At 41.3% G+C, this 288358-nt stretch overlaps 2 protein-coding genes across 2 annotated transcripts; one reads left to right on the top strand and one right to left on the bottom strand.

The window, feature by feature from the left end:
• Positions 1 to 96615: 96615 nt before the first annotated feature.
• Positions 96616 to 280487, bottom strand: LOC126473317 (condensin complex subunit 2). Its single transcript, XM_050100300.1, has 12 exons — positions 280106 to 280487; positions 245909 to 246076; positions 230564 to 230656; positions 204143 to 204340; positions 195734 to 195980; positions 179005 to 179199; positions 174580 to 174783; positions 158187 to 158394; positions 157950 to 158094; positions 132623 to 132745; positions 97731 to 97835; positions 96616 to 97639 (listed from the first exon to the last, which is right to left on the bottom strand). Exons 1-12 carry the CDS (start codon positions 280169 to 280171, stop codon positions 97382 to 97384), a joined length of 2010 nt encoding a protein of 669 aa, XP_049956257.1. The 5' UTR covers positions 280172 to 280487; the 3' UTR covers positions 96616 to 97381.
• A 30-nt stretch (positions 280488 to 280517) lies between these two features.
• LOC126473318 (uncharacterized) lies at positions 280518 to 281821 on the top strand. Its single transcript, XM_050100301.1, has 2 exons — positions 280518 to 281239; positions 281477 to 281821. Exons 1-2 carry the CDS (start codon positions 280670 to 280672, stop codon positions 281660 to 281662), a joined length of 756 nt encoding a protein of 251 aa, XP_049956258.1. The 5' UTR covers positions 280518 to 280669; the 3' UTR covers positions 281663 to 281821.
• Positions 281822 to 288358: the final 6537 nt, after the last annotated feature.

The following is a 288358-nucleotide window of genomic DNA, read 5'->3' as shown; positions in this document are numbered from 1 at the left end:
AGGCAGGATTCGAACCTGCGACCGTAGCAGTCGCGCGGTTCCGGACTGAAGCGCCTAGAACCGCTTGGCCGCCGCGGCCGGCGAATGGTCATAATTCAACATATCAATTTCTTGGATTACTTGTTCCAGTGTTAATCCCAAAATTTCCCTAAGCAGATATTTTAAGTATAATCGATGAAGAGTTACAATTTAGTGAACTTCGCGAAAGAGCTAACTGTGATCAGCCTATTATAATCGACTGTGTTATTCGTGAAGTTCAGTGCCATGGAACTGTCTCAAATGTGTTTTGCTTAATTGCTCATGCAGGTTGTGGTGAAATATTCACGAGAACTGCGATTATTCACAAATCAAATTCGCTCAATCTTCCTTGCATTGCAACAGCCTTTAGTGGCATAGCTTCGACTCTTTCAATTAGAGGTAAACCTTGCACAATGGGTTAAATTACCCATTCCCATTTTGGAAAATACTATTGCACAGCAGAGCTAATTTCCTGCAGTGCACTTACACTACTGGCCATTAAAATTGCTACACCACGAAGATGATGTGCTACAGACGCGAAATTTAACCGACAGGAAGAAGATGCTGTGATATGCAACTGATTAGCTTTTCAGAGCATTCACACAAGGTAGGCGCCTGTTGTGACACCTACAACGTGCTGACATGAGGAAAGTTTCCAACCGATTTCGCATACACAAACAACAGTTGACCGGCGTTGCCTGGTGAAACGTTGTTCAAATGGCTCTGAGCACTATGGGACTTACCATCTTCTAAGAAACTCATGCTAGCAGCTGTTCGTGTTTCAAATGCTGGAATATTCCATTCGTCTTCCCTGGTGAAGGAATTTCGGAAAACTGCGTTCAATAACTCCGCTTTAGCGGCACAGTCGTCGGTAACAGTACCATAAGCACTGCGCAGCGAAGGTATTGACTGCGTCTTGTCGCTTGTGTACTTTACATACGACCAGAATTTCTTCGGATTTTCTACCAAATTTCGAGACAATGTTTCGTTGTGGAACCTATTAAAGGCATCTCGCATTGAAGTCCGTGCCAAATTTCGCGCGTCTGTAAATTTTAGCCAATCTTCGGGATTTCGCGTTCTTCTAAACTTCGCATGTTTTTTCCGTTGCCTCTGCAACAGCGTTCGGACCTGTTTTGTGTACCATGGGGGATCAGTTCCATCTCTTATCAATTTATGAGGTGTGAATCTCTCAATTGCTGTTGCTACTATAGCTTTGAATTTGCATAGTCAGTTTGGAAGGAATGGAGATTGTCTGTTAGGAAGGCTTCTAGTGACACTTTATCCGCTTTTTTAAATAAAATTATTTTGCGTTTGTTTCTGTTGGATTTGGAAGAAACGGTATTGAGCCTAGCTACAACGACCTTGTGATCACTATTCCCTGTATCAGTCATGATGCTCTTTATTAGCTCTGGAATGTTTGTGGCTAAGAGGTCAAGTGTGTTTTCGCAACCATTTACAATTCGCGTGGGTTCGTGGACTCACTGCTCGAAATAATTTTCGGAGAAAGCATTTAGGACAATCTCGGAAGAAGTTTTCTGCCTACCACCGGTTTTGAACAAGTATTTTTGCCAACATATCGAGGGAAGGTTGAAGTCCCCACCAACTATAACCGTATGAGTGGGGTATTTATTTGTTACGAGACTCAAATTTTCTCTGAACTGTTCAGCAACTATATCATCGGAGTCTGGGGGTCGGTAGAAGGAGCCAATTATTAACTTAGTTCGGCCGTTAAGTATAACCTCCGCCCATACCAATTCGCACGGAGTATCTACTTCGACTTCACTACAAGATAAACCACTACTGACAGACACAAACACTCCACCACCAATTCTGCCTAATCTATATTTCCTTAACACCGTCTGAGACTTCGTAAAAATTTCTGCAGAACTTATTTCAGGCTTTAGCCAACTTTCTGTGCCTATAACGATTTCAGCTTCTGAGCTTTCTATTAGCGCTTGAAGCTCAGGGACTTTCCCAGCACAACTACAACAATTTACAACTACAATTCCAACTGTTCCTTGATCCAAGCACGTCCTGTATTTGCCATGCACCCTTTGAGATTGCAGCCCACCCCGTACTTTCCCGAGGCCTTCTAACCTAAAAAACTGCCCAGTTGACGCCACACAGCCTCCGCTACCCGTGTAGCCGCTAGCTGAGTGTAGTGAACTCCTGACCTATTCGGCGGAACCCGAAACCCCACCACCCTATGGCGCAAGTCAAGGAATCTGCAGCCAACACGGTCGCAAAACCGTCTGAGCCTCTGATTCAAACCCTCCACCCGGCTCTGCACCAAAGGTCCGCAGTCGGTTCTGTCAACTATGCTGCAGATGGTGAGCTCTGCCTTCATCTCGTAAGCAAGACCGGCAGCCTTCACCAAATCAGATAGCCGCTGGAATTCAGAGAGAATTTCCTCAGATCCAAAGCGACACACGTCATTAGTGCCGACATGTGCCACCACCTGCAGCTGGCTGCACCCTGTGCTCTTCATGGCATCTGGAAGGACCGTTTCCACATCAGGAATGACCTCACCTGGAATGCACACGGAATGCACACTGGATTTCTTCCCCATTACGCACCTAACATTGGAGCTCCCAACTACCAATAAGCCCACCCTCTGCGATTACCCAGACCTTGAAGGCTGAGAATCATCCTCTGAAACAGGGCAGGCAGCTGCATCTGGCTCAGCTAGAGACAGTACCTGAAACCTGTTTGTCAGACGAACCGGAGAGGCTTTCTGATCAGCCTCAGGGGACGTCTTTCGCTGCCTGCCACGCCTTGGAACGACCTCCCAATCAACCACAGGCGAGGGCTCAGCCCCACTGTGGGCAGCAACCGGGGCAACCACAGCGACAGACCGATCCGGGGACAGACGGGACGAGGTTGACATCCCCGTGATACCCAAGTCTGGCTCCCCACAGTGGTGCCCATTGGCAAAAGCCTCAAGCTGCGCGAACGAAGTCAGCACCGCCTGCAGCTGTGGGCGAAGGGATGCCAACTCAGCCCTCATCCGAACACAGCAATCACAGTTCCTGTCCATTCTAATCGATGTTGAACAACAGTTACTGAAACACGAGTCCGTGCCTAGATAACGCAAGGGAAACACGCAAAGAATGTATGAACTAACTTGTACAAATGCCTAATGACTGCGCTAAGATCTGCCTGAATTTACGATTACAGTAACTAAAACTCGAAATTACACCTCCTACTCACATGCAATTTAAGTAAGAATCTACGAAGTAAACACAGAAAAAAAGCTATATACGTATCTTTCTGCACTGTATCAAGGCCGTTATTACAGCCAGAGGTGGTTTTTCTGATACTGATTTCTCAGGATCTATGCACCCAAATTGCGTGAAAATGTAATCACATGTCAGTTCTAGTATAATATATTTGTCCAATGAATACCCGTTTATCACCATCATTTCTTCTTGGTGTAGCAACTTTAATGGCCAGTAGTGTAGTTCAAAATATTGCGTTAGCAGACTCCAGTGCTTGAAACTTATGCAATTTGTGATTCGCAGTCTAACCACTATAATCAGATAAATCACAAGTAAAAGGCTCAAACTTAATCAATGTTCCTTATAATTGGGTTGATCATACGCAGTATGGAACGCTGAACTACATGGTCTGTCCAAAGAAACCAGTTTATCGTGTAAATCTTGCAATATACGCTACGCATAGTGTCTTAACTATATAAAAATATGGCAGACGAGGACATGACGTCATCAGACCATTCCCCAGTATAGCAGGTAGGGTAAGCGCATTAAATAGCGCCTTCCGTTCAGCCAACTTTTGATAGTTGCAACGTTATTGTTAATTTGTCTTGCAGTCCACGTCAAGAATCTGCTGATGTCATCATACAAGAGTCGTCATCATTAGCTTCTCCTGCAGGCCAATGGTGTAGTATCGATCTCCACAACGACAGCAGATACTCACAGGCAAGAGCGTTTGACCAGTGTCGCTTCTCAGCACGAGAGTATGAAAACCTGTGGTCCTTTAATCACAGGTTGCCAACATTGTGTTCCAAGTGCTACAGCAAATTACAAGAGGGTTCACCAACTGACGCGCGACACAGAGAATTTCGCTTGTTGTTCAGCGCTACTGTTGAGCCTGGGCCATTGACCGTTAACAACACAGGGCCCACTATTTTACAGCAGCTACCAGACGGTAGAGCTCCGACTGAATTGGTCATCAAGCTATCAACAATAATCACGAATCGGAGTTTCAACTGTTGCTTGCCTGAATAACATGGACCGCTACAGGCATATCGTATCACTGCAGCTTATGCATGAAGAGCGGTGTGTGGTCACTTATAATGGGCTGGCAATCTCATTAAGAAGCCAGAGTAACAATTCTTATAGTTAATTTTCCCTTGGCACTTAGTTGTGCCGGTACGAAAACGCTAACACCATTTGTGTCCACAGCGATGTTCAAGTACCATTAGCGTCATCTGTTTATGATTTGGAACAGCTATTACAGAATACTAGCAGTCGCTTGAACTCGGGTTATACTGTGCAAAAAAAGTCAAGTCATATTTCACAACAGTGACCAGTGCAATCGCTTTTCTGTTCAGCACTTCCAGTATCTTTCAAAATTCGGGAAACAGATAGAGCCGAGTTAGATAGACTGCAGGATCTGAATGACATCGCGCCCCCGTCAGCTAGTGAATGGGCGACACAAATGGTTGTGGTAAAAAGTAACATTGATCTGTATCTGTTCCTGCAGTCAGCAGTTTAGAAGGCAAAATTACTTGTGCAACAATATTTCTCAGACAGTCATTTCCAACAGATATGTATAGCAATTTTTGGATTAGGAACAAGGCAAATATATATCTTCAGTTCAGTCTCTTGGAGTGGTCATTGCTTCTCGAATATTTCAACGATATCCGGAAAAATTATTTCAAGGCATTACAAAATTGCACTGACTTCCTTGATGGGAATACTTGAGAATGAAACCTGGTTAGCCACTAAGCATTATACACCTGCATAGCTGGGCAGCGCCAATTAAAAAGTTAACTTCGCTAATCGTTAATTCGTTACTAAACAACTTGATCTCGTTAACAGGAGATTTTCCAGAAGCGAAAGTCAATCGTCAATGATGAACTCGTAAAATGAACAATTGAATCAAACATTTTACCGTTGCTTAAATAACAATGTTTTCGTAAGGGAAGCTTAGGTAGGGCATAGAAGATAAATAAGAAATCAGTACAATCATTCAATTTTATAATAATTTACTTATCAATTCTAAATCACAGGATAGTCAAAATACAGCAGAATCGGATAGTATCTGACATAAGGTATTTCCCTTCATGAATTTCAACATGTTTAAGTTATCATCCGAGAGAGAGACTCGTTTAGGAGTCAAATTTTCTTTGCCCACAGGAAAAAGGCGTTCTACTGTTGCACTCGAGGGTATAGGAGTATTATATTTAATAAATAAATTTTCTGAAACATTTTCCCAGAAACTGAACGTTTTTGAGGGTTAAAAAGGTTTTATCAGCTCCTCAGACGACTTTGGCTCAACGACATGTAAAGCAATCATGTTCGTAACAAAAAAGTTTACTGTGCGTTGCTCCACACTAGCTTGAACACGCCGCTGTCAATTCACTTAACTTTTGCAATGCCAAAAGACTCTCCAGTGTTTATCTGTCCTATTCCTTTAACCGTGTTACTGCTATAGGCTCCGATATCGATATCTGAACGCTGAAGACTAATTTTTCTATTTAGCTTTCGTCTTCAAATTGTGCATACCACGATTCATGTGTTTTCCGCATGTGTTGTCTCACATTTTTAAGGTCCAAAGTGTGAGTCTTGGTTGATGATCTTTTAGAGAAGCACAATTTACAATGGAAAAGTATTTATTCTCCCGCTCTGGATACAAAATTAACGTAATCACTTAAATGCGGCCACGGATTTTCATCAGTTGTAGAGCCAGAATCTAATTTCATGATTTAATTAACACAGTCAGTTCAAAAACAAAATGTAGTACTTATCACGAACTTGGCAAACAAACAACAATATATAGCCAACGCCTAGTCATACTCACTCGCACTCGATTGTTTGCACCAATCGCTCGCACCCTGCGTAACCACACAACATGATCGTTACTTGACAGAACATGGTTTCCGTGGGCGGCGCGGCGTCATTTTTGTCATAAGTAATAAGTACCTAATTCAAGGAAGTTAAAAGAGTCCGTTAACGTTTTTTAAAATTCACTTAAAATCCAAGCATTAAACGTTAGGAGCACATTCTGGATAACGATCACATCAAGCACCTGGCCGAGCGTGTCGATGTCATTGATATTTTGTCAGTCCTGCAGAAAGCAAAGGAGCTGCACCCATTTAAGAGAAAAAATAATTATTACGATAAATGTTTTATCCACACAAACCAGACTGTGCACCCATTGAACGAAAACTGTACAGCTTACACTATGTTTGGATCAAAGTATATCTGCAAGAGTTTTTGAAAGACAATGTAATGTGTTAGCTCTGACAAACTGTTGCTAAACTGACCTCCTTCCAATATTTGACAATTTCCTAGTTTCATCACAGCCTGTAGCATCTTCTTCACCTTTCCTCTTGATGCATCTTTTTCGCCTTTCTTTTTGTTTTATTCCCCATCCATGACCGCAGCATCAGTTCTTTGGTGGTCTACTCATCTGAATAATGAATGGTTAAAAGTTCCTCACTTGATTTCTAGTATCCCGTTAGCTTACTTCCTTATAATACACTCCTGGAAATTGAAATAAGAACACCGTGAATTCATTGTCCCAGGAAGGGGAAACTTTATTGACACGTTTTGGGGTCAGATACATCACATGATCACACTGACAGAACCACAGGCACATAGACACAGGCAACAGAGCATGCACAATGTCGGCACTAGTACAGTGTATATCCACCTTTCGCAGCAATGCAGGCTGCTATTCTCCCATGGAGACGATCGTAGAGATGCTGGATGTAGTCCTGTGGAACGGCTTGCCATGCCATTTCCACCTGGCGCCTCAGTTGGACCAGCGTTCGTGCTGGACGTGCAGACCGCGTGAGACGACGCTTCATCCAGTCCCAAACATGCTCAATGGGGGACAGATCCGGAGATCTTGCTGGCCAGGGTAGTTGACTTACACCTTCTAGAGCACGTTGGGTGGCACGGGATACATGCGGACGTGCATTGTCCTGTTGGAACAGCAAATTCCCTTGCCGGTCTAGGAATGGTAGAACGATGGGTTCGATGACGGTTTGGATGTACCGTGCACTGTTCAGTGTCCCCTCGACGATCACCAGTGGTGTACGGCCAGTGTAGGAGATCGCTCCCCACACCATGATGCCGGGTGTTGGCCCTGTGTGCCTCGGTCGTATGCAGTCCTGATTGTGGCGCTCACCTGCACGGCGCCAAACACGCATACGACCATCATTGGCACCAAGGCAGAACCGACTCTCATCGCTGAAGACGACACGTCTCCATTCGTCCCTCCATTCACGCCTGTCGCGACACCACTGGAGGCGGGCTGCACGATGTTGGGGCGAGAGCGGAAGACGGCCTAACGGTGTGCGGGACCGTAGCCCAGCTTCATGGAGACGGTTGCGAATGGTCCTCGCCGATACCCCAGGAGCAACAGTGTCCCTAATTTGCTGGGAAGTGGCGGTGCGGTCCCCTACGGCACTGCGTAGGATCCTACGGTCTTGGCGTGCATCCGTGCGTCGCTGCGGTCCGGTCCCAGGTCGACGGGCACGTGCACCTTCCGCCGACGACTGGCGACAACATCGATGTACTGTGGAGACCTCACGCCCCACGTGTTGAGCAATTCGGCGGTACGTCCACCCGGCCTCCCGCATGCCCACTATACGCCCTCGCTCAAAGTCCGTCAACTGCACATACGGTTCACGTCCACGCTGTCGCGGCATGCTACCAGTGTTAATGACTGCGATGGAGCTCCGTATGCCACGGCAAACTGGCTGACACTGACGGCGGCGGTGCACAAATGCTGCGCAGCTAGCGCCATTCGACGGCCAACACCGCGGTTCCTGGTGTGTCCGCTGTGCCGTGCGTGTGATCATTGCTTGTACAGCCCTCTCGCAGTGTCCGGAGCAAGTATGGTGGGTCTGACACACCGGTGTCAATGTGTTCTTTTTTCCATTTCCAGGAGTGTAGTAGCATTGTGGGCCATCATTCTCAAATTATACATAGAAATTATTATCAAAAATGATTCAACAGTTTGCTTGGGATAACAGTTCAAAGTGAGGCTGGTCAGATTGTTTCTGGAAAAAGAGCTTCTGGATGAAAACACTTCTTATAGGTGAGGATGAAGCACTTTGCATACTTTCATTATATTGAAACTTTCTTTACTTTTTAAAAATATGTATAGATTTCTCTTTATTAGAGAGAAAATAAATCATGGGCAAGAATAAGGAAATAATACGTCTCAAAGTTAATACACTGAATGCACGATACGTAATAAGGAAATGTAGTTCTGCCTTGAGCAAACACAATTTTTCTTATTTTTGAACCCATACACGTTTCGGAGAAGTTTCTCCCTCTTTGGTTGGTTTTATTCAGTCTTTGTTAAACAACATGCTGTGGTATTTTCCTGTTTTGTCATTATAATATTTACATTATGAAAAGTACTGACAAAAATGTTATCAGGAAAAATAAATATATACGTTAGTATTACATATTGTTGTTCACAGATCCGTTTAGTATTTGGATCACAGCTACAATTATTGTCCTCCAGTATGTCATCGGCAAAAAACAAGCATTTATCAGCCTTTTGTTACATAAGTTGTCAAATTTTAGCCCGAATATGATATTATCAATTTTTTATGTTTTCCTTTTCTATTTCGTTTTTGTAGTTCTACTGCCTTATATTATGTTATTTTATATTAGATTATGTTAAGTTGTAAACAAAGATTCGCTATTTTACTCTTTGACAGCAGTTTTTCAGGTTACAGTACTATATTTCGAAAACAGTGTTGAAGTTAATGCTGACTGTGATGAGACTTGTTAAATGTTGGTTGAGGAGAGGGGGGGAGTAGGTGGACTGTTTATGTATATGCATGTACTGACTTTTTATAGATGTTGCGTTTTCGTGCTCCTAGAGGGTGTCTGGAGCTTCCTAATATACACTGTTTCCTTGTTTGTATGATGTTCACTTGTTCTACTGTCTTGTTCTGAATGTTCTAGGTGGGAGTTTGAATTTTTCGGTAATACTGGGTTTGGGGATGTTCTTTGAGAGCTGAGAACAAGGTTCCATTGGCTAGTATATGTATTCATTCATCACTTCTTTCCTTCCACTATGGCTTTTTGTATATGGTAGTTTTCTTCTGTTACGAATTTCTGTGGAGGGCTATTGCTGTATTTTGTCTGTTGGTCTGTGTTTCTTGTCCGTGAGATGAGATGCAAATGTGGAGTAATTCAAGTGTTCCGTGTTCAGTGTATGTGATGTTGAAAATTCTACTTGTTTGTCCAATGTAAGCCGAATGGTAGTCTTGACACATGACCTGGTACATCATAGCTATGTTGCGTTTATCTGTGTTATTGTCAGCTGCCCTTAGTTCCTTCTGTAAATAGTTACCTATTCTACTGGAAATTTTTGAGTCCTTGTTTTTTTGAATGTATTGTCTATTTTGTGAGCTGTTGTTGTTGTAGGTGATTGTGTGCCATCTGTTTGTCGTGGATCCTTCTTTTTCAGATAAGTTGGGTGTGTTAGCGTTCTGTGTGTATGTTATGTGTTTTAATTTTCTGGTTTATTTTGTCCGTCATGGTTATTCCGTATCCGTTTTCAACATCTGTTTGTAGGTCATTTTTGTAGTTTTCCTCAACAAATGAAGTGTACAAATACTGAAGAGCTTATAGAAAAGATCAAACACATCAACATAGCAACAACAGCCACACCCACATCATTTGACATCACATCCACGTACACCAATATCTCCACCACATAATCCATCAACATCATCAATCAGAACTTAGAACAACAGAAATACATCCCCCAAAACACTACATACAAGATACAACAAACATATTTGAAGCCATAATGAAATCCAAACAGTACAGAATAATATACTGGTATCCTTATACAAATGGCGTCAAATGCTTCTAGACGAAACATCTGACTGTACACGACTCCACAACGATATAAAAATTGTTCGCCTATAGATAAAATTCACCTTAGAATCAGAAAAGGACAAAAAGATAAATACCTTAGACATCACAATACACAGCCATAATAACCAACATCAACTTATTAATTCATTAAACCCACAAGCACCAGCACAACTATACGTGAACAATCGAACCATCGTATAACCCAGAAAAAAGCTGGGTTCTGACACGTGCTACACAGATTGTATGAAACTCCCTCACTGAGGGCAACTACAAAAATGAGTTGCAAATAAACAAATAGACGTTGAAAATGGATATGAAACAAATATGATTCACAAATTAAAACCAAAAAATAAAAATAAAAATAAGAAATACACCTAACAAACAGCAGCAAACAGATCAACACTAATATTGGCACACATTACATAATCACTCAGAAACACACACACATACACACGCACACACACACACACACACACACACACACACACACACACACACACACCTAAAACAACAAAGCAGCTCAAGAAGACAATATTTTCAAAAAACAAGTACTCAAAATGCCTACAGAATAGACAACTCTATACAACAGATACTGAAGCAACTAACACTACCACAGGCAAACACATCTGGGATCTATCAATTTATGTGTCAAGACTGCAACTCAATTTACATTGTTTGCAGATCATCTCATGGTTAATAAATACAGACCAACAGCCATAAACACAGACTTAAAATTCTTAAACATAGTAACAGCTCACAACAGAAACTTTTAATAGAAGAAAATTAAGAGAGAGAAAGAAGCAAACAAACAAGAAGACACACCCCCTAAGCAAAATTCAAAACTCATGCCCAGAACAACATAGCACAACAAGTGAACATCACGCAAACAATGAAACAGTGTGTGTTAGGAAGCTGCACTCAAACATCCTGTAGAAACACGAAAAACGTTACATCTACAAAAAGTAAGTACACAGATTTACATAAATGGTCCGCTTCCCTCCCCCCTTTCCTCACTCACTATTTCACAAAGCCTAATCACGTTCACCACTCACTTCAAGAAAGTTTTCGGGAAACAGTACTGTAACCTAAATAACTGTAGACAAAGAGTAAAATAGCGAATCTTTGTTTACAACATAATATAATGACAGTAGTGCTACAAAAACGAAATAGAAAACGAAAACATAAGAAGTTGGTATTATATTAGGCCTAAAATTTGGGAAATTGCCTAAGAAAACATTGATAAATGCTTATTAATTGCAGACATTATACTGTAAGGCAACAATTGTTGTGCTCCAAATACCAAACAGATTCGTGAACAACGATTTGTAATGCTACGATATTTAATTTTCACGTTAATATTTCTGCCAGTACTTGTCATAATGTAAATACTGTAATTACAAAACAGGCAAATATCACAATGATTATATTCTTTGTATGTTATTTAACAGAGAATACATAAAACCCACTGAAGATGGAGATACTTCTCCGAAACATGTGTGAGTACTAAAAATGGAAAAATTGTGTTTCCTCAAGGTAAAACTACATTTCCTTATTACAGATTACGAAGAAAACGAGGATAAAAAAAAAGCTTCGATCACGAAAGTAATGTATAGTATTTACTACACGTAATTTACGCGTGTTAGACGTAATGCGTGCCAACGGCCTTGCCGCAATGGTAACACCGGTTCCCATCAGAGCATCGAAGTTACGCGTTGTTGAGCTTGGCTAGCATTGGGATGGGTGACTTTTCAGGTCTAAGGAGCGCTATTGGCAAATGGGGTGCACTCAGCCCTTGCGCGGCCAATTGAGGAGCTACTTGACTGACAAGTTGCAGCCCCGGTTACGAAAGCTGACAACGACCGGGAGAGCGTGTGCTGGCCACATGCCCTTCCATATTGGCGTCCAGTGAGGCCATCAGCTAAGGATGACACAGCGGTCGGTCGGTATCGCTGGGCCTTCCGAGGCCTGATGAGACGGAGGAGGAGGAGGAGGAAGAGAAGTAATGTTCAAAAATGTTCAAATGTGTGTGAAATCTTATGGGACTTAACTACTGAGGTCATCAGTCCCTAAGCTTACACATTACTTAACCTAAATTATCCTAAGGACAAACACACACACTCATGCCCGAGGGAGGAGTCGAACCTCCGCCGAGATCAGCCGCACAGTCCATGACTGCAGCGCCTTAGACGGCTCGGAGAAGTAATATGTAACATTTATTATGAGTAATCATTACATGCAAACACACAATGTAAACACTACACGCAAACTAAACGAAGATTAAACGAACGTTACGGTTTTATAGACGGATCCGTTAAGTTTTGCCGGCCGAAGTGGCCGTGCGGTTAAAGGCGCTGCAGTCTGGAACCGCAAGACCGCTACGGTCGCAGGTTCGAATCCTGCTTCGGGCATGGATGTTTGTGATGTCCTTAGGTCAGTTAGGTTTAACTAGTTCTAAGTTCTAGGGGACTAATGACCTCAGAAGTTGAGTCCCATAGTGCTCAGAGCCATTTGAACCATTTTTTCGTTAAGTTTTGAGTTCACGAAACGAACAAAAACTGGGAGAACCAATTAGGAAATGGTATCTGGTGAATGAATTCTTAACAAGCGGAACAGAAAAGAAGGCCACTTACAGAAGTCCTGAAGTCACACTCTAAATGTGTACCTGACAAGCGTCAAGATCAACAGAACGAAGCAGAACAAGCTACCCTCCAAAGGTCTATAAAAAGGGCCAGATGATCGTGACGTCCTATGTTGTGGATACAGGTAGTATCATTAGAGGTAAGACTAGTATTGAGCCTTTATAGTACAGATACGACAGAGGAAAAGCCCTCCTCAGGTGCACACCGAAACCACACTAGGAGATTGATCATGTGTAGTGACACATATGCAAGACAGAAAACGTAGGTTGTGAGAGTAGACACAAAAGTGAAGCCACAGTGGACATGTGTTTGTGATTTCGAGAGTTTTCTATGTGCTTCGGTTCGATTACTGGAACGTTTGTGGATATTAGGAGACGTACAAAGCGCCCAACTGCAGACTGTTAACGAAAGTCTGAGCTTACGGAATAGGTTCTCAGCTATGTGAGTGACTGAGTGGATCGAAGACTTCCTCAACAATAAAACCGAGTAGGTTGTGCAGGATGGCGAGTGTTCAGAGACACGGGTACCGACAGGACTGCCACAGGGACGTGTGATAGGACCGCTTTTGTTCTCTATATACACTACTGGACATTACAATTGCTGCACCAAGAAGAAATGCGGATGATAAACGGGTATTCATTGGACAAATATATTGTACTAGAATTGACATGTGATTACATTTTCACGCAATCTGGGGGCATAGATCCTGAGAAATCAGTACCCAGAACAGCCACCTCTGGCCTTAACAACAGCCTTGATGCGCCTGAGCATTGAGTCAAACAGAGCTTGGATGGCGCGTACAGGTACAGCTGCCCATGCAGCTTCAACACGATACCACGGTTCATCAAGAGTGGTGATTGGCGTATTCTGACGAGCCAGCTGCTCGGCCACCATTGGCCAGACGTTTTCAATTGGTGAGAGATCTGGAGAATGTGCTGGCCAGAGCAGCAGTCGAACATTTTCTGTATCCAGAAAGGCCAGTACAGGACCTGCAACATGCGGTCGTGCATTATCCTGCTGAAATGTAGGGTTTCGCAGAGATCGAATGAAGGGTAGAGCCACGGGTCATAACACATCCGAAATGTAACGTCCACTGTTCAAAGTGCCGTCAATGGGAACAAGAGGTGACCGAGACGCTTAACCAATGGCACTCCATACCATCACGCCGGGTGATACGCCAGTATGGCTATGACGAATGCACGCTTCCAATGTGCGTTCACTGCGATGTCGCCAAACATGGATGCGACCATCATGATGTTGTAAACAGAACCTGGATTCATCCGAAAAAATGACGTTTTGCCATTCGTGCACCCAGGTTCGTCGTTGAGTACACCATCGCAGGCGCTCCTGTCGGTGACGCAGCGTCAAGGGCAACCGCAGCCATGGTCTCCGAGCTGATAGTCCACGCTGCTGCAAACGTCGTCGAACTGTTCGTACAGATGGTTGTTGTCTTGCAAACGTCCCCATCTGTTGACTCAGAGATCGAGACGTGGCTGCACGATCCGTTACAGCCATGCGGATAAGATGCCTGTCATCTCGACTGCTAGTGATACGAGGCCGTTGGGATCCAGCGGTAGCGTTCTCGCTTCCCACGCCCGGATTCCCGGGTTCGATTCCCGGCGGGGTCAGGGATTTTCTCTGCCTCGTGATGGCTGGGTGTTGTGTGATGTCCTTCGGTTAGTTAGGTTTAAGTAGTTCTAAGTTCTAGGGGACTGATGACCATAGATGTTAAGTCCCATAGTGCTCAGAGCCATTTTAAGCATTTTTTTTTGGGGGGGGGGGGGCGATCCAGCACGGCATTCCGTATTACCCTCCTGAACCCACCGATTCCATATTCTGCTAACAGTCATTGGATCTCGACCAACGCGAGCAGCAATGTTGCGATATGATAAAGCGCAATCGTGATAGGCTACAATCCGAAATTTATCAAAGTCGGAAACGTGATGGTACGCATTTCTCATCCTTACACGAGGCATCACAACAACGTTTCACCAGGCAACGCCGGTCAGCTACTGTTTGTGTATGAGAAATCGGTTGGAAACTTTCCTCATGTCAGCACGTTATAGGTATGGCCACCGACGCCAACCTTGTGTGAATGCTCTGAAAATCTAATTATTTGCATATGACAGCATCATCTTCCTGTCGGTTAAATTTCGCGTCTGTAGCACGTCATCTTCGTGGTGTAGCAATTTTAATGGCCAGCAGTGTACATAAGTGATTTGACGGATAGTGTGGGTACCAGTCTTTGACTGTTTGCTAATGATCGTTGTGTATGGACAAGTATCATGCTGAGCGACTACCGGAGGATACAGGAGAACTTAGAGAGAATTTCTATTTTGTGTGAAGAAGCACAGCTAGCTCTTAAGCTAATACAGGGTGTTCAAAAAGTCTCTTCGTAGTACCGTATGATTGTTAGCCGCTTGTGCCGTATGCCGCAGTGAATATACCTAAATGAAACTCAGTGAAATACAAGTTATTAATTTATTGAATATTCGGTTTTACTTACAAATTTTCACATTAAATGTTGAAAGAGTCCACCCTGTTGTTGAATCCACAATTCAATTCGTCTAATCATGTTTCCAAACACAAGCTGTAACATTTATTCTGTAACAGAAGCAGTGAAAGTGGATATTGCAGTTTTCAATTCATCGATGAGTTTTGGACGGTTTTTATTGACAATTGCTTTCGCTGCACCCCAGAAGAAAAAGTCAGGTGGTGTTAGGTCAGGCGATCGTGGAGGCCAAAGTCCCTGTGAAATTATGCAATCACCAAAAACAGTGGCACTGAAACGCGAGCTGTACGCGCGGTTGCACCATCTTGTTGAAAATAACCGTTCAGTATTTCACTTAACACAAGTTCTCCTCTGAATTGGTACAGAATATCATTTTATCGGAAATATCGAGTAGTTTATCCTCAGACAAAACGCTAGGACAACCACTTCTCGGTGCATCTGTCACTGAACCTGTACTTCGAAATTTGTTAGTCAAATCTCGCACAGTATCGCGATGTGGGAGTGTTGTCTCCGGGAAAACTGAATTAAATGTTTGACGAACTGAAACTGTGTATTTACCGCTAGCTTTGAACTCTTGTTCGACTAAAAACACACGTACTTCAATGGTTAGCATTTTAAAAGTGACAAAAACGAAACAAACGAACAAAGGAGCTAAAATTAAACGTTCGCGTCAACAGGTAACGACACACACCAACGATACTACTGACGCTGGCTGAGATAAAAGAAACAGTGGAATGTTGGGACAGTCCACTTGAAGGGAAGGCAAGCGAACAATCACACGGTACACGCGGCTAACAATCATACGACACTGCGGAGAGACATTTTGAACACCCCGTATAAATGAGGAGGAAAAACAATCCTGTAATGTTCGTATACAATATTGGTGATGTGCTGCTTGACATAGTTTAAATTTCTAGAAGTAACGTTGCAAAGCGATGTTAAATGGAAAGAGCACGTAAGGGGAGGCGAATGGTCGACTTAGGGTTAAATGGAGAGTTTTAGGAAGGTGTAGTTCGCGTACATCGGAGACAGTACATAGAAGAACATTAGTGCGACCCATTCTTGAGTACTGCTTGAGAGTTTGGAATCCCTACCAGACCAGAAGAAAGGAAGACATCGAAGCAATTCAGAGGCTTGTTGCTGGAATTGTTACCGGTAGTTCCGATCAACACGCAAGTACTACAGAGATGCCGGCCGTGGTGGCCGAACGATTCTAGGCGCTCCAGTCCGGAACCGCGCGACTGCTACGGTCGCAGGTTCTAATCCTGCCTCGAGCATGGATGTGTGTGATGTCCTAAGGTTAGTTAGTTAAGTTTAAGTAGCTCTAAGTCTAGGGGACTGATGACCTCAGATGTTAAGTGCCAAACTGCTCAGAGCCATTTGAACCATTTGAACTACAGAGATGCTCCGTGAGCCCAAATGGGAATCCCTGGAAGGAAAATGACTTTCTCTTTGCGGAACACTAATGAGAAAATTTACAGAACCAGTATTTGCAGCTGAATGCAGGATGATTCTCGTAGTGCCAGCGTACATTTCGCATATGAACTGAAAAGACAATATAAGAAAAATTAGGGCTCGGACTAAGGCATATAGTGGTTTTTGTCTGGGTGCATTTGCGAGTAGAACAGAAAGGGGAATGACTAGTAGTGGTATATGGTACCCTACGCCGTGTACTGTTTAGTGGCTTCCGGAATGTGTATATAGATGTAGACATTAGGGTATTTCGTTTCGGTTCAGCTGTTGGGAGGTGTAGAAGAGAGTGAAATCGGGTCGTGGACGTCGTAGAAATGTGATCAGATGGAAGCACATGTATTTAAAACATGGGTATTGCGGATGATTCTGAAGTGTAAATCGGAAAAATCAGGAATCACAGAGATTGACCTGAGCTGAAATTGGTTCAAATGGCTCTGATCACTATGTGACTTAACTTCTGAGGTCATCAGTCGCCTAGAACTTAAAACTAATTAAACCTAACTAACCTAAGGACATCACAAACATCCATGCCCGAGGCAGGATTCGAACCTGCGACCGTAGCGGTCGCCCGGTTCCAGACTGTAGCACCTAGAACCGCACGGCCACTCCGGCCGGCCTGCTGAAATTAATTCAGAAGAGAAGGTGCACTTTGGAAGAGACGTTCAATACTTTCGTGATATCACAAGCGCGGAAGAGTTATTAGAAAAGGAGTAATGTCAAAAAATACGACAGGAAAGGGAGAACAGAATGGCATACGACTAAGATTCCTGAACAGTATCAAAAAAAGAGAACTTGTGTCAGGGCAAAATGTTATAACTGTCGTGGAGAGACGATGTACCAGTGTGTTTTGTGTCACCTGACTACGTATCTGAGGGATTTTTTTCTGATGACAGCAGAGGTAGCAACACGAAGACATCCGCTGTGAAGTGATTTCACACGATGGCGACACGAAGAATATACTCACTAAAATGATCGTATGCCAGTGATAACTGGGAGTCCCCACCCGGGGAAGTTCGGCCGCCGCGTTGCAAGTCTTTTTAGATGTCGCAACTCGCTTGTCGATGATGATGATGAAGACAACACAGCACCCAATCTCCAAAAGGAGAAAATTTCCGACCCGGCCGAGAATCGAACCCGGGCCGCTGCATGGTAGTCAGACAAGCTGACCACTCCACTAAGAGGGCGCACATTTCCATGTAAGATAACGAATGTGTCCTCCGTGGGAGCGGAAGGGATCGTCAGCGACCTACCTCATGTGTACGGCGAGCGAGACGGTCAAGGCTGACGTACGTGGATTCGGCGGGAGCGGTGCCCCGGCAGCTACTGTGCTTGTTGTGGGGACACCCGGTCGTTTTCAGCTCGGCCGCCTGGGCGCGCTAATGCACTTACCTCTGGCTTTGCCTGACTAGGGCTTCTCTTGTGTAAGGCCTCGTTTGTTGGACCTTCCAGACGCTCCACTCCGTTCTGGCAAAAAATAAGATCTACGAATTGCCTTCGTGCAGGAATACTATCTTTTCGAGTCACAATAGTTTGCTCCATTTCTTTAAAATTTCACTCCAGAGATCAGTCTGCAACTCAGTTAGTTTCAAGGCAAGCAAGTTACAACTAGGCATTAACAGCGTAGCTCCGGCTATCGCCTTACTACATAAAGTCACCAGTCAAACAATTTAGTCACCTTCCTCACACGTGAGTGTAACATATTATAAAGTAACAGTTACCAAACGTAAACTAAATTGATATAATTATCTGTGCCAAATCATGCAATGACAATCGCCGAACATAATGCAATGGCCAGGAAGTTGAAGTACTACAAGCAACCCAATCTAATACCGCATCTTACAAACTCGGCGTACGTGAACCGTTGTACGTGAACCGTTATTGTTGCACATCCTGCTGTAGTTTTTTATCTGCGGAGCATTAGATAGGAAACTAGGAGGTAGTTCGCTCGTAAATAAGCCATTGGCCAAATTTAGGCATCAGAGTCTATCATATACATTATTTCTCAAGCCAACATACCTTTTTCTCAACAGATACTAATCACACAGGGATGAATGAGGTATCGTTAGAAATGTTTTTTAGCCGGATTCTGACATTGCATACTGATTCTGCGCTGAACCGTACTATTTGTGGAAAATTATGATATAAGAGAGACTTTTAACTATCGTAGGCAAAAGGACAGAATGGATGCTCAGTTCCATACCCGTATTTTACAAAGCTAACGTATTACTCACGAAAAACAGACCCCCTGTCCATATTACTTTATTGCAAATACCAATTTATCTGCCTGCAGGTACTTATTAACTGGATAATTTGTATACAGCATACTCAGAGATAATAACCGTTACCACTGCAGTAGTCCATTATCTCTGACTGTCGTACAAGTTGACTTTTCTAAACGAATATACTTTTCGAAATGACAAACATATATGTCATTGTCGCCCTGTATTGTAATTTACCTATTGCTGTTACGGCCTAACGTGCTTACTGTAATTGAAAATGTTTCTCGAGTTTAAGTTATAGGTGACGTGATCCTACCGACAGTCCCTGATCTCCGTCCGTCGTACAAGCAGGGACAAGCATTCCAAATGCAAAACACGTAGTAAAACCCGAGGCAAACACTCCAAATGAAAAACATATTTTTGGACACATTTTTTGACGCACATACGTATTTGTAAGTGATGCTTGTTTAGTGCACTTGCGTTTTGTTATGACAGCATTAAATAAAATGTACAATTATTATCTCAAAATATAGGTACAGGTACAGGTTATTTTGGACTTAGTGATATACCAGGTAAGAAGCGAACACTACGTTCTAACCTATATATTGTGCAGGGAAAAACGTTTCAAAGAGCAGGATTGTATTTACCAGATCCCAAGCCACATGTTTATGCTTTCGAGATAAACCCATATTAATATTTCAGCAAATCCTGAAATCACGTCAATTTTTAAATTTTGTTTGAACACATGTAATATGTTTCTCTGGTATATTTCATTTTGTTTTATGAGACATAATATAAATATTTTAAACTATATTATAAAGAAACTAATATTTTGAAATAAGATGGTATGTTGCTTGGCACTATGTCGAACAAAAAACGTAACCTGTATTACACAAATATTTTATTAAAACTGTAAGTGCTTACAATCAAATGTTTGTTTACTTTCTTTCTTAACAATGTTTCATTTAAAAAATACATTAACAATGACCTAAAATTCAGAGTATAAATGAATATCGGGGTTTTAACGCTTTATAATATTTATTACATTACACTTACAGTTATGTCAAATACAGATATGTCAAATGAAAGAGCAACTCAAACAGTTTTACCAAGAATCTTATAAATGTTCAATGTGAGCACCATTTGTCACACGGCACACATAAAGTCTATAGCCGAATTCGTTGATAAGTGTGTCTTCAGACATCTGCTTCAATCCGGTGTCTTAATTCATGGAGGTCTGCTGGCAGCGGAGGCACGTACACGCGATCCTTGATGAAGCCCCAAAGGAAAAAATCGCATGGTGTTAGGTCGGGTGAACGTGGAGGTCATGCAAAGCAAGCCCTATCATTGGGCCTCTTGCGGCCTATCCAGCGCTTGGGCACAATGAAGTTCAACTAATTCTAGCGGATTGTGGTGGAAGCATTGCGCCCTGCTCATTCGCACTGGTTCGAAACCCAACTGTTTGAGTTGCTCTTTCATTTGATGTATCATTTATAACTGTAAGTTTAATGTAATGACTATTATAAAGCGTTAAAACACCGATATTATTTATAAACACCCTTTACTTCTACACTTTCTTCTCCACTTTCTTCATCACTAACAGTTGCGATAAAAGTCGTGGTAGATTGGTGGAACACACTCCATTAGCTTCATTACGTCATCTAGTTTGATTTTCTTAATGTCAACAGGTCCATTGTGTTTCGGTCTCAGAGCCATGGTACTTGTGTTTATTTTCTTCCTTGTAGGTATCTCTTCAAACTCCACGTTCATTCTGTTTTTCAGTTACATAGCCCATGGGTTGACTTGTTCAAATTTGAAGCATACAGACTCTGAGAAGTTAAACTGAACAGCACTAACACATCATTTTCTGTTAATATTAAGCGGCCCATTTTTCGGTTCTAGTATGTCAAAGAAATCACCACTTTCCATATTTATGACACTGAAGTTCTGTTTACGGCCACAAGAAGCAATTGTTTCTCTCCAATGTCATGGAGAGTATACGTTGGGTTGTCCCCTCTGATATTTCTCAATTTTAGCAAAGTCTCTATCAGAGGGCAAGTAAATGTATCCAGGGACAAGGAAATAATGCTGAATTTCTTCAAACCGCTTTATGTGGATCAGGCAACTCCAAACTGCCATTATATTCCCGTTTTTATTCTGACCCCCACAGTTGTCAGAATTTTTTTTTTTTTTCAGAGATGGGTGTTGCTTTCAAATATTTGAGGATACAGATATCAATCTCATTACTACCTCAGTCTGTCATTTCATCCCATACAAGCATATGCCTTATTCTGGCCACAATCGTGTATTCCAACATTGTATGTCCAGAGTTTTCTGGAGTAAAAAGCGACAGAGAGACTAAGCTTGGGAGTGGGCAAGTTTGCTGCAAATCTATGAATATGACATGTATAATAGGATCATGTCGGACAACTCTGAAAGTTCACTTAGTTTGGACTTCAAAGATTCATCATAACGCAAGTGTAATTCCTTTTTTATGCATGTAGTAGACTTCTCTTCTCTGTCCCATTTTCTATCTTTATCTAGAAGGAGTCACATGTTTTACAAGTATTTACTGCTGGGAATTTAAAGTCTATATTACATTCTTCACATGATATTTTCCTATACTGACTTCGAGATACTGCTTGTATGTTTGCATGCTTACAGTGTTGACAGTAATGTTCATAAAGCTATGTGATATTCATATCACTGCCTAAGTGGACTCTTTCAGGATTTTTTGACCTACTGTAACGAGAGCAGTACTTGGGAATGGACTTAATGTGAGCATGGACACCATTCACTGCATCACCAGTATAAGCATTGACATGTTTACCTCGTTTAGCAGAAGGAGATGTTCCATCTTTAATTTTTATTCTCGATATTATATTGTTGATATGGCTCTGTGATTTTGTAGGCCATGAATGCTCACTGACTTTCCATTAATCTTCAGTCTAAAAACGAAATTATTGTTTTTGTAACAATTTTCTGGAGAATTTTTCTTGTATCTTTGCTTTACAGAACATGCTCCTATATCGCCAAAGAGGTAGGTATTTTGCTTATCAAAATCTCTCCAAATCCCAAAATCCAGTATAAGCATTTTTTATTTCTTCTTTATCCAACTGAAAGCATTTTAACGGAAACTTACACATTTCTCCTATTGTTGCTGCTGGAACAGGATTACCTGCAGTAGATGTATATTCAAAACCTTCGTTTCTTCTTTTTTTATTCCTACGAACCTTCTTCGTGAGTTGCATCCTCTTTCTTGACCTTTGGTGTTTTGGAGGACTACTGAATGGTAGTCTCTCATGTGATGCCGTTTTTCTTCGTGAACAGAGTTACTGTCAACCTAACATTTACCTATTTAAAGGCATATTGTTGTAAACACCTCATAACAACAATCTATTACTTAAGATATTTATACTATTCTTAATACCTGTTAAATTTTTCATGAATATAGATTTCGAATCTTTAGGTGAAGAAAGTGCCGAGCAACGATTTTACTTTTGGCATATTCTGATGTAAGTAACATAAAATTAAAGAACCTAAACGGTGTGAAATAATGTAGACTGTAACCACGAGAACTACGAGAACAAAATAATGCCAAGCAATACACACTTGAATTTAACTATCTGATGTTAATTCGTCGTCAGAACGTGGTAAATATTTAGAGAGAGAACTAGTGTCTGTATCTTTATCACTGTTTTCCGTAGAAAAGTTCAGTTTCTTTCTAGAAGCCATCTTTATCAAATTCGTTGTGTTGCTTGACATTGACTTGCCGATACGGGAGATACGTAAAGGATACGGGCAAGAACAGAAACTTGGAAACAGTGCCACCTCGTGGGATTTTTGCAGAACCACTTGACGCTATAATCTGTAGTATAACTCATTGCACATAATGACACAGTTAGTTTCATTTGTCCAAAAATGTGACTTGGCACATTCTTGCACATTCTTCTTCAGTTGTAATTAGCCTTTTTAAGGATAACTAAACCATCTAAAATTTTTGTATTCCTTACAGAAAATGAAAACCAAAAAGTACACAAAGATTACATTCTTAAGTCAAATATCGTTTACACCGAGGTATCGTATTGCTATCTACAGGATTTTGTTCAAAATTATGTGCATGTAAATGTACACGCAAGGATGTACTGTAAATTCATGATCATTATTTTACGTCGTTCGGTTCATTTTTAAAGATGTTTCCTCTTCATTCCCACAACTACCCTTATCCCAGTGACTACACTAATTACAAACACTGTCATTATTTAAAACTATAAAAATGCGGAAGTTTCGCACTGGTTCCCCGGTTAGCTAAAATACTATACGCGCAACAGCCAGATTTCTTCTTTTAGATGCGGAAATGTTCACGACCGTGCTCATGCCTGGTGATTCCTCCCAACAAATAATCACTGAGCCCCTCTACATCAACATTTACATCTATACTCTACAAGTTACCTTATGCTGTATGTTGCTTTTCTCTTCTCCACTTTCTTGTACCACTCAAAAATGATGCATAGGGACAACAACTTTTTTCCGGTAAGCCTCCGTGTGAACTCGAATCTCTCTAACTTTACCCTAATGGTGTTTTCGCGAGATATACACAGGACGAATCAATACGTTGATCGGCTATTCTAGAAAAGTAGGTCTCGGTATTGTAATAGTAAACCGCTCAGTGATGCACAATGCCTGCCTGCATCCACCGCTGGAGATGGATGAGCAACTCCGTGACGCTTTGGCACTTACGAGATACGTAGACAGCTTCAATATTTAGTCGGAAAAAATAACTTAGTGTTTTCTCATAGTTTACTGACAAAGACAACCTTTAGCATAACACAAATACGTACTGTAAATACAACAATGATGATTGCAACATTGGCTACAACGAAGCTCATTGCAATAATGAAGCTTATATTGAGAAGCTGAAATAAAATCACACTCATTTAGGAACGTTGTTGTCAGTACTTCCTTGCCACAATCAAATTCAAGGCGAACAGACGAGATGTGCAACAAAATATTTATCAACTATGACTCTAAATAGAAATCAGTTGTGACTTGCCAATTCTAGTCCCCAGTGTAGCGGAGATTGCTACTCTTCTGAGGTATCCATTTTGTTCAAGCCACATTTTATTTCCTTATTTTCCAGTTTTACAATCTTGTATGACGTCTGCAGATATCATGCGGCCTTCAGGGAGTAAAGCGGTACTACAGAATGCACACAGTCAGGAGTAAGATTTCAGTTCCCACGCCGGTTGAAGGCTCCGGGTGGACCATATGGCGTCGCCATTGCAAGGTTATGTCTGGCACTGTTTCGGGATATGAGAATACCAGTAACCAGCAGCGAGGTACGTAGCGAAGGCACACTTATTCTGGCGCGAAGCAAGTAATGTTAATAAATAATTGCTAAAAAATATCGCTTTTTCCAATACGGAGATGACTCCTCATTGGAGCATTACTGCATTACAACGTCAGACATCGATCATTTTAATAAATAAATGAATATTGTTAACGCTAAAGAAAATGCTGGAACGGCTACGAAACATCACGAGTGTTAAGTACGAGGTACGGGCTGCGCGCCATAGCCGCCAGTCGCGGACAGGACACCTTCCGATCTACACTCACGCTCATAGATTAAGGATAATTGCAAAAATGGTTCAAATGGCTCTGAGCACTATGGGACTTAACTTCTAAGGTCATCAGTCCCCTAGAACTTAGAACTACTTAAACCTAACTAACCTAAGGACATCACACACATCCATGCCCGAGGCAGGATTTTAACCTGCGACCGTAACGGCCGCGCGGTTCCAGACTGTAGCGCCTTTAACCGCTTGGCCACCACGGCCGGCAAGGATAATTGCAGAATGTGGTGCCACACAACGTGGCACTATATAAAACTGGCGCTAATAGCATAGGCACATAGGGAACACACACGACACAGATCAGTAAGCCCACGGTATTGGTGATAAGTTGAGAAAACCGTCCCGAAACACATGTGCTACAAAACGCCACAGTTTCCTGTGCATGTATCCCGACATGGGATATGATCACCATGCTCACGTACACAGGCTGCACAACGGGTTGGCATACTCTGGATCATGTGGTCGAGCAGCTGCTGGGGTATAGCTTCCCATTCTCGCACCAGTGCCTGTCGGAGCTCCTGAAGTGTCCTAGCGGTTTGAAGACGTGCAGCGATACGTCGACCGAAAGCATCCCAGACGTGCTAGATGGGGTTTAGGTCTAGAGAACAGGCAGGCCATTCGCGTCATATCTTCTGTTTCAAGGTACTTCTCCACTTCTGTTTCAAGGTACTTCTCCACGACGGCAGCTCTGTGGGGCCGAGCGTCATCATCCATCAGGAGGAAGGTGGGGGCCACTGCACCCCTGAAAAGGCGGACATACTCGCGCAAAATGACGTCGCGATACACCTGACCTGTTACAGTTCCTGTGTCAAAGACAGGGAGGGGTGTTCGTGCACCAATCATAATCCCACTCAACACAATCAAACCAAGACCTCCGTACATGTCTCTTTCAAGGACATTAAGGGGGTGGTATCCGGTTCATGGTTCACGCCAGATGAAAACCCGGCGAGAATCACTGTTCAGGCTACACCTGGACTCGTCCGTGAACATAACCTGGGACCACTGTTCCAATGGTTAGGTACTGTGTTCTTGACACCAGGCTTTACATGCTCTCCTGTGACCAGGGGTCAGTAGAATGTACCTTGCAGGTCTCCAGGTGAATAAACCATGTCTGTTCAGTCGTCTGTAGACTGTGTGTCTGGACACAACTGTTCCAGTGGCTGCAGTAAGTTCCCGAGCAAGGCTGCCTGCAGTACTCCGTGGCCGTATGCGTCCACTGATGATGAGACATCGGTCTTCTTGTGGTGTTGTACACTGTAGACGGCCCGTACTGTAGCGCCTGGACACGTTTCCCGTCTGCTGGAATCGTTGCCATAATCTTGAGATCACACTTTGTGCCACACGGAGGACACGTGCTACTACCTGATGTGTTTGAGCAGCCTCCAGTTGCCCTAGTATTCTACCCCTCATAACGTCATCAATATGTGTTCTTTGAGCCATTTTCAGCACACAGTCACCATTAGCACGTCTGAAAACGTCTGCACCGTACTCTGACATGCACCAACACACCTCTGCGTATGGGCACTGTTGCCAGTGCCACCGTGCGACGACCGCAGGTCAAATGCACCGCATGGTCATACGCCGAGGTGACATAAATCCGCAAACCGCCCACCAGAGCGTTGTTTCACCATGTATCAGCATTATCCTTAATTTATGAATATGAGTGTAATTCTGTCGTAAGTTTATGCTCTCAGAATATTGTTAGTTTTCAGTTAATCATTATTAATTGTGTCAATGTTATCAGTTTATGGTGTTTAGTAGATAAATACACCATAATGTGTCTGTTGAACGTTATTCCGAATAATACAGCTTCCCGGTTCATCACTTAGAATCACAGGAAGTAGAACTGCACTTTCCGGAGAACCCGACGACGCTGATACTGTGCGTGCGAGGGACGTAAACTTCGAGAGCTTGTCAGCAAAACAGATAGAAAGAATTCTACAAAATGACTCCCTAAGATAGTCCAAGGACGGATTGTCTTAATCTGCACAAAACCCGTATTGAAAAGCACGGCCAGACATACTGTACGCCTTTAATACCATCCTCTAAGGACTAACCGGTGAAACTGAGACAGGTCTACAGATTTAGTGTTAAGTGGGAGGTACCTGCACGCTCTACTTTTGAATATAAGTTACTATTAAGTCTTAAATTAATTTCTGTTGGCAACTACAAATTACAATGTTAATAACGTATGATGATACATCATGAAGTGAAAATGAAATGTAAGACTGGAATAGTGAGGCAGGATAATGATTCAACCGACACGAAAATTTAGAGCATGGCAGAGCTTGTATTTCGGAAACAGTTCTCTTTTAGTGACGAGAGTAGAGACTGTCAGAATTCTAATTCAAGTCAGTATAACTGGCGCTGCTTCACCTCCACTGGGATGTGTAGCTCGTTGCCAGACTCGTCCTCCAATTTGCGCAAAATTTGATTCTTCGTTCGTTCTCCATACGTCCATAGCAATTAACGGAATCCCAGCCCGTTGTGGTAACGGACAGGAAAGCGTATTAAGTCATAACCATTGCATCTGGAGACTCGTCTTATAGCTGATAGTATCTTTCTCTGCTATCTCTACAGTACTCTGTGCTTCATTTTTAACAATACAGCTGCGCACAATTCAGCACTGCCGATTCCATTCCAACATATCATAAAAATGATCTGTTTCGACGCGTTTCTTTCATAATCAGCAGCCGTACGGCGCTCACTGTTGAATACAAGCCTCAACCGTATATTCTCGTGTACACTCTAAGACAAAAAATGAGACTCAAGGGACGGAAATCGGCAGATATGATGTATATGTACAAACAAACAAATGACTATAATTTCAGAAAAACTGAATGATTTGTACAAGAAAAAGAGCTTTACAAATTGAGCAAGTAAGTAACCCATTGGTACACCTCTGGCCTTTCAGCAAGCAGTTATTCGGCTTGGCATTGGTTGTTAGAGTTGTTGGATACCCTCCTGAGGCATGTCGTGCAATTCTGTCCAATTGTCGCGTTAGATCGTCAAAATCTCGAGCTTGTTGGAGGGCCCTGCGCATAATGCACGCAACGTTTTAACCTTTGTAAATAAAAACGTTTATTTGTTGCGAACTAAAGCTGGACTGGACTGGTTTCCTACGTCTAACTTGGTGTATCTGTGTTATTGTTCTGATCGCTAACGCTATCTGATAAAGTAAGTCGCCAAACTATCTGAAACTTCAGATCTGTATTGCCATTAGTTTCTACCAAATTAATCAGAAAATCAAAACGGTAAGCTAAATGAGCTCTCCTATGAAACTCTGTATTGTGCAGTGCAGTGAATAGTCTTACAATGCGTGGCATAACTACCTGACTTGCAGTTCTAACGCACAAAACTAATACAATAAAAATTTCGCAAAGGATTAAAAATTGAATTTCGACAGAATAAATAACGAAAAATGTTGTAAGTAGGCTGTTTATGTTTTCTCTATGTAAGTAGGCTGTTTATGTTTCCTTATTGGCAACGTTACGTAGCGCTCAATATGAAAATCACTGGCTGTGCTGTGTGCAGTCTGTGGCTAGTTTTCATTGTTGTCTGCCATTGTAGTGTTAGGCAGCTGGCTGTGAACAGCGCGTAGCGTTGCGCAGTTGGAGGTGAGCCGCCAGCAGTGGTTGATGTGGGGAGAGAGATGGCGGAGTTTTGAAATTTGTCATGAACTGCTATATTTATATATGATGATATCAAGGTAAATACATTGTTTGTTCTCTATTAATATCTTTCATTTGCTAACTATCCCTATCAGTAGTTAGTGCCTTCCATAGTTTGAATCTTTTATTTAGCTGGCAGTAGTGGCGCTCGCTGTATTGCAGTAGCTTGAGCAGCGAAGATTTTTGTGAGGTAAGTGATTTGTGAGAGGTATAGTTTAATGTTAGTCAGGGCCATTCTTTTGTAGGGAATTTTGAAAGTCAGATTGCGTTGCGCTAACAAAATATTGTGTGTCAGTTTAAGCACAGTCATGTATAATTGTTAAAAGGGGACGTTTCATATGGCGACCCTGCCAGGATACCTCACTGGAATCTTCTGATTTTTTCTTGTAGTTTGTGTAATTAGTGTAGATTTTGTTTATTGCTAGCGCGTAATTGTAGAGAAAATCTCCTTTGTAGTTGCAGTCTTTCATTGTTGTACAGTAAAACAGTTGTGGCATGCATGTAGATTTGCACCAAGTATTTCGCAGCTGCAATTAACTAGATATTATTTTCAGTGCTATGTTAATGTGTTCTCTTATTTTTGCTCTTCAAATTGTGCTTTTCTGTGTTGTCGTGTGAAATATTGTGACAATAATGGCGTGTGACAAACGTAATACTAGGCTCCAAAGTAAACTGAGAAATGACAGTGAAGACGAAAGCAGTGTGATGGCGCCGCAGAGTAATGAATTAACAGACATTCAAAGTAGTAATTTGGTAACTGTTCATAGGGAAATGGAGCAGGCGGCAAACAATGGCGTGGACAGTGAAACAATTAGTGAAGAGGGACGCATTATCGATCGATCGGTCGGCAACAGCTTGCCTCAGGAATCGGGAATGACAGGACACAATTTTGCAAATACTGTAGACTCAGGTTTTGGGTTCTCACCGTTTTCTCAAATGAGTCAAGACACATTTTCTGCTTGTCAAAATGTGAATGTTGCCGGTGCAACTTCACTGCCGAAAAGCACTGAGGAACATGTTTCAGACACCAGTGCATTGTTATTACAATTAATGCAACAAATGGGACAAAAGCTTGAAAAGTTAGACACAATGGAACAACACCAGAGACAAACACAGCAACAGTTAGACACAGTGGAACAAAATCTCAAAAAGTTAGACACAGTGGAACAAAATCTCAAAAAGTTAGACACTACACTTGAACAAACACGTGAAGATTTAACCACTGAGTTACATAACATCGAATCGAAATGTCAAAAGGTCTGTAATGACGTAAAAACACAAATTTGTGAGCATTTCCAACCTATTTTTTCGCGTCATGAAAATGTATTACAGAATCACGAAGCAGCCATAAAAGAACTGCAAACCATTGTTCATGAAAATCATGAGACCTTGTGGGCTAAAATTGACTCAGTTGCATCTACCGATTCGGTTACGCAACTTGCAAAAACTCAGGAAAACTTTAAGGACACAGTAGATATTCTGAAACTTGGTTCAGAAAAACACACTGAAGAAATAAGTACACTATCGGAGAAAGTAGCCGAACTTTCGGATCAGGTCACTAACTTATCTACAAAGGTAGATGATGATCTGAATGACACAAGACCCGTAGCCTTCACTGACACAGAAGAGTATGAACAAATAAGAAAATTCAAACAAAATCAGAATCAAATTAATACACAACACCAAAGAGAAATCCGGGAAGTACAAGATCAGCTGACACAGGTAATACAAGAATTACGTATTTCAGAGGACACTCGCGCTCCAATACGGGAAGAGGGACATAGAAATACGGAACAAACACAAAATAATAACACAGGACACTTCGGAAATTATGAAAGAAATTGGCAAGGCGCATTGGATTTTGAGATGGAACCGCCGAAACGAAGTAACAATGACCGACATGCGACTCGCCGACATGACGATTTTGACTATAAGCTGTTCATTACTACACGTAAATTCAAAACATTTAAGAATTCTGGCAACGACATTCATCCACAAGCATGGCTCCATCAATTCTCTCATTGTTTTCCTCCCAACTGGTCATTAGAACACAGATTAGAATTTATGTGTGGCTATTTAGAGAATGAACCAGCTGTAAGAATGCGATCGGTCATTCACGATTGCCACAGTGAAGGAGAATTTTACCATGCCTTCCTCTCAGCATATTGGTCTCAAGCCACACAAGACCGAATAAAACATGGTATCATAATGATGAAACATTTCGAACAATCTGAATTTTCCAGTCTTGTGAAATATTTTGAAGACATGTTGCATAAGGATCAGTATCTTTCAAACCCATACAGCCCCTCAGAACTCATCCGCATTTGCTTACTCAAATTGCCTGAACATTTACGGCATATTATTTTAGCAGGACGTTGCAAAGACGACATTGAAGCCTTTCAGGGACTGTTACAAGAACTGGAAATTGACACTGACAATCGCGGAACGCGAAAACAGGAACATAACAATTACAGGTCACATCTGTCACAATTCCGTGACGACAGGAAAACGATAACTGGACACGACAAGCCTATTCTTACAACGCAAATCGTGATCAAAACAGACACCACCCGTATTACAACCGCTGGCAGAGTAGTAATAGTTACAGAGAAAGATCGCATTTCTGTATTAATGAATATGACAGAGATAACCACAGAAACAGGCAATATGGGAACCAAAACAATTATTATCAAGGGAGGCAGAATAAATTCAGGCGCAACAGTTCGAAGCACAGTTACGATTCAGGGAGAAATTCTCCACCACGTGACCGACACGAAAGAAACTACGGAACCTACCGACATGACGACAGACGATATACTCGTAACGACAGACCTGAATTGCATCAGAACTGGCGGGATTCAAACAGAGCAGGGCGTTCTCGTCAGAGTGAATTTGTAGAAGTTAGGTCTCCTAATCCCAATAACGGCGCGCGCCAACAAAGAGACAGACAATGACTCGCACAGCAGGCAGCCGCGTGCGCCTGCTGGCTCCGAGAAAAATAACATAAGACGCTAGCCTGGAGAAAAATTTTAGCATTCTTTACCGATGTATACAACATGATAATTGCTTTGAAGTTTAAACTCTTTGCACTAGGAAGAGTAAAGGTTTACACCACATTTCACATGTAAAACCGTTTATTGAAAGATAATCTGCTTTTTAACTTTGTCTTTGCCATAAAACTTTTCACTTCACATTTCTAGCATGCTTTGTCAGACTTAAGAAACTGTTAACATGCAACAATGTTTGAAGTTAAATATCCAGTCTAGAACCTAGGGAACATTTTTAAACAGAAATTACGAATGCATTGTTATAGTGAACAGACGACACAGTGTTGTATTTGTACATTCTTGCTTGTTTGTTGCACGATTACGTAACGACTATAAGGCTCACATACTTAGAACATTTACCAGTACTGCTAATGAGATTTTAATGCAACATTTTGGTTTATTTGAAAATACATTCTGAATTTAAAGTGCTTTCTGAGAGATACCAGATGACACAGAGGTTAGTTTGTGTGACAACTACACAGTTTTATCACGACGCTACTAATGAGTGACAATTTACAATGTTGCTTTTGCGGTGTATCTGTTTTACATCTGCACAGTTTTTCTGAATTCTTCTGGAAAGCAAAACATGTTTTATTAGTAACTTTTGTGGTATAGCTACAAGGAGATTGCCTTTTCCGTAGCACAACAATACGTTACAGCACAGTACTTTCCTCATCACGGCAATAAGCGTAATAACTAAGACATTTATACGCAAAGCATTTCACTTTTGTGTATTATGAGGTAAGTACATTGACTTCTGCAGAACTTAGCTTTCGGAGGACGATAACTACTACACTTCCACACAGATTATGTTGCAACAAGACGCACATTTAGCGCTACAGTACACGTATTTGAGTGATTAATTTTGTACTTAAAACATTTATTTTTAAAGATTTTTGAATTACAAAGAAAGTTTTCCGTGATACATTTCATTCCATTGCTGTAATCTGTAACACCTGAGGGTATAATTACATTAATCCTCAGGGGGGTACACGTCTACTTTGTGTACCATGTGTGTGGCAACCACAAGGAACCCTAGCTAATATGGTATTTTGCTTATACAACTTTACACATCGGTACCATATTTCTCTAAAACACAGAATTACACAGCTATCTGATTATTTAACTGAGAGAGACAAACATTTATTTTACTACATCAGTGACACATGTTTACGCAATTATACAGTTTGATAACTTCACACTTATGAAACTGTATTTTGTCTGTACTTTGTAAACTGTTCATATTTTTTCGGAATCATTGTGATACTATGAGAGCTTTGAATGATATATTTGGTATGAGATCATGATTTTTAAAGTACGTTTGAGGCATATGACACTTTTGACATGAGCAGAGAATTTTTTAGGCTTAGAAATTATTGGAGGAAGTTACGACGATTTTGAGATTTGACTGAAGTGTTATAATGTTATTATTACGACGACGATGTGTATTATGTTGTTGAGGAATGTTTATTATGCTACGTATTTCTCATGATGAAATATTGAAGAAGTGTCGACGAATATGTATATGTATAATGAGGTAAGGAATATTGAGTAGTGTTTAGGGACTCTGATTTATGAAAAGGATGTTGGAAACCAAGAAACGTACTTTAAGAGTTATGAAATGTGTGTGTATATTCGTGAATGTATTACAATGCAGACGAAAATTTTTTGGACACTGTTATATCAATCGCATTTTGTTTCTACAGATTTGTAACGCTAATTCTTGACCTGTGAATTATTTTTATGTGAGACTGTCACTGTAGCGGAAACTGCTGTCGTAAATATTTCCGTAAGAAAGCTAAGTGACCACCTGCACGTAATGCGTCGCGGGCACCCACCTGGGCGACAGCCGCCCGGAGAAAAAGCCATTAGGAAAAAAAAAAAAAAAAAAAAAAAAAAAAAAAAAAAAAGAAAGATGCCATTAACCTCGCTTCCGACATTCTTTTGTAGAAAGCATCGCAAATATTACACGCTAATTACCTGAAAACATATGATTACTCGTACTTTGTGCTAATTACTGAAATGCTTATGAATTGATGGGAAATATTCGTACATCTGCACACCTGATTATGACAAGTGTCTTTCTACGAGAGTTGAGAGCTACTGACTTACGAAATGTCACATGACTATTGAATGATATTTTTATGCTTTGGTTTGCGTAATTGCTTATTTCATTTGACATCTGTTTTCCAGCTGTGTTGCAGCATTGGTTTCATAAAATAAAATTAAATGCATTTGCTAATGTGAACACTTTCTGTCAACAGATTTATTAAATAATTATTTTCTGATCCACATTCTTCGAAAAAGGAGCTCTTGGAATGGAGAGAACAATAAGAAGGGACTAATACCAGTAACTGCATCTATAATTTTCTTTTCAAGTACTTGGTAATTTCTTTTGTAGAATAATTTGTGGTGCACCACTTTAATTACATGGACATTAAGATGTGAATATACGTTTCCCTTATCTGCATTGTTGTTTAGTGTAATATTTTTTCTGCTTGCGCTATGTCATGTTTAGGTATAAGTTGCTGCTGTTTGCCAGGCATAGTGTTATTGAATTTGACTTTTGCTCATTTATGCTGCTAGCTTTGCCAATTTGCATTTTTTGCATTGCTGTTTGTGTTGATTTGTTATGTGATGCTGCATTGCCTCGTCCCTTAGTTTAGCATCTGAGCTCAGTAGATTTAAGTTAGCTTAAGAGGGGGTAGCCTCTAAGAGAATGAGTTGCGATGAATTGGAAGAAATGCATTGAGAAAACAGGTTTAGGTAGGATTTTCTTGGAAATATATGTTGAGGTAAGAAATGTGTGAACATATAAATACAGAAAGCATGCTTAGATAGAATTTTTTTTGGTGGAAACAAAGGATGAAATAAGAGGAAAGATATATGAAGTTTTAGGTTGGACTGCAGTACCACATGTTACACTGAAAACGAACCCTGTCCTTTCCTATTGGTGTTATCCCACTATGTGTTTGTGTACCCTTGAGTATTTGTTTTCTTCCTGTCTCTGTGTAGTTTCATAGAATTTCTTCTTCTTTTAATATTAAGCTACATTCACTATGATGAGGAATACTGTTATCCTCAAATATAATTTGCATTAATAATATGTTATTTACTTTGTAAAGATGTTAGACATTATTAATTCCGTTCTGTTTAATGCTCATGTGTGAAGTTGATGTTTCGAAAGTTATTCTGATCTTTTATGTATGTACTTATGTCATAATTCCTGTAACACTGACGTATATGTCTATTTCTATTCTTTGTAAAGCCTGTACTACAAATGTTATCTGTATTATTATGTTCTTTAATGATGTATTTTGTACCTTTGTAATTGTATTTTCATGTTGTAAATTTATAAAATTGTAATTGTCACCAGTTCATCTTAGTATTAACTTGTAAGTTACATTTCACTGCACACGTTTCTGTTGGTCATAGTATATGGACAATATGTGAGAAATAGGGACTGTTAGTGTTTGCACGTGTGTTAATAATTCTGCAAGGGACTGGATAACAGCATTGCTGGTTCTAAGGACAATTCCAAAAACTTTGTGAGTGCACAAGTGGTGGTTTATGGACTTGCTATATTCTCCGCAAGACTCTTCGAGGGTGATTGTGCACCTGTACAGTCGCAACAGATGGCTGCTGGCCGTCTCTACAAGGACTACAGTGGGTCTGCACCTTCGATGGCCCACCAATACCGTAATCTCTACAAGGACTACAGTGGGTCTACATCTTTGATGGCCCACCAATACCATTATCTCTACAAGGACTACAGTGGGTCTGCACCTCTGGTGACCCACCAATACCATTATCTCTACAAGGACTGCAGTGGGTCTGCACCTCCGGTGGCCCACCAATACCATACTCTCTACCAGGACTACAGTGGGTCTGCTCTGTGATGCCTACCTACCAATATTCTTCCAAAGTACGACTGACTCTGCTGTGGGTTTGCTCTGTTGTGGCCCATTATCTGTCAGCATGTTGCTATTCTGCTGTTATGTACGATTAGGACTGTCTTTATAGACTGTGAGAAAATTTGAGCTTTTGACCAACATAATATCAATAAGTGTGTGCATTTGATTTCTTTGTTATTGTAATTATGAAAAATTTTATCAAATCATTATTGGCCACTGCCCAAAAAAAAAAATTTGTAAAATTTTTTGTGGGGAGCATGGGGGCTATGTAAGTAGGCTGTTTATGTTTTCTCTATGTAAGTAGGCTGTTTATGTTTCCTTATTGGCAACGTTACGTAGCGCTCAATATGAAAATCACTGGCTGTGCTGTGTGCAGTCTGTGGCTAGTTTTCATTGTTGTCTGCCATTGTAGTGTTAGGCAGCTGGCTGTGAACAGCGCGTAGCGTTGCGCAGTTGGAGGTGAGCCGCCAGCAGTGGTGGATGTGGGGAGAGAGATGGCGGAGTTTTGAAATTTGTCATGAACTGCTATATTTGTATATGATGATATCAAGGTAAATACATTGTTTGTTCTCTAGTAATATCTTTCATTTGCTAACTATCCCTATCAGTAGTTAGTGCCTTCCATAGTTTGAATCTTTTATTTAGCTGGCAGTAGTGGCGCTCGCTGTATTGCAGTAGCTTGAGCAGCGAAGATTTTTGTGAGGTAAGTGATTTGTGAGAGGTATAGTTTAATGTTAGTCAGGGCCATTCTTTTGTAGGGAATTTTGAAAGTCAGATTGCGTTGCGCTAACAAAATATTGTGTGTCAGTTTAAGCACAGTCATGTATAATTGTTAAAAGGGGACGTTTCAATGTCTCTGTGAAAATGACTTCTGAATTTACGTGTGCAAACTGACGAAGTAGAATTCCAAACACTGAATAATACACTCGCAATGTAACATTGCACTGTCAGAATAAAACTGTCTGCGTAACGAATGTAATCTGAACTGCACTTTACCTAAATTGAAACTGATAATTCTGAAAAGCAAAGTAAACTGTCAATGACCAATCTTGACTGTTATGCAAAACTGGCCCTACCTCTTTTTCATGGCCTATCTATGCCAACTCGCTATTGCTCGAAGTCGTGGTCACAAAAAAACACAGGGCAACAGAAAATTAACTAAAGGAAAGAGAGTTGCGTAGTGCAATGCAAGCACGTGCAGTTATTCAAAGCAGACCATGCTTTAGTTTTAGTCACTGTGTTCCACTCAGTGCAACGTGGCGACACACATAACTAGAAAATAAAGTTTCGTGAGAAGGCCGTGGTGCACTTCAAACCTGTTAAATGATTGCAAAGAAATTAGCCATTTTAAAAGAACTATTATCTGTATGATGCAACTCATGGTCTGACTATAAATCATCTTCACAATAATTACTTCTTATTTGAAATTGATACTGCCATGAAATTAATTACTGGAATGGTATATAGCCACTAAGAGCAAGACATTCGAACTGATAACTTTTCTTTATCACGTCTGAAAAATGAAATTAACTATCCCGAAACAATAAAGAAAAATCCTACCTTAACTTTCCGTTTTCCAAGCACATCATAAATTACACCAAAGTTTCAACAACAATATTACCTGAAATTCTTCACATCTTAAAATAATCTTTACCAAATCGTATTCCAAAATTCAATATCCTCTTTGTCTCTGTGTTTTGCAAGTTGTTTCCAGAACGTTCAGTAGCATAGACAACACTCAACTGACTAGCTTCTCTTTGAATGCTACAGCAACGATAATGTTGCTAGCAACCAAAGATCACATTTCTTGCACTCAGAACCTCTCTGACGCAACATATCGACTATTGAAAACCTCTGCTTGAAAAATATCCTGTATACATAACAGAAGTTTGATACGTCGAACGAAAATGGACCTTATGTCGCTTTTCTTGAATATCAAAAATAAGGTAGAAACTTAACAGTTCTCAAGTGGGGAGAGATCCGGCGACCTTCCTGGCCGAAGTAGGATTTGGCAAGCACGACAACACGCAGTAGAAACTCTCGTCGTGTGCAGGAGGGTATTATCTTGCTGAAACGTAAGCCGATGATGGCGTAGAATATCGCCCACATACCGCTGTGCTGTAAAGATGCTGTGGATGACAACAAAGGTGTCCTGTTATGAAAAGAAATGTCACCCCAGTTGGTTGTCGGGCCATATGGAGAGTGACAGGTTGGTATCCTACCGCTGCCTGGGGAGCCTCCAGATAACGTCTTCGCACGTCTCGAGGCTCGATTCTACGCGGGACTCATCAGTGAAGACAATGCTACTCCAGTCAACGAGATTCCAGGTCAAATGTGTCCGACACCGCTGCAAACGGGTTTATTGGTGTACAAAGGCCAATTGTAGTCGGCGCCAAGAGGCGCCGTGACCTCAGCCCCCTCCCTGTCTGTAACCCGCCTATCAATGGCCCTTGTGGTCACTGAAGTGCTGCTCGTCGAATGTTCTGTCGTCTCCCCAGGTCGATCCCCTTCCTTCTTGAAGCTGTATTCGACAATGGTTCACCAATTCCGGCCAATAGTGGCAACGCTCCTATTCAAATGTCGAGCGAATCGCTGATTACTCCAACCGACTTCTTTGAGTCCAACTACACGTCCTCTCAAATACTGTTGCGAATGTTGTTCATGCGACTGTCTGTTCGACTGAGTATACGAAGTGAAATTTCTAGAAACTTTATGCCCTGGTATCGACTTGACTTGATTGCGCTCGCCAGTTGTGCAGTAAAATTTGCGCTGCAGCGTCACAAATTCATCCATCGGCCGAAAGTTTACAACTTTTTCGTCGATACCCGCACAGTGGTGGCTACAGAAAAACCTAGGGGTGGGGGCTAAAGATATCTTCAGCTACGTTTACTTTTACCGTAATAAAAAATAATCAAGTCACATGCAAAGTTTAAGAAAGCTGTATTTAAACTGATTATACACATATACAAGACAATGCCATCTTATGATATGAAAAAGTTACAATTGTGGTTCTCTTCCTTAAATGATGAATTCTATGCGCCTATTCTTGCTGGCAAATTGGTTAATTACATCGTCAAGAGGACAGTCAATGTCAGAGTGAGTGTTCAACAGAGCTAACCCATTAAGTCGATCCTCCTTCATTGTCGACCTCAGCCATGTCTTTGTGCACCGCAATGTCGAAAAACTTCTTTCTACTGTAGCAATAGATGCAGGTAGACAAGCAAATATTTTGCACAGCGTGTGGAAAGTAGGATAGTCAGATCTAGGACAAACAGACAACACTTGCATAACGGAATCACGATAATTAAGGGCATTTATGCTCGTTCGCTTGTATTGAAGAATCTCACTCATTAGTCCCTTTTTAATCACAAAGAGTGATTCTTGTACAAAGAACGGTAGTTCAGTTAAGCAATGATTCAATTTACGTGCCAGATCATTACCGTCATGTTTCAGCAGATGTGAGGGCAAAAGTATGTTGAATTTTTAAATGATAAATATTTTCTTCAGCGAAACGATGTCAGTCGTAACATGGTCCAGTGGTGGAATAAAAACAGTTGTTTTGGTTCAAATGGCTCTGAGCACTACGGGACTCAACTGCTGTGGTCATTAGTCCCCTAGAACTTAGAACTACTTAAACCTAACTAACCTAAGGACATCACACACAACCATGCCCGAGGCAGGATTCGAACCTGCGACTGTAGCAGTCGCACGGTCCCGGACTGCGCGCCTAGAACCGCGAGACCACCGCGGCCGGCAAACAGTTGTTTTCCAATATGTCATAGCATCATCATTATGATCACAGTTTTTCCCTATCTCTTCATCTACGACTTTTCTCGAACAAATGCCAGACAGAATAACGTATCGCGAGATCACTAGAACGGCCGCGACTTTTCTCGTAGGTATGTGTTAGCTATCTATGTGCCACAGAAACGTATAAAATACGATCACGCGGACGAGCGCACTACTTATGAAACTACAATTACTCGATAACTCGATTCAGTCCAGTCGACTGACGAAAGAAATGAACGAACAGCGTGCGAGCTGATTGGCGGGGGTGGTTCGGGTGGCAATGCGGGAGGCCCCGCAGGGAAGAGGGGCAGGGCGCCCCGAGCGTCCCCCATATGTATTCGCCACTATACCCGCATGGATATAAGCTTGCCACCAATTTGCATCTTAGGGCGTCTTTTTTATTCCTTAAAGTGTACTACAATCATAAATATTCACGTTGCTCCTCCATGTTTTCTGATGTCATCTGCCCACGCTGCATTACTCCACTGCCTGGATATTTTCCTGTTAATTGGTCCATATACAAGCCATTCACCTGGACACCTGTTCCAGTATTTGTCTTGTTTGATAAATATCACATTCTGGTATTCCCGGTTACTGGCAGCTGAAGGTTTTAGTACGGCACAAACTACAGTATCTTGTGGCCAAAGATATTATTTCATACAAGTGGACTGGCCCTGGCTAAGGAGGTAGGTAAATGATATCGACGTCATGTAATACAGAACTAACAGGTTGGTTGGTTGTTGTGGGGAAGGAGACCAGACAGCGAGGTCATTGGTCTCATCGGATTAGGGAAGGATGGGGAAGGAAGTCAGCCGTGCCCTTTGAAAGGAACCATCCCGGCATTTACCTGGAGCGATTTACGGAAATCACGGAAAACCTAAATCAGGATGGCCGGACGCGGGATTGAACCGTCGTCCTCCCGAACTAACAGGCACTGGCGACCAATTAGTGTATAAATACGAACCTGTTCATAAACATAACACACGATACAACATGGAACTGCATACTATATACTGGTATGCAAAAACATAAATGGGGCAAGATGGCTCTTATTTTACAACGAATTATCACATTAAATTAAAACAGAAAATACTGTAACAAATTTTAAATTAGCTCTAAGAGTGTCTGTTTTAAGAGCATTACAATGTTAATGAACATGTACCATTCTAATCAGTATAATGACGAGATAGTTATTAAGATTTTCATCTGTCGATATTCTAACATACAAATTCTCTCTTATCTTTGGCCGTTAAGAAGGAAAAAGTATTAAGCTACGTAAATGAGATGTACATGGTCATGTGAAAACTTTAACGTATCCGCCTTTAAGCATCATTGCCAAAAAAGATGCACTGATGCTACAATATAAATAATGTAAGTTTGTTCCCGTGATCGAAAAAATGGTTGCTTTTTGCACTATTTCATATGAAATGTCTAAAAACAATTTCTTTTTTGGTGCCAAGCACAGAACTATACCACATTTCCACCATTTTTAGTAGGATATCCCTGAAGGCAAACCCCATATCTTCCTTTTCGGCCCATAGGCCGGCCAGTGCGTAAATCTATCATATCATACAGAATTCACTGGCACTCGAGATGCAGTTCACTTCTTCCTCAGGACTTATCGTCCATCCAGTAGTCAAAAGTCAGATTTACTGTTCCCAGAAAAGATCAGTCCATTTGCAGTGTTCTAGCTAAGCATTCAGTGACACATTTGTACAAAGTGAGCCACTAACTATTGCCACCAAGAATAACTCCGAAAATATGATAGGAGCTGAAAACTTTGTGGGGCAAAAGTTGCATGGGACAACGGGGGCCATAATACGACATTGGCTTTTTGTTGCTAGGTGGGGTCGGTTCAGAGATATGGTCAACTTTGTTTTGAATGGGATGCTGTAGTTTGGTACTTATTTTCTGATAGCGGCTATCGAGACAAATCCAATGATGTGTCACAGTGAGGTCTTTAAAGGTCAACGAACGTCAAAGGTGTCATGACCGTCCATTTACAGGTGTTCGAAGTGATGACCATTGGTATTAATGCAGCGCAGCAATTTTCTTATCAGCTACGTCCGCCCCCGTTCCCGTTAGCTAAGTGGTCAGCAAGGAGGAATGCCCCACCAAGGGCCCGGGTTCGATTCCCGGATGGGGCAGGAGATTTTCTCCGCTCAGGGACCGGGTGTTGTGTTGTCCTCATCATCATTTCATCCCCTTCTCCGACGCGCAAGTCGCCCAATATGGCGTCGAAAACAATAAGTACGAGGGCCGTTCAGAAAGTAACCTCCGGTTGATTTAAAAAAATACACCAAGTTAAATAAAAATATTTTAATATATACATCTTACAACTACATCTTTGCACTATTTTTCTACATAGTCTCCATAGCGATTGAGGCACTTATCGTATCTCTTCACAAGCTTTGAAATTCCTTCTGCATAAAAATCACCCGCTTGTGCCTGGAGCCAGGCTGTGACCGCATCTTTGAGTTCTTCGTCGTCATCAAACCGCTGTGACCCGAGCCATTTCTTCAAACGCATGAAGAGGTGATAATCACTTGGCGCCAGGTCTGGGCTGTAAGGTGGATGGTTGATAACATCCCACTTGAAGGACTCAAGAAGGGCCGTTGTTCTGCGAGCAGAGTGAGGACGGGCATTATCGTGCAAAAAAACGATACCGGAAGTCAGCATACCATGGCGTTTGTTCTGTATAGCCCGTCGTAACTTTTTTATTGTTTCACAGTACACGTCTTGATTAATGGTCGTACCACGTTCCATGAATTCAACCAACAACACCCCTTTGGCATCCCAAAACACCGTTGCCATCAGTTTTCTGGCAGAAAAATCTTGCGAGGCTTTTCTTGGTTTGGTAGGCGAATTTGAATGTGCCCACATCTTTGATTGTTCTTTTGTCTCAGGGTTCACGTACTTAATCCAGGTTTCGTCACCGGTCACGATTCTGTTTAGCAATGGTTCTCCTCCGTCCTCATAACGTGACAGAAAGTCTAATGCAGAGGCCATTCTTTGAGTTTTGTGGTGGTCGGTAAGAATTTTGGGCACCCATCGTGCACAGAACTTACGGTAACCCAATCTTGCTGTCACTATCTCGTACAAGAGAGTCTTAGAAATCTGTGGAAAACCAGTAGACAACTCCGACATTGAGAAACGTCGATTTTCACGAACATTTGCATCAACTGTCTGAACGAGTTCGTCAGTCACCAATGATGGTCTACCACTCCTCTCTTCATCATGAACGTTTTCTCGTCCACTTTTAAATAAACGTACCCATTCATGGACAACTCCTTCACTCATAACTCTTGGTCCGTACACGGCACAAAGCTCACGATGAATAGCTGCTGCAGAATATCCTTTGGCTGTAAAAAACCTTATGACAGCACGCACTTCACATTTGGCGGGGTTTTCTATTGCAGCACACATTTCAAACTGCCACAAAAACTAAACTAGCGCAGGTACGACGTTCACTCGACCACGGCTTGATGCCGACTGACCTGTTGAGTGCGTGAACGCACAGATGGCGTCGCTACTCCCCCCACAACCCGCACTGTGACCAATCGGAGGTTACTTTCTGAACCGCCCTCGTACTTGCCCTCGGCGGCCGAACTTCCCCAAATGGGGGACTCAAAAATGTTCAAATCTGTGTGAAACCTTACGGGACTTAATAGCTAAGGTCATCAGTCCCTAAGCTTACACACTACTTAGCCTAAATCATCCTAAGGAGAAACACACACACCCATGCCCGAGGGAGGACTCGAACCTCCGCCGGGACGAGCCGCACAGTCCATGACTGCGGCCCCTTGACCGCTCGACTAATCCCGCGCGGCAAATGGAGGACTCCCGGCCCTCAATGCCGTACGCTCATTTCCATTTTTTTTTCATTTTCAGCTACTATCATACTTTCAGAGTTATTCTAGGTGGCTATAGTTACTGACTCACCCAGTATAATAATGCACCTTCAAGACTTCCTTTTACCGTTTACAAATAGCTTTCACTGCACAAGAAAAAGCAGCACTACAGAACCGAAAGAAACTGCTACACCGTTAACTGATGCTCAAATAACCTCACACAGTGTCTCCTAAAGACGCCCACTGTTCAGAAAATTTTCACCAGAGACAACGAACTACCGCTTAAATGTTGCTTGCAAGCACGGTTGCCCATCAAAGGATGAAACCTGAAACATGCTGCAGAAAACAAAGCGAAATTTTGATGTCGCCCATGCCCGATGTCGCAACAGTGCCAAAATAAGTGTTCAGTGCATACACGATTGAAAAGTATGTGGCTGTCTCATTACAGCATTACTCTTGTATTTTATGTGTTGTAGAAATCTTGCATAATGTCGTAAACTTATGATGTATTTAATAACATCACTGGTATATTACCATGCAGCCATAACATCATCTAAAACGTTGTGCACTGAGATGCACAATATCTGACTGTACCTATGTACAGAAAAGATGAAAAGGACCAATAAAAAAATAAATAAAATACCACATTTGGAAGATATGGAAGGGAGGAACGGTGAATTATACCTCATGATCATTGTACTGTGTACCAGTGACCTGCGATAAATCTGAATCATTTACATAGTATCTCATGGACTGAAGGGATGTGCATTTGTGACTTGTCCATTAGGGTCCTGGTTTTGCCGAGTACTTGGTGCTATTTAAGGCATGTGCTGATAGTGGTTGTCATTGTGCATGTATTGTGTATTGAACTGGAGACCTAAAAATGACTGAGAGGCTTCGCCCTGCCGTAGCCCTCAGTGGTTCTCAACCCCAGAAAAGGCTACAGCAGTCCACTCACCCCACCGCTGCCCCACACCGAACCCATAGTTATGGTTGTCATTGACTCCCTTCGTTCTGAAGGAAAGTAAGGGGGGGGGGGAGAGGAGACAAAACTCTAAAATTATTATTTTTATTGTAAACCAACTTCAACCGGCCACACTTTGCTGTAGGTCAGTATGCTTAAATGGGAAAGAAAGAAAAGAGAAAGCACACTTTTCTAATATGTGTGGTAACTGGATACACGCCCTAATCTCTTCTCTCTCCTGTCTCTGTTGGTCTGCTACTCCCCCTTTCTTTCTCCATCTCCTCCTCTTTCCCCCTCTTTCTGTCCCTCACCTCCTGCTCCTCTCTCTGTCTCTCCATCACCTCCTGCCCCCTCTCTCTGTCCATCTCCTACTCCCCTTTTTCCATTTCCTCCAATCCCTCTGTCCATCTCCTCGTCCCCATCTCTCTGACCTGGAACCTTGTTTATTGTTATTGCAAACGCAGTACAGTCGCGATTCCGCGTGGCATGAATTCGACAAGGCGCTGGTAGATTCCCGGCATCAGATGTCTACGAACAGGTCAAACAGTTCTCGTAAATTACGGGCCGCTAGTGTGCGGAAATGGTGTCCAATAACAACACGGATGTGTTTCATCAGGTTCAGATCAGGTGAGTTTGGTGACGAAGACATCAACGTGGTGAATTCACTATTACGCTCCTCAAATCACTGTCGCACAGTTTTGGCCTGTGACATTCACTGTTAGCTGCTAGAAGCTGCCTTCGCCGTCAAGGGGTGCAGGTAGCCCGCAATAATGTCCACGTGGTCCACAGCTGTCATGGTGCCTCCAGTTACTGCCACAGGTCTCATGGAAGCCCAGGTGAACGTCCTCCATAGCATAATACGGCCCCCACCAGCCTGCATCCGATACGTTGTGCATGTTTCTGACAGACGCCCGCCTGGATGACGGCGAATCTGGACACGAGCATCGACATGGTGTTACAATAAATATGAATCATCCGACAAGGTAACACTTTTCCATTGTACATCATTCATTAACATTTCCATTGATCGACAGTCCAATCTCGAAGATCCGGTGCCTACGTCAATGGTAATTCGAGTGGTTATTGGGTCAGCATGGGAACGCGAGATGGGAATCTGCAGCAGAAGCCCACTGTTCAACAATGTGCGCTGAGCGGTGAGCTCCTAAACACTTGTGATTCACCGCCATTGGACTCTGACGTCAGATGCGTCACAGATCGCCGCCTCCCCTGCTTCAAAGAGCAGAAAAATCCTCCGACGTCCACGGTCTGTGATGAAGCGTGAGCGTCCATCATCTTGTCGACTACTCATAGTTTCCGAGTCCAGAAGCACTTTACATAGATGCCTACGCAGTTGCGCGTGAACAGCCGACCAGCTCCACCGTTTCCCAGCTGATGTTCCCAGGCGCTAGGCCACAACAATCTGATTTTTTTCCATAGTGATTTATATCAGTGGATTTTTCCCATTTATGGCTCATATCACCGTTAGACTGATTTCCCATTCACCTCTGTTCCCCTGATACACTTTCCTTAGCGCGTATCATGCACGGAAAGCTTCGAAGTTTCATTTTATCTTGCGTTGGCTTGTGGCCTTAATATTTTGGCCCATCAGTGGAATCGAGGTTAATACTGAACCACTCTTCGATCCTAACTTGTATCAACATATGCACTCTACCACATGATCTTTAAGTATTACTTTTTTTTAGTTTCAAGTACCACATCAACCAGCCTTAAGAGTCCTTGTTTATAGAATGTCCAACGTTTCTTAGAGTTGACCTCAATAGAAAGAAATTCAAGCCATCCGCAAGCCGAAGGTTGGTTTGAACGCCTCAGAGTTTTACTAGACGTGTTCCTGTTGGAGGCGGCTGGGCAGCCTGTTCGTCTTTCTCGTGTAGGTACGATATTCATTTTCCTACTTTTCTGGAGCCACAAATTACGGGTGTATTGCAGGCTCGCAGTCCATTCCCGGACATACACTATGTGATCAAAAGTATCCGGATATACTCAAAAACATACGTGTTTCATATTAGGTGCATTGTGCTGCCACCTACTGCCAGGTACTCCATATCAGCGACCTCAGTAGTCATTAGACAACGTAAGAGAGCAAAATGGGGGGCTCTGCGGAACGCAACGGATTTCGAACGTGGGGTGTCACTTGTGTCATATGTCTGTACGCGAGATTTCCACACTCCTAAACATCCTTAGGTCAACTGCTTCCCATGTGATAGTGAAGCGGAAACGTGAAGGGACACGTACAGCACAAAAGCGTACAGGGCGACCTGTCTGTTGACTGTCAAAGACAGCCGACAGTTGAAGAGGGCCATAATGTGTAACAGACAGACATCTGTCCAGACCATCACACAGGAATTCCAGACTGCATCAGGATCCACTGGAAGTACTATAACAGTTAGGCGGGAGGTGAAAAAGCATGGATTTCATGGTCGAGCGGCTGCTTATAAGTCATACATCACACCGATAAATGCCAAACCGCGCCTCGCTTGATGTAAGAAGCGTAACCATTGGACGATTGAACAGTGGAAAAACGTTGTGTGGACTGACGAATGACGGTACACAGTGTGGCTATCCGATAGCAGGGTGTGGGTATGACGAATGCCCTGTGGACGTCATCTGCCAACAGTAAAATTCGGAGGCGGTGGTGTTATGGTGTGGTCGTGTTTTTCATGGAGGGGGGGGGGGGGGGGAGGGGAGGAAGCTTGCACCCCTTGTTGTTTTGCGTAGCACTATCACAGCAGAGGCCTACATTGATGTTTTAAGCACTTTCTTGCTTCCCACTGTTGAAGAGCAATTCGGGGATGGCTATTGCATCTTTGAACACGATCGAGGACCTGTTCATAATGCACGGACTGTGGTGGAGTGGTTACACGACAATAACATCCCTGTAATGGACTGGCCAGCACAAAATCCTGACCTTAATCCTATAGAACAACTTTGGGATGTTTTGGAACGCCGACTTCGTGCCAGGCCTCACCGACCGACATGGATACCTCTCCTCAGTGCAGCACTCCGTGAAGAATGGGCTGAATGGGCTGCCATTCACCAAGAAACCTTCCAGCTCAAGACTGAACGCATGCCTGCGAGAGTGGAAGCTGTCATCAAGCCTAAGGGTGGGCCAACACCATACTGAATTCCAGCATTGCCGATGGAGGGCACCACGAACTTGTAAGTCATTTTCAGCCAGGTGTCCGCATACTTCTGATCACACAGTGTATACTATCTGATTTAAAAAGTCCGGACATCTGTTAGTGGACATTAATATGGAATTTCTCCACTCTTCGCCTTTATGACAGCTTGATCTCTGCTGGGGACACTTTCAATGAGGCGTTTGAATGTCTGTGGAAGAATGCCAGCCCATTCTTGCTCAACAGCCTAAACCAGAGAAGGTGATTAGTTGGTCGCTCGGGTCTGGAGTGAAGACATAATGAATTCCGACTCATCCCGAAGGTGTTCGTTTTGTTCATTTTGGGGGTCTTGAACGGACGGTCTATTTCAGGAATGTTACTGGCCACAAATAATGGTCTCAAATATGCTACTTTATGACAGGTTTTGCCGTCATGCTGATACAAGCAATTATCACCTTCGAACTGTTCCTCTGCTCTACACAATACACAGTACATTAAAAAGTGTTCATATCCTTCAGCATTTAGTGATTTCTTAAGCAAAATAAGGGAACGTCACCCTAACTACAGAAATCATCACCCTACTGTAAAACCACCTCCTCTGTATTACGCAGTTGGCACCACGCACGATGGTAGGTAACTTCTCCAGGCATTCACCAAGCCCATACACTTTCCACAGGATTTCCACATGGTATAACGTGATTCATTACTCCAAATCGCTAGTTTTCAATTGTTCAGTATAGCGTCGTTCCTTGCTTCATCTCAAGCGCCACTTAGCATTGCATCCCGTTCCTTTTAAATCTTTACCCGTAGTCATTGTGCTGGTCGGACTGCTGGTGGCACTTTGAAACTTACAAGTCATTCCTCCGGTGATTTCATGCGATATTTTACAACCACCCTCCCCAGTGTTCGACGACCCCTGTCCGTCAGTAAATGACACCTTCATGGTCTCGGTGTAGCTAGGGTTGTTGCTTCAGCTACTTCACAATCAACGATAGTTGTCTTCTGCAAATATAGAAGGGTTGAATCTTCCCTGATGGATTTGTAACTCAGCTTGCGAAATTATTGAGCTGTCCTGACCGACCCATTCTGCTATTAACCGCGTCTCTACTGACAACACTATACTCCCCACCTCCTTTTCAACTAGCAGGTCCGTCTCTCGAGACATCTAGTGGTCAATTCTGCATTACATATTCGTGTCAGGATACTTCTGATCAGACGGTGTACACTGAAAGTCATGGAATGGCGATACATATCTACATCTACACCTATACCTACATGGATACTCTGCAAATCACACTTCAGTGCCTAGCAGGAGGTTCATCGTTCCACCTCGACAATTATTTTCTACGAGGTGCATTCAAGTTCTAAGGCCTCCGATTTTTTTTCTAATTAACTACTCACCCGAAATCGATGAAACCGGCGTTAGTTCTCGACGTAATTGCCCTGCAGACGTACACATTTATCACAACGCTGACGCCATGATTCCATGGCAGCGGCGAAGGCTTCTTTAGGAGTCTGTTTTGACCACTGGAAAACCGCTGAGGCAATAGCAGCACGGCTGGTGAATGTGCGGCCACAGAGAGTGTCTTTCATTGTTGGAAAAAGCCAAAAGTCACTAGGAGCCAGGTCAGGTGAGTAGGGAGCATGAGGAATCACTTCAAAGTTGTTATCACGAAGAAACTGTTGCGTAACGTTAGCTCAATGTGCGGGTGCGTTGTCTTGGTGAAACAGCACACGCGCAGCCCTTCCCGGACGTTTTTGTTGCAGTGCAGGAAGGAATTTGTTCTTCAAAACATTTTCGTAGGATGCACCTGTTACCGTAGTGCCATTTGGAACGCAATGGGTAAGGATTACGCCCTCGCTGTCCCAGAACATGGACACCATCATTTTTTCAGCACTGGCGGTTACCCGAAATTTTTTTGGTGGCGGTGAATCTGTGTGCTTCCATTGAGCTGACTGGCGCTTTGTTTCTGGATTGAAAAATGGCATCCACGTCTCATCCATTGTCACAACCGACAAAAATAATGTCCCATTCATGCTGTCGTTGCGCGTCAACATTGCTTGGCAACGTGCCACACGGGCAGCCGTGTGGTCGTCCGTCAGCATTCGTGGCACCCACCTGGATGACACTTTTCGCATTTTCAGGTCGTCATGCAGGATTGTGTGCACAGAACCCACAGAAATGCCAACTCTGGAGGCGATCTGTTCAACAGTCATTCGGCGATCCCCCAAAACAATTCTCTACACTTTCTCGATCATGTCATCAGACCGGCTTGTGCGAGCCCGAGGTTGTTTCGGTTTGTTGTCACACGATGTTCTGCCTTCATTAAACTGTGGCACCCACGAACGCACTTTCGACACATCCATAACTCCATCACCACATGTCTCCTTCAACTGTCGATGAATTTCAATTGGTTTCACATCACGTAAATTCAGAAAACGAATGATTGCACGGTGTTCAAGTAAGGAAAACGTCGCCATTTTAAGTATTTAAAACAGTTCTCATTCTCGCCGCTGGCGGTAAAATTCCATCTGCCATACTGTGCTGCCATCTCTGGGACGTATTGACAATGAACGCGGCCTCATTTTAAAACAATGCACATGTTTCTATCTCTTTCCAGTCCGGAGTAAAAAAATCGGAGGCCTTAGAACTTGAATGCATCTCGTATTACTACACTCTCGAACAGCGTATGGCGGAAATCAACACTCATATCTTTCTGTGTTAGCTCTGATTTCCCTTATTTTATTATGATGATCGTTTCTCCCTATGTAGGTTGGCACCGACAGAAAATTTTGGTATTCGGAGGAGAAAGTTGGTGATTGAAATTTCGTGAGAATATCCCGCTGCAACGAGAAAGGTTTTTGTTTTAATGATATGCGCCCCAAATCCTCTATCATGTTCGTTACACTCTCTCCTGTATTGCTCGATAATACATAACACGATGCCCTTGTTTGAACTTTTTCGATTTACTCCGTCAGTCCTATCTGGTAAAGATCCCACACCGCGCAGCAGTATTCTAAAAGAGGACGGACAAGTGTCGCGTAGGCAGGCTCTTTAGTAGATCTGTTGCATCTTCTAAATGTCATGCAAATTATACAGAGTCCTTGGTTCGCCCTCTGCAGAGCATTTTCTATGTATTCTTTCCAGTTTAAGTTGTTCGTATATACAGGTGGCGGTAATGTCGCATACACAAGGTATTAAAGGGCAGTGCATTAGCGGAGTTGTCATTTGTACTCACGCGATTCGTGTAAAAACGTTTCCGTTGTGATTATCGCCGCACGACGAAAATTAACAGACTCTGAACGCGGAATGGTAGTTGGAATTAGACGACTGGACATTCTACTTCGAAAATCGTTAGGAAATTCAATATACCGAGATCCACAGCGTCAAGAGTGTGCCGAGAATACCAGCTTTCAGGCATTACCTCTCACCACTAACAGCGCAATGGCCGACGGCCTTCATTTAAAGACCGAACAGCGGCGACTGTGTAGAGTTGTCAGTGCTAACGGGCAAGCAACACTTCGTCAAATAGCCACATATGCCAATGTGAACGTAACACGAACGTATCCGCTACGACAGTGCGGCGAAATTTGACGTTAATGGGCTATGGCAGTATTCGACCGGCGCGGGTGCCTTCACTAATAGCACGACATTGCCTGCAACGCCTCTTCTGGACTTGTGACTCTATCGGTTGGACCCTAGACGACAGGAAAACCATGGCCTGGTAAGATAAGTCCCGATTTCAGTTGGTAAGAGCTGATGACCTACTTCGATCCCACGAAGTTATGGATATAAATGATTTTGGAGACAATCTGAGCAGCCATCTTCGGTTGTTTGCAGACGACGCTGTCGTTTATCGACTAATAAAGTCATCAGAAGATCAAAACAAACTGCAAGACGATTTAGAAAAGGTATCTGAATGGTCCGAAAAGTGGCAGTTGACCCCAAACAACGAAAAAGTCATCCACATGAGTGCTAAAAGGAACTCAAACTTCGGTTACACGATAAATCAGTCTAATCTAAAAGCGGTAAATTCAACTAAATACCTAGGTATTAAAATTACGAACAACTTAAAGTGGAAGGAACAGATAGAAAATGTTGTGGGAAGGCTAACCAAAGACTGCGTTTAATTGGCAGGACACTTAGAAGATGTAACAGACCTACTAAGGAGACTGCCTGCACTACGCTTGTCCGTCCTCTTTTAGAATACTGCTGCGCGGTGTGGGATTCTTACCAGATAGGACTGACGGAGTAAATGGAAAAAGTTCAAAGAAAGGCAGCACGTTTTGTATTATCGCGAAATATGGGAGAGAGTGTCACAGAAATGATACAGGATTTGGGCTGGAAATCATTAAAAGAAAGGCGTTTTTCGTTGTGACGGAATCTTCTCACGAAATTCCAATCACCAACTTTCTCCTCCGAATGTGAAAATATTTTGTTGACACCGACCCATAGAGAGAAACGATCACCACGATAAAATAAGGGAAATCAGAGCTCGTAGGGGAAGATATAGGTGTTCATTCTTCGCTATATGAGATTGGAATAATAGAGAATTGTAAAGGTGGTTCGATGAACCCTCTGCCAAGCACTTGAATGTGATTTGCAGAGTATCCATGTAGATGTAGATGTAGACCCAAGTTGTGAACAAGACACTTTGCAAGCTGGTGGTGGCTCGATAATGGTGTGGACTGTGTTTACATGGAATGGACTGGGCCCTCTGGTTCAACTGAACCGATCATTGACTGGGAATAGATCTGTTCCGTTACTTGGAGACCATTTATTGATGGACTTCACGTTGCCAAACAATGGAATTTTTATGATAACAGCGCTCCATGTCAGAAAATTCTCTACATTCGAGCGAATGATTTGGCCACCCAGATCGCCCGACATTAATCCCATGGAACATTTATGGGGTATAATGGAGAGGTCACTGGCGAATGAGGCAGCATGGCTCAGTAATTCGGGAGGGGACTTCCAACGACTTCTTACATCCATGCGATACGCAACTGATGTATTACGCCGAACAAAAGGAAATCCAACACATTAGGAGGTATCCCATGACTTTTCTCACTTCAGTGTACGTTGTCCCTCTTCCTGTCAGTTGAAATTTGTGACCTTGCTTAATATTCACCACGTATGAACAGAACGTGAACGATGGCGCCTCATTGTGGAGCTGTGTGACGCCCCCTGAAGATGGTAAGGTGTTCGTCAAACAGCACCCCTGCAGCGTCCTCTCGCCACCCCCTGGTGACGAAGCGGTCTCTAATTCTAGAACGACGAGTCGGGTACCTGTCGGTCACAGCCTAGGGGCTTCGTTTACGCAACGGACATAACGTTGCAGTCTCGCCCCCGCTAAGCCGCTGACATGGGGATTAAGCCCGAAGACGGCGAGTGTACAACAAACTGGTTTCAGCAAATCACTTTCCCGGTCACCTATTCACTCGTACGTGCTTTAGCCATCCCGTGAGGTCACGCTGCGTTGTTGTTATTGGCTCTGAGCACTATGGGACTTAACATCTGTGGTCATCAGTCCCCTAGAACTTAGACCTACTTAAACCTAACTAACCTAAGGACATCACACACATCCATGCCCGAGGCAGGATTCGAACCTGCGACCGTAGCAGTCTCGCGGTTCCGGACTGCGCGCCTAGAACCGCTAGACCACCGCGGCCGGCGTTGTTGTTATTCCCGCACAGCTATTCTGCCGCAGTTTTATCCTTACGCGGGCAACAGGAAGTATACTTGCCACCAAGTGTATTTCTTTACTGCGTTCATAGGAATATGTCGTACAACTTCTGTACAGTCTTGGCATCTAGTGGCAGTTCTCTTCACCCGCTGCAGTTTCTGTTTCTTGTGGAATATACCTTTTAATTGTCGTGAAATGTCTTTTTTCCCTTTCAGGAGCGATGGAAGTATACACAATCAGAGACGTTTCGACACTATTTTCCCACACTAAAGACTTATCATCTACGCCACTCTCGCCCCCCCCCCCTCCCCCAACCCATTAGAATTAGTTTCCATTCCTTGAGCGCTTATCAGGTCTAAATCTAGTTAATGCGCATTTTTTAAAGGACTGAGTCTTATTTCAGTGCTAAAAAAAGGTGGTTCAAAAAGAGCACCGGTTTTGAAAATGCTAGTGAATTTTCGTTTGTCGGTTGGTGACATTGTTTTGATACGTTTCTATTTCCAGGAACATTCCGGTTATTGACTCAGTTTGAATTCCTCGCGTTCGGTGTCTAATCATGGAGCAGCTCACTTGTGCGCAACGTGTGCTAAGAACGTTTGATCAAAATGGAGAAAGTTATGCAGCAACTTCACGCGATTCTAGGGCGTAATGAGGCACCGAATGAACCAACAGTTCGCAGACGTATGAAAAGTTCTTTGAGACGGGTTCAACAGTAAATCTTAAACGTCTTCGGCCTTGTTGTTGCGACTGAACTGAGCAGACATTGCTGTAGTTCGGGAGAGTGTGACTATTAGCTCAATGAAATCAATTAGCCACCGTTCCCAACATTTGGGTTAAGCTGTTCTTCAGTACGGAGAACACTCCGGTATGATCTCCATTAATACCCCTGTAAAATTCAGATGACTCAGTAGCTGAAAGTGACGACAGTTTAGTGACTGGGTTCTGAGAAGACGTCAGAAGGCGACAGCTTCGCAAACAAAATCATCTTCAATAATTAAGCACATTTACACTTAAATGAGTCTGTGAATAAGCAGAACTGCCATATCTGGGGGTCAGAAAGTCCTTGCATGATCCAAGAAAGCGAAAGGACAAGTTGTGACAGTCAATGGAGGCCGATACCATACGATGATAAAGGAGTTTTTGTGGCCTCATTTGGATGGAAATGACATTGAAGAGGTGTGGTTTCAGCAGGATGCTGCCACCTGCCGTACATCCCACGAAACAGTTCAGTTGCTCCATGAGCGGTTGCCGGATCGCCTCATTTCGCGCAATGCTGATCATCAGTGGCCGCCAAGGTCATGTGACTTAACACTGTGACTTTTTTCTTTGGGGTCGTCTGAAAGCTATGGTGTATGCCAATAAACCCTGAAACATTGAAAGTGGCTAATTACTTTTTTCCATATGATAATGCATGTACTGGTGTTTTGTCTATGTGGTATTGTGAAGCTGAATTCGTAATTAGAGAAACAGTTAAGCTTATATTTAAATCTGTAAGTAATCCGTAATTCTTGAAATGTGATCACCAATGCAAAAGTCAATCAGAAATGTAACGTTAAACTGTGTACTGCAACAACCATTGTGAGAGTACAGTCTGTGCTGTTAAATTTAAGAAAACTGTCCTGTTAGCAATAATACAAGCAGTCTCACTGTGAGAAAAATATGAAATATAAATAACTACCAAAAACGGCCTGTCTGAAAAGTATGTCACTGCTGAAATGTCAATTGTATCCAGTGATTTTTTTCTAAAAAAAAGTTTGAGGGTACTCCGACACTGGATATAATGTGGCGAAAATTACTTATAACTGAAGCATGGGATACCACCCGTCTGCTTTTAGCCATGACTTCATCAACATGTCGAACTACAAAAACAAATGGTATCAGCCTCTTAGGTTGAATTTACAGCTCAAACGAAGCAGGCGATACCAAGAAACACTTATACATACAAGAGAATGTGGTATCGAACACTTCAGTTTACATCTCCTCAAATGAAGTATGCGATTCCCATCGACCCCCTCAACAATAAAAGAAAATGGTATCGTATACTTCAGTTGACCTATAATACATCTCAAATGAAACAGCAAACGGAACGACACACGCAAACGAATAAAGGATAACAAAACAAAGATGGCAATGGGTCGTGAAGGATAAAGGTAGCGGGACCCTAGAGACATCTATCGGTAGCTCGGCTTTGAGCGTACGCATATCTGTTTGGCACTACCATCGCCCACTATTAGCGGGCGAGGGCACTACAGTGATGGCAGTCCTCTCCCTAGTCCTGAATCGGTAGAAGTCGGTAAAAATCGGGAGGCTTCGGTAGGCACGCAGTTTCGACTGCTGCCAACATTACGTAGCTCACTGTGTTGTACAAGGTAGCCATTGTCGTCTGCTTCGCTATTGTTTTGCGCTGTACTGTTCTGCTTGTTTTTATTGTGCAGTTGTACTAAACATTATCAAAATGAGTGAAGAGGCAGTTGCTGGCCCATCTCGGGAGTCGCCAACAACCCCTACCGGCAGGCCTACGGTTAGAAGGAAACCAGTATTACGTAGCGATGCTCGCAAAATTATCGGATGAATGGTTTGTGAGCGCATAGTAGACAAACATACATACATTCATTTTCATATATATAGATTTTAATGTACATGACGATTTCAGTTTCGTTTACGATCAACATTTACAGCGAGTTTTACTTCCAAGCCTTTCGTCTGCTTTCGTGTAAGCATGACGCGCAATTTGTAGAGCAGTGTAATAATGAATGAAAAAATGCTTCTGACGGACTAGCAGAGTGAAGTAATCTGCGTGTGAGGTCTAACAATGCTTATCAGTTTTCGGCTCCTTTCATGGCAAATTTTCTAACGTTTAAGTAGTTACTGGTGGGTTTTCTTGGCATGTAACGTACAACTTACGCAGTTAAACAGTGCCTAATGTTTTAAGATGTCGGTATAAAATAAGATATATTTTCATATTTCTGCTGTGCTTTTTCAGAGGAAAAATGAAATAATTTGTAAATTATAGGATTAAAAAATTTCCATATTAAATTAATAAAAGAACGGAAATTTTATATTTTCATATCTCCACAACGCTTAACAGATAATGAATTTTTTTGAAACTAGCACAACGTAACGGATCAAGTTTTTTTCTTCCTTTCATAAATGATCTCAGGATTATCTTAAATGGAAATGAATTGTTTCTTAGTTTAACACAGGATGGCTCAACACCGGTTTTGATACATCAAAGTAAGAAGTTTAGTTTTGAAAAAAGAAAAAAAAAGGTTCAAATGGCTCTAAGTACTATGGGACTTAACATTTGAGGTCATTAGTTCCATTGACTTATAACTGCGTCAACCTAACTAACGTAAGGACATCACACACACCCATGCCCGAGGCAGGATTTGAACCTGCGACAGTAGTAGCAGCGCGGTTCCGGACTGAAGCTCCTAGAACCGCTCGGCCACATCGGCCGGCTTATTTTTGCAAAAAAACACAAACAAAATTCATAAACATGATCATCTAACCTCCCCATTTCAAGTAAGAAAATGTGAGGAATATGACCTCGTCTACTGGGCTTGCATGCAAGAATTCTGTCCATGAAATTCACTGTGACTGCATGACAAGTACCCACATCCATTTCGCTACCAGTGTTATACAGAAAACTGTAATTTTGCTAACATCTTGGATATGACGCGGGAAAGTAATGCTTCAATAGCATCTGAGTAATTGCAGGTAACATCTCTTCCAAAGAGGTTGCACTGTGAGAGACTGTTAGTCGAACCTTTGCTTGTGAACAGAGTGCAGTCTTGGAGAGAGACAGAGGAGGATGAGTCGAGTTGTGTCTTGTGATGGCTTAGGCTGTGCTGTGTGCTAGCAACAATTTTCTTATATTATTTTTCACCTGTGGAGAGATATTTTGTAAATTCATTCAGAAGACTTCAAAAGGTACTGTATTAGCACATTTGCCCTAACATCCAAGCGTGGTAATTAATTTGGTCAGGGATTTGGAATTGGAGATTTTTATGATAATATAACAATGTGCGATCTACTGATTTTTCTTCAAAGATAGATAGCATGTGTATTTGTAAGGAAGTACAGAGAATTTATTCAGGCTTTTCTACTATTAATGTAAAGCGAATTTTTAATACTTCAAGTTTAAAACAGTTTGTCTTAGTGATGTAAAGTTTTGTTAACACATTTACTTTATTGTCTTTCCATCAATCAGCATTCGTCTATTTATTTCAAGTTTCACGTTTACAATTTTGCTTTCCTGAGTTTTGCAGTAACACAACTTTAATTTGCAATGATCATTGCAGTAATGAGATTTATTAGCACAAACGTTTTGTGGATGTCTCTGTAATTTAAAGCACACATTACACATCGCATTGCTAGTAGTTTGAATTTTTATTTTTTGACTAGTGTAGCAGCTGCAGCCGCAGTAGCTTGGAGATAGCAGCAGGACAGCATTTATTCATTGCGCAAACAGTTAGGCCATTTATAATTTACATGTGATACAATCAGTGCTGTTTTTATGGGGGAACGCTGGGGGATGCGTACCCCTAAACTTTTTCGTCGACAAAGAAATTTTTGGGACTAGTGCAGCAGGGGATACAACCCGTCGGCTTTGGACAATGACGTCACAAGCGGCCAATCGAGAAGCGATTCTTCTTAGTGTTGTAGCTCCCTTCAGTGGCTGATAAGTGTTTTTTGGCTTTTAAAAAAAATCTCACGAGATAGAATAAACAGATCCACTTTATTAAGCAATCAGTAAAAAAACGAAACTGAAACATAACAGCAAAAGCGAAAATGGGAAACTGCTCTCTGGCGGCTTGTGACGTCCTTGTCCAAAGCCGACGGGTTGTATCCCCTGCTGCACTAGACCCAAATTTTTTTACGATGTTGAGAACTTGGAAGAGTGCTAAAGATTTATTTCACGGATGAAAATTTTTATTTCATTTTTGCGTGTTGGTAACTGCAATACGAACGATACTGGTGCAGTTTTTGGTGTGAAAAGCGATGCCATTGACTGTTTCAAGCATTTCGAAGCTGCGGCAACCGTTCTCGACAGCTGAATCGCTGACAGCCAGTTCGACAAGCATGTACAGTGTGTTAACTGTAAGACGTCAGAGTGTGAGGGGAGTGCGGGGAGAGGAGGAAGCAAGCATTGGCTGGCGAGGGGAGTGGAGCCGTTGGGGGGGGGAGGGGGGGGGAGACAAGGCAAAAAATAAATCTAAATTCTGAAGCTCCTCCCAGCTTGACGCCCCAAGCGGCCCCATGTGTCGTCTGGGTATTAAACTGGCACTGTAAATACCACCAAATAACGTTGGTTATATGGTCGTGAGAACTATGCTTACCATCAACGTAATTAAACCACGAGGCGTAGGAAGTATACTTTCCACTAATTTCATATTTCTTTTTGTCGGCTGCGGCAAGCACATTTACCGCCAACTCGTTTTTCTACGCTCAAGCTAATATGCCTCATGCGTCTGGATATGACTGATATCTTGCGGCAGTAAGTTGTGCCACTACAACAATCAGTTTCTGTTTGTCGTGAGATCACTACTGTTATCAGTAGTGAAGTCGGAACACACCGCTTCGTTTTTACGGTATGTTGTGCGCGCATTGATACATTAGCTGGAACAAGTCTTTATCGTCAATTTTTCAAATCTAGTGCGTGGTCAACCGGCTTCTACAGATGTTTAGCGTCATCAAGAGATTTCGAAGTTTGTGTAATGGCAGCCCATAAGACCTCATCTAAGAGCATTGGTCCTAAATTCAAAAATAAAATTAGCAAAAAAATTAACTAAAGTCAAATGGCCACAATTCTGTTATGATAAAAAACTTCACTGAGTCGCTACAAAAATTGTGCCCGCGAAAAGGATAACGTTACCGATCTAAATCATCATGCGAATAATCCAGCACGATGGCTTGCAGGAATCTCTTTCCACTGATTTACGAGGATCATAAAGAGAGTAGAGCCAGCATTATTAATCTATAACAGCAAAAAAACGCTCTTTGCAGTAGGGATGGGAAAAACCGACCGTTAAAACCGATACAGGTATTTTAGCTCTGAATAACCGGTACGTTTCGCTATTTGTTTGGTCTCGGTTGTATTAGGTGATTTTTATTTTTTAACAATAACCGAATAAAAAAACCGAAGTATCATTTAGCGATAATAGCAGTGCTAAAATTTCTCGTTTTTAAGTAACTCTTCTTTTAAAAAAGTGGTAATTGCTATTCATGTAGCCGGCTGAAGTGGCCGAGCGGTTCTAGGCGCTACAGTCTGGAAAGTATTGTATCTCTCTGCGTCGTAATGTGTCATTACAACACTCAGAATCAAAATATTAAATTAAACAGGCAAATAAAAAAACAGCCCATCCATCGATCGCTGCTTTTCTCGAAATGGAGGGAAATCATCAACACAAATCAGCTGAAATCTAGAATTTAGGTTTAAAATTAACCTACCTTCGATTACCAGCGCTTTAGTACCGGTGCGAAAAGAGACATCGATGCATCGAGGAAATACCGGGTATCACATGTTACGCCTAACTAGGAGCTTTATTCGATGTTACTATTAATATACCTTTTTCTTTCTCTGTTTTAGAAAGTATGGTGGAGACTACCGTCATTCATAAACTTTCAAAAATGGTCGTTCAACAGCCATCAAGTAATTTCACACTGTTGTCGGTTTCGACAGTGCAACGGTCATCTTTGGAACTGCTAACAGAGAATTATGTTGTTGTTGTGGTCTTCAGTCCTGAGACTGGTTTGATGCAGCTCTCCATGCTACTCTATCCTGTGCAAGCTCCTTCATCTCCCAGTACCTACTGCAGCCTACATCCTTCTGAATCTGTTTAGTGTATTCATCTCTTGGTCTCCCTCTATGATTTTTACCTTCCACGCTGCCCTCCAATATTAAATTGGTGATCCTTTGATGCCTCAGAACATGTCCTACCAACCGATCCCTTCTTCTTGTCAAGTTGTGCCACAGACTCCTCTTCTCCCCAATCCTATTCAATACTTCCTCATTAGTTACATGATCTACCCATCTAATCTTCAGCATTCTTCTGTAGCACCACATTTCAAACGCTTCTATTCTCTTCTTGTCCAAACTATTTACCGTCCATGTTTCACTTCCATACATGGCGACACTCCATACGAATACTTTCAGAAACGACTTTCTGACATTTAAATCTATACTTGATGTTAACAAATTTCTCTTCTTCAGAAACACTTTCCTTGCCATTGCCAGTCTACATTTTATATCCTCTCTACTTCGACTGTCATTAGTTACTTTGCTACCCAAATAGCAAAACTCCTTTACTACTTTAAGTATCTCATTTCCTAATCTAATTCCCTCAGCATCGCCCGACTTAATTCGACTACATTCCATTATCCTCGTTTTGCTTTTGTTGATGTTCATCTTATATTCTCCCTTCAAGACACTGTCCATTCCGTTCATCTGCTCTTCCAAGTACTTTGCTGTGTCTGACAGAATTACAATGTCATCGGCGAACCTTAAAGTTTTTATTTTTTCTCCATGGATTTTAATACCTACTCCGAATTTTTCTTTTGTTTCTTTTACTGCTTGCTCAATATACAGATTGAATAACATCGGGGAGAGGCTACAACCATGTCTCACTCCCTTCCCAACCACTGCTTCCCTTTCATGTCCCTCGACTCTTATAACTGCCATCTGGTTTCTGTACAAATTGTAAATAGCCTTTCGCTCCCTGTATTTTACCCCTGCCACCTTCAGAATTTGAAAGAGATTATTCCAGTCAACATTGTCAAAATCTTTCTCTAAGTCTACAAATGCTAGAAACGTAGGTTTGCCTTTTCCGAATCTAGCTTCAAGATAAGTCGTAGGGTCAGTATTGCCTCACGTGTTCCCATATTTCTACGGAATCTAAACTGATCTTCCCCGAGGTCGGCTTCTACCAGTTTTTCCATTCGTCTGTACAGGATTCGCGTTAGTATGTTGCAGCTGTGACTTATTAAACTGATAGTTCGGTAGTTTTCACATCTGTCAACGCCTGCTTTCTTTGGAATTGGAATTATTATATTTTTCTTGAAGTCTGAGGGTATTTCGCCTGTCTCATACATTTTGCTCACCAGATGGTATAGTTTTGTCAGGACTGGCTCTCCCAAGGCTGTCAGCAGTTCTAATGGAATGATGTCTACTCCCGGGGCCTTGTTTCGACTTTGGTCTTTCAGTGCTCTATCAAATTCTTCACGCAGTATCATATCTCCCATTTCATCTTCATCTACATCCTCTTCCATTTCCATAATATTGTCCTCAAGAACAAGGCCCTTGTATAGTCCCTCTACATACTCCTTCCACCTTTCTGCTTTCCCTTCTTTGCTTAGAACTGGGTTTCCATCTGAGCCCTTGATATTCATGCAAGTGGTTCTCTTTTCTCCAAAGGTCTCTTTAATTTTCCTGTAGGCAGTATCTATCTTACCCCTAGTGAGATAAGCCTCTACATCCTTACATTTGTCATCTAGCCATGCCTGCTTAGCCATTTTGCACTTCCTGTCGATCTCATTTTTGAGACGTTTGTATTCCTTTTTGCCTGCTTCATTTACTGCATTTTTATATTTTCTCCTTTCATCAATTAAATTCAGTATTTCTTCTGTCACCCAAGGATTTCTACTAGCCCTCGTCTTTTTACCTACTTGATCCTCCGCTGCCTTCACCACTTCATCCCTCAAAGCTATCCATTCTTTTTCTACTGTATTTCTTTCCCCTATTCGTGTCAATTGTTCCTTTATGATCTTCCTGAAACTCTCTACAATCTCTGGGTCTTTCAGTTTATCCAGGTCTCATCTCCTCAAATTCCCACCTTTTTGCAGTTTCTTCAGTTTTAATCTACAGTTCATAACCAATAGATTGTGGTCAGAGTCCACATCTGCCCACATCTGAAACCTGTCAGTATCTCCAGGGTTCTTCCATATATACAACCTCCTTTTATGATTCTTTAATCAAGTGATAGCTATGATTAAGTTGTGCTCTGTGCAAAATTCTACCAGGCGGCTTCCTCTTTCATTTCTTACCCCCAATCCATATTCACTTTCTATGTTTCCTTCTCTTCCTTTGCTACTATCGAATTCCAGTCTCCCATGACTATTAGATTTTCATCTCCCTTCACTATCTGAATAATTTCTTTTATCTCATCATACATTTCTTCAATTTCTTCGTCATCTGCAGAGCTAGTTGGCATATAGACTTGTACTACTGTTGTGGGCGTGGGCTTCGTGTTTATCTTGGCCACAATAATGCGTTCACTATGTTGTTTGTAGTAGCTTACCCGAACTCCTATTTTTTTATTCATTGTTAAACCTACTCCTGCATTACCCCTATTTGATTGTGTATTTATAAGCCTGTATTAACCTGACCAAAAGTCTTGTTCCTCCTGCCACCGAACTTCGCTAATTCCCACTATATCTAACCTTAACCTATCAATTTCCCTTTTTAAATTTTCTAATCTACTTGCCCGATTAAGGGATCTGACATTCCACGCCCTGATCCGTAGAACGCCAGTTTTCTTTCTCCTGATAACGACGTCCTCCTGAGTAGTCCCCGCCCAGAGATCCGAATGGGGGACTATTTTACCTCCGGAATATTTTACCCAAGAGGACGCCCTCATCATTTATCCACACAGTAAAGCTGCATGCCCTCGGGAAAAATTACGGCCGTAGTGTCCCCTTGCTTTCAGCCGTTCGCAGTACCAGCACAGCAAGGCCGTTTTGGTTAATGTTACAAGGCCAGATCAGTCAATCATCCAGACTGTTTCCGCAGCAACTACTGAAAAGGCTGCTGCCCCTCGTCAGGAACCATACGTTTGTCTGTCCTCTCAACAGATACCCCTCCGATGTGGTTGCACCTACGGTACGGCTATCTGTATCGCTGAGGCACGCAAGCCTCCCCAACAACGGCAAGGTCTATGGTTCATGAGGGGGGGGGGGGGGGGGGCAGAGAATTATAAGATTAGAAATTATAAAAAAGATTATCACGTCTCTCGTTACAAAAATATGACGGAAATCCAACCTATACAAAAATCCGGTAATCATACCACAAAATGCGCTAACAGCATATTCAGCACATGTGTTGTCAAAGTGCACTAAATAGGTAAGCTAGTGTCTCTCATGCCATACATGCAACCTTAAACGTCTGCTGAAACACTGCTTAGCACAGTTGTTTTATTTTTATTTCAGAAATAATCAAATTAACAACAAACAACTTTGGTTAGAATGTCAATGACAGATGTAAAGGAAGCTTCAGGAGTGTCCCAAAACAAATGTGTTGAGACCATTACCGTTCTTATTGCATATTAATCGCCCGGAAAACAATATGGTAAACTCAGATTTTTGTAGATAATACGGTTAGCTATAATGAATCACTGCCAGGAAAAAGCTGCACAAATATTCAGTCAGATATTTATAAAATTTCGAAGTGGTGAAATGTGGGTAACTTTGTTTTAAATGTTTGACATGTACGATTGTGTACTTCAAGAAACGCGAAAGTGTGATGAGGTGTTAGCTTTATGTTCATCATTGCTATGATTGTGCGATTCACTATGCTGCTCATAGTAGCTCATCCACATTATTATTTTATTATTGCTTTATTGATTACTAGGACTACTCTTGCATTACTGCTATTTGATATTGTGTTGACAACCTTGTACTCAAGCATGTCACTGATTCCCACTACATCAAACTTCAACCCATCCATTTCTCCTATTAAACACTCTAAGCTACGTACCCCGCTTAAAGGCTCTAACACACACACTCCGATCGTAAAACGCCGGCTTTGTTTTCGCATTGGTAATATTCTCTTGAGTAGCCCTCACCCTGAGATCTGAATGCCATCATCAGTAAACCGTGACGTAGAGCTAAATGTCTGCGGGCTATTCATATCCAGTTTACATAGTACGAAACAAAAATTTATTTTTTGAGTAACCCTGTGTAAACAGGTTGTCTTCTCGTTTTTGAGACAGCTCTACTACAGTCGCTGTTTCACAAATAATGTCACAGTTATTCTATCTTTTTCGACTGTTTAAAGTCTTACTTGGACGAAATAATTTTCGTTTTATGTAAATCATCCTTAGTGCTCACAATAACAACTGTGATTTTGTTTGCAAATCAGTTAACGAGATCATAAACAGTATTCATGTTTAAGATTACTTTTTTATTACACGAGTCTTTGGCTTCTACATTTTTATCTTTCTTGAAATGATCTGCTATTCTGTCCTGAGTGCAAACCATCACGAAGAAAAATAACCAATACTCATTCAGCGTTAACAGGAAAACCACCACAATACTACAAGACAGATCTAACCGATCACAGTCTCGAAATCAGGGGCATGCTTCAAAGACTAAACATACTCGTATTACCACTAACCAAACACAACTACAATAAGAATTTTATGTAATAACTGATATAGTAAAAAACAATAGTTATCAAGGATGTCTCGTTATAACGTAGAATAAGATAATCCACAAGCCTCCATTCCCATTCACTCTGTTTACTTGCATGAGTAAAACCAGCCCATACCAAATTCCCTCATATAAGAAAAATTCTGTTAGTAATATCCCTATCTTAAATCCCTCTCACTTCGGTGAAACTACACTGCTCGCCATTACATGTCACAACCACCTGTCTAGTCATCCTATTGATGACACACCAGTTAACAATTTACACTTATTTCTTGATTTTTACAACGTTTAACATTCATTCCTTAACACATTCACCCACAGTTACAGTAATATAGTAATTAAAAAATCACTGGACATCTAGATTATACAATACAATAGTACATATGACATGACTCATAATAAATCATTAACTTGTCAGTGTTTTAGCATGCAGGAAATATAATTATAATCTTTAACTAAAGAGAACTATTTACACAGCTAAATATTTTAGCTTAGAATGTGAAAATGAGAAATGTGGAATAAGCCACAAATTTAGTCAATTTTTATGTAATAGTTTTAGTTAATGACTTAATTTAAACCCCACCTAATTTTAAACATCTCCCCACACTAAATACTTCAATGCATTATTCAATACTCACTTAATTGTCTAACTTTACATATACAAACAACACAAAATTTCTTAATACTAACATAGCAGAGAACCAATAAAATATATTTGGTCGGCATAAGACAAAATCATTCAGTCTCATGTCTTTTTTTAGTAGGTCTTTGTTGAAAAATGTAATAACAGAGATAATACAACAAAATAAACTCTGTGTTACACTTTTGAGAATAAACATACTTCGCAGCTTTGTTTTAGGTCTATGTCTGTCGCATTATAGCACGTCTCGGATTGGCACACGCATGACATGGACAGAGAAAAAAACGGCTCTGAGCACTATAGTACTTAACATCTGAGGTCATCAGTCCCCTAGAACTTAGAACTACTTAAACCTAACTAACCTAAGGACATCACCATCACACACATCCATGCCCGAGGCAGGATTCGAACCTTCGACCGTAGCGGTCGCGCGGTTCCAGACTGAAGCGCCTAGAACCGCTCGGCCACACTGGCCGGCGTGGACAGAGAACTATTGGAATAACATGTGGCGGTGTGTATGTGAAGCGGATCAGTTCGTATGATGGAGATGACAGTCCTCGTTCACTGCTCATAGCCACTCCCATTGCCTCAGCAGATTACCGCCGAAAAGTCTATTTTCTCTTGCACAGTCCTCTCTCTTTCATGCAAGATTGTGGAACCCGATAAGTCATTATTGTTTTCCACGGTTGTGGCACATCACAACTGACACAGGATGTAAGTCTCTATTTTGCGTCATACCTTTATTGTTTTGCTGATGTAAGGTGTCTCTCCATTGATATACTATATTACAGCGCCTGTGTTGTTAACAAGCAAGTTGCACTGTGGTGAATGGGGGAGACCGTGGTGATTGGCTCACCTTCCTTCCTGATTTTTCTCCAGCCTGTATTTTGAAAGTTCCTACCGATCTTTTCATGTGGAAACATTTCTTTCAGCACCTTTGCAGCTAAGTAATTATGGCGTTCCACTGATTATCTACTCATAAAAAAATGTTGCGGCCCATCGATGGTCGAACCCGGGACTCCAGTTGGCAGAGGTGAAGCTGGCGCCCACCGCGCCGTTTCTCATCAGGAGGCTGAGCAAGTTCAATAGCGTCAAGGGGCAGTGCAGAGTGATACAGCGGTATTTAGAAGTATTCCTTCATTCAGCTAGTTTACAGAAGCGTAATGTCGGTGCACCACCTGCGCGCTGTTCCGTGAGACCGGCCGTCTCAGCACTTCTGGACTGCCGACACCGCTGCTGCAGTCATCAAGGCTGCCAGACGATGGAAGTCAGCCATGCTCAAACAGTAGCTGCCCGCCGACGCATAGTGACAGGCGCCGCTCTAGTGCCCGCGATTCTGGAGACTGTTATAGTCCCTGGTACCCTCCGCCCTCTGCCCCTTTTGGCCTGCTCTGTCCGACTTGGGGACGAAGGTGGTTGTACTGGTCACCCGTGGCCCTCGGCCGCTGCTGCTCCCAGGACAGGACCGGACTCGAACCTGTGCCTTCCTGGACGCCGTGCTGCAACTTGCCTCCAGTGGTGCTTGCCGGATGGCAACACCTGCCGCCGTCCCTAACGCTGTTTCATCTCTGCTGCGCCTCCTGCAGCGTGTGCCTCGCCCAGACCCTGGTACGCCACGTGGGAAGCGAGCGTGGCCCGTCCTGGACCCGCTGCAGACCGCTGTCACTGCCCTCCTTCAGTCAGACCGTGCAATCTCCAAGTACCCGGCTGCCGTTCCATCAGACCCCGGTACTGTGTCCCCGGAGGTGGAATACAGCCCAAATAAGTGCATATAAACAAAGTACAGGTTTACACAGAATATTTACATCACTACCAGACTGGTCCTAAGCTCAGACCAGCACAGGTCCGACCCGACTCTTGTCTGACCTGGCACACCCCTCTCAAGCTAAGAGTGCCTGACTATACAGCTTTTCCCCTCGCTTCTGACGTAGTGTCAGAGAGAGACAGAAACTATGGCAGGGGTAAATTCCCGTATGCCAGCCACTTACACATCGCCACTCCCGGATCTGTCCTACTGCCTCGCCTCATACATCGCAATAACTTAAAGCAACGCTGCAATTTCTGCCTCGCTGTTGCTGCACACCAAACAAATCGTACGTGCAATACGCCGCTGCAGCTCCGCGCCATGTTTAGTCTGCCTGGCCTACTGGCTGCCGACTATTACCATTCACTGCCAGTGGCCCCAGACTTCATCGCCCAACCGCGCATTTACTGAATTTTTAACAAAATTCCCCTTTCCTATAACTAGAACTAATACTTGCGCAGCAAAAACATTTAGTGCAGTAGCATCACCTGTGCCAACCTAACCTTCCACAGGGTGCGTTCTCCTAGAAATTGGGGCAAGTTGACCCATATGATTTCGTCATTTAATTAGTTACTACACCGGTTATTTAACTGAAAATATATCGACTTTAATATTGATAGTTCATTTTAATATAAATTCCTGCCGCTTTATGTCGAAAACTACAATCATAAATCGTGTTGAAAATTCCTGGAAGATTAAAACTGCGTGCCGGACCGAGGCTCGAACTCGGCACCATTGCCTTTCGCGGGCAAGTGCTCTACCAACATTTTTTTTTTTTTCATTTTGTTCGTTGTTGATCGTTGTGTTTGGTCGTTGCGAGCGTGACATGACATCCGTTCAAGTTCGTTTGTTGATCCTTCCACTCAGTCTTTTATTACAGAGGCCAACCGGCTCTCCGACCGAACACGCTGAGCTACCGTGCCGGCGTCCAACTGAGCTACCCAAGCACGACTCCCGCCCCGTCCTCACAGCTTTACTTCCGCCACTACCTCGTCTCCTACTTTCCAAACTTCACAGAAGCTCTCCTGCGAACATACCCTAGGCTGTGGCATCGCAGGAGAGCTTCTGTGGAGTCTGGAAGGTAGGAGACGAGGTACTGGCGGAATTAAAGCTGAGAGGACGGGGCGTGAATCGTGCTTGGGTATCTCAGTTGGTAGAGCACTTGCCCACGAAAGGCAAAGGTCCCGAGTCTCGGCCCGGCACACAGTTTTAATCTGCCAGGAAGTTTCATATCAGCGCACACTCCGCTGCAGAGTGAAAATTTCATTCTATAAATCGTGTTATCATTGTTATATTGACAGTTTGACAGGAAAGCATGTCCAGAACTTTTATCAGTGTTTGTCTGATTGCCCGAAAGGATCTTCACAGTTCAAACATTCATAAAGAAAGTACCGGGTGTCTCATGAAGGACACCCCAGAAGAGTCCGCGGGTTGCGTGGCATGTTTGCCAAATGTTGCCGCTGCGTCTGCCAGTTGTCCCCATGCATAGTTCTCGGACACCAACACTTTGCGCGTGTCCCCTACACTGTGCGACTGAATGTACTGGCATTTTCTTTCGAGTTTTTTTGACAAGTTCAATCGCTTCAAATATTGTTGTTAGACATCAGAATTGCAATTGCGCCGAGTCCGGGGCTTCCCCTGCCTGGATGTTTCTGGGCCCGGTCCTCAGACAGAAACACCGTGTGCGTGTCTTCTATATTGTGCGACTGAATATTTGGGTGTCTTGTTTTGAGTTTCCTGATGAGTTTCCATTCGGTATGGTAGACACGAAGGATCAACGAGTGTTTCTTGTGCTGAGCTATGCAAAAACAAAATCGTTTGTGAATGTCGGCTTGAATTCGTGCGAAAACTTCCCGTTGTGCAATAATTCCACGATACGCAGATTAGTGAAGAAATTTCAAGAGACTGGATCTGTTACACAAACGAAAGTCTAGAGAACCCGGTGTATTAACCGAAAACAATTAGACGAGACAGGGGAGGCCTTTGAAAGAAGTCCGAGAAAATCGCTGCGCCATTTGGCACTTCAAATTGGTGTGCCAAGAGCATCAGCTCACAGATCTGAGCACAAAGTGAAATTGAAACCATACATAATAACTGTAGTGCATCAACTGAGGAACTCAGGTACTGTTGCCCGACGTCGTTATTGCAACTGGCTGTTACAGTCTGGACACGTTGGGGGAAGCTGACCTTGTGATGCCTTTTTTTCTGATGTTGCATGCCTGCATTTGTTAGGGTACGCAAATTCTCAGAACAATCGGCGCTGGAGCTCCGAACGTCCTCATGAATTACATCAACAACATCTGCATGATGTGAAAACAGAGGTGTGGTGTGCAATTAGTGAAAGACAAATTATTGGACCAATCTTTTTTCACGAAACAATATGTTCTGACAGGTATGTGAACAACATACTGCATCCTTTTTTTTCCAAGATTAACACCTAGCAAAAAGATGTACGGTTATTTCATGCAGGACAATGCAAAACAAAATAACAGCTCTTACACAGAGGAATGCCATGGCCACAATTATTTGTCTACAGACACCAAAGATGCCGCACTGGACTGAGAAACCTCCAAACTTCACAGCTATTGGTCGTTCATCTTTTGTACATGCGTACTTACACTTTGAGAGCATCAGTCCCATTATTTTAAAGCCACACCAAATAATATAGTTAGACATGAAAACTACTAAAATCGCTTTCAAAACAGTTACAGAAAATCTAAAGACAGCATTGAAATGACAATAAAGAGAAGATTCCTTTAAATTGTACCATAAATATTAAATTCATTATTAACGTTCTACGCGAAACTGTTTATAAAACCAGACACTAAAATGCATGCAATAATTATCTTTTAGTGATGGAGATCTGGTATGAAATAAGCGTTTTTATGTAAACATAAAGACATTATTTACTTACTATAAATAAAAATATATTATAGGATTGGTGAGTACCAAAACAAAGAGTTCTGCACAGTTAGACGAAAAGGTTAGCCACTGCATGACTTGTTTATACTTTGGTTTTGTAAACTTTATGTTTATTTAATAAAAAAATTGTGGAATAACGTTTCTAAAGAACGATATTTGAGCATTGGTTGGAAAATAAGAAATTAGTTATCTGAAGATTAGTTTCACTTAGCTCCACCTGCATTATGTAACAATGTGCTTTCACTACTTCATGCAGAACATAGGGTCAACACCCACACGAAGACCTTGTCTCTCTGTCATGCTTACTGGATATCAGTGGGCGGTGAAATTGAGCACCTGGCCCACGGGCGTTCAGAATGTAGTAAATAAGAGCAAGCAGCTGAATTACAGACTCATATCACTAATACCGATTTTCAGTAGGATTCTGGAAGATATACTGTGTTCGAACATTATGAGTTGCCCCCAAAGAAAACGATTTTTTGACAAACGCCCAACACGGATTCAGAAAATATCGGTCTTGTGAAACGCAAACAGCTCTTTATTCTCACGAAGTAATGAGTGCTATCGACAGGGGATGTCAAATCGATTCCATAGTTTTAGATTTTCAGAAGGCTTTTCATACCATACTTCACAAGCGACTTCAAATTGCGTGCCAACGGAGTATAGTCTCAGTTGTGTGACAGGACACGTTATTGCCTGTCATAAATGTCGTAGAACACAGTAATTGATGGAAAATCATCGAGTAAAATAGAACTGATGCCCGACGTTCTCCAAGGAAGTGTCACGGGCCCTCTTAGATTGTTTGCAGATGACACTGTTATTTACTGTCTTATAAAGTCATCAGATAATCAAAACAAACTGTAAAACGATTTACACAAGATTTCTGTATGGTGTGAAGAGTGATAATTGACTCTAAATAATGAAAAGTGTGAAGCCAATCGTATGAGTACTAAAAGGAATTCGCCAAATTTCGGTTACACCATAAAACACAAACATAAAGGCTGTAAATTCAAGTAAATACTTAGGGATTACAATTACAAATAACTTAAATTGGAATGATCACATAGATAATGTTGTGGGGGAAAGCAATACACAGGCTGTGATTTATAGGCAGAAGACTTAGAAAATGCAGTAGGTTTACTAAAGAGACTGCTTAAACTACACTTGTCAGCCATCTTATTGAATACTGCTGAGCGATGTGAGATCTGCATCAGACAGGATTGACGGAGGACATCGCAAAAGTTCAAAGAAGAAATAGAGAAGAGAATGCCACAGATATGATACGAGAATTGGGATACCAGTCATTAAAATAAAGGCGATTTTCGGCAGGATCTTCTGATGAAATTTCAAACACCAACTTTCTCCTCAGCGTGTGAAAATATTTTGTTGCCGCCACATAGGGAGGAATTATCGCCATAGTAAAATAAGAGGAATCAGAGCTCTCACAGAAAAATTTGAGTGTTTGTTTTTAACGCACACTGCTCGAGAATGGAACGATAGAGATATAGCTTGAAGATGATTCGATGAACCCACTGCCGGTCATTTAATTGTGAATTGCAGAGTAATCATGTAGATGTGGATATTCACCAGTCTGCTCCTTCTATACTTTTTATCTCTATGACTACAGCCATCTGGTATTTGGGACAGGGTACACGTCAACTTTGTAGGGCCTTTTTGGAATGCTATCTCAGTTGTGGTGTAGACGCTTTTTCTAAGTTCCCTTACATAAGGCGAATGTGTAAAACAATGCAGAACCCACAGTCAGACGCTCACACAAATTTTCACCTTTGAGGGTCTTCCAAGAATAGTGGTCATAGGCAATGGCCACCAATTTACTTCAACAATGTTTAAAAATTATTTTGACCAAATTATTTTCGTCCTTTCCATCGTCAACCCATGTGGAGAGGTGGGGTGAATGATCTGCACTTTCAAAGCAGTTCAGTTAAATTCAACAGTAGATGCATTAACGGTTATCTTGAATACTTACAGGGTTACATCAGTTGCTGGGGAGGGGAGGGAGGCTAAGTGGGAAGCCTGCAGAGCTCCTGTATCACAGATAACCTCAGACCCTTCATCCACCTCATCCATTCACAGCAGCATGAGCGAACATCAATGTTCTACCGAGGCTGCAAGTTGTGGGTGCGACCATTTGGCAGATTATCTGGGACGCTGCATTCATGATGAGGAGGCAGCTGGTCACCAGTGACGGTGCCATGAAAATCAGCTGTGGCCTGGGTTGGTCAAGACAGAGTATTCCATGCCATACCACCTGCGACCCGAGCTTTGGATGGCTCAGCATCTACCACTCCCTCCAGCAGCAGGACAGACAGCTGCACCAGTTTTCTGCAGGTGCCATGAACTGTATTTCCACACGGCCTCCACAGCAAGAAACAGCAGCCTCCAACAATCCCATGGACACACTCCCCTCTCATGGCGACACTGGTGCTGACAAGATCATACTCCCAGTGCCACCATTATCCAGCTGGGAGCCACATTCAGCAATGGTCCTTCAGTGCCCAACTCCCCAGACAGAGTTTTTGGATGGAGGAGGTGTGTTCCTGGTGTCTGAAGTGACCTCCCCCCCCCCCTTTTCCCTCCGTACTGAAGCCTGGCATAAATTTGGCCTGTGCAGCCTAATATGCTGTCTCAAAGAGGAGGGATGCTGTATACAACTATTTGGAAACTGACAAGTGCAACTGAATTTATGTGGCCGCAATACCATCAACGCACAAATCACCATGGTTACACTGCAAGCAGTGGTACAGGTCAGAAACACACCTCCCAGCTTCACGTAGTATCACAGGGTGTCGATAAGCTTCTTTTGGCTCAGAATAAAATGCTGGCACTCCTAGCAGAGGCCCACTTGCGTTGTGTCCTTGCTCAATGACCGGACGCTGTGATCTGGGTGTTACTTATATGACGACTACTGAGATGGTATTGAAGTTTGAGGGGGTTTACTGTGCCAGCTAAGTCGACACCTACAGCTCATAATCAAATATGATAGGACATGGTTTCGAGTACTGTACTTGTCTCTGTGCAATCAGCATAATGTGCTCAAAAAATGAGCTGTGTATCATGACTCGACAGCCATCCTCCTGGGTCACGAACAAGTAGTGTGTCTTTTCTATACTGCTCAGCCTCGTTGATAAGTAGCTCCACTGCAGTAGAGGCTGTTTTTTTAAACATACCATGCCGGGAAAAATTTGGCACCCCTTAAAAGAAGACGTAGATTTTGATCCAATGATGACATATTCCATCTGGCAGATACTAGATGGACTGATAATGGTTTAAAATGTTGTCCTCCAACAGATAGCGTAGTGACATAGCTACCAGACCGCCATCTGTGTTCGCTCTTTAATAGGGAATGCTCACAGCCAGGAGTCTCAATGTTATGCAAACGTGTAAAGGCAAACATGCCATGGAGATGCACTTGTGGTTCCTACAGCCCAATGAGCGAGTTTGAAAGGGGCCGAATTCAGGCCTTCCGATTGGGGGGGAGGGGGGATGGTTCCTTTTGAGAATTGCCACACAAGTTGGACGTGGTGCGTCAATTGTGCAACACTGGTGGTACCAGTGATCACGTGAAAATTCTCACACATATAGATGAGGTTCTGAACGTCCACACAGCACAAATACCCGCCAGGATCCTCGTACTGTAAGGGCTGCAGTGGCAGATCGTACAGCTACCAAAACACTGATAAAAGGGTTTGTGAGGCCAGATGTTCCAACACGAGCTGTTGTGAACCGATTATTAGCAGTGGGACTACATGCACACACATATCTAGCCCATCTTCCACTCACATCACAGCATCGACATGCATGGCTCGACTGGTGCCGTCACAGGGTCATATAGATGATGGACCGGCGCGCCGTGGTCTTCAGAGTCGAAAACAGATTCCGCCTGCACGCAAGTGATGGTCGTTTGCGCGTACGACGTAGATCTGGTGAGCTCTTTCTCGCAGGGTGCATCATCCAATTCACATTAGACCCACCCCAGGCCTTATGGTCTGGGATGCGATAAGCTACAACTCTCGTTTACCTTTGGCGTTTCTGGATGGGCCGTTAAGCAGCTCTCGGTACATGCAGAATGTTGTTAGACCCATTATTTTGCCGTTCACGCAAAAGGAAGGTGATGTGTTATTGCAACAGGACAATGTTCGCCCACACACTGCCCGTTAAATCCAACGTGTTCTGCAAAACGTGCAGCGACTTCCCTGGCCAGCACGACCTCCGTACATGTCTCCAGTCGATCGTTTGTGGCATATGACAGGACGAAAAGTGACCCATGCGACTCGCAACCAACAACTGTTACAGAATTACGTGAACAGACCGAGCAGGCGTGGAGTAATGTATTCCAGGACAGTATTTTCCATCTGCGCGATCGACTGGATGCCAGGGACGGCGTTGTATTGCCGCCTATGGAGGATACACCACGTACTGATATAGGTGTTTCAGCAGGGATCGATACCTGGTACCTACTGATCTGTAAACAGAATTATTTCATGTACTCTATGTGCACTGTTGCAACAATAAATCATGAGTGAATTGGAAACCTCTAAAAGGGTGTACAATTTGTTTATGGCAGTCGATTTGTCGTCTGTTTCTAACAGGATTTACTCAGTTGTTCTGATCAAACATGAATTTCACATTGTTACTTCGAAAAAAGTGGCAGTCATAACCACATTAATAATAAGAAATTATGTGTTTTGCGTGTACTAAGGAAATTTGTTTATCTTTTAGGCTTGAAAGCAATCTGCGTTCAAAAATATGTTGAGCGACAACTGTCAATCTTCAGAGGTACAATACTTGTGTACCTTAAATAAAATTTAGTACTTGGGTTACAACACTTCTTCAGACACTGTGAATAAGTGATACCAAAAATGAAAATTTCACATTATTTCCCCCTTGGAAACGTTTCTTCAGACATCCGTGCATGCACTGTGTTTCTAGATTGATTTTTTGCAGACCTTTCCTGTTATACCAGGCAAATGCTCTTTGATTAGAGGTATTGTCACTTTAACTGTTGTGTATGACAGGCTACAAAATGAAGAGATCATCAGATGCCGAAACTCACCTGCAACGAACAGGGGTGCATTTGATGTTGACAATTGCATTTGTGACTGCTATGTAGATACGTCAAAGTTGCGAGCTGTACGAAGAAACAAGGAGCAGTTTTAGTTCACAATCCTCATCCGGCATGCTGTCAACAGATTTAAAACTTAATTGTATTACAATTGTTTTAATGCGGGTTAAGAGCAAGTGCTGGTAAATTCCACATGCCACTAACGTGCCTGAAATAAGCAGTTTATTGGTCTGTCATTGTAGATGTCGCACCTGTCATGATATGCTCTCTCCAGTTTTATGACAGAAAGTGAATATGAGTAGTTTTTGGTCGTAGTAAAGCAGGTATGTGCAACATTTGGTGCTTCACAGCCCTGATTCACATCTTGTTTAAGCTCGCAGTTCGCCTCATCACGTGACGCAACAGCAGCATTCCTAATGCATACAGTCTGTGACGTGAACTTCTACGAGGGTAGTTTGAAAAGTCCACGCAAAAATAAAAATTACTTATGTGTTTGGGGTAAACCTTTTTTATTTTTCGACGTAGTCTCCTTTTAGACTTATACACTTCCCCCAATGCTGTTCTAATTTGTTGATTGCTTCCAAATAATAGAAATTATCCAAGTCTGCAAAATAGCTATTAGTGCTACAATCACTTCATTTGAATAAAATCTTTGTCCTGCCAGCCATTTCTTCAAATTGGGGAAAAAATAGTAGTATAGTAGTCTGAGGGAGCCAAGTCTGGGGAATAGGGGAGGACTGAAACGAGTTGGAAACCTATTTCCAATAATTTTGCGACCACAACTTCTGAGGTGTGTGCTGGTGCATTGTCGTGACGGAAAATGACTCTTTTCGCCGTCCAATCGCCTGCGTTTATCTTGCAGCTCGGTTTTCAAACGGTCCAATAATGATTAATAATATGCACTGTAATAGTTTTACCATTTCCCAAATAGTCGATGAGGATTATCCCTTGCGGATCCCAAAACACAGTCGCCATCACCTTTCCGGCCGAAGTAACGGTCTTCGCCTTTTTTGGTGCAGATTCTCCCTCGGTAACCCATTGTTTAGATCGTTGTTTGGTCTCAGGAGGATAGTAATGCATCCACGTTTCATCCTCAGTGACCAAACGACACTCAAAAGTCCTGCAGATTCTTCCTGAACAGCTGCAAACCATACTTGCAACACTTCCCACGATTCCGTTTTTGGTCAAGCGAGAGCAATCGCAGAACCCGTCTAGCAGATAGTTTTTTCATGTCCAAATGTTTACGCAAAATATTATGTAACCGTTCATTAGAGATGCCCACAGCACTAGCAGTCTCACGCACGTTAACTCTTCTGTCATGCATCACCATATAATGGATTTTATCAATGATTTCTGGAGTCTTAACCTCCACAGGGCGTCCAGAACATTCAACATCACTTCTGCGCATATGGCCACTCCTAAAATTTTGAAACCACTTATAAACTGTTCTAATCGAAGCTACAGAGTCACCATAATGTTTATCAGGATTCTGTTTAGTCTCCTGAGGCGTTTTGCCTTTCATAAAGTAATGTTTAATCACCACACGACATTCCTTTTCGTCCATTTTTTGACAATCATTCGACTTCCTCGATTCACATGAATCCCAAACACAAAGAAATAGACCAACATGGCTGAAACTTAGTGTGCGTTCTTTCCAAAGATGCTACTAACTAAACATGGCTTCGATACGTGCTGGTGGTGCCATCTCCCGGACTTTGCACGGACTTTACAAACGCCCCTTGTATAGTGTAGCCCACCGATACGAATGGCACACCTTTCCCGACATGCGACGCCAGCAAATTATGCCTCAAAACCCACGTTCTTTAGAGTATGTTCATTATATGTTAATCGCTCTTCAGATGTTTACGTTTATTTATGCATGATGAACATTGTTTCTTTACTTACGACATTTTACTATAGCTGTCTTACAAACTGCAAAATTCTGCAGGCCTCTCCGCCTCTCCCTCCCTCTTTCTCTCTCTCTCTATCTCTCTCTCTCTCTCTCTCCCCCGCCCTCTCCCACTATGAACTTATTCTGTGAGCTGGATTGAAACCAGGCCGGATCTGGCTCACTGGCAGCTGATTGCTCACCCATGGTGTAAAGGGCGAAACCTTTGTAATGACAGGGCTGGCCACTTAAGGTTCTTGGTCATATTGTGACCAGCTGACTTGCAACGGACATAACAACTAGCTGAAAAACATGAGAGATCGCAATGGAAAGTCAATTAATTGTTGTTAGGTAGGTAGCTTCTATAGCAGTCGACAAGCCATATACTGCATGGACTAGAGTTGCTTGTGGTGATGGTTGAGTGGAGAGCATTGCGTTGAAAATGATTTGAAAACAGTCTCGACCGCAATAAAACATTTATTCACAATACTTTACTGGTTTCGATAAGACTGTGACCATCTTCAGACCATTTATACCGTGATGGTGAACTGAGCAGGTGTTGGAACTCCACGAATGCCAACTGCTGACCGAAACCAGTAATCACTGTAAATAAATGTTTTATTGTTGTCGAGATTGTTTTCCAGCCATTTTTGAGGTAGTTGTAAGCCAGACACTGTTTCTCCATGAGAAATATTCTCAAAATTTAGAGGGCATCGTATCTCCAATGGTAGCCTCGAGATCAAGAAATGCGATGTGCATTGCAGATGCCTCTGTAATGTATTTTCTAGCTGTTGACAACCCTTTATTGAGCAAGGCAGTAATTAGTTTATGACTGTGCAAGGGCCATTGGTTGAATCTAATATCAGACTTTATCTTAGTTTGTGTACAGTCGAGGGCTTTGGAAACACAGCAACAGCTACCACTCTTCTGTCGCCACAAACTGGAAGTGACACAGTGGTCAGACACTCGATTCACGTTCAGGAGAGCAACAGTTCAGATCCCCTTCCATCCATCCAAAATTTAAGTTTCCCATTGTGTCCTTAACTCGCTTAAGGCAAACACCGGGATAGTTTCTGTGAAAATGATACAGCTCCTTCTATTCCCCAAGCTGATGTGCTACATTTCTAATGACCTCTTTGTCAACAGGACATTAAACCCTGATCTTCCTTCTTCCTGCGCCAGGCGAAGTCCTTCTGTGTGCTGACTGAGTAATCCAGAAATTGTACTTTTACTTGCTGCTCCAAAGTCGTGACTGGATGCATTAATAGTCAACCTATGTTCACGGAGCCATGTAAATGTCTTGTGACCGTGGTGGAGACATTCTACTCCATTATGTGTCATGAGATAATCGTGAATGTAGGTGTAACAGAACGGGAGGTTTTGTGTTATGTTGTCCATGGCTCTGACCACTATGGGACTTAACATCTGTGGTCATCAGTCCCCTAGAACTTAGAACTACTTAAACCTAACTAACCTAAGGACATCACACACATCCATGCCCGAGGCAGGATTCGAACCTGCGACCGTAGCAGTCGCGCGGTTCCGGACTGAGCGCCTAGAACCGCTAGACCACCGCGGCCGGCTATGATGTCCATGCATCGTTGAAATATTTGCTCTGCTTTTGCATAAATTCAGATAACCAAATGGTGTTCAACCTGTGACCTTTCAAAAAACATCTATAGCAACTAGTTTGTTGTAGAAAGTCTAGATGGGGGTCGGTATTGTCATAAGTATGGATATTCATGGCGAAAATCTATTGGTTGTACCAAATGGTGGCATAGTATTATCTGAGGACTCAGCTGTCTTTAATTGCTGCATCATCAACAACTGTTATCCTGTTTTGGTACAACATACAGTTATGAGGACCTACTGCTGTCAGAGAGGCGGCAAACTCGCTGGGTGAGCAACAGCGAGAGTTCTCGACTGGCCTCTTTCAGTTTTCCCGCATAGTCGTGCATGAACTGGAGGTCAAGGTAAATTAAAACTGTGGTATGCATTAGAATATAGTAGTTACGCTGTCAAAGGTGATGAATGGGTGATGTCTAGAATCTGGCATAGTAAATCATCATATAAAATTTTCATTGGTAGTCATCCAAATACCTGTGTCAGTGGTACTGCAAAGATATTTATGTCTCATCATCAGTCAAGTTGTTGACTCAGTGAGCCAGTAGTGGCGAATTTCTGACAGCAAACCATAAAAAGGCAGAACATTTGCTCAAATAACAGGATGAAATGCGTTAACAAATACGAACTGCAAGGCGGACTCATGTAATTTCCTGAAATCGACTAGGAATGTTATGCAGCTGTAGATCCATTTAGCAAGACAACAGACCAGGACAAGGACAAACAATTTTACGACAGCAAATTGTTAAGCACAGCAATTGCCACAATAATGACAACAAGACCAAGAGCAGCAGAGAGACAAATCCGAGACACAACCAGAAGAATAACAGGGTGACACGCAGGGTAGTTATCCAGCAGTTCTAGTAAGTAAAGATAGATCAAGGATGAGTACTGAAATTGGTGTCCATTGTGATGTCACTGGAGGTGAGGGTGCTGGAGGATTCCTCTGATTCGCACATAAGCAGAACCTAGTGCTGGAAAACTTGTGGGTAGTCGCCGGCAGTCGCCAATGACACTGGCCCTGGCGCCTCGTGGTCACCAGAAGGCAGAATGGGAGGGAGAGATAGCAATGATGGGTGTTTCGTCTATGCTTCACGTCAGAGCTGCTTGTAGTGGCGAACCTCTAGCCAATACTGTTTTTGGGCAGATGTAACCCAATGCCCATGGGTCTTGACTACCACTGCCAGTGACCAAGCCACAGGACTCCCATAGGAGTGTGCAACGCTGTGATGGCTGATAGCAGAGTGCAGGAGGGGCAGCATCAGAAGACAAAGCAGTGTCCATGGTGGCCACCCATGGAGCAGCTCGGTGGGACTACAACCACCGATTGGTGTAGCGCAATAGGTGTTCAAAAACAGATTGAAGGTGGAGGTAGTGGCAGAGAATTCGACAACCTTCTTCTTTGTTGCTTAAACGTGTGAATGAGGCGTTCTGCTTCACCATTCGAGGAAGGATGGAACAGAGGGCTGAGAATATGTTTTATGACATTGGCCACACAGAGCTCTCTGAAAACAAACGCCATGAATTGGGGGCCATTATCTGAAACCAAAGTGTGAGGTAATTTTTTGGTGGCCAAAACCTGGACCAAGGCATTGAAGGTGGCATCGGTCATGGTGGACGCCACATATGGATATTTGGAATAGGCATCCACAACAGGCAACAACTTTGACCCTAAAAATAGGCCCATAAAATCGAGGTGGATGTGGTCCCAGAGATGGCCAGGGTGCAAATGACTGTGGGTGTGCTACTTGATGCTGGACACACACTGTGCAACCAATGATCATTCGCCTGATTTCACTATTGATACCCAGTCTGTACATGTGTCAACAAACCAAAGCCTTTGTGCCAGACATCCCCTGATGTCCGCAGTGGAGCAAGCTCGGGACTCGTTGCTGAAATTCAGCAGGTATCACCACTCAATGCATGTCAGTCTCAGTAATAAAAAGAAGAACGTTATCGACAACTGAGAGCATATGTGAAAGTATTTTCCAGGGTTTAAGCTCAGTTACCAAACCGACAGGTGAGGTGGGTCGGCCAGCCATGGGTCACATATTGCAGGACCTGTTGTAGGGTGGAGTCGTGGTGTGTGGCAGCAGTGTCATGTGTGGCTGTAATGGGGAAACAATCCAATGTATGTTGCCTTGCAGTATCGGTGTGGAATCAGAGCCCTGATCAGAGGGTAGATGTGATAAAGTGTCTACATTGCAACATGGTGTCACGAGCTTAAACTGGATGGCATAATTGTAAGCAGTCAGGAACAGTGTCCAGCAGTGTAAGCGTCAATTTGTTCACTCCGAGAGTTTTGAACGAGGCCTGAATAAGGTAACCAAGTGCTTCTAATCCATAATGTGAGAGAACTTCAGACCAATAAAGTAGACATGAAATTTTTTAATAGCATATAATATCAAACATGCGTTATTTTCGATCTGTGAGTAGTTGGGCTGTGCAGGGGTCAATGTCTTGGATGCATAAGCAATTTTGTGTTCAGAGTCATCCTCATTTCTCTGCGCCAGAATCACCCCAATGCCAACATAAAAACGGATTTTAGTATGGTCATTAATTGGTTAGGAGCCCAGTCACAGGTGAGGTTCCAGTCGTAGGGCAGTCCTTTCTTAAGCAAATCATTGATGGGTTGCAAAACATGGGCCCACCTGGCGGAGGAACTTGGAGTAATAGTTGACTTTGTCCGAAAACACCTGCAGGTTCTTTGGGCAGGGAAGAGAATCGATGGTGGTGACATTCCAATTAGTAGGGCTAATTTAGTTTTGGTGAGCCATTGCCCCAAATACTCTACTTCCAGTGAAAAAATTCGACGCTTCTCCAAATGACAATGCAGACCTACATCCTGCAGAGCAGTAAAGAGGGTGCAGAGAGTTTGCAGATACTCCAGATTGGAGGGTCCCGTAACAAGGAGATCATCCAGATAATTCACACAAGTTGGAATGCACTGCATCAGTTTTTCCAGACATGTTTGGAAAATGGCTGGAGCTGAGGCAATGCCAAACGGTAGTCAGTTGTCCTTACATAATGCAAAGGGTTTGTTGACAACAACAATGTTCTGAGATTCCTCATCTAAAAGCACCAGCAGGCCAATCTTTGAGTAGAACTCCCCAAGAGCAAGTTTGTTAAGGAGGTCTTCTGTCCAAGGTGTAGGATAACTTTCAACCAGCGACTGAGCATGTGATGGTAGCTTTTAAATCCCCACATAGTCGAAGAGAACCATTCAGCTTCCTGAGTATGAGGAGAATGGCCCATGCACTATATTTCATAGGTTCAAATGGCTCTGAGCACTATGGGACTTAACTTCTGAGGTCATCAGTCCCCTAGAACTTAAAACTACATAAACCTAACTAACTTAAGGACATCACACACATCCATGCCCGAGGCAGGATTCGAACCTGCGACCGCAGCGGTCGCGCGGGTCCAGGCTGTAGCGCCTAGAATCGCTCGGCCACCCCGGCCGTCATTTCATAGGTACAGTAACTCCATTACTTCCACATTAAACGGTCGTTTAGTGCAATTACAGACTGCAGTGCCTGTACAGTGTCCTGACATTCTCATGGAGCATGACAAGAGACGCCTGTGGATCTGTGACACGCAGATTGAAGATGCCCTTTATTGCCACAAAATCTGCATGACCCTCAGTGATCTGAACAATAGTGCCGGAAGTGAGTGGAAAAGCACTGTGGGCAAAAAAGGGAGTGGCCCAAATAATCTGCAGTGAGGCGTGACCAGAGGCTCAGATGTCATGGGGACATCAGATAAGGACGAATCATGATGTAACTTGTGGCCCCGCCATTAGTCATTCATAAGCCACCTTTGCGATTTCCAGCAAGTGTGCGATGCGCTGAATGCCCTACAGTTAGGGGTTATCTAGATTCAACGCCACAGGTAGGACCTCCAGACATGGTGCAAGCTCGACCACTACATCATGAATCAAGGAGTCTGCATACGAAGCCTTGCAGCCTAGATTGGCGCAAGTGAAATCGTATTTTCGTCTGAGACTATGCAAGTCAGTGACCCAAGAGCAGTATGACTGTCTCGGTTGTTTATGGTACTAATGGAGCTCGAGCCTGAAGGAAACCGCATGGTTGAATCTGAGCGATTTTTGTAATAATAATAACTGGAGCTACTGCTGTATTAACTACTGCTGTTGCCCCAGCGAGCGAACCAACTGAGCGTCCATGCCACTGAATAACTCTTTTTCCTCGTTGCCGACGCTGTATCCTCGGTAGCCAGATATCAGCGCCCGTGTCGGTGAATGCAGAAATGAGAAATGGAGGGAGCTGCCATGTGGGAGAGCCACCTGCGGAAGAGTAACCCAACTCATCGGTATTTAGAGCGAAACGTAACAGAGAGACTACGGACAAGACAACAGACCAGCACAAGGAGAAATAATCTCATGACAACGAGGTTCTACGCAAAGCAGTCGCAACAATTATGACAATAAGGCCAAGAGCAGCAGAGAGACAAGTCCAAGATTCAACCAGAGAGAATAACCAGGTGACATGCAAGGTAATAACCCAATAGTTCTAGAACAGCAAAGATTGATTCGTAGGTACCAAGCACGAGCACTGAACTGCCTGGCGACACACTGTGCAGCCTAAATAAGAACTGCATAGAACAGTATTGGCCGGTGCACTCACGTAGCGAGGCAGTGGCGCGCTCACTGTGAAAGTGCAGTGCGACTGTGGTGCTCTCTATTGGCTATCGAGGCCCATCTCCTCCAGTAGGCATTCAACCTGTGCAGCGCCCGATACTTGAGTTTGTATGTGCGGATAACGACATGGTCAGTAAATCGTCTGTTACAAGTGTCTTGAGCGCAGCGTAAGTTCTTCAACTAACTGTGAGCTAAAAGCAAAGGACTGGCATACATGCTCTTAGTACGATTGCTCATTGTAGTTGGCTGTTATGTTGTGTGCTTAATTAAATTGCATTTTCACAGGCCAGAACGACTGCATCATAAGAAAAATTGAATCACACACTGAAACGATAAGATGCACTTTACAAAAGTTCTTGCATCAGCGGTGCTGCACAGAATAACTCATGAACAGTTGTGTAGAGCAATCAATACCTACGATGATTAACATACAGAATCCTGCAAATACTGACTTACGAGCAGCAAACATGATCCTTAGTCGGACAGCAGTGGAACCCAAGCCCTAGAACAGCAGATCCATTGCTGTGGTTCGCCCACTTGAGAGCCAATTTGTCTTGCCCACATCACCTTGAACGAAACTAAATATACACTCTAAGAAGAAGAAGAAGAAGAAAAAAAAAAAAAAAAGACGCGCCACGAAGGAATTATCCGAGTGTGACAGAAATCGGTAGATGTGTTGCACATGTACAGACAAACAAATCATTACACTGTCAGAAAAACTGGATGATTTAACAAGAAAAAGGGCGTCACAAATTGAGCAAGTCAATAATGCGTTGGTCCACCTCTAGCTCTTATGTAAACAGTTTTCCGGCTTGGCATTGGTTGATAAATGTCCTCCTGAGGGATCTCTTGCTAAATTCTGTCCAATTAGCACGTTAGACCGTACGGCAAGAAAGGAAGAATGAATTGATTGTTGGTGTTAATAACGATCATCCTGCTTTGCCTCCTCTACATTACTGCAGATGACGTGTCACTGTGCACATTTGTTCTGTGCATGCAGTACACGTGAGGCGACTAGTTGTTTCCACTGCACTGTATGGAATACGAAGGTTCTGTTATAGTTCACTAACCTGCTGTCTTCAAGTTGATGTCCCCAGCGCAGAAAACAGCACGCAGGTCGTAGGTTCTGTATCTTGATGCTGAAACTGACTTTTAGCGAGGTTCTGTTTTGAAATAATGTATCGCTTCTTTGGGATGCCACTCGCGTATTTTAATATAGCCACACGAGAAGACTATATGATCTTAATACAACACCTTCTGAAACAGCAAAGTACATGATCAAACACAATGTTTACGAAAATGTATCTTTACACTATTTGTAGCACGTGTCTGTGCCTCATGACAACCAGAGTGAATCTTTCAATACTGAATACTGGCAAACACATCCTGCGACAGACAACATGTCTGTTCCTCTCGACTGCCTAATCCAGAGTGACGAACAGGAACTTAAATAAAAATTGGAAACACGTCCTACGACAGACAACATGTCTGTTCTTCTCGACTGTGTAATCCAGACTGACGAACAGCCCGAAACACTTCGCGCGCCATCCCAGAAAAGGCGTGACCCAAACTCTCCCGAAGTGCTTCGTCAGCAATTTCGTCAGTCTTTTGTTTTCTGATTTAAATTGTTTTTAATAATTCTAAAATGACTCATTGATAGATGCTGAGAGATATTTATACTAAAAAGTGAAGTCATTCCAATGAGTAGTTTAACTAATAATAATAACTATACTTTAACGTTTAGACGCCCTTGCTCCGAACACAGCAGCCAATCACAGAGCAGTAGCATTGTGGAGGCGGTCTTTCTCACGGGAATTGTACCGAATCTAACATCTGTCACAGGTATCTCACACCACATTTCGTCATCTCTATACTTCTTGCATCTCCACTGCTCTGGGAACAGCTTCATGGAGCCTAATATGATGGATGACTAAGCCAGAAATATTACAACCGTCAAAATCCTGAGCAGGTTGGAGGGACCTTCTCAAAATGCTCCAAACGTTCTCAGTTGGGAAGAGATCTGACGACCTTACTGGCCAAGGTAGGATTTGGCAGCACAAAGACAACTAGTAACCCTCGCTGTGTGCAAAGGGTGCCGTGGATGACAACCAAAGGATGGACTGGGGTACCATTTCTTTTCGTAGCAGCATCCCTTTGGTCGTCATCTGTGGCACCCTGACAGCACAGCTGAGCACTGACGATATTGTAAGCCCCGTTTTGTTACCCTTCATTACAGGCCACCTGGGTTTACATTTCAACAAGATAATTGGTAATGCCCACCCACACACAGCGAGAGTTTCTACTTCTTGTCTTCATGCTTGCGGAACCCTACCATTGCCAGCTAGGTCGCCAGATCTCTCCCCAAATGAGAACGTTTGGAGCATTATGGGCCGGGCCCTCTAACCTGCTAGGGATTTTGAGGATCTAACGCACCAGTTGGGCATAATGCAGCACGATATCCTTCAGAAGGACCTTCATGAACTCAGTGCCACAGGTAGACCAACACATTATTGACTTGGTCAGTTTGTGAAGCCCTTTGTCTTGAATAAATCATCCAATTTTTCTGAATCATTTGTTTGTCTGTATGACATCATGTACATGTACATCACATTTACCAATTTCCGTCCAGGGGCGGGTTAGTGAAGTTTTGAGGGTGTGGGCAGATGCCTAGAAGCGAAAGAACATCCAGGGGTCCTCCACTTCAAAGTTAAGAGAAAAAAAATTGATGCTTAAAAATATCAAAGAATTGCAAAAATGTGTTTTATTTTAAATAAAAAAGTTGTAAATTTCTTGAGACGTGTAATATTCGCAACTTTTTTCTGAATAACTTCTTATAGTTAACACACAACAACAAGTTCGTAAGCATTTGTTAACCAAGTGCTGATAAGCAAATTAAAAGCAAATAAACTGAAATTAGAATAAAATACTTTTAAAACTGTAGTTCTTAATTTGTTGACAGTTATTTTTTTGCCAGTGTAGTCTATATATATAATTGTAAAGTCTTGAATAGATATTCAAATATTTCTATCTTGTTTTCATTTTCAATACAATTCGAAATGATAGTCGTTTTAAAACAAACGTAGTGGGAATAAAAATGCAATAGCCATATTAATTATATTATAAAAGCAATGTATTTGAGACTGATACTTCCAAAGAAGTACAATGTAAACAGTGAGAATGATAGTACATCGTTACAGTAGCTCAAAGCTTACTTGCAGGTACATAAAGCCATCTTTTTACAAAAAGCAGTCGTGGTTACACTTTTAATTTTAGTTCTGTACATATGCAATGTATATTTAGCATGCTTCATACATATTAACATCTGATTCGCATTTTTTCAGTTTTTCTACAAAATTGTAATCTAAGTGTGTGAATGTTAATTACAAAATCTTTTTAAATCACAGAAGAACAACTGTCATTATAATAAATATTATTTGTACTTAAGAAAATATACCTTTCCTGTTCTTTCTGCCTTTCTCAATACAGGGTTATTACAAATGATTGAAGCGATTTCACAGCTCTACAATAACTTTATTATTTGAGATATTTTCACAATGCTTTGCACACACATACAAAAACTCAAAAAGTTTTTTAGGCATTCACAAATGTTCGATATGTGCTCCTTTAGTGATTCGGCAGACATCAAGCCGATAATCAAGTTCCTCCCACACTCGGCGCAGCATGTCCCGATCAATGAGTTCGAAAGCATCGTTGATGCGAGCTCGCAGTTCTGGCACGTTTCTTGGTAGAGGAGGTTTAAACACTGAATCTTTCACATAACCCCACAGAAAGAAATCACATGGGGTTAAGTCGGGAGAGCGTGGAGGCCATGACATGAATTGCTGATCATGATCTCCACCACGACCGATCCATCGGTTTTCCAATCTCCTGTTTAAGAAATGCTGAACATCATGATGGAAGTGCAGTGGAGCACCATCCTGTTGAAAGATGAAGTCGGCGCTGTTGGTCTCCAGTTGTGGTATGAGCCAATTTTCCAGCATGTCCAGATACACGTGTCCTGTAACGTTTTTTTTGTAGAAGAAAAAGGCGCCGTAAACTTTAAACCGTGAGATTGCACAAAACACGTTAACTTTTGGTGAATTGCGAATTTGCTGCACGAATGCGTGAGGATTCTCTACCGCCCAGATTCGCACATTGTGTCTGTTCACTTCACCATTAAGAAAAAATGTTGCTTCATCATTGAAAACAAGTTTCGCACTGAACGCATCCTCTTCCATGAGCTGTTGCAACCGCGCCGAAAATTCAAAGCATTTGACTTTGTCATCGGGTGTCAGGGCTTGTAGCAATTGTAAACGGTAAGGCTTCTGCTTTAGCCCTTTCCGTAAGATTTTCCAAACCGTCGGCTGTGGCACGTTTATCTCCCTGCTTGCTTTATTCGTCGACTTCCGCGGGCTACGCGTGAAACTTGCCCGCACGCGTTCAACCGTTTCTTCGCTCACTGCAGGCCGACCCATTGATTTCCCCTTACAGAGGCATCCAGAAGCTTTAAACTGCGCATACCATCGCCGAATGGAGTTAGCAGTTGGTGGATCTTTGTTGAACTTCGTCCTGAAGTGTCGTTGCACTGTTATGACTAACCGATGTGAGTGCATTTCAAGCACGACATACGCTTTCTCGGCTCCTGTCGCCATTTTGTCTCACTGCGCTCTCGAGCGCTCTGGCGGCAGAAACCTGAAGTGCAGCTTCAGCCGAACAAAACTTTATGAGTTTTTCTATGTATCTGTAGTGTCTCGTGACCATATGTCAATGAATGGAGCTACAGTGAATTTATGAAATCGCTTCAATCATTTGTAATAGCCCTGTATAACCATCTATAATTTTTTCTTTATTAACAATGATGTCTCTATGGACATACAACAAAGCAAGTCCTGTTCAGCTGTTTTGCCCACAACGGTTCCTTAACCAATTCTTAATGAGTTTTGAGTGTAGAGAAAGATGTTTCTGTTGTTGCAGTCGACACAGGAGGAGAAGAAAGGATCAACAGCAAAGATATGACTGTAGGAAAAATTTCTGGAGTGAAAAACTGCAAACACTCAACTGCATATCATGGCAGTAGTGTTTTGTTTGTGTCTTCCCTTTTCCACTTTGCCACCCACAGCTTGATCTCTGCCTTCAGATTAGCAGTGCAGTCACTTTCAGCCTCTCCAATTACTTTGTAGTACTTCTGCATCCCTAATAACTGACTCCAAGGACACTGTTGAAGATGACCAGATTTTTGGTAGAAGTGTTTTGAGATTATAGAGACTGGGAACGTATTTAGAGAATCTGTTTTCTAGGTCATTGTTGACTGTGTCAAGAATAGGGATAAAGACATTCGCCTTAAAACAGCTTTCAGTACTCAAAGCAGCAACGTTGGGCCTGTTGACTTGTCAATATGTGATCCTCGATGTTTGAGTGGTGTTTCCAATATCATCTGCCAGTTTTATCGCTTCATTATACAGCAGACTGATCTCAAATAATGTTATTTTACGAACATTAACTCCGAAGTTAAGTAATATAGGAACAAAAAGCACTGGTCACCATAATACGCAAGGAGTTGCATGTTGTCTTCTCGTTGTTTTTAGAGAAGAAATACGTTATTTTTGAAATTCGTTTCATGCCGCACAAAACTGAACTCCACACTGTCAAGACGAACGTCCTCTTCACACTGAGCTATCGCTAGCGAAATATTGTTTTCAATGGCGACCTTCACATGACGCCACTCGGTGGCGTATTTGGCCGGCCAAGACCCGGATCGCCGCCTATGAAAAATCGGCACGTGACGTAAGCGTAGCAGTAGCAGTAACGGCACCGACAAAGCTGCTCACGGTAGCATCCAAAGCTGATCGCAGCGACAGCGGCAACTGTTCTCATTGGCGGCGTTCCGGGCGGCGGTGTGTGAAGGATAGGGCGCTGCAGAGAAGCACCATGTCAAGGCGCCAAAACTGTTTGGATATGCTCTTGAATTCTGGACAAGCAGTCTAGCCATAGTAGCAATAACAAAAATGGAGGCAAAGCAGATAGTGCCCTAAGGGAGACGCGAAGCGCGTGCTGCTTTGGCAGATCAGAAAGCCCTGCTAACATTTAGCGCCCACAAATCGAACAGGAGGGAGATCACATGTCACTAGTACAGGTAGCACATTCTCTTGGGTCACAAAATAAAGTGGTTTGGTGAATACCGAATTAAATGACTAAATTCACTGACCAAAACTCTAAATTCGCATGATTAACTTTGGCGCAGATTACATAAATTACCATTTGATTTTAATTTAGTTTCCACTCTCGCGGGAGGGGGGGGGGGGGGGGAGGGCGATCACCCCTCACGCTGTTTCCGTCTCATTCGGATTCCTTCTTCTTGTTTTGTCTTAGAGTGCGTTTATGTGGTGCTTCCACTTACGGAAAAAATGGCTATGCACGCACAGAACATTCTAGCTATGCTGCCAAGCAATGAAAAACAGACATCTGTCCAGCACCCGTAGTAACAAGCATGCAGCCACAAGCAGGTAAGTTGCTTGACAAATTTCTCTACATTAAAGAACTGTACCGTTGAACTACTTCATCATCTTCGCCTGCTGGGAGGCAACGCAATTTACGTCGATTTTCTGTGGAAGACATCGCTGTCGCACTTACCTGCGGACGCACTGCTTGCGTTGGTGGCCTCAAACTGCTGACCCAATAGTCGACATGTAGGCCTATCTATCGACGGGTGTCACAGTCAGCTCCACCAGGACCGAGACTTATCTGAAAGTGCAGCAAGCTCAAGTAGCTGAACTGTGTAACCAATTCTTGGGCCTACAAATACGACACTTCTCAGTGCATCACAATGCCGACGCTCTTCCTGAAGAAACAGGCTTTCACTCACAAGGGAGAATATCTGCTGACATCACAAAAAATTTGCGGCTGGAGATCGGCAGCGTCGACTAACCTGTGACAAGTGAAACGCCGTCGGAAATCAGTAGCGACAGACAGCCATGGACTTTTTACACCAGGGCTCTCTACTAAGTTGCAGTATCTCACTGATACCCGTGCTGATCTCTCAGTTTACTCCTCTTGTCTTCCATCGGAATACCGTTTGCAGTCACCTGTAGACAAAAAATGTATCTTCCATCAAGACTTATGGTTACATCGACTTACTGTATATCTAACTTTCAATCTTCAGTGTGAACTCATATGTAGATTCATTGCTGCTGATATGCTGTGCCCAATTGTTGCAGCGAACTTTTAACCTTTTTATAGTCTCCTCCCAGATCTTCACAATCAATGCCTGCTTGATTCTACAACACTGTTGTCTAGTCACGGGCATCTACATCATGCCAACCATACTAGCATCGAAGTGACTGCAGTTGATTCACCAAATGGTGACCTGCTTTATTAGCTCCTTGAAATCATCTACTCCAAAGCAAGAGTACTCTTTTATGTTAGTCCAACAGATGTATTACCATTCAAATAGTAGCTGGGTACCTCCACTCCACATTGTACCCAAGAAGTATAACACGTGGTGACTCTTCAGCTTAACGCCAGAACGATACCTGACCATTATTCTGTGCCACACATCTACGACTTTTCTGTGCGCATTCATGGTAAGACTGTTCTCACCAAGATAAACCTCGTCTATGGTTTTTATCATGTGTCAATTGCACCAGAAGGTATACCCAAACCCGCTATTTGCGCGCTTGTCAGACTTCACGAATTTTTGCGAATGCTTTTTCGGGTGTACAATGCTGCATGGACTTTTTAGTGTTTCATGGATAAAGTAACCAGAAACTTATTTTTTTTATGTTTACATTGAAGACTTGCTTGTAACGTCGTCCAGGGGCAGAACACCTAGCACATCTACCATTCGCTAGACTACAAGAACATGGTTTAGTGATTAACTCGCAAAAACTAGTCTTCAGAGCAACAAAGGTAAAATTATTAGATTAACTTATCAATGCACAAAGAATCTTACCACCTCAAGACAGGAAGCTATATCTCAGTTTCCCCAGCCCATTGCAGTACGAGAATTAAGCCATTTCTTGGGCTTGACAAACTTTCATTGACTTCCGTGCACAATTAGGCATTGTTGGCAGCACCTAACAGAGAAATTTTGAAAAGTTTACCTAAACCAGGAGAAATGCAACGGTGGATTGATGTAAAGAAAGCATCCTTGTCCAATGTCAGTGCTGCTATTGGAAAGGCTGCATTGATGGCTAAACCTTTTCCTGAGGAACCTGTCATCAGCTGCAATTGGAGCCTTGTTACAACATATGCAACACAACTGGCATCCTCTAGCTTTCTTCAGCAAGAAACTGTAACCTTCACAAGCAAATTAGTCGGTTATGATCATGAGTTGTATGTGGCATATGCCTTAATCACGAAGTTTAATCAAATGCCTGAAGGTAGACATTTTATGCTTCACACAGACACTAAGCTAGCTCTTTGTCAGATACCAGACAATGTATCATCACGCCACTTACGGCATCTGGTCTTCATTGGGCAGCTTACTATGGATATTCAGCATGTCAATGGTGAGCAACATGGACCAGCAAATGCACTACCACAAACCGCTGTGGTTACTTCGACCACTCATACACCATAAGTTTTACAGCTCACTGCTTGTTGTCAGTCGGGTGTTAAGTATATACCGTTTGGTGGTAAAGTTCTATCAATATTCGCTGGATGGCGCCATATAGTACCCATTTTCTTGAGCAACAGCTGGCGAATTTGTTGCGACATAATTGTATAGGACAAAGTGTGTTAAAATCTGGTTGTGTAAAATCCACTGATGCCACTTAACTACCAAACCATTGGTGTTTTCAACCCCATCACTCATGTTACTTGATTAATTCTGAAAACAGACCTGTGATCAGATTTTTGATCACATGTATATATCCGAAGCATAATATGTTTTCTGAGGTCATGTGCCTAATATCCCTGTTATGGGGTTACTTTGACCACTGGTCATTGTTACCCCAGGATTACAGATACACCATTATTAAACGGGGTTGATGCCAATGACAGTGTGGAACTAAAGAATACATACATTAACCATCAATATACAGGGTGTTACAAAAAGGTATGGCCAAACTTTCAGGAAACATTCCTCACACACAAATAAAGAAAATATGTTATGTGGACATGTGTCCGGAAACACTTAATTTCCATGTTAGAGCTCATTTTAGTTTCGGCAGTATGTACTGTACTTCCTCGATTCACCGCCAGTTGGCCCAATTGAAGGAAGGTAATGTTGACTTCGGTGCTTGTGTTGACATTCGAGTCATTGCTCTACAGTACTAGCATCAAGCACATCAGTACGTAGCATCAACAGGTTAGTGTTCATCACGAACGTGGTTTTGCAGTCAGTGCAATGTTTACAAATGCGGAGTTGGCAGATGCCCATTTGATGTATGGATTAGCACCAGGAAATATCCGTGGCGCGGTACGTTTGTATCGAGACAGATTTCCAGAACGAAGGTGTCCCAACAGGAAGACGTTCGAAACAATTGATCGGCGTCTTAGGGAGCACGGAACATTCCACCCTTTGACTCGCGACTGGGGAAGCCCTAGAACGACGAGGACACATGCAATGGACGAGGCAATTCATCGTACAGTTGACGATAACCCTAATGTCAGCGTCAGAGAAGTTGCTGCTGTACAAGGTAACGTTGACCACGTCACTGTATGGAGAGTGCTACGGGAGAACCAGTTGTTTTCGTACCATGTACAGCGTGTGCAGGCACTATCAGCAGCTGATTGGCCTCCACGGGTACACTTCTGCGAATGTTTCATCCAACACTGTGTCAATCCTCATTTCAGTGCAAATGTTCTCTTTACAGATGAGGCTTCATTCCAACGTGATCAAATTGTAAATTTTCACAATCAACATGTGTGGGCTGACGAGAATCCGCACGCAATTGTGCAATCACGTCATCAACACAGATTTTCTGTGAACGTTTGGGCAGGCATTGTTGGTGATGTCTTGATTGGGCCCCATGTTCTTCCACCAACGCTCAATGGAGCACGTTATCATGATTTCATACGGGATACTCTACCTGTGCTGCTAGAACATGTGCCTTTACAAGTACGACACAACATGTGGTTCATGCACGATGGAGCTCTTGCACATTTCAGTCGAAGTGTTCATAAGCTTCTCAACAATAGATTCCGTGACCGATGGATTGGTAGAGGCGGACCAATTCCATGGTCTCCACGCTCTCCTGACTTCAACCCTCTTGACTTTCATTTATGGGGGCATTTGAAAGCTCTTGTCTACGCAACCCCGGTACCAAATGTAGAGACTCTTCGTGCTTGTATTGTGGATGGCTGTGATACAATACGCCATTCTCCAGGGCTGTATCAGTGCATCGGGGATTCCATGCGACAGAGGGTGGATGCATGTCTCCTTGCTAACAGAGGACATTTTGAACATTTCCTGTAACAAAGTGTTTGAAGTAACTCTGGTACATTCTGTTGCTGTGTGTTTCCATTCCATGATTAATGTGATTTGAAGAGAAGTAATAAAATGAGCTCTAACATGGAAAGTAAGCGTTTCCGGACACATGCCCACATAACATATTTTCTTTCTTTGTGTGTGAGGAATGTTTCCTGAAAGTTTGGCCGTACCTTTTTGTAACACTCTGTATAGGCGAAGGATCATTTGTAATTGTTAATGTACCTATAAATAAGAAAAACAAATGTCAAGTCATATGTTGCTCATATTACAAGCAGACTTCGTGGACTGGACAACTTACGGCTCCAATGTATTCAAATACCAAGCTGTTGCGCTCCAGAATTAATTTGGTATGCAAGCTTTTACAGATTCACCCAGTGCTCTCGGAGCCAAGGAGATCAGCTCAGGGCTAGTGTTTCAATCAGAATGTCAATACCACATACCACCAATGTAGCAGAAGACAGGGCATGAGGCAAGGATTGCCACACAACCTATGAGCGAGGGAAGCAAAAGAGCAAATGCCGCAGTACAACATAGCAGGGCAGTACGAAGTAATCCTCTGTAACTTCAAGTGCTAGAGCGCCACTGCAATGGTCAAACTTGCAGAAAGACTGACCTTGGAAATAGAGACAGCAAGGTAAAAAATTCGCTCAGCTCTTTAAATAATAGGACTTTCAAAGTTTGAGAGCACATTTAGTTGTGCCACTTTCCTGTCAGTGTCATCAGAACCAGAGATAATTAAATTCTATTGGATTTCAGTGAAACCACGAGGAGCCACTCAATGACTGTCTGTCTGCTACCTGCTTGCTGACTTTGATGCTGAGACACAGCCAACCTACAGATAACCATAGGAGTGGTGTGCCGTTGCCACCTACTGAGACATCATGGATGAAAATAGTGGTGAGGATCATTCATGGATGACCTGCAAGCCGTCATGTGCATGTACTATATTCATGCAGCTCCCTGCTGACTTGTGAACACTTGCTGCAGTCTTGGTCAACGCACTTTGGCTGACCAGGGCCTAATCTTCACCTCAACTGAAATCCTGGACCACACAGTTGTCTATTCTCACACAAGAGAGTGAGGGACTGTCTATAAAAGTGCTGAGGTATAGGGCCGCACTAAACTGCAGAATATCTGGCGTGGGCAATGCCTGCCCGTCTCCATGGTGCCAACTGCATGGCAACATACTGGCCACAGCTCACTGACCTGTGGATCTGACTCGCTGACAAAGCATATCGGAACTACTTCACAGCAAGTGCTGAGGCCCAGCTTCTGTATGACGCACTGAAGCAGCTTTATTACCCTTTATACTCATCCTGGTGAATAAAATGTTATTACAAATTTCACAGTGTTTCTAACACCTCCAGACAACCAAACAACTCTCCTGCACTCCTGGGTCACAACACTGGATTCAGAATAGACATCATTAGCCTGCAGACAGCAAGAGTTTCTACTGTTTGCCTTCTCATGCTTGCTAGGCCCTACATTGGCCAGAAAGGTCGCTGGATCTATTCCCAGTTAAGACCATTTAGAGCATTACGGGCAGGGTCCTCCAATAATCTCAGGATTCTGTCAATCTAATCTGCCAGTTGGGCAGAATTAGGCATGATATCTCTGAGGAGGACATCCAAAAACTCTTATCAATCAATGCCAAGCCGAACAACTGCTTACATAAGGTGGATCAACACTTTATTGATTTGCTCAATTTATGAAGCTCTTTCTCTTGAGTAAACCTCTGATTTTTGGCAAAGGTGACAATTCCTGATCAGCAGGCTAGTACAGTAACTCAGGCTATAGTTAAAAGCCGGCTACCTACATGGGTGTGACTGTCAGGGTATGAATTTTCTGTTGGACTTGATGAAGCAGTTATATTAAGTACTTTGTATCCAGAAGTTATGAACAAGCCCGTTCCATCCACAAACTAATGGAGAAAGACAAACAAGTTCTTGACTAAGTATGAGGGTCTCTATCAAGTCACCAAGATGAATCTCCAGTTTCCAACCAATGGTTATTGCCCACATTAGTAGAGGCCTTTTAAAGGATTGTTGGATGCATTACCACAAGGTCCAGCAATCAAGTTTATGCACAGGAAAATGACTAAGAAAGCTAGAAAGCATGTAACAGTGGATAAGGATGATGCACATAGTGTATGTACCCAATGCACTGAGGTCGTGCAACAAATAGTAATATCCATGTTTAGTTACCTTATACATAAGAGCTATTTAGTGCAGGTATAAAAACTTTTTCCTACTGGCTACAATAGAAACAATTGTACCTGGTGACTTGCATCTTTGTTCTCTTATTGCGCATCAGGACAGTACTCCAACCCATTCCATAGGGCTTCTATGTACTGCTGATATATGTCTGCCCTTTTCCCTGAACTAACACAGGTTACCCATTCCCACATTCACTATTTACTTCTCCACAGTTCATGTATGCAGCACGTGTGTGTGTGTAGCACATTCTTATTTAGCCTGCTTGCACTTCCCGTTAATTTCATTCCTGAACAATTAATACTACAAGCTATTCATTTCATTCTTGGCATTGTTATACTTTCTTTTGTATTCCCTTGGAAAAATTTCTATATTGCCTCATTCTGTCCTAAATCTTCAGTTTTCCACATCAGTTTATACTCCTATGCCTTTATCCTGTTGGATTTCAGCCTACTTTTCACCACTACTATTTTATGACTAAATTTACATCCACCTCTGTGTGCTTTGCAGTCCTACATGTGATTTCTTAATCATTGTCTAACAATAATGTAGAACTACATTAAAGAAAATTTGTGAATGCAAACAAAACTGAGTGAAGACAACCACTCAGCTGTAGTTGTTAACATGTTTCCCAGTCTATTCCAAATATTCCTTCTCTTGTGACTTTGGAAGGCAGTGTTCACTACAACCATACAAAATTTATCATATAAATCTGTCAACATCCAAATCCTCTAATTTCTTTTCTCCAGTCCATATTGTACATTAATTCTGCCTTCCATTGGCTCTCTGACTATTGCATTCCAATCTCACAGTCCAACCAAATTTCCATTGCCTTTCATATGATTATTGATCAATTCCTCTACTGCTTCATGTATTCCCTCAGTTCTCTCATTGTTAACTTGTTATGTGGACGTTCAAATTTTTACAATGGTCTTTGTGATTGACTATTTCAATCTTCAGCATATGTATATATAATTTAAAGCCCTTGTCAAGAAATAAAAGATTATCTGTGCATTAAGACGACACAATACATTGTGATCTACAGGAGACAGGTAAAGATACTCATTTCATCAAAACATAGTGACCACCACAGCCATGAATACACAAAAAATAAACTTATTAATTAGTTTTTGTCTGAGCATTTAATTGAAAAACTCAACAAAATATGTACTATAGCACCATACAGCAATATAAACAAATACAGCTATACAACATTAAATATAAATAAAAGATATATTAATCAAAATGTAATGTTTATATGGCCAAGTGACACATCCTTAATTACAGAACCTGAAGTTTAAGAATTGTGTGTTTATTTGACTATAGCAAAGAAAAAATGGCAATGTCAAGAATCCTTGATACTTTCATTTTAATTGAAGTCTAAATTCTTCATTGTATATATTATTATCTTCCTACTGCAGCACAGTAGACATGATGTTTCTCTTGAGCCTAGATATGGAAGCAGCATGCATCCCATTCTTATCTTACTTTTATTATCCTGCTCCTGGAAAGACGGGAGGGAGGGGCAGAGGAAGAGAGAAAAAAAAGGGTACTTTCTATTCAAATAACTTGGAATGCTTCTACTTCCCACACAATAACAATTACAAGAGTTCAATAAATATTATTAAGTCTATCTTCATATTTTATGCTTCCACATATGACTTCCTTATGAAAAAGTAATGATCGTTCATTAAATGTTCACCCTAAGGTTTCTATATAACAGCATTCACTTTCTGTTGTCTATTTTCTTCACACTACTTCAAAGTCTGGCATACTTAACCAGAAATATAAATAGTTTCAATTGTGACTATTGTCACAAAGGTTTTAACACAGTAATAAAAAGAACTCCTGATGAAATATCCATGAAAAATAATACATATTTCTTCTCAGATACTGAATTGACCAACATGCCTGCGATGCAAAGTAAAACACAGTTCATGATAGTTAATCACAGCCACAGTCATCAGATAGATATTTCACATAGGAGCACATTTGTTGCTTCTGATAACATCCCAGTCTTTTTCACTGTAAATTAAGAACTCTCTCTGATTTGAGTAACAAAAATATCAGACAAATCATCTTTCCCAGTGAGAAGTAACTTCTTATCATTAGCTAAATGGAGTAAACAATTAAAAGCAATTGGAAAGTTCAAGTCCTTTGCCAGATCTCCTGTCACGTTGCTCTTGAGTTTCTCATACATTTCACTTGCCCACATTGGTGACTTCATTTCATCTTCATTTCCCGAACTTTCAGTACCAGAAATGCTGCTACTTGACGATGAATCATTTCCCTATAGAAGAGAGCACAGAGTTAGTAAAAATAGTGAAGAAAATTACATCTACTACTTTAAATTTCAAGTTTATAATAATTCTCTCACTAACCCCAATAACTGGAGATCTTCTAAGAATTTCCCATATAATTCTCTTGAGTTTTTTAATGTCTATTTTCTTTGCAGCTCTAGCAAATGGAATCTCTATTCGGGCCACCTGAAAAGGAAAGCCTTTCACTGTATCACAATACAGAACAAACACATAAGTTATCAAGCAGAACAAAATTCAAGTTTAATAAGAATAAACAGATGATGATAATAATCTAATGGAATAATTGCTGTATCAGTATATCTACGACCTGGAAATCAGTAAAGTGGTGAATAGGGAGCAGAAGGGTGAGACATATTTGGTGTACTATAGCAATATAATTTGTACATTATTAACAGGAGGATATGGGTAATTGGGGAAAAATTGTTGTGCTCTTGGTGTAACAATTTCACACACTAAAGCTACTTGATGTATAGTGAACACAAGGTTTGTCACTCACTATATACACTGAGTGACCACTATATTATGGCAACCCTGCCAAAATATGAACTTGGGCATGTGACTACTTAATATTGCAAGGAATACTTCTGAGAATCTTTTCGTACATAGTAATTCGTAAGTTAATATGCCTTTGAACATAATGAAGAAAGAACATGACTTACCAGTTTTTATAAAAAGCAGACTATTGTGATCAAGATTCACTGCCTTCAGCTTGTAAATAAGCACATTTGTAGAATGTCCCAGAGCTGCCGCATAGCGGCAAAAATGTGAATATTTGATGAAAACACAGGTCCAGTGGCTGGTGCAGGTGCAGGCGCACACACACACACACACACACACACACACACACACACACACACACACACACACAACTATAGAGGTATGATAAACTCAACACTGTAGCTCTGAAGATAACTAGCTTAAGCCTAGAATGTACACCCTCCATTGCTCACCCGTGACCCATACAGTTTTATCAGTGAATACTTTAGGAGTAAAAGAGAGCACTCACTGAAAAGCAGAAGTGTTGAGCTGTCAACAAGGGCACTCACAAAAAGGGGGGGGGGGGGCATAAAACTCACTAGCTTTGAGATTAAATCTTTTCTCAAGCTAGGGTGTTCACATGCATACGCGCGCGCGCGCACCCCCACACACACACACACACACACACACACACACACACACACACACACACACACACACACACACATATACACAGACACACCTCTGTACACTTACGCAGTACCACTTGAACGCATAATGTCAAAGAGTGCAGTTTGGCAGGTGGATAAGGGTAGGGTGAGGCAGAGAGAGGTGGGGTAGTGTCCGGTGGGGTGAGCACAGAGAGAGATATACAAATTGCAGGAAGAGGTCTTGAATATGGGTAGTTAGCTGTTTGAAGGGAGGCAGCCACTTTGCTGACTAGGAATGCCTGAGGGAGGATCAGCAGGTGCACAGGCTAGGCATGTGATGCACCAGTGTCAAAGGTGGTGGGAAGCAGCACACAATGAAGGTGACATGCAGAAGTGGACTGGGAGGGGGTGTTAGTACACAGGAAGGGGAAGCTGCCAGGTGGAGGGTTGGTGACAGTTGGTTAATGAAGATAGAGGTTAGGATGGTTCCGGGTATGGACACCGTGCTGCAGGGATAACTCCCCTCTGCATATTTTAGAGAAGCTAGTAGTGGAGGGAAAGATACAGATGGCTTGGGTTGTTAAGCAGCCTGTGAAATCGAGCATGTTTTGTGCTCCACTGTATATTCTGCCACCAGATGGTCTGTTTTGCTCTTGGCCACAGTTTGGCAGTGGGCATTCACTCTGGTGGACACCTGGTTGGTTGAGAACAAAACAAAAAGTTGTGCAGTGATAACAGTAGAGGTGATATATGACATTGCTACTTTGCCAGCTGACCTGGCCTCTGATGAGAAGGAATAAGCCTGTGACAGAACTAGAGTAGGAAGTGATGGGTGAATGGACTAAGCAGGTCTTGCATCTGTGTCTTCAACAGGAATGTGATCCTTTTGGCAAGGGGTTGGGAGTGGGAGCAGCATATGGATGGATTAGGATGTTGTGTTGGTTTCGTGGGTGATGGAACACCACTTTCGGAGAGGTGGAAAGTATCTTGTGTAGGACGTCCCTCATTTCAGGGCATGAAGATAGATCATCAAAACCCTGGCAAAGAATACGACACAGATGTTCCAGTCCAGGGAGATAATGGGTGACAAGGAGACACTCCTTTGTTGCTGATTCTTGGGGGTGGTGGGATGATTAGCTGTGTGTGAGGATATGGCACGGGAATTCTGTTTGCAGACTACGTTTGAGAAGTAGTGCCCATTTGAATGCCTTTAAGAGACCTTCAGTGTTGTGGACTGGCAAGACAGCCAATCCACAGTGACGGGTAGCCGAAAGGCACGCGTTTAAGCTCACGCAGGCTGGCATGAGGTCTGGAACAGTTAAAGGAGTTGAGTCTAGTAAAATAAGTACATAGCCTCGGGAATACTTAACTTTAATCCATAATTGGTGAACATCGGTCAGACAGTACATGCATCACAAGATTAATAGCAAATGATAATGGCGCCTTGCTAGGTCATAGCAAATGATGTAGCTGAAGGCTATGCTGACTATCGTCTTGGCAAATGAGAGCGTAATTTGTCAGTGAACCATCGCTAGCAAAGTCGGCTGTACAACTGGGGCGAGTGCTAGGAAGTCTCTCTAGACCTGCCGTGTGGCGGCGCTCGGTCTGCTATCACTGACAGTGGCGACACGCGGGTCCGACATATACTAACGGACCGCGGCCGATTTAATGGCTACCACCTAGCAAGTGTGGTGTCTGGCGGTGACACCACATTCAGCATATTGGGGAAGGGAGTTCTTGTCACTGCAGCTACACAATCGACAGATGGTCAGCCTGTATGGGAAAGGCGTTTTGGTGTGGAAGGGGTGGCAGCTCTTGAAATGCAGTTGAGCTTATTGTGGACAGATATGTGGATGGCACCATCAGAGAAGTGGAGGTTAACACCCAGGATGGTGGCACCTGGAGTTTAGGAGGACCAGATGAAGTGGATGGGAGAAAAGGTGTTGTGGTTGTGGAGGAATCAAGATAGAGTGTCTGGGTCCTGAGTCCAGATCATGAGAGTATCACCACTGAACCTGAACCACAGGGCTTGGCGTTTTAGGAGGTTAGAAAGCTTACCTCTACATGGCCCATAAAAAGGTTTGCATAGGATGGTGTTGGTTTCCTATAACTGTGCTGCAGTTTTGTTTAAATATCTTCTCTTCAAAGGAAGTAGTTGTGAGTCAGGATATAGTTCGTAAGGTAAGTGAGGAAGGAGGTAGTGGGTCTGAAGGATGTTGGGAAAGGTAGTGTTTGATGGCAGCGAGGCCATGAGCATAAGTGATGCTGGTGTACAGGGAGTTGGTATCAACTGTGATGAGTAGGAATCCAGGAGGTAAAGGAGTGGGGATGGTGAACAGACAGTGAATGAAGTGGTTATAATCTGATTAAAATTAACTGATTAACTGATGGCAGTGGTGGAGAGCCGAGTTGGCATCTCATAAATGGCATGTGCTTGTGCAGTCAATAATTGCATGCACACCAAAAAAGAAACAAATAGTCTACTCCCTGTCTGTTGTCAATGTCTTTGTAGGCAGTGGAGAGGTTAAATCAGAATCACTTTCACTGTTGTCTGTGTTGCCACTAGAACTACTGTCAGAATTTAATGAAATAATAAGTTATTCATTGTCATTTTGCACTAAACCTTAATTCTACCACACTTTCATTATTACATCCTACATGTGTCTTAAACATCATGCCAATCTGACAATGCAGTTCTTTCCACTTATGCTAACATACATGTTTTTGTTGTTCCTTGTCACATAAACTTTAACCTGAGCCCATATGATTTCAATGGAACTGAAGTGGCAATGGTATGGTGTCAGTCTAAGGACCCTATGACCATATTTTTCTGTTAGTTTATCTATAACAGGTGTGTCCAAGCCACAGCCCGCATGTGGCCTGAAGCAATTATCAGTGAGGCCCAAGAAGTGAGCAAATATGACACAATCGGTATATAAAAATAAATAAATAAATAAATCTGTTTATGTACTACTCCACTCAATAGTGATCCAGCCCCACTTCCCCCAAATCACCCCCTGTTAACCTGTTAACTTTCCAGAAATTCTTAACCTTGAACCTTGCCTCCCCATCATTCCTCAAATATCACAACATGCAATCTAACTTTACACCCGCAGAAAGAATTGCAATCCAACTCCTAATAACTGATCCTGACCTTACAATCCTGCCTGCTGACAAAGGCACCACCACTGTTGTTTTGAACTACAAGGGTTACCAGCAGAAGGACTCTGCCACCCGTCAGATCCATTCACCCAAAAACTCTGCCACAGTGACTCCATTGCAGAAACCTGCAGGATCTCCAGTCTCTCCTCAGAGCCTTACAGCCATCCCAGAACCTCTCCCCATAGTTCATCTCTCCCTGACCACTACCATTTTCCACACACTTGCCATCTATATGCTTCCTAAAGTCCAAAAACCCAACCACATAAGACACCCTATTGTGATCGGTTACTGTATCCCCACTTAGAGAATCTCTGCTCTCACACACCATCACCATCAGTATTATATAAAAGATACCAACCATTTCCTCCACCAACACTCCACATATCCTGTTCCTTTAGCACATCGTGTCCTGCTCATAAGTACTGATGCCACCTCCCTTTACACTAAAATCCCTAATGCCCATGGCCTTGACACTACTGAACACTACCTTTCCCAACACCTGACGGATTCCAACCCTGCAACCTCCTCCCTAGTTGCACTGACCAACAATATCCTCATCCACAATTACTTCTTCCTTGAAGGCATCACCCACAGACAAATCCAGGGTACAGAAATGGGAATGCACATGACATCATCCTATGCCAACCTATTCATGGGCCATCTACAGGTATCCTTTTTGCACACCCAGAATCCCAACACCTCAACTGGTTCAGATTCACTGATGACAACTTTGCTATCTGGATCAATGTCAAGAATACACAATCCATATTCCTCCAGAACCTCAATACCTTCTCCATCATTCACTTCAACTGATCCTCCTCAACCAAACAAGCCTCCTTGCTTGATGTTGACCTCCACCTCAAAGAGGCTACACCAACACCTCCACCTGTATCAAACCTACCAACCACCACCAGCAATACCTCCATTTCAATGGCTGCCACCCATTCCATACCAAGAAGTCCCTTCCATACAGCCTAGCCTCCCATGGCCATCACACCTGTAGTGATGAGCAGCCACTCTCAAAATAAACCAAGAGTCTCACTGAGACCCTTACAGACCACAATTACCCTCCCAGCCTTGTACAGAAACAGATCTCTTGAATCTTGGCTCTCCAGTCACCCTCCGTGTTCCAAAGTTTCAAAGTCAAGCCACAGGGAAGCATTCCAATTGTAACTCAGTACCACCCAGGACTTGAGTAACTGAATCACATTCTCTGAAAGGGTTTCGAGTACCTTTTGTCATGCCCTGAAGCAAGGAATGGCCTACCCACTACCCTTCCCATCCCTCCCACAGTGGTATTATCACTGCCTACTGAACCTATACAATATCCTCATCCATCTATACACAAGCCATGCTTCCATTACCTTGCCCCATGGTTCATATCCCTGTAACAGACCTAGATGCAAGGCCTGCCCATATATGCTCCCACCACCACCTACTCTAGTTCAGTCACAAGCATCACCTATCTCAACACAGGCAGGACTCCTTGAGAAACCAGTCATGTGATCTACAAATTAAGATGCAACCACTATGCTGCATTCCAAGTAAGCAAGACAACCAACCAGCTATGTGTCCGCACACCACAAACTGTGGTCGAGAAACAGCTGGACCACCCAGTTGCTGAGCATGCTGCCCAACACAGTGTTCTTCATTTTAATGACTGCTTCACAGCCTGTGCCATCTGGATCCTTCCTACCAACATCAGATTTTCTGAATTGTGCAGGTGGGAACTCTCGCTGCAGTACATCCTAAATTCCTGTAACCCTCCTGGCCTCAACCCTCATTAATCACTGTCCTACAACCAGGTATCCCCTTCCATGTTCCCACTCCAGCATTACACAGCCCTCTATTCCACCAATGTACCCAAAGTCTTTTTATTTCTCTCCTTTTCCGCTGCCTCCCTCTCCCCTGCCCTATGTCTAACATCGCAACTGCATCTAGTTGCCCTACCCTCTCTGCACCCATGTTCTCACAAGCAGCACTTTACTATACCCCGTTCCTATCCTGGTATCTCTGACCCGTCCTGCCCCAGCCTCCTCCTCAGCCTTACCATCCACACTGCGTCTCCCACCATGCACTGCTGTTCACAGACTCGCCTCAGCAGCCAGACTGCGGTCATGACAGTGCGAGTTGAATTTGCATGTGACGGCCTTTCTGACCGAAAGCTTACTTGTTTGACTGTCTTTTTGTTGTGCGTATCTGCAACTCAGCACCTCCACTATATGGTGAGTTGCAATCTATCCTTGTCATAATACTGTCATTACTCCATCTTGGATTTTCCATTGTTTGTTCATGATAAATTGATATTACAAGTTTGAAACTCCTACCACATGATGCAATGGTTATTGTTATTGCTAAGTACATTATGCACAACCCAAAAACATGGCTTCTTCCAATGTGGCCCAGGTAAGCTAAAAGACTGGACATCCCTGATCTGTAACATATGGAGGTAAAGATGGTTTATTCTGAGTCATGAGATCCAGTAATTCATCCTTTACACAGTCATCTGGTATACAAATGGTGTTCCCTTGTAGACATTTGACAGTGTCTTGTTTTACAGAAACTACTACAGCTGCCTTATCAAGGCTAAATTGAATGATATGAGGAATTCTTGATATCTATTACTAAAGGCTTTTTCAAGTTTTCTTTTTCAAACACAAGTCCTTAAACCACCGCTGAAACATGTCCCTGTTCATTTCTTCATGGTAATCAGCTGTGTTCTTCAATACAGACAATAACTTACAATTTTCCACGATGACTATATTTTGTATACAGTAACATATGACCCAAAAACTATGTAACATGAAGTACCTGGCGATCACATTTTTCCTCTCTGAACTAACTGTTATAGGTTTCTTAATTTCAAAACATCACAAAAACTATGACCACTAAAGGCAAACTATGACATCAGACTAAGTTGCGGGCAGTTTTCAGTGCGTGTGCATGTGTAAGTGGGAACTCGCGCATTGTTGTTGTTGTTGAGTTACAAGAAAACAATGACAGATCAAGATTAGAATATCATGAATTAAACTAATCTACTGGAAATATCTTTTAGAAGATGGAGAGAAGATACAGCTAAAATTTGAGGACAAAAAACTGAAAAAAAAACAACAGTACAAAGAAGTCACAATAATAACTTAACTTGGGTAAGATCCCATTTCAATAGTTAAGATGGCACACTACCCAACAGCAGAGAGAAAATTGTGCAAGCATTCAGAGTTTTCAGAATGAATTTTCATTCTGCAGTGGAGAGTGCATTGATCTGAAACTTCCTGGCAGATTATAACTGTGTGACAGAGCAGGACTTGAACCTGGAACCTTTGTCTTCCATAGGTAGGTACTCTACTGACTGAGCTACCCAAAAAAATTCATGTCCCACCCTCGTAGCCTTACTTCTGGCAGTACCTCATCTCTGTCTTCAAAACTTCCCTTGCATACTCACCGAATATTTATACAAAAGAAGACAATTCTAAAAATCTGAACCCCACGTATTTCACAAGACTGAAGGGGGAGGGGGGGGGGGGGGGGGGGGGGGAAGAGAATCAAACTACAGTCCTATCAGCCTCTTCTCCGCAGTGCACAATATATTCATTAAAATTGTCACCAACTGTATAGAAAACAACTGATTTTAATGGCAAAGGAACACACTAGCTTTAGACATTTAGACATTAATTGCAACTAATGAATGAAATTATAGAATGAAGCAATAAGTATAAATTACAACTCTGCCTAGGATTCATAGATTTTAAGAGGGTAGGCATTGATTCAATTACATTGATATACTTAAGACAATACACATCAAAGATACCATTTCCATTGTGTCTTGTCAAGTGGTGGGACATTTGAGACTGGAAAAAAGGCTGCAAGATTGCATGTCAGCATTATTAGTAGCCACAGAGGCAGTTCCAGATTCTGGGAAAGATAAGCAGGAAGATGTACTAATGGTATGTACCTGAATCCATCTTCAGGTCCATGAAAAGACTGCAAATAATCATCAACAATTAATGAAGGCCATTAATAGAGCATGTTTGAAAGAAAGCTTGTAAACAAATTATAACAAGACTTAAACAAATAACACAACATAAAAATCAAAGAAAATAAACAATGGAGTTACAAAATCGTTGGTGAGGGTTTTTTGTTTGTTTTGTTTTTGCAGGCAGGCTAAAGAAATAAAGAGGCAGCTAAAAATTTCCTGGAGTAAACTAAACAGAGCTTTGAAAACTAGCTCCCAGTGAGTCTGAAAAGCAAAGTTTGCAGTCAGTGTGTATTAACAGTTTTGAAATGTGACAATGAGGAATGTAATATTAATGCAAAGACTGTGTGCTGTTCAGCAAGCCTGGAAATTCATGTTTGGAATTACTATGAGTGCTAGAGAAACAAACAAATTGATGATAGAACCGACAGTAGCAAAAAGCATAATTAAGACTGTAACAAAAATTAAACAGATGTGGACAGGACAATTGGCAGGTTAATGGGTGGGAGATGAACCAAGCGAATACTTTGCAGGATACCAAGAGATAAGAAAAGACTGAGGTAATGACATGCTACAAAGAGGCTACATTACATTAGGAAACAAGAATCAATACTGGTATGTTTACCTGAAGACTGTAGTAGGTGTGGAAGTCTGGATGAGGTCTCAATGAAACACTATATTTTGTATGGCTGATGCAGCTTTTTTATAATTAGAATGTTTTGCTTACATAAGCTATGAATCTCATTACATCATGCAGATGTTGCTGGGGGGGAATTTTCTTGTCTCATGCAGCTACAGTCAAGCTTTTAAGCAAGGAGCAGGACTACCGCATCAACCAGCTGTAATTGCCAAATCTTCACCCCACCACCACAACATTTCATGCTTACACTGTGCTCAAGTTTCAGATAGCCTGCTGTTCTGTATGCTCATTGCACCCCCGCAATTTTGTTTGTCATAATTTTTACTGTTGGATGAGTTAGTATTTTGTTTGTTGTTACTCTTGCTTGCTCTGTGGTACTGAATATCAGAATATCAGAAAAAAGTTCATTGAAAATTATTAGTGGAGAAGTTCCATGTTGTTCTCTTGGCTGGGGGATTGCTGTATGAGGCCAGGCAAGAGAAATGGTTTACGTGTTACACGTCTACTTTGAGACTGAAAGACCTAACGGTGGCCTGCTGCTATCCATTCATCATGCAATCAAAAGAACTGCTGTAGCACAGAACAAAAAAATAAAAAACATTATTGTGAATACTGGCAAGAAAATGTCCAAGAAATAAAAAGTTGTAAAAACATCGAAGGTTTAAACTCTTCGGGAAAAACCATTGTATGGATCAACAGATTACCAATATAGATTCATTTGCTGAGGATGCGATTCATTGTCACATTTGTGACCATTATCATAGAAAGGGAAATCCAATAATCAACAGGTTATTGGTCACCATTATTATGGAATCCAGTCTTTTTCAAGGCACTCACACACAGTTTTGCACAACCTAGTATTTCAGTAAGAACATTTCTGTGGCCCTATGCTGTCGATGGAGAACAAGGATGTAGCTGTTTGACGATGCAAATTTTTAGGGCAGATCTACGGCACGAATATCGAAGAAGTGGTGCGGCTTGAAAAGATGTGGGCCACTTCTGCTCGTTTTGTCGAACAGGGCTGGACAGATGACAATGGCAATGCCTCCAGGCAAAGGGGACAATATTATTCTTTTTCAAGTACGCACCTCACAAGGATTTCGTCTGAATAGTCTCCACCTTTTTAAATCAAGGGAAACAGGAGATCATCATGAAGAAATGAACCACCTAAATTTTACAAAATGATTCATAGAATCACTAATTCAAAATCAGGGAAAACTGCCAACAATTGTTCTATAGTCTGGGAGACGAGTCTTTGGTACTGAAAGCTCGATAGCGTCTTTCCGTTGCCTAGCGACCGCAGGCAGGCAGCCAATGACGGCCTGACTTTGAGCGGGTAGCAAGGGCCACGTTGCCGCTCTGAAACCCGGTCGCACGCACTTATGAAACTTACCAGTGTCTCGCGTGCAGGCGGTGCGGTCGTTCGTCATTTGTCTGAAGTTGAATTCGCAGTTTATTTCGTTTTTGTTGTTTTTAGTGTTTCTTTGTTTATGTTTCGTTGTAAACAATGTCTAGTGCGGCGGGTAGTACCAGCCCAACACAAGAAGTGAAATGGAGGAAGAAAAGTGTGCTACACACCCAGGCCTGTGAATTCGTGTGCTCTGTGAGGGATTACTTTGAGAAAGAAAAGGACAAAGGTGGGCCCTTAATTCCTGTTGTTCAGGTTGTGAAGAGAACTGCAGCAGCATTGAAAATAAGTAAGAACACTGTTGTAAAGATAGGGAAAGAACAGTATAGTGTAGATTGTGACGAGAGTGGCACAACAAAGCTGCACACACCAGGAAAGAAGCGACCGAGAAATAAGCAGGTGACCGCTTTGGATGATTTTCAGAAAGACGCTATTCGTCGTCATATATACAGCTATTATAAGAGAAGGGAACATCCCACTCTATCTAAATTACTGGTGTCGCTTCAGAAAGACAATCTTTTTAAAGGGAGCAAATTTTCATTGCGTACAGTGTTGAAAGACATAGGCTTCAGCTATTCACTGTTTAACGGACGCAAAATATTAATGGAAAGGACAGATGTAGTTGCATGGCGGTGCAGATTTCTGCGCAGGATCATGGGTGTGGAATTTGAAAGTATAGTGTGGTTAGATGAAACTTGGGTCAATGCCAGCCATTCTTTACGTAGAGGCTGGAATGATGGAACGCCCGAGGGGACAATGGCAGTGCCTGTTGGCAAAGGAGGGTGTATTACTGTCTTACATGCAGGAACATTGAAAGGTTTTGTGCCAAACTGCTTGAAAATGTTTCGGTCAGAAAAGACGGGAGATTACCATGAAGAAATGAACAGTGTAGTATTTCAAGAATGGTTCGAGACATCGCTTATGACGAATCTGACAAGTCCATCAGTGATTGTTATGGACAATGCGCCTTATCATTCCATTGTCCACGATAAGGCACCAACCTTGGCAACAAAAAAAGACGATATCATTCAGTGGTTGAAACGGCGAAAAGTAGATTTCAGAGAAGATTTAAGGAAGGCGGAACTGCTCGAAATTGTGGCACAAAAGAAACCCCAATTTCCAACATATGTAATTGATGAGATTGCTAAAAGGCACGGGCATGAAATCGTTCGGCTTCCTCCATACCACTGTCACTTCAATGCAATTGAAGGAGTGTGGGCGCAGATAAAAAATTACATTGCTGCAAACAACAAAAAATTCACGATCTCTGAAGTGGAAACTCTCCTTCCAGCAGCTATCAATAAAGTGACAAGCGAGACGTGGGCTAAAATTGTAAACAGCACTGCAAGTGCCATCAGAGAGGCGGCCAAAACCGAAGGGGTTGTGGAAGAATGCATCGAAAATTTAATTATACATCTGGCAGAGAGCAGTGATAGTTCAAGTAGTGCTGAGGAAGACATGTCAAATCAGATTCTGACAGTGATGTGAGTGGTGTTTTTCCATTACAGTAACTACAACGTATTCAGGAATGTAAGGAGGGAGTTTGCTATCGATCTACAACCAGATCATCATATTGTGAGTACTTTCTTCGGATTATAACTCTTAATACACTGACCAATTATTCTGTAGCTTGTAGTAGAACAAATCAATAATGCTAATACTTAACAATGGAAACCAAAACTGCTAATGTTCAACAACTTGCGAAAATAGTTTTCATTTCAGTTGTGAAGTTTAACAAATAACTTTATTATGTTTCAGCATCTTAGATACTTGTACTAAATAGCTCTTATCAGTTTTCGAGTTAATATATTTCAAGCATCAACTTTAAATAAATTCACGCGTACCAATACGACTTGTATTTTGTCTCGCTTTTATTTCTGCTACTAGAGAATGCGTGTAGCAGACAGGGTGCCGCGTGCTGTGAGCCACATTCGGCAACAGTGCCGTCTGCCCGCCGGAACTGTCAGTACCAATCACTCGTCTCATGGACTATAGATAACACTCATTATTAATCAGCTGTTGTTGACAAGGGCATTCTGTTGGCATTTCAACTCATTAGAGTTGATATGAAACCAAATTAAATGTTACACTGTCAGGATTTATAATAAGTTTACTATTTCTGAAGTCTAAGCACTCACAAAAGAAGCTGTTAGGAAAGTCATCTCTGAAGACTGGAAGGAGGCCATCAAACATACACAGAGTATCATGGAGACGGCATGGCAGAATGAAGCCTTTTGGAAAATTCAGTGGAGAAAATTATTATTTCATTAAAAACAAGTGACAGTTATAGTAATACTTCAAACATTTGTCATAGTGATGAGTGATTTCAGTGGAGTTTTTCCACTACCACCATAAAAATGAAGTACAGACAAATTCAGGTGCACATTTGAAGTGCACAATTTAGAATGATAAGTATCTACATAGCAACATTATATTTTCATAAGTTTCAACATTTAATAGTAAGGCCTTATCAGCAACAAACTCCAAAGTTCATTTCAGAAATTCAATCTATGTCACACAAAATAAATGTTACTGCTTACAGTATAATTGCTGCAATGTTGAATTAAGTTTTCTGTATAGTTTTTGTTCTTTCTCCTACTGGTTGCACTATTTGAGATATGTTTAAACATGCATAAATCTTATATTTTGTTATGTTAGAAATAAGTGAATCACGAAAATTAATAACATAAACCTAGCAACCTGATTCTCATAACAAAAGCATATGGGCGAACACTCAGGAGGAGGATGACGAGACAAGTAACCCAGCCAATATATGGCAGAATCCTTAAAGAAAGAATAGACATGGAGGCTACATTGTCTGAGAAACAAAATGATTTTAGACCACAACATTCACGTGGAATATTCACAGTACAGAATCTAATTGAGAAGAGAAATGCCAGAAGCAGAAGAATCCATTTAGTATTTGTGGATTTGTAGAAGGCCTATGATACAGCAATACAAAACAATCTGTAGACAAATATAAAGAACAGTGGTGTGTCAACTATTCACATTAAAAAGTTCTATACAGATTGTATCAGTGCTGTCTAAGTAGGAAATTTAGTGTCACTGGAGTTTCCTGTAACAAAAGGACTATACCACAGACGTTGTAGAGCCATGAACCATGGACCTTGCCGTTGGTGGGGAGTCTTGCGTGCCTCAGTGATACAGATAGCCATACCGTAGGTGTACCCACAACGGAGGGGTATTTGTTGAGAGGCCAGACAAACGTGTGGTTCCTAACGAGGGATAGCAGCCTTTTCAGTAGTTGCAGGGGCAACAGTCTGGATGATTGACTGATCTGGCCTTGTAACACTAACCAAAATGGTCTTGCTGTGCTGGTACTTCCAACAGCTGAAAGCAAGGGGAAACTACAGCCGTAATTTTTCCCGAGGGCATGCAGCTTTACTGTAGGGTTATATGATGATGGCGTCCTCTTGGGTAAAATATTCCGGAGGTAAAATAGTCCTCCATTCGGATCTCCGGGCAGGGACTACTCAGGAGGACGTCATTATCAGGAGAAAGAAAACTGGTGTTCTATGGATCGGAGCGTGGAATGTCAGATCCCTTAATTGGGCAGGTAGGTTAGAAAATTTAAAAATGGAAATGGATAGGTTAAAGTCATATATAGAGGGAATTAGTGAAGTTCGGTGGCAGGAGGAACAAGACTTCTGGTCAGGTGAATACAGGGTTATAAATACAGAATCAAATAGGGGTAATGCAGGAGTAGGTTTAATAATGAATAGGAAAATAGGAATGAGGGTAAGCTACTACAAACAGCATAGTGAATGCATTATTGTGGCCAAGATAGATACGAAGCCCACGCCTACTACAGTAGCTATTTTATATGCCAACTAGCTCCACGGATGACGAAGAGATTGATGAAATGTATGATGAGATAAAAGGAACGATTCAGATACTGAAGGAAGACAAAAATTTAATAGTCATGGGTGACTGGAACTCTATAGTAGGAAAAGGGAGAGAAGGAAAGATAGTAGGTGAATATGGAATTGGAGTAAGGAATGGAAGGGAAAGCCGCTTGCTAGAATTTTGCACAGAGCATAACTTTATCATAGCTAACACTTGGTTCAAGAATCATAAAAGAAGGTTGTATACATGGAAGAAGCCTGGAGATACTGACAGGTTTCAGATAGATTATATAATGGTAAGATAGAGATTTAGGAACCAGGTTTTAAATTGTAAGACATTTCCAGGGACAGATGTGGACTCTGACCACAATCTATTGGTTATGAACTGTAGATTAAAACTGAAGAAACTGCAAAAAGGTGGAAATTTGAGGAGATGGGACCTGGATAAACTTAAAGAACCAGAGGTTGTAGAGAGTTTCAGGGAGAGCATTAGGGAACATTTGACAAGAATGGGGCAAAGTAATACAGTAGAAGAAGAATGGGTAGCTTTGAGAGATGAAATAGTGAAGGTAGCAGACGATCAAGAAGGTAAAAAGACGAGGGCTAATAGAAATCCTTGGGTAACACAAGAGATATTGAATTAAATACATGAAAGGAGAAAATATAAAAGTGCAGTAAATGAAGCAGGCAAAAAGGAATACAAATGTCTCAGAAATGAGATCGGCAGGAAGTCCAAAATGGCTAGAGGACAAATGTAAGGATGTACGGGTGCATATCACCAGTGGTAAGATAGATACTGCCAACAGGAAAATTAAAGAGACCTGTGGAGAAAAGAGAACCACTTGCATGAATATCAAGAGCTCAGATGGAAACCCAGTTCTAAGCAAAGAAGGAAAAGCAGAAAGGTGGAAGGAGTATATAGAGGGCCTATACAAGGGTGATGTTCTTGAGGACAATATTATAGAAATGGAAGAGAATGTAGATGAAGAAGAAATAGGAGATATGATACTGCGTGAAGAGTTTGTCAGAGCACTGAAAGACCTAAATCGAAACAAGGCCCAGGGAGTAGACAACATTCCATCAGAACTACTGACAGCCTTGGGAGAGCCAGGCCTAACAAAACTCTACCATCTAGTGAGCAAGATGTATGAGACGGGCGAAATACCCTCAGGCTTCAAGAAGAATATAACAACTCCAATCCCAAAGGAAGCAGGTGTTGACAGATGCGAAAATTAGCAAACTATCAATTTAATAAGTCATGGCTGCAAAATACTAATGCGAATTCTTTACAGACGAATGGAAAAACTGGTAGAAGCCGACCTCAGGGAAGATCAGTTTGTTGGGACACGTGAGGCAATACTGGCCCTACGACTTATCTTAGAAAATAGATTAAGGAAAGGTAAACCTGCGTTTCTAGCATTTGTTGACTTGGCGAAAGCTTTTGACAATGTTGACTGGAATACTCTCTTTCAAATTCTGAAGGTGGCAGGGTAAAATACAGGGAGCGAAAGGCTATTTACAATTTGTACAGAAACCAGATGGCAGTTATAAGAGTCGAGGGACGTGAAAGGGTATCAGTGGTTGGGAAGGGGGTGAGACAGGGTTGTAGCCTATTCAATCTGTATATTGAGCAAGCAGTAAAGGAAACAAAAGCAAAATTCAGAGCAGAAATTAAAATCCATGGAGAAAAAATAAAAACTTTGAGGTTCACCGATGACATTGTGATTCTGTCAGAGGGCAGGGCACGAAGGCTGTATGACAACTGAACTCGGTCCTTTCGCATAATAAAAAGGAACCAGACAGGCAGCATATCCTTTAGTTTCTGAAAACATCACTATATATGAAGCAGGAACACGGGTAATGAACAAACATCAGAGAAACAAATTGCTTGCACTAGAGATAGGCTTTTGGAGGCGTTGTGCCATCTCCAGGCTGAACCACATACCAAATGCCAATACGAGAGAGGCTATGAATGTCAATAAATCAGTAACAGACACCACAGGAATGGAACTTCTAAAATGATATGGACATATAGGAAGGATAGGTGATAGCTGATGGCCAAAGTGTGGCAATGGACCCCAGCGGAAAGAAGAAAGTGTGGACGACCTGAGAGAAGCTGGAGTCTAAAGGTCCAGGATGCAATGGATGCCAGAATCAGTGGTTGATGTGATAGGTGGCAGGAGGATTAATATGATGCACAACTTTAGCAAACATTGGAACAATATTTTGAACATGACACCTAAACAAAAACCAAATACGCATTGCAAGCTTACTCTACTGCTGCAAAATTTATCCAGCCTATGCAAGCAACAATGTATTTCCTCTGCATAGAGGTAAACAGTATGAGACTCGAGTTTCCCCCAGCGTAATTGGTGTTCAAGTAACTTATGGGAATGAAGCTGGGTGACATCATTGACAACAGCCAACATTTTGACAGGAGCAGACCCTGCCATTTTCAAGGTGAAACTGCAGCAAGTAAGTGCTGTGCAGGGCAATTTAAAACTTTGATTTTCAAAGAAATTCTGACACACACACACACACACACACACACACACACACACACACACACACAAAAGCTGTAAACACTAGCATCATCACAAATCAATGAAGACTGACATTAGAAGTTATCAGTAGTGAAATTAATAATCAATGGGCGAGGTACAATAAACTCTGTCCCTCTATTTTTTGAGAAGGGAGAGAGCAGGATTCCATGCAAAATTTAAATGACAAACGCCAATTTTATTTATAAGGTTACTTGCTAGTTAATTTCGACAGCTTCCTTGACAACACTATCCTAGTAGCTGAAAGAGCATGCCAGAATCTCCATATTATATTCTATAGGATGACCACTGCCAAGACAATGTTCTGCAATGGAAGATTTGTGCAGCTGTTGTAAGTATGTGTGCTGGTTATCCTCTGTACGCTGGTCCTCCACAGTTCTGATAGTCTGATCATATATAACATACCACAACTGCAAGGCATACAGTAGATACCCACCATACGCAAAACAAGATCATCTTTTACGGAACCTAAAAGATTCCTGATTGTAGATAGTGATTGAAGCACATACTTCTGTTTGAAATGCTCCCTGTGTGTGTATGGCGGAAGGCTGTAGACTTTGCCCATTATAATGAAAGGTGACTTTTAGATAGGATAACTCAGCTGACAAACTCTCAGGGTCTGAGATGAAATGGGCCCTGTGAACCAAGGTATTAAGTACCCTTTCACACTGAGCCCTTTGGTGATTACTATCCACTTTCTCTTCTCAATCAATTTCTTCCTGCAAATTGGGTATAACTTGTGCAATGGCAGTGTTGATTCAAATTTTCAGGTTGGCTAAATTGTTTGGTAGGGGCGAGACATACACATGGTCTTTAATGACACCCCGAAGAAAAAATCCAGTGGTGTCAAATCTAGGGAGTGAGGTGGCCATGCAATTTGCCCTTCTTGGCCAGTCCATTGACCTGGGATGTGATTATCGAGGAAACCTCGAATCCCTGTGAGGAAATCAGGTGTTGCACTGTCTTGCTGGTAGGAAACCATCTCATCTCGATCATCATCATCATCGATGTGTGGAATTTAAAAAATTTGCAAGCATATCCAGTTACACAATATCAGTGACAGTTTTCTCCAAGAACAAGAAAAGGCTGTACACGTTCAGTTTGCAAGGGGCACAGAATACATTAACTTTGGGGCTGCCATGAACGTCTTCCAAGGTGCATATGGATTTTCACTGCCTCATATTCTGCAGTTGCAGGTGTTCACCACGCCACTGATATGATATGACGACTCATGGCTGAAGATTATTGTGTTCAGGAATGTCTCGTCATCCTGTTACTGATGCAACATTTCCACACAGAATTACACCTGAGCAGCCTTATCGGCATCAGTAATGTGCTGTGCCGTTGTGAATATATATGGTTTCAAATTTAAACTTCTACACAGTACTCATCAGATAAACAGTCTTTTGTGGAATACCGATTTCATGAGATGCATGTTGTGTTGATTTTTGTGGACTGTGGGCAAAGTTCTTCCTAACCTGTCTGACATAATCAGCAACATGTTGGCGACCTGGTAATTTATCACAGCGCAGTGAACACTCTGTCCCAAGAAAGTTCTTGAGCCAAGAGTAAATTGCAGGTCTACTCGGAGGTTCAGTAGCATATTCTGTGCAAAATTTACACAGAGCATTTGTTGCAGAGTTCATTTTATGAAACCAAAACACACAGTGGGTATGCTCTGTGCTACTGAAAGTAGTCATTTTGACTGTGCACTATGCTGGTGCTCGTAGTGGCTTTGAGGCTGTTTCCTGTAAACGGACACATCTACTGATTATGTGAGTTATCTCAATAAATTTCTATATCATTCCTTTTTAACTCACCCTGCATACCTTGATGTCCTGTTATAAATCTCATGGAGAAAGCTTTTGGTGACGCAGCTTTATCCATGTTAGGGTAATATACTTATAAGGATATGGTGTCTGTTCTTTCGGACTTGCCCAAAAGAACAGACACCATTGTGCCTGAAGAAAGGACAGACACCATTGATGACCAGCAGCTGTCTAGAACAAAATTAGAATTATATTAATACCTTCAGCTGCTGATGGGCACTGATATATATATATATATATATATATATATATATATATATATATATATATATATATATATATATATATATATATATATATATATATATATATATATATATATATATATCCGGGATCTCCTGCTTACATGGCAGACGCTCTATCCATCTGAGCCACCAAGGGCAAAGAGGATAGTGCGACTGCAGGGACTATCTCTGGACTTGGTAAGAATGTCTTCCACAAGTAATGAGTGTGTTGGGGTGGGACACTACGAATGTAGTGTGTGGACATACAATGTGAGAAAGTGGGTCTCGCGGGAGGCATGCACGAGATAGTCCCTGCAGTCGCACTATCCTCTGTGCCCTCAGTGGCTCAGATGGATAGAGTGACTGCCATGTAAGCAGGAGATCCCGGGTTCAGGTCCCGCTCAAGGCACACATTTTCACCTGTCCCAGTTGATACATATCAACGCCAGTCAGCAGCTGAAAGTATTAATATAATTCTAATTTCATGTTAGGGAACGGTTTAAATTTTGCACCGAATCCCAAGCAGTTGCCAGAGGTTGATTTTATTACTTCTTCTGAAGAGGCTGTTTTTAAACGACCTCCAGATGTTGCAGAGGAGGCCAGGAGGGAGGCATGTCATGCTTTGACTGGGGCACATCCACCAAAGAGTAATATTACAGCAGATGAGAGGGCTGCTTTACCTTCACTTACAGTTGATCTGGAAACTGTTATTTTACCTGCGGACAAGAGCAATGCTACTGTTGATTTGGGCAAGCAGGATTACATTCAAAGTATGCAGTGTTTACTGTCTGATTCAGCGTATCAGGATCTGTGTTGAGCCCACAAAAAGTGTTGAGATAGAGACTAACTGCCTCCACAATCAAAGTTCCTTATTGCAGGAGATTATCAAGAGTCTTTAATTCTTATTGTGCTGTTCCCTCAAAGTTATAAGACCTCCCTAACATCCATGAGGAAAGGGTTCCTTCATCTGATTGTAACATTGGTGGTTTGGCATATCTTGTAGCAAGTCACCTTGCTACTCTGTTGAACCCTACAAGTAGGTCAATGTGAGCATGACATTAAGAACTCGGTGGATTCGGTGGATTTATTACATCGATTGGAGGGAATGCATTTGAGTGACTCTGATATTCTAGTAAGTTTTGATGTGCTCTCTCTCTCTCTCTCTATCTCTCCCCACTTGTGTTCCTCTGTCTCATTCATTATGGTTGACTGAGGTTAGGTTTGGTAATGAATTAACACACATATTTTGACATGTGTTGACTGACACTTACTTTCCATTCAGTGACCAACACTATGAACAGACTGACGAAGTTGCAATGGGAAGCTCATTGTCACCTATTATTGCCAATTCGTTTGCAAAAGATTTCAAGGAATGTGCCTTGGAATTGGTGGCCCTGAAACATGCATGCTTTTTTGGATATGTAGATGATAGTTTTGTTATTTGGCATCATGAAAGTGAGAATTTGAATAACTGTTTAGAACGCATTAATTGAATCCAATCGAATATTTGTTTCACAAATGAAGGTGGAAAAGAATGGCTGCTGTCTCTTCCTTGAAGTGTTGATCAGGAGGAAGGCGGATGGTACATTGGGACATGCCATTTATAGTAAGCCTCTCACACTGTCTTATCTGCAGGATGATAGTTCTCACCATCCAGCTCAACTTTGTACCTTCATCCACATGATTATAGTGAAAGACATGTCATACGTGCTTTGTGGTATGGACCAACTGGGCACTGGGTGAATGATAATACCGAGGTGGCACCGAAGTCTACAGCCTTTCTACCTTACACAAGGAATATTCTGAACAGGACTGGCCATATTTTGTGGAAATACAAAGTTTGTGCATTTCGGCCACCATCAAACACCAGGGTCCTTCTAGGTTCCTGGTCATCTTAGTGTATACAGTGTGTCTGAGTGTTAGTTTTTCAGAGTTTCTTTGAAAAATGAGGTTTTAAATTCCCCTGCACAGTGCTTACTTGCTGCTGTTTGGCTTTGAATGTGACACGGTGTGCTGCTTTTGAATGGCTGGTGGTTGTCAACGGCGTCACCTGGCTGCATTCCCGTAATACGTGAACATCTTATACGCCAGGGGAAACTTAGATGAAGGAAGTTTATGAACTTTTTCTTTAAATTAATCACCAAAATTAAAATGTTTCAGCATATGAATGGGAATAAAATTCATAAATATATAGAGATGTAAAATGAAGAGGCATGTTATTACTCCAAATGTAACCCATTACACAAATGATCTGAATATATTTCGAGTTAAACATGTTGATTACTAATCTGTACAACTGAGTAGAAGAATTAAAATTATAGGTGATCCTCTGGAAGCACAAAAAAGGGGCAGGCAATTGGAGGTAAAGCTGTCCCTGATCTGAAGGCTGGTTTGAACACTTGAGTGCTTTAATAGGCATGGTCGTAAGGGGAGTGGAGTGTTTTTGCCTGGCCTTTGAACTGATTTACCCGCTAGCTATAGAAGGACCTACAGTTTAACATGGGCTCAAACCCTAACATAATTATAACATAATTGCTTCAATATTTGACTTTTTATGCACAAAACCTGCTCAATCTTTCGGAATATCTGAAGTGGAGATTTACGTATGCCATGTCATTGGAATACATATGCAGAGGTTTTGTCTCCTATAGAGAGAGGTGTTGAACCATTTACTTACTGAAGGTCAATTGGAAATTTTGTATTTTCATTTGTCACATAAATTTCAAGTGAAGTTTACAAAAGTTTTATGCAATTTTTTCTCATTGTCAATTAGAATTTTTATAAACATTATGCAATTTTTGGTTTGACATGTTTATATGAAAAATTAATCTTGAAAATGTGAACGACTAATTCATGCTTCAGGAACATTGTGTCAAACTATAATTTGAAATACAATTTGCTTCGCAGTTACCTGTTGACTACAGCAGCACTTAAACATAATCTTTTGACAAAAAATGTGTATAACTGATTTAGGGAAACCACAGAAACCTAATCATGATTTTCAGGTAGAGATTTAAATACACTTCTCCTGAAACCCCAAAAGTGAGTCTACTGTGATAATCACAGTGTTTGGTACTTAGTTCAGAACGCAGTTCTGGGATGTCATCAGATTACAACTGTATGCTCAAACCCTGACCCTGACCCTTACCATTCTCTGGAATATTCTAATTCCCCCCCACCCCCCAACTCCCCTCTGTCCCTACAGAAATATTTGTCTCGTAAGGTATCAAGTACAACTTCTGAAGAGCTTGGAAGGTAAAGGTATTAGAAGATGTGAAGTGAGGTGTGCCAGGATAGCTGGAACAGTGACAGCACTGCTTGCAAAATGTGGAAGTTTGAGAGTAAGTTCTGATCTGGCACACTGTTTAATCTGACAGGACGTTTGTGACTCTACTTGTATTTTGACAGTTGTGACAATCCTACCACCACAAATGAGACTCATGACTAAAATACTCTTATGCATGTTCCAGATAAGATATACAACAATACACAAAAGTTTAGGATTACATAATCACACAAAAGTTTAGGATTACATAATCATGTATGATCTCCCACTTTTAGAATTCAGTGTGGCTTGAAGCTCTTATATGGTGCAGTCATACCCTGTAAATGTCTTGATGTGGAATCAGAAAGGACCACAATATGTTCCTGGGAACTCTCCCTTTACACTGTGCTCATTAACACACAAAACTGGATGTTGCTGGAGTACAGTAATGAAGGAGCAGTGACCTACCATATCCCAGCAAATTTTCCTTATAGAGCTCTTGAGAAGAGAAGTTGCATTTTCATATACCCCCTCTCCCCACTTCTGCCAAAAAAAGGCAGCACTAAACAAAACAATAAAATGAGGGGGTTTCTCCATAGCTCCAGCAAATGAGCTGATCAACAGTGCTCTAACACATCCTTTCTATGTTGATGTGTGTTTACCAAATATAATTAGCAAAGAAGTTTAGAACTTTTTGAATTCTAGAGGTAGAAGTATATTTACTGAGACAATTTGGCCCAGAAAGTTATGTGCATGACGAGGAACTTCCTGGCACAGTATATGGTACACATCCATAGTATGGATGAATTTCGTGAAGACAAATAAGTTATGCTTGAAGTGACAACTCTGGTTCTGTAGTTCAAAATGAAGTCTAGATAATGCAGTTTGTGATTGTTTCTTCAGTATATCAAAATTAACTTATCTGCTACCAGTATCATTCTATAAAGTTGACTGAAACAGGTAAAGTGGAAATACATTTAGCTAACACTCGATGTGCTCAGAAGATAATGTATGGTGGTGTTCTTTAAAAGACTGACTAGACTAACTTCTTTAGTGGATTTAAATACTTGAAATTCATTCACACTGATTTTTCAAGTCAATGTTTTGAGATGTGACTTCAGGAGACAAATAGTAGAGAAATATATATTTCCATGGATGCGATGATCTGTCCAGACTAATGTGCTGTACCAAATCAATTGTTAAATTTGTTTTCTGATGAAGTTCCTGTCCATGTGACTAAATTACTCAGTGGTGAGATTCATATATAAGGTGTAGGAAAGAAAAAAATGTGCAAATTAATGGACTAATACCGACCACAGTAGCATCCCCTAATGCTTGCAACATGTAAAGTAAAAATGCATAGTAAGGAATTCCAGCAGGTATTCAACAGTTAAAAGCATTGCAGTATAGATTCATAAAATTCTTATTAATTCAAATGGTTCAAATGGCTCTGAGCACTATGGGACTCAACTGCTGAGGTCATTAGTCCCCTAGAACTTAGAACTAGTTAAACCTAACTAACCTACGGACATCACAAATATCCATGCCCAAGGCAGGATTCGAACCTGCGACCGTAGCGGTCTTGCGGTTCCAGACTGCAGCGCCTTTAACCGCACGGCCACTTCGGCCGGCTCTTATTAATTGATATTATAATTTTCCAGTTCACATAAAAAGTTCATTCTTGCCTAAAATAGAAAATGATAGTTGCCACAGGAAAATTCAATCAAGAAAACTAACAAATTATGGGACATAATTGCTTGCCAGTAGATATTTTCAGAAGAAATGTGTAGCACTACTGACGGACACATGTAGAAGTTAAAGTGATACACTAACAAGTTTTCAGAACTAGTAGTTCCTTCCTTGGCCAAGGAGACAGGGATATACTGGGGAAGGTTAAAAAAAGAAGAGAAAGACACTCAATCCTGGGATGGCAGAAACCCAAAGAGTGTACATCATCAGTCTCATTCACAGCTAATACTATAACAGTGCCATTCTAATGGATGTATCTACATCTATGTCTATACTCTGCAAACCACTGCAAGGTTCATGGCAAGAAAGATTGTTTGAACGCTTCTGTGAACACTCTCCCATTGTTTAAACAAACCAGTGACTATTCCTGCTGCCCTTCTCTGTATACATTCAATATCCCCGGTTAGTCCTATCTGGTATGGGTCCCACACACTCGGGCAATATTCTAGAATGTCTTGCACGAGTGATTTGTAAACAATCTACTTTGTAGACTGATTGCACTACCCCAGTATTCTACTAATAAATGGAAGTCTACCACCTGCTTTACCCACAACTGAACCTATGTGATCATTCCATTTAATATTCGTGCAAAGTGTTACACACAGGTATTTGTCTGACTTAGCCGATTCCAACAGTGACCCACTGTTGTTATAATCATAAGACACAATGTTTTTTTCATTTTGTGAAGTGCACAATTTTACATTTCTGAGAATTTACAGCAAGTTACCAATCTCTTTACCACGTTGAAATCTAATCAAGATCTGACTGAATATTTAAGCAGCTTCTTTCAGATAGTACTTCATTATAGATAACTGCATCATCTGCAAAAAGCCTTATTTTATTATTAATATTGTCTGCAAAGTCATTACTATACAACATGAACAGCAAGGGTCGCAACACACTTCCCTGGGGCACACTTGAACTTACTTCTGCATCTGAAGATGACTCTTCATCCAAGATACCGTGCTGTATCCTCCTTACCAAAGTGCTCCATCCAAGATACCATGCTCTTTCCTCTCTACCAAAACATCCTCAATCCAGTCACAAATTTCACTTGATACCCCATATGACTGTACTTTTGATAATAAATGTAGGTGCGGTACTGAGTCAAACGCTTTTCAGAAGTCAAGAAATACTGTACCTACCTGTTTGCTTTGATCCAAAACTTTCAGCATGTCATGTCAGAAAAGTGCGAGCTGGGTTTCACATGACCGATGTTTTTGAAAACCATGCCAGTTAGCATTGAGGTGGTCATTCTGTTCAAGATACTTCATTATGTTTGAGCCAGAATATGTTCCAAGATTGTACAACAAATCAATGTCAAGGATATTGGATGGTAGTTTTGTGGATCACTTCCACTACCCTTCTTGTAAATGGGTGTGACTTGTGCCTTTTTCCAAGAACTGGGTGCAGTTTTTTGTTTGAGGAATCTATGATAGAGTTGGAAGTGGGGCTAACTCAGCTGCAAATTCAGTATATAATCTGACAGGGATTCCATCGGAGCCCGGAGATTTATTCAGTTTTAATGATCTAAGCTGACACTAATACTTGTTTTACTCATCTTTTCAGGGGTACAAGGATTAAATTGGGGCAATACTCCTGGGTTTTCCTTCGCAAAGTAACACTTGAAAACTAAGTTAAGCACTTCAGCTTTTGCTTTGTTACTCTCAATTTCAGTTCCTGTCTCATTCGCTAGGAACTGGACGCTAACTTTTGTGCCACTTACAGCATGTACATATAACCAGAATTTCTTTGTGTTCTGTGAAACATAACATAACAGTATTCTGCTATGGTAAGGAATTACGTATTGCTCTCGTCAGCCAAATTCATTTCATTCAGTATCTCTCTTTCTATAGCCCTACACTTCGTTTTACACCTATTATGCAGTATTATCTGTTTCTTTAGGATTTTCTTTACGGTGACTATATACCATGAAGGTTCCCTTCCATTATGAACTGTTCTACTGGGTACATATCTATACAGTGCAAGGTCAACTATTCTTTTAAACTTGAGCTAGAGTTCCTCTACACACTCCTACTCTGTGCTGAAAGTTTCAAGTTCCTTGTTGAGATATGACACTACTGATTTTTTACATGGCTTACTGAACATATTTAATGTGGACATCCTTAAAGAGGTCAAGTTTATTTGTTGCCATTAGATCCAATATATTGCCATCATGAGTGGGGTTCCTAACTATGTATTCTAGATAGCTTTCAGAGAAGGCATTCAGTAAAGTTTCACGGGATGTCTTATCATGGCCACTACTAACAAAACTGTAATTTTCCCAATTAATTGTTAAATGATTTCTGTATGATTGGGGAACTTACATACAAGTGAACTGAGGTTTTCTTTAAAAAAGTTTTCAGTTGCATCAGGAGATAAGTCTGGTAGGCAATAGAAGGATCCAAATTATCAATCATTTTATGCCCCCCCAAATACTAAGTCTTGATCAAACAATCACACAGGCAGCTTCAATTTCTAACTCAGTGGATTTGAGTTTCTCGTCTACTGTGACAAAGACACCACCTCCACACCCCATTTGTGATATACATTTAAATTTTCCCCAAAAATATCACTGCTATCTATTTCAGGTTTCAACCTGCTTTCAGTACCTTTTTCATGAGTGCTTCAAACTCCAGGCAGTTCGTTGCGAATTCTTCGGCAGTTTACCATTAGGAATTTATTACTTTCACCTGAAGGAGGCATTTCTTTCTATCTTACATCAGTACTTCTGGGTTTCCTATACCTATTGTTATCTGGATTGGCTGAAGAGTCCCCTAATCTAAAAAAAAAGCCTTGTCTGCACCCCACACACAGTCAGCTATCTGAGTAGCAGCCTCTGATGTGTAGTGAACACCTGACCTATTTATGGGAACCCTACAGTTCTTAACCCTATGGCACAAGTCCAGGAAGTCGCAGCCTCGCTTGTCACAGAACCTTTGAAGTCTCTAGTTCAGTGCTTCCACTTGACTCAGAACCAAAAGGCTACAATCAGACAATGCTGCAAATTGTGAGCTTCGTTGAAACTCCACTCTTCTCAGTTTTTTCTGCCAGTCACTGGGATGTCCCAAGAGTGATCTAGGAGCCCAGGTGACAGACATCATATACCGCTTTTTTGGATACATATTTTGTATCAGGAATTTTTCAGAAAGATTTGTAATGTTCGGTTCACAAATACAGGACAGGAAACTGGTCTCCACCACAGGCCATGAGGATAACTGTGACATAAGAGAAAGTTTAAAGCAACATATTGAACAATCACATGTTCCAAATGATATTTTAAGAAGTCGGGTATCAGAAAAATAAGTAGGTGTGTGGATCTCTGACAGATGAAGAAATCTTATGGTTTACGTGCATGGTAATCATTCAAAGAGCAGATGTTATTTAAAGATATTTCACCCCTTAATATTATTTCATTTAATTCTGCTTTGTGAATTAGACACTAAAGATTATTTGTTTGCATATCATTATACCGTACGTTGTGACACTCTTATTTTCTATAATGGGCTTACACAGTTTTTTCTCCCTTAATGTACAACATTATTGAATACATTGAATTTTTCTACTGCAGTCTTGAGTTATTCTGGTAATCCTATGGTTAATACATTTCCAGCCCTCCCTCTATACAATTAATTCCAGTTAATTGGATGGTCTCTCACTGATCAGTTACTACACTTTAACAAGAATCCTAGATATTCTGTATGACCAACAACAAATAAAAGTTCAAAATTAATACTGCCAATGCTAGACAGTAGTAAGGATGTGTTCAGAACTATCCTGAGAAAAAGAGTAAATGAGGAAGTCTCCAGAATCTGCTAGTAATGTACAGAAAAATTACTTGGTTCAGTTTTCAAAGATTTATTATTCTAGATGTTTTTAGCATGTTACCGTCCTTTTTTTTTATTTTTTATTTTTTATTTTTACAGAAGTCCTTCTGAATAAGCACTACAATTGTATTAAAGTGCATTTGGCATGAAAATGGTCTGAATTATAGACTGAAACCAGCTGCCAACCAAAATAAACACCTGTTCCGATCAAGACTGTTTTACTGAATTTTACACTGAGGTGACAAGTCATCGGATATTTCCTAAAATTATGTTGGCCCTCATTTTACCTGGCGTAGAGCAGCAACTTGACATGGCATCAATCCAACAAGTTGATAGAAGTCTCCTGCAGAAATGGTGGGTCATGCAGGCTCTATAGGCAGCCGTAATTGTGAAAGTGTTGCTAGTGCAGGATGCTGTGCATGAACTGACCTCTCAATTTTGTTCCAAAAATATTTGATGGGATCCATGATGGGCAATCTGGATGGCAAAACCATTTGCTCGAACCGTCCAGAATGTTCTTCAAACCAGTTGCCAACTGTTGTGGCCTGGTGACATGGTATCACTACCCGGGAACATGAAGTGCCTGAATGGCCGCAAAAGTCTCCAAGTAGACAAACATAACTATTTCCAGTCAATGGTTTGTCCTGTTGGACCAGAGTACCCAGTCAATTCCACATAAACACAGCCCACACCATTATGGAGCTGTCACCAGCTTGCACAGTGTCTAGTTGACAACTTGGTTCTATGGCTTTGTGGGGATTGTGTCACACACTAACCCTACCAACAGCTCTTACCAACTGAAATTGGGACTCATCTGACCAGGCACAGGTTTTTCAGTCATCTAGGGTCCAACAGATACAGTCACAAGACCAGGAGAGGCACTGCAGGCAATGTGCTGTTAGTAAAGGCACTCGTGTCGGTCGTCTGCTGTTATAGCCAATTAACACCACATTTTGCATCACTGCCATAATGGATATGTTCGTCGTACATCCCAAATTGATTTCTATGTTTATTTCACACAGTGGTGCTTGTATTTCAGCACAGACAACTCTATGCTGACGCTGCTGCTGTCAGTCGTTGACCTTATAATGTTGAATTCCCCAACGATTTTCAAAATGAAATGTCCCACGCATCTAGTTTTAACTACCATTCCATGTTCAAAGTCTGTCAATTCCCGTTGTGTGGACATAATCGCATAAAAATGACAGCTCTGACAATGCACTGCCCCATTATACCTTGTGTAAGCAATACTAACACCATCCGTATATGTGAACATCACTATCCCATGATTATTGTCACCTCACCTCAGTGTTATGTACTCTGATCGCTGTTCATTCTTCATTGAAAGAGTGCTTTCTAAAATATTAAACATATTAGATGCTGCATTCCTAGTGTTAAGCAGCAAGAGCACAGATAAACTGTACAGCTATTTCCCACCTTAAGTGCACTGACTGAAAACCATCATGAATAGTATCATTTCTACAATAATTTATAAACAACCATGGGACAGGAGCACATCATGAGAGATCACTGCCATTTTCATGTCTATAGTACCTTGATCTGGATAATATAAATAGTTTGTTAAGCTGAAACTAGTCATGTAACTAAGAATAATAAATATAACATCCTAATTGGAAAAAAAATGTCATATTCATTTGGCACATTGAGTTAAACAGTACAAATAAGTGGACATCTCTGACTAATCAGTAGCAGAAGTATAATAGATGGCTGCAAAAATAGTTAATGAAAATGTTTTAATACACTAAAATGCAAATGAACCTTGTGTTAAGTTCTGCGCCATTTTTCGTAGCCAGTTGTAGATGAACTGTCAATTTTTCTATCTCAGGCGATACACAGTTAGAAAGAGACTCATAAAATGGTCTACATTAATGCTAAAGAAGAATAAAAGATAGTTTTATGAAAATTATTATGTTGATATGTAAATCAAAGAATATTAAAAGTGAAGTTTTAAGTTATTTGTCAACAACAAAATTTTAATATGATGAAAAGAGAAGGGAAGTAGTAAAGTGAAAGGAAATTAATGCAACGTATGTTGCAATGGAGTGCAAAAAAGAGAGATTGCAGCAGAACAGTAAGGATTTAAAGCATGTGAAGACTGTAAGAGGAGAAATTTATAAAGTAGGCAGTGTTGATGGAAAATTAAATTTTTTACCATGTTTTTATTAGGTCACTTTCTCATCTGTCTATCTGTTCGGTACAAATTTTGCAACTGATTTAAAGTAACTTCCTAATGAGCTACAGACTCGAAATTTTAAATGTCAGAAATGGATGAAAACTTAATATTAATTCGCTTTCTTGTTTGGAGTGTGGCGGAGGTACATTGTGTACCACTGCCATTTGGTCATTTCCCTGTTCCAGTGGCAAATGAGTTGTGGGCAGAACAATTGCTGGTAAGCTTCCATGTGAGCTTGAATCTCTATCTATACCTTCACAGTTTTTTTGTGTGATATACGCAGCACGAAGCAATGTACTGGTTGAGTCAGGTGAAGAGAACTGAAATAAGCCTGAAATGTATTACATATCTCTGTTGCAATCTCATGAAAATGCTTTCAATCAATTGCAAAATTACACACACACACACACACACACACACACACACACACACACAATCAGACTAGAAAGTATAATATAAATTCTTCTAGCCCCAAACAGATAGTCCTCAAAATGTCCAATCATGAGCTTTTAATAGCTTCAAAGTACTTGTAAGATTTAAAATGAAAAATGTGGGGCACACGTAATACATAATTCATACATGAATTGTTCACCTCCGTACAATTATGCTACCTGTCATCCAATGCTTGAGCAGTTCACCTACTTGCTATCATCTGTACCATGTACTCCACCCTTTCACATTTTAACTCTTAAAAGTATTTTCATAATTATTAAAAATTCACAATCACATATTTTCAGGACAACCTGCATGTGGTTAGGTGTCTTTAAGGAGATATGGGAAATTTGCACTTTTTAGTGCAATTTAAAAAATGTGACACATTAAATATATTTCTACAGCACTTTCAATCTTATTTTTCCCTGAAACAAATAAGGTCAAAATCAAACAGAAGCAAGGATAAGGAGTGGATAGCTCTTGGGACAAGTATCTTGTGCTAGGAAGAGAGAGCTCAACATAACCCTGAGAACAAGCAGAACAAGGAAAAAACTGAAACTTCCTGGCAGATTAAAACTGTGTGCTGGACCGAGACTCGAACTCGGGACCTTTGCCTTTCGCGGGCAAGTGCTCTACCGACTGAGCTACCCAAGCACGACTCACGCCCCCTCCTCACAGCTTTACTTCTGCCAGTACCTCGTCCCCTACCTTCTGAACTTTACAGAAGCTCTCCTGCGAACCTTGCAGAACTAGCACTCCTGAAAGAAAGGATATTGCGGAGACATGGCTTAGCCACAGCCTGGGGGATGTTTCCAGAATGAGATTTCCACTCTGCAGCGGAGTGTGCGCTGATATGAAACTTCCTGGCAGATTAAAACTGTGTGCCGGACCCAAGTTTGAGTCTCGGTCCGGCATACAGTTTTAATCTGCCAGGAAGTTTCATATTAGCGCACACTCCGCTGCAGAGTGGAAATCTCATTCTGGAAACATCCCCCAGGCTGTGGCTAAGCCATGTCTCCGCAATATCCTTTCTTTCAGGAGTGCTAGTTCTGCAAGGTTCGCAGGAGAGCTTCTGTAAAGTTTGGAAGGTAGGAGAAAAGGTACTGGCAGAACTAAAGCTGTGAGGACGGGGCGTGAGTCGTGCTTGGGTAGCTCAGTCGGTAGAGCACTTGCCCGCGAAAGGTAAAGCTCCCGAGTTCAAGTCTCGGTCCGGCACACAGTTTTAATCTGCCAGGAAGTTTCATATCAGCGCACACTCCGCTGCAGAGTGGAAATCTCATTCTGGAAGGGAAAAACTCTTTAGAATGACGTAAAAAAAAAAAAAAACTTAGTAATCAAAATGAAACTGAATGCCCCCCCCCCTCCCCCAATCTGATTGTAGCTCAGGTAGAAATAGTGACACCATAGTCTAACATAACAGTCACAACACTTCGCCTTGATTTTGCTGCCTACTGCACCAGCAGCGCGCCAAGTGGCCAGTAATTAAACTGTTGAGTTCAGCCTGAGAGGTATATACCATCATGTTACTAAACTGTATTGTCAGGATATTCGCTTGCAAACTACATGTACATTGATGATTAATGTTTTGTTTTAGGAGCAGAAAACTGATAGTGAACAGCAGATGAGAACATCTTATGAAAAAAAGACCCTGTTTTCCTTTACAATAATACTTAGTTTTGTCCGCTACACATCAAACAAAACCAGTTCATAAACACAGACAATAATAAACTCATGTGGAATGCAGTTAACCACACTGCTTGGCATTCCAGATAAGCCATCCCAACTGACACTGAAGAGGAAACTGCCACAAAGGTTCTACAATCCGTCTACAACTGTAACACACTCCCATGGCACAGAAACATCCATTCAACTCTCCATATATCAGTGCCAGATTCATCTGAATCATCAACACAGACATGCTTTGCCGATAAAGTGGTAAAATTAAGTGCAGTCATTAGTGTCTAGAAAAAGCATGTGGAGTATCAGAACATGCAGATCGCTAGACTTCGTGCAAAACTGTTACATGACAAGGAAAGTGCCTACCTTTTTAAGTATAGATAGCAACAGAAACTGTATCAGAAGGATCAAGTGAAGAGGAATAAACCAATTTTGAAGACTATAGGATCCCGATATTTTAAAAAAGAGCCCCTGACTTCTTGTTAAGCCAGATTAGTATGCCACCTGCAATATGGAAAGACAAAAATAATCTGTTTGCTCTAAATTTATTATATTACAGCACAAAGGCATACAGGTTTTGTCAAAATGTTTCATGTTTCCATCAGTGCATACATTACAGAGGTATGTGGAAGGCATACAAATAACATGTGGGATAAGTGACAATATGTTCCACCTTTTAAAGCAAAAGGTACAGCAGTTCTCCAAAACTGATTAACTAGTGCATGTGTCATTGGATGAAAAGTCTCTAATGGCAAAATTTAACATATGACAGCACTTGTGACAGTGTTATTGGATTAGAGAACTTGGTGTTTACACTCACTGTATATTTGTCCCACTTAGAATAATATACAGATGAAGGTCGTACTTGCGGCAGCAGGCGACAATGACTGAAACACAGCAGGCCAACGGAACGACAAATGGGGCATCAATCCCTTTTGCATGTAGAGGTACACGTCTGTGAATCTATGTGTTTATATTCTGTTGATATCAACGTGGCAAGCTGCAGTTCTATCCAACGTCAAAAGTGCTTCTTCACGAATGTGTTGTAACATGCCACTGGTTTCATGATTTTACTCGCTACTTGCACTTATTTTACAATCATTTTTAGCAACATCTATGTCTGCTGATATTACACAAAGTCTTGGAGGCACAAAAAATTCAAATATTTTGTAAAAAATGTACGAAAGGGATGCAAAACAAATTTTATGTTTACAACACTTCTGAAGTTCCCCTTTCTTGCCGCTTCGAGCGCTACTGTTGCTCCAGCTGTCAAACTGTAACAACTTTTACAGCAGTGAGTGTCGCAACTGTTATGTTAGACTGTGGTGACACTTTCAAATCACTGGTCACCAAACTCAATGATTACTTTCTCACAGGACTACAAGCACTGCACCTAGTAATAAACAAGTAAATACAGATGCATTAGATTTACTTGTGCAGTCACTGCATGCACTGTCAACAGACAATAGTTACAAAGTACAACCCCTAAGGAGATTACAGAATCTATCAGGTTGCTAAACAGTAGTAATCCTGTTGGCTATGATGGTGTTCCTGGCAGAATATTGAAATCTTGTGCTAACTTTATAGAATTACCCTTAAACTATATTTTTAGTCAATCAATAACTCAGGGCATATTTACTGATAGACCTACATATGCTGTAGTAACACCAATCTACAAACTAGAAACAAGCAAACCACTTCTAATTACAGATCTATACCACTCTTTCCAATATTTTCAAAAGCATTGGAGAAAGTGGTGTATGATGGATTAATGACTCATTTCACTGAGTAGAACTTGTTAAGCTCCTCTCAGACTGGCTTTCATATAGGATTCTCTGCACAGAAAGTAATCCAAGATCTCACAGATGAAGTGCTAGCTGGGCTAAACAAGAAAGAATATTTTGTTGATATATTCTGTTTCGTTGCCAAAGCCTCTGAATGTGTGGATTACAAAATTCTACTTAGGACACTAAAGTATTATGAGATTAATGGCGTCACTCTTGCAAGGATGCAATCCTACCTCCATAACAGAAAGCAGGAGGTCCCATTAACAGACTGTATTTCAGGCACGAATATGTGATCAGACGGGAAGGGGGGTTGGGGTTGGAGTTGGGTGGGGGGGAGAACATAAGATGTGGACTGCTATGGAGATTCGTATGGAGTTTACACTTCTTTCTACCTATATAAATAATCTTCCAATGTCTTTAAAGGAAAGTTCAAAAACTGTAATGTTTGCTGATGACACAATGATTTTACTGAAGGGTCCAAACTCAACATCAGCAGAGACAGCTCAGAATACAGATGCATAGACCTACAAGTGGTTCAGAGCTTACACTTTAAGCCTTAATTTCACAAAGACTAATATTATGCAATTTCAAACAAAAAATAATGACTTTTTAGCACCAGAAGTAGATATTACTTGTCATACATCACACAGTAAAGTGATAGTTTATTATTAATATAATACATACACAGATTATGTTTCTATGATGTCTTTGTCTTACGTTAATGTATACTTTCACTTATTCCACATTACTGAAAGTTATCCTTCTTGATGGGATCAGTGGAACACACGAATGAATGAATGAATGAATGAGTCTAACACTGACACCACAAAGAGAGGAAGAGAGAGTGAGTTAAGGCAATACAAGTTGGAAGGGAGACATAACATTAATGCTTAATTTTACCTTACACCTTAGGAAATACGCAGACCATCATCATATTAAAAGCAAGTCACAAAAACTACAACCACATTCAGTACACACACAACACACACACACACACACACACACACACACACACACACACACACACATGGACCAAATTAGCAACATGTTCTCATTTAATATGAGAAAATATCTATTTGTGTATACTATATTCAAACCAAAATATTTTCCATGGGGAGATACACTCTTCTGTGCATTTTTCTTGTGGAACACATACCTAAATTTGACTTCAATTTATACTTAAATAAAAAAAAAACCTATACTACTACTCCAATATGATATATGATATTACCTTTGGTGGTGGTGACAGCAAGTTCCACTTATCATTGCCTTCATTATCATCATTGTATACCTCTTGTAAACAGGTAACATAGTCTTCATTTGAGGTACATGGCGGTTCCTCATTATTGTCAACCTGTGAATTTCAAATACTACATCAACAGTGCGATAATATATATGAGGAAAGACGTAGATAAACTAACAGAAGTGCAACGGGAGGGGAGGGGAGGGGTGGGGTGGGGTGGGGTGGTATCTTTAACTCGACTCTAATCTTAGCACCTTTCGTCTGTTAGATTTTACTCCTCCGATGTTGAACCAGTATAACGACAATGTTTGTTGGAATATGATATAGAAGATATGAATCTTGGGGAATTCATATCTGCTATCTCACTTCATATCTTCTATTTCATATAGCAAATAACATTTTCATTATATTGTTCAACATTAATTTGAGAATTATCCCTCTCTTAGAAAAGAGCATTACATAAGCCATTATCTCAAGAAGCAAGATATATTAAGTGATTCTTCAGTTTCTCCCGGTGTATTTGTTGCTCGAACAGTCCACAGGTATACTGACAGTTCACAGTGTCTAACTGGCACAATATTTCAACAATCAGACATGTTGCCATCGTCAGGTGTGCTGACGAACAGTTCGTCAGTGCACCAGACGATGGCGACATGTCTGATTGCCGAAATATTGTGCCAGTTGTACACTACGAACTGGCAGCATACCCATGGACTGTTCGAGCAAGATATATTAATGTTAGCTTGAAAAGTCGAACATCAGAAACTCCAGATTGGAATATCAATGGTATAATGAAAGATTGCTACTCACTATAATGATGACACATTGGGTTGCAGACAGGCAGAACAAGAAAATTGTTATGATTTAGCTTTCAGCCAAAGTCTTCTTCAGAAAATAAAACACATGCATATGCATATGCACGCACACACACACAAACACACACACACACACACACACACACACACACACATTCATTTAGACATGCAAGCATACCTCAAGCACATCTCTGGCAGTTAGGAACAGTATTTTTTTGTGCTTGTCTGCAACTCAACGTGTCATCTTTATGGTGAGTAGCAACAATCTATCCTCTTCCATATATTTCTGGCTTGAAAAAATCATCTACTAGAGTTACAGTTCAATATCTGTCAGTCTCTTACCTTCACATCAAAGACACTGTCGGCAAACAATTCAGAAATCCTGTGTGCCACACACCTACTTATATTTTAACCTAGACAAATAACAGTGAAGTATCCTTTTAAACAATAACATAATATGCAAAAACCTCCTTCTAAACAACATCAGACATACATCATTTTCTGTGATATGTCAGGCATCTGAGGATTACACCAGAGTTGAATAAAATAATAGGAATGCAAACCAAATATTCTGGTGCATGGATACCTCTGGTTTCAAAGATTGCCCAAATCCTCCTTTGGTAATTTCAGGAGTACTGAAGAAGTATGATAGGACTATTACTATTACTATTTACAATATATGTAAATGATCTAGTGGATAAAATTGGCAGCTCCACATGGCTATCCAGACAATGCAGTTGTTTCTACGAAGATAGCAGTGCCATAATGCTGTTATCAAATTACACGTAGACAAGCAGTAGGTAGGATGATGGTATGGGCACATGACGGCAAGGTCTTCAGCACACCCACGAATATACCTTGAGATGAGTGTCGGGAAAATACACTAAACAGGAGTATAAAACAGCGTGTAAATGAAAAGTAATAAAATATGGAAAGCCATGTGTACCAACAAGGTAGCATGAAACTAAGTATCATGCTAATATTAAAATATCAACTAAACATGAAAAAAGTGTTGGGAGGAGTTAAATCGATGTAGCAGATGGATGTGACTGGCAGACTGCTGGATTAAAAAAATAAATAAAAAATAAAAAAAGAGGATGAGCCAGCCATTCTGCAACATACTAAAGCCTCCAGTCTAAAAGCTTAGGCCAGAATCCAGACACATTACAGAACTTTAAAACTTGAGTCACACTCGTCTCATCATCAGCTAAAATAGAGGGCAGATCCCCATCGATATTATCTTCTGCCCTTGCATCACGGTATACAAAGCACTCTGTAAAAACTGGCATACAGATATTTGTACACCACAAGCACCACAAAAAGGGGATCCTCACGTCGTAGTAAGGAGCCATGTGTAAGAAGGCAGTGTCCAATGTGAAGACGTGTGCGGGTAACTTTACACCATCTGAGCAACCAACAGGAAGAACGCTACAGTCGGGTAGTTGACTTTACCAACTGTAGCTTATTGTCCATTACTGCCAGCCATTCCGCATCCCACAACTGCATGAACTTCCTATGTGCAGAAACAACAGCCTGCAGGAGAACTACACTTGTCCTGCCACCCCGCCGAATGACACCTGCTTTCACTGTCATTGGAGCAAGTATAGTTGGTCATATATCAGCTGGGCAAATTTCTCAGCTGGGTACAGGTTCTGTAGAGATTGTAAGGCACTAAGGGAACGGGGCAGATGAGAAACTGTTTGCCCTGAATATGATGCATCTGTTCCAGTGCCTTAAGGATCATGTGGAGCTCCACTGAAAAAACAGTATACTCATCAAAACGGCAAATCCTGGTAACATGGTTGGGGAACACTAATAAGCAGTCAAGGGAATTCCCTTGTTTGGAACCATCAGTGTAAACTACTGTGAAACTGTGATACATATCTAAAATGTTAAAAAACAGAGATTGAAATGTAAAATCTGGTGTACTATCTTTCTCAAATTGATCAAGTCTAAAATAAGTCTGGGCCTCTCAAGGAGCCAAGGTGGAAATCTGCTCCAACCTCGATGTAAAACATTAACACTGGCCACACCCATCTCTAAAAGGCAATCCTCTGTGCGCATCCCATAGGGTCTTGTTGCTCATTGCCGATTACAAAAAAAACTTTCCATTCGAGGCTGAGCAACGGTATGGTATGCAGGTGTGTATGGCATGGAGTGTGTTTTATATGCGTGGTGCACCATTGGTAGCTGTCGCCTGATGTGAAGTGGTGGTTCACCAGCCTCCACACAGAGGCTTGGTATGGGGTTCATTTTTAACGCCTCAGTGGCCAACCAAATCCCTTCATGGTGCACCGCGTCCAGGATCTATAAATAAGAGGGCCTCGCAGACCCACGCACCGTGCTCCCATAGTCTAGCCAAGAGTGCACAAAGGCTTTATAAAATCAGAGCAGACAAGTCCTGTCTGCCCCCTATGTACTGTGGCTAACATATTTTAAAATACTTAGGGCCTTAATATGGGCAAACATGTGAGTTTACAATTTGAGGCCTAGAAACATCACCATGTTTTTAAAATTAAGGAAAGTGTCCCTTATCCTCAACTCCGGAAAGTTTAAAATGGAAAAAGAATACACAAAGACCTCTCCATTGAAAACTTACAACCACTCTTCCATGAACATTCATCCAAACGTCGAAGAGTTAGCTGGAACTGACTCATTGTCGCTGCAAGGCTTGAAGATGAGCAAAACACAGATAAGTCATCCACAAACAAAGAACACTGGACAGAACTTTTCACTACTGATGTAATGTTAGTAATAGCTATGGCAAAGACAGTCACACTTAAAACATTACTTTGACGGACACCGTTCTCCTGCTCAAAGCAATCAAGCAGAATGTCACCAACTCTGTATCGAAAATACCATGGCGAGAGAAAGGACTGAATAAAAATGAGAAGACAGCCACGAAACTCCAATTTGTGAAGCTGCTCAAAGATAAAATGTCTCCAAGTAGTATCACAAGCCTTCTCAATGTCAAAAAATATACCCAGAAGATGATACCAGTGCAGGAAATCCTGCTGGATAACTGCCTCCAGGAGTGTCAGGTTATCAAAAATGGAGCGATACCTCCTAAACCCAAACTGAAAGCGACTAAGGAGTTGCCTGGTTTCTAAGATCCAGACAAAGCAGCGGACGGCCTTCTGCTACAAGATCTTTCCCATGCAGATAGTGACGGCAACACTGTGATAACTACTTGGGCATGTGTGGTCATTCCTAGGTTTTAAAAGAGGAATTAAAATTTCCTCACACCATGAGTCATAAAAGTGACCCAACACTGAAATTGCAGTGGGAAGTGCGTGGAGGATCTCTCTATTTTGCCTTGTGAGGTGCCGCAGGTTGCTGTAATGGACTGTCATGACCAGGGGATGTGTTATGAGCCATAGACAATGCAGAATCCAGCTCCCACATGGAAAATGGGCAGTGGTAATCTTCATCAATGGTGGAGCAGAACTCCAAAGTGGCTCTCTCAGCAACTGCTCTGTGGTGTTGGAAGTCTGGATCCTGACCGGCAGTTGCAGTAACTGTGGAAAAATAGGCTGCCATACTCTGAGCAGTGTCTTGCAGTCTGGTTTGGAGAGTGCCATTCCCCATTACAGAAGCCATGAGACACCTCCCTTCTCTTCCAGAAATTCTCCTGATGGTCTCCCATAAAGTGTAACTCTTCGTGGAATGATTTATGGTGTCCAGGAACTGTTGCTGCGACCTCTTCTGGCTCTTGCGAATAGTCTTCAGACATTTTTCCCATGCCATCTGAAAGGCTACAAGATTCTCTGTAATTGGCTAAATCGAACCTACACAGAGCCATATGCCCAATCCTCACTGCAGAGCAGCTCCACCAAGGAAGAGGCTGCCTCTTCGGTTGTCTCATCGACTGTGGAATGGATGCTTCAGCAGCGCGGTGGATCATTTTGGTAATATAATCCACCTATACCTCTACAATGACATGATGTTCAAACTGGGCTAGCTGATTGTACAGTCTCCAGTCTGCTCTACTGAGCACCCATCAAGGTGGTTTCCTTTCAGGCTCCACTCCATCTGGTAGGTGAATCCACATTGGGAAGTGATCATTTCCATGCAATTCATCGACCACTTCCCATTTATCACATTTATCAATGTGAGCAAGGGCTTGAGAACAAAACAAAATATTGATGGCAGAGAACAACCCAGTTGCAGTGCAGAAGTTCCTGTATTTAGCAAATAGGCACATGATGATATGAGAAGCCTCTCAATTACTCTATCCCGGGGGCAAGTAGTTGCAGAGCCGCAAAGCACATTGCGTGCACTAAAATCACCACAGAGGATGAGGGGGTGGGGGAGCTGTGTAAGGGGGTTGAGAGCCTCTTCGTCCAGCGCATCAAATGGGGACAGGTAATGGGAACATATTGCCAATGAATGACATACAAGCACTGATATGGCAACTTCTTGTAAATTTGTCATAAGGAAGAGAGGTGAGGAGTGGTAGTCAGTACTGACTAAAATACCTATGCCTTCTCTAGCTCTCTTCCACTCAGGTCATCCTTGTTGTGGAGTACATAGCCTCATAGCTCAGGGGTATATGGTGAAGGAAACTAATCTCTTGGAGACACAGATAAAGTGGTCTATCATGAGATAGTAGCCAAAGTTCCTCCACATGCATTGTGAACCCCTGCAAGTTCCACTGAAGTATAGGAGCCATCTATCACAGGGGTAGCACCATCATCCTGTCTCTCTGCTGGGGTAGGGAGACTGCAGCAGGTAGAGGGTTAATTGTGGGGTGAAATGATTGCCACCACACACATCTCATACTTATCAGCTCTGGGGAAGAGTCAGATGAAGCATTATGTAGAATCACATCGACATGGTCTGCCAGTTTATTACTAGATTTTACGTGTTGTTGTTGCTTCCCATTGGCTTTTCTCTGTTTTGCGGGCTTTGCTGGAGCTGAAGCAAATGTGGAAGGCTGCATGGACTTGTAGAACTTATTGACATCATCATAGGGGATATGCTTTGTTGTTTTTATTTTCTGTACTTTGCGTTCCTGTGGGAAGATTCTGTAGCCCTTACTCCATACAGGGTGGTTTCCAGAGCAGTTTATACATTGTGCAGGAGACGAACAACCAACTCCTTCATCAGCGATCTTACCGCAGCTGCCATACATCGTTTCTCCTTTACACGCTAGCATGGTATGCCCAAAACTTTGGCATTTAAAACAGCACATCAGGTTTGGGACATATGGCCATACGTTTAGGCAAAGAAAGCCCGGCTTGATGTGTTCTGTGAGTTTGTTGTTACTGAAGGTAAGAAAGGAGGAGATGGATTTCACCAGTTCTCCAACCGCCATTTCATAATGTTCTGAACACCAACAACTCCCTCTGGACTTGCTCCTCAATTCTTATATTTTTCTCTTGTTCTACATGATCAGGCCCAGTGGACCACATGCTGCTACAAGTTTCCTCCTTCACTGAATTCTGTCCATTGCTGCTATCTGCCATCGGTCCACGTTTATTGATGCTTGGTTTAAATCTTCATGGAGGCCATCCTTCCAAAGTTTTTTGGGTCTCCCTGGAGGTCCCTTTCCTGTAGGTGTAAAATCCAGGAGCTTCTGAGGCCATCTGTGATCTTTCATCCACGCCACATGGCTGGCCCACTGCATTCGTTTGCCTTTGACAGGTCCTGCTATGTTGGGCTGCTGGTATAGTTCCTAAAGCTCTTGGTTGTGTGTGATCCTCCATTCCCCTGTGTCTGCATCCAAAAGCAAACCGAAGATCTTCCGAAGCACTTTTCTCTCAAAAACGAGGAGCTTATGGAAGTCCTGTTTCCAGATACTCCATGTCTCACAGCCATATAGAACAAAAAGTTGGATAAATTCTCCTATAGGAATATTAACTAGATCTCTACATGACATAACACCTTTGCTGAAGTTCAGGGTGCTGTGGAGCTCTGTGTCAATGGCATATTTCCCCAGGCACTTAGCTCTCTTTAGATTAACAGCTTGTTGGGAACTGAATGTTTCAACCAATAGTGTTCCATTTCAAAACTGCTTTACAGATTTGAGAGACCCAATAATTCCTTCCAAGCCCTTTTGTTACTAAACACACATTCTGATTGCCAGCCTGTGTACTGTTACTCTTTACTACATTGTTCTGATTTACTCCCACATCTGGAGGACTGGCTACCTGGGCCCTCTTGTTAGACTGGGTGTGTTAGCTTCTAGCAACCCACCCTTCCGCTGGGAGCAGGAAGGGAAAATTTCGAAGGATCCGTCTCGGTCCCATAAACAGCTAGGGAAATACAAGTCCACCAAAACAGAGACCCGCATGCCTAGGTACGCCTTATACAACTGAGGTGTGGCAGGTTTCCCAGAGGTTGCCCGCTAGTGGCTGCTCCCCCCCCCCCCCCCCCCCCCCCCCCCCCCCCCCCCCCCGCAATAGCAATGCATCTCATAAGAACACAGCACACCTTGAGATTGAGAATTTTTTTTACAGAGGTTTATTCCATCCTCGAAGTCCAGGCAGTCAAGCCGAGATCCCCTTTCCCTGTGAGACACAACGTTCGACCACTGTGCTACACTGTGGTTGCTGAAGCATGCCCAGAGTTTACGGTGGCAGAGGACTGGCGGCAGATCAATGATTGGTTGTAGGACTGGCAGTTGACCCTGAATACAAATAAATGGAACATATTGTGCATAAATAGGTAAAGAAATTCTGTTCATTTATGCTACTACTGAAAAATCACTGGAAACAATAAACACCTTAAAATACCTGTGATTCACCATACAGTGTGGCCAAAAGTGTAATGACCACATAAAATAAATTGTTGAAAAAGCAGCCAACAGGCTGATATTCACTGGAACAATCTAAAGGGAAAGTACTTCATCCATGAAACAGGTGGCTTACAAAACAAATTGCTCAACCAATTCTTGAGCATTTTTCACGAGAAGGCAGAAAAACACAATGGCAGTGTCAACCGACCACAGTGGCAGTCACTACAAGAGAGGCATTATGTATCATGAAGAAGTTTGCTGTTGAAATTACAAGAGAGTATGTTCATGGAAGAGTTGAGCAGCATACACTGATGGGGACAAAATTGCAACACCAAAAAAAATAATTAATGTAGACATTTGTCTAGGTAACACATTTAAGTGATTAACATTGCAAGATCACAGGTTAATGTGCGCACAAGATAAGACATTGCAAATGTGAAATGCTAGTACATTAGTAACCAGTGTAACTAGCAGGACGTGGAATACAAGCCCGCAAACATGTATGCTTTGTGCTGGGAAGGTGCCGGACGTCAGTTTATGGGATGGAATTTCATGCCTGTTGCACTTGACTGGTCAATATAGGATCAGTTAATACTGTTTGTGGACAACGCTGGAGTTGTCCGATGATGTCCCATATGTGCTTGACTGAAGAAAGACCTAGTGATCAATCAGGCTAAGGCAAGATGTCAGTACTCTGCAGAGCATGTTGGGTTACAACAGCAGTATGCGGGCGAGCGTTATTCTCTCGGAAAACACCCCCCTGGAATGCTGTTCATGAATGGCAGCACACAGGCCAAATCACTAGATTGACATACAAATTTCCAGTCAGGGTGCACAGAATGACAATGAGAGTGCTCCTGCTGTCAGACGAAATTGTACCAAAGATGATAATTCCAGGTGTAATTCCAAACATCTAGCACATAGACAGGTTGATTCCAGGCCCTCAACTGGCTTTCATGTAACCAACATATGGACATCACTGGCACCAAGGCAGAACCAGCTTTCATCAGAAAAAACAACAGACCTCCACCCTGCCATCCAATCAGCACTCACTTGACCCCACTGTAGTCGCAAATGGCAGTAGTTTGGGACCAGTTGAACCCATGCTACAGGGTGTCTGGCTAGGAGCTGTTCTTGAAGTAAATGATTTGAGACACTTTGTTGTGTCTCTGTGGTGCCAACTGCTGCTGCAGATGCAGTACAATGTGAGAGAGCCATATGCTGAATACAATGGTCTTCCCTCTTGGTAGTGACACGTGGCCATCTAGAGCCCGGTGTTCTTGCAACCGTACATTCTCATGACCACTGCTGCCAGCAGTCTTGTACAGTGGCTACATTCCTGCCAACTCTTTCCACAATATCACAGAAGGAGCATCCAGATTCTCATGACTTTATTACAGCACCTCATTCAAACTCAGTGATGGATTGATAATGGTGTCTTTGTCGTCTTAATGGTATTTTTGACTACTACTACCAACTCACTATGTCAAATCTCAAAGGTAACTAACGCTCATGACCATTACAGCATGTATTTAAAGCAAACCTGATTTGCACCCCCACATGGTGCTATTAATGCCACTCTTTTAAGACTGGCCTGAAATTTGAATCATTCAGATACAGAAAGATGCCTTCCAATTTTTGTTTACATCGCACGATTCCTCCTTAGCATTATGATTTTTTCTGCTGTTAGTAGATTATGTTTTCCTCAGAACAAAAAAATCAGAGAAACTGGAGCTAATATGAGTGTTTAATGACAATTACTCTTCCTATCACTATTCATGACTAGAACAGGAAAAAAAAGGCGGAGGGGGGAGGGGGGGATTAATGGTATCAGAAGTACCCTCTGTCACACAATGTAAGATGGCTTGAGGAGTACAAATGTAGGCAGAGTAGGTTTAAATCATAAATGAAGTTTTCTCTCTCTCTCTCTCTCTCTCTCTCTCTCTCTCTCTCTCTCTCCCCCCCCCCCCCCCTCCCCCGAACAGCAGAGATTCAAGGGATTTTTCATTTTTCACCATTATCTCAGTCCACACCAACTTGTTCTTTCTTAGTACAAAGTGAATCACACCCCATTTCTAAGAATTATACAATTCAGGCCTTCAGTGACTATGAGAAAAAAGGGAAGAGCAAAAAAGAAATGTAGGAAGACGGAAATGGACTGGAGAAAAGGGAGGGGAGGAAAAAGATGAAGGGCGAGATGGGGGAGAGGGAAAGGGGGGGGAGGGAGGGGGTGGGGGGAGAGAGGGAGAGGGAGGGAGGGAGAGAGAGAGAGAGAGAGAGAGAGAGAGAGAGAGAGAGAGAGAATGCTCACATGTGGAGGGGGTCGAGAGAGGGAGGAAAATGGTGGGGAAAAGCAGCATACAATCCGAACAGAGGAGGAGTGGTGAGGGCAGAAGAGAGAAAGGGAAGGCTAAGGTGAGGCACTGGGAACAGATTAGTAGACATATCAGCCAGGGGAATTGCAAGAGTGCAGGATATGCTGGAGAGATAACTCCCATCTACATAGTTCAGAGAGTCTTGTGCTGTATTTTACCCCTCTCCCTCTTCCTACATGTCTCTTTGCTCCACCTCTTGTATTCTTTTCGTCTTGTCCAGGCACTAAGTCATCTGTCTGAAGACCTGTCTCTTTCCGGCAAACCCCTCCTTGCATTCTTCCCCACCTCCATAAGCTCCCCCAACTGCTTTCAATAATCGAGTACCAATAAACAGTCTTGCCATTGCAACAGGAATGTCCATTTGTGTTTCTGTGTAGTTGTTTGTGTGTGTGTGTGTGTGTGTGTGTGTGTGTGTGTGTGTGTGTGTGTGTGGTGTTTAATTCGGATGAAGGCCTTTCTGGCCAAAAGCTTACTTGTTTGATCATCTTTTTGTTGTGCCTATCTGCGACTCAACATCTCCACTATATGGTGCCACAATGTCTTTAATATTTTAAGGATGCACCACCCTTCTCTTTAATTTTGCAAAACTGATCACTATCATCAGGAATGACACACCATTAATGGATATTTTTTCAAGGAAACTTCTGCACTGCCATAAATATCTTGCTCTCTGTTTTAAAAAAAACTTATTTGTCCTGTCAATGAATTTTCTAGGCATCAGGAGCACTTTTTGTGTGACTACTTGGAGGATTACAGGAAGCTTTATGGCCATAACAGTGCCAGTTTCATTTCAGGTTTTGAGAACACCATAAATAAGATGCTCATCTTAAGAATTGACTCTATAAATATGCTGTTAAAATAATGATTACAAGGGCAGGTGCCTTAGACAATCTAGGTCCTGAGATAACTTCACACACATAAGGAGCCTCTGATTTCCTGACACTTCATTCCAAAACCTCTGTGATTACTGTGTGAGTAGTACAAAGGTAAATAAGCAATGAGAAGGTAATCAAAAGTATTTCTGAGGAATGCTTGACAGGATAAATCTTTCACCTGATTTTCTGAAACAGTGGAAAGACAGGTAGAAACAAACCTTGGGGAAGTTTATGTTTGATTCTGGAGAAATATATGGACTCATTAGACAATAATGACATTAAAACTTATCCTAGAAGATTGACAGAAGAAGACAAATGTACTTTTATAGCATTTGTAGTTTAAAGAAAGCTTTTGACAATGTTAACTAGAACACACACCTTCAAATTCTGAAGGCAGCAGTGATGAAATGGAGGGAGCAAAAGGTTTTCTACAACTTTTACAGAAACAAGATCGCAGTTATGAGACTTGCTGGACATGAAAAGGAAGGTAGTCCCTGAGATGTGAGTGTGGTTAGTAGCCTATTCCTACTGTTATTCACTCTCTCTCTCTCTCTCTCTCTCTCTCTCTCTCTCTCTCTCTCTCTCTCTCTCTCTCTACACACACAAATCATGAGACAAAGAAAATCGAAGAGAATTTGGAAAGCAAATTAAAGTTCATGGAAAAGAAATTAAAGCTTTAAGATTTACCAATGCCAACACAATTGTTAGTGATGAGTAAGTACCTGGAAGACCATCTGAACAGAATGTATAGTGTCTTGAAATGAAGTTATAAGATGAACACTAACAAAAGTAAAATTTGGGGCTGGAGGGCAGTAAAATTAAATCTCTGTTATAATCTATTGTGTTGACACTGGGTTTCTGAGTTACTACAAGGTGGTGATTGCTTTCAGCGATTGTCCTGCAATCATGCACTAATTCAATAATTTGTCTTTTCTGCCTATTTATGCACAACATGTTGCATTTATTTATGCTAAGGGTCAACCCTGCACCAAATGCTGATTGTCCACATATCTTCCTGCATTTTACTTCAATTTTCTAGTCAGTTCTCTACATATAACAGCATCATCCACAATTTATCATTAATCGCTGGGTTATGCTACAGTTTCCAGTGCACTGTCGGGTTCAGAAAGCATGTCTTCAATTGTTTCCAGCGAAAAATAATGGTTTGCTGTGCATTCATGAGTTGTACTATGCTTTTAAACACATCAGTTCAATTTCAGTTGCTAGTGCTCATGTATGCTCATTCATTTAAAGCATTTAAATAAAAATAAATTTATTTGTTTATTAAAACTACACCAATAATAATAATAATAATAATAATAATAATAGTAGTAGTAGTAGTAGTAGTAGTAGTACTAATCCTCCGGTCCTAAAAAACTGGACTTCAGCCCAAAACTTAAGATAATCAAGTACCATGATGCATGGCAGGAAACAAACTTTTAGTCAAGGTGGTAAACAATCCACTGCTGTCAAGAACAGTACAACCCAACTATCAGAGGCCGAGTCCTCTGGCCAACTTCACCCAAACACCACAAACTGTTTCAGAACATTAAAATGTCTGTTAAGAGCAGAAAAATGCATAAACTAGAGCAAACCCTAAACGAACAAAAACTACAAGTACATACTCATTTTCATAACAAATGTGAAGCCTGGAAACAACAGACTAATGACAGACTCCCTACATACTAATCACCACACACACTAATCAATGCACACAAATCAGTCAATGTTGAAAATAAAACCAACTGCAAAAAAGGGAGAGAAATCATGGGAAACAGTAAAAGAAATAGTATCTAAAATGCCACAAAACCATGTCAAAACTCTATGTGAATTTAATGTACAGCCAGGCAAAGAGAGAAAGTACAGGAAAATAACTGGAAAATTCCTAGCACTAAAATGGGCCAACCAGAATGGACAAAGATTACTTGAATTCTGAAGGATTTTTGACCTTAAAATCACCTACACTGACCAGCCAGAACATTATGGCCACCAACCTACTATCGATATAAACCCGTCAAGGCACAGCAGCATCACCTGGTGAGGAATGACGCACACGGTGCATGTACTCGTAATGTCAGTGTGTATGCTGTCTGTCTGTACAATGGAGAAGGCACTCATTCTACCTAAGTTTGTGATGGCCCAGAGGCATTTCGGAAACTTCACAACTTGTGGAGTGTTCGAGGAGTGCAGTGGTGAATGTCTCCGACACATGGAGAAATCGAGGAGAAACCATGTCCAGACATTGTGGGGTTGGGCAGACTGGTAAAACAGGACAAGCAGCGAACTGTGGCAGAACTAACATCTGATGTTAATGCTGGGCAGAGTACAGTGTATCTGAACACACAGTGCACTGAACACTCCCAACAATGGGTCTCCACAGCTGATGACTCATGCCTGTGTCATTGTTTACACACAATATCGGCAACTACAACTGAAATGGGCATGTGATACCACCACTGGACAATGGGGCAGTAGCAGAGCACTGCATTGTCTTACGAATCCCGATATCTTCTTCATCATGCCTATGGGAGAGAGCAAATTTGTTGTCTTCCAGGAGAACAGCTCCTTGACACCTGTACTGCAGTAAGGAGACAAGCTGGCGACAGCTCCATTATGCTCTGGGGAACATTCATGTGGGCATCCATGGGTCCAGTGGCGTTCATGCATTGCACCATGACAATCAAGAATTATCGTACACTGGTTGCAGACCATGTACAACCCTTCATGGCGATCGTGTTTCCCGATGGCAGTGGCATTTTTCACCAATATAATGTGCCATGTCACAAGACCAGGAGTGTGATAGAGTGATTCAAGGAGCACAATGGTGAGTTTCAACTGATGCACTGGACCCCCAACTGGCCAGATCTGAACCTGATCAAAGAAATCTGGGATGTGATTGAACATGACGTCACAACTCATTGCCTCTCTCCATGGAATTTATGGGAATTAGGTGGGAATTTACGGGAATTAGGTGACTTTTTTGTTTGTGTGTGTGTGTGTGTGTGTGTGTGTTTTTGGGGAGGGGGGGCACTCCATTGTATGCGCGCATGTGGTGCCAACTCCCTTCAACAACCTATCAAGGGCACATTGCTTCCATGCCAGGGTGCAGTGCTGCTGTTTTCTGTGCCAGAGATAGACATATCGGCTATTAGGTAGGTAGTCATAATGTTCTAGCTGATCAATGCAAATCAACATCTATACTCTGCAAACCACCATGAAGTGCATGGCAGAGGACATGTCCCATTATACTAGTTACTAGGGTTTCTTCTCATTCCATTCACGTATGGAGTGTGGGAAGAATGATTCTTTGACTGCCTCTGTGGATGCAGTAATTATTCTAGTCTTAGTCTTCGGATTCCTATGTAACTATACACATGTGATTGTAGTATATTCCTAGACCCACCATTTAAAGCCAGTGTGTGAAACTTTCTAAGTAGGCTTTCTTGGGATAGTTTACGTCCATCTTCAAGAGTCTGCCTGTTCAGTTCCTTCAGTATCTCTGTGACACTCTCTCACAGATCAAACATGTGATCATTCATGCTGCCCTTCTCTGTACATTTTCAGTATCCCTTGTTAGTTCTATTTGGTATGGGTCCCACACATTTGAGCAATATTCTAAAACCAGTCGTACAAGTGATTTGCAAGCAATCTCCTTTGTAGACTGATTGTACTTCCCCAGTATTCTACCAATAAATGGAAGTCTACCACCTGCTTTAACTACGACTGAGCCTATGTGATCATTAGACTTCATATCCCTACAAAGTGTTACACCCAGGTATTGGTATGACTTGGCCAATTCCAGCAGTGACTCACTGATATTATAGTCATAGGACACAGTGTTTTTTTCATTTTGTGAAATGCACAATTTAACATTTGTGAACATTTACAGCAAGCTGCCGATCTCTGCACCACACTGAAATATTATGAAGATCTGACTGAATATTTATGCAGCTTCTTTCAGATAGTACTTCATTATAGACAACTGCAACATCTGCAAAAGGCCTGATTTTATTGTTAATATTGTCTGCAAGGTCATTACTATACAACATAAACAGCAAGGGTCCCAACACACTTCTGTGGGGCACACATGAAGCTACTTCTACATCTGACAGTGACACTCCATCCAAGATAACATGCTGAGTCCTCCCTACCAAAAAGTTCTCAATCCAGTCACAAATTTCACTTCATAGCCCATACGATTGTATTTTTGATAATAAGTGTAGGTGTGGTATGGAGTCCAATGCTTTTTGGAAATCAAGAAATACTGCATCTACCTGATTGCCTCAATCCAAGGCTTTCAGCATGTCATGTGAGAAAAGTGGATGTTGGGTTTCACTTGATGGATGTCTTCAGAATCTATGCTGGTTGATATTTAGGAGGTCATTCTGTTGAAGATACCTCATTATGTTTGAGCTCAGAACATGTTTTAAGATTCTACAAGAAATTGATGAAAAGGATATTGGATGGTAGTTTTGTGGATCATTTCTATTACCCTTCTTTTAGACAGGTGTGACTTGTGACTTTTTCCATGTCAACACACTTAAAAAGAAATGATGAAAGGAGATGATGATGTGGGGATCACCATACTCACTCATTGGCGAATTCCAAATTGAACATGCAGCTATCTCCTGTTCAAACCACGGTGACATTATGAATGTTCAAGTGAGAAAGAGTGTAAACATAGGCTCAGATCAAAACATGACAAGAAGACACTGATGTGACAAAAGTTATGGGGTAACTCCCAATTTCATGTTGGCTCTCCTTTTGCCCACTGTAGTGCAGCAACTTGACAGGGCATGGATTCAACATGTTGTTGGAAGTCCCCTGCAGAAATATTCTGCTATGCTGCCTCTACAGACCCACGTAATTGTGAAAGTGTTACCAATGCAGGATTTTGTACAGGAACTGATCTCTCGATTAGGTCCCATAAATATTCAATGGGATCCATGTTGGGCAATTTGGGTAGTCAAATCATTCACTCCAATTATTCTGAATATTCTTCAAACTGGTGACATAGCACATTGTCATCTGCAAAAATTCCATCACTATTTGGGAACATGATGTCGCTGAGTGGATGAAAATGGTCCCCAAGTAGCCAAACATCCAGAGGACTCAATCCATTCCAAGTAAACACAGACCACCCCTTTATGTTGCCACCCTCAGCTTTCACAGTGCCTTATTGACAACTTTGGTCCATGGCTTTGTGGGGCTTGTGTCACACTCTAACCCTACCATCAGCTCTTACCAAATGACATGGGGACTCATCTGACCAGGCCACAGTTTTCCAGTCATCTATGGTCGAATCAATATGGTCACAAGTCCAGGAGAGGCACTGCAGGCAATTTCTTACTGTTAGCAAAGGCACTCGCTTCGGATGTTTGCTGCCATAGCTCATTAATCCCAAATTTCATCATCATGTCCTAAATGATATGTTTGTCATATGTCCTATCCTAATTTTTGCAGTTATTTCATGCAGTTCTGCTTTTCTGCTGACAACTCTGTCCACCGCTGGTTGCTGAGTGGTCAGCGCGACAGAATGTCAATCCTAAGGTCCAGGGTTCAATTCCCTGCTGGGTCAGAGATTTTCTCTGCTCAGGGACTGGGTGTTGTGTTGTCCTAATCATCATCATTTTATCCCCATTGATGCACAAGTTGCTGAAGTGGCGTCAAATTGAAAGACTTCCACCCAGCGAACGGTCTACCTGACGGGAGCCCCAGTCACACGACACGACTGACAACTCTACTCAAATGCCACTGTTCTTGGTCATTAAGTGGAGGCCGTTGGTCACAGCGTAGTCTGTGGTGAGAAGTACTGCCTAAAATTTGGTATTCTCGGCACACTCTTGACACTGTAGATATCAGAATATTGAATTCCCTAATGATTTCTGAAATGGAATGTCTGATGTGATTAGCTACAACTACCATTCCGCATTCAAATTGTGTTAATTCCCATCGTGCGGCCATAATCACGTTGGAAATCTTTTCACATGAATCATTTGGGTACAAATGACAGCTCCACCAACACACTCCCCTTTTGTAACTGGAGTATGTGATACTACCACCACCTGTATATGTGCATATCTCTATCTCATGACTTTTGTCACCTCAGTGTAAAACTATGTTTAAAACCTCAGGGGTTCACAACAAGAAAGACACAAATGCCCAAATTTGACACTAATAGAGTACAATCAACTCTCACAGAAAAACTAGATAAAAAGCAGTCAAACAATTGGCAGCAACTCAAAAGCAAACTGACTGAAACAGCACAAAAAAAAGCACCTTTGGTGGACCGAGGAATGTGAGTATGCATTTCAGTCCAGACAGGATGTATACAGTAACTGCAACAACCATATGGCAAAAGATAACTCCAAAACTTTTGTGACAGTCAAGAAGCCAAATTAATCAGAAAGGACAAAAGAATTTTGAAACGAATCAAGTACTTGAAAGCAAGAAAAATTTAGAAAGAAACAAATCATGAAATTTCTGTAGGAACTTTGAAACTAACAAGCAAATGGTCCAATTTGATACGATGAAACATGCTCTAAAAAGTTTTTTAAACATGAAGAAATACTCTGTCAAAATTTTAGCTTCTAATACAAACTGCAAGTAGTTTTTTATGTTGAAAATTGCAAAATTCATTGCTCCCAAGATGGCTAGAGAATTGTACACCCCTACCAGAGCTGTAGCGGACTGTGCATGCGCAATATGGCAGGCGCATGTCCCTGGTTCGGTAAACAGATAACATGACTTGGTGCAATCATAATTTGCACAGAGAAATTCTGTTTTTGTCGATAGTTTTCCTGAAACTTTCTGCAGTTACTGCTCACTCAAATTTCCAAGTAATTTGCAATCCAAAATGATTACCAGTTGCTCTTGCAGTAGCATAAGTGTTAACAATGAGAGTTAAAACTGAATTATTATTCATTGTGTTTAACATTTAATGTTAAGGAGTTGGCAAACCTGCTTCATAAAATCTGATTGTGAATTGCATAAATGGACGAAAGACTTAAATGAAGTAATATATAGGTACCAACATAAAACTTGCAAGACTGTGAACAAGAACTATCCTGAAGATTTATTGTACAGGGGAGCCACAGAGTCCTATTACTCCCCATTGATGACCAACATAAAACCCCTAAACTTAGATAAATAATATGAACAACTGTCCTTTACAGGAGCTTTCTTGAGATATGAACAACATAGAGCTCCTTGTGAGAGGCACTGCCCTATTACCGATGGAGATCTACGACATTAGGCCCTCCAAACAGCAATGGAGGTGAACATTGCTGATTTCAAGTTGTCTTGAACCTGTCTGAGCAAACTCAAGGGATCAAAAAGTACAGAGAGTCGCAAAGGAACCTGTCTGAGCAAACTCAAGGAATCCAAAAGTACAGAGAGTCGCAAAACAATGATGTTCATTTCAAGTGAAAGTGTAGAGGAGATGCCATTAATTCGTAGCTAATGTGAAGAAAAGCTTGCTCTTATCCCCACATCCGCTGTGTCTAACACTGATCAGTCAGGATTCATGAAAGAACTGTGAGCAAACCCCATTTTATAATTACGTGATGAAAAAAGACAGTACGTTGTGCAACCAATTAATTCTATGACACATTCAAATACAACAGAGACAGTGATAAGCAAGAGTGGATTATTTTTTCTGCGGCTTTACATCTGGCTTCAAGGACCTCAACACACATTAGAGCTCTTCAATGGCTAGAATCTTATAACTGAACTATCAAAATCTGGAAAAAAAAAAAACAGGAAAGAATAGTTTTTAACATTTCATTCAAAATGATTTCTAACCTGCTGCAGAAATTAATTCATTGCTTTTGTTGGACTCTTGGTTTGCACATAAAGATTCCTCTGTCTTTCAGGAGGATGAAGAAAAGACTGTTGATATAATTCAGATTCCACCCAAACAACCAGTCCAACTCTTGATAAAGATTTTTTGCAACAGTGGACAATATTTTTAAGGAAATTGCCTGATGACATAATTTCCGATAGCTTTGTGCCATTTGAAGTTTATCAGGTGAATGGAATTCTTAAATTGCAGTAATTTGTGCATGTAGTTTGATCCGGCATGTTTTACAATTTGCTTTAAGGTTGACCAAAATACAGCACAATAAGCTGAGCAATGGCCAGGGCCATTTCTTATTCCTCCAACATTCTGCCTAGATAAAACTAGTAATTACTGTGAAGTGCCTGAAAGTGTTAATTTTTCTTTCACCAGATGTGCATGGTGTAAGGAAAAATGGTTTACATCATTTAAATGACACTTCACTTTATTGTGATGACTATGGGGAATAAACAAATAACTCATTGCTACTAAAATGGACATTATTCAAAAATTATCATAACAATTGTCCTACAAGGACTGTTACAAAATGACGTATGTGTAAGAAATATTTCATTTCGATAAATTAAAGTCACGATTGATGGAAGTCGTCCATAATGTAACATCAGCCACAGTCTTAATTTATTTTCCTCCGCATGTCACCTTTGTAAGAATCACACATACAACAGTTTAGCTGTCGATATGAAGTGCCTCTTATTCAAACCATTAATGAAACATGACATTTTTTTTGTATGGTTTAGGTGCTTCAAATTTGTGTACGTGACTCTGCACATTTTCACTATGTAGTGCTACGCTCTCGTCACAGCCAGTCACACACTAGACAGGAAGGGCTGTGCAAACCACAGGAGTATGCTATTCTCAGTGGAACGAAAATGAGTAACTTCAACTATTTTAAAAAAATACTTACAGCACATCTTAGCAGCCAAAATTTTGATAGTGCATTTCTTTCATTGTATTCTTCCTGAAAAAAATTCAGGGTTGCTTTTACCATACTGGGTTGTACCGTTGCCTTGTAAGCTTGTAGGATATCAACCACAAAGTCTGTGTTTCAAGAAAGAAAAAAAAATGGAGAGTTAATTCTAAACAATTAACAAAACCGCAGTGGCTGCTTGAAAGAAACTAGAGAAAAATTTGGTCTCCAAATATCTTTTGAGAAGTGAGTATCCAATCTGCAACAAAGAAGCACCAAAATTCTTCGAGGTGAAATACGGCAAAATGAAACGAGTTCCATAGTATATCGGCAAAACCATTCAGGAAAATGGAATGGAAACAAAATCAAATGAAATTAGAAGCCATAGATGAAAACGGCACACGCCAAAACTAATACATAATAACACAATAATTACACCAAAATGCTCCTATGAATGAGAAATACTTGTTTTCTACAGGAAAATAAACACTGAAAAGAGTGAGGGGGGGGGGAGAAGAAGAAGGAGGAGAGGGAGAGGGAGAGGGAGAGGGAGAGGGGGAGAGAGAGAGAGAGAGAGAGAGAGAGAGAGAGAGAGAGAGAGAGAGAGAGAGAAATTCTAGGCCCAAAACTTTTAGACAAATAATCCCAACTCAGAAGCAATCAGGAAATCAAACAATACATAAATATCCATAGTGACATTAGGAAATGTAGGTTAGGATTCTACAGACACATTAAAAGAGTAAACCCAGATGGACTTACAAAAACAAATAGTCTAGTTTTTTTGACAATAGGAGCAAAGCCATGAAATTGTTTGCACAACCTAACCATGGGGGCAAACAGATCTGAAAACTCAGAATACAAGAAATGCAATTCATCATAAGGTTTTTGGTCTGGCTCTAGATGCATTGCATCCCCAATCGAGAAACCAAAAGTAGCAAAGGCTTCTGAGCCAAACAAATTTCTAGTACTCGCATTGTTAGCCATCAGGTAGGCAATGGAATGGACAACTGACTTGAATGGGTCTGTGAAATCAATACCAGTCTGAAGTTGGTGGTAATTCTCTTCAGGTCAAAAATTAATAAATGGCAAATTTATCAGGAAGAAAAACCAAAAGAGAAGATGAATAACAGGGCCTGAAGCAGAAAAGAAAACCCACAGGAAGAGAATGAAAGAAATATGAGCACAGAGGGAGGCAAAAGCCCACCTCAAAGTACTTTCTGTAGTCTAATGGGCTTATTTGCAAGTAGCAGTAGTATAACATGAAAAATCATGATTGTATTACAGCTGTGTATGAGTTTAACATGTTTGTGGTATGCCTTTAAGCTGCTTTGCCATGTGGTGAAGCGGAGGGTCAGTGGCTCACAGTGCATCTACATATGATACCTACGGTGTATTCTAGTGAACATGTTACAATTTGTAGAAATTTTTCACATCATAGTGACCCAACAGGATTCAGGCCAAATTTGTTTCATTTTTTAAAACTGCTGTATTAATTAGTGCAGAAAAAAAACTACTTACTACTAATGTTCTGACAAAGTGATGACTATGGGGCAGCCTTTGGAAATGTAATAGTCCTAGCAGCCGACACAACCTTAAAATGAAGTATACATATTTGCACCAAGTCTGTACCGCAGCTAACTTTAATTTCATAACCATGTACTTGCATTTTAAGTGTAGTATTTTAAATATTTTCCTTACTTTCTACTTCACGAAAGTGTTAATGTTTCCAACACATTTTTGAAAACTACTAGCTTGGAAGTGGGCTCTTAAGTAGCAGTTTCTGTACAAACTTCTCTGCAATGATTTATAGTTTGTACAGAAGCACTTTAGGATTGACAGCTACAACAGCAGTAGTGGAACGAGTCTCTCACAGGAGGTATGGCACACACTTTGCCATTCCCACAAGACCTGTATCCACAGAAAGCACTCACAATTGCCAACTCCCCTCCCCACCACCACAATTTCTGATTGCACTAGAATTTAATTTCAGGAAGCTTGCTATCTTCTGTGAGCATTCAGTGGACTCTGTGATTTAGTTAATTGTTGTTTTTACAACCGTCATAAGCACATTTGTTAATAGTTATGAGGATAAAAGTTTGATTTAATTTTCTTGGTCAAGGTATTGTTGTAAATGCCGCTTGAGAAAAACGTCGCTTGAGAAAAATGGTTAGTGTTAAGTGCCTACTTCAAGACAGAAAAACTTATTGGTGGGGTACTGTTCTTCAATAATAAGGTAATCAATATAACTGCTCTTGTTTTTAATATAATTATACAAAACTGCTGTTGTGAAGGCTGACAAGGAAATATTCAAGAAAGACAATGAAACTTGAAAAGCATCAAAGCTTGAAACTCTGGAGAAAAAACATTTATTATTACTACTACATTTATTATTATTACTAATACAGATTCAGTTACTGTCATGTCTATGATTATCGCTGCATCATGCAACACCCAACATTCAGCATATTATTGGTCACCTTCAAGGAATCTTGTCTTTTTCAAAGCTTTTGCACATAGTTTTGTTTAACCTGGAATTTTTTCACCAATGATATTTCTACAGGTGTAAGCTGTTGAAGAAAACAGAGGACATAGCTGCAATTTTAAGACAAATCCATGGTGTAAATACCCACAAAGTGCTGTGGCTTGGTGAATTATGAGTCAATTCTGGCTATGTTGTCAAGCAGGGCTGAATGGATAACACAACTACAGGAACAATGGAATGGAAATCACTTCCAGCTAGTGAGGCATACTTATTATCTCATTATTCTGCATGTAGGTACCTTTTAAGGTTTTCTCATGAACAGTCTTCCTTTTTTTAAATCAAAGAAGATGAGAGAATATCATGAAGAAATGAATCATGTTATGTTTAGCAAGTGATTCCCAGAACCACTATTTCCAAATCTAAGATAGCCAATAGATGTTATTTACAAAGCTCCTTACCATCCAGTTGTTGTTGCCAATGTATGTGTCATGGAAAAGCGAAAGGAGGAGATGACTGAATGGCTTCAACATCAATGTAAGCAATCATCTCAGAAAGGTGAGGTTTATAGAACTAATATCTCTCCATAAACAAAAGTTTCCCATATACAAAATCAATGAACCAGCAAAAAGCATATGAGAATGTAGTCATTAGTCTACCTCTTACCACTTCCATCTCCCACAAATATAGTTTATATGGGCCAAAACTACAGTTTACATTGCCAGGAATAATAATAAATTTACCCTGTCTACAGTGAAAGCACTCACAAATAAAGTTGATAAGGAGCATCGACGATTTTAAAAAAGGTGTCAGCAATATGCACAGTAATGTGAGAACAGCAAGGTAGAGTGAAGCTGTTTTGGAAAACTCAGTGGAGGAGAAGATTATTTCATTAAATAATGACAGTGAGAGGCAGAAGTGACAGAGGCCATGGTACATGCAGCATCTGTGACAGTGACCAGAGTCATGTTGTATTGTATTGAACTGGTGACCTAGAAACGACAGAGAGGCTGCATCCCCATTGTAGCTCTCAGTGGTTCACAACCTAACAACAGGCTACAGCAGTCCACTCACCTCACCGCTGTCCCACACCGAATCCAGGGTGGTTGTGCAGTTTGGCCCACAGTGCCTCCCGCCCCCCCTTCCCCCTCCCCAAGGAACATCTCCCACCAGACGAGTATAACCCCAATGTTTGAGTTGTAGAGTAATTATAGTGAAAGTGTATGTGGAGAAAGTGTTTGCACAGCAATCGCCGACATAGTTTAACTGAGGCGGAATAAGGGGAACCGGCCCACATTTCCTGAGGCAGATGGAAAACTGCCTTAAAAACCATCCACAGACTGGCCGACACACTGGACCTCAATACTAACCTGCCGGTGGGATTTGTGCTGGGGACCAGCATGCTTTCCTCCCTGGAAAGCAGTGCATTAGACCGCACAGCTAACCAGGTGGTCTAAAGAGTCATGTTGGTGGAATTTATTTTCCTCAGTCACCAAAGAAGTGAGGCTTAGGCATATTCCACTGAATGTTTGAAATGCATGGTTTGCAATGGTAAACAGTACAGACCAAAACATTTCTGCAAATTTTGACATTTTAACAAGAAGGCCACTATCAGCAACTAATTTCAAATGAAGCACATCTCAGCAGTTTAGTATATATCACACAAAATAGATATCAGTAACTATTGCAGCACTGAGGCACTGTTTCTTGCATTGTTTTTGTTCTTCTTCCCTATAATGGTTGCCCTAATTAAGGTAAGTTTTCTCACCACAATAAACAGTATAAATTTTATTTTATGTTAGAAGTATGTATGAGAATCAGAAAAATTAATAACAGGTTAATTATAAACCTAGCAATCCATTTCTTGTAATAAAAGCGAATGAGTGAGTGCTTAGCACCTGAGCACTATCAGAGCATTGCTCCGCATCCTCATGTGCTCCTGTCATAGTTTTGAACAACCTGTAGTTCTTTTCACTGCAGATTCCAAGTATATGGAGGACAGCGGAACCTGTAATTTGCGAAGCACAGGAAATTTAAGCTTTGTAAAATCTTTGTAGAAGTCCATGACACTAGTCAGTATATCGTGCAACTGTGGTCCACACTGTGAATCCATCAGTTTTAACTGTAATCTAGTTCCAGTACTGTCCACATGCACAGAAAACGCAGGTGAAAATATGTTCAACATTTTATCTTCTAGAAGTAAACTTAAAATGCATGATGAATGCAATTTAGTAGGTTTTGGTAACTTTCACAATTTCTCTCTCCTCATTTCCAAAATAGTCAGCCTGAGCTCAGGGCAATTACCCTAAAGACAAAATGTCATGTGACCCACCTGTTTGTGGACTGTGTAAACTTTGTTTTGTTCGGTTAGTGTATTACAAAAACATTATGGATTGGAAGAAAATTCAATGAGGAAGTGGTACAGGGTGTACATAAAAACAGCACATTAATAAGCATCTTAGAGAAAAGGACTAAATTAATTGGACAAGTGATTCATAAAAAACATCTTTGAAGGAAAAATAGTGTGAGGAAGAGTAAGAGGTTGCCCCAGAACATCCATATTGTACACCATGATCACTGGAATGAGCTGTAACAATTTCAACCATACAGCACAGACGCAGACGGTGAGAGGCAGAATATGGCTACATCAAGGTAATGTATTTAGTGAATCACAATAGTGTATTGTATCATAAGGAAAATTCAAGTTATATAGGTTACAGAGTCTTTTGCAACTGTAATAAAGCCTCATTAAATCTTAGACTTTATTAGTCAGAAAAGACAAAATGTTCAAATGTATGTGAAATCTTATGGGACTTAACTGCTAAGATCATCAGTCCCTAAACTTACACACTACTTAACCTAAATTATCCTAAGGACAAACACACACACCCATGCCTGAGGGATCAGAAAAGACAGTATAATCAATATAACTTTTAATATGTGACTGTGGAAAAAATAAGGACCAAAACAAAGACGAGAACAGGAGAATTCATTTGAGAAAACCATAAAATTATGGGACAGAAATGAGGGCTTTAATTTATCTTCAGAAGACAAAATATTAGTACTGCCAATAAGCACACATAAAAACCACACAAGAGTACCTATCTTAGTTTTTGGAACTATTCGTGTCTTCCTTGAGGAAGAGACAGAAAGGACAAGTCACTGAGACCCCAAGCAGAGAGGGTCACTTCTACCAGGAATAGTTATTTTGCTGCCCAAGTAGCAAAACTCTTCTACTGCATTTTGCATAGAATAATATTCTCTTACGTGCACATTAGGATCCATATTCTCCTTTCCATTTAAGTTAATGTATTCACTCGCACGTAGATTGTCTTCAAAATCATCATCTGCATCCCTGTCATGATTGCTTTGTCCAAATTTAAGAATGTTTGTGTTCTTCTTGAAGTACAATCTGCAATATACAATAGTATAGCACAGGATTATTTTTTACAATAGAGAATGTGAACATACATATCACATTGTCCGCAAGATGTGTAAATTTACGTTTGAAAGTTTTTAGTGTCATAGTGAACATCTAGTTCCTTTGTTACTTTACGTGACTCCCATGTATCACGAACTGTCTTCTTTTTTAGCATTATAGTGCCACCTAATGCAAGTATTTTATAGATATCGTTTGGCACCATGTCAAAAATGTTTTCCAAAATTACTTTCTTCTTCCCTTTTCTGCCTTTCATCTTTGAAACAAAAGCACCTAGAAAAAAAAGTATTTCTTTAAACTTGTATTCCAGATTAATTGGATGTAATGGAACATAAGAAATAATCTTCACATTTAAAGAGACACACAAAATTAACTTATTACCCAAGGTGTAATTACATATCCTAACTGAATTGCTCATGCAGTGACATATTCAGTGGAGATTTCGGTCTCAGTATGCTTCGCTACTTGTTCCTCGTATCTGTCATGGTTTTCAGTAGTAATGCTAATTGTGCAGTAACCCGTTGGTTACTACACCCTCTACTCACAGCAGACATATGCTGCACCACTAAGGGAAATGCAGTGCGCACCAGTGTCCAAGTGGTGCGCCTGCAATTACAAGGGTGCTTTGAAAAGTTCTCGGAACGGAATAGAAAAAAAGTACTTACATCACTGAAACTTTTTTTATGTTTCAATGTAGTCCCCTTGTAGATTAATGCACTTGGTCCAATAATGTTCCAGTGCCTTGATCCCATCTCAAAAATGAGTTTCCTCCAGGCCTGCAAAATAGTTGTCAACTCCAGCTATCAATTCTTTGTTTGAAACGAATCTTTGTCCTCCAATAAAAATTTTCAGTTTTGGGAAGAGATGGAAGTCTGACGGAGCCTTATCAGGTGAACAAGGTGGATGTGGCAACAATTCATACCTTAGTTCATCTAATTTTGCCATGGCTACAGTACGTTTTTGATCCAGCGTCAAGAGTCACGGCATCCGTCTTGCAGATAATTTTTTCATTTCTAATTCTTCAATTGAAATGTGATATACCCTTTCAGTTTCAATCGGCGATCCTCCATTACTATTTTGTGCAGTTTTGCAATGATTTCTGGAATACTGACACATCTTGGCCGACCACTGTGTGGATCATCTAAGCTCTCCTGAGCATATTTAAATCCATTTGTCCATCTGGCAACAGTTGAATATGAAGGAGCAAAATCCCTCAGTGTATTCTGGAAATAGGCATGAATCTCCTTTGCTTTCACACCTTTCTTTACAAAGTACTTAAGTCACATGCTGACCTGAACACTTATGGCAGGCCATAACAAGGTGTACCATCTCCTATTTGATGGCCGGCCAAAATACATGGTGGCATGCCAACGTTTTGTGCAAGAAATCCCCCAGTGACTCTGCAATAGGCGGAAGATCTCTCGCCACAGAGCTGCTGGAACCACAATGTGAGGAGTAAACCCTTCCTTTGACAAGAAAATACCACCACTCAAAATACGGTGGTGCAGTGCATAAAAATTCTGAAGAGGACCCAATGCCCGGCCTGGCGGATGGTCTGTCCACCCATGTTGTATCATAAGTACGTGTGCCAGAGCATCAGATACTCTGCTGCAGCAGAGGCAATATTTGAACTGGTGATCGGGGAGCCCTCCACTGTGTGTCTTGCTTCCATATTCAGCTGGTTGATGAGGGATCAGGGCCCAGGGGGAGCCAGTACAGAGTGTCTGTATTTGCATGTTGCGACATGGGAAGAAAATGAAGCTTATAACTGTACCAGTTCAATAACAGAGCTCAGTGTTAAAGATGATGAGTGGCTTTGTCTGGTAAGGACACTTATGGGCTAAAAAGGGGAAAGAGGGCTTATGGTTGTTAATTAAAAGAAATTTTGCACCATGAAAGAATGTGAACTTTTTAGAGGCATAGACAATAGCAAGAGCTTCTTTTTACCCTGCGAATAATGTTAATGAACCGAGTTGAGTGTTTTCAACACAAAGGTAATAGGCTGTTTGGAGCCTTCTGAATGGCGATGGGCCAAAACTGCCTCATCGCTTTACTGGAACACATCCATGGCCAGGACCTGATGCTGACTGGGTTGAAATGCTGCTTGACTTGATGCAAAGTGAAGACTATCCTTAAGCTGCACAAAAGCATTCTCACAGGCTGCAGACCAAAGAAAAGGAGCCCTTTTCCAAAGCAACAAATGGAAGGGGTGCACGATAGTAGCTGCACTGGGAATATACTTGTGATAGTATGTCACTTCGCTGAGGAATGCCAGGAATTCTTATAGATTAGATGGACAGGGAAAGCTGTAATGATGGGACATGCTGTTCCATGGGGCGCACGCCCTGTCAGGAAGTATCATTACCCTAATAAGCAATAGATGGAAAAAGTGAGACTTGGTGAGATTACGTGAGACTTGGTGAGATTACATTTGAGGCTTGCAGCCTGTAGAGCAGTAAACACAGAATGGAGTTTACATAGGTGATCCTCCGTGGTAACACCTATCACAACAAAGTCATCAACATAGTTAATGCAGTGATGGGGCAACCATCATAACCAGTTCTAAAAAATTATGAAAAGATAGCGGACACACTAGCAAACCCGAACACTAGTTGTCAATAGTGGTAGAGGCCAAAAGGAATTTTAACCACAATCAGCTGTTTTGATTCCTTATCCAACAGAATCTGAAGATAGGCTTCGTCTCCTCCGGGCTAGGCAGGAGATGAGTTTCTAAGACTGCCTGTGCAGTAATAGTGACATTTAAATCGCCACAGGGCAGGATATGTTCAGATAGCTTCTTTATGATCACTAAGGGCCTAGTCCATTCACTTTAGGAAATCAGTCTAATCACTCCCAATGACATTAAGCAATCCAGCTCCACTTAAACGCACTTGCAGAAAGCAACTGACACAACCCCACCTGAAAAAAGTGAGGGTAAACAATGGGTTTGACGGTGATGTGTGCCATGAAATTGTTTGCACAACCTAACCATGGGGGCAAACAGATCTGAAAACTCAGAATACAAGGAATGCAATTCATCATAAGGTTTTTGGTCTGGCACTAGATGCATTGCATCTCCAATCGAGAAACCAAAAGTAGCAAAGGCTTCTGAGCCAAACAAATTTCTAGTACTCGCATTGTTAGCCACCAGGTAGGCAATGGAATGGACAACTGACTTGTACGCTGTGTTGAATGCAAACTGGCTGAGAACAGGGATCTGCTGTGTGTTATAGCTTATCAGCTGATACTCAACACACGCCAATGGTGGGGATCCTTGTATGGTGTATGTCTGTGAGTTGAGTAGGGACACGGTGGCCCCTGTGTCAATTTGTAGGATTGTTGGTGTATCCATAACCCACACTTCGATGAAAGGTTTATTCTGTTCTCCAGCCAACAGTGAACACAATGACAAAATAATATGAGTATTTATGTTCACTGATTCCTGCACTGACTTCGGGGAGGGTGGTACAGATTGACATATCACTGCTATGTGACCTTTCTTTTCTTTACATTTGTGGCAAGGAGTCCACCAACTGAGGCAGGCTACCCACTCGTGCTGTAGGAGACAAGAGGGGCACCAAGGAAGTGGTGTTCGCTGTTCCCTCTGCTGACTACATTATTGTCTACATTGACCCATTTGGCTGGTTTGTATTGCAGCTACCTCCTTTCCCTCAGTGCACTAGGCCCCATGTGCTTGGGCTGTATTCTGTCACTCTAACCATCAGATTGGTGGCCTGCTGTGCAAGAGAACTCTAATAACTGTGCAATTTTAAAAACGTGTTCCGACATAGTTCCTCAAACTCAAGGGCACATTGATGGACCTCCTTATCTGGGGCCGAATGACTGATTGTGCTTCTAACCCTGGTCTCTGCAGAAAACCCTGGAGTCTTAGCTGTGACAAACTGACACTTACAACTGAGGCCATGAAGCTCGGCCCCCAAGCTTGATACAATTGCTGTGGCTGTTTGAAACACTGGTAGAAATCGACATGCACAGTGGCCACATGCGTATGCTTGTGGTGATAGGAGCACAGAAAACTGATTCTTGCAGAGGAGCTAACTGGCACAGTACATGATACATTCGAGGGGGTAGACAATAAAAAGATATAAATTATTATATAAATATAAATTATTATTTAACTAACAAGGAACTCTAATGGTTCTTGAATGAAGATCTGGATTTTACAAAAGAGGTAAACACTATATCAGATGATGATACTGATGAGGAAGTGGAGGTAATTACTAGTACTGACCATGACACTGAAAGAGAGTCAGACAAAAATGAAGACAATAATTGTCAACCAGGCTCAATTGGTGATTGGTTTGTGGGAAGAGACAAAACTTCTAAATGGAGGAAAAGTACTTGCTCTGCCACAAGCAAAGTGAGAAGGAAATATATTGTAAACATTTTTCCTGGTCCCAAGGCTATTGCCAGGGATGTAACAACTGAGATTCCTGGATTCCTCAAAATAATTAACATGGAAATGATTGGTACTATTGTGGAATATACAAATAAATATATTCAGCTCCAACCAGAATTTTCTGATTATCAGAGACAAAGAGACAAAAAAGAAACAATGAGAAGTGAAATACTGGCACTCCTTGGGTTACTTTACCTCTCCGGAATGAAGAAAGCTAACCACATGAAGGTAGAATTGGAAGAGCTGTCATGAGGTACAAGTGGTTTCTATTCTTGCTGCGTTGCATTCATTTCAATGATAAAAGTGCAAGAGAAGAGAGGAGAAGATCTGATAAGTTGGCCGCAGTACGTTCGATTCTGTATGAATTTGAAACCAAGTGCAAAAGTACGTACAGCATCGGTGAGTTTGTAACCACAGATAAGAAACTTCAAGCTTTTTGTGGTCGTTGTGGATTTGTGGAATATATCCCCAACAAACCTGCCAAATTGTGCTTTGTGATGCAAAAACATTTTTTACAAGCAGCCTTGAGGTATATTGTGGAAAGCAGCCCAAAGGACCTTATACAGTCTCGAATTCAGCGTCGGAAATAGTTCACAGTCTTGTCAGTCATATAGAGGGATCCAACAACAATATAACTATGGCAACTGGTATACAAGTTGCCCCTTGGCTATGTTGCTATTAGGTAAAAGGCTTATGTGCATTGGGACACTAAGAAAGAATAAACGAGAAATTCCCTTTGAATTCTTGTCTAAGAAAAATCGAGTACCTGGTCCATCTCTTTTCGGTTATAAAAACAATTTGAGATTGGTTTGGTAGGTACCAAAGAAGAACAAGGCGGTTTTGTAATTGTCAACTATGCATGATACAGGTACTATCGATGAAGATTCTTTGAAGCCAGAGATTGTGTTAGATTATAATGCCACTAAGGGTGGCGTTGACACAGTCAACCAGATGTGTGGCACATATTCTGTGGCGCCTATAACAAGAAAAGGTGACCTTTGGTAATCTTTTTCACTCTAATGGACGTTTCTGGTATCAATGCCCAGATCTTTTTTACTCAAATGGAACAAATTGAAAGGTTGAGAGAATAGTATTTCTGAAGAACATGGCTTGTGACCTCATGAAACCACTACTAACAGAGCTAAAATTCAGAGCCTTCCCACGGACATAGGTAGTGGACAACATCTGAGCACGTTGAGAAGCATTCAGATAAGAAATGAGGACACTGTGTTATTTGTGGAAGGGCAAAGTATAAAGTGTTAGTTACACCTGGAAAAGTGTCAAGTTACACCTGCAGACTCAGATGACTAGTGATTTGAATCTTGACATTTCTGAAATTACTAAGTAGTGAACATGTCCTGTCTATAAGCTGTTATAATAGGGTTTCCGTAGCCATTCACTACGCATATATTACCTTTCAACGTTGACAAAAAGATGTAGATTTTTGAGGACCATGTGTTTAGATGTATATCAACTTTTCTAAATAAAGTATAATTAACAGCCATGGTAAATAACAAAACATTCTTTCCCACTATAAGTGAGCAACAGTGTAAAGACATTTCTTGGCTAGATATGCAACATTATTTCTTAGTATTTTCCACTGTGACCATAATAAATTGTTTGCATTAATTGCACAATAAAATTTATTATTTCGATATTATTAATGCCATTTTGAGTGACACTATATCTACCTTTAAAAGAAATAAACTAATTGATGTCAACACTGGCGTGAAAGCTTATGAAAATTACTATAGAACTGAGCAGCAAATGTGACACACAAAACGTGCCACACGACTCCTCAAGTAATAGAAAAACACGCACTTGCCAGAGGGTTAAACATTGTAAACGGGTATTTTTATTAAAGCGGGCAATGTTACAGACATAGCCTAGTAAGTATCATAGACACTGCTAGGCAGTAGGCAGCATAAGGAACATCTTTGAGAAAAGGGATTTTACAGTCAGCAGTGGTAGAAAGAAACATCACTGAGTAAGCCAACACATGCAGAGTGCAGAGGTAGTGAGTGAAGTGCAGTATTGACAGAAGTAGTTGCATTTGTGTAAAGAAACACCTTGAGATGTGACTATTATCCATTTCACAAAGATTTACTCCTGCCTGTGAGTTCCCCTGGGGAATTCATCATCACATAACGAACATCAATGCGTCACACTTTTCCTAAATTTAGAAAGTGTCTTCTTTCGTTTTACATGTAAATATCGTATTTTATTTCAAAAAAGGGGTAATACACAGGGAAATGTTAACATGAAAGCATGCTTTCTTAAGCATTATTTGAGAACTGTTAGCTTTGAAGGACCACAGATTTACTTGTTGATTTTTGTTGTTTTCTGGTTCATCATCTTGTCATGATAATGATGGCTGCTGATTGTTGCAGATTGCCTTAAGATGAAACATATGAGGAAGACTGTTCTAACCCAAGAACACTGTGATTTATTGCTCGAACAGTACATGCACATCAAAGACAAGATACAACACATTCAGCAATACAGAAGTGACTGGTGGAGCCTAGTTCCAACAGGGGGAGCAGCTGGCAGGCTGCATAAATAACTGCTGTCATATTAGCAGCCTGGGTAGCCTCTAGTGGGCAAATCAAGCACAAACGTCAGGTGCTATGAACTACAAAGCGGTGCACACATAACTGGTAGTTACAGCACTCTTCTTCCTTTGTGAAGAAGTGATCACTGTGCTCACATCAATTTCTTCTGTGGTTGATGTAGGTTGTTGAGTCTTGTGACGCACTGCCACTGGTGTGTAGGATCAGAAATGGTGCGAGCGTTGACATGTGTGATGGCCAACCCCTGTGAGAGGTCATACGGTAGGACAGGCAATGCTGACACAGCGTCCATTTCCACATCCAAGTCCAACCACAAGGAAGGAGGTTGCGGTGCAGGCAGCATTGGCTGCAATGGTGGTGGCAGCAGCAGCAGTGGAGGCATCGGTCGCGACCGAATGGAAGCTAGGGTCCTGCCATGGCCACCTGACAGTTGAAGGAGGCACCCACAACAGAGGAGAAAGTTGTGAAGGCATCTGCAGTGGTGATGGGGAAGGGGAGGTCACTGGCCATGATGTCGGAGATGGATGGGTACTCTCGATTACTGCTGGCACCCATTCTGGTTGGTGGCAAAAACTGTAAGCCCAAGCAGCTGTGCAAGGCTGGAAGCGTTGCAACACCAGTGTTGGTGTATGGCCTGGCATCAGCCAAAGCAGATGTAGCAGAGTCTGGGCCTGATGACCGATCAACAGCTCTGCTGGACTCTTTTTGCCAATAGGTGAACCGATGAATCCTGAGGAACAGGTCAAGAGTTACTTCTGGTGACACATCTGAAATGTATTTTTTCATTTGAGTCGTAAGTGTTTGCACTAGCCATTCAGCTTCCTTGTTCGACTGAGGGTGGAAAGAAGGAACCGTTACAGGGGAAACACCACTTTTTTTTATGAAAATCTTCAAATTCCTGTGATATGAACTGGGGGACATTGTAACTAGTATATACAAAAGACCTCCCACTGCAAAAATTTTGACAAAGTGGAAATTGTTGCTGCCGCAGAAGTAGACAGACAACACACCACATATGGAATCTTGGAATAAGCATCAATTACAATAAGCTAGTAGAAAGTCAAAAAAGTCCCGCAAAATCTACATGAATTCGTTCCCAAGGCTATTGTGGATCTGGCCACAGTGACAAAGATGCATGGGGAGCCGCCTGATGGGTGGCACACTGTAGGCAGCTTGCAACAATTCACACTATTTCCATATTGATGCCTGGCCAAAGAACATGTATCTGTGCTAACGCTTTTGTAGGTGACACATCTCTATGGTCCACATGTAATAAATACATAATCTCACACCAAATAGTGGACGGGACTACAAGTCTGGGAGTAGTGTTCTCTATACCTAAAAGCGGCACTCCGTCCCAAACAGAAAAATGATTTTGTAATGAAAAATAATTTCGCAAAAGATCAGAAGCACGACCCAGGAGTTTGCCCGGCCAACCATGTTCACTTAAAACAGGTTCTGCAGCTACCATGGCTGCAATTTTAGGGGTAGTTATAGGGAAGCCAGCAACATTTTGAGCTTTCACATCCAAAGTCATTCCTCTTTATCAAACTCTGAATCTGAACCAATTGGCAAATGCGATAAGGCATCATCATAGGCAGGTTGAAAATGTATCTCGTAACTGTATCGCCACACGAAACGAATTCACCACTGAAGGTTACATGTTTCTTTGTTAGGCAAGGATGCCAAAGGCTAAAAAGAGACACCAGTGGTTTGGTCTGTGATGAGCTGAAACTTAGACTGGTATTTAAAAAAAAAAAAAAAAAATTAAAGCATACACGATCGCCAAAGTCTCTTTCTCTATCTGAGAATAGCTGTTGCACTGAATTTAATGATTTAGAGGCATGTGCAACGGGGCGTTCAGATCCGTCCACATACTTATGAGCCAGGACGGGCCCAAGGACAAACTGGGATGCATCTGTCAGTAACACAAGGTACTAACTCAGGTGAAGAATGACAAACAAGGAGTCGACTGCAGCTTAGATTTCAACAACTTGAATGTTAGTCACAAGCCAGGGAAATCTTTATGTAATAATGCATGGAGTGGTTGTGCCTCAGTAGCAGTGTCTGGTATGAATTTGTGGTAGTACGCAATTTTGCACTCAGTCCTTGTGAGGAAAATTGAGGGGTTACTTGACTGAAAAGGTGCAGCCCCCGCCATGAAAACTGACAATAGTTGGGAGAGTAGTATGCTGATCACAAATCCCTCCATATCTGCATCCAGTGACGCCTATAGGCTAAGGACAACATGGCAGTTGATCAATACAATTTAGGGTCTTCCAAGACCCGTTCAGCTGGAGTTTAAAAAAATAAATTAAAATGAATTTTGCCTAAAAATGCCTGTAATTCTTTGATGGATGTGGGTTCTGGCAACGTGCCAATGACATCAATGTGCTGGCGCAATGGTTTAATGCCACCATGCAACACTTCAAAACTGAAATAAATAATGAGTGGATGAAAAAACTGTGTCTTGCCAAAGATGCACTTTAATCCTGCAGACTGTAAAACAGAAGACAGAGCAAGAAGCTTCTGCAAATGATCCTCTGTAGAGGCACCAGACACTAAAATGAGATCTAAATAGTTGATGCAGCCTGGAACTGATGTAATAAGTTGCTCTAAGAAGCGTTGAAAAACGAATGGTGCACTTACCACACCAAAAGGCAAAACTCTGGTATTGACACAGCCCAAATGGGGTATTGATAACTAGAAGGCGTTTAGATTCCTCATAGAGCGGCAGCTGTAAACATGCCTGTGCAAATTCAAATAATAGCCCGCTGATAATTTTGCTAATAGCTTGTCAGGGTGCGGCAAAGGATCCCATAAAGGTGTAACTCACACGTAGGTTTTTTTACTATTGCCAGTTGTGTCGACCATTCACTGGAAGAAATAGGTTGAATAACATCATGGGACTGAACACAATCTAATTCTGCGTTTACTTTATCCCATAAAGGTATTGGTACTGGGTGGACCCAGGAAAAATGGGGCCGAGCAGACTGTTTCATTGTAACATGAGCCTGAAATTCTGTTGCACAGCCCAGTCCTGGAGAAAATATACAGGAAAATTTGGCACAGAGAGCATCTAACTGTTGATACAGAACTAGATCAGAAACCAAGTGAACTTCATCATCAATGGAGAATCCAAATAGATTAAAAGTGTCAAAACCAAACAGATTTTCAGAGTAAGCATTGTCCACAACTAGGATGTTAATGAATGAACCACAGCCTTTTAAGTCACAGGTGCAGAGAACTGTCCAAGAATGGGAATCTGTTGTTTGTTGTAACTCACCGCCCTCTGTGACACTGGAGTCAGAGGGAAGAACCCAAATCCAAATACGCCTGAGAATTTGTCAATGTTGCTGCTGCAACCCTATTCACTTACATTCTCAATGGTTTGTTAAACAAGTGCACCTCAATGTATAACTTGCTGTGAGACACCGTCACTGCTGACACACTGTTCACATCCATGTTCATTGCAACCTCACTCAGTATTGGAAAGGAGTTACATACAGAAGCAGTGTGTCCTTTATTATGGAACCTGTTACACATTCCCAAGCGCTTTGGACATGTGGACCGCTCACGTTGAACGAATCAGTACGGGCATGAAGGCAGCAGAGCAGGAGACCGTCTTGTGAAGCACTTCTGAACACATTCTCCCAAAATGGTCTTGAGCATCTAGTTCCGCAGCCAATGTTCAATGGAAATAACTTCAACCTTGTAGCTTCAAACAGGCCAACCCTTATCGCCTGCGTCAGTACAGAGATGGTTATTTGTGATCATGATGTCATCATAGCAGTTATGGTTAAGACAGTTAATATATCAGTCAACAAGGTTAGAAGAGTATATCTGCTGGAAAGATTAGATAAGCAGTTGTTAACAATGAACTGGCATCTTTTAGTTCTGGTATGATGGGCGTAGAGAAATTATGGGCAAAGTTTAAACAGACTGTAAATATCACTCTGAAGAATTATGTGCCTAGTAAGTGGATTAAGGGCAGAAAAGACCCACATGGTTAAACAATGAAATTTCGAAAATGTTGAGGAAGCAAGGGCTGTTGAACTTTCAGTTCAAAAGAGAACGTGCAAATGAAGACAGCCGACGGTTAGTGGAGATATGTGCTTCTGTGAAAAGATCTATGCACAAAGCATACGGAAACTACCACCTACATACCTTGACCACCAACCTGAGAAAATTTTGGCCCTATGTAAAATTGTTATGGGGGTATAAGGATTCCATCCAGTCATCCGGTATGGCACTTTAAGGCAGCAAAATGAAAGCCAAAGTATTGAATTTTGTGTTTAAGAAATTATTTACACAGGAGATTCACATAATCATACCATCATTTGGCCATTGCACAGATTCCTGTATGGATGACACAGTGATAAGCATCCCTGGAACAGAGAAACAACTGAGAAAGCTGAAATCAAATAAATTGCCACCTCTAGCTGAAATCCTAGTTCAATTTTACAAAGAGTATTTTAATGACCACAATATGCAATGCAGTGCAGTTTGGTTCACCCGTGCGTCACACCACAAGTATTTTATTTTATTTTGCGTGGATAAATTAATTCCACACTGGCTGCCAGGAGTGCTGTATTGTGTCCGTTATTCCGTGATGTTTATTCTTAGTATATAGTTTTTCCATGTTCTTGTTTTCTCCTTGTTAATTCTTAAGTACCATTTTTATACTTAGTTATTGAGACACCAGTCAACAAGTCAACTTATTCGTTTTCGTGTGAGTCTTGCCTTGATGTACACTGAGTCTAAAAGACGTCCTGTATGAATTGCTGAATGAACGATTAAAGATCTTGTCATCTCAGCATTGGAGATATCATTCTATGTTATTTATCGCAAACTAGAAGGCTAACTGGTCGGATGAGACGGGCCAGAACATAGCCCTATGGCCAAACTGGTGACCCCGATGTGATTTATCTCCTGCCTGATGCACAAAATAAAGTGATACTGTAAGGTGACAGAAAATCTGACCGTGACCAACCTTGCCGTGTCCACACACGCCATTAGACTACCACCTTTTTGCCTCACAATCCAGCACTATGGTTTGTGTAAGTTGAAGCTAGTTTGTTTTACTCTCGAATAACTGCTGACGCTACCAAGTTTGCACTGGTCGTGAGCCAGCTCGATCACCAGTACGCGGCCGAAGGGCAAGATGTGATTATCGCACCACAAGACAGTAATGCCCACGAGTGGCTCAAGGCAGAATTTATCCACATAGTATCAGCTTCACAAGAAGAACGCCTATGCGAAATTCTGACACAGGAGGACATCAGAGATCAGAAACCGTCGCAGTACTTGCGGCATCTACAAAGGAAGGTCGACGCTGGTATTGTGCCTGACAGCTTGCTGAGAACCATCTGGAGCAGTCGGTTGCCACCTATCACCAAAGCAATAATAGCGTCGCAGTCGGAAATGCTTTTACACACGGTGGCAGAGCTAGCAGACAAGGTACAGGATGCTATCTCACTTGCACCTATTAATGTAGCAACTGTGTAATGCGCAAGCACATCAGTCACAGTTTTGCGCGCTGACTATGATGCTCTGACGGCAAAGCTTGATATGTTGACGCAACAGATTAGCCAAATGATGTCTCGGTGTAACACCAACAGTGATTGTGGCCAACTAAGATACTGGAAGCACTCGTGCAGCAGATCATCAACTGCCTCATCTGCACCCGTGACTAAAACACAGCAGAGGATATGCTGGTACCACAGAAAATTTGGTGATCCAAGCTCATTACTGTACCAAACCCTGCACTTACCCAATGGTAGCGGCGATCAGGTGTAGACACTTGATCCAATTGCCAGTCTACGTCACAGTGTCTGTTTGTGAGTTACCGGCGCACTGGCTCTGATCTGTGTATTTTCTTGCGAACAATGTTACACCGGTGTAGGCTCCATACGTCTTTCTGTCTAGCTGCTGCAAACAATTATTCTATTGCAATTTGTGGTACACGTTGTTTTAAACTAGATTTAGGCCTACACCAAGCATTTGCATGGGATTTCACAATCACGGATGTCGCCAAGTCGATAATAGGAGTGGACTTCCAGGCACATTGCAACCTTCTGCCTGACATCATCAACACACGCCTGGTCAACCAAACCACTGGACTGATGGCTGCAGGATTCCAGTGCCACACATCCATCCAATCCGTCAAGCTGATTGAAACAGCAGACAGCGAGAACACTGCTTTACTTTGGGATTTTCCAGCACTGACGAAACCTCCACATATGCCCAAGGAAGTGAAGCATAGCACAGTGCATATAAAGACCACCGAGGGGCCGCCATTATCCTGTAAACCTTGATGGTTAGTCCCCGGTCAGTTAGCTATTGCCAAGGTCAAGTTTGATAGTATGACTCGAGAGGGTATCATGCAACCATCCAGTAGCCCTTGGTCATTGCCGTTACATTTCGTGCCTAAGATGTGCGATGCGTTGCATCCATGCAGGGACTATAGAGCACTTAATGTCCGTACAGTGACTGATCATTACTCAGTTCCATTGTTCTGCGGTTATAACTAAGCATTGAGCAATGCCTGCCTGTACAGTGTGTTGGACTGCACCAAGGTGTACATGCAGGTACCTGTTGCCGAAGAAGATACCCCGAAGATGGCCATAATTGTGCCATTCGGCCGGTTTGAAAATAAATTCATAACTTTCAGCCTCAGAAACACTGCTCAGACATGGCACAGATTTATCAACTAAGTGTTGCAAGGTCTGCCATTCTGTTTTGCCTACCTTGGCAACATATTAGTATTTTTGGTCTTGTCAGAAGATCATTGCCAGCATATCATACAAGTTTTTAAACGAGCAGACAAATACGCCATGCACCATATGCTAGCTTATGGAGTATATATGTAGACACTGATATAGATGTAAAGACATTACTGAGTTAATTTTACGGGCAGATTCATGTGGTGACCAAAACCGAAACATCAAAATAAACTTGATGTTGAAGTTATTATGCAAAATCATCCATCCCTTATTTCAGTTTCTCTAAGGTTCCCGACTCCTGGGTACACATTTCTGCCAAACGATGCCAATTTCAGTGATGATGAACAAACTTTGACAATTCAGCAAGGCATGTACCTACTGAGTGATTATCTAAATGTTTTGAAAACTTGTAGGAAAAGAAATCCTCTTGTTTTAGTTTTAATTGAGGCCAGCAATTATGGTGGAATTCTAAGATGGAGAACTGCATTGTGAACCATAAGTTTGACACTAAAGGAAACATGATTAACTGAATGTAAATATGCAAAATAGTGTTGAATAAACAAGACCTATTAACACACACATACTCATTCAAACACAAAACACGCAGATGATCACGATCTCTGGCTGCTGAGGCCAGACTGCGAGCAGTTGTTGTCTAACTCCAATGAAGGCCTTTTCGGCTGAAAGCAAATGTGTTTGACAATCTTCCTGTCATGTCCATCTGCGACTCAGCATTTCTACTACATGTTGAGTAGTAATCTGACCTTTTCATAATACTGTCATTATTCCATTCTGGATTTTCCGTTGCTTGAAGACCCATTAAACCTGTATACAAAAGAATACCATAATGATCATGCCTACATTACTGTGGATCTCTAGAAGAAACAGCGGTGATGACCTTCTAACCGTTATGCACTCTTTGAACCACTGTGGCCTCAAGGGAGAGCCATGTCTAGAAATAAACTTCAAGATCTGAAATCTATGTTGCACTTGATATCCAGTAATACCAAGCACTTATCATTCTCTTATCACAGATGCGCATGTCTTCGATGACATTGAAGAAGATGCATAATGATGGTAAAAAGGCTGCATAAAGTTCAAAACCGAACACTGGGTTGAATAATTGTTTTATACTAACCTTTTCCATATTCTATTTGCTTCAGTATGAAATAAATAAATACTGCTGAAAAATGTATTACTTTATAAATGTGCTTGTTATAACCAATTAGCAACATCATCAAAATATCCATAGTTTTGGGTGGTTTATTGTTGCTGAACCCACAATACTAGTTTCCTAATTAAGTGATAATGATCCAAGTGACATATGTATCAAGTATATATGCATATATTATTTTTGAACACTAACAGTGCACATAATTGTGTAAATTTCCACCAGTTTTGGAAATGATAGCCGTTACACAGATCTTACAGTGAGAAGTTTATAAATGGAGCAATATCTCAGTTTCTGATTTTGGAACTCGGGTCCCTATTGGTAATTGCAGTCCAATTATTAAAACAAATTTACAGCAATCTTTGAAAAATTTTTGGGAATGAATGATAAGCCACATGACTCTCCAGTGCCCCATAAATGCAAGTTGCCATTGCCAAAAGAATATACAAGTAGTGCACTTTTTGCTTGTAGAGATATAACAGTGATGTTGTTCTGTGTCCAATTTTTGTCTTGTTGTCTTGTTGCATAAATCATCAAACCCATCCATACAAAACTTTACATTCCATGTTTCTTTCACATGCTATTTTGCACTTCAGTTTCAATCATTTTAGTTGTGGTCAAATATCCACATTCCCTCTTATGAACTAGAAATTCAAACATGTCTTTTTTATCTATCTGGACATGTGCTCATTTGCCCTTCACTGTTCAGACTGCTGTATATAAGAGTTTCTCTTCACTTGCACACCGCTAACAAATGTTTTTTTCATCTATATGAAATGTACATCCTGTTTCCAACTTTTTCTGTTCCTTTGCATAATGCATACTGACAACTTGAAGTTGCTCAATTGTTATGTAGGGGTGTCAAGATAATTTAGTGCCTGCATTATGTATGTAATGGTAGTAACACCACAGTCAAACATGGCAGCACTTCGTAACTGGAGCCAAATTTAGTAGTGAGGACTATATTTGAGATTTACTTTTCCCTATAACCTTGGGTCAAAAGTTTAGATGCAGCCAATACTTGCACACAGCCTATATTTGTGCAAATACAGTATGTAACCAAAAACTTTTCAAAACATTTGTACTGCCTCTGTGACAAGGAGTTAGGGGGAGCAGTTCCTGATTAAGAAAAGGGTGAACTTTAATGAAGACTGACTTGTACTATACCAAAGTACTGGTCTTAAACATTCACCAAAATTTATTTTCATAATTTTTCTAATATAAGGCAAATGAAACCTTCATGATGGATTATTCACTTGTTACAAAATTTAGAATGCCTAAACAAGTGAGGTAAAATTAGAAATACAGTGACACATACTGAAAACAATGCACAGACAACAGGCAAACATGCACAAAATGTGTTATTAGAGGAGAGAAAGGAATACCAAAAAATATGCAATCTATCTTCATCTTAAACAGGAACTTCATGTGAATAAACTCAGGATATTAAATATTCCAATGTAATACAAAATGTAGAGTTCACCATCAACAAAAGCAAAGTTAAAAAAAAATCATTGCAAAATAAATATTTTAGTCATTTTAAACTAGTCACATAATGACAAAAAATTGTACCTTGCTTCCTTGGCAGCTTCCAGTGTGATGGTCCAGCCCACAGCTGTAACTGCTCCATATTAAAATAAGAATATTCCAAAGGCTTTGCTGACAAATGCTTTGTTATATCAATAATCCTATCACGTGGTCTCTCTGATATACAAGCTGCTACACCAACAGCTGACTGGCAGTCATCCTCTGCATCATCATCATCAGAACAGAATCCTATGATAAAACAAATGTTCAATTACATTAGTTAGTTTGTTACTTATTCCAAAAACAAAGTCCAAAATTAATATTATGGTGTGGAATGTGTTGATTAACTTTTTCCATCATCATATGCCCATTAAAGTTCTGCAGTTGTAAATCCATGCTTTTGGCACATAAAGCACTTGTTGTTGTTGTTACTTACATAATAACTATGACTGGTAGTATCACATTAAGAAATAAGAGAAACATGTCACTTATGCAATCTAAAACCTGGCTGTATACAGCTATTCCCCTAGCTACTTCCTTCTGTAAGAAAGATCAGTAGTATGAAGGAGTTGCCAAATGAAGCTCAAGCAACCTTCATCCCATTTTAAACAGGTTCATAATAATATTTCATTTCCCTGACTGTAACACCAGTAGTCCATTACTGTGTTGTTTGTTTATTCCTTTTAAACTCCCTGCAAATATTAACTTCTAAATGTCACTTACTCTCAAACTAGCATGAATAGTCAATAACAAAATTCACAACATAACATATGTTCTGTGAGACAACTGTCATTCCATCAGAATATTTCTTACTCAGAATGGGAGAATATAAAGTATGGAATGCAACAAGGTTCTGCACCGTGTCAGCTCCTGTTCTTCCTACCTATTTAAATTATCTTCAATGGCTTAAAAACAGTTTCTACATCACAATGTACTGTGATAACACCAGCAAAGTAATCACAGAATGAAAGTCCGTCCTAATACACAATCCAGATGACAACTCAACAGACCTACAACTGCTTCACAGCAAACACTAAATTTTGATTTCAAAAAGACTAATATTGTGAGGTTTAAAGCAAGTAAAAATGTTTGGCTAGTAACAGAAATAGACACTGATGCTCAAGCATTAATGAAACAACACGAGTAAAATTCCTTGATATCTAGCTAGGTAACAGGCTAGAGTGAAGGAAAGTTACAAGATAATACAATTAAGAAACTCAGTTTTGAGCATTTTGCACATTATGTTTGTTTGAAGAGATGGGTTTGGCCCATCTCCTGAAAGATGGCAGAAGCTCCACCACATGCAGAAGCGACAACTTCGGATCCCAACACATCATGTGGGTAGGCCACATGATAAGCAAATGTGAGAGATAAGAAATGCTAAGACATGGAGGGAGGACTGCAGCTGGCATGGAACTAATGAACATGTCAACAGAACACTGCTTTGGGCCTCAAACTGCTGTCTACTGTTAATGATAACAGGATTATGGATTGGATTTATTGGTGTTGTTTATAAAGTTGGTGAGTAATCATGGACTTGAGGAAAATATTTTGGACAGAATCAAGTGCTGGATCAAGACAGCCAACTTGGACTTTATATTCCGCATGACTTACGTAGTGCAAGTTTCTTTCCCCCAGTACAACAAATGCTGCACACTGTTGTATACAGCCAATAAACCTAAATTTTATCAGTGGCAGTAAGGCAAAAATATCACCTCACTCTAGAACATCACTAAAATTGGGTGCAATAGTGGGTGCAGAAGAGTAATGATGAATCCAATTTTTTTGCAAATGTGGCAGCAGTAAATAGTGTGCCAACAGCAATACCAAGCGCAACTACAGCACGAACAGCAGTTCTTAAAATAGTTAATGCAGCACAAGGACAAACTGCCACTTCCAATACCACATATTTAGGAGGAGGTGAAAGGATGAAAACAGCTTTCCTCAGCTGCTGCTTCATATCAAAGATCAGAGAATGTAAGATTGTCAATATTGCTTTACAGTGCTTTTGCGTTCTATCTACTAACCTAAAACGTTATCACTGCTTTGAAAATGGCAGCTACTATCCAGAACTTTAAAGTGTTGGAAGTTCTGAAATGGTTACCATTGTGTCATCATTCTAGGAGCAAAAATGCCATGCTGTTGCTGTTCGTTAAAAATTTTACATTGTTGCACACACAAAAAACAATCTTATGGTGCCTGGGCAAAGCCTAACACACTTTGCTTTTCTGCTGTTTCTGAGTTTTGTTCACAAGCATTTCAGATAGACAATCCCATTCTTGAGGAAATACTCAAAGTATCTATAGCATATGAGGTGTCTAGGATGGCACCACATTTTTTTGTCCAAAAAGGATTATGTCTTCCGTAAACTCCACACCCCTTTCCTGCAGAAACTCACTAGATTGAGTCTGTTCAGTTCTGCTCTGTCTTCTGTAAACTCCACACCCCTTTCTTACAGAAAGTCACTAGATCGAGTCTGTTCAGTTCCGCTAATTGTCAGTCTTCCATGCAGACTTGCAGATGGCGCCCCATATAGCAAATCTACTGCAGCTCCCACTGCTGGACACTTCAGTCATATTGGTTCAGGCAGACCCATCTACCCAAACCCAACAAGTGTGCAACAGTTGTTTCCAGCACCAATTAAATTCTCGTTGTCCACACACAGAGGGACAATATTGTCGTTGGAGTACTGTCAGCCATGTTTCCACTGTCTGTTAGAAACTGTTACCACTAACTGGCTAAGATACTTGGTGAGTAACTAGAAGAAATTTATTCAGAAAGTTAAAGAGTAGGTCCCATATTTAATGGAATGTTAAACAATGATGAGTTCTTTGTTTGATTCTCATACACCCGGAACCCCAGAGACTTGAAGGAATTGTACGACAGTGGCTATAGCAGTGAATGAAAAACTGTAATGAGATACTGTTAAGCAAAGATTAATCATAAAGCTTAAGATTAATTTTTATGCAGAAACAGTGAATTTAATTCAATAGTATTTTAATCATGTGAAAATAGAACCACTAATTTTCATTGTTAAGGGAGAATGAGTAAGTTGCAATGTGGACATGGTCCTTCAGCAACATCTGGCCCCTACTCTGTCTCCTGGTTGGAACACAGTCAATATCATCAGCCACTCCATTACTGTCCACACCAACTTATTTCCGAGGTTGGGAGTACCTTATACACTGTGAAGACAATTCAGATATTGCTAGAACTCAGATATCAATACTTCAGGATTTCTTGTTCCTGGGATCATCAGCAGATGGCGTCCTATTTCCCACAAAACTAAAAATATCTCTGGTGCAGGCACCACTATATCAAAGTAATAAATTTACATGGTCTCCAACATTTGTATGGGCAGACTGTATGATCAGCAAACAAAAGATATGAAAACTGCCAGGAGATGGAATGGCTTGAAAATGACCAGCTCTGTGTCCCCTGTGCAGCTGACACAGAGATTTTCATTTTTAAGGAGGACTACTTTGGACCTCAGTTTGCTACATATACTGTATTTAATAGCAATGCGATTACAAATTTGGCTCATTGTGACACTGCTGTTGATGGACTTGGTGAGTGAGTATTGACTTGACTTTCACCTACTGAAAAAAACAAAGTGATACTTCATGGCAGTCCAGCCGATTCTGGGACTTTGTATTCCACACTACTCGTGAAGTGTAGTAAAAATAATGTAAAAAGTATATCACTGAACATCTTGTAGGTAATTCTTCAAAGGGTTCTTTCACTCTTTTCTGAGGATGCTGATATTTGATGCTAATAGTACACAGCAACTTTAGCTTGACTGTTACTTAGAATCACAAGACAAGTCACAAAAATAATATTTTTTAAGTAACTACTTATCTATGTTCGACAAGTGAAAGTTACTTTTAGCTGCATGATTAGCAGAAATGTTCACTGTAAGCAGAACCTCATTCATGTGACATATAGATAACTAATGTTGTAAAATAAATATCAATGTGGTCCTCTACATGTTTTGCTAACAGTACGGCATAAACAATAGCTATCTCATTTAACATATGAAACAGGGCCTATTTTCAGATTATAGCACCCTGCTGTTAATTTTGTTATGCCAAAAACGTTTTAGTACACATAGTTCATGCCAGTTTAACTACATTTAATTGCCAATGCTATTTCTGGAAGCAGATCATCTTTGTTAATCATTGTCGACTTTGTTCATATCCCTGAAGATTCACTTCCATTATAGGATTTATGGAAAATGGTGAAGACATAAATGAATGCTGTAGGATCTTGTTTAAAGTAAGACACAGGAAATCCAGTGTATGAAGATGGATTTAGTTCATACTCATGTGCCACACAGTCTTTAGAATGCATGTATTGTTTTTCCACATTTTGGAATATACTTTTGGAAAACAGGAACAGTTACAGATAATCTTAATATTATTCTGCTAATAATCTATAATCTACTAGCAATTTTCTGTATACTCATCATACCATCACACTCAGCTTCTGCTTCTCCATTTATTTTGTGATGTATTATTTCAGTCTGCACCTCTTCACTAAACTGAGAAGCTGCAGAACATGGAATCAGTCCCATGTAGCTAATTTTGCCTTTGTCTCCAATATCATGTCCTTCTGAAAAATCAGCTGGCTCACAGCTGTAGGAGCTGATGTGCATTTCTTTAAGACCTGCAAAGGTAATATCATGTCAATTATGGATCTGTCATCTTTCTATATAAGAATCATTAAAGTTACTTCCTAGTTTCACATTAAGATAAATACTCAGAAACTCACCTAATTTATAAATGTTTTTTAATTCCTATAAATTTCACAAAACTTAAAAGAAATGTATTCCGTTTGTGTGTCATTACACATAATTTAATTTCATAATGGCAATAACATTATTTACAATGTACAAGTCAGGGAGAAACATAATTTGATTGTTTAGTGTGTGTGTGTGTGTGTGTGTGTGTGTGTGTGTGTGTGTGTGTGTGTTTTATTCCAATCTGTCTTTATTTGCAACAGGGAGCTGTAACTTCTCTCTCTTCTAAGAAGGGAAAAGTTGAAGTCAAAATGTATGCTGTGTGGAACTATGAATATTCACATGTAAGTGCGTAATTTCAGAGCCTCAAATAAAATAACATTAGGCATAGTTCCATTAAATTAGACAACATCGGCTCTTAGCAATAACAAATAATGCCACGTACATAATTCAGATATATGTATATGGGCTTAAATGAATTTTGGTGACTGTTTCTAACTTAATTGTGCAGCTGAAAGAATCACTTTTTGTGGAGGAAGAAAGGAAAGCAATGCTACTGATTTTAATTTTACTACCAATAAACATCCAAAGGTAATAGGATTTAAGAATGTAAACAAACTAAGCCTGCATTTTGTTTAAGTTACAAACAACATACAGGGTAGTCCATTGATAGTGACTGGGCCAAATATCTCATTAAATAAGCATCAAACGAAAAAAGTACAAAGAACGAAACTCGTCTAGCTTGAAGGGGGAAACCAGATGGCGCTATGGCTGGCCCGCTAGATGGCGCTGCCATAGGTCAAACGGATATCAACTGCGTTTTTTTAAAATAGGAACCCCCATTTTTTATTACATATTCGTGTAGTACGTAAAGAAATATGAATGTTTTACCTGGAGCACTTTTTTCGCTTTGTGATAGATGGCGCTGCAATAGTCACAAACGTATAAGTATTTGGTATCACATAACATTCTGACAGTGTGGATGGTATTTGCTTCGTGGTACATTACCCGTGTTAAAATGGACTGTTTACCAACTGCGGAAAAGGTCAATATCGTGCTGATGTATGGCTATTGTGATCAAAATGCCCAATGGGCGTGTGCTATGTAGGCTGCTCAGTATCCTGGACAACAGTATCCAAGTGACTGGACTGTTCGCCAGATAGTTACGTTATTTAAGGAAACAGGAAGTGTCCAGCCACATGTGAAACGTCAACCACGACCTGCAACAAATGATGATGCGCAAGTGGTGTATTAGCTGCTGTCACACCTAATCCGCACATCAGTAGCAGACAAATTGCGCGAGATTCGGAAATCTCAAAAACGTCGGTGTTGAGAATGCTACATCAACATTGATTGCACCCGTACCATATTTCTATGCACCAGGAATTGCATGGCGATGACTTTGAATGTCGTGTACAGTTCTGCCACTGGGCACAAGCAAAATTACGGAACAATGACAGATTTTTTGCATGCATTTTAATTAGCGACAAAGCGTCATTCACCAACAGCAGTAACGTAAACCGGCATAATATGCACTATTGGGCAACGGAAAATCCACAATGGCTGCGACAAGTGGAACATCAGCGACCTTGGCCGGTTAATGTGTCGTGTGGCATTATGGGAGGAAGGATAACTGGCCCCCATTTTATCGATGGCAATCTAAATGGTACAATGTATGCTGATTTCCTATGTAATGTTCTACCGATGTTACTACAAGATGTTTCACTGCATGACAGAATGGCGACGTACTTCCAACGTGACGTACGTCCGGCACATAGCTCGCGTGCGGTTGAAGTGGTATTGAATAGCATATTTCATGACAGATGGATTGGCCGTCGAAGCATCATACCATGGCACGCACGTTCACCGGATATGACGTCCCAGGATTCCTTTCTGTGGGGAAAGTTGAAGGATATTTACTATCGTGATCCACCAACAATGCCTGACAACATGCATCAGCGCATTGTCAATGCACGCGCAAACATTACGGAAGGTGAACTACTCGCTGTTGAGAGGAATGTCGTTACATGTATTGCCAAATGCATTGAGGTTGACGGACATCATTTTGAGCATTTATTGCATTAATATGGCATTTACAGGTAATCACGCTGTAACAGCATGCGTTCTCAGAAATGATAAATTCACAGAGGTACACAATGGAACAGCCGAAATAAAATGTTCAAACATACCTACGTTCTGTATTTTAATTTAAAAAACCTACCTGTTATCAACTGTTCATCTAAAATTGTGAGCCATATGTTTGTGACTATTACAGCACCATCTATCACAAAGCGAAAAAAGTGGTCCAAGTAAAACATTCATATTTCTTTACGTACTACACGAATATGTAATAAAAAATGGGGGTTCCTATTTTAAAAAATGCAATTGATATCCGTTTGACCTATGGCAGCGCCATCTAGGGCACCAACCATAGCACCATCTGGTTCCCCCTTCAAGCTAGACAAGTTTTGTTCTTTGTAGTTTTTTCGTTTGACGCTTATTTCGTGAGATATTTGGCCCGGTCACGATCAATGCACCACCCTGTATATACCGTCAGTTGCAGGCTCAATTGTTGTCTGACAATGACATTTCAATGTATATTTTGACACATAATAGCAGTGGCAGCTCGTAGGTATTTTTAAATTCATTGGCCATCAAAACTGCTACACCATGAAGGTGACGTGCTACAGACGCGAAATTTAACCGACAGGAAGAAGATGCTGTGATATGCAAATGATTAGCTTTTCAGAGCATTGACACAAGGTTAGCACCGGTGGCGATACCTACAACATGCTGACAGGAGGAAAGTTTCCAACCGATTTCTCATACACAAACAGCAGCTGACCGGCATTGCCTCGTGAAACATTGTTGTGATGCCTCGTGTAAGGAGAAGAAATGCGTACCATCACGTTTCCAACTTTGATAAAAGTCGCATTCTAGCCTATTGCAATTGCGGTTTATCGTATCGCAACATTGTTGCTCGCGTTGGTCGAGATCCAATGACTGTTAGCACAATAAGGAAACGGTGGGTTCAGGAGGATAATACGGAACACCGTGCTGGATCCCAACAGCCACGTATCACTAGCAGTTGAGATGACAGGCATCTTATCTGCATGGCTGTAACGGATCATGCACCCACATCTCGATCCCTGAGTCAACAGATGGGGACGTTTGCAAGACAACAACCATCTGCACGAACAGTTCGACGACGTTTACAGCAGCATGGACTATCAGTTCGGAGACCGTGGCTGCGGTTACCCTTGACACTGCATCATAGACAGGAGCGCCTGCGGTGGTGTACTCAACGACGAACCTGGGTGCACGAATGGCAAAACGTCATTTTTTCGGATGAATCCAGGTTCTGCATTGCGGTGAATGCACATTGGATGTGTGTATTCGTCATCGCCACACTGGCGTATCACCCGGCGTGATGGTATGGGGTGCCACTGGTTACACGTCATGGTCACCTCTTGTTCGCATTGACGGTACTTTGAACAGTGGACGTTACATTTCAGATGTGTTACGACCTGTGGCTCTACCCTTCATTCGATCCCTGCGAAACCCTACATTTCAGCAGGATAATGCATGAGCGCATGTTGCAGGTCCTGTACGGGCCTTTCTGGATACAGAAAATGTTCGACTGCTGCCCTGGTCAGCACATTCTCCACATCTCTCACCAATTGAAAACGTCTGGTCAATGGTGGCCGAGCAACTGCCTCGTTACAATACGCGAGTCACTACTCTTGATGAACTGTGGTATTGTGTTGAAGCTGCATGGGCAGCTATACCTGTACACGCCATCCAAGATCTGTTTGACTCAATGCCCAGGCATATCAAGGCCGTTATTACGGCCGGAGGTGCTTGTTCTGGGTACTGATTTCTCAGGATCTATGTACCCAAACAGTGTGAAAATGTAATCACATGTCAGTTCTAGTGTAATATATTTGTCCAATGAATACCCGTTTATCATCTGCATTTCTTCTTGGCGTAGCAATTTTAATGGCCAGTAGTGTATTTATACAACTTCACCTACTGTCAATAATAATAATAATAATAATAATAATAATATGCATAACTTGTCTGAAAAAGAAAGAATTGTTCTTGCAAAATTTTGTTGTTTTGTACATAATTAAGTACAGTTTATGGCAAGAACCAAATAATGATTAAGCTTTTGCTACTTTCCATTTCCCTTTGTGTAAGTGGGAGTTTTCGTGCATTTTTATTTTTCCAGACAAATGTACAAGATCCCTAATTCATGTATTAGTTAACGAATTAATTCTGGGTTGAAAATCAAGCATTCTTACATTGATCCACAACAACAACTTATGCTTATTATACTCTTCTTTGTTAAATGTTTCCTTGTAGTCATGCTTATTTCATTTTGTCACTTTCTCAGACAACAGATCTGGTCTGGAATGTCCTAGTTTCTTTGCAGTTAACTTTTCTTGGTAATTTACTTTTCTGATAGTGTTTAATACAGTTCAAGAGAGTTCATGTTGACACTCCACAGGAAAGCCGATTCCTGCACAGTAGACAACCAACTCCAAACACAAACTGCCATTTGCAGAAATGATTAAATTCATGTCATACTACCTACCAACAAGCTCACTTGACTAGAATACAAATGAGGCACTGAGAACCACAAGGGTCAAAAGTACACCATCTTCAGCCCTCCATATTCAGGAGGAGGAGGAGGGGATTAGTGTTTAACATCCCGTCGACAACGAGGTCATTAGAGACGGAGCGCAAGTGCGGGTGAGGGAAGGATGGGAAAGGAAATCGGCCGTGCCCTTTCAAAGGAACCATCCCGGCATTTGCCTGAAGTGATTTAGGGAAATCACAGAAAACCTAAATCAGGGTGGCCGGAGGCGGGATTGAACCGTCGTCCTCCCGAATGCGAGTCCAGTGTGCTAACCACTGCGCCACCTCGCTCGGTCCTCCATATTCAGATGAACTTTAGAGAACCCAGTGAGACAGCTTTTTGTGAATGTTCAGATATATGTACAATGTGGGCCTACAGTACAGGTAAACCTGACCTGCCATAAGATCAACACATGTAAGAAGCATGGATAAATGCTACAGCGTCACAATCAATGATATTGTGCTTAATGGTTCTCAGCACCTCAAATAGATAACTCTATGATAAAATCCAAAGCTTAATGTACTATATCTCATTCAGAATCCCACAAAATAGTTTTTCCTATCAGTATAACTATAACATACACTGATGTCTGATCTAATTTTACTATATAATGAGTGAATTCGCATATTTGTGGAGTGTGCTACCGCTTTGCAGGATTTCTGCCAAGTGAACGTAGATAAAAGTCTGTTGCAGTGTGCTACCACATGGTGGCACTGACGTAAACTTGTAGGTGAGTGGTAAGAGCTAGCAGTGCACGCCATGAACCATGCACATTGTTTATCAAATCCATATGTATTTGACCTGTGAAGCAATTATGTCACGCTAGTCACGCATGCGCAGACACTCCTTAAAACATGCACAAGTGAAGATGTGCTCATGATTCTGATGTCAAGTTTCACCGAGTATAGAGGTGCAATATGTTGCGCAACACTGTACATTTAGTGCCATGCACTTCAGACTACCGCATCTACATTACGTTTAACAGCATTCAAAGAAAAATAACCAATAAATCAGCAAGGTGTCAAAAGTTAGTGTGTTCACGTGCTCCTATGTGGCAGCTGCCACTGCATAATAGTTCTCATCAATTAATACAAAGTTAATACACTTTGAGAACATTGCTGCTATGAAACATGCCACAGTTAATTAGAAAAACTAAAATATTGTTTCTAACTGTGTGAAGACAAAGAAGATGATTTAATTTATTGGTCTTTACTTCCCTCGCTTTGTAATTATGACCTAACACATGTAACTGGATGTTTTAAAGATTTATGGTTCTTCTCCTTCTTCTTCTTCTTCTTTATAGCTATTATTCATCCACTACTGACTGAAAGATTCTTTAATATTTTCCATTTCACTCAGTTCTGTGCTGTCAGATATCATATTCCAGTAATTCTCTTGATTTCACTGAGCCACCTTTTCTGGAGTTTTCCAATGCTTTTTTGTGCTCCTGACGTATCCAGTGCAACACGTTATTGCTACATCTGTTGGGGTATTTCCTCAGTATGTGGCCATTCCATTGCCACTTCAGCCTGGTACCTCTCTCCATGAGGTCTGTTACCCATGATATTGTTCTGGTGACCTTATCCTTGAGGTTGGTGCCCAGCATCTGCCTCTCCAGTGCTCTTTATTGCATTATAATTTATGAGCACTGGCCTTCGTCTGAACCAGTTTTTCTAGACCATAAATTTTAGGTAGGGCATAGGTATTGCAACCTTTCATATTATTATTATTATTATTATTATTATTATTATTATTATTTTTAGATTCATTGGAACATTCTTATTGGTAAAGATTCTGTCCAACTCCAACTTATTCTTTGCAGAATTTCTGCTTTTTGGTCGGTTTTTCCAAATTGAATTTATTGGTTAAAGTAAATATTTTCAAGGAACTTCAATGCTCTGTCTGACCCGGCCTTGGAAGGCCCAATGGTACCGACTGGCTGCTGTGTCATCCTCTCAGCCCAGGGGCATCACTGGATGCGATAAGGTGGGGCATGTTGTCAGCACACTGCTCTCCCGGCTGTTGCCAGTTCTTGTGACCTGAGCCACTACTTCTCAGTCAAGTAGCTCCTCAATTTGCCTCACAAAGGCTGAGTGGACCCCGCTTGCCAACAGCACTCGGCAGACCGGACGGTCACCCATCCAAGTGCTAGTTGGATGTCTGGGCTCAGAAGTACCTCTATTTATATCCAATCCAATTTCCATACAATCAACTTTCAGTTCTTCACTCATAATTATTAGTTCTGTTAGATTTTCACTTACATGCACAATGCTATCAATAAATCAGTGGTGGTTCAGGCACTAGCCACTGATTTTGATCCCTCTATTATCCCATTCCACACTTTTGAATATATCTCCCACAGCTGGAACAAGCAACTTTGGAGCTATTATGTCCTCCTGGCAAATTCCTTTGGCTATTAGGATGATATCTGTGATGGGGTCTTCAATTACTCTGATGGTCACTGTCACCTGTTTCTAAAAACCTTACACGCTTCTGATTACCACTGATAATTTTAAGAGCTTGCAGAATTGCCCACATCTTTACTGACTCAAATGTTTTGTAACAACAGGGAAGTCAATGAGTAAAACAACGGAAAATCCAGAATGGAATAATGACTGTAGTCTTTTTGTTGCGCCTGTCTGCAAATCAACATCTCCACTATATGGTGAGTAGCAATCTAGCCTTTTGGTACCTTAATAGTCCTAAGTCAATGAATGTTAGATGTATCTTGATGTTATACCTCAAGGTCTTTTCAAAGAATAGTCGAATGCTCTGGATATCACCAACAGTAAAGAAGTCTTGGCAATATTCAGCTTATTCAACTGGTTAGTAGAAGTCTAGTTGTTCATAATGTTGCTCAGTTACAACCTTACTCAAAGATATATGAATTTGCATTACAAAATTTGCAGGACAATAATTCAACATTTTTGTCTGTCCCTTTCCTTGAATAAAACTAACATTTCAGCATTTTCCAGATTTTTAGCATGGAATCAATATATTTGTTTATGAATATTGTTGTAGCTTCTAACAGATCTTTTCCTCCTACTTTAAGCATTTCAATTTTTATTTTTTTCCTCTCTTGGGGCCTTCTTGTTTTCCACAGCATTCTCCACCTCACTACTTCAAGTACTTTACTATTTTTTCCCCCACAGGTGATGGTTCTTCTGAGGTTGTGCACCAATAATTTAAGTAAACAGTGTAACCCAGAAACTGCAGCACAATTGCTGTCTTAATTATCTGTGACAATCCGTCCTTAATCTTTGCTACTTTTAATCTTCCAGATAGCCCAGCCAAGAACAATTAAGAAAAGTCAAATACGAGAGAAAACTTATGTAGTCACACAATGAGTGTAATGGTCACTTTTTTGTTTTTCTTGAATAACTCTGAAACTATAGTTTTTAGCCAAAATGTTTCCCAGGACAAAATTAAATTACATCAAATTTCCCACCAAATAAGGTACAATTAATTTTTTCTGTAGGACTAACAGTTTGTGTTGCAGGGATGAAAAAATCATAGATTATTAAAAAAGTGTTTTAATGTTATCAAATTACTGTTTATTGTTATTTAAAGCAGTTAAGAACTAATATTAAATATGTGTACCCCATCTCAATGCAGTAGAGACATATTAAGGGATAATTTTTTTTCTGCAGGTGTAACAAGGTGGTGGGAGAGTGGAGAGAAGAAGTGGCAGGGAAGGTAGGTCACCAGTGGAATAACATACCGGTTACTAAACCTACTGCAGAAGCAAGTCAGGCCATTAAGCCACGCATAGTGTGCACCGACATTCAAATGGTGCCCCCAATTATACCTGAGGTGGCTGCCAGGAGTAGCATCGTCACTAGATAGAGACAGTGTTTTTGTAAGGATGTAGATAAGCCTCCGTGCCCTTAGCTGTTAAAATTTCCAAGCTGTGTAACTATCTGCTCTGTGTTCTTGTTGTTGTCACTCCATGACCCAATAAATCTGGGTTTCTTTTAATGCCATGTGTTTCCTTGTGTTCTTGGAACAGAAGTGGCAATGAGGGAGGGTGGAATTTTTATGCATTTCAAATTCTGTGACTTTTCTGCCATTCAGCTCTTCTATGGAGGTCTCACTCAAGTTACATCTGCAACAACAACATACATATACGGACATGTTGGAATGATGATGGGTACGTTGACACAGGCTCCACCGCCAGCCGTTCACTTGCCACTGTTCTTCCCGTTTGAGGAATCCACTGAAGACTGGGACACTTACCAGAAGTGGCTTCACCAATATTTCATGGCTTTTCAAGCGGTCAACAAAGAAGTCTGTAAAGCTCTTTTCTTACCGCGGAACCCCATCGTGCGTATACTTTCTATCACAGTTAGCTCCTCTGGAACAACCAGTGTTGCTTTCTTTTCACGATGTGTGTAGTTTTCTGTCCACCAATCACCACAAGCTTACACATGTGATGCTGCATGTGTTGAAACTTTTTAATGTTGCTGACAGCCACAGTAATCACAATGAATGTGTGCAGATGAGTTTCATAACTGTATAAGTGTCGATTTGTCACAATGTCTCAGGAGCAGCACGTGGATACCAGAGTCAGAGATGCGATCGTTCATTCAACCCCAAATAAAGAGGCGTGTCAACGTGCCCCTCAGCTTGAGGAGGTTTTGGATATTGCATAGATGTTTGAGGTCTCCTATGCTGCGGGCTGTCAATTAGAGGTTTGCTGTGATGTCACCGTTGTTGAAAGCGTGCAGCCCCATCACATGAAGCCAAATGCACTGGGGGAAGAGGAGGTAGCATCAGCACAAACAAGTCAACCTGCTGATGCAGACAAACACTTCATTGGCAGCAGGAACAGTGAACGTCACTTCCTTGGTGGACCTCTCTTGCCGTAAAGCATTAGCGGGCCTCTTGCTGTGAATGTAAAAAAAGTCCCACAGCAGCGGCATGGAACATGCCACTGTCATTATGGCTTTTCCCCATATGACTATATCCAAGGACTTCAGGCTTTTCTTAGCAAAGTGGCATACTGTCGAAATTTTATTCCCAGAGTGGCTGCTATCACCCATCCTTCGCATATGTCACCACATAAACATGCTTATTTTGTTTGGTCTGCAGCTTGTGAGCATCCATCTGCAACTTGAGCATAGTCATCTCAGTGCATTGTTTCTTGCAACATTTCAACCTGGCAAGCATATGTTATGTGATGTGAGCTGTCCTGGTCCATCGCCATTCAGATGGCTCCCAACAGCCTATTGCCTTTGCTTCGAAAACACTCGCCTTGACTTAGCAACATTATTCTCATATGGAAAAGGAAACTCTTGCTATTGTTCTATGTCTTAAGAAAATCACATGTTCTTGTACTGTGTGAAATCCCATTTAATTACTGATGTTAAAGAAATTCATGTGTTCTTAAATGGTGCAAAATTTCATTTATTTACCATGTTAAGGCCTTAGAGTCCCTGTTTAGCCAGTCAGCATCCTTACCACACAAATTCTCTCATCATCTTCAGCGATGAGCTCTGTTCTTGTACTGATACAATCGTAAGATCCATTTTAGTCCCATGTCGCAACATCCGAACACAGATGCTCTGTCCTGACTCCCCGTGGGCCCAGAGTCCTCATTCGATCAGGAGGAATTGCTTTGTTTTCAACTGGATATAGAGGCAAGAGAGACAGTTAATGGCTTCCCCATCATCAGTTCCCGTGTTGACTCTGCTGTGGCACCGGATCCGGTGCTCTGACAAGTCATAAGTATGATACAGTATGGGTGGCCTGACCATTCGCTGGGCCAGGCATCAGATCTGCTTTAGATTTACTATGCATTGTACCATTCCTCTCCTCCTTGGACAGCATTATCCTTTTGGCAATGAAAGGAGTCATTCCTCACTTGGTGGTTCCAATGGCTCTGCAGCAGGAGGTCCTTCGTTTATTACATAAGGGACACTGAGCGATTTCCCACACTGAACTCTGCATGTACCTCCATGTGTTTTGATTGGGCATTGACTGGGAGGTGGAATACGTTGTCGTGGCCTACCGCAAGTGTTCGGTTCAGCAGGAAGTGCCACACCTTGTACTTTCACCATGACAGCCCCTACACAGCCTTGGGAAACACTCCACATTGATGTTGCTGGTCCCGTTTTAGATGTTTTCAGGTTAGTGGCAACTGATGTTTTTTCTCATTTTCCTTATGTCATTTGCTGTCTGTCTGTCCTCTTGCGAGAAAGGAGAAGTTTAGTAACCCAATAGCTACTGCACCTACTGTGGACACGAGTAAGGTCACTAAGGCAAGCATAATGTTTATCAACATTCAAATGGCGCCCACACAGATACCCCGAGGCAACTGCCAGGGGCAGCAACATCACTAACCACAATCAAAAGGACTGCTGTGCACACGCAGCACAAAGCCAGCAACACCAAATGGAGGCAGAGTGTTAATAAGGCTATATACTTGACTCTAGCCCTGGTTGGTAAGTGTCAGTATCTGCTCTATATTCCTGTTGTTGTCACTTTGTGACTCTACCTACATTTTACTCTTGGTGTTGGCATTCTTTGATCCAATAAATGTGTATTTCTTTTATCGATGTGTGTTTCCTTGTGTTCCTAGTTAAAACAGATGGATTGTGGTCTCCTTCACAGGTCTGCAGACTGATAGTGAGCAGGTGATTCTCCCCTCTTGCTGTCTCACTAAGTCACAGGAAGCAGACACAGGGCATTTCAGAAAGTGATACTGACTCTTCCACAGCTCACCTGTAGGTCACTGACGACACAGTGTACATGGGGGTATTTCCACAATGTGCATTAACGCAACATGAAATATGGATATGAGTTACTAATAATACTAATACAAGCAATACATATAGAGAGAATCTACATATATGTCTGCACACGGTCCTATACTTCTACAGGAGAAATTGCTTCTTAGCCATTCTGTGTGGCATCTGCAATGTTCTTCTAGGAAAGGCAACTTCCCCCACCCATGAGAGTTGCCCATTTTTCAGTCCTTTCATACAGCGAGGTCACAATAATCCAGCAGACTGTATAGTCCAACACGCCTCAGAAATTTTTCTGCGTTTGTAGCTCGGCACGATGGGCAGTGGATTCAGAACTGTTAAGCTAGGGTGATATATCTCCCTAGCATTTCTCCTCACCTTCTATTAAGTGAGGGAACAAAATAACTTCACTGATCTCATGCTTATGTAATGGAGTTATTTTCAGTTTACTGAGCGCTTATTTGTAATTGTTAAGAGAGCTTTTATGTAAAAAAAAATTCTCGTAAACAATGGCTGAGAAGTTTAATTTTTGTGTGTGATGTCTGTGATCTACGTAGTGTTGGTTGGAAAGGGACTGGATTTGAAAGTGTGGCACTTTGCTGCTGTCTATCACAGACAGTGAGTTGTACAGCCAAGTAACCGTGTTATAGTCACTGTGGGTGAATTAATGGATGGTCGAAAAGTTATGGCACTTCTCTCACTAATAATCGTGTTACTAGTATACTGCATAAATCACTTTCATTTAGTAATTGCTGGCACTTGTAGCGTGGGGTGCACTGAGTATAGCACTTCCCACATTGTATCTTGCGAGGTGGGTGTAATATGTCTGACGGAATGTGACTGACTGAGCTCAAATCTAGAACATTAATCTGCATTGCTTGACTTATGTTGAAATATATGAAGTTCTGTAGCACCTATGAGACCTACTCTATTGTAGAGGGAGCCAATCTGAGCCTCTTCAAATGTTAGGAGAGCTGAAGCTGATGTGACACATTTGATACCCCTCATGCTGTGAAAAGTATTCCAGTCATTAACAGTAGAGGCAATAAAATCAACATTGTAATATATTGACAGCATATCAAATTTGGGGCAGAGTCTTCAATGTGGTAGACAGTTGGCAGCCTCGATCCAGGTGTTAAGCTTTCTTACATAACAGCTCGCTTAACAACTGCAAATAAGTACTAACTTAATAAACTGAAAATGACTTCCTCACACAAACACAAGCTCAGTGGAGTTATTTTGTGTACTCTTGTAACGGAAATGCTGAGGAAGTATAGCTCTGTCTGTAAACCAAAAAGTTAGCAGTGTTTGTGGTCTGCGATCTCACCTTCTCTGGAAGAACAGTGCACCTGTCATATAGGATGACTAAAAATCAATTTCCTGTCTAGCAATGTAGAACAGTGTGCAATTTACGTAAATTCTCTCCATAAATGTTTTTTGCATTAGTATCATTAGTAAGTTATGTATGTATTCCACATAGTGGTAATGCACTCTGTGGAAAATAAACACCAAACTGCGCTCTACGTCGCCAGTGATTCGTAGGCGACAGTCAATAGAACTTTCTTGTGATCTGGTGGGTACAGAGATGAGGGAACTGACTGCTCGCTCTATAGTATGCAGACCTATAAAGGAGTGAAGTGCGTAACCACAATCCAGTGAGCTACCTTCCCTCACACTTCTACCCTCCAGCTACCCACTGCTCTTCCACCATCCCATTAAGCCCTGAGAACAAAATTTATCCCTTAAAATGGATTTACTACACTTACATGCAGTACACATACTTAGTATTTGTTCCTGACCCACTTCAATTAACAAAAAATGTTAATTTTATACCATTTAAACACTTTTTACTGCGCTGCGGTCTACTTAACAATTGTACAAGTAGCTGATTATTGATACGCTCAATGAATTTATTAATAACTGTTAAATAAGACTGCACAATACTGATGTAAATGTAAGTACTGTAAGTTTAGGTCTAATGATACTTCACAAAGTTAATAATGCAATTGGCTTATCTTTGCGAGAACATAATCTCTCACTGAGACCGACAATTGTCACTGACCAGACGCTGTGCTGAACAGTTCTGATCTTTCTTGAAGGCACCTGACTCTACTGCCCATGGCACTGAGCTAAAAATATAGGAAAATTTATGAGGCACACATGACTATCCGGTCTGCTGTACAACAAGAAAGGAAAATCATGTGTCCACTTTTAATAAACTGGTTTATTATAGGTGAAAACCATTTTTATGATACTTAATCGAAAAGAATACATATGACACCAAAGTTAATAACCAATAGATTAATTAAATAAATGTGAAAGTGAAATAACACCAGCAACAATCTCCAATCATTTTCCTTTCTGTGGACAGCTTTGGTACTATCTCACAGATAGGGGCACATCAAAGCACTGAGAAGAATTTTTTCTCGATGCCACATAGCTTTTTACATTAACCTCTGCGGACTTAATATTCATGTTCTGTATAAGGGCAAGGAGTACAGTTTTCAACAGGCAATGAAACAACATTTTCTTTTTTAGATCATAAGCACACTTATATTTCATCATAGCTCTCTTTCAGAGCAACCCAGTTTGTTCACTGTTTTCCCATAGGTGCATTCCATCTCTCATGTGCAATCCTTGGAGGCAGTGATACTAAATGATTTTCCAGAGATATATTTCTTCAAATCTGAGGATATGTGAAGGTCAGAGGGTACCAAAATTGGTAACTAGTGAAGAAACTGCAACAATTTATACTCCAAATTTCCCAGTTCCTCCATAACATAACAGGCACAGTGTCTTGTTGAAATTCTTCAGCAATGCAGGCCTTTTGTCCATCCAGTTGATACAGAAGACTTCTGTAACATTTGCCATTACTGTTTTGCCCTTCACAAGGTAATCAGAAGAATGCCTTTGGCATCCTGATCACAAAGTATATGGGTAATGAAACCTGCTTTGTCTTCTTTGTTACTGGATCACCACCTTCCACTCACTGCTTTGATTGACCTCTGGTTCTGTCATGTAGTTTTAGTCTCCTGTTCCAACCACAGTAGCAAATCTATGACCAACTTGGTTGGATCTGTTATGACAATTTTGATACACTTCTTTTTGTATCAGTCTTTTACAAAGTTATTTCATAGTTAAATCTTCACATAAAAAGTATCAAATCTTCAAAAATGCCAGTAGGGGTAATGTATTCCATATGCCATTAATCATCAATCTGGCAATACTATACCGTGCACTTTAACCGTTGCTTTCATTAATGAATGCAATTCAAGGACATCCAGCTTATGGATCATCTTCCAAAGAAGAATGGTCATGTTTGTATTCTGCCACTCATTACTTTGCAGTTGAAAATTAAGTAGGAGTGAAGTAGACAGACTGTGTGCATTAGTGAAACAGAAGACTGTGTAGTGTTGGGTTGGGAACAGGGAAGGGGACACGTGGAAAGAGGGCAGTGACAAATGAAGGTTGAGGGCTGGAAGATTACGGAAACGTAGGATATATTGCAGGGAATGTTCTCACCTGCACGGTTCAGAAAAGTGATGGTGCTAAGAAGGATCCAGATGGCTCAGGCTGTGAAGCAGACACTGAAATGAAGAATGTTGTGTTGGGCAGTGGGCTCAGTGACTGGGTGTTCCAGCTGTTTCTTGACCATCATTTGTCAATGGGCATTCATGCAGACAGACAGCTTCTCGGATGTTATGCCCACACAGAACACATCACAGTGGTTGCAGTTTAGCTTGTAGATCACATAACTGATTTCACATGTAGCTCTGACTCTGATGGAATAGGTGATGCTTGTGACCAGACTGGCGTTTACTGACCCTCCACCCCTACCCTGCTATCCCTCCCCCTTCCTGCCCCAGCTTCCTCCCTACCCTCACCAACCAGACTGTTTGTGTCATCATGCACTGTTGCTCACAGATCAAAATGTTGAAAAGCTGTATAAAAAGACTCATCTACAGGTCATGATGACACTTGCTGTAGGTTATTCCGTTAAATGTACCAAAATAAAAAAAACAACACATTTGATGTGCAATGTTCTGTAGTTTACATAAATTTCATGATGATCATCTAACTTTTGAAGAAGATACCTCAGCTGCATTTAAATTATTCTAATATCTAAACAGCATCTGAGCTAAGCCTATCACCAGGGAATAAAATATTATGGATTACTTTCTTAGATCTCCGAGAGCGAGCAAAATTCATTAACGCCTGAAGACACCATGTAAAACACAAATCATCTACATTCAAATAATATATCCATAAATTCATAAGTTTGTCTTTGCTCATACATGAGAATGTACCATATGACACAGGTCACATAATGTAATCTGTGTACTGACGTACACTGTCAAGCAGAGGAGTACACAATTTCCCCTGGATGAGTAGATGGTATGTTTTACCACTTACAGTTTTACACTATGGCTTACCCAAATCAGATATAAATATTATGTTTTATCCCTTGATGAGTGACTAAGCTGAAATAATGATCCGATAACAATATTCCTTGAAAAATAAGGTGCCATTCAACAAAAAGAACATTTCAGTGATACTGACACCATCCCTGCCCTCAGGCACTTTTGATGAGGCCCTTATAATACTGTGTTAGTGAAATTACATTGCATTTCTACTCCATAACCACAAAATCTATAGTTGATCGCAGAATCTCCTGCAGGATGTTTAAGAGATACCGGAATGATTTACTTTTCTAGTCACAGCACTTTGTTGCTTCCTTACGACTTCAAAAACTGTCCACAAAGTAATATGATAAAAATATCACTATCATATTTACTTCCATCCAGCTAATAGCAGAAATAAATAAATACAAAAATAAATTAATAAAACTGTCACAGCACCAAGTATTGAAATATTTCTGGCCAGGTGTGTATTTGTCTCAAAATACTGAGGCACTGTGACAGAGCCTTGCTCATTATAGTTTCTATGTCAGAATGAGAATGTTTTCACATGATATATTTGCTAAAGATTACTTCATAGATTTAAGGAAGGTGCTAATAAACAAAACCATCATTTATATTTTTTATGTAAAATACAAACAAATGACACAATTACCTTGTATAGATGGGAATGCTTTGTAGGTGTCTGTGTTCTTCCATCCTTTGGGAAAATAATTTTCTGAATGAAGAAATTTTAATTTGCAGCTATCATCATACACCTCAACCCTTGTCAGTAAATTTGAACTTCCTGGCCGACAATCAGCAAACTTTTTTCTCATATATAAACATGATGGATGTAGCTGATAATTTTGAACCAACGGAGCATCCAGTGACTGGGAATTATCTGTGATTACCTTTCTTTCCTGGGGGAAAAAAGGGTTAAGCAATCAAAGAACAGAAACAATTTTTTAACAGAATGAAATTTCAATTCCTTAATGGAGTGTACATGGTTATGAAACTTCCTGACAGGATGAAACTGCTCACAAGGTGAGAAGACAAATCAGGTCTTTTGTTTCTTCCAGACAACGTTCTTTTCAGCAGACCCACTCAAGACAACCTTAATATGTTAACACCTTTCTTCTATTCTTTGAAAGTCCATAAAAATTCTCAATAAGCTCACTGGACTAGCACTTCTGGGAAAAAGAATGCAGTAGTAAAAGGCTTAATCAAAGGCAAGAGGCTACTTCTAGACGGAAAACTTCTACTTTATAGGTGAAAGTATTCTGTGACCTACATCTATAATTATACTCCACAAGTAATGTATGGTTGAGGTCGGGGTATACAGTGTTCCAGAATTTTCTCTTCATTCTATACTGTTTGTTGATGGTCAACACAAAAAATGATTCTTGGTGTCCCTTTGTACAAGCCCAAATTTGTCTAAATTCACTGTCATGTTCATTCTACAAGTAACATTTGGAAAGAGAGGGTATGCTTCTGGACTAATATTGGAATGTGGGCTTGCAAGTTTTTGAGTGGAAGCTCTCTGCAATGAAACTTTGAGATTTTAATGGCCTAAGTCCAGGACTGATCCAAGTCTGGTCTGCAGCTTTATTATGTCAAGAGATTTCAATGCTTCAGTATGTTCAATATGTTAACTTACATCTCAGTTAAAGTTACAAGGCAATATCAACTAAACGTAATGTACATGTTTGGCAGTGGAAGGTGTGCAAATGATATTTTGTGAGTTTTATTCCATTTTGGCCAAAATAAAGCAGCAAAATATTGCAAATAGCTTTTTAAAATTTGCTTTTAGTAATTTCACAGTTGTCAGCATAACTTTTTTTATTTAAACCAATATAATCACACCACAAATATAATGGTAACACAAAAAATAGCACATCACATATTATTAAATGAATATTTACTACCACTAATATACAGACACTGAGTATATATTCTAACATAGTATTATGATTAAGGGAGTTCATAAGTCTTTCAGTGAGCATAAATATCTTCTTTATTAAGTGTTTTAATTTGTCCCGAATAGGATTTCCATGTTCGACAATGTGTTTCACGAACTTCAAGTTCTGTAGTGGTGTTATATATCACTAATGCATACAAGAAATAAAAATAGCACAAGAATGCTTTCCTTTTTAGCTCGACAATTGCAGTTCTTGTCTGATGATTTTATTGTAAGGATCTTCCCTTCATTTTTATAATATAGTTTGGCACCTTGTCTTATATTGTGAAGATAATAATTTTAGAGATCTAGTACTACTCCATGTGTACTGTACAAGAGTCTAACTTGCATTAGATTATTCAATGATTCACAGAATCGAAGGTCTTAGACTAATTTAGGCAAGTCCCAATGACTGTTTCCATTGTTCAGTCTGTTCAAAACATCATGGAAGGAAGTTGTTACTGCTGTTATTATGGAATCCATGCTGCAAGTTGTTCACCAAATCAACTTAGCAGAAGAAAGATTACACTTGATCAAGAATTACTCTTTCAAATAATCTGCCAAGTGTTGAGGTAGATGAAAATGATCTGTAATTAGGTGAATCAAGCATTGTCTCTCCCTTTATACACTGATTATATTTCAGTGACCTTAAAAAGGTAATGGAAAGTTCTTTGTTTAACTGAATTCTTTATTAAATATTATAATAGTTTTAGTATTTCATTTCTGCATTTTAAATAATTTAATTTTTTATGTCATCTCAGCTATTGCAAGTTTTTATTTTGAGCTTTGAAATAATTTTTAAGATCTCTCATTCCGGAACTCTCACCAGGAAAAATGAATCACTCAATCAGTTTCCCAAACAGCCACACCGTCAACCACTCCTCTCTCCTACAAACCGAGCTCAGCCAACCTCCTTAACATCCCACAGCCTTCAGCCTTCACTACTGCCTCCCAGACCAGTAATAACTCAAAATCACAAGAATCACTCACAATAGTGTGTTCTCAACTTCTCGTCTAAAGCTCACTCCCCTGCTGAATTATCTACATTATCCACAGGTCTCACTTTCAGCACTAAACCTGCATTTAATCATGCTGCTTTGGTGAAGGAGCTACTTTCCTTTACACATAATGTCAACTGGAAAAATCACTTTGCAACCAAATCCCAAAGCTTTTCCAACAGCAAACATGGCATTCAATCCTGTCTTTAACAGTTCTGACCACGATACCATTACCACTACATCAAAATCATCCCTTAAAAGCATTCCAAGAATTTCTCACATACAGCATTGTTTCACAACCCTTCCTCGGGTCCTTACAACATGATCCTAACCTGTCCTCTGTAGAACTCCAGGCTCTGCATTCCCTAAAAGCTAATGACCCCATTATTATCCTCCCAGCAGACAAAGGATCTACCAATGTGGTACGTGACCAACAGGAGTTTGTTAGTGAAGATCTAGGCCAGCAGTCTGCTATCAAGATCCCGTCCCTGTAATTCACACTGCCCTGCAGTCCCTCCTAGAAACCTCAGGCCCCTTACGAGGACTTACACCCAAATGCATGGAACTTCTTACCCCACTTAAAGCATGCAGTCCTCACCTTTTACCTTCTTCTTAAATTCCACCAACTCGATCTTCCTGGCCATCCTATAGTTGCTGGCTTCAAAGCACCCACAGAATGTATATCTGCCTTAGCTGGTCACACATGCAACCCATAGTACAGACTTCACTCCTATAGTAAACAGAACAACCACTTTCTAGATTGTCTAACATCCATGTCTGTCCCACACTCACTACACATCTTGCTTGGCACCACTGATGCTGTCTTCCTCTATACCAACATCCCCCACATACATGGTCTTTCTGCTGCTGAATATTTCCTCAGTTAATACCCATTTGATACCAAATCTATGACATCCTTCTGGCTCATCTTAATCAACTTTACACTTAACAGTTATTACTTCACCTTTGAGAAGCAGACATACTAACAAATCAGGGGTACGGCCATGGAAACCTGGATGCCTCCTTCCTATGCCAGCCCTTTCATGGGTCACTTGGAGGGGGCTTTCCTGGAATCCATAAGCCTTCAGTCCCTGGTTTGGTTTAGACACATTGGTTACATCTTTGCCATATGGACTCATGGTGAGGCTGATCTATTAAAATTCCTGGAATATCTAAATACTTTCTCCCAATTAAATTTCACATGGTCCTATCCCTCCAAATCCCATGCCACTTTCCTCAATGTTGATCTCATCCACACGAAAGGCCAGCTACACCCTTCCACCCAAACTGAACCTACTAACAAGCAACAGTACTTACATTTTGACATTTGCCATCCTTTCCATGTTCCCTCCCATACAGGCTTGGCATTTCAGGCAGACGTGTTTGTTCGGATGGAGACTCTTTACAGCAACACACCGTCATTCTCAGCAGCAGCCTTCACTGGACGTAATTACCCCAGCAGCTTAGTTCGGAAGCAGATTTCTTGGGCCATCACATCCAATCCTGGTATTGCTGATCCCTCCAAAAAACAACATTGGAGCACACCACTTGTCACTCACTATTGTCCTGATCTTGAATGTATTAATCAGCTACTTCAGCAAGGCCATGACTTCCTTAAATCATGCTCCGAAATAAGATCCATTCTGTCTGAGCTTTTGCCCACTGCACCTAGAATAGCTTTACATTGCGCTCCCAGTCTTCGCATCAACCTTGTCAGACCCTATGCTCCTTCTGTGACCATCTCCCTACCCTATGGCTCCTATGTCTGTGACAGCAGCCCCACTGCAAGCCTTGCCCTGTGCACCCTCCTACCACTACCCATTCCAGCCCTGCAACTGGCAAAACATATACTACCAAAGGTAGAGCCACTGTGAAAGAACGCATTATAGACCAGCTGTTATGTACAGCCTTTTACATAAACATGACTGCCACCCATTTATCACCAGGATGAATGGGTATAGGCAGAAGGTGTGCAACACACAATGTCCCAGTGCAGAACATGCTCTGTCACATGACAGTCTTGACCTCGATGTCTGTTTCACAACATGTGCCATTTAGATTCTTCCTGCTTGACACCAGTGTCTCAGAACTCCACGGGTGGGAACTAGCACTACAACATGTCCTTGGTTCTCGCCACACGCCTGGCCTCAATTTACGTTAATTCCTTCCATCTCAGCATTTCTTCACAGTAACCACTCCTTTCTTCACTCAATTTTAATTTTCCACACCTGTCATTTCCTGACCTGTTTTTTTTTTTTTTTTCACCACTTCCCTTTCCACCTCCATTACACACAATGCACCTAGCTTTTCACCCTTATTTACTCATGCATGTTGTTTCAGCAGTAATCTCATCTTGCATATTACCCTGTCTTCTACCTTTAAGCTCTCAGGTTTTCAAATCTTGTCTGGAGCAGTCACCAACAATGAATCTTTCCTTCTCATCCCATCCAGCAAGTCTCACCTGATCTGGTGTTCTGGGCGACTTTTCTGATCTGTACCGCTTTTCCTAAACCTCTCCAGTCCTCTCCCTTCACCTCTCTTCCTTCCCCTTCATCCCTCTTCACCCCTCTTCCTTCCCCTTCGACTCTTCTGCAAGAAGAAGAAGCCATAGGCTTTGAAAGCTTGTAAAAGTTAAACCTTTTTGTGTGCGTGTTCTCCTGCTGCTGTTTGGTGAGTACCTTTTTTTATCTATCCATTTATATTATACTCAAGACGAGTGACTGACTTTCTCTGGTTTTACATACTGTTCCATCCAGGAGTTTCTATTGCTGCTACTTATAATGAATCTACGATAGTTATGACTAAAGGAATGGACTGGCTGTTAGGAAACATCCTGAGGCATCAAGAACTTGGCAATCTGGCAGTAGAATGAAATGTAGGATATAAAAATTGTCGAAGGAGACCAACACTTAAATCCAGTAAGTATGTTCATATGGATGTAGGTATTGGTAGTTATGCAGAGATAGAGAGGCTTGCACAGGATATAGTAGCATGGAGAGCTGCATCAAACCAGTCATTGGAGAAGACCACAACAGCAGCAGCAAAAAGAAAATGGGATAATATCCAGAATGAGATTTTCACTCTGCAGCGGAGTGTGCGCTGATATGAAACTTCCTGGCAGATTAAAACTGTGTGCCCGACCGAGACTCGAACTCGGGACCTTTGCCTTTCGCGGGCAAGTGCTCTACCATCTGAGCTACCAAAGCACGACTCACGCCCGGTACTCACATACTGGCAGAAGTAAAGCTGTGAGTACCGGGCGTGAGTCATGCTTCGGTAGCTCAGATGGTAGAGCACTTGCCCGCGAAAGGCAAAGATCCCGAGTTCGAGTCTCGGTCGGGCACACAGTTTTAATCTGCCAGGAAGTTTCAAAATGGGATAATAGTTTACTCTTGTCACAAAATGTGAAATTTACTCTATTAATACAATTTTCATCTACCACACATTTTTTATGATAGCTGAGGCAGGTAAGACTATTATATTCTTGGCTACACTCCTGAAACATGACACCTCTGATCTGTAAAAAATATCAGCATGTGACACTGGAACAACTACAAAACAAGTTTAGTCTTTCCATGCCATAACTGTATTACACAGTACAGACAAGAAAAAAAGCAGTCCTACAGCATACATAACATGTCACAGTTTTACTATTTCCTCTTCCCCCATCTTCAATCCCATTACGGGCACAGTTAAATGTCACAGCTTTAGTTGCTGATTGTTGCTTGAAAGTGCCATGTATCGTTTTAAATCATTCTCTAAGTTGTTATAGGACTGAATGTGAGTATTATTGATACAGTGCCACTTTTATCTTGGATTTGTTGTATAACGTGTACATCAAAACTTTGTTACTGATCTGCATATTTCAACATCCTACATGTACACAGTTTCCACGAACCCAAAACTGCCTGCAACCAACTCATGAAACTTTTTGACCTCATGTTATGTAAGGGTTAAATATCTGTTGGCTTTGATCTCTTCCTCAATCATTTACATACTATCGTGAGTGCCCTCCTCATCATCCTTTCTGCACAAACATATTGCTTCCATCTTTGGTGCATTACACCAGTTTTCCTCATTTGTCAATTCAAAACATTCCATTGTAGACAGAATTAAGTTTGTGATGAATTTTAGAAGCCATTTTCACTTTAAATCATAACATGAACACACCCCTTTGAGGGATGTGAAACTGGCATGTTCTTTTAGCTGACATGTCTGGCACTTTGTGTAGGTAATAGAAGAAATGATGGTGTAGTCAAAGCAGAGAAAAAGTAACTTTCATAATACAATTTGAAAAGAATGGATTGCTGCTCACTGCATAGTGGAGGCACTGAGTGGCAGATAGCCACAATGAAAATTACTGCTGTATACTATTCAGCTATTGTATGAAGCCCATCATAGATTTTTCATTTTCTAACTTTTATACTAATTGTATTAGACTTATATTTTTGCATTCTGGATAACACTATCATAAATTTTAACAAACTGTGAGTTAGTGCTAACTTTTATTTTACATATAGCAGTGACAGGAACAAAGACATAAAAGATGTGGAAACACACAAGAGTTCATAGCCAGTAGCTTCTTCTTCTGGCAGAAGGTTTGAAGGGAAAGGCAGAGACATGAAGGAAAACGACAGGTAAGGTTTAGAAAATGGGAATTGAGATATGGAAAGGCTGCTCAGAACCATGGGTCAGGTTGAGAAGGGAAGACTGACTGTTGGTATCAGTGTAAGCCAAGATTTGAAAACCAGAGAACTTAAAGGTGTACAATAGGGTAATAAGCAAGACAGAGATTACAGAAAAAACATTGTGGAAGAGTCACGAGAATGTAAAATGAAGTGCATTATATATGGTAGATAGGTAGGGGCGGAACACCAATTACTTTTCGTTGTTCACTTATCTTTTTTTCTGTTTATGTCTTGCTTACTACCCTATCTCACACCTTCAAGTTCTCTGGTTTACAGATCTTGTCCAGCAATGGTAATGGTACCAACAGTCTTTTCTTCTCATGCTGTCAGAGAGAGAGAGAGAGAGAGAGAGAGAGAGAGAGAGAGAGATATACTAGATGTCACAAGAGGTAGACTAGTCAATGCAAAAGGAGGCAGGGAGTATTGTGTTGTTAGCAGAGAAACAGTAACAGCAGAATGAGTCAATCAGGGGGGCTCAGTGACTTCAAATGCTGACTACTCATTAGATATCACCAGTGTAACAAATCCATCTCACCAGTGTAACAAATCCATCAGGAACATTTCATACATTCTAATGGTGCCCAAGTCTACTGTTGATGATGTGACTGTGAATTGGAAACACTGCTGCTAAACCAATACCATGACAAAACAGACAGACAGAAACCACTGAGGATTACAGAGGTTGGCTGTAAAAATTGTACAAAATCAGAGGAATGGATCAATCGTGAGTTACAAAGTGCTACCAGCAGTCCAGCTAGCACAATGACTGTGCCTAGGGAGTTCAAAAGAATGGGGATACAATACTGAGCAGCTCCTCATAAGCCACACATTCCTGTCGTCACTGCCAAGCAATGCTTGAGGTGGAATAAAGAGCTACACCGCTGGGCACTGATCAACTGAAAATGTGTGATTTGGTCAGAGCTGCCGGAGTTGGCAGTTACGTGTGTGTGTGGGGTGTGCTTGCTCATGTGTATGAATTGGATGTGTTTCTCTTTGCTGATGAAGGTTGTGGCTGAAGGCTTTATGTAACTCTTTTAATTGTGACTGTCTACAACATAAGTGTCTTCTTTACGGTAAGTAGCAATCTATCTTTTTCTACATTTTTTATATTCCTACCTGGAGTTTCCATTGTTTTATTTATGATATGTGTTTGAAATAAAGAGCAAGTCTCTGAGTTATTGTTTCAGTGATTTGGAAACCACTTTAAAAAATGAAACAACATGACAGGAAATCCTCCTGCATTAACACAAAATACCAAACTTAAAACAAATTCCAAATCATTTAACACATGTACAGGTCATTTTCTCGTTTTTGTTTAATTTCACTGTAAGCTTTTAGTAAGCGAACAATTGCATCAAAAGAGACAATAGCAACACAGTAGCAACATTTATCCAATACATGGAGAATACAAGCAAGCAAAATTGTACACTTAACTATACCTTTCGTCTTTTTGTAACCTTTTTTGTACCTTCCACTGCATTTTCTATGCATTCCTTATCATTTTCGGCCTTCCTGCGATTATTCTTACATTTACCAAGCATACAGAGACTGCCTGCCATTTTCATTCCATCTGAATGTACACGATCAACTCGAGCAGCATATATCTTTGTACTTGCATCTAGAGCACAACTGGCAACCTGACAAAGGAACAACACAAACTTCATGTTAATTCTCTAATTTTTTTAAATCAACATTTCATCTGAGCATAAGTTAAATTTTTTATGTCAATTCTTGAAAACATATGGTATGAAGCAACAGAAACATTTGTCAAGAAGGTCAAGGCAGGTGTAAGAGCAAATCTCTGTTCATCCTGGGTACAGTTTTTTTTTTTTTTTTTGTATTCAAGTCAATAGTTAACACCTTATCACAATCCATATTATTCAAATGAATACAAATCCAGTCACCCGTCAACTCATCACTGGTCGTTCACCAATTGAAGATAATTAAAGAAATTCTACAGAAATTATGACATAATGGTTTCTGCAGGGAAAAAAAAAAAAAAAAAAAAAAAAAAAAAACAGTGATGACATTGTCTGATTTCACATAAGAAGTTCAATAAAAGTGTATATGTGTGACCGTTTTCTACTGATGACTATCTCCAAAAGTAGGAGACCAGAAGACACCTATTGCTGACTACACCACTACTGAGGAAGGATGTGCCACTTCCTTCAAAAGCACATGACCTCTACAAACAAAAAAAAATCTTTCACTTTACCATTGTAGCAGATGGTGTTTAAGCCCCACTGAACACATACGTATTTAAGTCCACATCCAGGACCAGCATATTAATGGAAAATTCTGGTAAAACATAAATAAATCAAAACTAAGAACCTGCTGTAGTTTGTTTAAAGGACTATTCTTGCCTTTAAGGAAATCAAACTTTTCTAAGCACCATGACTTTCTGCCACCAAATCTTTCTGGTAAATACTTCACTCCAGAAATTTATACAATCTAAATTAGGTTAGCCAAATGGGAATTCAAACTCAATTCCATCCGAATGAGACGTCAATGTCATGAGCACTGTGCCACCTGACACGGTATTCACACTAGACATCACTTGCTCATGTTTTGAGGAATCAGCAGCTGACCCAGAAATCAGAGAGGAACATTCTGGTCCAGGTTCAAAAATGTTTTTAGCTAACATTGCATAAAGCTTGCATGGACTGGAGGGTACAGTATCACCAGCATCTGAATTTGAATGTAGCATTACAGAAGTTAAGGACCACCTTTTTGCAGAGAACACCACCAATCTCAGACTTGTGGAATATCGAGAAGTTAAATGTCAAGATTAAGGAAGACACTGTTTCCAACTCACCACTGATTGTTATAGTAATATTCTTCACTGCAGTTATCCCTTCCTCCTCTTATCATCTCTATAGATCTCTAACATCCACATCCATGATTTACCCACACAACTTTAAAAACCTCACTAAAATTAGCAAGACTGTGTCCTCCATATGATACTGTATAGTACTAATATGCTTTACTGCTGGAAGGTTAGATGTCTGATATGAAGTATTGTTTTTCCTTTCTTGCACTGTGTCAGTTAATGGACACCATAATCAAATAACCCCTTTTTTAAATTTTTATTACAGTTTTCTGTGCAGCTGTTCTCAACACATATGAAGAATAATAATGCAGATTATGAATTTTTTATTTTTAGTTCTAAGTTAAATTTCGAGAATGAGGTACTGATATCTGCCTGATATTTCAATTTTCATTTAATATGTCAGATGCAGCACCTGGTGTGAACTCAAGCAAATAGATATATTTGGGATGCTGAAAGAGAGCTGACAAGTGTAATAACACACCTATTAACTATGCATGCTTGATGGACCAGTTTCTGTGTGTCACCTATACACAGATGTATCTGTATTTCTCTTGTTACTATGGGTATAGGTAGTGTGTATTGGTGTGTATCTCATTAAGAATTCATTAAAGTGTTCAATTCCAAAAATCTAGTAATGCTTAAATAATTTAAATGTGTACTGACCTTTCCTGCACAATTAGTAATGTTGATGTTATTTGAGGTATTAATTGTTGAACAAGCTGAGAGCTGCAGTAAGAGTATGTTTAACAAAGTAATGATAATATCATGAAAGGGAAAGATACAAAGCCAGAAGGCTTTCTTCCGAAATAGACAAAACACACACACATGACCATTGTCTCGTGTGAGCGAGCTGAATTTGCATTAATGTGTATGTGTCTATGATATCTACTTCACAGGAAGGCCTTCTGGTTGAAAACTTATTTGTTAGTAGTATTTTGTTGTGCCTGTCTGTGACTTAACATTTTTGCTATATGGTGTGTAGCACGCTTTCCTTTTCATAACCTTGTCATTATTTCATCCTGGATTTTTCAATGTTTGATTTTAAAAAAGTAATGCATTTTGATTATTGTAAATTATTCACGTAACTTGGCAGAGAAGTATTCTTAATGAGATTAAATAAAAGTTTGATTCTGTGGCAGCTAAAATATTATGAAATCTGTAAAGTTAGTGGAAATGAGCAATTAATGATTTCATTTTTTTTTTCTTTCAATTTAGGAGAGGAGAGAGGATTATTCATCTTGTAGCCTCATTTGTGACAAGATAGGAGCCAATTCAACAAACCCCATACCCGCAATATGTTAGTGAAATGTTTGAAAATCCATGGGCAATTTGACAACCTGTCTTCAGTTTCACGTAGTGTTCTAGTCGTCTTCTCTGAATAACATAACTGTAAATGGCATAGACCTAAATGTAAGATTTAAATAATTTTGAATGAGAACAGTCTGTTCATGAAGTTTTCAAGGAATTCCAAATTCTGAGCTGTATTAGATGTGACTTAGTCACTTTGCATATGTATGTCTAAGAGACTTTCCCAATTCATGGAAAGTACAATGGTTAATGTCGAGTAATAACCAGAGAGAGATAAAATGTTCATTTTTATTTTGTGGTGTCCAAAAAGCGTCTACTATTGGGGGGGAGACGCATCTGGCAGTTTGTGTAGCACATGTAGGCTTTTCAGTGTCACTGAATGTCGTTTTTTGTGTGGTGCCGCTTCCGATTCCGAGTGGATGCCATTCAATGTGCAACTAACAAAATTGATTTATGTACAAAAACAGAAAGTATACATAGTCTGTTTTACACAAAGTGTCACTTGCAATAGACCGCTTAAGAAATTTTTTTACCTTAGGTTATCACAATCAATATCATGCCATTTTACTGCCAAATATTTACCACCTGATTACCCTGCTCGACATGCTATATAAACTGCTTGAGAGGATAATTTATAATTGTATAGACCATCTCACATAAAATAAAACCTCTAAAAAGTAAGCTGGTTTCTAATTTCAATATCCCCACCAGCAGACATCGACAAGGATGCACACGAGTTGGCCCGGGTCTCATGGCAGGATAGTGCGGCAAGCTGTCACGGACAGTAACACAGAGCACTGTATGGGCAGAACTGCTGACCCAGATGTTTACTTGCCAGTGGCAATAGGCCAGCCCATCAGTTCTTACACTAACATTGACCAGCGTGGGCCTGGCCTCCACATCACACCATGCTCTTGGTTCCACATGTTAGCTAACTATTTAGGCGCTCACACTGGTTGTGTGTTGTGACTTAACTTGTGCTCATCCCTATGAGGTGTTTGGACACTGCTCTCCCACAGGCTGATCCATATGTGAACTTACTTTCCTCTTCCAAAGTCCAATTCCCCGGCTTCTGTAGCTGAGCCACCACTGACTAGGTAAGTTACATTTGTGCTGACAGGACAGTTTCGAGGAATTGCCACACCTGTGTGGATATAAAAGTTGTGACTGAGGACATTCACACATGTGTGATATTTTTCTTTTTTTTTTTTTTTCGTAGCGTTAAATTGTGGCCACCACGGACCCAGAATTTTTGGAATGCTGGCGGCAATCGTTGCACCTTCAGGAGCAGCAACAAAGCTGCAGCAGGAGCAGATACAGGAGCTGCCACCATGCTGGTGGCGAGCCAGTTGTCTGCAGAGAAGCCTTCTGTCCCACCACCACTGACGCAGTTTGCCAGCTTCCAAGAGTTTACAGAATGCTGGACCAGTTCTGGCTGCACTTCCAAGTTAAAGCATATTGTCGATCGAGCTGATAAGACTGCCTTGTTATTATCCAGCAGTACGGCGTTGTACAAAATTGTACCAAATTTGAAATGCTATACCACACCCAAAAAAACTCATTTTTTAGGAACACTCTCAGTTGCTCACACAGTGTTCTGGATGCCAAACCAATGTGGTGGCAGCACGGTTGAATTTTAACCCACTCCACGGTGCCCTAGGGAGTTGTATGCAGCTTGGATAACTGACCTGCAAGGCCTCTTGTGCTACTGTCTCTTAAAGTGCCCCCAATATGTTGCCTTGTGTACATACTCTCTGCCTAGAGATGTGCCTGCCCAACTGATACCCAACTCTGAGGTCCATGTCCAAACTAGGACATTGGCCTTGTCTGAACTTCTGTAGCAGAAGGAGCTCCAACTACCAAATCATATGAACTTATGGCATCTACATATACATCATAGTCAAGCCACCTAATGGTGTGTGGCGGAGGGTACTTTCCTGTTACACTCGTGAATAGTGTGATTGTGGGTAAGCCTCTGTATTGGCACTAATTTCTCAAATTTTCTCCTCATGGTCAATACGCGAGATGTATGTGGGGGAAGTAATATGTTGTTGGACTCCTCCTGAAAAGTGCTGCCCTGAAACTTCTACAGTAAATCTCTCCGTGATGCACAACACCACTCTTGTAATGTCTGCCAGTGGAGTTTGTTTAGCATCTCCGTAATGCTGTCTTGCCAGCTAAACGATCCCGTGACGAAACATGCCACTCTTCGTTGCATCTTCTCTATCTCCTCTATTAGTCCTACCTGATGGAGATCCCAGATAGGTGAACAATACTCAAGGAGCAGGCGAACAAGCACCTTATAAGCCACTTCTGTCGCGGATGAGACCGCACATTTCAACAACTGGCAGGTGGTATAGTTAGATATATGTAGCAAACACCCCCAGGTGGGTCATGGGCTGGCCACCAGCCTTGCCTTCTGCTGAGTCATTGTGTATCACCACTGTTGATGGTACAAGTGCACTGGCGTCACAGTGCTGCCTGTCTTTGTCCCCATCAAGGTTGGCAGCTTCAGATAAGTCGAAGTGTTCTGATTCCCACGACAATATTTTTTGGTTGATTGGTTGGTTGGATGATTAAAGGGAGCAGACTACTAGGTCATCAATCCCTTCTTCCTCGAACAGACAGGTCAACATGACTAAACATCACAGATGGCCTACTCTCCAAAATCCAGCGGAAGAAAACTATAAGGTCTACCAAAGGTCAACGAAGGCCAGATAAGGTACAAAAAAGGAGAAAGTGAAACACAGGAAGAAAGGCAAATAAAAAGTTTTTATAACAGCATGAAGATGTTTTCTCCATTTTATTTGCAGTCAACACAATGACCAAATCAGATTGCTGTCAACAATGCACTTACACTGTAGATTGTTGAAATTCTTTATACTATCATTGGAACAGTCAAGCTTACCAACTATGAAGGTACAACAAAAATTTCTATTCTTTCATGGAAATTTACCAGACTTATCAAACTACCCCAGAAACAACCAACTAGTATACTGGACAAAGTTGGTGGAACGTTTTAGTTAGTCTGATGTAACATTGCAATAACATGTTATTTCTACCTTATTTGGATGTTTCTATGTAATTCAATTTGTCTTACTGATCTACACGTTTTAATATATGTTTGCATCTCACTCAATATATCTGACAGCCTGCTCTTATTATGCAAATTGAAGGTGGGAGGGGGAAGAAAGGAAAGAAAGTGAAGGGACTCATGATGTCAGATGCATAAGGACATTATGCGGAGTCAGCAACATCAAAATGTGTGCCAGATCAGAATTCAAATCCTGGATCTCCAGCGTACTAGGCAGCTGTGTTAACCACAGTGCCACCAACAATCTCAGTATGCCCCCGGCTAACCCACACTCCCACCTAGTGCCACCTATCTGCAGTCCCCGTCCACATCCTCCGTGCTCGTTACTTCGAGATTCCCACATGAGGTTGAACATGATAGTGCATCACACTGAAGGTGGTGGATTCATAGCCCACTCAGGAAACTCAATTATATGAATGCATGACACCTGTTCTTTCAGACATGTCCGAAAGAATGGATACCACTCATTCATATAGCCTGCTGTTAGCAAGCAATACAACTATCGTTTTAGCCATTTGGTTTTCAACAGTAAATAATTATGATTTTTACAATGGTACAATATTTGTAATTATGGTTCTTTAATAGTCTTAGAATTTTGCTGGCAACAGATGTAATTTCATTTGGTATAGTACAATATTAGCTAATATAAGTTTGTTTCATTATGGTTACTATTGACAGTATGATGTTGCATTTTGAATAGTTAATGCTGCTGTTATACTAGCTGTATCCAGAGGCCTGAGGATGGCAGAGTGGCCACTGAAACTGCTCGCATAAATAAAATATAGAGACACACAGCTGACGGTGTTGTTCATTGCTTCATTTATATTATCAGCTGCTGTCCCATTATCCATTTAAAGATAGATGCATGGAGGGAAAAAAAAAAAAAAGACATCTGTCGTGTTTATCAAACTGACAGCAACAATGCCACTGTCTGGATACAGAGGCTGTCTGGATACAGAGCTTTATTTACAAGTTTCTGCAAGTCATAACCTGCGGAAAACCCAACTCACACACTGAATCAGGAGCTCAGGAATACACCCCTTAATAGTTAACATAAGAAATAGAAGGAGCATAAAAATGAAACTAATCAATGGGCTCCCACAGGGATCTGTCCTAGCACCACCTCTTTTCAGATTTTATATCACAGACATGCCTCAAACAGAGGCTATAAAATTAGAATACACCTATACCTGGGCAACAGCTGTCCAGCCTAAGGACACAGAAAAAGTACAGGAAATACTGTCGAAGAATTTAAGCACTTCCTCATGCGAATGGATGCATAACACAAACCCCACCAAAAAAGGTGTTACATTTAAATTTAACCAACAGGCTGGACAACCATAAAATGTTAATATTTTATGGAAATATCACTTTTTCCTACTACGAAACTCCAACATATTTTGGTGTGACCATGGAGAGAGCTTTAAGTTACATAAAACATATAATAATGATAATAATAATACGAATAATAATAATAATGTGAAACATCGAATCAGGAACAACTTTCCACAAAATCGTTGTTGTTTAGCACAAGGATCCTTGAACGCGACTTAGTTTGGTATATTCCACTGCAGAATAAGACATGCAAGCGTAAATCAAAGTACCCAAGTAAAATAGGTCGACACAGAACCAAACCACATTATGCAGGTAATATCTAGAACACCCTCCCCCCTATGAACTTAATCATAGCGAACACTTGGTTCAAGAATTATGAAAGAAGGTTGTACACATGCAAGAGGCCTGGAGATACTGGAAGGTTTCAGATAGATTATATAATGGTAAGACAGAGATTTAGGAATCAGGTTTTAAATTGTAAGACATTTCCAGGGGCACATGTGTACTCTGACCACAATCTACTGGTTATGAACTGTAGAGTAAAATTGAAGAAACTGCAAAAAGGTGGAAATTTAAGGAGATGGGACCTGGATAAACTGATAGAACCAGAGGTTGTAGAGAGTTTCAGGGAGAGCATTAGGGAACGATTGACAAGAATGGAGGAAAGAAATACAGTAGAAGAAGAATGGGTAGCTCTGAGAGATGAAATAGTGAAAGCAGCAAAGGATCACATAGGTAAAAAGATGAGGGCTAGTAGAAATCCTTCGGTAACAGAAGATATATTGAATTTAATTGACGAAAGGACAAAATATAAAAATGCAGTAAATGAAGCAGGCAAAAAGGAATACAAATGTCTCAAAAACGAGATCAGCAGGAAGTGCAGAATGGCTAAGCAGGGATGGCTAGAGGACAAATGTAAGGATGTAGTGGCACATATCACTAGGGGTAAGATAGATACCGCCTACCGGAAAATTAAAGAGACCTTTGGAGAAAAGAAAACCACTTGTATGAATATCAAAAGCTCAGATGGAAAACCAGTTCTAAGCAAAGAAGGGAAAGCAGAAAGCTGGAAGGAGTATATAGAGGGCCTATACAAGGGCGATGTACTGGAGGGCAATATTATGGAAACGGAAGAGGATGTAGATGAAGATGAAATGGGGGATATGATACTGCGTGAAGAGATTGACAGAGCACTGAAAGACCTAAATCAAAACAAGGCCCCGGGAGTAGACAACATTCCATTAGAACTACTGACAGCCTTGGGAGAGCCAGTCCTGACAAAACTCTACCATCTGGTGAGCAAGATGTACGAGACAGGCGAAATACCCTCAGACTTCAAGAAGAATATAATAATTCCAATCCCAAAGAAAGCAGGTGTTGACAGATGTGAGAATTACTGAACTATCAGTTTAATAAGCCACAGCTGCAAAATACTAACGTGAATTCTTTACAGACGAATGGAAAAACTGGTAAAAGCCGACCTCGGGGAAGATCGGTTTGTTGGGACACGTGAGGCAATACTGACCCTACGACTTATCTTAGAAGATAGATTAAGGAAAGGTAAACATACGTTTCTAGCATTTGTAGACTTGGAGAAAGCTTTTGGCAATGTTGACTGGAATACTCTCTTTCAAATTCTGAAGGTGGCAGGGTTAAAATACAGGGAGCAAAAGGCTATTTACAATTTGTACAGAAACCAGATGGCAGTTATAAGAGCAGAGGAACATGAAAGGGAAGCAGTGGTTGGGAAGGGAGTGAGACAGGGTTGTAGCCTCTCTCCAATGTTATTCAATCTGTATATTGAGCAAGCAGTAAAGGAAACAAAAGAAAAATTCAGAACAGAAATTAAAATCCAGGGAGAAAAAATAAAAACTTTGAGGTTCGCCGATGAAATTGTGAATCTGTCAGAGACAGCAAAGGACCTGGAAGAACAGTTGAACATAATGGACAGTGTCTTCAAAGGAGGATGTAAGATGAACATCAACAAAAGCAAAACGAGGGTAATGGACTGTAGTCTAATTAAATCAGGTGATGCTGAGGGAGTTAGATTAGGAAATGAGACAAAATGAGACACTTAACATAGTAACTGAGTTTTGCTGTTTGGGGAGCAAAGTAACTGACGATGGCCGAAGTAGAGAGGATATAAAATGTAGACTGGCAATGGCAAGGAAAACTTTTCTGAAGAAGAGAAATTTGTTAACATCGAGTATAGATTTAAGTGTCAGCAAGTCATTTCTGAAAGCATTTGTATGGAGTGTAGCCACATATGGAAGTGAAACATGAACTATAAATAGTTTAGACAAGAAGAGAATAGAAGCTTTCAAAATGTGGTGCTACAGAAGAATGCTGAAGATTACATGGGTAGATCAAAAAGTAATGAGGAGGTATTGAACAGAATTGGGGAGAAGAGAAATTTGTGGCACAACTTGACTAGAAGAAGGGGCCGGTTGGTGGGACATGTTCTGAGGCATCAAGAGATCACCAATTCACCTACCAAATGGATTGTTATGCTCGGTCACATTCGCACAACCCAATTAAATCAAGGCCATCCTCTTGTTAGAGAATACACAAACATCCAAAGTAATCCCTCACTCTCAACTCACCAACTGTCTGAAGACGCTGAAATCAAGATACTGCACTCCAGACCCTTATGCACTTAAAAGCCAGAAAAGTATTTGCCAACAGTTTTGAAGCTCCTCTTGATGTTATCCTGTGTTTGCAATTTAAAGTTGGGTTGTTTTGAAAATCAGCCTTAAGCAAACACAATTAGTTTATTTTTGTATTTACCTATACGTGTTTAGACATCTATGTGTCATCTTCAGTGGGTAAAATTTTTATTTCTGTACAGTATAATATGAAATTTATAAATACAACAGTTAAATTATTATAAATTTCATATTTTACTTTACAGAAATAAAAATTTGACCCACAGTAGAGGACACACAGGTGTCTAAAAATGTATGGGTAAATATAAAAATAAACTAACTGTGTTTGCATAAGGCTGATTTTCAAAACAACCCAGTGATCAAAGATGTACTCAAATACACAAATTAATCAAAATAAATTTTTATAGTTGTAGTTTATAGCCTTTTGTTTTTATATTAACTTTTATAAGTTGTTTGTTTTTATCTACCCTGGACTTGGACAAAGAAAGATCTGAGCACAATACAAGTAACAGATATGCACTTTCTACAAGAGATCCTGGGTGAGATGAGAAGGGAAAGGTCAAGGAATGAAATAATGCAAAACACACTGCAGATCTCCAAATAAACCATGGAGAGTAATAGGCTTAAACGGTTCGGCCACATTTGAAGAATGGAAACAGAAAGGCTTCCAAGAGGAGCCCTAGAATGAACAGGAACCAGATGAACACCAATTGGAAGACCACAAATAAGATGAAGAAACCTGGTGAAGGATAATGTAGCCCAAAGAGGATTGCAATGGGAGGAGATGTTAAATGATATACTGTAGAAGAAAAGAGGAGTTTGATTCAAAAATGGCTCTGAGTACTATGGGACTCAACATCTATGGTCATCAGTCCCCTAGAACTTAGAACTACTTAAACCTAACTAACCTAAGGACATCACACAACACCCAGTCATCACGAGGCAGAGAAAATCTCTGACCCCGCCGGGAATCGAACCCAGGAACACGAGCGCGGGAAGCGAGAACACTACCGCAAGACCACGAACTGCAGATGAGGAGTTTGAAAGAGGTTGTCAATGACATGCATGAGCAGAAATGTGTCAAGAAAATGAAGAAAGAGTTTGCATTTCATGCCTATGGTCATGTGTGAATTGCTATCTGACTTGCTAAATATTTACATTTTGGATGCTGCTGCTGTGGTCTTCAGGCCTGAGACTGGTTTGATGCAGCTCTCCATGCTACTCTATCCTGTGCAAGCTTCTTCATCTCCCAGTACCTGCTGCAACCTACATCCTTTTGAATCTGCTTAGTGTATTCATCTCTTGGTCTCCCTCTACGATTTTTACCCTCCACGCTGCCCTCCAATACTAAATTGGTGATCCCTTGATGCCTCAGAACATGTCCTACCAACCAATCCCTTCTTCTAGTCAAGTTGTGCCACAAACTTCTCTTCTCCCCAATCCTATTCAGTACCTCCTCATTAGTTATGTGATCTACCCATCTAATCTTCAGCATTCTCCTGTAGCACCACATTTCGAAAGCTTCTATTCTCTTCTTGTCCAAACTATTTATCGGCCATGTTTCACTTCCATAGATGACCACACACCATAAAATACTTTCAGAAAGGACTTGCTGACACTTAAATCTATATTCGATGTTAACAAATTTCTCTTCTTCAGAAACGCTTTCCTTGCCATTGCCAGTCTACATTTTATATCCCCTCTACTTCGACCATCATCAGTTATTTTGCTCCCCAAATAGCAAAACTCCTTTACTACTTTAAGTGTCTCATTTCCTAATCTAATTCCCTCAGCATCACCTGATTTCATTCGACTACATTCCATTATCCGTGTTTTGCTTCTGTTGATGTTCATCTTATATCCTCCTTTCAAGACACTATCCATTCCTATTGGCTTCTGTCTCGGGTTCTTCGGCCGACGTTCATCTAATGATTTTTCTGACATTTCACCAGCACGAGTGGCTGGCATTGTCAAAGCTTCACCCTCCATTGCCGTTGGTGAACTGGAGGCGAGCTCACGGCCGCAGACTATATGTACCTGGCGCGCCAACGTCCGAGGGCTTCTCCGCGGTCATTTCCGGTGCGGTTCTCCTCTTGCTACCTGCGACGGTCGTTCGCTGCAGTACGGGAAGCCAGGATCCGTTTACCTTAAGGTTTCCTCTTTCTTGTTGAAACTGTTCGCGTGTTTTTGGATTTCTACAGCTTCTCTGAACAAGCGCGTGTGATAGTGCTTCTCTACAGCCAGAACTTCCTATCACACGCGCTTGTTCAGAGAAGCTGTAGAAATCCAAAAACACACGAACAGTTTCAACAAGAAAGAGGAAAGCCTTAAGGTAAACGGATCCTGGCTTCCCGTACTGCAGCGAACGACCGTCGCAGGTAGCAAGAGGAGAACCACACCGGAAATGACCGCGGAGAAGCCCTCGGACGTTGGCGCGCCAGGTACATATAGTCTGCGGCCGCGAGCTCGCCTCCAGTTCACCAACGGCAATGGAGGGTGAAGCTTTGACAATGCCAGCCACTCGTGCTGGCGAAATGTCAGAAAAATCATTGGATGAACGTCGGCCGAAGAACCCAAGACAGAAGCCAATAGGCAGTTTGTCAAGAAGTGGCCACGAAAGCCTTAACAATTTTGTACTATCCATTCCGTTCAACTTCTCTTCCAAGTCCTCTGCTGTCTCTGACAGAATTACAATGTCATCATCAAACCTCAAAGTTTTTATTACTTCTCCATGGATTTTAATAGCTACTCCAAATTTTTCTTTTGTTTCCTTTACTGCTTGCTCAATATACAGATTGAATAACAATGGGGAGAGGCTACAACCCTGTCTCACTCCCTTCCCAACCACTGCTTCCCTTTCATGTTCCTCAACTCTTATAACTGCCATCTGGTTTCTGTACAAATTGTAAATAGCCTTTCGCTCCCTGTTATTTTACCCCTGCCACCTTCAGAATTTGAAAGAGAGTATTCCAGTTAACATTGCCAAAAGCTTTCTCCAAGTCTACAAATGCTAGAAACGTATGTTTACCTTTCCTTAATCTATCTTCTAAGATAAGTCGTAGGGTCAGTATTGCCTCACATGTCCCAACAAACCGATCTTCCCCGAGGTCGGCTTCTACCAGTTTTTCCATTCGTCTGTAAAGAATTCACGTTAGTATTTTGCAGCTGTGGCTTATTAAACTGATAGTTCAGTAATTCTCACATCTGTCAACACCTGCTTTCTTTGGGATTGGAATTATTATATTCTTCTTGAAGTCTGAGGGTATTTTGCCTGTCTCATACATCTTGCTCACCAGATGGTAGAGTTTTGTCAGGACTGGCTCTCCCAAGGCTGTCAGTAGTTCTAATGGAATGTTGTCTACTCCCGGGGCCTTGTTTTGACTTAGGTCTTTCAGTGCTCTGTCAATCTCTTCACGCAGTATCATATCCCCCATTTCATCTTCATCTACGTCCTCTTCCCTTTCCATAATATTGCCCTCCAGTACATCGCCCTTGTATAGGCCCTCTATATACTCCTTCCAGCTTTCTGCTTTCCCTTCTTTGCTTAGAACTGGGTTTCCATCTGAGCTCTTGATATTCATACAAGTGGTTCTCTTTTCTCCAAAGGTCTCTTTAATTTTCCGGTAGGCGGTATCTATCTTACCCCTAGTGATATGTGCCACTACATCCTTACATTTGTCCTCTAGCCATCCCTGCTTAGCCATTTTGCACTTCCTGTTAATCTCAGTTTTGAGACGTTTGTATTCCTTTTTGCCTGCTTCATTTATGGCATTTTTATATTTTCTCCTTTCGTCAATTAAATTCAATATATTTTCTGTTACCCAAGGAGTTCTACTAGCCCTTGTCTTTTTACCTACTTGATCCTCTGCTGCCTTCACTACTTCATCTCTCAAAGCTACCCATTCTTCTTCTACTGTATTTCTTTCCTCCATTCTTGTCAATCATTCCCTAATGCTCTCCCTGAAACTCTCTACAACCTCTGGTTCTATCAGTTTATCCAGGTCCCATCTCCTTAAATTTCCACCTTTTTGCAGTTTCTTCAGTTTTAATCTACAGTTCATAACCAATAGATTGTGATCAGAGCCCACATCTGCCCCTGGAAATGTCTTACAATTTAACACCTGGTTCCTAAATCCCTGTCTCACCATTACATAATCTATCTGAAACCTGTCAGTGTCTCCAGGCTTCTACCATGTATACAGACTTCTTTTATGATTCTTGAACCAGGTGTTAGCTATGATTAAGTTGTGCTCTGTGCAAATTTCTACCAGGCGGCTTCCTCTTTCATTTCTTAGCCCCAATCCATATTCACCTACTACGTTTCCTTCTCTCCCTTTTCCTACTACCGAATTCCAGTCACCCATCACTATTAAATTTTCGTCTCCCTTCACTATCTGAATAATTTCTTTGATTTCATCATACATTTCTTCATCATCTGCAGAGCGACTTTGCATATAAACTTGTACTACTGTAGTACGCGTGGGCTTCGTGTCTATCTTGGCCACAATAATGTGTTCAATATGCTGTTTGTAGTAGCTTACCCACACTCCTATTTTTTTTATTCATTATTAAAGCTACTCCTGCATTACCCCTATTTGATTTTTTATTTATGATCCTTTATTCGCCTGACCAAAAGTCTTGTTCCTCCTGCCAGCGAACTTCACTAATTCCCACTATATCTAACTTTAACCTATCCATTTCCCTTTTTAAATTTTCTACCCTACCTGCCCGATTAAGGGATCTGACATTCCATGCTCTGATCCGTAGAACGCCAGTTTTCTTTCTCCTGATAACGACGTCCTCCTGAGTAGTCCCTGCCCGGAGATCCAAATGGGGGACTATTTTACCTCTGGAATATTTTACCCAAGAGGATGCCATCATCATTTAACCATACAGTAAAGCTACATGCCCTCGGGAAAAATTACGGCTGTAGTTTCCCCTTGCTTTCAGCCATTCGCAGTACCAGCACAGCAAGGCTGTTTTGGTTAGTGTTACAAGGCCAGATCAGTGAATCATCCAGACTGTTGTCCCTGTAACTACTGAAAAGGCTGCTGCCCCTCTTCAGGAACCACGCGTTTGCCTGGCCTCTCAACAGATACCCCTCCGTTGTGGTTGCACCTATGGTACGGCTATCTGTATCGCTGAGGCACGCAAGCTTCCCCACCAACGGCAAGGTCCATGGTTCACGGGGATGGACATTTTGGATATTAGATTTAATTTTTAATATACTGATGACCAACAGATCGTTTTGCAATATTTATTGAGTTACACAGTTCACACAAGTGCAAACAATTTGATGAAATGGCAGAAAACTTTTCAAACATATTTTTTATAGGCTTTCTTGTTGTGCATAACATGTTTTTTGTCACAGAATTAACTAATGGGACATTATATTGTAGTTCTCTCTACAGGGATGTGGCTGTTACGGAGTCTGACAGATGTCAGGGCCACTACAATTATGTATGAGGATCCTTTCAAAAGAATCCTATTTTAGGATTATAAATTTATTTTGATACATGTAATATGCCAGATTGAGATTCCTGTCAATCACCATTTTATACACTTTCCAGTAGAGAAGTACTTGACTACCAGGTTATACTTATTATAATGTTTTACACTTCATTTCTTGTAACATTTGTTATTCAATGTTGTATGCATATAAACAGCATGCTTCATAATCAGGGTGTATACGTGGACAAGGAAAAAAATTCCCGGATTTCCCGGTTAAAAATACTCTTTCTCCCAGATGAAAACACACTTTTTCCGTGTTAAGTGACAGTATACTCTTCCTCGACACTGTAAAAGTCATCAATCCCTTCAATGTTTAGGGTTTTATATACCGATGTATAATTTTCCGGCACTTTAGAAAACGAAACGTAGGAGGAAAAACACGTTCTGAAAGACCTTTGATGTGCAGCAACATGTACGCTGCATATTTTCGTATTACGAAGGTATAAATTTGAATTCCACCAAATAACGCATGTCACTTTCCGAAGCATTGAAAGTGAGACTGAGACTGTGATGCGCTTTTGTAAGCGTCATAGCTCATTCACGTGATCTCGCCAGCTGATGACAGCAATAGGACACGTGATGTAGTCAGCCAATAGCAAGATCACTCTTACGTAGCGCGAATACACAAATAAGAAAAGTTAATGGCTTAAATATATATACATAGCATTCACATAAAATATTGGTCTCGAAGATTAATAAGTTGGAAGAGAAGCTAAGCAATTACATATAATGTTGATCTTTTTTGCGCTTGTTGCACTTTAAGATACACACACAAATGTGCCAGTAAAATTTTTAATAACGACGCAAATGTCTCATCTTCTGGGCTCGAAATACTTCTAAATGGTCGTCCTCAAAGAGTTGATTTTTAAATGAGAGTCAAATGCTTTGTGTTTTAAGTAATTCATTGTACATTCTCGCACATAATTCATCTTGCGTAAAAGGAAATCTGCTTTGAATGTAACGCTTTTCAAACCACCATTCGCAATATTTTCCCGCCACCTGTTAGAAATAGGTTCGTTTCAGCATTTGCAAGAAAGCGCCAGATAAATGGCGTCACCGCGCTTGCGCAGCCACGATGACGCAGGAAGCCCATATGTTCGTACGTGTAAAACATTAAAAGATCTTACATATGTCATAAAAGAAACAAGACATCAAAGGATACTTCAAGAGCGTCGGGATTTCGCGAACCATACTAAAGTGCATAACTCAGCTTAAAATGCACATCCGTATGTAAATTTTCTTGGAGTACCAGTACTCAAGTTTGGTTCTTTATTATAGCATAATGCCATACGTGCACTTGAAATGAAGCGAACAGTTGAAACTAGCCAATAGTGTGAAATTAAACACTTCGTTTCAAATAAATTTACTACCTCAGTAGAAAGGATTAATAAAAGCCAAATCTCTTTAGCAAACCAGCAAAAATAATGTCATTGTTCTGTAAGGCTTGACTGTCAGAGGTGGAAATAAAATCTGAAATTATTAACATATTTTAGCCTGCCGTAATTATGCGAACGTATTTTAAATCATTTGACAGCTCCTGAACACAAAAATCAGATTTGTTATCATTTAACGTGAGAGCAATAAACGAAGAGAAAACAACAAAATCACTGAACATATACACAGGTCACGACCCACCTCCCCACCACAACTCTGACTGTTCTGTGCATCAGCCCCGGACCTATGATATTTCCAAACCGGGGCAATATTAAGTAGTGGCGCCCAGCCAACTTCCGTAACCAGAAGCGGGAGAAGGTACTACTCATACGCGACTGAACTGCGCTTGCGCAAGAGCCCGCCCGCAACTGCTCAAAAGTATCTAATTTAAACAGTTGTCACGTCACGCTCATCGGTGGCAATTTGTTGTTATAAAGCATTGCATAGTGTTTCTAAAGCCTTTGACACACTTTACTGTTGGCAGACGCTTGTACGAGCACTGTTTTGTTGTTGTATACGGCGCATTTCCTTTGCAACTTAAGTTTTTTTTTTTTTTTTTCTCCTCCCGTTCATGGTTTTGTTGCTGCAGTATCATTCTGCACTAGCGGTATACAATAATTCCTTTGTTAGAGTATTGGTTCTTACCAGTCAAAATCACAAAAATTTAACTGAAAACTAAAACAATGAAAAACTCCCGGAATTCTAAACAATTCCCGGGTTTTTCCCGGTTTTCTCCTGGATGGAAAAATTCCTGGGTTTTTCCCGGATCTCCCGGTTGTCCCGGGTCGTATACACCCTGATAATGCAATAAGAAACATTCAGACTAAAATGTGTATCTCTTACTCAGAATCTTCTGTAAATGAAAGCAGCCAATATAATTTTGTAGTTAGCAGGGACTGGAAAAATTCGCATTTTGCGATGAATACGAAATAGGTACGAATTCCACCTAAAAATGTGAAAACACAAAGTTATTTAATAGACGTTACTTCATAGCGAATTTTACCCAGATGAACTATTTCACCACAGATAGTTTGAAATAGCTTTATTTTCTGCATATAAATCGAAAATGGAACCAATTTTCAGTTACTCATTTCGTACATCATCTGGTGAAGCCCAATTTGGAAAGATAATGAGCGTAAGAAACTGTTTGCAAAATAAGAAGTGTACAAATACAATGACTTACCAATGCGCTTGATGATATGGTACCATGCCAGATACAGTCAGTTAGTCAGCTTAAGCTCGAAGGATTGTATAATGGGGATGGGATTGTCATCTGTCCTGATATGTATATTGGTGCCATCACTGTTCTGGACCTTCTTGTCCCTACACCCCGACAAGACGCATTTTTTTCCCAATTTTGCAAAATACTGTTATGAGCTCGGTTCAGGTACTGAAGTAACGCCATCTGTTAGCACAACATGTAAATGCAGCCTCAGTTAGTTTAATTTATGTCAACAAGTTTACATTGACAAGGTCGTCAAACAGATGACATTGCACGTTGTGTATCCTGTATCGACGATGCAAGCACCTTCTGGATCTAGCGGCATCATTCCAGAAAATACCAGTCTTCTCCAGTAGAATGGGGCTGGAACTATTTAAGCAGCACCATGGAGAAGAATCAGGCAGTTCCAATTTGAACAGCAATCTGATAAGACTATTCTTTCTAAATGTAATACTGCCAATGAGTGCAAGTTAGTAATGTCTGAAGTGTTTACTGTGGGTACATGGGGCTTGAAGTGTATAGGGACATGTACTTCAATGACTTAAGTGTTATTGTCAACTGTTTAGCATCGAATAAACTTTTCTAATCACCACTTAGGAAAGTGACTAAGAATGGAAAATGGAAGTGTCACTTTTTGGATCACTACACCAAAAAATAGTCTTTTGTCAAGAAAAGGAGTATAGATCAGGACACGTCGTGTGAGACCTGTAGCATTGACATCAAAACCTATTTCTACAGTCATGATTAAAGAGACTCCCGAGTTGCAACAATGCAATCTACAACCAGGATCAAAGCCACAGCAATAGTTAAAAATACTTACCATGTCCGAATGCATAATACAATTGCAAGAAATTTCATTTTTGGCACAGACACTGCTGCGTCAAATGCCAAGGCTGGAAAGATGTTTCCTCTAGTTGTTCAATACTTCACTGATGTTGACGGAATCCAATAGAAACTGTTTAAGTTTGATTTGCTGAGTGGCGGAACATCAGACACAATTCCAAAGTTTTGTCTAGACACTTTAAGACAACTGCAAATTTCATTAGATAAATCAATCGCTTTTTGTGGAGACAATACCAATACCAACTTCAGAGGGCTTTATCGACCTGGCCAGAAGAATGTTACCAAATTAAAGAAGAACTAGGAAAAAATGTAGAAGGAATTGGATGCTCTGCCCATATTCTCCACAGTAGACTACCACATCAAGTGCAAGTGCTGCTGGAGTATTAAATGTCAAAATTGAAATAACCATCATGAAAATATTTAATTATTTTTCTAAAAACAAAGATGATGTGACTTACCAAACGAAAGCGCTGGCAGGTCGATAGACACACAAACAAACACAAACATACACACAAAATTCAAGCTTTCGCAACAAACTGTTGCCTCATCAGGAAAGAGAGAAGGAGAGGGAAAGACGAAAGGATGTGGGTTTTAAGGGAGAGGGTAAGGAGTCATTCCAATCCCGGGAGCAGAAAGACTTACCTTAGGGGGGAAAAAAGGACGGGTATACACTCGCACACACACACATATCCATCCACACATATACAGACACAAGCAGACATATTTAAAGACCTCTTTAAATATGTCTGCTTGTGTCTTTCCGCTCCCGGGATTGGAATGACTCCTTACCCTCTCCCTTAAAACCCACATCCTTTCGTCTTTCCCTCTCCTTCCTTCTTTCCTGATGAGGCAACAGTTTGTTGCGAAAGCTTGAATTTTGTGTGTATGTTTGTGTGTCTATCGACCTGCCAGTGCTTTTGTTTGGTAAGTCACATCATCTTTGTTTTTAGATATATTTTTCCCACGTGGAATGTTTCCCTCTATTTTATTTAATTATTTTTCAATATACACTGTAAGGACAGAGCAGCTGAAAGAGATCTGCTCTTTTGTCTCACTCAAAAACAAGATGGCCATCATTAATACCTGCAGTTGAGAGAATTGTTAAGCTTTGGATTCCATTAAAACAATTTTTTGATGCTGGAGACAGGCCACCTAAAATAATTTCAGATTTTTTTCAGCTGTCCAATCATTGAAATTTACCTAATGTTTCTGCCGTCCAACTTGGCTCTGTTTGAAAAAAAATTTAAAAATAATGGAGAAGAATAAAGTCTTGATAATTGAAATGCGAACTATATTAATAGACACTCCGAGGTATCTGAATCGAAGGAAGACTGCCAGTTTTATTGGCATGCAAACCAAGATGAATTTGAACAAATTAAAAAATGAGAACTCTACCCAAGAAATAATTAGTCTATTTCGAAATTTGAAGAAGAAACAATGGCTTTCTATATCAAAGCATTTGATTATTTACAGAAAAGGGCTATTTCTTTCAATAAATATCAAGTATTTGATTGGATGATGCTATATGAAATCCCAGACTTGTGTGATGATTGAAAACACAACTATACACTTGACTAAACAGGTGTGAAGATTTCTGGCTTCAAATGTTTTTAGTAATCTATGCATCTGAAGAGCTCTTTAGAAACTAAGTATGACTCGGAAGAATATACTTGGAAGGAGAGACAGCATTGGTCGCATTTTTTTGTTTTATTAACCGCAAAATCAATTTTCGGTCACTTAGTGACCATCTTCAGTGCTGTAATATACAATTTAAATTGCTAGGCACTAGTGTCAACAATGTGATCGCTCTAAGCTTGTTGACACCAGTGTCTACCAATTTAAATTTTATATTACAGCACTGAAGATGGTCACTAAGTGACCGAAAATCGATTTTGCGGTTAATAAAACAAAAAAAAATACGACCAATGCTGTCTCTCCTTCCAAGTATACCCATTATCTGGTCGTGGTGCACAGAACACTCCATGGAGTCGCCAATCAACTCGGAAGAATGGAAGTTTGAACACACTGTGGAAGAAATGTAGATTTACTTTCTTAAGGAAACTGAAAATCCTGAACGTAAATGGCAAATGCTCAAATTATGTATTTGTTTTCTATTACCACACACAACACCACTGTGGAAAGAGTATTTTCACTGATGTTGGCCTAGTTGACTGATGAAAGAAATTAGCTGCTGCCAGGGACTGTGGAATCAATCTCATAGTGCCAGTTTAACTATAAGCTGACTTGGGAGTTTTATAAATACATAAAAGAGAAAAATGACTTGCTGAAAAAGGTGAAATCTTCCAAAAAATATGGTGTGCCAATTACTTCTGCTGCAACAAGTTCCATGTAATTGTCTTCTAAATGAAAAGTAATTATATTAAATAATATTTTTATTTCATTTCTACACCCCCCTCTCAGAGGGTCCCAATGAGGACAGGGGTAGTGTGGTAACCCTAAATGCGGATCATTCAATGTGGCAAGTTAGGTGGCAGATTTTTGAACTGTGGTTGCATCTTATACCACTAGAGGATGGGCCTGAACTACGTCGTTAACAATACTCTGCTAACCTCAACAAGCAACTGCATAGTAGATGGAACCGAATACTTTGTGTTATGCATTACTTGTTGTTTTCTTATTTTGAAATAAGTAAAGCAAGTAATCTTGCTCCATTACGAATTTCAATCACGACCATCACAACATCAGAAATTTGTCATGTTTTCTGACTGCACCGAAAGTCTTCCCCTAATGTTAAAACAGAGTTTCTGTGCATTTGGTTGTACACTTCTATGCTAAATGCCTTGTTAGTTCTATCTGTAGCCATGTCAAACATGGGTAACATGGCTACGAAAGCCCATGAAAGGTTGAAATTAATAGCCAGCAGAACTGAGTGGATAAAGACAAATAATGTCCAGAGACACCTTAAATCAGAGATATGTTCAGTTCAATGGCTGGAAAATGCTGCTGCTTTACAACAGAAAAATCATTTTTGAAAAGCAAACATTCCAGTCACAGAGTTCCCAGTCAGCACTTTTTTAAAGTCAATTTCAAAGAGCTAAGACTTTGTTTATCTTCACTTGTGTAATGTTACAACCTTTTAAATTTGTGCGTCTGATCATATATTTTGACACAAAATAGATGTGAATTTTGTCAAAAATAGATGCTACATTTTCCAGTCCCTAGTAATTAGCATGAAATTTAAGGTTGTGTGGAATTAAATGATTAAAGAAATATATTTACTAAAATTAAAATAAAAGACTAACTTTTTTCAAAATTATGGTTATGTCAAATACTTTTGCCCTTCTGCAAAACATAATGTTGTAGTCAAATTTTTATAACACGATAACGTTTAACTGTAAGCCTAAGGAGTTTTGAAATTAAAGTGGGAAATTTGTGAAAAAATAAATTGCAATTGCTTTTTGTTTTTCAATAAATGAATTCTTTAAAAATAAAATCCCATTTATATTTGATTCACTCTCATATCATTTTTAACAAATTGTTACACCCATCAGTGTTCTGTTCTAATCACCTATTTTGTTTTGCTTAATAATTCATTGGGAAGACTAGTCTTACAAGATTAGTAGGCTGGATGTTAAGAGACCGTGACAATCCTCTCAAACTGCCAGGAGTCTTAGTTGCAGCTTTTAAGTCTCAGCAGAGTTCCCCAAAACCCTTGAAAAACAAAAGCAGACTCAGGAAGAATCCTGCATACTTAAGGAAACATAAAAAGAGGTGGTGTGACAGTTGTAACAGAAAACTGCATACTGAAAAGTTATTAACACCAACACACATTCAACTCTTTAGCATATAGGTCAGCATGAGATTGTGGGCTTAATTTAATGTTATGAGAGAGATCTGTAAAATTTTATTTTTATTTACTCGACAAGTTCCATAGGACCAAATTGAGGAGCAAATCTCCAAGGTCATGGAACGTGTCAGTACATGAAATTACAACATAACGTAATAACAGATAAAAATCAATGTTCATGAACCTTAAAAAAGTCAGTTTAAGTAAATGCTATCAGCAATACAATAAAAATCAGCTTAATTTTTCAAGGAACTCCTCAACAGAACAGAAGGAGTGACCCATGAGGGAACACTTCAGTTTTGATTTGGAAGCGCGTGGATTACTGCTAAGATTCGAGTGGCAGCTTACTGAAAATGGATGCAGTAGTATACTGCACACCTTTCTGCACAAGAATTAAGGAAGTCCGATCCAAATGCAGGTTTGATTTCTGCCGAGTATTAACCGAGTGAAAGTTGCTTATTCTTGTGAATAAACTAACATTGGTAACAAGAAATGGCAATAAGGAATACACGTTTTCAGAGGCTAATGTCAAAAATACCCAGACTCGTGAACAGAGGTCGACAAGAGGTTCGTGAACTAACACCACTTATTGGCTGAACTGCTCGTTTCTGAGCCAAAAATATCCTTTCAGAATGAGAAAAGTTACCCCAAAATGTAATACCATACAACAATAGTGAATGAAAATAAGCAAAGTAGACTAATTTTGGTGTCGAACACTCACTCACTTCTGATACCGTTCGAATAGTAAAAATGGCAGTATTAATTCTTTGACAAAACTATTTCACCTGGTGTACAAGATATTCTCCTAGATACAACTTGGTAAATATATAGCCTGCAAATTAAGAACTCTAGTTGGCAAAACCGACTCTTCTGTGAAGAAATCCACCTGATTTATGGAAAGTGTAAAAGGAGGAACAATTTTACCCACAGACATACAGTCAGTTTTGACATAAAGTCACTATTTACAAACTTGTCAGCAGATGAAACTGTTCACATCAAGACCATGTCCCACAAGATATATGTGAGCTAGCTGATTTATGTTTGTCTTAAACATACTAAAAATAGCAAGCAAAATACTACGAGCATATGGATGGCTTAACTGCCATTTCTCCTCTATCCCTGTTAACAGCAGACATATCCCTGCTGGCCTTTGAAGCAACAGCACATTGCTCACCTACTTTACACCCATGTTGCTTGGTCAGATACATGGACGACATGTTCATTACATAGATGGAGCTACACAGGTTTCATGAGTATTTGAACAAAATGCATGAGAAAATCCACTTCACACCCAAATTACAGAAGAATGGTGTGATTCAATTCCTAAGTGTGGAAGTATATAGGATGGTACACTAAGGCACATAGTATGTCGGAAGCAAACACATACAGACAGGTGTTTACACATTTTCTGACAATTTACACGCAATGCTTAAGCGATGCTCTAAAGGCTGCAAAAAACCTTCTTGGTCAATGATTAAAACCCAAGATAGATCTGCACATCCTTGATAATGGATAAAAGAATGCAAGACAGACAGGAATTGACCGACTGCAGCCAGCACCATGGTTATGCACAGTGTGTCACTGACTGTGGGGTAGCACCCACACAATCCAGGATGTGCTGGGATATGCCAAGGACTAGATAGATACTCTCCACACTGCAGATGTGTAAAGGTGGACTGTGAGTGTGGAGAAGTTACATAGCCGAAACCAGCAGGCCAGGGGCAATGCACATACGAAAGCACAAGCACTGCATTTAACTTGGGCAGCACAACAAACCTGCAGTGGCCAAACGCCAGAACGACTGTGGCAAGAAAATAAAATTCAACTAAATCAACAGGCTTGCCAAACAGCAAGGGATGGCAAAACACAAGATCAGAGAGACCATTGAAAAATTAAAACTTCCTAAGAACATGAATAAAGAGGATAGCCTTAGGCTTGCACCATCTTGGCTCAGCCCAACTGGCTACACTAATAACACGAGATGGGAGCAGTACCAGCAAGCAGCTACTGCCACACAGTCTATGTCCAGCATCACCTAAACAAAATTCAGAAACCCATTTGCCCATGACTACCAGTCATGGCACACCCTGTAAGAGACAATAGTCAGCAGCAGATCCTCACTCTCTCGACCACAGGAAATCAGTTACAATAAAGTTTATTCCTCCTTCCATTACAAGACTCCAATAATGCCATAATGTCATGCTCAGTAGAGCATTCATGACCAAATATAACAGGCCCTCAACAACAAAATAGACCAGCAGACTCATCAGAATGTGGCCATGGTCAAAATGTTGGCCTTATCAGTGACACAGTACTATCCCCAGAAAACTTTAAGGTCAAGAATGTAATACTAATAGGTGTGAACGCAGGTGAACTATCAGTTTAGTGGTTGCAAAACATTGACAAAAATTATTTACAGAAGAATGGAAAAACTGGCAGAAGCCAGCCTCAGAGAAGATCAGTTTGGGTTCCAAAGAAATGTAGGAACACATGGGGCAATAATGACACTATGTTTAATCTTAGAAGGTAAGTTGACGAAAATATAATCTATGATTCTAGCATTTGTTGGTTTAGAAACAGCTTGTTTACGACCTGTACAGAAACTAGACTGCAATTATAAGAGCCAAAAGATATGAAAGGGAAACATAGTTGAGAAGAGATTGAGACAGGACTATAGCATAACCCCACATTATTCAACTTGCACATTGAGCAAGCAGTAAAGGAAACTAGGGCAACATTTGGAAAGGAAATTGAGAGTTCATGGAGAACAAATAACAAAATTGAGGTTCCTTGATGACATAGTAATTCTGTCAAGAGACAGGAAGGACTTAGAAGAGCAGTGTAACGGAATGGCTAGTGTCTTGAAAAGAGATTATAAGATGAACATGAACAAAACTAAAGCAAGGTTAAATGAGTATAGTTGAATTAAATCAAGTGATTCTGAGAAACAAGGTTAGGAAATGAATCTGTAAAAGTAGTAGTTGAAATAGAGAGAACATAAAATGAAGACAGGCAAAAGTAAGAAAAGCATCTCTGAAAAAGAAGAATCTGTTGACGCCAAATATAAACTTAAGTATTAGGAAGCCTTTTTTGAAGGTATTTGTCTGGAGTTGAGCCTGGTATAGGAGTGAAACATGGATGATAAACAGATCGGAAAAGAGGGAATAAAATCTTTTGAAATTTGGTGCTACATAAGAATGCTGAAGATTAGACAGGTGGATCAAATATCGAATGCAGATGTGTCGAATAAAACTGTGGAAAAGAGAAATTTATGGCACCACGTGACTAAAAGAAGGGATCAGTTGATGTTGCACATCCTGAGGCAACAGAGAATATTCAATTTCGTAACTGAGGGAGGTCTGGAGGGTCAAAATTGCAATGGGATGCCCAGGTATGAATACAGTAAGCAGTGTTACAGGGCTGTCGGTTGCAGTGGTTATTGAGATGAAGAGGCTTGCACAGGACAGACTAGTGAGGAGACATGCATCAAATCAGTCTTCAGATTGAAGGCCACCACCACCACCACCACCACCACCACCACCACCACCACCACCAACAACAACAACAAAAATATAGTTTCACTTCATAGCATTACCATTCTGCAAATTCTTTTAAACACAGCTATCTTATTTAATGCTTGAAGGAGCAATTAACTGCACTGAGATATAAACTTAAAAAAGAAAATAGAGACATTTTAAAGATTGGAATATTAACTACTGAACATCTTTCTAATACAAATCAAACTCCAAAATTAACATTTATTAAAACATCAAATTATTTTGTTTAAGGCATGGCACACTTAAATATACCTGGAAGTTTTCCATCCTTGCATCTTTCTTCTTGAGCATAGATGACATGAAGTCAATAAGCTGCAGATGAAATGCATTCTTCTGGTTTATTTTCTGTTGAAATAAAAATCATTACTTTACTTTTCATTTTACTATGTTCCACACATAAGGAAAGCACGACACTAATGAACATAAAATGCAGTTGTGGATACACTTGTTTTATGAGACTAACCAGCTATGGGCAAAGCAAATGAACACACAATGATTATTGTTATCTCGAGACTGAAAACTGAAGATATAGTACACAAGTAAAAGTATTTCATTTAGCAAAAACTAGTGTTCACTAATGATGCCAGCGTACTACTCAAGGGTTGAAACTCAACCACAGCACACACAGCTGAGACAATGGCTGAACAAGCCCACAATTTGTTCACAGAAAGTCTTAATCTCACAGGAACTCTTATTGAACAATTCTGCACAAGCAAAAATGATCTCCTAGTATTAGAAATAGACATTAATACCAATACATTAAATGTTATAATTATTATGCCTTGCCGATCCCTACTGAAAATTTTGAGAAGTTCTTAGAAAAATTTGAAAGACTCTTATGTCACTTGCCTAGCACAGGAAGCAAAAAAATTTTTGTGATCTCAATATTAATCTGTTGAAGGAATCTGAACAAAACATGATATTAAAATTTTATGTATCACTTACAGTCTAACTTTGGTTGCAATTCTTGCCACCAGAATTAAAGGAGAAGGAAGGAAGGTTAGAGTTTAACATCCAGTCGACATTGAGGCCATTAAAGAGAGAGCAAAAGCTCTGAATATACCAAAAATGGGGAAGGAAATCTGCCATGCCCATCCAACCATCCTCGCATCTGTCTGGAGTGATTTAGGCAAACCACAGAAAACCTAAATCTGGATGGTCATATTCAGATTTGAACCGCTATCCTACCGAATGTGAGTCCACTATGCCATCTCACTTGGTCCCACCACAACTGTGCAGATTTTAGAACCCTAACAGTTTTTCTGAATTACTTGTTAATTAGGAAACCAAGTAGAACAGTGAATGAACTCATAACAGACACTTTCAGAAGTAACCTGTGAAACATAATCTAGAATAAGGCCTGTAAGGCAAAGAATGTAAATAATAAATTTAACGCGTTTGTAAATAAATTTCTCTCAGACTTGAACTCCTGAGAGAGAAATGTGAAATATGGCACCAGTGGTGTATCAAAGAAATCTTGGCTAACCAAATATATTCAAGTATCACATAACAGAGTGACAGAACTATACTAAATGGTGAGGATAAGCACAGGCATGCATCTGCTTTCATATTATAGACTCTATTATTCTTTATTGAGAAGAATTGAAAAGCTTGCATTTTATGTAAGAGAAAATTAATTCTGAAAATAAAATCAAAACGCTATGGCTTGTATTAAGGTGGTAAGTGGGATAATCTATCAAGGAACAAGATGGTATAGTAATTAAATATAATGACTAAATGGTCCACAACACCAGACCTACTACTGCAAGCTTCTTTAACAATCACTTTCTAATGGTAACTGAGGAACTGGTGCAAAATATAAAGCATTGAATTGTATGTGACAATCAGTATCACAAGCATTTAATCAATAACAACGATCACGCCAACTTACTCCAGGGGAATCAGGATTGTAATTACCTCTCTTAAATGCTAAACATTTCACACAGTTCATAATATTTCAGGTACAAAGTATCTTTGCAGACAGACTAAAGTGCACCATTGTTAGATGCCTCTTTGAGATATTTTGTAAGACAGACATCAATAACAATGAAACAATTTCACTACTGACTTTCTTCTCCAAAACTTTGGAAAAGAAATTCTTCCAATCCATCTGTGACATGAATCAGCAAACCAGTGTTTAATAGTATTAGTTGAAAACAGTCTTGGTTGCAATTTTAGTTTTTTTATTTATTTATCAACTACACGTTTCACCTTATTTAGGCATCTTCAAGCTGATCTTAGTTTGGTATTTCTTAGGAGGATCCTTTAGGCAGTTTAGCTAAAGGGCATCGTTGAGTACATCAGGCCAATATCGCCTTCGTTAACCTCAGTAAATACTTTCCAGATGGACATGAGTGACTCCAAGACCTGCATAACACGTACACATTCACAGGAGCAAATAATAGAATAGGATGGGGCTTAAGTAGTTAGCATAACTTTGGAAAAGGTAATGTGTTAAAGAAAGACTAAGCATATTTGCAAATATAAGATGCTTAAACAGTCATAATTTGGACTTCAGAAGAGTTGTCTTCACTGAACATGCTTCTAAAATTTCATTGAGTGTGTATTAAAATACCTGAATGACAAGATTTCACTAACTGGGATTTTTGTATTGGTATTTGACTGTGCAAACAAATTCTTTTGGAGAAACATTACTTTTGGGATATACTAAGTGGTTCACTTCATATTCAACTAATAGGAAACAAAGATTCATGTTAGCTCATGTTGCTCTCATGTGGATCTTATTCTGATTGAAAACAAATTTCTACTGGCATTCCATAGGGTTCAATTCTGGGACCACTCCAGTTCTTGCTATGTATAAATCTCTGATGATGATGCACACTTCATAATCAAGACTAACACAGCTGCAACAACAAAAAATTAAATCTTCGTTAAGTATTACTGACTGATTCTCAGCAAAAGGTCTATCACTTAACTTAGAAAAAACACAGTTCATTTCAATTCTGTACAAGAAGAGCTTTATCATCATCAGTAGCAATACAGCATGGGGTAAAGGAAACACAAAAAATGACTGTTCTAAGCTCCTGTGGATACTGATCAGAACTTTAATTGGAAATCACACATCACAGATCTCAATTGACAATCCTTTATTACAGGGTTTCTTAAATGCTCGAATTCAGCAATATCTGTCCTACACATAATTGCTATTTTGGTGTCTAAAGCATTAGAAAAAAAATAGCTTTCTTTCAGTCATTTAAGTAATGTGGAATCACTTTCTGGAGCAATTCCAAACAGATAATGTTTATTTTGGAACTGTCTAATTACAATTTTAGTGCCATCTGCATTGTACTTTTATTCTTCGCAAGGCATGTTCAGTTGCCTGTAAGATGTAGATACTTTCGTTTACACCATTTAGCTTACATTCAGAACATTGTATGTATAGTTTATAAACAATTCTGCCACTTTTTGCTTTTCATGATGCAGTTAAAATTTTTAAGCTAAACTTACAGATTTCATGGATGTTCATCTACATGCTGTGTCTTTGTTCCATTGTTATCACTGTTGCTCTTATAACTGCCATTTGAAATTTTGTTTTAGACTCAACAGCACTAAGAACTAAATATTCAGTTTTGAGTTTTGATGCATAGTTTGGTTAATGTTGCCAAATACTGAATGTTACCGGCAACTGTCTAATGTATTTTGTGATCTGTGTGTGTGTGTGTGTGTGTGTGTGTGTGTGTGTGTGTGTGACAGAGAGAGAGAGAGAGAGAGAGAGAGAGAGAGAGAGAGAGAGAAAGAGAGAGAAAATATATGTATTTGTGTTAATATGGCTGCAAGTACAAGTGAAATAATTTTTATATTATTTTTTCTTTAGTAGGTTCACTAGAGAGTTTGTATTGACGTATGTTTGCTGGATTATGATGTTTGTTCTCAACAATGGCTTTATGGACACTGCAGTTTCCCTGTATCTGTGTCGGGTATTTGTCATGGTTATTTATTCTGATTATTTTTACGTCTCCTTATATGTTTGTAGGATAGTGATTGTGATTTTTTTTAAGTGCACTTCAAATATGGAATGGTTTCTTCCAAGCATCCAACACCTAATGTGTACTTTGAACTGCGTTTTAAAATTCCCCCACGTCATACCTATGTATACTGCATCACAATTTTGACATCCACATTTGCATATCCCCGATCCCTGGACTTTGTTGCTCTTGATTGTTGGGTGGCTTACGTTTGATTGGAGGGTTTATACAGTTTTATATGCTATTTGGAAGCCCTGTTCCTTTACTATATTTGTCACTGTGTGTTGTATCCAGAGCACTTAAAACACTACAACCACCATCTTACAAACATGGAACACCACATGAAAATCATAATAAACAGCCACAAGAAACTTAAACAAATGCAAGAAGAAAATTACCACATCCATAAAGCCATTGTTGAGGACAGACATGTGATAAACGAACAAACACACATCAATACAGACTCTCTACTTAGTAAAAGAAACAATGGAAGATATTACAAAAGTACACTCAATAGTTGGCAATAACATTCCATAATTAGCGATGCCATTCAACATTTGGCAACAACTACCAAAACAAATCAATAAAATGAAGTGTTCAGTTCCTAGTGCTGTGAAATCTGAAAACAATATTTGTAATGGCAGTTATAAGAAGCAGGACAGCAACAACTAAGGAACAAAGACACAACATGTAGATTAACATCCATGAAATCTCTAACTAGAACTTTTAATTATTACTGCATGATAGAAAAGCAAAATGGGCCAGAACTGTTTATAACCTCTACCTACTACATCCTAAATGTAAAATAATTAGTGTAAACAGAAATATTTACGTAGTCCATGCCACTGAAGATGCCTTGCAAAGAATAAAGGTAAAACACATATGGTGCAAAAATAGTGTTTCATTCAGTTGCACGAGGCGTGATTTTTAAGTAAGGCCTGTTTTGTTGCAGGCACTAGTAGTTTGCGCGCATACCACAACGAGCGTGTGTGTCGTGTACCAGCATGCCTTGGGAACAACTGTACTCAGTTTCAGCTCTGTAGCTAACCTGTACGGTTCTGTTCTGTGCTTTCAAACTGTTTAAGTCTATCAACTCGCCCGCCACATGTGAGGTTCGCTCAGTGATGTGGTTTTTGTCAGCAAGGAACCTGTCTGCAGCAGAAATTCATCGACCAATTTGCAAAGTGTACAGTGATACTGTTATGAGTGAAAGCAAAGTAGGTAAGTGGGTACGAGAATTCAAAGATGTTCATGACAACGTCCATGATGAGGACCACTCCGGTCACCCTGCTTTGATTACAGACGATTTGATGGCTTCAATTGAAGCGAGTATTCATGAGAGCAGGCGCTTGAAAATAACAGGTCTCTCAAAAGAATTTCCTGAAGTGCCGAAATCAGTGCTTTACAACATTGTTTCTGAACACCTAACGTTTGGGAAACTGTGCTCCCATTGGGTCCCAAAACTCCTAACAGAGGATCACAAAAACCAAAGATTTTAGTGTGTGATGAAGTTCTTGACTCGTTATCATGAAGAAGGTGACGGTTTCTTGAGTCAGATCATAACTGGAAACGAGACAGGGGTTTCGCATATCATGCCCAAATCAAAGCAACAGAGCATGGAATGGAGACACACACACTCTCCTGTAAAGATGAAGGCCAAACAGACTCTGGCCCAGTGCAAAATCATGGTGTCAGTGTTTTGGGATAGGCATAGTATTTTGCTGGTCGACTTCATGCAACGAGGAACCACTATCAACGCCGAAGCATACTGCCAAACCCTGAGAAAGCTACACAGAGTGATTCAAAACAAAAGACACAGCATGCTGACAAAGGGAATTGTCCTTCTCTATGACAATGCAAGACCTCACGCTGCAGGTCAGACCTGTCATTTATTGGACAGTTTTGGCTGGGAAGTTTTAGACTACCCACCCTATAGTCCTGATCTAGCGTCGAGCGATTACCATCTGTTACTCCAACTCAAACAACACCTCAGTGGCAATCATTACAATGATGACGATGACGTGAAAACAGCAGTGAACTCTTGGTTATCGGAGGAGGCGGCAAATTTTTATGAAGAGGGTATTTTAAAATTGGTTGAGAGGTATGACATGTGTTTGAACAAACTTGGCAATTATGTCAAAAAATGGAGTGAAGTATGTACTTTCTGAAAATAAATTCACTTTTTTGAAATAACCTTTCGTTGTGTACTTATGTTCAAATGGACCTTACTTAAAAAAAAAAGCCTCATAATTAAGTGGTCCAAAATAAAAATTATCAGCATTCCGTAATCTAATGTGCAATTGAGGATGACAGAACTACAAAAATTGAAAATAGATACAAAGTATTCAATACACATAACAGGCTGTGAGTCTAATATCTGATGCCCATCCTCAACTGCACAGATAACTATTTTAAAAAATTAGGCATGCTAACAGCTTCATTAAACATTTATTTATGAAGCTTGTGGCGAAGAATAAGGCACAGTGTGAGAATCATTCTAATTTATATTCAGCTAATATTTTCTGTTAAAAATGAAGTATGGTAGCGAACAACCTCCAACATGATAAAGCCAAAAACCAACAGGTGATTGCTGGGCAAATAAATGTGTTGCAAGAAAGAAATTACAAAGGTTATAGTTTCACATTTCACTAACACAATTACAAATTAGGCAGTAGTGCAATTAATCCACACTGTGGTCTTGTTGTAGGAACCAGCAAAGCATTCACCTCAAGTAATTTAGGGAAATCACACAAAACTATATTAGAGTTGATAAGCAAACCACTGCCACATCAATTACACATTTAAAGCTGGTCCATATACTATTGTGTAATCTCGTTTAAGCAGGATGTGGCAAAGTGGATCGCGGCAGCTTGCTGGGAAAGTCAGCTGCTTACAATACATAATGAAGTATTATTAAATGTGTTCCCCAGAAAACTAGAATACGTTAAATTGGTTCACAAAATATAATTTCATAATGAATTTCTGTCACTATGATCAGTGGTCCATTGCTTCATGACTACACCAATTACTTCATCAAATGAATCAGCTGGTTTTACCTCAGAGCCATTCCTATGCCTGCGTGGCCCTCATCTACTTCTATGCCTTACTTCATCGACTCAATCCATCTAATTTTGCACTGTTCAGCTCTGACTGCGATATCTGACAGTTTCATAACTCAAAAATATTTTCTAGTTTTAATGCCTGTTGCAACATATAGTTTGTCTTAACATCAAGATCCGCTTTTACTAAAAATTTACAAGTACCTTAAGTTTATCAACAACATTCGAAAGCCTTTCAGTATTTGCAGTACAAAGTACCTTACTTTTCAGATTCCATTTCTGTTTTATCTTTCAGAGGTGGAGGAGGACTCATTTGCTCTACCTGGTAAAACACAACTAATAATTTTGTTAGCCTGGTCATGATTTTAATTTATAATGTCCAGACCACACTCTCTCCCAGAGAATTGAAATACATAGGGATGTTGGTGTTGAAGGATATGCATAAGAGAATAATAATGAAAAGCTGCATATCTTAATTGACTACTCTTTATGAACAGTTCAAAGATTGGCAGTATCTCATGACAGCAGGGGGATGCAGCAAAAACTAGGTAACATCACATGAACGAACTGCCAACATTATCTCTGGCTTGCATCACACAAGTTATACTGTCTGTTTCACTACTAAAAGGCAGCAAGCTGTTCGATCTTTTCTCCTTTCATTCAATATGATAATCAATTTCAATAGAGGATAATGAGGAGGCAGGATCTAAAAATAATAGATTTGAAGAGTAAATATGATGGCAGTGACCCTTCTTGTGTTAATTGTAATTTTTACATTTAGCTTGGTGTGGGACTGTTCTTCACTTTTCTGAGAGAATTCGGGTATCACACACACACACACACACACACACACACACACACACACACAACCGACTCAGGACAGGCGATGTGGGGTTTGCCAGAAAAATGGGGCTTGGAATGTAGCAGGGACACTGACATTCATGAGAATGGAGTCTGGTCAGGCTGCAGGTAGGCAGAAGTGTGTTGGCCAGGTGAATGTTGCTTTGTCAGGCAGTCCCCCAGAAGACAGCAGCTTTTATTTAGTTTTACAGCACATTCCCACTCTGGCTGGGCAAGCAGAGCTGTGGGGTGAGAGAAACACTTATATCAGTAGAAGGCAGGCAGTCTACCATATTTGAATAGTGCCTTTAGCAGATAAGAACCTCCAGCTTTCCAAAAAACATGAAGAGGCCACAGAATTAGAGCTAGCCACAGACACAGTTCTTAACTTTCTCAGGTCCTGGAAAGTGATGCTAACTGCTGGATGCCAAACAATACTAATTAGTAAAGATACTTGTAACATAAGGAGACCAGATCACATAGGGTAAGTTTTTCTTGAAAAGAGATGAGGTTATGGAAGTCACTGGAGTTTTTATGTGAGACACACTCTTGGCAGGATCTCTACAGAAAAAGCATTGCTCCATTTGCAGAGAGAGGGTTTGTAAAATCATTGGTGGTCAGATTGTCTTGGCGAGAAGAAAAGAGCAGGCTGCTCATTTCTGACAGATAAGAGAAGACTTCAATGGGAATCTTGTTGCTGACACATCTCTGCAGGCAGCAGTTGCCACTGTAGTGGCCGTTTTGGCACCCAATGTTCCTGTCTCCAGAAGCCCAATCGTAGCATCGCACTTCAAAGAGCCAGAGATAGACCCAACATCTGTTGATCTTTCACTTGTAATTTACAGTGCACAGTAATAGCATTACCAATATGTTCAGAAAAGCCCTGATCAGAATTCATTTTGAGCATTGCAATTATTTGGAGCTCTTGGTACATATTATACTTTAACTTCATTTAGTGCCAGATAGCCATATGCATCTCCATATTTGGGTTTCGAATAAATTTATATACTTATTCATATTGTGTTTTTTTTAACAACTTATGTTGGTTGGTTGGCTGGGTGTGGGGGAGGGGGGGGGGTCAAACAAACAGTGAGGTCATCGGTCCCATGACCTAGGATGGTAGAAATCAAGGGAGGAATGACACAAAGAGCACAGTCCAGTTAAGGGGAAGGGACAATGGGCACACAAAGAGGGAAAAGGGATGTCAGGGCAGCAGAAAGATGAAAGAACAGGAGTGGGGTGGGTGAAAATGACGATAGCAGGGGCACCTCAGAAATGCTACGCATGGTGGGGCACCAACACCACTACTGACCCACCCCGACACCCACACCACACAATTATCACAATACAATGGGTACAACACCAGGGGAAGAAGACATAAGAAAATGGGAAACAAAACTGCACAACACACCACTCAAAACAGTGAAAAAAGGTGGGGAGAACCTGGCTGGTGTGGAGGCAAGGTGAAGGTCTCCATAACCAATGTCTACGCGGTCTGAGGGACTCAAATTCCAGAGGAACTTAAGCCTGAGAGGACAATTCACATTCGCGAAGAAAACCAAGGACAAACATAACCATGCACGGGTCATCCACTAAAAGCTGTGATAAGGAAGGTGGGAAGGCATATTTACTGCGAAGGACCAAAAGGTGGGGACAGTCCAGTAAAATATGAATCACCATGAGGGGAGTCCCACAATTGCAACGGAAGACAGCTCATTGCTGGATTAAAAACCATGCATCAACCTAGTATGGCAAATATGAAGATGGCAGAGGATGGTAGATTCCTGTCAGGAGAGGCAGAGGGAAGAATAACATGTGGTCGGAGTTTCCTGGATTGCACAAAGTTTATTAGGCAGGGGGGCAGCCTCCCAAAAGTCAGAAAGTCAGCCCAAGATTGAGCAAAAAGGAATTTGATGTTAAGCCTTAAATCTGGCCCTGGAGGGGACACAATAACTGATCAGAGATCATCCATCCTGATAGCTGCTCTGGTAAGAAGACAGAAGGTCCAAGATTCAAGGAACCACATGAGCCAACAAGCCACCACCCATTCTAGTAACTCACACGAGACATTGGTCAGGCTGAGTAGCTGGTAACTATCAAGGGATGAGACATCCTTGCCAGAGTTAAGGGCAGGAACCACAATATTGTCTCTTCATTGAGAGGGAAAAATACTTTGCAACCAAATACGGTTAAAAACCTGGACGAGATATTGTCATTGTGGAGGATTGAGGTGCTGAAGCGATTTGTTATGGATGGAATCAGGGCCAGGAGCTGAATCGTGGGAACGGGAGAGGGCCAGAAGCAGCTCCCATTCAGTGAAAAGTTCATTGTAGAATTCTGCCTGACAAGGGGAGGGAGGGAGGTGTTGCTGAAGGTGGGCAGTTAGGGCAGCAGATGTAGGTGGCCGGTCAGGAGGGAGATAGAGATTGCAAACCATGACCACAGATTTCAAGTGGATCCGGACACCAACTGCTTCCAATGTGGTACGAAGTCGGATCCATGTAGTAACAATACATGTATGAACCAATGGAAGCCACAAAGGACCAACCCAGTTCCAACAGAGAGCAAGGAACACATGAAGGGTCAATGAAGGAACATCAGTAAAATGAGATTCCTGGAGAACAACACAAGATGCCGAGTAAAAGGCAATAAGGGATTGTAACTCTGGGAGGTGATGGCAGTATCCATGACAGTTCCATTGAATAAGCACAGAGTGGGTATCCAAACAGGTAGTGAATAGGCTGGAGCCAATCATGCCACTGGGTCATCATCCAGCACCAACAAGAATCAGCTGACATCAATAAACAAGAACAAGACTCAGGTTGTAAGGGAGGAGATGACACCTCTGGGGCTATCAGTGGTGGGGGGTGGAGGGGGACCTTGTCCAGGGACTTCTTCTTCTTCTTCTTCTTCTTCTTCTCCTCCTTCTTCACAGGCTGAGGAGGTCAGGGCACAGAGGGAGAGCGGCCTTCGGTAAGATCCAGAACTGAAAGAGAGCAGACAACCTTGGGGCGCACAGACTGTGTCCCATGGCTAAGTTGTGGGAACAAGACTCTGGCCTGACAGATGCCAATGGGAGCGGCCCCAGGAGGGAGTCCTATCACTGGCAGGCACCGAAGAAGAGGAACACCCCTTCGGCCGGGAGGGGGAGCGGCACCCGAAAGGGAGAGTGTAGGAACCACTGTGAAGGGGGAGAGGAGAGGGGTACAGGACTGGGGTAAGGAAGAAGGCGGAGGAGGAAAGAACATAATAGAGGCAAAAGAAGAAGTCATCAACACAGGATGAAGTCAGACATATTTCTTATGAGCCTCAGTGTAAGCTAAATGATCAAGGGACTTATAATCTTGTATCTTCTTTTCTTTCTTATTAGCCAGCCAATCTGGTGAATGTGGAGAGTGACAGTCGTGAGAATGCGAGGGCTCCCCTTATGGAGTGGGTCCACTGTACACTGGGATGACATGTGCCTGAAATGCGAGCACCAAAAGCACCTCTTGGGTGGCAGTACGTACGGCTTCACATCACACTGATAACATATAAGCTTGAGAGTATCTTCATCGAAAGCCAGAATAAAGGCAGCAGTATCAGTGCAATTGCCCTTATGACTTTTCTGCACAAGGCAAACAAAATGAACGCCCCATCGTTCTTCATCAGTTTGAAGGATGAGGTTCCTACGAGAAATGATCCCCTGAATGATATTCAAAGACTCGTGAGGTGTAATGGACACCATGACATCCCCAAGATGATCACAAGCATGAAGGGCTGCAGATGGGCAGTAGAAGTTTTAATCAAAAGTGAACCTAACCACATCCTGCCGAGACACTTTACTTTGCCAAACAAGTCTTCAATATTTTCCACAAAAAACAACAGCTTTGTGACAATGAATGTTTCCCTGTCCACCCCAGTACAGAAATGTTTCACCCCAATCTGGTGAGTCTGACCCTCCTCCCAGGGAGTAGACAGGGAAAGGATGCAAGGTCATAAGAAGCAGCATTCAATGATCTGTTGCCAGCCGAAGAAATGGCTGTACAAGAACTGTCAGATTTTTGGAGCTTGATACAGTTCATACACAAATCATTCACCCTGATACCACCCACTCCAATCAGGGGCTCTGCACAACAGCACCACCCAGCCACAGCAAGGGCTGTCTGGCTTAGTGGCTGATGCCAGGAGTTCCGATGCTCAGGAATGACAAGCAACCACTTCTAGGCATACATGGGCAGGCAAAAGCTAAGGTATCAGAAGTGTGATGCCTGTATTGTCATAGAGCTCAATAAGATGGGCACATAACAGCCTCATCACACAGACTGGCTACAAGTGCTGGTGATCTAGTGGGTTGGAGGGGGGCTATAGCTGGGGAGGAAGAGAGGAAGGAAGGGGAGAGAGGAATCCACCTTACAGCTCCTAGGGAGGGAGTTCTTCCCCAAATGGTTCACACTACAGAGAGAAAATTTAGAAGTGAAGGTCAAACCCCTAAGGGGGACGAAAAATGCAAAAGATGAAAAAGATAGGCAAGGCGAACCAAACTGCAAGGAATACAGGAAACCTGGTGGATAGCCAGGTTGGCATAAGTAAGAACATTGACACCGGGGAAGGAGCAAGGACGGGGAGGGAGGGGCACAGGGAAGAAATGCAGCCTGCAAAGGAAGAATGGGCTGCAATACATCAGGGCCCCATGAGCACCACGCACCGGCTTGTGAAAGAACTGTGCACCCCCCAAAGGGTGTTAACGCCTTAAATATTTACATTTTAATATTAGGCAGTTCCCCCCTTTAGAAACCCCAGCTAGGGCCTTAAAATTTCATTGTGTTTATTAACCCATTCGACTACAGTAATGTAGCTTGGTCTTAAGGGAGTGTGCCTGTCCATAATTAATTTCATTATTCAGATTTTGACATTCAACACACATGGGGTTTTGCACCATGTCTCCTCCTATGAATAAAATACAGTGGAACCTTGCATAGCAAGCATAATTTGTTTCAGAACCTTACTCATAGCACAAAACACTTGTTAAGAAAAACAATTTATCCCACATAAATTAACGTAAAATACAATGACGTGTTCCATGTAGAAAAAGTACTTACAGTTTTATCTTATTCATGCCATTTATTCAAAGAAAATTATACATACAGGATTATATATTTTATTATTCACGATACGTAACTAATTGTTTTTTTTACTAGGAAGTTATCTATAGTCATTTTTTTCTGCTGATGGTTCAACACTTGGTGAAAATGTCACACAGCATTATCATCAAATAAATTTGTAGCACATGTAGGCACTTCTTTATTGAGATGATGATTTTCACTGTATGATGCAACTAATTCCCAAGCTTTCAGCATTTCTCTTATTGGGCCAGAAGATTGTTGCTTTGCTTTTACCACCTCTTCTGCCTCCTCCTCCTCCTCCTCTGGAGAACTTCTCTCCACAACTTCCTGCTGTGAAACACACTGCAACTGCATAAGTTGGTCATTTCTTGGCTGTGATCTGCCACAATCTCATCAATATCATTATTATCCACTTCTAGTCGCATGCACTTAGCCAAAGACAATCTCGTTGATTACAGGCTCCACAAGTACTGACACAAATTCCTGAGAGTCACATTCGACAACACACTCCGGCCAAAGCTGCTTCCACAAAGAAGTGAGAGTTATCTTGGTATCCTCTTCCTATGCCTACTCAAACATCTTGATGCAGGCAATGATGTTGATGTATTTCCAAAACTCTCAGAGTGAAATTGATAGCTTCAGTCAACTCAAAGCAATGGTCGAAGAGTGCTTTATTGTAGAGCTTCTTAATGTCAGAAATAATCTGCTGGTCCATATGCCATAATAACAGAGAGGTGCTGGAATGCAGAAATTGGATCTTGATGAACTGAAATTCTTTGAAGAGGTTGTCTTTTAGGCCTGGCCAATGGGCAGGGGCATTGCCCATAACAGGCAAGACGTGGAGTGACAAATTCATCTCAAGCAAATATTTTTTTTTCACTGAAGGACCAAACAGTTCATTGATCCAATCATAAAAAAGATCACGTCACCCAAGCCTTACCACTGGATCTCCATATCACATTTAGCCTGCTCTTCTAAACTTTACACTTCTTGAAGGCTTTTGGAGTTTCTGAATAGTAAACAAGCAGTGGTTAAATTTTCAAATCATCACTTGCATTGGCACACAATAACAGTGTGAGAGGCTCTCTCATTGGCTTGTGACTGACCAATGCATTCTCCTCTGGTGTTAAAAATGTACGCTTCAGCATCTTTTTCCAGAACAGACCTGTCTCATCACAATTAAAAACCTGTTGTGGCAGATAACCCTCAGAATCTACGAGAATCTTAAAGTTTTCAGCTGCCTTTGACTGCTTCACCATGCCTCACAACATTGTGGATGCCGGTTCTTCTCTTAAACTTCTTGTACTACCCACAGCTTCCCTTAAACACTTCCTCAGCCATTGATGATCCTGGAGTCTTCTTAACAAGGTTGGTGAAAATCATTCTTGCCTTCTCACAAATGATGTTCTTGTCAATAGTGTGACCTTGCAATTTCTTTTCTTTTATCCATACAAGGAGAACTTTCTGACATCATCCATAATACAAAACCATTGTTTAGATATACTTTTGTCACTCCCTTTGAAGCATCTATCTCCTTAATCTTGTCCTTGTTCTTGAGGACAGTGCAAATAGTTGATGCAGGCTGAGGGTATATGAGTGCTAAACCAGCAATTCTCACCCCACATTCGCGTGTTTCATTTCTAAGGTCATATTCTTTCTGTTACAGTCATCTTCTTGCAGCTTTATTTGCAAGGACATTCTACGAAGGTTATTAAAATTTGCGCACAAAAAAGCACTGTGTGAACATAAGTCTAGAAAAATGTGTGATCACAAGCTGTACTAAGATGGTAGCAGAAAGAACACTATACCCAGACTGCAGTACATACTAAAGACATTGTCCATATGCCGCTACTAACAATGAAAGGTGTTCATAGTGCTGAAAGTTTCCCCTGCTGCATGCGAATGGCTAGTGACGATGCACTAAATTGTAATCACTCATTATGCAAAACATCGCTCACTAAGCAAGTAATTTTTTTACAATTTGTTTTGCACATTATGTGAATTGCACACTGTAGGAAGTGCTCGTTAAGCAAGGTTCCACTGTATAGGATCTCAATTTTGCAAGATGTTCGATTTTTTTTTTTTTTTTTTTTTTTTTTTTTTTTTTTTTTTTGGGCATTATTTCACAACATCACTATGCAAAACTGCAACTGGCAGACGGTTTCCTGGCAACACATTAAATTTAATCTTGTTTTATAACATATTTGTTCTAAAAGAAAAGGATATATTCAGTTACAGATGACAACTCATTCATGCAGCTCATAGTTCAAATCAAATACTACACAGCTACTACAAAGGAAAATATCACCTAAAACAAATCCAATAGGAACTAATTCACTTTAAGTTTTACTTTATTAACAGAGTATACTTATTCAACACAAAATTATTTCAATCTGTATTTGAAAACAACAAAAAGGAAGAAAGTAGGGAGTACAACAGACATCACAACTAGCACTAAGAAAAGAGTTGTTAAAATAATTATAGCCTGTCACAAATAACACAAAATATCTAAGTGGCTACTGCACATGTTATTTTTCAATAACACGTGCAGTAGCTACTTAGATATTTTGTGCTATAAAAGTTCCCAGCAATCCTCTCATAACATACATTTTCTGCAGACAACTTCAAACAGTTTGTGTAATGTGCAAATATTTCAGGAACAGACAGAGAAATGTCCTTTGTACTGTTTCTTCTGTTTGGTGACAAAATAAGAGATTCCCTTCTGCGTAGTTCACTTTGTCTCTTGCGTTCTCGGATTTCAGCAGCATCATCATTCTGAAAACAAAACCAAATGGCAAGATTAGAGTTGTTAAATAAAATTAAAGAAATTTAATAGCCAAATACATCCCAGCGACATTTAAAAGATAAACAAACTCATTCTGAAGTATGGTGATGGAAATTTTAATGTGCTCGAGTTGTGTTTCTGCGTTATCATAAAGTATGGTGGTGTAAACTCTGTAAATGATTAACTGAACGTAATTCTCCACTCAGTGTCAACTCCTGAAGTTCAGGGCAGGACTGTCACTCGTTAACTGAGCCGTAAGTGTATTTTTTTTTTTTTTTTTTTTTTTTTTTCTAGACAGTGCAGTTTTTTGAAGCTATGTTCACATAACATTCATCTGCCATTCAGTCTTCAATTGTGGAAGTGTCAAACCACTATTCTAACATCATTTTATAAATGCAAGAACATTCATGGCTACACCTAAAATTGAATGAGAGCACATTTTTCAGACAAATATGTTTTCTGAACTTGACTAGAAGAAGGGATCGGCTGGTAGGACATGTCCTGAGGCATCAAGGAATGACAAATTTAGCACTGGAGGGCAGTGTGGAGGGTAAAAATCGTAGAGGGAGACCAAGAGACGAATACACTAAGCAGAATCAGAAGGATGTAGGTTGCAGTAGGTACTGGGAGATGAAGGAGCTTGCACAGGATAGATTAGCATGGAGAGCTGCATCAAACCAGTCTCAGGACTGAAGACCACAACAACAACATGTTTTCTGAAATGTCCTCTCAGTGTGGTTTTCTAAGAATATATCTCATTTTAAAACTCAATTCACACATTTCAAGTAAGCCACTGAGTAAGACATACTGAACAGCACCAAGGCAGTTACAAATGGCAACTTCTAAGTTAAATGCAATAGTTCACTTAGTTTCAAACTACAAATGGCAAATTCTAAGTTAAATCCAATGTTTCACTTAGTTTTAAGTGGAGAAAGAAGCCAGTGGCCACAGGAACATATCCATATCATATTCTGAGGCACATACAGTAATTAAGAACATCAACATTAAATGACAGCAATCCATGAAATTTCTAGTTGTTGTTGAGGTCTTCAGATTGGTTTGAGGCAGTTCTCCACAAAATTCTATCTCATTCAAGTCTCTTCATCACTGTGAAACTACATCAACCTGAAGTCACTTGACCATTTTTTGCTATAGTCATGCCTTCATGCCCTGGTCTCCCTCTACAATTTTTCATCCCATCCCCCTCTCTCTCCAACAAACTTCCCTCTGTTACCAAATTAATTATTCTCTGATCTCTCATGAAGTGTCCTGTCAACCTGTCCCTTCTGTTACTGAAGTTGTGCTGCACAACACTTTTCTCTTCAATTACATGGAGTACCTCTTTATCAGTTACTTGATCTAACCATCTAAACTTTGGCGTTCTTCTGAACAAGGCTACACTCCAGATTAACACATACAGGACAGACTTCCTAACAAAAAATTTATATTACATGTTTCCAGAAACATTTTTCTCGTTATCGCACTTCTCCTTTTTATATCCTCTTTACTTCAGCCGTTTACAGGTTACCAAATAGTAAAACTCATCTACTACTTGTAGTGATTCATCATGTACTATTGTACATCATCTACTTACAGAGTCTACAATAGTGTATCATCTGCTTATAGTGCTTCAACATCTAAATAAAGCTCATAAAGAATGCTGGGAATAAAAAACAGAGAGACTGGATTTTAAGAAGTCAAGTAGAGTGGCATCAAGTCTCTTAAGAAAACTAGGAGGAAGTCGACCCCCACCTACAAAGGTCCTGAAGTCACACCAGGCCAGACTGCAAACAGAATAACTTCCCTCTTCGCAGCACCCTCGTATAAGCTACATACAAGAATGGTTAAGAAAGGGTTTAGTAAGCTTTATGGAGATTTCATCTTAGACAATACCAATGCGGCACATACACAAATTTAAAAAAAGGGCAAAACCTCAGGATTTGATGGGATACATCCAGAGTTCCTCATCAACTGCAGAAACAAGACTCTTAAACTGCTCGCAAAGTTCTTCACCAATATAAAGCTATTGGGTAACATTCTAAAAGCCTTCAAAAGAACAAAAACCATAATATACAAATAAAGCTGTTGGCTATCAACTAATCGCCTTCCTGAGTTTGCTGCTGCAAACTTTTAGAAAGTCATCCTTAACAAATCAGTCCAAAGATCCATTAAGTTGTTCCCATCAAATATAAGTTATTCCCATTGAATACACATGATTCAGGCATAATAGAAGCTGTACAAACCACGAACTTACCTTAACTACTCACATAAAAGCTGGGTTCCAACAATGACTTCAAACAACAGTGGTTTTTGCTGATTTTGCAGCTGCCTATGACACAGTACAGAAACAAGGACTCCTACACAAACTCGCAAATGTTATATAATACCAAACTATAATGAGGCTCACAAACAATATGTTATCTCAGAGATGCTTCCAAGTGGTCCTCAGCAATTGATTGCATAAACAAAAGAAACTTAAGAATGGTCTTCCCCAGGGTTCAGATTGGGCAACAGTTTTATTCAACTTATATACATCTGGTCTTCCTGAAACACAATTGAGGAAGTTCATTTATGGGAACGATTTGGCTTTGGCCACTCAACAGAGAAGTCTTGAAGCGGGTGAAAAGCTACTCTCTGCAGATCTAAGTTTAATGGGTGAATACTTCAAAAAGTAGACATTAGCACCACATCCAGTAACAATAGAATGGCCAAGTCCTCCATGACCAAGCCCTCCCAAAGTACCTAGTAGTAAGTCTTGATAAAACCTTGTCATGCAAAACACACACAGAAAACTGCAGCAAAGCCGAGGTAGTACAATATCACCATATAGAAGCTGAGTGGTACCTTATGGAGTGCAAGAGCTACAATACTAAGACGTTCTTCCTTAGGATTTGTCTACTTTACTGCCGAATACTGTGCCCTGGTGTGACTTAAAAGCTCATATGTGTGAAAAATCGATGTTGAGTTAAATACAGCAATGGGGACAATACATCAGATCATCTCCTTTCCACTGGTTACCACCTTCAAGCCGCACTGTGCCATGAGATCTTCAAAGAGAGAATGCACTTCTCAAGGAGTACGGAAAATAATTAAAATTCCTCAGCTCCCAATCTACTCAGATGTGCCCGCACTTGGAATGAGCCAATTATAATACAGTCAGTTACCTATCATACTGGCAGATCACTGCACATTGGTAGGTTGTTGGAGTTAAAGGCACCAAATTGCGAGGTCATCAGTCCCTTTGACCTATACTTATTGAACTATGAATAATCCTGAGAGGAAGGATACAAAAGGCAAGTCCTGAGAAGCCCAATTGTAACCAAGATACAATAAGACGGAGAGAAAATCAAGGAGAAGTAGGTGGGAAGTGAGAGGGGGTAATATGGGTGAGCCGCTCTGCCCAGAATGAGCTGGAAATCCCTGGAGCATTGGATGCAGCGGGAGATGCACCATCTGCAACCCCCCAGCACCATCTCACTGTCTGTTACCCCAAGAAAACGAGCAGCACAGACAAGAAGATAATATTTGAGGAATGACAAAACATTTAAAGTGGCAAACATAAAAGAATAAGAAGAATAAAAAGGTGGGAAGGGTAGGGGCCAGGCTGGACTGGCAAGCAATTACTGCTGAGGGCCCTGTTACACCAGAGCAGGTGAGAAGTGCCCCTTCAAACCCTCAGGCGGTCAATGAGGCCAAAGAGACAAGTAGTAACCACCTTCAACAGTGAAATGTAAAACCAGGTCAGCCACTTTGGCATCATCTACTAACACCAGAGGTAGTGTGTCACAAAGTTTAAGATATTGCCGCAAAGTGGCCAAATTCGAACAATCTAGCAAGATGTGGCCACCATCAGGCGGGCACCACATCGGCATTAAGGTGGATTCTCACCTCAGAGAATATGGCCATTGGTCAGCCAAGTGTACCCAGTGCATAGCTGACAAAGGACAGTGGATTCCCAGCAAGAAGTGGGAAGGGGAGACAACCTGGTCATGGTCTCCTTTATTGCCCTCAGTTTGGAGAGTCCAGGGCAGACCATTCTGAGTTCCAGACCTCCAACAATTGATGGCACAGAGTTAACTGAAGGTCCACTTCTGGCCCCACCATTTCCAAAACCAGCATCCTGGTAGCCAACTTTGCCAACCGGTCAGCATGGCCATTTCCTAAGATCCTCACATATCCATGTGAGCAAAGTTGACCAGCCATGCAGCTTGATGGAGGTCAGAAAGAAGATCCTGGATAGTCGTAATTAATTGGTAATGAGGATAGCACTGGTCTATAGCCCAACGGCTGCTCAGTGAGTATCTGCAGAATGAAGCATCCTGCTGGTGCAAGAATAAGCATGGCTAAGGGCTCATTTGATGGCCCCCGATTCAGCAGTGTGCGTCAATTTGGCAGGAGGCATAGTTCACTGCACTGTGCATGTGTGTAAGCAAAACCTGTTCATCTATCGACCATTGAGCTGTCAGTGTATACCACATACAAACCCAGAAATGCATAGAGGACAGCCAGGAACTGGCAGCAAAACACCATGGGGTCAACTGCCTCTTTTGGTCCAAAGGATAAATCGAGACAGATCCATGGAGGCATACTGATTGCTGCCTAACAAGAGATAACAGTGGGGGAATTTGGAAGTCCTGAGCAGAGACACTGTAGTTGAACTGCAATTGTGACTCCAGTTCTGGGTCTCTGTTGTGGAAGGTGGATCTCCCTACCAGGAAAATGGGCACAGTAGTTTGTATGCGTAGGGGTGCCACAAACATGTATAACATAGCTGAGTAGCTGTTGTTGGTGCTTGATCCTAAATGAAGGGACCCCAGCCTTTGTGAGTAGGCTGTTCACAGCGCTAGTTCAAAAGGCTCCTGTTGCAAGTCAAACTGCACAGTGGTGTGTGGTGTGCAGTAACTGCAATGGAGAAGGTGAGGCTGAATCATCTGCCAGACTCCCATAATCAAGGTGGGAAAAGATCGGGGTTTTATAAAGCTGCAGAAGGGTAGTGCACCCCAGCTGATGTTACTGATGCAACAAAGTGTATTAAGGTGTAGCCAGCATCTTTGCTCAAGCTGGCGAAAATGGGGAAGTCACAAAAGCCAGGCATATAAGAACAGTCCCAAAAAGTAATAAGTAAATTGTCATCGAGGTTAAGTTCTGATTGTGGATGAACAGTACGACATCAACAGAAGTGCATGACATGAGTCAGTGTGAAAAGAAGTTCCAGACAAAAATCACAAGTGGGCCCCAGAGACGCCACTCAGAGAAATCAGCGAGGATATGGCGTCGTCATGTGATGTCATAAGCATTTTGTAGGGCACAGAAGACAGCAATAAGGTGCTGACATCAGTTGAAAGCTGTCCTGATGACAGACTCCTGGCAAACCAAATTATCAACAGTGGAGCAGCCTTGACGAAAACTGCCGTGGGACGGAGCCAGAAGACCCCGAGACTCAAGGAACCAAACCAACAGCTGGGTCACCATACATTCAAGTAATTAACATTAGTGAGACTAATTGGGTGATAGCTGTCCATCTCTAGGGGATGCTTACGCAGTTTCAGCACTGGGGCAACGACGCTTTCCTCCCATTGAAATGGGAACTCACTCTTGCTGCAGACACGAGTGAGGATGGTACAGAGATGACGCTGACAACCCACTGGTAAGTGTTTGAGCATTTGGTTGTGGACGCAGTCAGGCCCAAGGACTGTATCAGGGCAAAATCCTAGGGCAATGAAGAATTCCTACCCATTGAATGGTGCATTATAGAGCTCCAGGTGGTGTGTAGTGAAAGATAAGTGCGGTCGCTCCATCCACTATTTAAGGACACCAAAGGCAGTTCGATAATTCTCTCACACAGAGGCTGGAGCATAATGCAGAGATGTCTGGTATCCATAGGGCCGTCGGATCTTCGCCCAAACCCATGAAGGATGGGTATGTGGTCCAATGGTTGAAACATACCATTCCTAGCATTCTTGCTTCCACCATTTCAATATGTGGCAGACCTGGGCATGGAGCCATTTAAAGGCAATGAGGTGCTCCATCGATGGCTGCCACTTATGGTATTGGAGAGCCTGCCTATGATCTCCAACAGCCGATCGATTTCTGCAGTCCATCAAGGTACTATATTCCGATCACAAAGAAAAGAATAGAAGATTACTAAGTCAGTTGCCTATAGTATTGCTGCTGTTGTAATCTGCACAGCTGCGTTAATGCCTCCATGTAGTGGGGAGATAAGAATGACTGTGGAGGTGAAAGCATCCCAGTCAGCACTGTGATGAGTCCATCTGGGTCGGTGCCCATGAGAGTGAAGCTGAAGGAGGAACGGAAGATCAGGAAGTGGTCACTACCACACAGGTCATCTTGGACCTACCAGTGGATGGATGGGAGAAGACTAGGGCTGCAAATAGGAAGGTCAATGGCCGATTAAGTTCCATGTGCCACAATGAAGTGTGTGGGGGCACCAGTTTTCAAGAGACAGAGGTTGAGATCTGCCAGGAAGTTTTCAATGTCTTTCCCACAGGCAGTGATTGTGGTTACACCCCACAAATGGTTAAGGTCATCAAAGTACTTAAGATTAGGAAAGACAGAGGGAGCTGAGAAACCAATGCAGACAATATGCTCTGGGACACTCCATTATCAACAGACAGATAAGCATTACAGATGGTAAAATTCTGAAATTCTCTTATCCAAATAGCCACAGCCTCCAAATTTGTATTAAGAGGCACATGCTCATTATATATGGAGTTTAGAACATATGGGCGAACTCCATCTGACACCCATCATTAACAGCACAATTTTTAAAATAGCCCCAGTCCCAGCAAACAAGAAAGGGCAGGGGGTGGGGGGGGGGGGGGGTGGAGGGGGGGGGGGGTGTCCCCGTTGCTGGAAACCAAGTTTCCTGAAGGGCAACACAGTAAAATTCCAGTAGGGAATCATGCTGTCAGTATACAGTGGGGGCATGAAGGGACCAAGGAGGTAGATTACATTGCTGGGTCACCTGCCACCACTGCCTAAGAGGGTATGGTATCAAGACGCATAGGTTCTGAGACGTTGTGTGGTGCCTCAGGGCCCATTGGCATCACGGCCTCTGCCACTAAAGCAGAATATATGGAATCCAGTGGCATAGGAACCATTGTAATCTCCTTTGTCTTGGAAGATTTCCTTTTGCCTTTCTTCTCCTTAGGGGGTTTGATGACTGGGAGGGTTTCCCTGAATTAGTTTCAGGGACTGAGGAAGACAGATAAGCCCTATGACCAGCAGCCTGTGGCTCCTTTAGCCACTGGCTGGAAACCAGTAACAGACCAGCAGAAGCCTTAGAGGGGAGTGTCCCCAGGAGCCCCTTCCTGGTGTGAGAAGCCGGACGAGGATGATGCGTCTTTGGGTGGGTATGGGGATCAATATCTCTGGCAGTTGGGAAGCCACTGATCCCAAAGTGGTGGATGTGAGCGAAGCAGCAAGAGGAGAGCTCCCAACCGTCAGGGGGGCAGGCATAGTCAAAAGGCCCTGAGGGCTCGCTGTCGGAAACATAACAGTCGTGAGGGCCATCTGAAGAGAGAGCAACATCATTATAGCTGAAGCATACAACATTGACATGTGTGCAGGATGTAGATGCCCTTACATTTTCTTGGCCTCTTGGTAAGTTAACCTGTCCAAAGTCTTATATTCCTGCATTTTTTCCTCTCTGTGAAAGATGGTGCAGTCTGGTGAGCATAGAGAATAGGGCTCTCCACAGCTGATACAGACAAGTGGGGGAGGGAGAGGGTGGGAGGGAGGCACAAGGAATATTCCCATGCAACAGTCTCTAAAGATTGCGCTGGCATTGCAACACAAAGAGATGTGCCCAAATTTCATATTGCAGAAACTTCCTGACAGATTAAAACTGTGTGCCCGACCGAGACTCGAACTCGGGACCTTTGCCCTTCGCGGGCAAGTGCTCTACCAACTGAGCTACCGAAGCACGACTCACGCCCAGTACTCACAGCTTTACTTCTGCCAGTACCTCGTCTCCTATTCTTCATATTGCAGCATTGCATAGGGTGGGGACCATACGTATTGACATCACATTAGTATACCATCTCTGTGACCTTTTCAGGCAACAAATAACTCTCAAAGGCCAAGATGAAGGCCCCGTAAGCAACCCTATTGTCTGTTGGCCCCCTGTGGACATGATGGAGAAAGTGTTCACCCCAGCACTCCAAGATGGCATGTAGCTCATCATCAGACAGCAAAATGGGGTCAAGATGAAAAATGATGCCTTGAACCATGTGTAGACTACACTATGTGATCAAAAGTATCCGGACACCCCCCAAACCAAACATTTTTCATATTAGGTGCATTGTGCTGCCACCTACTGCCAGGTACTCCATATAAGCGACCTCAGTCATTAGACATCGTGAGAGGGCAGAATGGGGCACTCCGCGGAACTCACGGACTTCAAAGGTGGTCAGGTGATTGTGTGCCACTTGTGTCATACGTCTGTACGTGAGATTTCCACACTCCTGAACATCCCTACGTCCACTCTTTCCAATGTGGTAGTGAAGTGGAAACGTGACGGGACACCTACAGACCTTGTCTGTTGACTGACAGAGACTGCCAACAGTTGAAGAGGCTCGAAGTGTGTAATAGTCAGACAACTATCTAGACCATCACACAGGAATTCCAAGCTGCATCAGGATCCACTACTAGTACTATGACAGTTAGGCGGGAGGTGAGAAAACTTGGGTTTCATGGTCGAGAGACTGCTCGTAAGCCACACATCATGCAGGTAAATGCCAAATAACGCCTCGATTGGTGTAGGAAGCGTAAACATTGGATGACTGAACAATGGAAAAATGTTGTGTGGAGTGACGAATCACGGTACACAATGTGGCGATCCGATGGCAGGGTGTGGGTATGGCGAAAGCCCGGTGAACGTCATCTGCTGGCGTGTGTAGTGCCAGAAGTAAAATTAGGAGGCGGTGGTGTTTTGGTGTGGTCGTGTTTTTCATGGAGGAGGCTTGTACTCCTTGTTGTTTTGTGTGGTACTATCACAGCACATGTCTGCATTGATGTTTTAAGCATGTTCTTGCTTCCCATTGTTGAAGAGAAATTTGGGGATGGCGATAGCACCTGTTCATAATGCACGGCCTGTGACAGAGTGGTTACATGGCAATAACATCCCTGTAATGGACTGGCCAGCACAAAGTCCTGACCTGAATCCTATAGAACACCTTCGGGATGAAACTTCCTGACAGATTAAAACTGTGTGCCAGACCGACACTCGAAATCGGGACCTTTGCATTTCGCGGGCATATGCTCTACCAACTGAGTTACCCAAGCATGACTCATGCCCCGTCCTCACAGCTTTACTTCTGCCAGTACCTCGTCTCCTACCTCCCAAACTTTACAGAAGCTCTCCTGCAATATCCTTTCTTTCAGGAGTGCTAGTTCTGCAAGGTTTGCAGGAGAGCTTCTGTAAAGTTTGGAAGGTAGGAGACAAGGTACTGGCAGAAGTAAAGCTGTGAGGACGGGGCGTGAGTCGTGCTTGGGTAGCTCAGTTGGTAGAGCACTTGCTCGCGAAAGGCAAAGGTCCCGACTTCGAGTCTTGGTCTGGCACACAGTTTTAATCTGCCAGGAAGTTTCATATCAGCGCACACTCCGCTGCAGAGTGAAAATCTCATTCTGGAAACACCTTTGGGATGTTTTGGAACACCGACTTCGTGCTAGGCCTCACCCACCAACATCGATACCTCTCCTCAGTGCAGCACTCCATGAAGAATGGGCTGTTGTTCCCCCAAGAAACCTTCCAGCACCTGATTGAACATATGCCTGCGAGAGTGGAAGCCTTCATCAAGGCTAGTGGTAGGCCAACACCATACTGAATTCCAGCATTACCGATGGAGGGCGGAGCCAGGTGTCCGGATACTTTCGACCACACAGTGTATTATGGAGAGTGATAGTCACCAGAATGTTACCCAGCTTGTCTCAAGCAAGTAACACTCGTGACAGGGCAGGGGATGCTGTTTTAATCAAAACTGGCCCACTCTTCATTTTGGAGATGGCTGCAACTTCCCCAAATTTGTCCACTATATTCTGTACAAAGAACTTCCCCTACAAAGAATAAAAACCCTGTGGCCAAAAAAGAATCCCCATCTGCCCTTGTACAAGCCAGGTAGTTGGAGTTGGGGAGGGGTAACACTTCTCTGCTCGTCGCTTAGCCCTACATTCCTCCCACAGCACAGCAAGGGAAATAAATATTTTGGGGTCATATCTTTCCGCATTGAACGAGTTCTTTCCTTTTGAATAGACCACTGGGGTTGTATGACCACCACCAGCAGAAAGGTTCATTGCTTCATATGCAAGTCAGTCATCCCCCATGGTGCCACCCACTCCGAACAGGAGCTTTCCCCATGGGCGTCAGCCAGCCTCACCATCCTTAGCAATCGCTACCTGGCCAGTAACCCAATGCTAAGTGACCATCTGCCCCAGTCACGATGGGCACATACTCCTTGGTTTACTTGGAGAGGTTTCCACTTGGGCATCAACAATGCACTCCCTGCGTGGTCAGGGGATACCACCGTGCAGGTATGTAATGACACAGCCCACCCTCCCCAACAACAGGATGGCTACCTGCTGGGTTTCGGATGTACTACCGTGGTGGAAAGGGAGAATGCAAAAGTGGAACATACAGCATATTGGGTGTCCTTCGCTGCATGATCCACACTTCTGAAAAATTTGGAAAGTGATGGCAGGTCAAATCTAATAATGGGGAACATGGGTTTATTAATAAAAAGGTGAAGAGAGTGCTGGAACAAACTGGAAAACTGGGCAGCTCAATCATGTATCAGGTCCAAGCAGCGTCTGTGCAAAGAAGAGCACCTGATGGGAAGACAGAGGGAGAAATGTGATATGGAAGTATAGACTTGCAGCACAGAATGCAATAGTGCTGCAACAGCTCGCGGCCAGAGGTAGCCAAGTGCATACTCATAAAAGAATTGCGAGACCCTTGGGGGGCACTTCAAGTACTGCGAATTTCAACTTGAGCAGAAAGTGGTCAGAAACGTGGAGTAATATTACCCATGAGGAATATCGGATTCTCATAAGATCTTGCAAAAGACCAACTGACATGGAATTACCACAATGCGCTTGGAAAATAATTAATAGGATTCATACAGCCTAGGCTTCTGTGCAACAAGCCTACAATGATGGGGAAAGCTTCAACTTCTAAATGTGACTGTGGCAATGAACATCAAACACTTTGTAACAACCTGTAGGAGACAAGCTTATAATGGTAATCTAGGAGATTTCTTTGCAATGACAGAGACAGCCCTTGACTTAATTGAATATCTGGATATTAATTAGTAGATTTAGTTGCTTAATTCTTTCTTTTTTTTTTAATCATGCAATTCATGAATGTTAGTTGCAGTTCATTTTGTATTGCCAAATATAATAAATAGCATTAATTTGATTTCCTTACCTAATTCCCTTAACATCACCTGACATAATTTTATCAAACTCCATTACCCTTGTTTTACTTTTGTTGGCATACATCTTATGACATCTTTCATGACATCTATTTATTCACCTAATCTTCCAAATCCTCTGCTGTTTCTGACAGAATTATGTCAGCGACAAACCACACAATTTATGTTTGTTTCTCTTATAATTAATTTCCTTTCCAATTTCTCCTTCGATATCTTTATTGGTTGCTCATTGTGCTGACTGAATAAAATGGAGGATAGCTACAACATTGTATCACTCTCTTCTTAACTGCTGTTTCTGTTTCATGTCCTTCGACTTGTGTGACTGCAGTCTGGTTTCTGTATAAGTTGTAGATAACTATCCATTCCCTATCATTTATCCCTGATAACTTCAAAACGTGGGGGTGCTTTACGTCAACCTTTGCTTTGCATTCCTATATTCCTATGGAATCCACATCAGTCTTCCCTGGATCAGCCTCTACCAGATGCTGCATTCTTCTGTAGTTAATTCAAGTTAATATTTGGCAATAATGATTTATTAAGGTGATGGTTCAGTGATACATTTGTCAACAGCTGCTTTCCAGGTATTTCTAGTTATAGAACTAAAAATTAACTGTGCAATCAACAACAGGAAAGTACACAGTGTGCCCAAAATATTTTTGCACGAGAAGTCCATAAAATTTGCAAATGCAGTTAATGCAACTAAGAATAACCTGGTTCAATGGCCAACAACAATAATGTATGCTATTGCTGTTATCCCATATTCCCAACTATGTGGATTTTGGTTGTCATGAAAAGATATATGGCACCGTACAATTCCTGACATCAAATTGATCGATACATCAACTCCAGATTTAAAACATATTTATCCTAAAAAAAAAAAAAAAAAAAAAGACACTTTTCTTACTGCTGTATTATTTATTTTATTTTGATGTTTATCTCATGTACATACAATCTATTTCAAGACAGAACTGTCTTTAGATAGCTGTTAGGTACTCATACTTACTCATAATTGAGTCAATATTGTCTTCAAATCAAGTGTGTGTACATGAGGTAACTATCAAAATCAAATAAAAAACAGCTTTAAGGAAACTGACTTTCACTGGAATACGTAAATAACACCCGAAACTCCTAAGGGCAATCGGCACATAGACAACTCCACAAAAATCAAAAAACATTGGCTTCTGAAGCACAAACATATGAGACTTTGAAGTGTCATCAACACAGTCCAGTCACTTTAATGTGACCAAAACCTACGTTTGTTTTCAATGTGCAATAACAACATATAGACAGCACTGGCAGTGGAGGCATATCGAGAGTGTTGGGAGACATGGAAAACAGTGCAATCATTGCCATAATGTGGAAACAGAGAGATTTATCTAACAATAAGAAGGTCTCGATCACTAGCTTTCAGGTTAAGTGTCGAAGCATTTCTGAAACAGCTAAGTTTTCAAATTATTCACATGCTGCTGTGGTTAAAGTATACTGTGCACGGCAAAATAGCGCTGTCCAAAACTGGTGCCAATGCAACTGTGGTGCACCACAGACCATAGATCAGAGGGTGAACAACATATAGACAGCACTGGCAGTGGAGGCATATCGAGAGTGTTGGGAGACATGGAAAACAGTGCAATCATTGCCATAATGTGGAAACAGAGAGATTTATCTAACAATAAGAAGGTCTCGATCACTAGCTTTCAGGTTAAGTGTCGAAGTTAGCGAACTGCTTGTAGATGTTGACTCTGAAATTATTGGTATATCTGAACACTTCTTAAAAAAGGAGATAATTCAGAGGCTTCCTTTACCAGGATACAGGTTGGCTGGCAGCTTTTCGAGGAGCTCTTTGCGGTGTGGGGGAGTAGCCACGTATGTGAAAAACGGCATCCCATTTGAGTCAATTGATGTTTCAAAGTACTGCACTGAAAAGGTGTTAGAATGTTGTGCAGGTGTGGTTAAATTTAACGGAGCTAAACTTCTAACTGTTGTTATTTATAGATCCCCAGACTCCGATTTCACAACGTTTTTGCTAAAGCTAGAGGAGGTTCTTGGTTCACTTTATAGGAAATACAAAAAGTTAGTTATATGTGGTGACTTCAATATTAATTGTATAAGTGATTGTGCAAGGAAGAGGATGCTGGTAGACCTCTTTAATTCATATAATCTTATGCAAACCGTATTCTTTCCAACAAGAGTGCAAGGGAACAGTAGAACAACCATAGACAACATTTTTGTTCATTCCTCATTACTAGAAGGGCATTCTGTTGGCAAAAAGGTGAATGGCCTTTCAGATCATGATGCACAAATTTTAACTTTAAAAGATTTTTGTGCTGCAACACGTGTTAAATATAGTCATCAGCTGTTCAGGAAAGCTGATCCAGTTGCTGTAGAGACCTTTGTAAACCTTATAAAGGAACAAGAGTGGCAAGATGTTTATAGCGCTGATACAGTAGACGATAAATATAATGCTTTTCTCAAGACTTTTCTCGTGCTCTTTGAAAGTTGCTTTCCGTTAGAACGTTTAAAACAGGGTACTAGCACAAACAGGCAGGCTGGTTGGCTGATTAGAGGGATAAGAATATCTTGTAGAACAAAGTGACAATTATATCAAAACGTTAGAAACAGTCAAAATCTAAAAGCAGCAGCCCATTACAAACAGTATTGTAAGGTGCTTAAAAATGTTATTAGGAAGGCAAAAAGTATATGGTATGCAGATAGAATAGCTAAGTCTCAGGATAAAATTAAAACCATATGGTCAGTCGTAAAGGAAGTGGCTGGTCTGCAGAGACAGGTCGAGGATATAGAATCAGTGCGTAGTGGGAATGTCCGTGTTACTGATAAGTCGCATATATGTACAGTATTTAATAATCACTTTCTGAATATATCAGGTGAACTAAATAAAAACCTAGTCCCAACAGGGAATCATATAGCGCTCTTAGAAAAAAGTGTTCCCAGACTGTTACCTGAAATGCTCCTCCATGATACTGACAAGAGGGAAATTGACTTAATAATTAAATCACTAAAGACCAAGAACTCTCATGGATATGACGGGGTATCTAGCAGAATACTGAAGTTTTGTTCTATGTATGTTAGCCCAGTTCTCAGCCATATCTGTAACTTTTCCTTTAGGAGTGGTCGGTTTCCTGACCGATTAAAGTACTCGGTAGTGAAGCCACTTTATAAAAAGGGAGACATTGATAATGTTGACAATTTTAGACCTATTTCTATGCCATCGGTGTTTGCTAAAGTTATCGAGAAGGTTGTATATACAAGGTTACTGGAGCATTTAAATTCACATAATTTGCTGTCAAATGTTCAGTTTGGTTTTAGAAATGGTTTAACAACTGAAAATGCTATATTCTCTTTTCTCTGCGAGGTTTTGGACGGATTAAATAAAAGGTTGCGAACGCTAGGTGTTTTCTTTGATTTAATGAAGGCTTTTGACTGTGTTGACCACAAAATATTACTGCAGAAGTTGGACCATTATGGAGTAAGGGGAGTAGCTTACAATTGGTTCGCCTCTTACTTTAAGAACAGAAACCAGAGGGTAATTCTCCGCAATATTGAGTGTGGTAGTGATGTTCAGTCTCAATGGGGCACTGTTAAGTGGGGCTTTCCCCAAGGGTCGGTGCTGGGGCCACTGCTGTTTCTCATTTATATAAATGATATGCCTTCTAGTATTACAGGTGATTCAAAAATATTTCTGTTTGCTGATGACACCAGCTTGATAGTGAAGGATCTTGTGTGTAATATTGAAACAGTAACAAATAATGTAGTTCATGAAATAAGATCGTGGCTTGTGGAAAATAATTTGATGCTAAATCACAGTAAGACTCAGTTTCTACAGTTTCTAACTCACAATTCAACAAGAACCGATATTTTGATCAGACAGAATAGGCATATTATAAGCGAGAAGGAACAGTTCAAGTTCTTAGGTGTTCGGATAGATAATAAGCTGTTGTGGAAAGCCCATGTCCAGGATCTTGTTCAGAAGCTAAATGCTGCTTTATTTACCATTAGAACAGTATCTGAAATAAGTGACACTTCAACACGAAAAGTAGTCTACTTCGCATATTTTCATACGCTTATGTCGTATGGTATTATTTTTTGGGGTAATTCTTCTGATTAAAAAAGGGTATTTTTGGCTCAAAAACGGGCTGTTCGAGCTATATGTGGTGTAAGTTCGAGAACCTCTTGTCGACCCCTATTCAAAAATCTGGGAATTCTGACATTGCCCTCATAGTATATATTTTCTTTAATGTCGTTTGTTGTTAGCAATATTAGCCTATTCCCAAGAGTTAGCAGGTTTCACTCAGTTAATACTAGGCAGAAATCAAATCTGCAAGTAGAATGCACTTCCTTGACTCTTGTGCAGAAAGGAGTGCAGTATTCTGCTGCATCCATTTTCAATAAGCTACCACAAGAACTCGAAAATCTTAGCAGTAGCCCAAACTCTTGTAAGTCTAAACTGAAGAGTTTCCTCATGGCTCACTCCTCCTATTCTGTCGAGGAGCTCCTGGAAGAGCTAAAAAATTAAGCAAATTCCAGTGTTACATTGTTGATTTTTTTCATTTAAACTTACGACTTGTCACCTGAATATGTTTTTTTATATTTCATATTATCTGTTTCTAATATCGTGTTATAATTTCATGTACTGACTCGTTCCATGACCATGGAGACTTCTCCTTAATTTGGTCCCACGGAACAATAAATAAATAAATAAATAAAAAACAATGGTTGCAGAGATGTGTACAAGAAACAGATGCACAACTGACCACGCTAATGAACTACGAGGTACCAACAGTGTCTCCTCAACGCTCGTTAAACATATGTTGCGGTGTCTGAGCCTCTGCAGCACGCGCCTGGTTAATGCACTCATGTCGGCAGCTATGTGTCAACAATGAATGTTGGAATCTGCACGCCAAAACCATAACTGAACATCCACAGAGTGGTGATAGGTGCCTGTTTCAGATGAATCACGTTTTATGCTCTATCAGACAGATGGCCATCAATGAGAACAGCATGATACATCTGAAATCAAACACCCTGCATTAATCATTAGCAGGGTCCAGGCCGGACGGCATTCCCTTGGTGATCTCGTCATTCTCCAAGGCACAATGTATCAACACAAGTATGCATCTATCCTTTGGGAGCTTGCCCACCCTTACATGCAGTTTATTTTTCCTTGGCACGATGGCATACACCAGCAGGACAATGCAGTGTGTCACACAGCTCGAAGTGTATGTGCGTGGTTCGAAGACCACCAGGATGAGTTTACCATACTCCCCTGATTCAAACTCAATTAAGAATCTATGGGCCCACCTTGACTAGGCTATTTATGCCATAAATCATCAACTGAGAAACTTAGTGCAACTGGCCACAGCACTGGAGTTGTCACGGCTCCACATCCCTGGTGGTACCTTCCAAGTAGGTAGGTAGGTAGGTAGGTAGGTAGGTAGATAGGATGGTAGGTTGGTAGGTAGGTTGACTGGTTGGTTGGTAGAGGGCAGGGGGGAGGGGGGGGGATGTCCAAACAGCAAGGTTGTCGGTTCCACAATACTAGGTGGCAGCAACTAAGGGCGAAACAACATCAGCAGCACAGCCCAATCAATGCGGTAGGAAAATGAGCAAACAAAGAGCCAGAAGGAATGTCAGAGTGGCAAGAAGAGTAAAGAACAGGATGTTTGGGAGGAGGTGGGGGACGAGAGCAGGGGGTGCTCCAGACACACTACACGTGACAGGGCTTCAACTCCACTGCCGACCCATCCCATTCCCCCCACCATACTATGATCATGACACAACAATGACAACACCAGGCAAAAAACACAAGAAAAGGGTAAACAAAATGACACAAAAAAAGCCAGACCATAGGGAAAATGGGAAGGACACCTGGCTAGTGTGGATGTAAGGCTGAAGGGCACCCAAACAAACACCAATGCTAACCAAGGGACTCCAATTCAGGAAGGAAATACAGGTACTTAAACCTAGAAGGAAATACCACTTTCACGAAGAAAATTGAGGGCAAACACAACTATGCAAGAGTGGTCTGCTAACATTTGGGACAAGGAGAGTGGGAGGGTGTGTTTACTGCAGAGGGCCAAAAGGCAAGGGCAGTGCAGCAAAATATGAATACCAGAATGAGATTTTCACTATGCAGCAGAGTGTGTGCTGATATGAAACTTCCTGGCAGATTAAAACTGTGTGCCAGACCGAGACTCGAACTCGGGACCTATACCTTTCACGGGCAGACGAGATACTGGCAGAAGTAAAGCTGTGAGGACGGGGCGTGAGTCGTGCTTGGGTAGCTCAGTTGGTAGAGCACTTGCCCGCGAAAGGTGAAGGTCTCGAGTTCGAGTCTCGGTCCAGCACACAGTTTTAATCTGCCACAAAGTTTCAAAATATGAATAATCAAGAGGAGGACTCTGCAAATGCATGGGGTGGGGGGACTGCTCATTACAGAGTAAACCTAGTATGGCTGATAAAAAGATGGCAGAGAATGGTAGACACCTACTGGGAGAGGCAGAGGGAAGAAGGCCATGTGGAGGGAGTCCCCTAATATCACAATGTCTATTAAACACAGGAGTGCCCCCCCCCCCCCTTCCTCAAGAGTCAGTCCACAACCGAGCAAAAAGTTGGCAGAGACCAATGAGTGGCAGGAAAACACTGGGTTATAGCCTGAAAGCAACTCATTCAGTCCGTTCATAAAAAAAAACCTATGTGAGGGAGGACTGTTTAATAAAGCAAACAGTCTGGTAAATGGGTACCAGTTCCACAGTAAACACCCCGCCACTCATTGAGTCCGTACGTAACAAAACTCAGGTGAGGGAGGACCGTTTATTAAAGCAGATAGTCTGGTAAATGGCCATCAGTTCCACAGTTAACACCCCTCACATGGCAGGCAACAGATGGTGTTCCATGGCAACAGAAGACGTGCAGGCATATCCCATGTCAAAAGCAGATTTAGAGCCATTGGTGTAAAAAATAATAACAACCAAAAACTCTTGTAAGAGCAGGTGGAACAAACAACAGTGCACCATGGAGCGATAGAGCCCTTCAGAAGCCAGAAGAGGCCCATCTGAACCCAGGGTTGACAAACTAACCAAAGGGAGCAGGTGGAGAGGGGGAGGCGGGTGGCATTTGGGTGGGAACGTAAGGAACGGGACACAGGAAAGATTGAAACTGCAGTGGAGAGAAGCAAGGTGGAGCCCATCCTATAAACCAACCCTAGGGCAGGCAGGCAGGCGATGTCCAGAAGTTGCAAAAAGAAAAGAATAGGAGGGGTGAACAATGAAAGAGTGGATAGCAGTGTCATAGGAAACCAAGAGGTGGGATTGCTGAGACGAAAGGAGGGGCTTTCCAATGTCAACCAGAAAACTATAGACAGGGCTAGTGCGAAAGGCACCAGCAGCCAAACGGATACCACAATGGTAGGCTGAGTCCAAGAGGAGCAGTGTGGAAGGGGCAGCTGAGCTATAAACCGACAATTGTAGTCCAGAAAGGACAGAAGTAAGGCCTGATAAAGGTAGTGAAGACTAAACAATCCATACCCCAAGAGGTATGGGCAGAGAAGGGAAAGGCACTGCGTTTACAGAAACAGCCAGTCTTTAGAAGGCAGATATGGGCAACAAAGTAATCTTGCTGTCAGAAAGAAGTCCCAAGAAAAGGAACTGGGGGGACCACAATCAGGGACTGGAAATCGAGGTAGAGTTGTGGGTAGGGATAGACTGCAGTACAGCAGCAGAAATGCACCATTTGCAATTTAAGGGGGGAGAACTGAAAGCCATGTGAGGGAGTCCATGCAGAAGAATGCCAAACAGCACCCTGGAGCTGTTGCAGAGGCCATGAAGTGGACACTAGCCCAGATACAGAAATCATCCACAAACAGAGCAGGGGTGATGGTAAAGGCTGTGTTCCACCACAGGACCGTCTGGCAGTGAAAGGGGCTTCTTGAGAAGGGGTCAATAGTGTCAGTAGTGTGAGTAATAGTACCAGACACATCACAGATGACTTCATTAATACAATATGACAAAGAGAGAACACGACCTGGGAGGTATATAGATGCCGATCAGCAAGAAGGAAAGACCATTGGGGTAACTTGGCCATCAGGAGGTGAGAAAGGAGTGAGAGAATCAAAGGGTAGTGGTCACTATCACAGAAGTTATAGTGTAGTAACCAGTGTGCTCAAGGGAGAAGGAAGGGGAAGTGAGCAAAAGAATGGCAGTGGAAGTGCAATAAGCAGCCTTAAAATGGGAAGGGGAACCATCATTAAGAAAGCACATATTACAGTCCACAAGAAACTGGTGGGTATCCACATTCACCGTATGGAGGGTTCCCTGTACAGTGGGAAGCCATCTGCCTAAAGCGCAAACACCAAAAACCCCTCATGGGTGGCGGGACGTACGGCTTCATGTCACACCAATAAACCATTACCTTGACCTTCTCTGGGAGGGTAATCTCCTTAAATGCCTGAATAAAGGGACCTCTATCAATGTGATTGTCCTTATGGCCTTTCCGAACATGTTGAACAAAATGAATTTCCCACCATTCCATATCAGCCCGTAGTTCTTCATCAGTTGGAAAGTGGAGGTTCCTTTTTTTTAAAAAAAAAAAAAGAAAGACTCCTTAAATCATATTCAAAGAATGGTGAGGAGTAATGGATGCTAAGATGTCACCAAGATTGTCACAGGCACAAAGGGCAGCAGGTTAGGCAACAGAACAAGTTTAGGTAACAGCAAACCCACCTGCATCTTACTCTCTGAGTTCACTCATCAAACTTGTCTTCAACAGTTTGCATAAAAAATAACAGCTTGGTGGCACTGAAGGGTTTCCCATCAGTCTTGGTACAGGCGAGGTAGTGAGTAAAGGGTCTCAAGCTGGTGAGCCTGGCCATCCTCCCAGAGGGTAGCCAGTGAAAGAAAGGCTGCGGGGTCATAAGCAGCAGCATTAAAGGTCCATTTCCAACTAAAGAGACTGCTGTAGAAGAATGGCCAGTTTTTTAGAGCTCAACAGGTTTCATACACAAATTGTCTGCCCTGGAACCACCCACTTCAATCAGGGGCTCTCCCCTTGGGAATCACCCAGGCACAGCGGTCATTGCCAGGAGTTCCAATGCCCCAGAATGACAAACAACCACTCCTAGGCATACGTGGGGAGGTAACAGCTCTGGTATCAAAAGTGTGATACCTGTGTTATCAAGTGGATCAATCAAAAGGGTGCATAATGACTCCACCACACAGACTGGCTACCATGCTGGTTTATACATTAAAGTACAGTGACATAAAAAAAATGGAAGAGGCGGAAAGGCCACATGCCAAAGACACTAAGAAAGGTTTTCTTCTCAAGTTGATCAACACTACAGAGACAAAATTAGAAGGGAAGGTCAAACCCCAATGGTGGACCATAAATGCTGGAAAAAAAAAAAAAAAAAAAAAACAAGAGGAACAAAACTGTAATGGACAGCAGAAACCAGGAAGGTGGCTGGGCCATCATAAGCAAGGACACCAAGAGAACAGAAGAGGGGAAGGAATAAGGACAGGGAGGGAGGGGTTTGGGTAAAAGAATACAGCCCACAAAGGAACAAAGGGCTGCAATAGCTCAGCACCCCGTAAGCAACACTCAAGATCTCACAAAAGAGCCATGAGCTCCCTGGAGGTCAGTACGTTTTGGAACTTCACTTACTCTCTCTCTTTCCTGCACATCTTGTAGCAGTCCACCCTGGAAAAGGTGATTATTCTGGCTTTTGACAGGTATGCTGGTCACTGGGAGCTCTAACCTTAGGTGAGTAATGGAGCCTCTCAGGGAAACAGTGGCTGGTTGGGAAAGGATACCAGTGTGTATGCGGAAGGTCTCTTCTGAGATGTGGAAAACAAAAATTTCCTCTACAAAATCTTCTCGAATTCCACAAACAGAGATCTTGTGAAACTCGGCTCACACTGTCCCTCGATGAGATCCACATTGTTTACAGCACTTTAGACATTAGCGCTCAGGCTGATGCCTTTTCTTTAACTTGAGGATGCATTTGATACAGTCCAGCACTGTCATCTAGTGTGTGAAGAGGGGAAGGAGGGGGGGGGCAGGGAGAGGGGAGGAGCAAACAGGGGAAAAGCAGATGTCAGACTGAGATTCATAGGAAGAGTCTTAAGGAAATGAAATTCATCCATGAAAGAGGTGGCTTACAAAACACTTTTTCTACAGATTTTGAGTATTGCTCATCAGTCTGACCACCTTGCAGTATTGGATAAATAGAAGAGATAAAAACGATCCTACTAAGAGCAGCACATTTCATTATGGGATTCTTTAGTCAGTATAACAGCATTATGGAGATGCTCAACAAACTCCACTGGCTGATGTTACTATTGAAATGTTACAAGAGTACATGCTGGGTAGAGTCAGACAACATTTTACTCCCTTCCGCATATATCAAATGTAATGACCACAACAAAACAATTTGGGAAATTAAAGTAAATACAGAGATCTACCAACAATCATTCTTCCCATGTACCAGACACAAACAGAAAAGGGAGGGGCAGAATTAGAAAGAAGTACCAGAAGTATACTCCAAAACACACTGTCATGCTCCTTGTGAAGTACAGATGTATATGTATATGTAGACATAAGAGAGCCTTAAGTGTGAAGGGCCCACAAGAACAGGTCATGCCCCAGGAGCACTGCCTTTCACCTGTGAGGGTAAAACAACATTAACAAACACTGTTTGGAGTTCGATGGAAAGGGTGGGGGGTGGGGGGGTGGGGGGGAGGGGATTCTCGCATCTCCGCTGTCACTGGTAGCCCTCTCCCAAAATTTCTTCTTTTTCTCTTTAACTACTTTAGAGGTATCCCTTGTGGAAGATTATCCACTGTGGGAATAGGAATGGAGGAGGTGCAGAAAGCCCTTGGTCCTCCACCACGTGGCTTCTTCAGTCTTTGGATTTATGGGAAGAAAGTTCCCTAACTGGAGCCCTGTCACTGGTAAAAGCTGAACATGTAGAGTCCAGGTTACTGAAGTGCTGGTACAAGAATCACAAGTAAGGCCAATCACACCCTGTGCTCATTTATTTGCATGGCTGCAGTAAATATTAGAGTTACTGCCAACCACCTGTCAACAGAAGGGATTTCAGTCAGTACCATTTGGATGGGATTTAAGTGATAGTATATTTTTTCAAGCTCCAAAATATGAGGGACCATTGGGGTATGGTTGCTGGATTTTGCACTCCTTCAAAAGGGTAGCACATGTCAAGGACTGGGAATCAGTCATTTCTGAAATTGACACTGAAAATGGTAGCTTATTTGGTGAGTTTTCATGAAGTGGCCAACCATGCTCTCCACAAATTGGACTGTTTGTACACTGGGAAGACATACATTGATGGAAAAAAATGCAACACCAAATAATAATTAAGGTAAATTAATGAAATTTTGGGAATACATTTGTCTAGGTAACGTATTTAAGTGATCAACACTGCAAGATCACAGGTCAATGTAAGTGCAACGTAAGCCATTGCAAATGAGAAACGCTGGTACACTAACAGCCTGTGTAAAAGTCAGAATGATGAATGCAATCATTCAAATGTGCATGCATCATGTTGTACAGGTGCCCGATGTCAGTTTGTGGGTTGTGGATGACGGTGGACTTCTCATGCGATGACGTCCCATATCTGCTTGACTGGAGACAGATATGGTAATCAAGCAGGCCACGTCAACACTCTATAGAGCATGCTGGGTTACAACAGCACTATGAGGGTGAGTGTTATCCTGTTGGAAAACACCCCCTGGAATGCTGTTCATGAATGGCAGCACAACAGGTGAATCAGCAGATTGATATACAATTTTGCAGTCAGAGTGTGTGGGATAACTATAAGAGTGCTCCTAATGTCATACAAGATCACACCACACACAATAACTCCAGGTGTAGATCCAGTGTGTCTAGCATACAGACAGGTTGGTTGCAGGCCCTCAACTGACCTCCTCCTAACCAACACATGGCAATCACTAGCACCAAGGCACAACCTACTTTCATCAGAAAACAGGACAGACTTCCACATTGCCCTTCAATGAGCTATAGTGTGACACCATTGAAATCGCAAAGAGTGGTGGATTTGGGGCCAGTGGAATGCACACTAGAGCTAGGAGCTGTTCTTGAAGTAACCAATTTGCAACAGTTCTTTGTGTTACTGTGGTGCCAACTGCCCCTCAAATTGCAGCTGCAGATGCAAAATGATGCACCAGAGCCATACAACAAACACAATCGTCTTTCCTCTTGGTAGCGCCATGTAGCCATCCGACATCCAGTCTTCTTGGGGCCACACATTCTAGTGACCACTACTGCCAGCAATCACGTACAGTGGCTACATTCCTTTCACGTCTTTCTGCAGTATCGCAAAAGGAACATATAACTTCTCATAGCCCAAATACATCACCTTGTTCAAACTTAGCAAGGTGTTGATAATGGCATCTTTGTAGCCTTAAATGCATGACTAACAACTAACAACTGACCACAACCAATCTCAAAGGAGTGCGCCATTGGAGATGCTGACAATCATGGGGGATTCACCCACAATGGGTACATCAACTCCATCGACCCAACTTCTGTCTAATAAATGGAAATGGAATGAGACCGATGAAATGACAAATCTTGCAGTTGCTCACCACTACCTCATGGTGTCATGCATAGGTGGTCAGAACAGTGATCCTACCCATCATTCAGAAAGGTGTGAACACAACTGCAGCCCCGCTGAAGTCCTGCACTTGCTTATGCAATGGAACTTTGCTTTTAGAGACAGACAGTGCCTTTCAATCCCAAAAACTGCTTACAGCTGTGCTCCTCCATAGAAACCCTATTCCTTTAGAGGCTCAACGGACACTGATTTCTTCACATGGTGTTGCATACAATTGGCTGCTTCATAGTGTGACTGTGGGAGATATATAACATTATCTCTCTGATAAGGGCACAATTGCAGCCCATTGGGTTATGAAGAGGGTTGACCATCATTCATGCCTACCCGCACTCTTTTCTTGACATTTGATCAAGTGGAGCTCCTATTCATGATCAAGACAGGCTATGAAGTCATCAATGTCAGACCCTATGTTCCGAACCCAATGCGTTGCTAGCAATGACAGCATTATTTTCATACTCGCATGTCCTGTAAAATCACAACCAAATGTGTAACTTGTGGTAAGGATGATCACAAGGGAGATTGCCAGTCTCCTTTTCCCTGTTGCATCAAATGCATTGGCAACCATGCCACTTCATCCTGCAAATGCCATGTGTACCACAATGAGTGAGCCTTTCAGGAGGTCTGGGTGAAAGACAAGGTACCCTTCTATGTCCCTTGCAAAATGTTAGTTACCTGAAAGCCTTGTGTACCATTATCCAGCAGTTACAGTACTGTTGTTGCTGTTTTGCGGCCACATGAAAGATATGACCACACAGACCTGCGACCCAAAGTTCAGTGCTATGGTTGTGAAATCACTCAGTGCTAAGGCGACATCCTCACCTCCACCCATTGCATTTGCTCAGCACACCAAAAAACCTTCACCCACTGATGAAGTCACTTGTGATACAACCAGAAGAATGGAAATTTAAAAAGAAATAGTCCTGAGATGATGTTGCGTGCCCCTCAAGTCAGCGAACATGTGTGTCCATGTCTGACAAATGTAAAGGTACTAAGAACGGGAACAAAGACAAACGTTTTTCCCCTTCTCCAACTCAGAGTTCCTCTACAATAGTGACAACATGCAGCACCTCTGTCCAGTTGATGTCCATTTCACCAGTGCAAATCACCATACCTACACACACTTGTCTTCTGCTCTCACCAGGCCAGGCATACTGCAACTTACCCGTGGGATCCCTCTACACTTTCTGCTACTCGGTGACTTCAGTACCCAATATCCCATTTGGGGCTCCCTGAGAATTTGCCCGAGAGGCTCTCTCATGGCAGATAATCTCAACCAGTTTACTCACATTTCTCTCAAGAATGCTGAACCTACATGTCATTCAGATTCCAAATGCGCTTTCTTGCACCTAGGCCTCTCGTTCTGTGCTGTACAACTTGCCCATTGTCTAGAGTGGTCCATCCTCTCAGACACATATTCAAGTGACAATTTCCCATATGTAAGCCATGTGCTAACTCATGTCCCATCTATACGCAACACCAAGTGGCAGCTTTCTAAAGCTAACTGGAGCTCTACTCTTCACTGATAACTCTCAATGAATAACATTTACATAGCAGTGATGATCAGGTAGAGTACCTTACAAATGTTGTCCTTACCAATACAGAATGTTCCATCTTCTGAACCTCTTCCCCAATGCGACGTGTCCCAATCACCTGGTGGCGTGAGGAATGCGGCGATGGGGTTCATGCAGACACGTGCTCCCCGTGACTTTGAATCCCATCCCACAAAGGAGAACTGTATTTGTTATAAGCAGTTGCGCACGAAGTGTCGTTACATTATCAGAAAATACAAAAAAGCTAGCTGGATCTGTTTTATTAACTTTTTTAACAGGTTTATTGCCATTTATGTTGTTTGGGGATAACCTACACCGGCTTTCTGGAAACAAGTTACATCTCCCAATTCCTGGCCTGACTGTAGCAAATTATGTCATTGTGGAGCTGACTGTAGCGAACGATGTCATTGTGGGTTCCGCCGATATTTTCAACACATTGGGCCGATACTTTGAAGAGATCTTGAGCTCCGTCCAATACCATCCTGCCTTGCTACCTTGGCAACAAGTGGATGCGGCTTAAGAGATATCTTTCCCCTCCCAGAATCGCAAACGCTCCATGCCATTTTTACTACGAGGGATCTTGAACATGTCTTCACCTTGTCATGGTCCTCCGATCCAGGACTGGACAGTATTTACATACAGATGTTGCAGACTGTAGCGAACGATGTCATTGTGGGTTCTGCCGATATTTTCAACACATTGGGCCGATACTTTGAAGAGATCTTGAGCTCCGTCCATTACCATACTGCCTTGCTACCTTGGAAACAAGTGGATGCGGCTTAAGAGATATCTTTCCCCTCCCAGAATCGCAAACGCTCCATGCCATTTTTACTATGAAGGATCTTGAACATGCCTTCACCTTGTCATGGTCCTCCGATCCAGGACTGGACAGTATTTACATACAGATGTTGCAGTACCTATCATTTGACAGCAACCACTTTCTCCTTCATACATATAATCGCATCTGGACGGACTGCATATTTCCCAGCCATTGGCATGAAGCCATTGTAATTCCCATACCCAAGCCTGGTAAGGATAAGCATCTTCCACCAGTTACTGCCCAGTTTCCCTCACCAGAAGTGTCTGCAGTGTGATGGAACACACAATCAGTGTTCAGCTGGTGTGGTGGTTTGAGTCTCAGATTTTGCTAACAAATGCACAATGTGGATTGTGTAAGCACCACTCTGCAGTTGATCATCTCATCACCTTGTCAACCTACATTATGAAGAAATTTCTACAGAAATGCCAGACTGTAGCTGTGTTTTCTGATTTGGAGAAGGCTTAAGATAACTGCTGGAGGACGTGCATCCTCCATACAATGCACATGTGGGGCTAACGAAGCCACCTGGCCCCATTTTATTTGTGAGTTTTTAAAAGACCAGGTTTTCAAAGTATTTGTGGGTTCAGCTTTGTCAAATAGTTTTCTTCAGGAGAACGGGATGCCTAAGGGCCCAGTGCTGAGCATAGTCCTCTTTGCCATAGCAGTTAACCCTGTCGTGGACTGTCTTCCACCAGGCATCTTAGGCTCTTTTTGTTGTGACTCGCCGATCATTCAAAGCGCCGCCGCACAATTACGCGTGTCCTCTACGTGCGGCGCTGTCTGCCAGCCATGCAGTAGCTGTGCCACCTAAGCGGCCAGCCGAGCAGCGGCCGCTAGACTGGGACTCAGTGCTCATTCGAATGTTAACGTTTGCACATGTCTTGCTTGTCAACTTACTCTGTGACTTATATGTGTTGTGTCGTTCTGAATATGTGTGTTCAACTTGACGTTATAACCTTTTTCATCAATGACTTTATTATGTATTGCAGCTCTCCACGGACCTGTTTACTTGAGCAATAACTTCAGCAATGTCTTGACAATCTTTGCTCAAGGAGCATCGACGACAGCGTCCACTTTTCCACTGAAAGAACTGTCTGCCTGAACTTCCGGCGACAAAAGGAGTTTCTCCCACTGTCCTTACATACCAGTCCTGTTGCTCTTCTGTTTGTCAAAACCATGAAATTCTTGGGGCTTATGCTTGATATGAAGCTCTGTTGTTCCTCCTACATATCTGATCCGGCAGCTCACTGTACCCGATCTCTGAATATGCTACATGTTTCAAACGGTACTTCATAGGGGGTGGATCGGAAAATCCTTCTAGACTTATACCAGTCCCTTGTCTGATCAAAAATGGACTAGGGGTATCTCGTTTACTTGTCTGCACGACTGTCTACTTTATGACGTCTCAACACGATCCACTACTGAGTCATGTTTGGCTACTGAAGCTTTCTACATTAGCCTGGTTTTGAGTCTCTCTCTGCAGATGCTGCCGAACTACTGCCGTCACACTGGTGTGATGTTCTCCTCAGCAGATATGCATGTCATATATCCTCTAGTCTATGTGTTCCTTTTTGATGACTCCCTTGACCACCAATATGGGGTAAGTGCAGCTTCTTTGTTGCCTTCCAGAGTTCGCTTTCAGACACTGCTTCTGAACCTTAACCTTATGTTACCTGCCACATTCGCAGTGGCTAAGAGCCCTTCACTGCCTTGGCTTCATGCAGATATCGGTGTTCATCTTGGACTCAGTTCACTTCCCAAGGCTAACTCTAGATTTGACCTATTGCTGTACGTTTCTCGTATTTCACATGAAACATGGAGACAGCACCTTTGTCTACACTGATGGCTCTAAGATCAACCATGGTGTTGGCCTTGCCTTTGTCATTTGCAACAAACATATTGTAGATACTGGCTTCTAGACCAGTGCCCGATTTTTACTACAGAGCTTTCTGCCCTCTATCAGGCCACCCAGTACATCTGACGGTACAGGTTTCTCAGTTATGCATTATGTTCCAGTTCACTTAGTGCCCTCCAGAGCCTCTGTGTACTATACACATACCACCCCTTAGTACAACAAACCCACGAATGCAGGTATTCACTGATGATGGAGCCAAAGTGACGTACATGTGGGTCTCTAGTCATGTAGGAATGTCAGGGACTGAAGTTGCCGATATTGCTGCCAAGGCTGCAGTCTGACTACGTAGGCCTTTTAGCTATTCTGTGCCCTCAGAAGCTCTCTGCTTTGCTTCACACAGGTACAATGTGTCATCCTGGCATGAATACTGGTCTTCTCCATTTAGTAGCAAACTCTGGGAAATTAAACAACTCACAATGGCTTGGCTGTCTTCCTCTCACCCTTCTCATCATGAGGAGATACTTTTAGCTCGGCTGCATATTGGGCACTGTCATTTGTCATTGTCATTTGTTAAGTACAGATCTCGCACCACTCTGTGCTTATTGTGATGTATTTTGCCATCTGAGTTGTCAGATATTTTAGCAGATGCAGCACGAACTGTAGATCACATTTTATTTTTTATTCGTAATTTTTAACCATCTGAGCATCCTCCTCAAAGGGGTAGTGCTTGTTTTTAGCTATCCCTCTACTCCATTCCATTAGGCTCTGAGTATTACCAACTTCAACTTCATCTGGTAACTGACCATTTAAAGTTATGACACAGGCACTTGTGACCTCAACTGTTTTACACACTAAGGCACCACCACCACCACGACCAACAACAACAACAACAACAACAACAAAAACAACAAGTTTGCAGAAATTCAAACACCATCCAACTACAGAAAATCTTTGTGCTTTCATGTCTATAGGAGCACAAGCAAGACAAGTGGTATAAGAACCAGTGAGGAACTTCTGAAAGGAAACCATGATTTCCATTAATCGGTCCACTACCATTGTGCAAGTTTTCAACTCAATAAGTAGGATTTCAGGCAAGATCAGCACATCTCCCCTTACAGCCTTGTTTTGAAATGGGGGCTTGGTGTGCATGCCTAAAGATAGGCTCAGGTTCTAGCTGAACACTTTCTTTTCATCACTGCATCGTCCAAACCCCTGCATTCCAAGTGTTCCTTAGGACTGTGGAGGTGAGGAGGCTATTCTTGTGTAAATGAGGTGGTCTACAATATTCCATTCTGTCTATGGGAATTGGAATCAGCCCTGACTGTTGCCAGAGACAGGCTCCAGGACTGGATCAGGTTCATTATGCCATGCTCTGTCATCTATGCCTTGGGGGCATGGGCAAGGCCCTGTCTTGTTTAAATTGGATCTAGTTTTATGGACAGTATCCCATGACTGGGGAGGAGGCAGTATTAATTCCAGGATCATACTAACACTAACAGTTATATGGGCAAGACTTTCGAGCACACAGTCAACCCTCGCCTTGTCTGGCTCCTGTCCTACTCCCAGTGTGGTTTCAGGCTGTACCATTCTGCTCTTGGCAGCTCAATTGTACTTGGGACAAGGCTGCTTATCATGCTGAAACTATTTGATTAGTGTGGTTTTTTACCTCCAAAAAACTGCCACTTGGAGGCACAGTATCCTTTGGCAACTTTCTGTATAGGGACTACATGGATTCTGCCATTTTTTATCCAATCCTTCCTTGAGGATCTGTGTTTTCGATATTGCATTGGTTATAATTTGTCTGACTGCAGTATGCAGGGAATGGGGTCCCCCAAGGCAGTGTACCCAGTAGCACACTGTTTGCAATTGTTCTCAGTGGCGTCTCCTACTGCTAAATGGTTTTAGTTTGTGGATGATTTTGCAATCTTCTGCTCTTCCTCTGATCTTGCAACGACAACATGCAACTACAACTGACCATCAGGAAGATGAAAGCTTGGACTAATAAAACTGATTTTCTGTCTCTCCAGAGAAGGCTATGTTTGTTAATTTTAACCTTGCTGTTTGAAGTTGTTAACCAACCAGAGCTCACAATGGGGAACAAAGTCTTATATTTTAAGAGCAATGTGCCCTTTTGGACCTAAAATTTGACATTAAATTAACCTGGCTCCCATACCTGAAAGACCAACAAGTGAATGACTTCAAATCATTTGACATTTAGAAATGCTTCAGCGGAACGACATGGGGAGTTAACAGGTTCTGCCTCCCGCAGTTTGATAGGGGATTTATCAAATCATGGTTAGATTATGGCTGTGTGGTTTATGGCTGTCTGTATTTCCCACCTCAAGATGTTAGAAGCTGTCTATCATGAGAACATTTGGATACCAACTGGAGCCTTCCGGACCAGCTCAATTTGGTGTCAGTGTGCAGAGACTGGTGAACCACCACTCTGAATTTGGTGGCACCTCCTCCTGCCTTGAGAGGTCCTGAAAATCTCAGCATTGCCTCAATGATTTGCACTGAGTGTGGCAGTCCACCCCAACTTTGAGTGGGTGTTCCGTTAATTGGCCCCCTGCCACCAAGCCATTCGGGATACGTGCAGCTGACTGTCTCAAGTATCTGGATATATCAGACTGCCAGGGATGGAACAATTTGTTGCCTTAGTGTCTTCAGACGCCCAGAGTGATTTTAAGCTTGACACTGTACAAGAAAACTTGTACTCCAGATTACATTTTTACAACTCTATTTTAATCAATTTTAAATACTTACACCATAGGTGTGCTGAACAAGTAATAATACTGACCATCTTCTAGTGATTCTGAAACTGCAATTGAAACCATCCACCAAATGGTGAAAGAGAAATGAAGCAGTGGCTCGTTGTGACAAAGACATGCTTGCAAATGAGCAAGTAGATGGCACTATCAAGAAAAAGTCATAACTCTACTGTCACCCAGGACTGCAGGTGGAGTTGGAGAGAGATGGTGGTCACTACAGGTGCAAGTGAAGAGCTGGGACATCAACCAAAGCCCATGAAAAAGCAGTGGTTTGATGATGAATGTGAAGAGGTGGTGAAGACTAGGACAGCATGAAGATTAGAATCACTCAAGAATCCCACTGATAACACAAAGATTGCATACACAGCGGAAAGAGGACTGACAGATGGAATAATAAGCAGAAGAAATGAGAATATGATAAGCAACTACTGATGCAAACTGAGGAATTGAGGAAAGCAATCCACTTCTCCTTTTGGCAGACAAGGTTTGTGAGAGGCATTTATAGACTACAGATTTTAATCCTAACGGGTGGTAAGGAAAGAGTGGTTCTTTCAGTGAGGAAAGAGTGGTTCTTTCAGTGGAGCAAGCAGATGAGTTTGGAAGATATTTTGACAAAGTACTAAATCTTGAAGATCAGGTAGAAACAAAAGAACTAGAGAAAATAGAAGGGAAAGAAGTAGTAGTTCCCGAGGCAATGTCAGATGAGAAAAAACAGTAAGGCTCCAGGCGGTAGTGGCATCATTGTGGAGTTGTTTCGGTACTGGGGGAAGCGGTAATAGAGGGTCTCAGACAGCTTATGGCTGAAATATGATCAGCAGAGGAGATCCCCACTGATTGGAGAAAGGCGATCTTATGCCCAATTTTTGCAAAAGGCAATGTCATAAAAGTGCATAATTATTGAGGGATCTTACTGCCGGAGATAGGATATAATGTGTACATCACTCTAATACTAAGTCGACTAAAACCATTGATGATGCAGAAGTTTTATGAATTTGATAAAGACCACAAATTACATTCATTGTCTTCTGGCAGGCATATGACAGCATTAATTGGGGTAAGCTCTGGAAGATAATACACGAGTTCAGTGTACCAACCTCATTAGTTTTGTAACTCATTATAACAGATGCAACATGCTGTCTCACTGAAAATATACACAATACCCACACTAGAAAACTGATACTGTCTTCAACAAGGTAGTTGACTGGCTCAAGGTGATGAAATACACAAACATGATCCATAACATGTATATAAATAATTATTAACAGCCAGTATTTTGTGTAAACTGGACATATTTGGATTAGTTAACAATGTGATGGTACACCTACAGACAACGATGTCATTACCTTGATGGATATAGATGACATCGCTAACATGCAAACATTATCAAAAATAAAAACATAAAAGCTAACAGGATTTTAGCTACACAAGGTTTTGGGCAGGTAAATTGTTCTTGTTAACACCTTTATATATACAAAACATATAAAAAACTTTAAAATATCAGAGAACACGAGGGAAAATAAGGGTTTCCATTAAGGATGTACATGTTTTTTTGTGATATGCAATGTGTGTAAAAGAAATAAATCAATAAAAAATAAATACCATACTTCCCCTACTGGATCACAATCTCTACATACCTAACAGATCTTTTGAACAACATGATCCAAGCCACCACCCACAAGAACGACACTACATACAACAACAAAAATACACAACCAATAACTATAGCTGAAACATACAAACAAATACATCTGCTTCACTATGTGTATGTAACGTATGATATCAGACTTAAAGAATATACCAATAGCTCACATTCATGAGACCTGGCATATTATCTCACATTTCACTTGTTTTGGACCACATAGTCTACAGCTATGCAATGAACAATCATAGCACATAAGAGTAACACTTGATGGGGTCATTAATTACATCAATTTGCAAAATGTGCATCATGGTGGCAAAATAACTGAAGGACTACTCTGCAGGGCAGTTCTACTAAGACCACAGCACACACCTTCACTGGCCAAAACAAATAAGTATCTCCTGCAAACTTCAGTCCTCAAGTAGGTACTGCATATCATTGGCATTTAATGACAATGGAAAAAAGCAATATTCTTTGAAAATCACCAGTTCATGCTGCTACTCAGTAATGAAAGCTGATACTTCTGTGGACAAAACTACATGTTACCAATGGACTAGTGATGAACGATGTATCAAAGGTCCATGTTATATATTGTGGGTTGCAAGTAACACTAGCCGTACTCTGTATAAATTACACAATTGCATTAACATTCAAAATGTAGTTTAGGTACATCAGTAATGTGTTATATGACTTGGCAACATTCCAGTCAAAGTACAAAAAATATACAAGTATTATTTTAAAAATAAGCACAAATATCTGTGAAAATCTCATTATGAACAGTATGTTTACACTAGAAACAAGGCAAAATGGCCAGTGATTGTTTGTAAACAGTGTGACTGAAATTTTTCCAAGTAGGCCTTACGTCCAATAAAGTAATTGCAGCAGAGATGGTTAAGCACTAGGTAACAGTATCATCTTATGAAATAGAATTCTAATATTTTCTGTTATATAAATACGAAATGACACTAGTTTCACACTGGGACGAGAAACGATATTTCTACCAACAAATAAAAATTAGTCTTCATTTCCATCCAGTTTCGGCAGATGGTGCACAAGACGGGCCACGAAATGAACACAGTCAGAAATCCATATTGAAACATTTGTCGTTCTGAATTTACCAGCATTCACAAACAATACTATTACATTACTCCTGTTCCCCACGGAAATTCACCAGCAAAATCGTTCATTCATTTGCGTAGCTTGATCCCAATACTTATAATACTGAACGCAACATCGAAAGGCTATAACTTGTCAGAAACGTTTTACATACCACAGGAAGACTGCTATCCGTCGAAGAAGCAAAAAGGGATCTTCTACCATAAGATGAAGAGTTCATTGTTATTCCCCTGTTGTTTGTTTAACAGCATATGTTTACCATAATCTTTATAAGCCGTACGGAACCCATAACTCTAGTCACCACAAACTGTCGAACGACGAACAACCAAAACAAGCAATTTAAATTTGTGCGCCGCAAATCCAGAGTGTCATAAACAAAAGCGGGAGCGAAAAACTTAACAGACAGGTTGTTGTAATCATGGTTCCCTCGTTCTGATCTTTTGCCTAGCATTTTACACTCGCGTCGTTTGTTAGTTTTCCTCCTACAGCAAACAAATATAAAATTTCTTCTCGACACCCCACTTTGAATTGTGTTCCCAAGGAGGTGTGTACGACATTCGTAAGATCTTTGCTAGTATTCGACACCGCTGTGGACGGCTTTGAGGAAATAAAATCTGTGAGAAGTTTGATGGCGTCAAATTTTGAAAGTTGGTGTAGTAGTTGTTCGGCATTCAGATGTTGTTGTATTTACTGTGTGTTTTCGTAGCCTTCTGTTGATATGGCTTTGGTTAATGAGCATACGGGTAATCCTACAACACCACACTCTCAAACTCATGGCATAAATAAATCGCTCCTTACTCCTTGCAGACGTGTAGGCCTCAAAAGAAAATCTCCCACTGTTTCTCCCAGTTGTTCTTTTGTAAGTGGTCAAAATTTAAGTACACCTGATAAAAATGAGGGAAGTGATGAATTACTGTCAAAGGCGAAATGTGTGACACCAAACAGTTTCAAATCTGCAGAAACCCCGAAGAGAGACGTAAAGTCCACAGAAACGCCGAAAAGAGGTGAAGGCCCACAGAAAACTGTTACAAGCAAAAAAGAGCATCGTGTGAGGCGGAGAGGCACGCAGGCGCAACTGCGAGACGCAGTTGAAAATGAAACTGTAAGCCCAGACGTAGATAACCGTAGTTCGCAAACTGATGTTACAGAGATTGCAAACAGTACGAGTGTTGATACTGATTTCGAAATAGTTTACGATCAGAAAACACTGGCCGATTTAGAAAGAAATGTAGCCGCGAAAGAGGATAAAGTGCAGTCGCTGAGAGTTGCTCAGCTCTATCGGAAAAAGGCAAGCGAAACACGTTTGTTGTATCTGTTGTTTAAAATTTAGTGTGGAGTGCCTGGTTCCACAGATTTTAATAACAATTTTATAAGACTATACAATATTGTTGCTATATTCTACTTGAGCTTTGTGTACTGGGAAATTTTGTTAACCTATAGCTAAAAGTAATTACTTTGTGTGGCATCTTATGTACTACAGCCCTATTGCTTAATTTTTACAATCTGTCATTGTTCTTGTTTGCAGCATGATTTGACAAAGCTAAGGGAATCCATCTGTAAATGGAAAGCTGGATGTCAGAGTGCTCTTCAGGATTTATTAGAAATGACACATGAACAAGGACATAAAGTAACTATGATGCAGCTGTTGTCACATCTTGGAATACCACCTACTTTGATAGGATATGAACCCGAACAGGATGAATTTACATGAAAGCAACAGTAAAGTATAATGTATTACACAGGGGAGCCTATACACTCATAATCTTTGTAAATATTATAGTTTAATTATTTAGCATAAGTAATTATGTTGCCAATTATAAATATGTATTTTGAAGGATAACTACCTTATTTTATGTATGAATATGAAGGAAAAAAGAAAAATACAATTGAAATTATTCTTATGAAGTGCGTAATACTTCCAGTAGGAATGGAAAAATTTATCATGTAAAATGTCTATTTCTGTCTGTTCAGTTCTTCGCAGCATTCAGAACACCAGCATAGAACCTCTCAACATTTCAGAGTAACAAAAAACTTTTTATTGAAATGTTGAATTTTGTTGTACAGAGGTTACTTAGACTGTCAGCCTGAGCTTCATATCAAATAACCATTTCCTGATATCATCAGGGCCGAAAATTGGCACACATAACATCTGTTACAGCTTGATATGCACAGTGATACTTTGCACTAACAATGTTGGAGAGAAAAAGTGACTTTTCAGTGAGGGAAATTTAACATTGGTTTATTTTCAGGACTTCAGAATATGAAATTTTGTTATGACATTGAGAAGAATATGCAGTTACACAAGCAAAGCTTATCAAGCATGTAAACTACAAATAAAGGAGAAAAATACACAAACATAACTAAAAAGTATCGACTATACAAATTATACCCAGAGAGATCACATAGTTGGAGCCCAAATTTCTCCTATCTGAATACATTTCCAGTCTTCATTGCAATAATGTAATGTTGAGGAGATCAATAAGTTTCTCCGTGATACCACATTGATCTTCCATGTGCTGTAGTTCACCACAGTGCCATTTTTTGGGCACTAGGAAATGATGGAATAGGCTATGTTTTGTGCCAGAAGTCTTTTCTTGACCTGAGTCTTAAGTGGTTCCATTTTGTGACTGTAAAAGGGATTCCTGTTGCTTCTCAACCACCTGGGCAAGTGTCACATTAGTAATCCACTGGATTTGCGTTCAGTAGAACAGTGGTTCAAAACTTGTATTCAAGTACATTTCCATAATGGATCCTATGTTTCAGGTCTCTAATAAGACTCCTTCTGTTGTTCAAGGTGACATAATGGATTATTTTGTAGCAAAAATTGGATGATCTGTATTGAGCGCTAACCTGCTGTTGTAGCATATAGCTTCCTAATCCTTCCTAACCAACTTACTATGGCTAGCAGTGTCATAGGCTCCTATTAATCCAATGTATGCCACACCTGTGACTAGCCTGTCTCAAATCCGTCCTTATTACATGTCGTCAGATAAAATATGCGGGTTGAGTTGGCATCCCTTCGCTCCCAGCTTCAGGCAGTGTTGGCTTCGGTCACACAGCTTGAGGCTGTTGCCAATGGACATCACTGTGGGGGTCCCGATGGGGGTTTGTCGGGGACGACCAGCTCATCCCACGCATCCCCCGATCAGACTACGGCTGTGGCTGCCCGGGATACTGCCCACATTGAGGCTGACCCCTCACCCATGGTAAAATGGGAGGTCATCTCGAGATGTGGCAGAGGGCAAAAGACATTCCGGAGGGCTAAATGGAAGGCCTCTCCAGTTTGTCTGATGAACCAGTTTCAGGCTCTGTCTCTGGCTGATACTGATCTTTGGCCGGACATGGCTGCTTGTCCTGTTCCAGAGGTTGCCCCTCAGTCTGCAAAATCCGGACAGTCGCAGAGGATGGGTTTACTGGTAGTTGGGAGCTCCAACGTCAGGCGCATAATGGGGCACCTTAGGGATATGGCAGAAAGAGGGGGGAAGAAAACCAATGTGCGCTCCGTGTGCATACCGGGGGGGGGGGGGGGGAGTCATTCCAGATGTGATAGGGTCCTTCCAGATGCCATGAAGGGTACAGGGTGCACCCATCCGCGGGTGGTCGCTCATGTCGGCACCAATGATGTGTGTCGCTATGGATCGGAGGAAATCCTCTCTGGCTTCCGGCGGCTATCTGATATGGTGAAGACTGCCAGTGTCGCTAGCGGGATGAAAGCAGAGCTCACCATCTGCAGCATCGTCAACAGGACTAAATGCGCACCTTTCGTACAGAGCCGAGTGGAGGGTCTGAATCAGAGGCTGAGACAGTTCTTCGACCGTGTGGGCTGCAGATTCCTCAACTTGCGCCGTAGGGTGGTGGGGTTTCGGGTTCCGCTGGATAGGTCAGGAGTCCACTACACACAGCAGGTGGCTACATGGGTAGCATGGGTTGTGTGGCGTGGACTGGGCGGTTTTTTAGGTTAGATGGCCTCAGGCAAGTACAGAAAGGGCAACAGCCTCAAAGGGTACAGGAGGAACCAAGCAGAAATCGGTATTGTAATTGTAAACTGTCAAAGCTGCATTGGTAAAGTACCGGAACTTCAAGCGCTGATAGAAAGCGCTGGAGCTGAAATCGTTATAGGTACGGAAAGCTGGCTGAAGCCAGAGATAAATTCTGCTGAAATTTTTACAAAGGCACAGACGGTGTTTAGAAAGGATAGATTTCATGCATCTGGTGGTAACGTGTTAGTCGCTGTTAGTAGTAGTTTATCCTGTAGTGAAGTAGAAGTGGATAGTTCCTGTGAATTATTATGGGTGGAGGTTACACTCAACAACCAAGCTAGGTTAATAATTGGCTCCTTTTACCAACCTCCCGACTCAGCAGCATTAGTCACAGAACAACTGAGAGAAAATCTGGAATACATTTCACATAAATTTTGTCTTAGGTGGAGATTTCAATTTACCAGCTATAGACTGGGACACTCAGATGTTTAGGACAGGTGGTAGGGACAGAGCATCGAGTGACATTATACTGAGTGCACTATCCGAAAATTACCTCGAGCAATTAAACAGAGAACCGACTCGTGGAGATAACATCTTGGACCTACTGATAACAACATCTTGGACCTACTGATAACAAACAGACCCGAACTTTTCGACTCTGTATGTACAGAACAGGGAATCAGTGATCATAAGGCCGTTGCAGCATCCCTGAATATGGAAGTTAGTAGGAATATAAGAAAAAGGGAGGAAGGTTTATCTGTTTAGCAAGAGTAATAGAAGGCAGATTTCAGACTATCTAACAGATCAAAACGAAAATTTCTGTTCCAACACTGACAATGTTGAGTGTTTATGGAAAAAGTTCAAGGCAATCGTAAAATGCGTTTTAGACAGGTACGTGCCAAGTAAAACTGTGAGGGACGGGAAAAACCCACCGTGGTTCAACAACAAAGTTAGTAAACTACTGCGAAAGCAAAGAGAGCTTCACTGAAAGTTTAAATGCAGCCAAAAACTCTCAGACAAACAGAAGCTAAGCGATGTCAAAGTTTGCGTAAGGAGGGCTATGCGTGAAGCATTCAGTGAATTTGAAAGTAAAATTCTATGTACCGACTTGACAGAAAATCCTAAGAAGTTCTGGTCTTACGTTAAATCAGTAAGTGGCTCGAAACAGCATATCCAGACATTCTGGGATGATGATGGCATTGAAAAAGAGGATGACACGCGGAAAGCTGAAATACTAAACACCTTTTTCCAAAGCTGTTTCACAGAGGAAGACCGCACTGCAGTTCCTTCTCTAAATCCTCGCACAAACAAAAAAATGGCTGACATCAAAATAAGTGTCCAAGGAATAGAAAAGCAACTGGAATCACTCAACAGAAGAAAGTCCGCTGGACCTGACGGGATACCAATTCGATTCTACACAGAGTATACGAAAGAACTTGCTCCCTTCTAACAGCTGTGTACCACAAGTCTCTAGAGAAACAGAAGGTTCCAAAAGATTGGAAAAGAGCACAGGTAGTCCCAGTCTTCAAGAAGGGTCATCGAGCAGATGCGAAAACTATAGACCTATATCTCTGACATCGATTGTTGTAGAATTTTAGTACATGTTTTTTGCTCACGTATCATGTCATTTCTGGGAACCCAGATTCTACTCTGTAGGAATCAACATGGATTACGGAAACAGCGATCATGTGAAACCCAGCTCGCTTTGTTTGTTCATGAGACCCAGAAAATATTAGATACAGGCTTCCAGGTAGATGCCATTTTCCTTGACTTCCGGAAGGCATTCAATACAGTTCCGCACTGTTGCCTGATAGACAAAGTAAGAGCCTACGGAATATCAAACCAGCTGTGTGGCTGGAGTGAAGAGTTTTTAGCAAACAGAACACAGCATGTTGTTCTCAATGGAGAGACGTTTACAGACGTTACTCAACGTAACATCTGGCGTGCCACAGGGGAGTGTTATGGGAGCATTGCTTTTCACAATATATATAAATGACCTAGTAGATAGTGTCAGAAGTTCCATGTGGCTTTTCGCGGGTGATGCTGTAGTGTACAGAGAAGATGCAGCATTAGAAAATTGCAGTGAAATGCAGGAAGATCTGCAGCAGATAGGCACTTGGTGCAGGGAGTGGCAACTGACCCTTAACATATGTATTGCGAATACATGGAAAGAAGGATCCTTTATTGTATGATTATATGACAGTGGAACAAACACTGGTAGCAGTTACTTCTGTAAAATATCTGGGAGTATGCGTGCGGAACGATTTGAAGTGGAATGATCATATAAAATTAATTGTTGGTAAGGCAGGTACCAGGTTGAGATTCATTGGAAGAGTCCTTAGAAAATGTAGTCCATCAACAAAGGAGGTGGCTTACAAAACACTCGTTCGACCTGTACTTGAGTATTGCTCATTGGTGTGGGATCCGTACCAGGACGGGTTCACAGAGGAGATAGAGAAGATCCAAAGAAGAGTGGCGCGTTTCGTCACAGGGTTATTTGGTAAGCGTGATAGCATTACGGAGATGTTTAGCAAACTCAAGTGGCAGCCTCTGCAAGAGATGTGCTCTGCATCGCGGTGTAGCTTGCTGTCCAGGTTTCGAGAGGGTGCGTTTCTGGATGAGGTATCAAATACATTGCTTCCCCCTACTTATACCTCCCGAGGATATCACAAATGTAAAATTAGAGAGATTCGAGCATTCACGGAGGCTTTCCGGCAGTCGTTCTTCCCGCGAACCATACGCGACTGGAACAGGAAAGGGAGGTAATGACAGTGGCATGTAAAGTGCCCTCCGCCACACACCGTTGGGTGGCTTGCGGAGTATAAATGTAGATGTAGATGTAGATCTAACCAGAACACGACCTGCCTGGGTAAAATCTCTACAGCTCCTTTTATATTTTTTAATTGTTCTGCTTGCAGGTCTTGTAACCAAAGCTTTGTTACTTTGCCCTGAAATGATGATAGTTTCAAATTTACCCAGTCTGAAAGGAATTTTGTGTCAGATGAGAGATGTTGAGTCCTAGTGAGATATCAACAAGTTCTGCAGGGAAGTAGCATACAAAAACAGGAAACGGAAGTAGGTAAAATGAGCAATGAAATGTGGTGAAAATATATATGTGGAAAAGAAAGTGGATACCTAAGTTAACCGCGAAAACAATAAAGAGAAATAAAGTATAGTCCAATATCCCACTGCAAGATTCTACTTCACTGTTTCAATGTAGATATTCCTGACAGCCTGGCTTGGAAATGAGGATTTTTTTTTTATTAGAAACTAGTACTATGTTGTTACAGAAGAAAAGGATTGTAACTTAGTATGAACACTTGCAGCAAAAACAAATGATCTCTACAGCAAGTGACTTTCTGGTCATATGATGATTTCTTTCTATCTGCTGTTATTGAAATTTGGTTACACACAATTCATTCTGGCTTTCAAAGAAGTGATCTGATGAAACAGCAGCTGCCCAAACTCCTGTTGGTATTGCCACTTAAAAGTTGATATGATCCAAAGCAACTTGACTCATGTACTGAAAGAGTGGATTCCTGCCCTTATCACAATGAACCACTTTTGACACGGCATCGTTTGGAAATGCCAATTACAGTCCTCCAATGCAATATTATGAAAAGGAAAGTTGCTATAGCGAAGACACAATAATTTATAGCTTTCGGCTGTTAAGGCCTTTGTCAACAAGACACACACACACACACACACACACACACACACACACACACACACACACGACTGCAGTCTCTGGTGTGGTTTCAGTTGCCTGAGGCTGCAGTCGTATGTGTGAGTTGCGTTTGTGTGCCTGCAAGTGGGGGAGGGGGGGGGGACGTGTGTGTGCATGTGCACACATGTCTGGTCTGTTGTTGATGAAGGCCTTAATAGCCGAAACCTATTATTGTGAGAGTCTTTTTAGTAGCAACTTTCCTTCTCATAATATTGTTACATTCCATCCTTGATTTTCTGTTGTTTGATTTCTCCAATGAAATACATGTATTATGTAACAAAAGAGTAGGGGGAAGCATCTCAGATACGGAAACTTCTTTTCTTTTTCTGAAATAGATTTAAATGCATTTATGACGAGATAAAACTGTGTAGTGGGGACTCAAATTTGGTCACCAGCCTTTCACAAGCAGTGCCCTTCCAACTGAGCTATCTGTGCATACCTAATGACTGCTTTTTATTTGTCATGCTTCAGTTCTTTCCTCTGGTTGGTATGTGCAAGGACTGAAAATTCATGTTAACTCTGTGGCAAGTTGAAACTTATTTTAGAGCTGCATTAAAAATAGTTTAATACAAATAGACCTCTGTATTTACACATATTCTCTTTGGAATATAATATTAAGAAAATACCAACAACAGCTATTTAACATATTACTTACCACAAGGCTGCCACAGCAGAATCTTACTCCATGTGCCTGCCGGTA

Source organism: Schistocerca serialis, chromosome 4, assembly GCF_023864345.2.
Source record: "Schistocerca serialis cubense isolate TAMUIC-IGC-003099 chromosome 4, iqSchSeri2.2, whole genome shotgun sequence".
Taxonomy (NCBI): Eukaryota; Metazoa; Arthropoda; class Insecta; order Orthoptera; family Acrididae; genus Schistocerca; species Schistocerca serialis.
The sequence above is the reverse complement of the archived record's forward strand: the minus strand, read 5'-3'. Positions and strand labels throughout refer to the sequence as shown.

Bases quoted from the DNA above. Each gene is read 5' to 3' on its own strand.
- LOC126473318 (XM_050100301.1), top strand. From the start codon at position 280,670: ATGGCTTTGGTTAATGAGCATACGGGTAATCCTACAACACCACACTCT. The intron at 281,240-281,476 runs GCAAGCGAAACA...TCTTGTTTGCAG, and splicing joins CTCAGCTCTATCGGAAAAAG to CATGATTTGACAAAGCTAAG.
- LOC126473317 (XM_050100300.1), bottom strand. From the start codon at position 280,171: ATGAACTCTTCATCTTATGGTAGAAGATCCCTTTTTGCTTCTTCGACG. The intron at 195,981-204,142 runs GTATAGTTAAGT...TTTTTCCCCCAG, and splicing joins AGGTTACAAAAAGACGAAAG to GAAAGAAAGGTAATCACAGA. The intron at 97,640-97,730 runs GTTAGTGAGAGA...TCTCTTCTATAG, and splicing joins GAAGATCTCCAGTTATTGGG to GGAAATGATTCATCGTCAAG.